Source organism: Podarcis liolepis (assembly GCF_965112155.1).
Source record: "Podarcis liolepis genome assembly, chromosome: 6".
NCBI classification, from domain to species: domain Eukaryota; kingdom Metazoa; phylum Chordata; class Lepidosauria; order Squamata; family Lacertidae; genus Podarcis; species Podarcis liolepis.
In genome coordinates this window covers 5,333,817-5,577,609 of record NC_139559.1, presented here as the reverse complement: position 1 = coordinate 5,577,609, position 243,793 = coordinate 5,333,817, and the positions used below count along the sequence as shown (strand labels likewise).

Genomic DNA, 243,793 nt, shown 5'->3' with positions numbered 1-243,793 from the left:
AGGTTAAACAGCATTTCCATGTGCTCTGGTTTCCGCCATGGTGTTCCATTCTGCCAGAAGCAGTTTAGTCATGCTGGCCACATGATCCGGAAAGCTGTCTGTGGGCAAATGCCAGCTCCCTTGGCCTGAAAGCGAGACGAGTGCCTCAACCCTACAGTCGCCTTTGACTGGACTTAACCATCCAGGGGTCCTTTACCTTTTTTACCTGCAGGCAGCAGCACTTTCTCTCCCTGAAGTTACCAGCAACTGATATTCCGAAGCATTGTTGTCTCAAACTGCGCAGAGCCACCATGGCTAGCAGCCTTCGGTAGCCCTCTCCTCCTTCATGAATTTGTCTCATCCTCTTTTAAAGCCATCCATCCAGTGGGAGGGAGTTCCACAGTTTAACAATACACTGAGTGAAGGAGGACTTTCCTTTATCTGTCTCGAATCTTCCAATGCTGAAGGAGGATGTGAAGCCGGGTCAATGAGACAGTGCACAGCCACTGTGGCGAGGAGCCACTGAGAGCCACTCCTCCTTGAAGTTGTCCAATCCTCTTTTAGAGCCATCCAAATGGGTGGCCACCCCTGCTTCCCGGGTAAAGAGAAGTGTCATTGGCCATGCTGTCTGGGGCCGATTGGAGATGCCGTTCCACAACATATGGATGGCCACAGGTCCCTCACTCCTGGTGTAGCACATCACCCCAAAGCTCTGCTTCAGGACATCTTGCAACATTGCAGGGATGCTTAAGGATAGTGGTGGCTACTAGTCACAAAGGCTGTGCTCAGCTGGAGGCAGCAGTGCTTCTGAACACCAGTTGCTGGAAACCACAGCTGCTCTTCTGCTTAAATCCTGCCTGCGGGTTTCTCCACCTGGCTGGCCACTGTGAGAACAGGATTCTGGACTAGATGGGCCACTGGCCTGATCTAGCAACCTCTTTTTATGCTCTTAACTCACCTTGCTTTGAGGTCCCATCCCTCAAAGCATCCTGAAGCCAGCCTTTAGTTGTACAGTCATACCTAATGTTACGCTTGCTTCAGGTTGAGCATTTTCAGGTTATGTCCGGCGGCAACCTGGAAGTACCGGAAAGGGTTACTTCCGGGTTTTGCCGCTTGCGCATGCACAGATGTGCAAAATGATGTCATGCGCATGCGCAGAAGCGGCAAATTGCGACCCGCGCACACGCAGACACGGGTTGCGTTCTGCTCATGTTGCAAACGGGCGTCCTTTCCATGAGCAATAATCTGACCTCCCAGCATATGATACCACATGTCTCTCTCCATTTTAAAAGGAGCCAACTCTCCAGTTTTCCTTCAGGTGGGCATGCTTAGATCTTGCTCAGGTGCCCCTTTAACACCCAGGCTGCCTCACCAAAGTCCGCAAAGTGTTTGTATGTCGACGGACGGCTTGGGGACTTGCATTTTTGTGGTGCATTTCATGGACCAAGAAGGTGTTTTTTATAACTAGCATCCTAACCTCCATGCTTGCAGAGACAAAAGGAAGGCAACAGCATTTAGATGCAGGAACACATCCGAAGCATTTAAGACACATTGCAAATGAATTAGTCAATGTGTGGATAAAGAGTTCACGTTGACTCAAGATTAGGCAAAGGAATCCTTTGTGCCAGGTCCACCCAACACGGGAGCCGTCAAGGTTAATGGAATCCAAGGTGTTAAGAGTTTTGTGTGCAAAATACCAGAAATGATTTCAGAAAGCCTTGTTGGCACCGCTCTCGCTTTTCTCCTTTGTTCACAGTCCGACAGAAGCAGAATGCAAACATTCAGAGGTCACAAGCCGTTTATTATAACCATCGCCTTTCCCAAAGTCCTTTCAGTTCCTCAAACCCTGGATCAGGTTCCCGGGGGGGGGGGGGGGAGAGAAAGACCACAGGCTTGTGACAGCCTTTGGGGAGATGGGTTAAGGATGCATGTTATTTCCTCCCCAACATGTGTGTGAATCTGGAAGTTGGGTTGAAATGGCAGCTCTCTGGTACCAGCTCAGAGCTCACCTCCTAGTTTGCTTGGAACAGCAAGCAAGCTCACTGGGGAGCTTTTATAGGAAGCCAGGGGATACCACCTGACCTGTCTAGCCTATTAGGATCAGGTTTCCTTGGTGGGTGTGGCTGATCTCCTTGCAATACTCTTCTTTGACCAGAGGTGAGGGTGTGCTACAAGATGGAGCCAGCAGTGGTTGGACCAGGGTTCAAATTGGTGCACTCGTACTCAGCCTAACCTACCTCACAGGGGCAGTTGTGGTTGCAAGGATAAGATGAGGTGGCTGAGTATGTATACCACCTTGATCTCTTTGGGAGGAAAGGTGGAATAGAAATGTAATAAACAAATAAACAAAATCCTCTGTACAGTGGTACCTCTGGTTGCGAACGGGATCCGTTCCGGAGGCCTGTTCGCAACATGAAAAGAACACAACCCTCAGCGGCACGTCTGCGGACACGCAGGTTGCAATTTGCCGCTTCTGCGCATGATGTCATTTTGCATGTCTGTGCATGCGCGAGCGGTGAAACCTGGAAGTAACCCTTTCTGGTACTTCCGGGTCGCCGTGGGACGTAACCTGAAAGAATGTAACACGAAGTGGACGTAACATGAGGTATGACTGTAGTCATCAATTCAAGAATGGCCACAATTGAGTCAACACAAGATCAGGCCAAAGGGCACCAGGGATCACAACAAGAGCTGCCTTGTGGTCTCTGGGATGGTGTTTCCCAATGCCTCCTTGCTTTCTCTTATTCCTGGAAGTCCCATCCAGAACATCTTCACGGTGCTCTTCTGCCTCCCTCTTCAGATCCTCCCTTGAACCCTTTCCCCACGATTCACCTCGTCTCCTTGCACAGCAAGGCCCAGACTGCATCTCTGTACGCATTCAATCCTCGTTCGTCTTTCTTGCCTCTCCCCGCACCCAGTCTCTGCCTTTTGATGAGTTGTCTTTGCCCACTTTCAAAATACAGACCACCCCTAAGCTCCAAGGGGCAGGGACCTGACTTCACACTGCTAACTGCTGAAAGTTGAAAAAGTTGCGTCGGGTTGGCTGGCGTCGTATGCATAACAAAATATGAAAATAACCTGCAATGCAAAAATCTATCAGTTCATAAGCCAGTAATTATGCAAACAGATGCAATCTACAATTATGTCAAGCTTTTGTATAAGCGCATTTCAAAAAGACTCAAATCAAAATTGCATATTTTTTTTGGGTGGTTGGGTAACCAAGGCACAGCTCCAACTCAAACCACTGTGCATTCCATGACAGCAATGGCTGGTAGTCAAATGATTATGCCGCGCTCTAACACAGCTGTCGCCAAAGTCCATACAATAATAATTAGAATTATTGTTCTCCTTCAGCATGAAGAACAATCTGGGAATTGGACTTTCCATTCCTAATAACAGTCCCGCGTGATTGTAGATTACCTCTTTTGATAATTATTGCTTCGTGCTTGGACAGATTTTTTCCCCTTCCTTTTTTGCAACACCAGCTATTTTCATATTTAATTGCGTCCTTCAAGTATTTGGGTGGGCCACCAATACTGGACTTTCCTCAAGTACTAGCTTTCTGTTTCCCCAACAAGAGAGCCGGAGACATCTGATATTTTGCCCAGAAGACCAACCCGCCGAAGCCAGTTCTATTATCACCACTGACACACACGCGTGGTTGGTGCAGAACTTTGAATGCTTTTATTACAAAAATATCTTGCAAGCGAAAAACAAAAACAAACAACAAAAAAACCCAAACGAACTTAAGGTGCAATTCATACAAACAGTCACCTATAATTTCTTTGATCCACAACAAATATATCCCAATACGGCTTCATTTTTCTTTTTTCTTTTCCTGGTCCCATTTTCCTCCCTGCAAAACCAGGGCCAAGAGACTAGGCTCAATAGAGTGGTTTGTAGCCTCCCACTATGGGGCTAAAGCTCTTGGCATTCCATCTCCCAAGCTAGGGTACCATTGAACTTCTACACATTCCCATCCGACACCCCTGAGGAGGAGGGTGGCAATGGAGTGTTTGGAAACAGAGGAACCGAGAAGCTGGTATGACATTTCTGCCTTGACTAAGGACCAAAGTAAATGTCAGGAGAAGCTGTGGAAGCCAAAAATGGCAGCCAGAGGTCTTCCTTCCTCCCCATCTCCCAAATAACACCCAGCTAGCTTACGAACATCCTGGTGTCATGGCAACCTGCATCTTCCAGCAGCCAATGATGGAACCATAGAGCATCGCGATGGAACCATATGAGGAACCATAGAGCGTCAGTACAGGTCTTAAGATGTCAGTACAGGTCTTAAGTTGGAGGGGAAGTTACCGAGGGAGAGGAGAGTTGTGAACGTGTGACTGCCATTTTGGACAGCGGCTGTTTGCCTCCTGAACCATTGGCTTTGGCCTCGACGTCCTTATGCATGGTGTACGGAAGGAGCCAAGAGAATGTGGCCGAAAGGACTTGTCTTTGTGACCTCAGAAGGGTGAGATGCCACCATGGCTTGCCATTCCCAGAACTGTATCTGCCCAAACCACACTCATACCTCCCCTTTCTCATATTAGCAATACAAGTGCCTACTGGCATTTTATTATTTTTAATTTTAAGCGCAATGTCATCAGTGTCCCAAAACTCTTCCCATCACACATTTATTTTGAGCAAGGGTGAAGGAAACTGTGGTCCTTCCATTGCTTCTGGGCTGCAACTCCCATCAGCCCACTGGCCATGTTGGATGGGGCTGATGGGAGTTTTGAGTCCAAGTGCATTGGGAGGGTCACAATTATCACCCATCCCTGCTTTACTGACCCAAGGAGGAGTTGCTCCCGTGTCCCGAAGCGTCATTGTGAATAGGCACCTTCTGGAAAAAGGAGAAGGTGCTCATGGATGGCTCCACTTTGTGTCTCCACCAGAAGACACCGGCACATTTTTGAGACACGGAAGTGACAAGAGAGGCCTGCCCTGTGTCTTTTCAATGTGAAACCCATCGAGATTTGCTCATCTTGCTGAAGAATTAGCAAATCGGGCTAAACTCTTCCGAGTTTCGATTGCCTTCATCCTGGATCTCGCAATCCGCTTGGGTCAAACTTAAGGTAGGAAGATCCGCAGTAGAGAATTTGGAAGACGTCACTTCTCTGCAACCCTCGCCTCCTGTTCTCGTTCCCCCACTTCCTTCTGTTTCCGCAGAGTGCCAGTTAGTTCCTAAATTGCCTTAGTTTTTTGTTTTGTTTTAAAAGGAACACAGAGCCACAAATAAAATAAAATAAAATAAAAACAAGAAGAGGAATTTTGGTTACTGGCAGCAGGAGTCACACAGGGTAGGTTATGGTGGGTCAAGTCACCATGGGGGAGAGGACAAGTTTTAAGAGACCCCCTCTCTCTTCCCCAGCACTTTATCCCTTTTTAAACTTTGCTTTTGTGCTTGTCACACTAGTGCTAAGTACACAGTACTACACCCACTTACAAAGAACACACACAAATACTGGTATTTTTTCCTCGTTTTTTTTTAGTTCTAAAAGGAGTAAACAGTTATAATGCTGAACAGTCAACACAGGTGGTACGACGGTGTTTCGGGCAGGGTGGGGTGGGGGCAGCCCTACTTCCCATGGGGGCAGAGAGGTGCTATTCCTTATCCCAAGTGCTCCCGCAACCCTGCCCCAAAGGCTCTTTCGTAAAGAAAAGTGAGCAAGACCACCAGAGGAAGGGAGGACAACAGCATGGATTCGGCCAAGAAGGAAAGACTGAAAGGCAAGAGGAGGTTCTCTTGGCATGGCGGGCGGTGAGATCATGGGGAGGGCGGGAACAATCTGGGCTGCCAAAAGGTGTAAACTCTAAACTTGCAATGAGCTGCCTGTTTTAGTAGCCTCATGAGAAGTTTCGCCCCACCCGCGCCCCCGTGGGGGCATTGGCCCAGCTAAGCCACTCTACTGGCATTGACCCCAAACCACCTTTCCTCTCCTCTGTCAACAGTCATTGCCCCATAATCACTCGCTGCTGTTCCCCTGTGGTCCTGGGGTGGGGCCCCGCAATGTTTGCTTGGGCTACTGCACATTTGTGAACTGTGCAAAACAACAATGATAACGAAACCAAAATGGCTGCAAGAAAAACGAGCCACGATGGAGCCCAAGCAGAGTAGCAGGTTGGGCTTGTGAGTGTGTTTGTGTTGTGTTAGGGAGTGGCTTTGCAGGAAAGATACGAGCGGATGGAGATCTGCCAGGATGGAGAATGGCTGGCTTGGAAGCTCTCTCTTCTCTAACCATGCAACAGTGGTGGTGGTGGCAAAAATCAGCTTTCAGAAGCACACACACACACACACACACACACACACACACACACACTCTCACACCTCTAGCAGGCCTTAGTTCTGTTGTGAAGGTTGCTGCCCCTACTTAGCCAAATCTGGGAGGGGTCAGCCGAGGAACCAGGCAGAACATGGCAGAGACGGGAGCGGACAAGATTCTTCAATGTGGCTTCGTATTTCCTAAGGCCTATCACAGAGGCTGCAAGACACGTCCAAGGTCACCCCTCCCCAATTCTAGACACACGTAGGGATGAAATAAAAAAGGCGGATTAAAAAGAAATAAAAATGAGGAGCAGATTGACACACCTAAAATGTGTTCTACAGATTTGGCTTTGCCAGAGATCGGCCCCTGGTGTTCGGCAAGATCGATGGGTTGTCGTGGAATAGCCTTCACCAGCCTGGTGCCACCAGATGTGTTTGGACGGCAACCTCCACCAAGATCAACAGGTGATGGGAGTCAAAGTCCAAAACATCATGCGGACACCAGGGTGGCAACTGCTAGCCCAGAACAAGCTGCTGTATCTCCAAGAGGCACTGTCCCAAGACGTACTGTCAGGGGAAGAGGGAGGAAAATACATCTGTGGACTAGAGAGATACAAAGTGAATCAGATGCCATCATGAGCAAGAAAGCAGGCTTCTCCTCTTCCTCCTCCTCTTCCCAGAAGGACCTGGGGAAGTGGGTGTTTCCACCAAGTCTTGATGTGGGTAGTGTCCACTTGCTTTTTCCCACCCCACAGAGCTAGCTGGGGCTGCCAACTTGGTTTTGTTCAGTCCCCGTGAGGGAAAAGAAAAGCTTCTCAAGGTGGCATCTGAGAGGGTTTGGTTGTCCCAGAAGGAAGTGGAGAGAAGGCCTTTAGCTGGCCAAAGCTGAAGAGAGAGGCCCGCCTGCCTCCAAGGTGACAACTCGCCACTTGCTCCGTGTGACGTGTTTGGATGAATCGAAAGAAGAGAGTTATGGTCCCAGTGATAAAAGCTGTGTTAGATCCTTAGTTGGTCTAGGCACCTCCCGTCCACCTGATAACCAGGGGATGAAGAGGCACCATGAACTAGCCCAAGTACCAGGATGCAATTGTGTGTAGCACCAATTAGTTTCCTCCTTGACCTTGGCTACGTACATTAAGTTCCACTCAAAGAAACTGCAGGAACCGCTCCTTGGCAGGCAAATCCCACTGCTCCTCAGTTGAGACTCAGTCTGGAGACAAGGCCAAGGATCCAACCCCAGCAAGGGAGGTCTCCGACAACCCCGCAAGAGGGCCGGCAAGCCACAGAGAGCTGACGGCGTCAGCCAGGGATCACTTGCCCCGAACCTGTACGCTGGCGTATTCTGAGCTGGTTTCTTCCGGCTGCGGGGCAGGTCTCTTGGGAGCTTTGCTTAGGTGGACCATGTCCAAATCTGCATAGGTAACGTTCTCGTCGTTGGGCGCTGGCGGGACAGTCTGGATGCTGGCGTATTCAGACTGCTGGCTGATCTCGACCACCTGCTGGGGGCTCTTCTTGGGCGCCTTTTCGAAGTTCAAGTCTGCATAGGTGACGTTGTTGGGATCAGGCTCCTGAGGAGGCAAGAAGGAGAGGGAGAAGTCAGTAAGAAGCACGAGAGAAGGCCCATGGGACCATGGGAACCTGCCACAGCGCCACTCCAGAGCATCTTGCTTTGCAGGCAGAAGGTCTCAGGTCCAAAGACAGAAGCACTGTTTTGGATGATACCCAGCTCTACCTCTCCTTTAAATCGGAAGCAGTGAAGGCGGTGATTGTCCTGTATGAGTGTCTGGAGGCGGTTGGAGGACAGATGGCAGCTCAAAGATTGAGGCTGGATCCCAACAAGACAGAAGTGCTGTTTTGGGGGGACAGGGGGTGGGCAGGTGTGGAGGACTCCCTGGTCCTGAATGGGGTAACTGTGCCCCTGAAGGACCAGGTGAGCAGCCTGGGAGTCATTTTGGACACACAGCTGTCCATGGAGGCGCAGGTCAATTCTGTGTCCAGGGCAGCTGTCTACCAGCTCCATCTGGTACACAGGCTGAGACCCTACCTGCCCACGGACTCTCTCACCAGAGTGGCGCATGCTCTGGTTATCTCCCGCTTGGACTACTGCAATGCGCTCTACATGGGGCTACCTTTGAAGGTGACTATAAGTAATCCAGAATGCGGCAGCTAAACTGGTGACTGGGAGTGGCCACTGAGACCACATAACACTGGTCCTGAAAGACCTACATTGGCTTCCAGTATGTTTCTGAGCAAAATTCAAAGTGTTAGTGCTGACCTTGAAAGCCCTAAATGGCCTCGGCCCTGTATACCGGAAGGAGCGTCTCCACCCACATCGCTCAGCCCAGTCACAGAAGTCCACCACCTTTGGGCAGTTCCTTCATTGCAAGAAGTGAAATTACAGGTAACCAAGCAGAGGGCCTTCTTGGTGGTGGCGCCCTCCCTGTGGAACATCCTCCCATCAGATGTCAAGGAGATAAGTACCTATACAACCTTTAGAAGGCACCTGAACGCAGTCCTCTGTTGGGAGGTTTTTAATGTTTTATTATATTTTTATATGTCTAGGAAGGCGCCCAGAGTGGCTGGGGCAAGCCAGTCAGATGGGCGGGGTGTAAGTAATAAAATTATAATTATTATAATTGTTGTTGTTAAATCTCTGGCATCTCCAATAAGTGCTGGGAAAGATTCCCTTCCTCAAAGAGCTGGAGAGCTGCTGCCAATCAGGGAAGGAAATACCAACCTACATGGACCACAAGGCAGCCACTTCCCATTAGGTCAAAAAGTCCTTCTCGTCTGGCATCCCGTTTCTGGCAGTGACCAATCCCAGGAGCGGCTGGCGAGCAGGGTAGACTCTGAAGACCTGGCAGCCTGGCATCTACCATCTACTGGGATGGTGAGACCGGGGCTGGTCCAGGCCGTTTTGCTGCTTCAGGTGAAACGCTAGACGTTGCCTCCTGCCTTGTCCTCCTCTGTGTCTGGCTGCCCTACCACTGCAGCTGCCGCCTTCACACTTGCCTGTCGCAGTGGCCAGGAGGAGGCAGGCAGTGGCAGGTCAATGTGGTTCTAGAGCAGCAGTGGGAGTGCCAGATGGTTTGTGCTGCTGTTTCTGAACACCCTGCCCTCGCCCGCCCAGGGTCCCGGGCTGTGACACCACTGCTGCCAGGCCAGGTTTGCAGTGGGGCAGAGACTCTGCCCCACCATATTTCCTGAAGCCCTATCCATCTCTATCTGTCTTAATTTAATAGGTGTCAATAACTTTCAATTCAGCAGGTTTATTTGTTTTAATTGCTTAATTGTTTAAGAGTCCGCAAGCCTTTTTTTAAAAAAAATTAACAAACTAATTAACGGAATGGCAAAATTAGTTTCATACCGTCTGATTCAATTTAAACTGTGCGAGCCACTTTTTAAATATTTAACAAAGCAATTTGCAGAGTGGCGGAATGTGCTTTTTCTTAATTAGAGATGTAGGGGACGGCCTCCCGGTTTAGCCTCCTCCCTGACCAGCTAGATATCTATGTGCAGGGATTTCTTCCTCCCCCTTCTCCAAAGGGGCAGCACCACATGCCTGCCCTGCCCCCCACCTGTGGACTGAAAATGCTTCGGCTCGGGAACAATTTCACCACGTGATCTGTTGTTTTTGCAAGACTGGCTCCAAAGGAAAAATAAATAAAAGGAATCTTACTGGGGGTGCTGGGAGATGCAAGAACAGCTGCTATGAATTCAGAATAATAATTAAACACACACACACACACACACACACACACACACACACACACACGCACACAGAGCAATGTGAGCATTAGACTGGGTTTAGGGTTTTTGGCAGCCTAGATGAAGCTATAGACATCACTTCTCCCATTGTCCCAAAGGAATGACATCTTCCCGATGCAAAGACAGCTGTGTACGTACGTGAGCAGCTACGAGGCTGGAAGAAAAACAGCCACGCGCAGGGCGGAGGGGGCCTGGTTTGCTCAGCGAAATCGCACAATCGCGCCACACAAAAGGGGGCCTCTAAAAATAAGCCCTCGCCTGGCTGCCGTGCAGCTGGGCCTTTTCAGAAGGGAGCGACACTTTGTGATTATTTTGCGAAGGAAACAAACAAGAACGTCAACAACAGAAAAGGGTGGCCGTCAGCAAGTCTTCAAGGGCGGTGGTTACAATCCCTGTTGTAAGGCGGCGGGGGAGAGACTCCGCCGCAGACAAAGCAGGGTTCTAGTCCTTATTGTCTAGGGGGTGGGAGTGCAAATGTTGCCTTGGAAGTACGGGATACAGATGTGGGGACACGGAAGCACAGTTTTCAAGAAAAGAATGACGAAGGGACAAATTCCTGCAAACAAGCCAACGGAGGGACGAAGCTGCCAGAGTCACAGAAATAATCCACCAAGCCAATAAAGGTTGTTTTGAGTGGCGTCGGCTTCCTGGCAGGTGTTTTACCTGAAATTCTTTAACTGGAAAAGCCAAGGAGGCTTTCTGCAAATAAAAACAGGGGTTCTGCTATGGAACGGCAGGCAGGGCCTCCTCTCAAACCCTCCTTTTTTGGAAAACCCTTTCCTGATTGTACTATGGGTTGTTATTGTAGGTTTTTTTGGGGTGCCAGTCTGGATGATGCTCTGAGTCCCTTCTTTGTCGTGGGGTCCTGTACCCAGTGAGGTTAGAATCTGACAAGTGGAGTTTGCTGAGCTAGGCAGAGAGGTTTCTTCATATGAAAATGACCTTTGCTGGACACTTACGTGCCGTCATCAGCATCCCAAAAGAATGAGCTAGGTTGCAAGAGTGACAACTGAGTGATGGGCAAAGAGGTGCCTTCACATCACTTAGCTGCCAGGTGGAGACACCAGTTTCCCCATACACTCTTCCAACAAAATATTAAAATGCAATAGTCCTTCAGATATTAAAAGATTCCCTAAGGAAATCAGCCCTGAGTGCTCACTGGAAGGACAGATCGTGAAGCTGAGGCTCCAATACTTTGGCCACCTCATGAGAAGAGAAGACTCGCTGGAAAAGACCCTGATGTTGGGAAAGATGGAGGGCACAAGGAGAAGGGGATGACAGAGGACGAGATGGTTGGACAGTGTTCCTGAAGCTACCAGCATGAGTTTGACCAAACTGTGGAAGGCAGTGGAAGACAGGAGTGCCTGGTGTGCTCTGGTCCATGGGGTCACGAAGAGTTGGACATGACTAAACTACTAAACAACAACAACAACAAACAGGGCTGCCTTCAGATGTCTTCTAAAAGTCTGGTAGTTGTTTTTTCCTTTGAAACCTGGTGGGAGGACGTTCCACAGGGCGGGTGGCACTACCGAGAAGGCCCTCTGCCTGGTTCCCTGTAACATCGCTTCTTGCAGTGAGGGAACCGCCAGAAGGCCCTTGGAACTGGACCTCAGTGTCCGGGCAGAACGATGGAGGTGGAGACGCTCCTTCAGGTATACTGGGCCGAGGCCGTTTAGGGCTTTCAAGGTCAGCACCAACACTTTGAATTTTGCTCAGAAACATACTGGGAGCCAATGTAGGTCTTTCAGGACTGGTGTTATATGATCCCGGCGGCCACTCCTAGTCACCAGTCTAGTGGATTCAAAGTTTTTTAAAATATGAAACCTTCAGGGAATATTCTCATACCAGCTGGTTCAACATGGAACCCCTGTGCTTGGCAGAGAATTCTGGGGCACTCAGTTTGCTCACCCTGTTTCTTGCACCTCACAGTATCCTGAGTCTCTTGGAGAGTGAACTTCAGAACACACCTAGCACTCCTCTGAGGCTGGGGGTGAAGCGGAGGAATTCGGATTGGTTTACATGTCAATGCGAACCTCCCTAATCTTGCACTCCCTGAAACGGCAAGCACACCGAAAGGCATCTATCCTGTGAAAGTCACACTTCTCTTCAAATTTTGCGATGCATTACTCCAACCAAAAAAGCCAAAACCCCTGCATAAAGACATTTTGGGGAAAGGGTGTATAGAAATGTCTATCGCCAGTGAAGATTGCTTTGCGAAAGTGTGTATGTCAGCAAAATGCCATGCGAAAATGGGCAGATTAGGATACAGTGGATGTCATTATCATGCACTATATTATTATGCGCTCTCATATTAGGATAAAGTGCGAATTAGGATAAATTAGAATAAATGAGCACTAAAGAGTTGATGAATTTTAGTGAGGGATTCACTGATGAGGAAATGTGTTTTTCTACAGGCATCTGGTCTGCCACTGATCCAGCAGATGCTTTTCTTTCTTTCTTTCTTTCTTTCTTTCTTTCTTTCTTTCTTTCTTTCTTTCTTTCTTTCTTTCGCTCTTAAACTGAATTTAATATCTGAAATTGACAGATCTGCCCAAAGGGTGATCTAGACGATCAATGGGTCTGGAAACCAAGCCTGATGAGGAACGGTTGAAGGAGCTGGATATGTTTAGCCCGGAAGAGAGGAGACTGAGAGGAGATACGATAGCCATCATCAAATATCTCAAGGGCTGTCACAGGGAAGAGGGAGCAAGCTTGTTTTCTCCTGCTCTGGCCCCGAACCAATGGATTCAAGAAAGAAGATTAAACACCAGGAAGAACTTTCTGACAGTAAGAGCTGTTTGACTCTCCTTCACTGAAGGTTTTTAAGCAAAGGCTGGATAGCTACCTGTCCTGAATGCATTAGTTGAGATTCCTGAATTGCAGGGCGTTGGACTACAGGTAGATGACCGTTGAGGTCCTTTCCAATTCTACAGTTCTAGGAATCTATAATTACCTGTCTTGTCTCCTTGCACCAAACTCCAGATGAAGCTGCCATCTATGCATGTGCTCTAACCTGCTCATGTGCAATGGCTATCTCAGATGGACACACCTCAGCTTCACTGCTTCAGATGGATGTTCATTGGACAGAAAGTGCATCAAACAGAGGCATTTCTCAAGAAACTACAGGGTACAGGTGGATTAATGGCTAATTTCATGTGCACTTGGCTTCAAACACCAACACTGCCTCCGTTCAACATCTGAAGAAATTTAGAAGAACTTACCTGATTTGCTCCCCCAGAAGCCTTCTCAGATTCGTGCAGCCTAAAGAAAAATGGACAAAGAAAGTCAAACAAATCACCCAAGAGTAAAAGGCAAGCCTAACACAGTTGTTTCTTCAATAAAATAAAATAAATGGCGCCACTTCTTAAGTCCTCTACTGAGGCCTCTTGGACCTGCAAGGGGAATGTGCACTGCTGAAAATTCTCCTGCAATTTCCTTCCCAATGGAATTCTTTCCTCATCTCTCAGTTTGCTCAACAGAAGAAGGAACCTTGATGATGCGAGTTTGTAAAAAAGCCAGAGGAAGGTTGTGCTAAATGGAGCTGGCAGACACAACCAGCCACCCACCCAAACTCTAACCATTACACTAGTTTATTAGCAGAAGCCCAGACTTACCTCACAGATGTGGGCTCTTTATCTAGAGAAAAGAAGAAGAAGAAAAAATCCCACGTAAGATGGAATATATATATTTTTACCTGGGTTCCAAGCACTGCCTGTCCCACTATAGATGCAGACCCGGCCAAGTGTGTGTTTGTGTGCATCGATGGTCTTCTCCCAATCATTTCACAACAGCGACAACAAAACAACCTCCCCCTGCCTGAGTTAAGACTCCCTGTTCTGCTGTGTCTCATAACTCAGAAGGTAATTTTGTGCTTTTTTATACAGCTCTTCTCAATTTCATAGCTCATGAGCAGATAATCAAGTTTGCCCCATTTTATATTTTGGCCTACCACGTCCCAGTTCTTATTTTGGACCTGGCTTTGTTTTTTTTATTATTATTATATTTTTATTGATTTTTACATATCATTCCCAAAGATCATATAACATATTTTCTTATCTTATACAATGTTTTGGACTTCCATCAACCACATCTGAAGATTTTTCAATCTTGATCCCTTAATCTACATTTCATTCATTTCATTCATTTCCTTATTACTTTTAATAATCCTTAACTAATAATTCTCTTCATAATCTTCTCTGCGATATTTCGCATAGTCCTCCTTACAAAACTTCTTGCAGTCCTACTAGCGCGATCTGTTTATTACAATTGCTTTTCAAATAGTTCAAATATCTACTCCAGTCCTCTGAGAACCTCTGTGGGCCTGGCTTTGTTGCCGAACCTCCCAGAGGAGGTAGGAGGGAACAACCAAGTCGATTCAGGAAGCTTGAAGTCTCTCCATGCTGGTCGTGGAGGTGGAAATCAGTCTCTGAGCACCACAACATAGTGATGGAGAGGGAGGGAGGCTGAGGAGGTGGTAGGCTGGGTTGGACCACTACTCCTGGGGGTGTGTGTGTGTGTGCAAATATTGCTGGAGCTTTAGACCTATCTGCACTGTAATGTGTATGGGTTGCTCGTGCGTAAGTTACCGCCACTCCTGGCTGTGTTGCCTTTTTAAACCTTTCTGTCTGGACAGCCCTTCACTTCGTGGCTGCCTCAGTCGCTAGCAGAATCCGTCAGTGGGCGTTTCTTAAATCTTTTCCAACATAAAAGTTGTTTGACACCCAGTCTCCTCCTACTCTCTCTGCGCGGAAGTCTTCTGCGCAGGGTGGGTGTGGGTAGCGGAGGACCCGTGCTCTCCCCGCTGGTGTCCGGTGAAGAGTCCTGGAGCCCTCTCGCCGATTCCCCCATCAGCCCCTCTATATCCCTGGTGTTGCGCTGATTTGCTTCCCCATCTGCGGAGCTGCCTCTCTCCCTGCTAGGCCCTTCTCCAGCATCATTTGAGAGCCTTCCCTCCACCTCTAGCTCCGATGTCAGTTCCCTGACATGCACTATTGGAGACAGTGATATTGGGCATAACTCTTTCACACACTGTTTGCTAAATTAAAATCTCTCCCACCTTCCACCTTCCACCATGCAAGGAATTATTGCCCAGCAGGAGAAAATAGAGACAGGTACAAGTAGTGATACCTTTCCCTTGCTGAGAAGGGCTCAGAAGACCATCTGATGAAGCTGTGTTGGAAGATCCAGGAGAGATAAAAGGAGATGCTTCATCACATTAGACATGGCACTTAGTCAAACTATGAAACTGACTCTGCCAAGATGATCACCACCAACATGGGTGGCTTCAAAAGAGTCTATGGTTGGTGCTGTGAGAACCAGATGGTGGACTAGGTTGTCCTTTTGACCGAACTAGCTGCCAGAACATAAGAATGGCCTGCTGGATCAGGCCAATGGCCTATTGAGTCCAGGATCCTGTTCTCACAATGGGAAACCAAGAAGTAGGACCCAGGCACAAGAGCCCTCTCCTCTACAGGTTCTTAGTTCTTCTTACGTTGGCCATTCCTCTGTCCCAACAGCCCCCAAATATTCTCTGACTGTCAGTCCCTTTCAACCACCACCTTCCTCAGTACGTCTGTATCAAACAAAGCCAGGTGATCATAACATGATCTTCAGCAGATGCCAGGGTGCCAGTTAACCCAACCAGGAGGCAGCCTGCTCCCTCACCTCCCACAGCATCAGGAATAGCACCATCACAAGTCTCTCCCTCCTCTTTGCCACCAGTTAAATGCTCAATAATTAGAACTGCCAGATTCTCACTTTCTCCCAAAACTTTCCTTGCTGACACTTTCAAAAGAAAACCCATATTTATTTGTACGGGCGACATACGACCCAGCAAATTCCTATCGGATTATGCATTGAGTCAGAGGGACCCCAAAGTCCAGTTTGGCCACTCAGTGGAATGAACTTGAGCCGACTGTCGATGGGATCACAAGAGGCCAAGGATGGCAAGTGCCATGATGTTCTGGAAGCACTTAAATTGTGCAAACATAAATTGTATGAATTTAATCTGATCCGACCACCAGGGGCTACTCCCCACACCTGCTGCTATGGGTCCCACAGCCATGGCATTGGGGGTAGGGACCCCATGCAGGGCCAACCGTTCATCCAGTTTGTGTGCCTCTATGTACCCCTGTGGGTGATCTGAACTGGACCCAATTGACCCAATGGCATTGCAGGGGGTTGGACTCCAATTCTACGACACAAATGCAACAAATATTCTTTTTACCCTTGTTATGCCTTGCATGGATGAAGTAGATGATAGTCACCACCAATACCACCAGGAGGGCACAAACCACGGCGCTGATGATGTAGATTTTCTTCTCATCTGCAAAGAGATTGCATTGATTTAGCTGGCAATTGGCGCCCTGCTTCCCCATCTCCGTAGCTCAGTGGTTTAAAGCGTCTGCTTTGCATGCAGAAGGTACTCCAGGCATCTCCAGGCAGGGCTGCGAGAGACTCATGCTTGGAAACCCAGGAGAGCCACTGCCAGCCAGTGTGGACAATACTAGGCTAGAAGGATCAATCCCTTTATTGGGGGAATGACAAACTGCATAATAACAACAACTTTTTTGTTGGTACCAGTCTGTCTTGAGAGACAATGGAGTTTGCCTCTGGGACTGAAGTCAGACCTTGTCCTTAGCAGCACCAAAGTGACCTCTCTGGGGCGCAAGCCTGGGCAGCATGTATAGAGGTCCTGGGCTGCCCAGATGACAAGACCCCCCCTCAGCCTCACTGGTGGGGTCCAAAGGAAGCAGAGCAAGACACTCAGCACCAGCTTGGCCGCTGGAGGGAGGTGTAAAGGTAAAAGTAAAGGGACCCCTGACCATTAGGTCCAGTCATGGCCAACTCTGGGGTTGTGGCGCTCATCTCGCTTTATTGGCCGAGGGAGCTGGCGTACAGCTTCCGGGTCATGTGGCCAGCGTGACTAAGCCACTTCTGGCAAACCAGAGCAGCGCACGGAAACACCGTTTACCTTCCCTACCGTATTTTTTGCACCACAACACTCACTTTTTTCCTCCTAGAAAGTAAGGGGAAATGTCTGTGCGTGTTATGGAGGGAATGCCTACGGGTGGCATGCCTACGGATTTTCCTCCTCTAAAAACTACGTGCGTGTTATGGTCGGGTGCGTGTTATAGAGCGAAAAATACGGTATTTATCTACTTGCACTTTGACGTGCTTTTGAACTACTAGGTTGGCAGGGGCAGGGACCAAGCAATGGGAGTTCACCCTGCCACGGGGATTCGAACCGCCAACCTTCTGATCGGCAAGTCCTAGGCTCTGTGGTTTAACCCACAGCACCACCCGTGTCCCATTGGAAGCAGGTGTACAAGGCGCCAACCAACCCATCTTAGGGTCTCCACTCCAGATTTGCGTAGGGTTTACCCCTTAGCCTTTTCTTCTCCCGAAGGCAGGTGTACATAAAACAATATGGCTTTCAATTTGAACTTAGCCTGATTTTTTATGCCCCTTCCTTCCTTCCTTCCTTCCTTCCTTCCTTCCTTCCTCCCTTCCTTTCCCTTCCCCTTTTTATTACCTGCTTTGGGATCCCACAGCTAATTCTTCCCTTGTCTCCCTGCTGGCCCAAATAGGACTAATTTAGCCAGCTAGCCCTGGTGATCATCTAATGTTTATTGGGTGGATTTCCCCCCTAAATTGATTTTTGAATTCTGAATTTATTGTTACTCATGTTTTATACTGTATTTTATGCTGGGGTTTTTTTGCATCAATAAAGTGTTTTAAATTTGTTGTTAGCTGCCCTGAGCCTGGTTTTCTGAACTGGGAAGGGTGGGGTATAAATAAAAATTTATTATATTATTAATTAATTAATATAAATCACTTAGCAACAACGCCCAGAGAAAACAAGCAAATATTGAAAACAAGGACACGTAACTGAATTTTGAGTCTGGAAAGCCTTGCTGATACAAAAGGAAAAGTTTTTAGCAGGCATCTGGTGGGGTTTAGCAAGGGTTCCTCCCTGGGGGACAGGAGAGGAAGTCTACATAGGAGTGTATGAAGCAGCCTTAGGTGAAGTCATTTCACTGGTCCCTCCAGGCCTGGACACTCTACCTCAAGAGTCCTCCAAACCTTTTGAGCTTAGGGCCATGGAAGTGTGTAATGGGCACCAAAAACACACACATTTTTCCTACAAAAAAGTGCTGGCGATGCTCAGGTTTCCCCTCCAAAACAGGCAGGACACCAACCCTACAAACAAACAAACAAACAAACAAACAAACAAACAAACAGGCAGCACCAAAACCCCACACATCCCCCCTGAAAGCTAACCACAATCTCACTTTTTAAACCCTTGCTCTATCCCAGGTGTGGGGAACCTTTGGCCCCCTAGATGTTTCTGAACTACAACTCCCATCATCCCTGGCCATTGGTGATGCTTGCTGGGGCAGATGGAAGCTGTAGTTCAGCAACAGGTGGAGGGCTAAAAGTTCCTCACATCTGGTCCACGTTCACTGGCAGTGACTGTCCAGGAAACCCATGACTCTACCAGGAAATGTTGGAGATTGAAACTTGGATCTATTGCATGCAGAGTGGCTGCTTTTCCTGTGAGCTATAGCTGCTGCCCGTTAGGGTATGAAGAGGTCTGAAGGCAAGAAGGCCTACACACAGAGAGACAGACAAAAATGAGAAATTTAAGTCAACACGGATCGAGGGGCGGAGGACAGGTGAACACCTACCTGGCTCCATACTGACGCTTTCACTTCCTTCAGTCAGCACCCTGATGTTCAGCACTGACGTTTCAGTCGCTACAGGCTGAGAGTTTTGCGTAACCAGGCAAGTAAATGCAGACTGGTTCCTTTCCTCCGTGGCATTCAGCTTCAGGGAGCTCCTGAGGGTGAATGTCCCATCCCCGTTCTGGGCCATGGGCTCAGCCGTTCCTGTTTCACTCAGGCTGCTGTTCAGAGTCAAGGCCAAGGTTGTGTCTGCTGGGTAAAACCCTTCTGCGCTGCAGCTGAAGGTCACCGATTCGTTCAGCGGGACGGGGTTGGCTGGGTTGGCTTCCAGCTTCACTCTGGGTGGAACTGTGTGGACAAAGGCAAAGAAATCAGAATGAGGACCTCAATACCCCTGAGAGGAAGTGGTTCCCAGACTCCAATGCGGGCTAGAATTGCATTCCTGGTAGATGTGGATATCATCTCCTAACACCAGAACTTGGGGACAACCAGTGAAGCAGAATATTGGAATATTCAGGACCCATAAAAGAAAGTCCTTCTCCATACAGCCTGTAAACGATGGAATTCATATCTGCAAGAGGAACTGATGGTCACCAACTTGGATGGCTTTGAAAGGGAGTTAGACAAACTCATGGAGCACAAGACCACCAATGGTGACAAGTCACAGTGGCTTTGTTCTCCTTCCTTCTTGGAGGAAGTAGGTCTCTGAATAACCAGAGGCTGAGAATCTCAAGTGGGGAGAGGGCTGTTGTCCTCATGCCCAGCTTGTAGGCTTCTCACTGGGGTACTGGGTTGGCTCCTAAGGAAAGAGAATTCTGGATGCGGTGGGTCTTTGGTCTGATCCAGAAGCCAGGCTCCTCTTATGGCCTGTGTGGTTTTGATTTGCAGTATAAAGGGGAAGGGACAGATATTCCTCAAAAGCAACCGCCTAACCCCATCAGCTCAAAATTTTGCCCTTTGATCCTATCGGGTTGTATCCAGTGTTAGAGTAGACCCATTGAAATTAATGGACATGGGAAAACTTTGGTCCCTTTTATCCATGGGTCTACTCGGAGTACAGGGCTCCTCTCAGATTTCATTATCAGTTGTTCTTGGATGGACGCTGGTGGGCATGTGGACTGTGGAGACTGGACAAGCATCAAACACACATCTGATCTCCTTCAAAATTGGTGTGTGGCTGTGTCTTAGCGTCCATCTTAGTAGCAGGAACTGCTTCCCCCCTTTAAATGAATGGACCTAAGGGCCGAAGTTAATGCTTCTTATGTACCAGTGGCAATTTTTTTCTTGGAGCAATTGAGAGCAAAGAAGCAGTATAGTGGAGGCAAAGAAGCAGTATAGCTGTCCCCTTCCAATGGAGCTTCTCCAGCAAAGGGACCAGCAGGTGCCTGTGTCTAATGTATAGCTTGGCTCAAAGATGCCACCTCTCCTTTAGAGAAAAGGCTCATCTCTGCATGCTGAAGTCATGGAGAAATCCCTTTGGCAAGAAAGTCCACCGGGGGTCTCCAAGTCTCCTGGCCAATCAACTCCAAGCCCTTGGTAAGCCAGGAGAACCCATTCATACGTACTAAAACCCTCCAAGTTACACCTGGATATACTATTCTCAACTCTATCAAGGAAAGCAAATCAAGCCATAGATGAGAAGCTTCATGCTGCCCCTTTTTCAAATCTTGCTCAAAGTCTTAGTAGACTCTTAAACACCCTTGTTTGATCAGCCTTTGGAAGCACGGCAATGCATAGTGGAGATTAATTTATTAGTTCAGTTGATCTGCCCTTTCTCCCCAAAGACCCCAGAGCATTAAACCCCTCTCCCAATATCTTCTCCCTGGCATCCCAGATCTGCAGCCCCTTCCCCACCCTTGCACTTGGTAGCAATGAAGCAGGGGAAGCATTGCTGATCTGCCTTCTGAACACTGCGCACTGCGGCCGGTTCTGGAGAAGGAGAAACACATGGCGCATGGGAGAGGTGCTGCGTGGCAGCAGGAGTGCTGGATTGGCTCCACCTGCATGAGCACCATGAGCACCTGCCTTGTTCTTTTATATATATTTTTTGACATAATTTTCATTTGATTTTACAAGTCTAAAAATGACAACCATACATATCCACATTTGTAGATTCCTCCGAATCTCTGGACTTCCCACCTTCCCCTCCATAGGTCCTATTATTGTTAACCTTTTCAACTGATTATTATTCAAGAATCCACGGTTTACTGTATTTTTCGCTCCATAAGACGCACTCGACTATAAGACGCACATAGTTTTTAGAGGAGAAAAGGGGGAAAACCCCATTTTGGGGGGGATCAGCTCAAAGTTGTGCAGCTTCTTTTGCAAAGGGGAAAAGTCCCCCTTTTTTGAGGGTCAGCTCAAAGTTGTTGAGCTTACTTTGTAAAGGGGGAAAAAATCCTGTTTTTATGGGGTTCAACTCACAGTTGTGCAGCTTCTTTAGGAAAGGAAAGGGAGCCATTTCTACAGTTTCCAGACAGATAATCTAATCAGCCAGTCACATGTTGCTGGGAAAACAAACAGCCTCCGTCTGCAGAACATTCAACAATGGAGGCCTGGGCAAGGGGGCGGAAAGGGAGCCAGCGATTGACCACACATTCGCTCCATAAGACGCACAGACATTTCCCCTTACTTTTTAGGAGGAAAAAAGTGTGTCTTATGGAGCGAAAAATATGTTATATTACTCCATTATCTCCATAGTACTTCCTACATTACAAGCGTTATTGCAATTCTGCTAATGTTTTCATCTGCTCCAAGATAAATTATAAATTTTTCCCATTCTTTGTTGACGTTTTGGTCTTCTTGGTTCCTGAGCTTTCTGGCCAGTTTTGCCATTTTGGCATAATCCAGCAGTTTAGTTTGACATTCTTCTCCAGTAGGGACCTTGTTTTCTTTCCATCTCTGGGTTAGCAACATCTGTGCGGCTGTCGTCACGATGCCTTGTTCTTTTATAATGGCAATGGCGCCCACCATTCTGGCAATGGTGCCAGAACAGAGTTCCAGTGATTTCCGGCTGGGAAAAAAAGCTCTGCTTGTTCCCTACCCCCTCCCTCTCAGGAACCAGCAGTGAAGCTCGCTGCTCAGAAGGCAGGTGAGAAACACCATGATACCTCAGCCGCCCCACCAAATGCAATGATCCACCACCCCACAGCCGGACCCCCACCAGTCTCTGTACCTCGTAGGATATCTCCAAGTTTGAAAAACTCCCGCAGGGGACTCCGCAAGGTCTTGTGTTCAATCTGGCAGATGAGCTGGGACTTCACATCGTCTCTTGTGAGTGGCACCTGTGCGGTGCTCAGCACTTGGTAGGAGATGCTGTCTCCTTCTGGCAGAACGGTGGGCTCTGAGGACACGATCCTGGTGTTGTCCTTCAGCCAAGTGACTTTGATGGCTCGGGGGGAGAATCCATCCGACGTGCAGCTGAAACTCGCCGAGGTCCCAGATAACACTCTGCTCGCGGGACCCTTGATGGATGGCTGGGATGGCGTGGCTGTGGGAGGAAGCATCAACACATCACCTGGTGACCCTTGCAGGATAGGACCCATCACCAATCCCAAGGGAAAATCCTTTTCCGGGCCACTGGGCACAGTTGGAATTTTAAGAGAGTGCCATGGGTGCCAGTCACAAGGCAGCTGCCTTGGGGTTTGTGTGTGGCACAACACAATGTCTTCTACTTCTAGAGAGAACAGTGCAAAATGGTGTGGACATCCCTCTTCCACCATTGTGAAAAAGGCCCCTTCATCAGCCACCACTGTGCTTGATCCCAGTGAGAAGCTCTTTGCCCCTCTCCTTCTTCCCTCAGCTGCCCAGATGATTAATCGACCAACTAGGAAATCAGACCAGGCTGGGACAGAGTCAGGCCCACCTCCTCCCTTGGTCCATACCCCTGGCATCCAATGGACTGTGGCTCTTTGTAAAGGGGTGTATTTAATGAAGGAGTGGCCAAGGCAGTGCAAACAGGAACCGAACAGGAAGAGCCAAAGGTCTTATTGCGGCCTTTTGAGAGAATACCGTATTTTTCGCCCCATAAGACGAACTTTTTCCTCTCCAAAAATGAAGAGGAAATCGGGGTGCGTCTTATGGGGCGAATGCCTGCAAGCCTCGCGCGCCCGGCAGGAGGTCCCACCGGGTGCGCGAGGCTTGGGGCGGCAGCCTGTCGCCCGAAGCACGGGGAGCCCTCGGGAGGGCTCCCCCTGCTTCGGGCGAGTGTCTGCAAGCCTCGCGCAGCCGGCAGGAGGTCCCACCGGGTGCGCGAGGCTTGGGGCGGCAGCGGACTGCTTGCGCGCACCTAGAAGCTTGGGGCGCGCTGAGCTCAGCACGCCCCAAGCTTCTAGGTGCGCACAAGCAGTCCGCTGCCGCCCCAAGCCTCGCGCACCCGGTGGGCCCTCCTGCCGGGTGCGCGAGGCTTGGGGCGGCAGCGGACTGCTAGCTTCTAGGTGCGCGCAAGCAGTCCGCTGCCGCCCCAAGCCTCGCGCACCCGGTGGGACCTCCTGCCGGGTGCGCGAGGCTTGGGGCGGCAGCGGACTGCTAGCTTCTAGGTGCGCGCAAGCAGTCCGCTGCCGCCCCAAGCCTCGCGCACCCGGTGGGACCTCCTGCCGGGTGCGCGAGGCTTGGGGCGGCAGCGGACTGCTTGCGCGCACCTAGAAGCTTGGGGCGCTCAGCATGCCCCAAGCTTCTAGGTGCGCGCAAGCAGTCCGCTGCCGCCCCAAGCCTCGCGCACCCGGTGGGACCTCCTGCCGGGTGCGCGAGGCTTGGGGCGCAGCGGACTGCTTGCGCGCACCTAGAAGCTTGGGGCGCTCAGCACGCCCCAAGCTTCTAGGTGCGCGCAAGCAGTCCGCTGCCGCCCCAAGCCTCGCGCACCCGGTGGGACCTCCTGTCGGGTGCGCGAGGCTTGGGGCGGCAGCGGACTGCTTGCGCGCACCTAGAAGCTTGGGGCGCTCAGCACGCCCCAAGCTTCTAGGTGCGCGCAAGCAGTCCGCTGCCGCCCCAAGCCTCGCGCACCCGGTGGGACCTCCTGCCGGGTGCGCGAGGCTTGGGGCGGCAGCGGACTGCTAGCTTCTAGGTGCGCGCAAGCAGTCCGCTGCCGCCCCAAGCCTCGCGCACCCGGTGGGACCTCCTGCCGGGTGCGCGAGGCTTGGGGCGGCAGCGGACTGCTTGCGCGCACCTAGAAGCTTGGGGCAGCACGTCCCAAGCTTCTAGGTGCGCGCAAGCAGTCCGCTGCCGCCCCAAGCCTCGCGCACCCGGTGGGACCTCCTGCCGGGTGCGCGAGGCTTGGGGCGGCAGCGGACTGCTAGCTTCTAGGTGCGCGCAAGCAGTCCGCTGCCGCCCCAAGCCTCGTGCACCCGTTGGGACCTCCTGCCGGGTGCGCGAGGCTTGGGGCGGCAGCGGACTGCTAGCTTCTAGGTGCGCGCAAGCAGTCCGCTGCCGCCCCAAGCCTCGCGCACCCGGTGGGACCTCCTGCCGGGTGCGCGAGGCTTGGGGCGGCAGCGGACTGCTTGCGCGCACCTAGAAGCTTGGGGCGCTCAGCACGCCCCAAGCTTCTAGGTGCGCGCAAGCAGTCCGCTGCCGCCCCAAGCCTCGCGCACCCGGTGGGACCTCCTGCCGGGTGCGCGAGGCTTGGGGCGGCAGCGGACTGCTAGCTTCTAGGTGCGCGCAAGCAGTCCGCTGCCGCCCCAAGCCTCGCGCACCCGGTGGGACCTCCTGCCGGGTGCGCGAGGCTTGGGGCGGCAGCGGACTGCTAGCTTCTAGGTGCGCGCAAGCAGTCCGCTGCCGCCCCAAGCCTCGCGCACCCGGTGGGACCTCCTGCCGGGTGCGCGAGGCTTGGGGCGGCAGCGGACTGCTAGCTTCTAGGTGCGCGCAAGCAGTCCGCTGCCGCCCCAAGCCTCGTGCACCCGGTGGGACCTCCTGCCGGGTGCGCGAGGCTTGGGGCGGCAGCGGACTGCTAGCTTCTAGGTGCGCGCAAGCAGTCCGCTGCCGCCCCAAGCCTCGTGCACCCGGTGGGACCTCCTGCCGGGTGCGCGAGGCTTGGGGCGGCAGCGGACTGCTAGCTTCTAGGTGCGCGCAAGCAGTCCGCTGCCGCCCCAAGCCTCGCGCACCCGGTGGGACCTCCTGCCGGGTGCGCGAGGCTTGGGGCGGCAGCGGACTGCTTGCGCGCACCTAGAAGCTTGGGGCAGCACGTCCCAAGCTTCTAGGTGCGCGCAAGCAGTCCGCTGCCGCCCCAAGCCTCGCGCACCCGGTGGGACCTCCTGCCGGGTGCGCGAGGCTTGGGGCGGCAGCGGACTGCTAGCTTCTAGGTGCGCGCAAGCAGTCCGCTGCCGCCCCAAGCCTCGTGCACCCGGTGGGACCTCCTGCCGGGTGCGCGAGGCTTGGGGCGGCAGCGGACTGCTAGCTTCTAGGTGCGCGCAAGCAGTCCGCTGCCGCCCCAAGCCTCGCGCACCCGGTGGGACCTCCTGCCGGGTGCGCGAGGCTTGGGGCGGCAGCGGACTGCTTGCGCGCACCTAGAAGCTTGGGGCAGCACGTCCCAAGCTTCTAGGTGCGCGCAAGCAGTCCGCTGCCGCCCCAAGCCTCGCGCACCCGGTGGGACCTCCTGCCGGGTGCGCGAGGCTTGGGGCGGCAGCGGACTGCTAGCTTCTAGGTGCGCGCAAGCAGTCCGCTGCCGCCCCAAGCCTCGTGCACCCGGTGGGACCTCCTGCCGGGTGCGCGAGGCTTGGGGCGGCAGCGGACTGCTTGCGCGCACCTAGAAGCTTGGGGCGCTCAGCACGCCCCAAGCTTCTAGGTGCGCGCAAGCAGTCCGCTGCCGCCCCAAGCCTCGCGCACCCGGTGGGACCTCCTGCCGGGTGCGCGAGGCTTGGGGCAGCAGCGGACTGCTAGCTTCTAGGTGCGCGCAAGCTCAGCACGCCCCAAGCTCCTGGTATAGCGCAGCGATCCGCTAGCCCTGGGAGAGCCCCGCGGCTCTCCCAGGGCTAGCGGACTGCTTGCCGGCACCTAGAAGCTTGGGGCGCGCTGACCTCAGCTTGCCCCAAGCTTCTGGATTAGCGCAGGGGTCCGCTAGCCCTGGGAGAGGCGCCCGGCTCTCCCACGCTAGCGGAGACCTTGCCGGCACGCAGAAGTTTGGGGCGCGCTGAGCTCCGCACGCCCCAAGCTCCTGGTGTAGCGCACCTTTATTTCCCCCCCAAAAATCTAGGTGCGTCTTATGGGCCGGTGTGTCTTATGGGGCGAAAAATACGGTACTTATTGTGACCTTTCATGGCGCCATAGGACGCGTTGGTTGATTCACTGATGCTTCCAGGTGCTGCCTCAATGCAGTGGTGGATGAACCCTCTCCGGCACCCAGGGTGGGACGCCGAGGGGCAGAGCAAACTGCCCAGTGACGCACCCGCAGCGACTATACAGGCTGCCGCCCACGCACGGCATCCGTACGGGCTGCCGCTCACGCGTGATCACTCTGTATGGGCTGTGGGCCCGTATGGTCACCATGCGAGAGGCAGCCCGTACGGATGCCCGTATGGACGGCATGCGAGAGCGGCAGCCCGTACGGTCGCCGTGTGAGAGGCAGCCTTTATGGATGGCACGTGAGAGCGGCAGCCCATACAGATGCCCCGTGAGCGGTGCCCATATGGACTGTGCGTGCCCTTGACCATTCTACAGCTGGGGTGAGGCAGGGGCCATCTTCTTACCCCCTCCCAGAGTGGCACCCGGGGAGGACGGCCCCTCCTCCCCCCACTTCATACGCCCCTGCCTCGATGTGTCCTGTGCCACAAACTCTCCGCTCCAGATGAAATAAGTAGATAAAGTAAATTCCATTTCTGCAGCCCAGTCCAAGGGCTCAAGAATGAGTCCTGGATAGCTAGGAAATTCCCAGGTGTTTAACTGAGTTGTCCCATTCCCTGGCAGATCAAATATTCCCATCCCCCACAAAAGAGGCTCTCCACGTAGCTGACTTGCCAAAGGGGTTAAGTACACATTACAGATAGAGGGACGCGGGTGGCGCTGTGGGTTAAACCACAGAGCCTAGGACTTGCCGATCAGAAGGTCGGCGGTTCAAATCCCCACGACGGGGTGAGCTCCCGTTGCTCGGTCCCTGCTCCTGCCAAGCTAGCAGTTTGAAAGCACGTCAAAGTGCAAGTAGATAAATAGGTACCGCTCTGGTGGGAAGGTAAATGGTGTTTCCGTGCGCTGCTCTGGTTCGCCAGAAGCGGCTTAGTCATGCTGGCCACATGACCCGGAAGCTGTACGCCAGCTCCCTCGGCCAGTAAAGCGAGATGAGCGCCTCAACCCCATTGTCAGCCATGACTGGACCTAATGGTCAGGGGTCCCTTTACCTTACACATTACAGATAAATGCTTATAATGACATCTAGGTTTTCAAAATATGAAAAGCAGCTGTAGGAGGAGGGAGAAAGGAGATTTTGAGCAGGATATTGCCCAGCACTGAAAGAGTTATGCATCCTTTCTCCTTCCACTGCTCCACTACTCAAACATGCGACCCACAAGGCTATTTTTTGCTTTTTTAAAAAGGTCCGAGCCTCATTAGATGCCCTTGTATTTCTATGTATGTGGAGCTTCTGGGGTGAGGGGGGCAGATTATCCTCCTCTGGAACAAGGAGAAATTGAGGAATACTTACCAATCACGGAAACCTCAGTGCCCACTCCCGATTTTAATTCTATGTCTTGTGATCCTGCCCTGTACTTGACACAGTAATAGGTCCCGGCATCCTCAGGTCGGATGTTGCTGATGCGGATGCTGAAGTCTGTTTCTGATTCAGGAACAACCCTGGTCACGCGAGAAGGATATTGTCCTCTTTCACTGTAAATGGACTGTTTTCTGTCTGACCCCTTGTGCCATTTCACGCCTCCTGGTGGACCAGTTCCTCCTACTGTACATGTCAGATTGAGGGTCTCTCCTGCGGACACAGACAAGGGTCCTGGAGGCTGCAGAACTTCCAAATCTTGGCCTTTGGCACCTGCAGCAAAAAATAAATTGTTAAAAATTTCCTCTAAAGAGTAATCACCCTTCTCCTTGTGGCAAATGAATGACTCAGGACTTCAGTGCCTTAAGGATTCCTCTTCTCATACAAACCGACCCGGACCCTGCGCTTGTCATCCAAGGCCCTTCTCTGTGTCCCTCCCTCCCCAAGAGGTTCAGAGGGTGGCAATACGAGATTGGGCCTTTCCTGTGGTGGCTCCCCATCTGTAGAATGCTTTCCCCAGAGAGGCTCGCCTGGTGCCATCATTGCCTGTCATAGATTCACAGAATCATAGAGTTGGAAGGGACCCTGAGGATCATTCAGTCCAATCTCCTGCATTGCAGGAAAATGCAGCTGTCCCTTACGGGGATCAAACCTGCAACCTTGGCATTCTCATCACCACGCTCTGTGTTTAGGTGGCAGATGAAAACATCCCTCTTTACTGGTCTTTGGCCATTAAACAATCCATGGCCCTTTAAAAGTGGAGGACTGTCATTATGATTTTTTTCAGTGATTGTTTTATTGGTTGTTGTTGTTGTTGTTATGCTATGCAAATTAAATTGTTAACATTGTACACCATCCCGCAATATACAAAATACTACTACAAAATCCCACGAACTCCCTAGACGCAATCAAAAAACAATGGGAGGATGCCATAGGTTATGAGATTAACCCCACTCAATGGAACAAAATGTGGCCTAAACCCCCCTTTAAATCCATATCAATGAAAAGAAAAGAACTCACTCTGAAACTCACCTACAGGTGGTACCTAACACCAAGAAAACTAGCGCTAATACACCCAGGAACCTCACCAAAATGCTGGAGAGGGTGCACCTCCACAGGCACATACCTCCACATGTGGTGGGAGTGCCCCAAAATCCAACTATTCTGGACAGCAGCCATACGAGAAATAAGTAAAATAACCAAGCAAGCATCAGAAACCACCCCAGAATTGGCCTTACTAAACATCTTCCAAGACAATAACGCCCGCTTATACCACAAAGAACTTATAACCCACCTACTTTCAGCAGCCAGAAGCATCATAGCCAGACACTGGAGAGACCTGTCAGGAGTAAGCATGGACCACTGGTACCAAATAGTATGGGAAACAGCCCTACTAGAAAAATTAAACAATAAACTGAAACGGACACGGGGACAAACAGAAGAAGATGCCTTCACCCTGGTATGGCTCCCCTTTATCACATACACAGCTCAACAAGATAACGACAAGAATCCACCAACAGCATACAAATCAATATGGCTAACCTGACCCAAAACACCCCCCCCCACACACGAAAACAAAGACCACCACAGCCAACCAAAAACGAACAACCACACCCCAGGCCAACCCCAACCTCTCTCACCACCAAAGGAACACAAGTGAACAGCAAAGAACCTGCACAAGCAACGCTGACACCAAACCCTACATGTAGTAAGTGAAATAGAAACATCGCCACCTGACCCCACCCCCACCCATCTCCCCCCCTCCACCTCTTTCCCCCTTTTCTTCCTAACGTCTCAACAAATGAAACTGATTTGTAAAAATGTTACATGGGGGGAAAAATATGAGAGAGAGACATTGCACACCTTTTGTAAACCAAGAAAATATTTAATAAAAAAGAAAGAAAGAAATTCTACACCATCCTGGGATTTTCAGATAAAGAGTGGTATATAAACTGAATAAATACTAAATAAATAATAATAATAATAATAATAATAATAATAATAATAATAATAATAATAATAGTGCTGCTTCCCTTTCTCACTCAGGGCAGCTTTCCATAAAAGCGCATCTCAAGGGCCAGTTGCCCATTTATTGTGTGTTCCATTCCATAGCATGTAGGAAGATAGAGACCTGGGCCTGCCCGCCCAGGAGGTGAGGGGAGGCAGTGGCCTCAGGGAAACAGCCCCCAGTCAGCTAGGAGGGGCTGCTCCACTGCGCAAGATGACTGGGGACCATTTCCAGTTTTGCCTGGAGTGGCAAAACATTCTGAGCCAGTCCTTCACCCATCAGTGGAGACAGGAGGTGATTGTGGAGCACAAGACTGACAAGTAAAAGAACAGGTCAACGCCACCGATGTGGTTGGATGGATCGCTGTGTTCTATCTCCATTGTCGGAGGGGAGATGCCTCTGAATACCAGTTGCTGAAAATTATTATTGGGGGAGAGTGCTGTTGCCCTCTGGTCTGGCTTGCAGGCTTCCCATATCAGCCTGTGGTTGGCCGGAGCAAAAATCGGGCATTGAAATAAATGCGCCCCCTATGGTCTAATATAAAGTAAAGGCACCCCTGAGCATTAGGTCCAGTTGTGGCCGGCTCTGGGGTTGCAGTGCTCATCTCGCTTTATTGGCTGAGGGAGCCGGCGTACAGCTTCCGGGTCATGTGGCCAGCATGACTAAGCCACTTCTGGTGAGCCAGAGCAGCGCACGGAAACGCCGTTTACCTTCCCGCCAGAGAGGTATCTATTTATCTACTTGCACTTCGTGCTTTCAAACTGCTAGGTTGGCAGGAGCTGGGACTGAGCAACAGGAGCTCACCCCATTGCGGGGATTTGAACCACCAACCTTCTGATCGGCAAGCCCTAGGCTCTGTGGTTTAACCCACAGCGCCACCCGCGTCCCTTATGGCCTAATCTAGCAGGACTCAATTCTTGTGTTGTTATGTTATGTTCTAACACGGATAGTGGTGAATGAAGTTTGCAGAGCGAGAACACAGCTTGGAAACTGGCTGTATACTGAATTCTTGCTGTTGAGCACTCTTTAGTCCTAACACAATCTCACTGAGACTTTAAGTATGAAATAGAAGAAATACATTGTGGTTATTAATTAAATCTGTGAATCACACTTTTTTTTTTTGCCATGGCAACTCAAAAGTGACTTGCAACACATGCTTAGAGGGTAAAGAAATCCTAGTTGTAGCTAAGTTGGAGATGCAAAGAGCCATTTTTGCTCTTTCATCTCCGCAGGAGAGAGACAGATTCCCAAGGTGGGACCAAGAAGAAGGGAGGAACAGGTAAGGAAGTCAGCAACCCTTAGAGGTATCAATCTGACATCAGAAGGAAGGTCAGCCCAGGTTAGAACAGAAATACAGCCTGGGAAGTTTGGAGTCTGTTCTCTCTAATTTCTCCCCATGCAAACCACACCTGATACAAACTGAGTCGCATGCCAAGACTTCCAACAGATACAGGAACATGAACACCAGGAGTTGCATTTTACTGAATCAGACTTTTGTGGCCATCCACTTCACAATAGCTGATTTCTGATTAGTAGCGACTCATGCAGGTATTTTTTCCCACCTCCTGCTGTACAACTTGATCCTAATTCAAAGTGTAGGGGCCCTTTGCTGGCACCGCACATGGTCTCCTACTGAGCAAATTTACCCCCCTTTCCCCAGAGAGATGGGCTTGTGTGGAAATTGAGCCCAGGACCTCTCACAGCCAAAGTGAGACTCATATCTATGGCACCAACAAGGTGCAATCAGAGCACCAGCAGGTGCGTTTGGAAGGAAGCGAAGCTTCTGGGCCATCTTCAAGGCTGGCCCCACATTGACTGCATGTTAAGTATAATTATTTAATTGACACTAAAATGAAAAATAGCTAAATGTTTATTGCTGGAAAAGGTCCATCTCTGGGGAAATTGAACTACAGTATTCTAAGGGACTTTGAGCTTTAACTGAGTTGATGAATAACTGTTGTTGTTCTCTGCTAGTTAACACTTGAGTGTTTAACCTTAGGTCAGGCCACAAAGGCATTTGGTTGCAAATCTCCATTTTGAAGGGAGTTGCCTTTGAGTCTTTGTTCTCAGATTCTGTGGGAGTGAGGATGAAGCTCTCCAGGCAAACAGCCTCAGGCAAGATGCAGGTTGTGGGCAGAGACGGACCTCCGCTTATAGCTCTGTTTCACGTATTTCATATTTTCTAAGATGCTGAGCCTGTGCTGGACGGCACAAGATGCCTTATGGAATTATCTGGATGTATGTTTTTGTTTTGAAGAAAGTTATGCAAGTAAACTTTTAATTAAACCTATGGGCCTTGCCAATGCTTTCTTTCCAAAAAGGAGTCCGTTTTCATGCGTCAAATCGCTTTAAACTGTGCAATATTAAGATCTGCTATATTGCAGTACAGTGGTACCTTTGTTTATGAACTTAATCCGTTCCGGAAGTCTGTTCTTAAACCAAAGCATTCTTAAACCAAGGCGTGCTTTCCCATAGCAGCAGGGGACTCAATTTACAAATGTAACACACTCAACAGGAAGCGAAACATGTTCTTATTCCAAGGCAAAGTTCACAAACCAAAACACCTGCTTCCGGGTTTGCAGCGCTCTTAATCCAAGTTGTTCATAAACTAAGCTGTTCTTAAACCAAGGTACCACTGTACTGTAATATGTTGTGAGTAAAGCACACAAATGGCTGAGGCCAGGTCAAGTTAAACCGCCCTTCATCTGAAAATCGCAGGGCGGTTTACAATACAACACAAAATACATGCCAAATAACAAATGAAAACAATACCCCTCCGACAGCTTAAAAGGTCATAGATATTTCTATTGCTCATAGTGCAAATGGTAATCTAAATCTGGCGAACGCAGAAGGAAAGCCATTTCCAGAGTTTGGGTTCCCGTTGCTGATACTTTCCTAAGTGTCATCAAGGCAGCTCCCTCAGGCTCCTTGCAGAAGTGGCATTTAAATGGATCGTAAAATTGATTCACAGTACCCTCCTTAAAAAATCTGTCAGATTCCCCCCACTCCCAACCTTGAAATGCAAAAGTCTTTCTCAGACGGCTGAACTCGTGCAAGCAGTAGGATAAAAGAACCTACAGAAATTGGCCAGGCATTTGAATGGAAGTTTTACTTTTCCTTAAGTGACATAATAAGAATTCAAGTTTCACCTGTCAAAAACGCAGCACAAACTCAAGTAACAGCCTAATTTTGTTGCAGCTTGGGTACTTCTTGAAGGCTGCTGATGCCTGCCACATATTTTCCTTCATTCCCCCACGCTTATCACCAGTATCTTTTGCTCACTTTACACCAAATATGATAGAAACACACACAAATTACTCCTTGCAACGATACATTTTTGGATGTTGTCTTTTTAAAATGCTCATCTGTGGTTTCCCCCCCCCAGGCAGACTTCACGAACGAGATGCTCTCCAGATGTTGGCCAAAAACATACGGAGGGCACCGGGTTGGCAATGTTTTAACATGTTCTCAAATGCAGGAGAGCACAAATGATTTATGCACCGCTGATACAAGTTATTCTGGGCATATTGTTTGGTACAAAAAAAAAATTGCACACCTTAATTGCAGGTAAGTGTACAATTTTACTGTCTAACACCTCAAGCTTCCTGTTTCCTCACTGTGTAATGGATGTTCATTTTTCTCTATTAAGTGGCTTTTTTTGAAACTCATTTTTAAAATAAAAAACAAAAAGGAGTCATGCCAGTTTAGCTAATGTGCCAGATATCATCACCTTTCTGGGAGGGAAGGCAGGGGCTGGCAGAAAAAGAAGAGACAGTTGCCTAGGAAATTGATGCAGATGCCTAGAAATGTGATATTTTGCTGGCTTGGTCCTGAATACACATCTATACCCTTCCACGCTGTCGCCTAAACAAAGTCGAAGCTGAAACTTCAGTATTTGGGAACCCACCCCACAAAAAGAAATCTGGTTCCCTTCTGCTTACACATATCTACAATCCAATTTGATGACTTTTTTTTGGGGGGGGGAGATGCTAGGCTAGCGGGATGCAAGCTCTCCAGTTTTGTATACACTGAAAGCATAATTGCTTTTACATCCCTTTATATTAAGCTAATTGCTTGTGAGCTAGACAAAAAAAATCTATAAAAATAGTTCACAGCTGTCTCCCTAATATTACCACAAGCTCAGAAACTGGCCAAATCCATAAAGATAAGAAACAGAACTAAGGGATTTTTTTTCTTTTTTTGCAAGCAGTTTTCACAGCCAAGAAAAACATGGAATTTCTTGGGCCAACTCTGCTAATAGGCAGGGTGTAAATGGAAACAAGAGAAGCTGCAGAGAGACTGCTACTACACTTTCCACTTCCAAATCAATTCTACATAGGGGGTTAAAAAAAAAAATCTTTATAAGAGGCATAACCGCAGCTAATAACACAGCTGAAAAACCCTGTAGCTATTTCAGCAAACAGGTAGGAGAAGAGACAGCAGGTCACTACCTACAGCCGTAAAGCGTCTGTTCAGGAAAGGCCTGGATAGCAGAGGGTTTTACCCATTGGGCGAAAGGCTGGGAGGCCAACAGTAGGTGGCGCCAGACCCAGCGACAGGCAGAGCTAATTCTAGTCCCCATCCCACCCTCCTGCCTGATGAGTTCTACAAGGGAAGTAATAGCTCAGTCTGTAGAGCACAAGACTCTTACCCTCAGAGTTGTGGGTTTGAACCCCACCCTGGGCAAAATATCCCTGCATCACAGGAGGTCAGACTAGGTGACCCATTGTGGCCACTTCCAATTCTACGAACGCTGAGACCAAGGGCTCATAGGCGCACAGGCTAAAATTAGAGTTGTATCATTTATCTGGTCTTAACATTTTTACTTCATATTTATATTTTCTATTTATGTATATCCATTGCATGCGTATTACTCAAATCCTGCAAGTGAGTTCATTTCAATGCATTGTTTCTGAATGTACGTCGTGAAAGTTTCCCAATCTTTTAAAAAGTCATTATTATCTTTATCTTTGAGTCTCTCAGTTAATTTTGCCATTTTAGTGTATTCCATCAACTTTTCTAGCCATTGTTCTTCCGCTGGTATTTCAACACTTTTCCATCTTTGCGCTAATAGAATTCTGGCCGCTGTTGTCGCATACATAAATAATTTTTTCTTGTCGTTTGGTATATCTTGCCCTAGGTTTGGTTTATTCTTGTTCTTACTTTTCTTATGTATTTTTGTGTTTTTTTACATCATAATTTTATATTGTGAACAGCCCTGAGATCTACAGATGTGGGGCAGGGAACAAATTTAACAAATAAATAAAACTTAGAAACAACCCAGTGGATTTCAGGACACACAACCTAGCTGAAGTCAAATATTTTAAGCTTGGATCTGGAAGTGGGAGGGGTTAAGCGCTGCTTAAATCTTCCTCGCTGAAATCAACAGGGCTTTAAAAGGAGTAACATTTGATCTGTTCTCTCTGCAAGCACCGCCAGGACCAATCCTGCTGAAATCCTGGGATCAACTGAGGCTGCAAAGGGATAGTTTATGCAAATATTGCTAGTGCAGGAAGAGCAATGCAGGTTATCTACGAAATGCCAGAGGAAATTGACTCATCTGGGGAAATGATGGGATATTCGTTAATTAGGAGTGAGTGGCGCGTCCATCGATCGCCTCCAGGAGATTACACATGCCTACGTCTCGTCATTAAGGGACAGTTCCAAAATGGCTAAATGGACCAGAATGCCACAGAGCAGTTGAGTGGTTCATATCTTCAGGAGAGCTAGAGAGAGTTACCGGTAAATGTGTTTTTCAAAAGGGTGCTTGTATATACACATCAGGAAATGTATCTCTCCCCCCCCCATTAAATCAATGTGATACACTCGTGATCATCCTGGAAGTCTTCCCCTGGTACCTGTGAAGATTACACTTACACACACACACACACACACACACACACACACTGGGCTGGCCATGAGGGGGTGAAGGCGATGACCATAGAGCTGAAGGAGGAAGTTGGAAGAGCGTCACTTCTTCCCAGTTCCTCTTTCAGTTCAAAGCACTTTTCAAGGCTCAGGTGAATTCTACTGGACTTAAATGAAGATCCCTGGGGAAAGTGAAGTGGTTAAAGTGTGTAGTTGTTGGACCATAAAGAAGGCTGATCACCGAAGAATCGATGCTTTTGAATTATGGTGCTGGAGGAGACTCTGGAGAGTCCCATGGACTGCAAGAAGATCAAACCTATCCATTCTTAAGGAAATCAGCCCTGAGTGCTCACTAGAAGGACAGATCCTGAAGCTGAGGCTCCAGTACTTTGGCCACCTCATGAGAAGAGAAGACTCCCTGGAAAAGACCCTGATGTTGGGAAAGATGGAGGGCACAAGGAGAAGGGGACGACAGAGGACGAGATGGTGGGACAGTGTTCTCGAAGCTATGAACTTGAGTTTGACCAAGCTGCGGGAGGCAGTGGAAGACAGGAGTGCCTGGCGTGCTCTGGTCCATGGCGTCATGAAGAGTTGGACACAACTAAACGACTAAACAGCAACATTTCTTTATACCCTGCCCCTTTCCCTGACGGCATCAAGGCAGCTTATAGGTAAAAATAAGAACGGCTAAAAACATTGAGGGTTGGGGGGGGGGAATAACCATTAAAAACAATTAAATACACCTTCTCTCTTTCTGTCTCTCCTGGAGGGGATAATCTGGGGAGAAGAAAAGTGGGCAGAGATGGGTGCCCACAGCACTCCATTAAAGAACCCCCCAGTGAGCCCACTGGCTTTAAAAAGTTGGCCCCCACTGCATTAAAGCATATTTTCTAAGAATATAATTAGTTCTCTAGAGCTTGCTTCCCTCTTGTTATGAACCACTGAACTCTCTCGCTCTGGGTTGGGATTGGCAAATCTGTCCGTTTTGGTTGCCATCTGTTTCTCGTCGCTCCAGGTGCAATCTGCAATGAAGTACAACCATTACGAATATTCATCCGCATTTTAGTGTGGCCTGATGAACATAATTTCGTATGCGGTTTTGTCCAGCGGTGATTGCACGGGATTTCTCCTAATAGAGTTAATTTATTTTTGTGCGATGTTTTCACTTAAGAAATGCATTTTAAAGCTCATTTCTCCCTAAATGTATGCATTTTCATACACACTGGCCAGAAAGCTGCAATGCAAAATTCAGAGAAGAGCGAATTCCAAAAGCATAGTTATGTTTTAGTTCATGTCTCGGTTTGAGAAGAGCAGACTGGGCAATTTCTCACTGAAATGCAAACAAAAACAAACCTCAACCAATTCGTGTTTGTTTGTGTATGCTCGTGTGTGTATCTTTCACAGTGCAAACTCGAGGAACAAATTCCCTAAGCACCAGAGTTACAAAAAAATCCTCTTAGTGGTTCTACGTTTTTGAAGGTTATCTTGCAATTTACATTCCAGTGCCTTGGGACAGAAGTAGCTGTGACGTCGAGCTCAGTTTGCCATCAAAAACAGAAAGCCCTGCCGCATCCAGTTTCCCCTCTTCTCCCGGGAATGCCTAGTTACCAAAACACTGGATGATACATCCCCCTCAATGTGCATTCTCCTCCTGCCTGCTTCTCTGGCCCAGCAGCAGCCAATAACACAGAGCAGGAAAAGCAACATAGACTGCGAGAGCTGGGGAGGAGCCTGCAGCCCTCTAGATGTGTGGGATGTAATCCACCAAGAGCAGTCAAGTACAACATTCCTTGTTTTCCTAGAGTGGACATGCAAGGGAATGTTTGGTCCAGCCAGTCAAAGCTTCCTGTTCCTCCTGGCCTGGAGCATCCTTCCTCTTGCATGTGACTAGTGGGTGGGCGTTACCTTTCCAGACCAGGTAAAAGGCCAAGGCGTGCTGCCACTCTCCCTTTTTTCCATTTCCATTTCATCCTGCGAACTTCCTGGACTGAACTGCTGGCTGCCAGCCAAGCAGTCCCTCAGGTCATCTCCCTTATGGGGTAAACCTGTTTTTATACATTTGTAACTTTAAGCCTGAAAGCCTGTCTTCAGGGATCACACTGTGCTCTGCTTGACCACGAGTAAGCTTTCTTTTTCTTGCTTATGAATAAGACTGTAGTGTCTTTATTCTTTTAGGAGGGATTCAAGGGGTCTTACCAGGAAAATAATAGAAGACATTTCAATCGGGACAAGCCAGATTGAATTGCGTTTTGTCTTAAGAAACTCACATGAGTTTGCAGCAAGTTGTCTGCTGTGTAAAAGGGAATGCACTCTGCTAAGTAAAGGAACTTGCTAACACAAATTAGGAAAAATAAAAAAATTCCTTCCAGTAGCACCTTAAAGACCAACTAAGTTAGTTCTTGGTATGAGCTTTCGTGTGCATGCACACTTCTTCAGATACACACTGAATGCACACGAAAGCTCATACCAAGAACTAACTTAGTTGGTCTTTAAGGTGCTACTGGAAGGAATTTTTTTATTTTGACTATGGCAGACCAACACGGCTACCTATCTGTAACAAATTAGGAAGGGTATTAATAAACAATACAGTGGTATCTCAGGTGAAGAACTCAATTTGTTCCGGAGGTCCGTTCTTAACCTGAAACTGTTCTTAACCTGAGGTACCACTTTAGCTAATGGGGCCTCCCGCTGCCGCCGAGCTGCCAGAGCACGATTTCTGTACTCATCCTGAAGCAAAGTTCTTAACCCAAAGTACTATTTCTGGGTTAATGGAGTCTATAACCTGAAGCGTTTGTAACCTGAAGTGTCTGTAACCCAAGGTACCACTATATATTCTCTCCTGCCACCCTGAACATTCCCACAAGATGTTGCTGGACTCCAGCTCCCATCAGCCTTTGCAGCCAGCATAGCCAATAGTCACGGGTGATGGAGGGCACCAGGTTCTCCACTTACCGTATTTTTCGCTCCACAAGATGCACTTTTCCCCTCCTAAAAAGTAAGGGGAAATGTGTGTGCGTGTTATGGAGCGAATGCAGGGGGAAGGCAGGCAGGAAAAGCCCCCAAGAGCCGCACACAAGCTCTGCGCGGCTCTTGCGGGCTTTTCCCCAGGAGCGAGACGGGACTGAGGCGGCCAGTCAATCCCTTCTCCCTCCTCGTAGAAAAGCCCACAGGAGCCACATGCTCCTTAAATGGTGCGCGGCTCCTGTGGGCTTTTGCGGGAGGTGGGGGAATTGCCATAGCCGCGCGCAGCCTCTCCTGGCCGGAGAGGCTGCGCACGGCTAAAGAAGCCAAGACAGCGAGCAGGATCCATCCCGTTCTGGAGGTCCGTTCTTAACCTGAAACTCTTCTTAACCTGAGGTACCACTTTAGCTAATGGGGCCTCCTGCTGCCGTTGTGCCGCCGCTGCATGATTTCTGTTCTCATCCTGAAGCAAAGTTCTTAACCCGAGGTACTATTTCTGGGTTAGCAGAGTCTGTAACCTGAAGCGTCTGTAACCCAAGGTACCACTGTATATCCTCTCCTGCCACCCCGAACATCCCCACAAGATGTTGCCGGACTCCAGCTCCCATCAGCCTTTGCAGCCAGCATAGCCAATAGTCACGGGTGATGGGAGCTGGAGTCTAACAACATCTGGAGAGCACCAGGTTCTCCACTTATGTCATGTGATGCCATCATGTCCTCCATGTGAGGGTGGCAATATGAGAACAGGGCCTTTTCTGCAGTGGCTTTCCATTTGTGGAATGCTCTCCCCAGGGAGACTCACCTGGTGCCTTCCTTACATATCTCAGACCTTCCAAGTGTCCCTGTTTTCCAGGGACATCCCTGATGTAGAGAAGCCATCTCGGTTTCTGATTTGATCCCAGAATGTCCCAATTTTAATAATAATAAATAATAATAATAAATTTTTATTTATACACCGCCCTTCCCGGTTCAAAAACCAGGCTCAGGGCGGCTAACAACAAATTTAAAACACTTAATTGTAAAAGCAGCATAAAATACAGTATAAAAATATGAATAACAATAAAATTCAAAATTCATAAATCAATTTAGGGGAAATCCATCTAATAAGCATTAGATAATCCCCAGGGCTAGCTGGCTGAATTCATCCTACTTGGGCCAGCGAGGAGGCCAGGGGAGAATTAGCTGTGGGGTCTCAGAGCGGGTAATCTTCATAAAAGGGGAGGGGGAGGGAAGAGAAGAGAAGGGAAATAAAAGATCAGGCTGAATTCAAATTAAAGGCCAGGCGGAATAGCTCTGTCTTACAAGCCCAGTGAAAGGAGGTTAAATCCTGAAAGGCCCTAGTCTGATGGGACAGAGCATTCCGCCAGGTTGGAGCCATCACTGAAAAGGCCCTGGCCCGGGTGGAGGATAATCTGACTTCCTTAGGACCCAGGACCTCTAAACTATGGTTATGCATGGAGCTTAAGGTCCTCTGTGGGGCATACCAGGAGAGGCGGTCCCGTAAATACGGGGGCCCTAAGCCACAAAGGGCTTTAAAGGTCAAGACCAGCACCTTGAACCTGACCCTATACTCCACCGGGAGCCAGTGCAACTGGTAAAGCACTCGGTGAATATGCTCCCATGCCAGGGACCCAGTGAGGAGCCTCGCTGCAGCATTCTGCACCCGCTGGAGTTTGTGGGACAGTTTCAAGGGCAGCCCCGCGTAGACTGAATTACAGTAGTCAAGCCTGGAGGTGACCGTCGCATGGATCACTGTGGCCAGATCGGGACAGGAAAAGGTAAGGGACCAACAGCTTAATGCAGTGAAGATGGAAAAATGTCGCCTTAGCTGTTGCTGTAACCTGTGCCTCCATGGAAAGGGAGGCGTCAAGGATCACACCCAAATTATTAACGGAAGGCAATGGCACTAATTGGGCCCCCGCAAGAGAAGGGAGTTGGTCCCTTATCCCCATGCCATCCCGACCCAGCCAGAGGACCTCTGTCTTTGAAGGATTTAGTTTCACTTTTCCTTAGCATGTCCCTATTTACATTGGAGAAATGTTGGAGGGTATGATCTCTTCTGCCAGGCGAAAACATTTCTCTTTAACCAGGCCTTTGGGCTGCCCAGATGACAAGACCTCTCCTCTTGGCCTCACTGATGTGATCCAAAGGAAAGCAGAGCAATACATTTGGCACCAGATTGGCTGCAGGAGTTGCCAGAAGGAGGCATACAAGTCGCCATCCGGCCGTCTTAGGGTCTCCACTCTGGATTTATGTAGGGTTTATTCCGTGGCTTTTTTCTTCTCCCACAGATATCCCGCAAGGCAGCAGAGATTTAGGATCAGAGCTTTCCTTCTCCTAGATGGGCTACTTTCCTAGGTTGCCGAGCCCCATCTGTCACTTATTATTATTTACTGTGCATTAAATTAGTATACCAGCCTTCATCCAAAGATTCACAATATAAAAATACCAAACAAGAACACAAAAATGGAATAAATACAAAAACAAACCAATAACCCCTCCTCCACAAACAAAGACCTGGCTCCCATGAGTGGGAAACGTTTTTTCAAATAAAAGAGTTAATTTCATGTACTCCGTGTGATTTATTGCAGGCTGGCTCCCTGACAGAGGGTCATGTGACAGGGATGGGCGGGGCCAGGTGCAAAGTGGGAGGAGTAATACTCAACCTTTGTACAGGAGGCTATAATCCCAAGTGGAGAAATCAGGGGTGTCTCCCCCCTTCTTTCTCTCTCTCTCACAGATCTCTTCATCCAAGCAAGCAAGAGGCAAGGTCACTTTTCAAGGTCACATTTCAGCCACACAAAATCACTTGAGCAGAGCATTTGGCGTGGCCTAGGGAGAGTGTTGAGGGCTGGAGAGAGAGGACTGGTGGGTCACATTCAGTGACTGGCCCAGAGGTTCCTTGCCCCAGGATATGGGTAGGGAAGGGCATAGATTTCTGGTCCTCTCCAGGATCTATGAATCTTTCATAAGAGGAGGGCTGCAGCCCGTCAGACCCGCAATTAAGACAAAATGCCTTTCCTGCTCCATTTGGTACACCTGCTCAGGAACCGAGCATCATCAAGAGGCTATAGTAGGAAAGTACAGGAGCTATTTTTAAAGTGACAGAAATCAGTGCATTTAGAATGGAATTTTAATTAAGGCAGCGCTGCAGGTTGCATTCCAATAACACTCTGGGCGAAAAATGCCGCCTCCCGGGCCCAGAGCAGCAAACTACTATACAAAGCCTGCTGCAATGTACACGGTTCCCCAAAGGTGTGTGGTTTGGGGGTACTGCTGTGGTTTTAGAGACCTGAAGCACAAAATTAGCAGGGCGCCAGGCACATTTTGCGCCTAAAGATTCTCCATTTGCAAGCACATCAAAAAGTCTGGGCGCCATTTTTTTGCACCTGGCTGACACTCAAGGATTACTGGAATGTATGTGCTTTGAAGTCTCGGAGTACAGTGGTACCTCTGGTTGCAAACGGGATCCATTCCGGAGGCCCATTTGCAACATGAAAAGCTTGCAACCTGAAGCGCCGTATCTGCGCAGGTGCGCAGCACGATTAGGTGCTTGTGCACATGCGCGAAGCGTGATTTAGCACTTGTGCGCATGCACAAGCGGCGAAAGCCGGTGGTAATCCTTCCGGTACCTCCAGGACGCCGCAGGACGCAACCTGAAAAAACGTAACATGAAGCAAACGTAACATGAGGTATGACTGTATAAGTTAAGGGTAGACTTATATGTTAAGGAGTTTAATAAAGAGTAGAGTGTTTTGAAAACGGAAGTACCCATATTTTTTATTATGAAACCAAATTAAACATGTATTAACAATTTCTACTAAAAATGTGATATTAATAACGTGTCACTTATGTGAATTGCGTATTAGTTCATGCTTATCAAAATACTAAATAAAAAGTGTTGCTGACCCTTCCCCCCACCGGTGGCGACTAGGCATTCTGTTTTGGCGCCCACAACCCAGGTCCCAGAAGCCATTTGGCTCCTAGCTTTTCTTTCCCAGTTTCTAACGCTGGCGGGTGCTACCTTTGAAGGTGATTCAGAAAGTACAACTAATCTAGAACACAGCAGCCAGACTGGTGACTGGGAGCGGCCGCCAAAACCACATAACACCGGTCTTGAAAGACCTACATTGGCTCCCAGTACGTTTCCGAGCACAATTCAAAGTGTTGGTGCTGACCTTTAAAGCCCTAAACAGCCTTGGTCCAGTATATCTGAAGGAGCGTCTCCACCTCCATCATTCTGCCCAGACACTGAGGTCCAGCGCCGAGGGCCTTCTGGCGGTTCCCTCATTGCGAGAAGTGAGGTTACAGGAAACCAGGCAGAGGGCCTTCTCGGTGGTGGCCTGCCCTGTGGAACGCCTTCCCATCAGATGTCAAGGAAATAAACAACTATCGGACTTTTAGAAGACGTCTGAAGGCAGCCCTGTATAGGGAGGCTTTTAATGTTCAATTATGTTTTATATTTGTTGGAAGCCACCCAGAGTGGTTTGGGTAACTCAGCCAGATGGGCAGGTGGTGGTTATTATTATTATTATTATTATTATTAATGCAAGCACTGCGGAAGAGCAAAAATGTAGCATAGACAGCCAAGCAAAACTCTGCTTTCTGCTTGCCAGCTTTAGCAAAAGTGCCAACTCTGCGGATGTGAGAGGTAGGCTATTGCTGTTGGGGAGTGATCTACCATCTCTTTATTTGCTTTTGTTTCTATCTCAAGTGCAGCCAAGTATTTCCTTTCTTCTTGAGGTTTTCCTAAACAACACTAATTGGCAATTAAGTATTGCAAGCACTGAGCTGCTAGATCAAACCAAAGGCCTTGCAAGAGCTCGGCGTGTTTAATTAAGATAAACAAGATAAGCTTTGCCAGAAGATTAGCACTTAAAGCAAAACAAAAGAGTCCAGTAAATATTTCTGTCCCTTTTCTTAAAAAATAAAATAAAAATTACACCCCAGCAACATGAAACAGCTTTACATTTTTAGCTTTAATATACATCTAAGGATGTGATCTGGAAAGGCTTGTGATCATTAAACTTCTCTTTGCTCTAGTGTTTTAAGGGTGGGCCAAATGCATGCCTGTGTGGCCTACTTTTAGGTTTTGCACTAAATTCATCAAGCGCTTGAAAATTAGCATAGCAGGAGCATGTACTTGGGTGTCTCAACAACTGAGGCCTAGGAGGGAGAGTCGAAAAGGCAGGACCACTCCATCAGACCAGGCAACAGAGTCAAGGTGCTTTTGACTCCATCTTTGGGTGGCTATTCTGCCTGGCTCAGGCATGTCAACTGCTAGGGGCAGAGCTGTCTTCAGTCCCCTTAATAACTTCTGGCAGGGGACTGAGCCCCCTCAATACTGACAGGGCTTTTGCGGAGCCGTTTGCGGCGTGGTTTGGTGGCTGGCTCCTCCTGAGCGCAACAGAGAAAGCTGCGCCATGCTCGGCTCTGCCATTGGCCTCCTCCCGACGAGCCGTTGTGCGTGTGTCATGTTTCATGCACATGTCAGACACATGCAACGCACAACGTGCGCATAATACTGTGAATGTGCAATCTTGGACACAAGGCGGCACCTCTGGCCTGGCACAGGGTCACCCAGGGAACTTTGTTGATGAACCATAGAATTGAAGAGTTGGACCCTGAGGAACATCTCAGTATACCTGAAGGAGCGTCTCCACCTCCATCGTTCTGCCCAGACACTGAGGTCCAGCTCCGAGGACCTTCTGGTGGTTCCCTCCCTGCGAGAAGCCAAGTTACAGGGAACCAGGCAGAGGGCCTTCTCGGTTGTGGCGCCCTCCCTGTGGAACGCCCTTCCATCAGATATCAAGGAGATAAACAACTACCTGACATTCAGAAGACATCTTAAGGCAGCCCTGTTCAGGGAAGTTTTTAATGTGTGACATCTTAGTATATTTTTGGTCTTTGTGGAAGCCGCCCAGAATGGCTGGGGAAATCCAGCCAGATGGGCGGGGTACAAATAAATTTTTTATTATTATTATTATTATTATTATTATTATTATTATTATTATTATTATTATTATCTTGTCCAACCGCCTGCAATGAATGTGCAGCTGCCTCATAGGGAAATTGAACCTGCAACCTTGGCATCGTAAGCACCACACTCAAGCCAACTGGGCTATCCTCCCATATCAAGGAGTGAGCATCCGAACCTTTGTCTCCCAGGTCGTAGTCCAAAACTCTAACCACTATGCCTCACCGGCTCTCTTTAAGGGTTCTTTACGCCAGATTTGGTCCAGACAGCTGTCACAAATCTCAGAAACTACCCAGACTGGCCTTTTACATTTTCTATAGGAGATGTCTGGAATTGCAGACGCTGTCTGCTAATCATGTCTTTCCAGTCACGTACCAAGCCAGCACTTCTGACTCCACATTTCTGCCGGGCAGAAAATCCTAGCCTTCTCTGTTTCCCACTTCTCGCCTTACAAAGGTGCCTTGCCAGCAATAATTGCTTTTTCTTCCAGCAGCTCCTGCTCACGGGAGTAGCCTCCAAACCTCACTGAGCAACTGCCCTCGAGCTGACAGACGTGATCACCCCCAGATAAAATGAGGCACCCTGGCTTGACATTTAGCTCCTCATCTTCCAACCAACTCCACAGTAGGGCTAGGGGAGAAATTCAGATCTGTTCACATTGAGATTTGAGTCCATCAAATTCTCACTTTCTGAAACAACACAAGAACCAAAACACAGCCATCCTTCAGAAAATTCGCACTCATCTGAATTTCACGATGAAGTTCTCCAGCCAACCAATTATTGCAAAAATGCATCTAAATGTGAGCATAATAATGAATATAACAAACTCGGCACCTCTGTCCCCGCTTCTTCTGGTCTCCCAGAACCAGAAGACGCATGAAGTGCGAGGAGCAAAGACAGGCACACAGGCGTAGTCTCCGATTGCTTGGAGAGACCCTGGAGTGGAGGAGACACAGATGGCTGTGAGGAGGCAGGGACCTTATAGTCTTGGCAACTGATCCATGGGGACAAGACCTACTGGATAGGAGGTCCTGTGCTCATCAGGCCTGGCACTTTTCCAAGTCTGTGCAGATCCTGTTCTTGCTAATGAAGAGTTAACTCCAATATGCACGGCACGATTTACTGCGCGGGTGGCGCTGTGGGTTAAACCACAGAGCCTAGGACTTGCCGATCAGAAGGTCGGTGGTTCAAATCCCCGTGACTGGGTGAGCTCCCGTTGCTCGATTCCTGCTCCTGCCCACCTAGCAGTTCAAAAGCATGTTAAAGTGCGAGTAGATAAATAGGTACCACTCCGGCGGGAAGGTAAACGGCGTTTCCGTGCGCTGCTCTGGTTCGCCAGAAGCGGCTTAGTCATGCTGGCCACATGACCAGCTGTACACCGGCTCCCTCAGCCAATAAAGCGAGATGAGCGCCGCAACCCCAGAGTCGGCCACGACTGGACCTAATGGTCAGGGCTCCCTTTACCCTTTACTTACATTATCAAGGTAGAAGTCATATTCATTGCTCTAGCTTCTTGGGCTTCTGAGCCTTCTCCACCATGGCGTGTGTATTTGGGAGGGTTGCCTAGACTGGAATGAGGTCTTTTGTCCGAAGAAGTTCTCCTGACCCTGTGGAGTTGTGGTGTGGTAAATAAAATCACCACCACTGCATGCGGTTCCTCGCTCGACATTGCAGGGTCTCTAAGGGAGGACATGAACGGCTAAGTGAGCATGAGAGTCTGCTAACCTGCTTTATCAGGAAAGGACATATTGAACCCCTTTTCAAAAATAATAAAAAAGATCAATGGTAAGTTATTTATATTTTTAGTACCTTTCGAACAACCACAATCAGATCTAGATTGATTGAGAGGTTGTCGGAAGGCTGCAGTGCTATAAACAGAGGTCGGAGCAAAGGATTCTGGGAGTAATGCCAAGCACTAGTAGGGACCTCATTGCCTCTTATTCATCATTCAGGCCATGAGAAAGAAAACAGAGGAGGTACAGAAAGAGTCAGATCTAAAAATGCAAAGAAATGTAGTGAGAGAAATAAATGAAGTGGTTGGAGTGGCCTGTTATTGATCAAAAGCAGCAGAAGATGATGAAGGGAAAGAAGTATAAAAAGTGTGATTGTTTTGCTATATATTTAATGTGTAAGGTAAAGTTAAAGGGACCCTGACCATTAGGTCCAGTTGTGACCGACTCTGGTGTTGCGGGGCTCATCTCGCTTTATTGGCCGAGGGAGCCGGCGTACACCTTCCGGGTCATGTGGCCAGCATGACTAAGCCGCATCTGGCGAATCAGAGCAGCACACGGAAACGCCGTTTACCTTCCTGCTGGAGTGGTACCTATTGATCTACTTGCACTTTGAGGTGCTTTCGAACTGCTAGGTTGGAAGGAGCAGGGACCGAGCAACGGGAACTCACCCCGTCGCAGGGATTCGAACCACCGACCTTCTGATTGGCAAGTCCTAGGCTCTGTTGTTTAACCCACAGTGCCACCCGCGTCCCATTTAATGTGTACTAGAAGGTTAAGCATAAATGCAACAGAAGTATGCTTTTGTAAACACAAGCATTGCGCCAGGATGGGATGCGACTCATTGGTAGTACATGTTTTGCGGCAAACCCAGGTTTGTTGCTGTGTAATGTGTGAAAAGGCCCTTTAAATAATAAACACAGCCTCTGTTTTGACATTTCTCTGGCGCACCATCAAGCTGCTAGAAAAGGCTGCCCATTTGTATCTTCCGGAGGGCTACAAGGTACTTGCTGAAAAATTGCTCCTTGCAGGATTTTAGACTAGACGGCGGCGTTGATTCATTATTAATAAATCAATTAAGCCCGGCTGAAGTCATCATTATTAATGACCTAAAGAACTTTGCTCAACACACACACATTCAACCGTTGCTCTTCCCCACCCCCCGAAGCTCTGAATTAAACAAAAGGCTAACACTCTGTGATGATTGAAATCCCATTCCTAGCCTCTCCTGCGACAATGCCCAGTCGATGCTCAGGCTGCGGAATATTGCAAAGGACTGGAGAGGCAGGGCTGCAGATCCGCAGTGGCAAATAAACGAGAGGCTGGGATTCCACCAGACTAATAATAATAATAAAAATAATTTTATAAATGAAAGAAAAACAAAAGACCTTGTAGGGAAAGGGGAGCAAAGGACACCGCCAGAAGCCTCCTGAGCTTTTAACAAGGAACCCGCCAAAGTCTAGGCACATCTCGCTTGACGTATTAATTTTGGCACAAGTTGTCAGCTTTGTCACGCCAATGGAATTATTGAATCTGAACTGAGGAAAATTCGTATCGATGTTCTAGCTCAAGGTTATGTGCTGAAGTGCCGGCTTGCTGGCTGGTGGGTGTGTGATGCCTGCTCCTTGTTCCCCTAGGGGCTGACAATTTATTTACTTTTTATTTTGCTTCTGGCGTGTTGTTTTGCTTTTATAGATGGTGCCGACTGGCAATTTGGTGTCTATTGGGCCTACAGACTTGCAGACCCCAAATGCCAGTTAGGGCCATGAATATGTTTTGCTGTTGAATGCAGTTATCTAGGTAGAGTTGAGCTTTGCGTCTGGGATCTGTAGCTCAGGCATAGGGCATCTGATTTGCATGCAGAAGGTCCCATGTTTGATCCCTGGGTTCTCCAGGTAGCATTAGGAATGTCTACTGCTTGAAACCTTGGAGAGTCACGGTCGGTCTGTGTAGACCAGGGTTTCTCAAACATGGGTCTCCAGCTGTTTTTGGATTACAGTTCCCATCAATCTTGACCACTGGTCCTACTAGCTAGGGATGATGGGTGTTGTAGTCCAAAAACAGCTGGAGACCCAAGTTTGGGAAACCCTGATGTAGACATTCCTGAGCTATTTAACAAAATTTATATACCGTTTCATGGGGGACGGGGACGGGACTCAAATTGGTCCATCTATAGATAGATGGACCAATTTGTGTGAGCGGACATGATTCTGCTCCCTATGTTCTAGGCTGGAGAGGGTTACTGAGCTGCGGGGAGAACTAAATCCCTCTCCACTTACTGAAGAAAAACAGGCCACTGGAAAATTGCACCCTCCAACTCCCAGGAAGAAGAACATAGCAAGCGGCAAGTCAGCCGGGCCTCATCCATTGACCTTAGAAAGAGCAGCTCTAGAGAGCTTCCCTGAGAACAACACCACCACACCGCTCCAAGTGCCAGCTGCCCTGGGACTGCAGGACAAAAGAAGAGCCGGCAGGATCAGGCCAATGGCCCGTCTAGTCCAGCATCCTGTTCTCACAGAGGCCAACCACATGCTTCCACAGAAAACTTGCAAGCAGGACCTGAGCCCAAGGGGCCAGCCTTCTGTGGCTTCGAACCACTGGTGTTCACAAGCATTCCTGCCTTGGCCCATGGAGGCAGATATTACCTATCAATTGCCTTTTCCTCCACAAATTGGCCCAATCCTCTTTTGAAGCCATCTATATAATAATTCTGCCAACAGAATATTAAAATGCAATAATCTATTAAACATTAAAAGCTTCCCTAAACAGGGCTGCCTTCAGATGCCTTCTAAAAATCTGATAGTTGTTTTTCTCTTTGACATCTGGTGGGAGGGCGTTCCACAGGGTGGGTAGCACTACCAAGAAGGCCCTCTGTCTGGTTCCCTTTAACCTCAATTCTCACACTGAGGGAAAAGCCAGAAGGCCCTCGGAGCTGGACCTCAGTGTCTGGGCTGAACGGTGAGGGTGGAGATGCTCCTTCAGGTCTACTGGACCAAAGCCGTCTAATGCAGGAATCTCTACAGAAGCATCCATATATGGTAGTTTGCTCTAATACACAAATCTGTGGATGATTTACTTCAACCTTTTAGTAACGATGGAATGCATTAGAAAAGTATCTGTGAAAGTTTTTCTGAAAACATGGGGGGGGGGGCGTATGCCACATGCCTGTTTGCTTACCTCTATAATACTTATTAGGGACACAGGTGGCGCTGTGGGTTAAACCACAGAGCCTAGGACTTGCCAATCAGAAGGTCGGCGGTTTGAATCCGTGCAACAGGATAAGCTCCCGTTGCTCGGTCCCTGCTCCTGCCAACCTAGCAGTTCGAAAGCATGTCAAAGTGCAAGTAGATAAATAGGTACCGCTCTGGTGGGAAGGTAAATGGCGTTTCCGTGCGCTGCTCTGGTTCGCCAGAAGCGGCTTAGTCATGCTGGCCACATGACCCGGAAGCTGTCTGCGGACAAATGCCGGCTCCCTTGGCCGATAAAGCGAGATGAGCGCCGCAACCCCAAAGTCGGTCACGACTGGACCTAATGGTCAGGGGTCCCTTTACCTTATAATACTTATTAACACACTTATTTATTATTACAGTCCACCCTTCAAGACCAGACAGTCCTTGGGTGGGTAAAAAAATATCAGGTATCAAATCAGTGCAATTAAAACGGTAAAATAAAACCAGAATACTTTAAAATGGTGAAATAAAATCAGAATGCATTAAATACAGAAAACATAAAATACATTAAAATTGTAAAATAAAATCAGAAAAAACAACCATTATTGGAACAGCGACGCAGAACAATGCAGGAGGAGAGACGATTTCTGCTCAGCCAAAGCCCTGGTTTAAAAGGTGTGTCCTGACCAATTTTCGTTTTATCATCTTAAATTGGGCTCGGCAGGGAAGAAAGGTCTTCATGGTTTTTAACAGCCTGCATTTGTTTCATTCTGTTTTGCTTTCATTCTGTTTTGCTTTCATTAACCTTTCATCAAGAGACTCCTCTGATCTCCATTACTAATTTCTTAAATCCAAATAAAGATGAAATTGGTTGTATAAACAGATGCCATGCAGTTGTCGGCATACAATGAACCTGTCATTCACATGCCTAGGAGATGTACGTTTAACAGAGCCATTACTTCTTCTCCCCTCCCCCCTAATAATAATAATAATAATAATAATAATAATAATAATAATAATATCATCTTTATTGTCATTGCCCCCTTCGGGGACAACGAAATTACTTGACTGCTCCATAAAAACACTAACACTAACAATAGTGAATGTCTCAATAGGCAGAGCAAATAAAACCATCACCAACAGTGGGGCAACCTGGTTGGTCACCCCACTTTAGCATATGGTTACCAGATTTTGTTCAGTGAATCTGGGGGACACTTTTTTTTTGAAGCTGCGTAGCAACAGGGCATCTTAAAAAAGCAGAGACATCACCTTGCCGACAAAGGTCCATATAGTTAAAGCTATAGTTTTCCACTAGTGATGTATGGAAGTGAGAGCTGGACCATAAAGAAGGCCGATCGCCAAAGAACTGATGCTTTTGAATTATGGTGCTGGAAGAGACTCTTGAGAGTCCCATGGACAGCAAGAAGATCAAACCTATCCATTCTTAAGGAAATCAGCCCTGAGTGCTCACTGGAAGGACAGATCCTGAAGCTGAGGCTCCAATACTTTGGCCACCTCATGAGAAGAGAAGACTCCCTGGAAAAGACCCTGATGTTGGGAAAGATGGAGGGCACAAGGAGAAGGGGATGACGGAGGACGAGATGGTTGGATAGTGTTCTTGAAGCTACCAACATGAGTTTGACCAAACTGCAGTAGGCAGTGGAAGACAGGAGTGCCTGGCGTGCTCTGGTCCAGGGGGTCACGAAGAGTCAGACACAACTAAACAGCAGCAGCAGCAGCAGCAGCAGCAGCAGCAACAACAACAACAACAACAACAACAACAACAACAACAACAACAACAACAACAACAACAACAACAACAACGAGTCAGTAGTGGGGATGGTGAGGCAAAAGACCCTGGGCCCAAGCACACATGCATATTGTATAAAGGTGCAAAGCCCTTCTTTCACACCCTGTGAAACATGAATGCACAGTTCTTTTAAAAAGTGGGCAATGGCACGCCGTCTGTCCGTGACTCCAGAGCCTTCCCTGATGTCCTTCCCCCTTTGTTTTGGCAGATTAAGGGAGGCTCAGGAGTCACGGGCAGTCGGCCGTTGCCCAGGAGGGGCCAGCCTGGTAGTGCAGTTGGCTCTCCCTGGCTTCAGGAACTGCTCGCCGCTCGCTGCCATGGCACAGGAAAATGGCGGGCGCCACGGCAGCGAGCATCTCCTGAAGCCAGCCAGAGCCAACTGCGCTACCAGGCTGGCTCCGGGCTGCTGAGGCTGCCGCTGCCACATTTCCAGGGGACAGATTTGAAAATCCAGGGACATTCTGGGGACAGAATTTGTCCGGGGACAGATTTGCAAATCCAGCGACTGTCCCCAGGAATCGGGGACGTCTGGTAACCCTAGAATCATAGAATGATAGAGTTGGAAGAGACCACAAGGGCCATCGAGTCCAACCCCCTGCCAAGCAGGAAATACCATCAGAGCACTCCTGACATATGGTTGTCAAGCCTCTGCTTAAAGACCTCCAAAGTAGGAGACTCCACCACACTCCTTGGCAGCAAATTCCACTGTCAAACAGCTCTTACTGTCAGGAAGTTCTTCCTAATGTTTAGGTGGAATCTTCTTTCTTGTAGTTTGGATCCATTGCTCTGTGTACGCTTGTCTGGAGCAGCAGCAAACAACCTTTCTCCCTCCTCTATGTGACATCCTTTTCTATATTTGAACATGGCTATCATATCACCCCTTAACCTCCTCTTCTCCAGGCTAAACATGCCCAGCTCCCTTAGCCGTTCTCATAAGGCATCGTTTCCAGGCCTTTGACCATTTTGGTTGCCCTCCTCTGGACACGTTCCAGTTTGTCAGTGTCCTTCTTGAACTGTGGTGCCCAGAACTGGACACAGTACTCCAGGTGAGGTCTGACCAGAGCAGAATACAGTGGCACTATTACTTCCCTTGATCTAGATGCTATACTCCTATTGATGCAGCCCAGAATTGCATTGGCTACTTTAGCATCCATTCCTTATTGTTGCTTCCAGATAAGAAGAAGAGCCCTGACAGGTCGGTTGTACAGCCCATCAAGTCCAGCAACCAATCAAATAAAGCAGGTCCTGAGTTCAACAGCACTTTCTCCTCCTACCAGAAACTGGCATTCAGAGACATACTGCCTCTGTTTCGGGTGGTGGTAGGACCTGGGTCCGCAGTGTGTTCCAGTGAGATCTCATGAGATTTCAGGAGATCTTGGCAGAACTTGCCATGGTCACATGACCCAGGTATGGGAGGCTTTGGGGGCGGGGGTTCAGTGTGTGTGTGTGTGTGGGGGGGACATGGCACATTCCCAAGGGGCAAAACAGGATGGACTGCCCCGAGTAGAATGTAGTCGTCATGGTCAGTAGGCATTGGTAGCCTATGTCTTCATGAATTTGTCTAATGCCTCTTTTCGTGGGAGCAAAACGGAGCTCTTTTAAGACTTTTAAGAGGACCGTGCACTCTGCCATAAAACAAAGGTAAAGGACCCCAGACAGTTAAGTCCAGTGGCGAATGACTCTGGGATTGTGGTGCTCATCTTGTTTTACTGGCCGAGGGAGCTGATATTTGTCCACAGTTTTTCCGGGTCATGTGGCCAGCATGACTAAGCCGCTTCTGGCGAACCAGAGCAGCACATGGAAACACTGTTTGCCTTCCCGCCGGAGCGGTACCTATTTATCTACCTGCACTTTGACGTGCTTTCGAATTGCTAGGTTGGCAGGAGCAGGGAGCTCACCCCGTCGCGGGGATTCGAACCGCCGACCTTCCGATCGGCAAGCCCAAGCAGCACAGTGGTTTACAACACAGCGCCACACGCATCCCCCCGCACTCTGCCATAATGAGCATCAAATAATGGGAAAGTATGGTAGCTCCATTTATGTTCCTGATTAAACCTGATGTACCCAGACACCCATGCATTGAGGAAAGGAGCCTCTGTAGAAATGCGCTCTTCTTGCGCTGAGCAGCTAAGCTGGGGTCTTGCTGAAACTGGGAAGGACTCACCTCACAAACTCTAACAGCTGGGGGTGGGGGTGGAATAAGCTGGGTTTGAATCCTAGCAAAACAGGGCCCCTGATACCATCTTGAGCGCTAATCATGAACGTGCAACATCATAGGCGCCGACTCCATGGGGCCTGAGGGGGCCCGAGCCCCCTCAAAAATTCGTTTGGGGGGGCTCCGCCCCCCCAATAATCTCGGGCGCCCCTCCAGCAGAGCGCCACCGCCGCCCCTCCCCCAGCCCAAAATGCACAGGGTCGGGCTGCATGCCTCCTGCCCTCCCTCCCGAGCAAAAGCTCCACCCAATTTCCTTCGGAGCTGATTAATAGGCGCAGCACGCTCTCCCCTATTTGCTCACGAGGAGGCGGTGCCACTTTATCTGCATATTCATGAGCTTATTTATTATTCATGAGCTTTCGCGGGCTCCCCCAATATTTTTTATAAGTCGGCGCCCCTGTGCAACATAAAGAACACATGAAGGGAATTTTAAAGCGCAAGTCAAGCAAGGACATTGCGCACTTGGACTTGAGCATCTTGGAACGAGGCTGGACACTGCCTGAAAACTAAAGAAGGCCGAGCCAGAGACGCAACCATTAGTGGTCTTCGCTTCCAGATTCATTCATAATGAAACACGACGGTTCAGCCAGACTGACAAGAGAAGGGTTATATACAACTCTCCGGAGAATACCATCTCGCTCTGGCCTCTTATTAATTGCAAGATCACAAATCATTTCCACAACTTCCCCCGGCTGAATGAGGACAACTATTAGAACATGTTTTCATTCAAAAACAACACCGGGGTGGGGAACCGGGTGCCCTCCAGACAGCGGTGGAACATGCCCCACTGGTGCCCATGGCGGGCAGGCATGTGACCCGGCGCATGTGCAGCGCCATGGGAGCAGGGCACGCCGTGGGGTTGGGGGCGCCACCAGAGCAACTGCCTTTCTCAGTGGCCCTCCAGCCCACAGGTTGCCCCAGCCGCCATGTCCCTTCCGGGCGCCCTCCAGTGGACACACACCATTTTAATGGCAATGCTCATCATTTTTGAGGGGGCCTGCCCCCTCAAATATTTTATGGGGGGGGGGCAAAGGGACCTCGTCCCCTTGCCCTATGCATGCACCTGAAAGAGTGCAGCAAAGGTATTGATATCAATATTCAGGGAGTTCCAAAGTGTAGGTCAGGGGTCAGCAAACTTACCACACCTTGGGCCGGTGTCTCCAGTGCCGACCACGTGGTGGGGTGGAGGGTAGGGGAGAGCGTGCCCATACGAGTGCGCACACGCTATTTCCGGCGCACTTCCGGGTCGGAGGAGCACCGGAAATAGCTTGTGCGCATATGCACGGTCCTCCTCCGACCTGGATGTGCACCGGAAATAACGTTTGCGCATGTGCAAATAACGCTTGCGCATGTGCTCAAGCTATTTCCGGTGCTCCTCTAACCCGGAAGTGGGCAGCTGCGCAGCGCAGTGCCGGTAAGAGTGGGCGGCGGCAGCGGGTGGCGGGGGTCACCATGGGCCGGATAAATGAGTCCCTCGGGCCTTATCCGGCCCGCGGACCTTAGTTTGGGGACCCCTGGTGTAGGTGATGCCACGCCAAAAGATTCGGTTCGTTCAAATTCAGTGGGCATTACGTGGCACATGTGACTGCCAGTTCCGCAAATGGACTGACAAATGTGTGCTGCTTATATTTTCTTATAAAGCAATACAGAAATGAAATGAATAATAAAACATAAAATTGCAACACTGTTTTATTTTAATAGAAGGGAGGTAACAACATAATAATCAGAAAGCCCTGCTTCTTAACGCTTTTCTCTCTAGGCAGCACCAGCCACCCAACGGTCCATGTGAAACACAGAGGAGCATTTGCCACCTGGAAGGCTGAGGAGAGCCAAGGGTGTGATGCCGCCAAGGGGATGGCGAGGGGCAGAGGTGGCACACTGCGGGGTTTTATCCATCTACCGTGCGCCCGGGAGCCATGGCAACGAGGGCACAGTGATTACATAAAAAATAAATATTAAATTTGGGCCTTGGCAGACGGTGCGCGCCATAGGCTGTGAGAAAAAGAAAGGGGGGGGGAGGAAGGAGCTGTAATTTGCTAGCACAGCTGTTCCCTTCCAGGAACGTTCAGGGATAACAAGAGAGAAGCTTCTGTTGTGGCAAAGAAATCAAGAGCTTTCCTCCAACCAGGTTACCGCAGCTTTGAAAAATGCATGGAGCCGTAGCGTATATGTACGGCAGTCACTTTGTAACTCACTCTACGTGGCTCCTTACGGGGTCCTCGCTGCGGGATCACATTCACCCGGTGCTATACCAGCTGCACTGGGTCCCGGTGGAGTACAGGATCAGGTTTAAGGTGCTGATTTTAACCTTGAAAGCCCTATACAGCCTAGGACTCTTGTACCTACGGGACCACCTGGTATGTCCCATGGAGGACCTTACGGCCTGCAAATAAAAACATCTTGGAGGTCCCGGACCACAGGGAGGTTAGGCTGGCCTCGACCAGAGCCAGGGCTTTTTTAGCTGTGGCCCCGGTTTCGTGGAACGCTCTGTCACAAGAGACTAGGGCCCTGCGGGACTTGACATCTTTCTGCAGGGCCTGCAAGACTGTTCCACCAGGCCTTTGGCCAAGGCACAGTCTGACCCCCTCCTTTGGTAACCCTCACAGAACTGTAGCCCAATGGTTGCCATTAATTTGATTTTGAATTGATTTTAGAATGAATTGATTTTAGAATGCTGCGTTACTTTTATTGTTGTTAGCCGCTCTGAACCCGGCTTCAGCTGGGGAGGGCAGGATATAAATAAAAATTTATTATTATTATTTGCAATCAAGGAGTCAGTGGCGCCTGGGGACACGGATTAGCCAGGCTCTGGGACCTGCTGAATCAGGATGCTCAGGGGTTGGGTTTGGCGAGTCAACTCTCTCTCTCACACAGTGATGTCAGGTGATGGTTGCTGGGACGTCAAAGACACCTGTGTGGTGTTTTGAAGCGCTATTAGCTGGCAGGTTTGGAATTGAGCCCGGCCCCAGCTGATGGGTGGAAGCATCAAACCTGCTTTCTTGGTTGCACAGCCAATCCAGCCACATCTCTTCCAGCCCCTCACCTGACATGGCATATGATGTACAGTAGGGATGGGTGGGCGTAGCTTGGGGGGAAAGCGTCTCACTGCCCAAATTTCTCCTTAGGACTCATCTGTTCTTCTTGTTGTTGTTGTTTGTATACTGCCCTATACCTGTGGATCTCAGGGCAGTTCAGAGCATAACATTACAACATTTTTTAAAAAATACATAATAAAAACAAAGACTATAAACAGTGAAAGGTGAGAGCAGCCTCGTACCTCTCAACAGAATTGCTCTCAAAATGATAGCCTCATTTTGCTTCATAAACCTCATTCTAAAGGAGGCTGGAGATTTACTTATACGTAATCCATTCCAGAAAACTGGCCGACTTCCGAAATGTTAAAAAACCCCAAAGAATGCATTTCCATTTGGAAAACTCAATACGGCAGCTGTGTGGCATGAGTTCGGCTTCAAAAAAGCGTTTTGAAACCAAAGAAGTTACTTCCAGGTTTTCGGCATTCGAAAGCCGAAACGTTCGACTTCTGAGATTATCAAAAACCAAGGTACAGTCATACCTCGGGTTACAGACACTTCAGGTTACGTGATTTCGGGTTGTGCACCACGCCGAATCCAGAAGTACCTGAACGGGTTACTTCTGGGTTTTGGCAGAAGCGCTAAATTGCGACCAGCGCGTTGTGAACATGCCTCCCACACAGATCACGTTTGCAACCCGAGCGTCCACTGCACCTGTGTATGTGTGTGTGTATATATATATATATATATGTGTGTGTGTGTGTGTGTGTGTGTGTGCGCGCACACACACACACACTTTGGCCACCTCATGAGAAGAGAAGACTCCCTGGAAAAGACCCTGATGTTGGGAAAGATGGAGGGCACAAGGAGAAGGGGACGACAGAGGACAAGATGGTTGGACAGTGTTCTCGAAGCTACCAGCATGAGTTTGACCAAACTGCGGGAGGCAGTGGAAGACAGGAGTGCCTGGCGTGCTCTGGTCCAGGGGGTCACGAAGAGTCGGACACGACTAAACAACTAAACAACAACAACGTGTGTGTGTGTGTATATACACACACACAGTGGTGCCCCGCAAGACGAATGCCTCGCAAGACGGAAAACCGCTAGACGAAAGGGTTTTTTGTTTTTGAGCTGCTTCGCAAGACGAATTTCCCTATGGGCTTGCTTCGCAAGACGAAAACGTCTTCCGATTTTCCCCCGCTTCCCCCCCTTTTTCTAAGCCGCTAAGCCGCTAATAGCCTTTTAGCTGCTAAGCCGCTAAGCCTTTAATAGCCGCTAATCCGCTAAACCGCTAATAGCGCTAATCCGCTAAGCTGCTAATAGGGTTGCTTCGCAAGACGAAAAAACCGCTAGACGAAGAGACTCGCAGAACGGATTATTTTCATCTTGCGAGGCACCACTGTATATGAGTCTGCCTCCCCCTGCTGGTTCTGGGTCTTCATTGTGGTACCCTCTACTCTCTGGAAAGTCTTCCTCTTAACTATTAGACAGGTGCCACCACCACTGTCTTTATTGTCCCTGCAGAAGACCTTCCTCTTCCAACAAGACTTTTAGCAGTTGAGTTCTTTCCCAGTTTTCATTGTTTTAAAGAGTTTTCTTTTAACCACTTGCTGTTTGCTGCTCCCAGCCTTCCTTGGGAGGAAGAACAGGTCATAAATGTAATAATAAAAACTAATAATTGATAGCAATAAATTGTTGTTGTGCGTGCCACCATTTGCTGGTTTTGCCTTGGGCAGCAAGATCCCTTGGACTGGCCCCGTCTGGCAATTCCCTTTAAAGCTGCTAATAAACCCGACTTGCTACATATGCCAGCCTTTTGTTCTCGACATTTATGGATCACCTTGCTACTCATAGACACAAAGCCTTTGCACGATTATCAGGCAAATCAATAACACCATAAAAGCAAACAGATTAGAAAAACACACCCAATTAAAACAGCAAACCTAAAAACAGAATGAAACAGAAGGACTGAAGGATAAAAATTGCTTTTGTTAACAGCTTTTTATGATTAATTATTGTTCATTTATACAGCACCATAAGCTTACATGGCTGCTTTTATGTTTCATGAGTCAACTAAATATGTGCATGGGTCTCTGTTCACAAGGCACCTACAATCAGGGATGGAGAAGGAATTTGCTTTGTCCATTTTTTTTGCAGTGCATCAACCCAGTTTGACATTCCTGAACTCGATTATGGACCAGAAGACTCCTAAGAATGATTCAGAACAAAATAAAGTATTTCTTCACTGCTAAGCTATGGAACTCCCTCCCACTTGAGGCAGTGATGGCGACCAACCAAGATGGCTTTGGAAGATCAGACGCATTCATGGAGGAGAGGTTTATGGGTGACCACTAGCCAGGATGGCTGGGCTCTGCATAACAACAACAACAACAACAGCAGCAGCAGCAGCAACAACAACAACAACAACATTATTGAGGCTGAATCTTGACAAGACAGAAGTACTGTTCTTGGGGGACAGGGGGTGGGCCGGTGTGGAGGACTCCCTGGTCCTGAATGGGGTAACTGTGTCCCTGAAGGACCAGGTGCGCAGCCTGGGAGTCATTTTGGACTCACAGCTGTCCATGGAGGCGCAGGTTAATTCTGTGTCCACGGAGGTTGTCTACCAGCTCCATCTGGTATGCAGGCTGAGACCCTCCCTGCCCGCAGACTGTCTCGCCAGAGTGGTGCATGATCTGGTTATCTCTTGCTTGGACTACTGCAAATGCGCTCTACGTGGGGCTACCTTTGAAGGTGACCTGGAAACTACAACTAATCCAGAATGTGGCAGCTAGACTGGTGACTGGGAGCGGCCGCCGAGACCACATAACACCGGTGCTGAGACATCTGCATTGGCTCCCAGTACGTTTCTGGGCACAATTCAAAGTGTTGGTGCTGACCTTGAAAGCCCTAAATGGCCTCAGTCCAGGATACCTGAAGGAGCGTCTCCACCTCCATCGTTCTGCCCGGATGCTGAGGTCCAGCGCCGAGGGCCTTCTGGCGGTTCCCTCATTGTGAGAAGTGAGGTTACAGGGAACCAGGCAGAGGGCCTTCTCGGTGGTGGCACCCGCCCTGTGGAACGCCCTCCCTTCAGATATGAAGGAAATAAGCAGCTATCTTATTTTTAAGAGACATCTGAAGGCAGCCCTGTTTAGGGAAGCTTTTAATATTTAATGCTGTATTGTTTTTAACACTCGATTAGAAGCCGACCAGAGTGTCTTGGGCAACTCAGCCAGATAGGTGGGGTATTAATAATAATAATAATAATAATAATAATAATAATAATAATAATAATAATTACAACAACAATTTTATTTATACCCTGTCCATCTGGCTGGGATTCCCCAGTATCCAAGGTTGGAGGCAGAAATGCTTTTGAATACCAGTTGCTGGAAACTGGAGAATCATAGAACTGTAGAGTTGGACTTGGGCACTACACAGATTAACCCCCCCCCCACCTCACATCTCTCTCCCTCACTCTGCACACACCGGTAAAAAATAAATCAATCTCTGGGTGATGTCACTCAGCCAATTTTATGTAAAAAAGTACGAGAGATAAGACAGAACCCTGCAGAACCCCATATTCATGCATACCAAAGGGATGAGCAGCAGCAGTTTGAAATTCAAATGAGAGAAGAGTTTGGGTAGCCTAATCACGGAATCGTAGCTGCTGGAAGGAACCTTAAGAGTCATAGAAACATACAGCTGCAAGGGACCCTGAGGGTCATCTAGTCCAACCCCCTGCAATGTAGGAATCTCAGCTAAAGCATCTATAAAGGTAAAGGGACCCCTGACCATAAGGTCCAGTCTTGGACGACTCTGGGGTTGCGGCGCTCATGTCACTTTACTGGCCGAGGGAGCCGGCGTACAGCTTCCAGGTCATGTGGCCAGCATGACTAAGCCGCTTCTGGCGAACCAGAGCAGCGCACGGAAACGCCGTTTACCTTCCCGCTGGAGTGGTGCCTATTTATCTACTTGCACTTTTGAACTGCTAGGTTGGCAGGAGCAGGGACCGAGCAACGGGAGCTCACCCCGTTGCGGGGATTCGAACCGCCGACCTTCTGATTGGCAAGCCCTAAGCTCTGTGGTTTAACCCACAGCGCCACCCGTGTCCCCAAAAGCACCTGTAACCTCTGCTTAAAAGCCTCCGAGGAAGGAGAGTCCACAAGCTCCCAAGGGAGATCATTCCAATGTCAAACAGCTCTTTCTGTCAGAAAGTTTTTCCGTACGTTTAGTCAGAATCTCCTTCCTTGTAACTTGAAGCCATCGATTCATGTCTTACCCTCCAGCGCAGAAGAAAAACAAGCTTGTTCTCATGTGAGAAAACCTCGATATACAGTGGTAGCTCGGGTTACGGACGCTTCAGGTTACAGACTCCGCTAACCCAGAAATAGTACCTCAGGTTAAGACCTTTGCTTCAGGGTGAGAACAGAAATCGCGTGGCAGTAGCGGGAGGCCCCATTAGCTAAAGTGGTACCTCAGGTTAAGAACAGTTTCAGGTTAAGAACGGACCTCCGGAATGAATTAAGTTCTTAACCCGAGGTACCACTGTATTTGAAGACGGCTTTCTCCATTCCATCTCTTTTCCACGCAAAACATACCTAGCTCCTTCAACCGCTCCTCAAAAGGCTTGGCTTCCTAAGAGTTGTTCATGTGCTCTGATTTTGCTTGTGGGTTTCCCACAGACATCTGGCGGGCCACTGAGATAACAGGATGCTAGATTAGGCGGGCCACTCTTATGTTCTTACGATGGTATAGAACAGATTGCTTTCCTATAATCGCTTTCCTCTAAAGTCCATTGCTGTAACTGGCCTTCTCCTTCTTGGCTTATTAAAGTGGGCCAAAGGGGTATGACTGTTGAGTTCTACAAGAGCAACTCCAAGACTCAGGAGAAGGAGGAGAAAACTGACAGCCAGGGTCACCCCCTAGACTGGTTGTAAGGAGGTTGATGGGGGTTGGTGGGTGGGAGTACTGCCCAATCACCCTAATGACCAGTCTGCACTGGGCTGTCTTGAAAGAGACTGTTATTTGATCACTCTTGAAAAAGCCCACCTGGGACCCCTTAGTTCTGATCAGGCAACTACTGCCCAGATCAAACAACTGCAGTGGTACCTCGGTTCTCAAATGCCTTGGTACTCAAACAACGTGGAACCCAAACACTGCAAACCCGGAAGTAAGTGTTCCAGTTTGCGAACTTTTTTCAGAAGCTGAACGTGCTCCGTTTTGAGTGCCACACTTCCGCTTTGAGATCTGTCTGTTTTTGCTATTTATTTTGCGTTTTTGTTTTTGCAGCTCTTTTTGTTTTGTTTTTGTGACTGTGTGGAACCCAGTTCAGCTACTGATTGACTGATTGTGTGACTACAGTACATTGTTTATTGCTTTCATTTTATGGATCAGTGGTCTCGTTAGATAGTAAAATTCATGTCAAATTGCTGTTTTAGGGGTTGTTTTTAAAAGCCTGGAATGGATTAACCCATTTTCATTACTTTCTATGGGAAAGCATGCCTTGGTTTTGGAACACGCTTTGGTTTTGGAACGGACTTCTGGAACGGATTAAGTTTGAGAACTAAGGTACCACTCTACTGTCTGATCACAAATACCTCCTTGCTGGAAAAAGTGACTGAAAGCATTGCAAGTCTCTTTGGTGGAAACAGACTATTTTCACCTTTCCAACTGAGTTCAGCCCCAGTCACCCTGATGTTTCACTCTTATGAGGAGAATCATAGAATTGAAGAGTTGGAAGGGATTCAAAGGGAATGTAAAAGGTAAAGGTAAAGGGACCCTGACCAGTAGGTCCAGTCGTGACCGACTCTGGGGTTGCGGCGCTCATCTCGCTTTATTGGCCGAGGGAGAAGGCATACAGTTTCCGGGTCATGTGGCCAGCATGACTAAGCCACTTCTGGCGAACCAGAGCAGCACACAGAAACGCCATTTACCTTCCCACAGGAGTGGTACCTATTTATCTACTTGCACTTTGACGTGCTTTCGAACTGCTAGGTTGGCAGGAGCAGGGACCAAGAAACGGGAGCTCACCCCATCACAGGGATTCGAACCGCCGACCTTTTGATCGGCAAGTCCTAGGCTCTCTGTGGTTTAACCCACAGCGCCACCCGCGTCCCACAAAGGGAATGTAGTCCAGTCCAATTCAGGAATCACAGCTAAAGAATTGAGGACAGATGACCACCAAACCTCTGTTTAGAAACCTCCAATGAAGGACAGAGGGAGTGCAACTCTGCTTTTCTTATTCAGTCTCAGGCTTTTCATACCACTGACCATATTATCCTCCTGAAATGATCCAGTTTATTATTCTTATATTTTAAGAAAACAGGGGTGGAGGTGGGGAAAGCCCAAGAGATGATCTGCTGAAGGCACATACTTTCTACTGCTGAAGCTAAGAGATGCTCAGGCCTGCAAACTGCCTAGATGGAAAACAACCAACTTGCATCCTGCAGGAACCACCCTAAATCTCCTGGGAGGCATAGCAGAGCTGTGTAAATATGAATGACAAAGTGAGGCTACCCTCTTTTGCTTGGGTGGCTCCATCACTAAAATTACAGCGTATAAAGCTGTCTTGCATTGAGACAGCTCAGTAGACACCCAACACAACTGTTTGTTTTGACTGGCATCAGCTGTCCGAGGTCTTAGGCAAGGACTTTCCCCCTAACTCTGCAGAGATCTTTTACCTGGAGATGCCAGGAATTGAACTGGAACCCTTCCGCAGATAAAGCAGGTGGTCCAACATTGAGGGTGGTATCCGATAATGTAGCTCTGCTGGGACAAGGATTCCTGCTTGTGGAGCAGAACTTTTCCTCCCTTTCATCTTCCTGGGTGCCCTTTCCAAATCTGTTCCAGAGGGCTTGCTGAAACCCCCAGAATGGATTTGGAGTGGCGGGGGGGGAGAGGAAGGGAAAATTCCATTGCACAGCTGAAAGTCCTACTACTCTGTTGGATACAGCCCTGAGCTATGCACAGGCGACTCGAAGAGACTTAATGAAATCCATAAGCCCCACTCCTTCAGCTTTTAGCAAAATCACAGCCCACCTATAGCTTCTAAAAACAGCAGCAAAAGCGAGCCGGGCTTGTAATTCAAGCACTGCTGAGATGTAATGCTTTGAATTTGGAAAGTATTTTACAGCCTTTATTTTGTCCAGTCTTAACAACTCAGAGAAACAAGGCCGCTTTTACCCCCATTTTGAAGAAAAGGCTGACGAGATGTTAATAGCAGTGATGTTCCCACAAGCCCCCACTGTACACATGGCTACAAAGTGATTTGAATCTAGATCTTTGCTTGCCCTCTGGTCCACAAAGGAACATGTGTACCTGAGGACATGTGGAATCCTGCTGCACCACTAATTACCCTTGAAGACAAGGGCCTGGAGGGAGATAGTCAGGCTGTGCGTCCACAGCAGTGACCAGAGGAGGAATGACTGCTAGGAGGAGCACAGGGAGAAGAAACGCCATGGTGTGTCTGCAGCAGCGCAACTGGATGCCTTCACCTGCCCCAGCTGCAACAAAACATGTCTCTCCTGTATCGGTCTCTACAGCCACAGCAGGTGCTGTAACTCTCCAACTCTATGACATCATCCCTAAAGGCTCACTCTTCCATCGTCTCTTGAGACAGACAGATGCCCACCAATTACCACAGCCCCTTTACCCACACACCTGGGACTGGGTGCAGGGCTTCCAGTTTGATGGCAAGACTACCAGGCAGACCCCAGACCTGCAGCCTCCAAAATAAGTTAGCAGCCCTAAAACTTGCAGTTTCTATTTGGGCGGAGGTCGCAGAGTCTTCTGAAGAAGCTTTGAGGAGAAAGCCTCTTAAAGTTCAACATCAGCACCAGCACAACAGCAGAGTAACTCAGTGATGGAAGTTAGAAAAGACCCACCACACCGCGCACACACACAAAGAAGCTATAACTAAAGAACCCCGATATTCAAAGCAAAAACTTTTGCATATTCAGAACTTCAAAAGCACAACAGCTTTGAAAAGGTGAGAACCCCAAGTCGTCCTCAAATATACACATTTCAAAGATGAAAACATGCAGGCTGATTTAATTTTGCTAACTCAGAATTCATGAATTCAAAATTTACTCCTTGTGCTTAATTTACTCCCATTATTTATGAAATCCGCAGCAGCCTTTGCCGTTACCCTGCAGGGCACATTGCTTGATTAGTGAATGCCCTACTTGTCCAATTATTTCCAAATCCAGGTAATTTGGCTCCTGTGAATTTGAAATTTTGATTCACTGTGCACGAAAACGGGAGAGGGGGAAAAACTGCAATAATTCCAAGTTAATTTGAATTCATATGTCAACGCTGCCTGTAGCTGTGAATATTCATCCAAGCAAAAACAGGTGCTCAGATCTGGGCTGTGGATTTGGAAGGGGGGGGGGAAGCACTGTTTGTTTTTCCTTCAAACACTCCGGCACACGGAGTTTAGCAATAACAAGACTCACTGCCCACGTTTTCGCCTACAGAAGTTCACCAAGAGGGTCGTTTGCCCCCCCATCACCCACTTGCAACAAGAGCGGCAATTTAATTCAATAACATTTGCGTAAAACAAATAAACTGCAAAGCAAGAGGGGGTGGTCCATCCTTTATTCCAAATAAACCAGAAAGGAAGTGGTAAAATAGTGGTGTTCATATCCCCCCTCCCCACAAGCCCCTGTTAAAACTTATTTGGAGGAAGGACTCCCCGGGAGAGGTACGGATCCTGCTGAATGCATCAATCACTCCAGGCAGCACAAGTGTGTAGGCAAGGCAGAGTGTACAATGCGTAATGGATTTCAGAGCATGCTACCCTTCCTCGCTTCCTCCTCTCCATCTGTCAACTGCTTATGGAGGGAAAGGATGCATAGAGCTGGGGGCGGGCGGGAGGGGTGTGTGTGGAGATGGAGGAATATGCAAAGCCTGGAGGGTGCTGGGGAAGATGGACGCTCCTCAGGCAGGAGCTGGAATGCTCTGGTTGGGTTTGATTTGTAGCAGGAAATCTATGGGGAGATAATGGATCTCGGAGACTCTGGACTCGGAACGCACGCAAGCCCCATCTCCAATAGCAGAGGGCTCGCTTCTTCGCAATCTTTCCACACCATTTTAATTATCTTATTAGAATTGTGAATAGACACACAGGCGGCCGCAGCAGCTTCCTCAACAATGGCAAGGAAATCAACTTAACAGAAACAATGAGGATGCCATAGCAGAATTTCATACTGGACGTCCAAACAATACCCACTGGGCAATGGCGTCCTTAGCTTGCGAAGTTATCCACTTTCTTCCCTATAGAAAGCCCTTCTCTACAGCAGGGTCTCAAACGCCTCTCATCATGTTTCTAGTCGTGGACGTGCTTGCACAGAGCCATTGAACAAGGAAGCAGGGAGAGGCAGGGGCAGAAGAAGGGGGTGCGGTGGGGGCAGATCGCCCCATGTGTCACCACTGGGGGATGGGGTGACAAATGGCAGGCGGCGTTCACTGCAGGGCCTACAGCGCATGTGAGCCACGCGTCTCTCCTGGGAGTGTCGCGGTGGTTTGGGTGCCCGCAGGCTGCCCAAACGGTCCACCCGCTGCCTCCCCCTTAGCTGTAGGGCAGCTGAGTGGGAGGAGGCAGGCAGACTCCTTGGAGGCCCAGTGAAACGTCCTGCCCCGGCTGGCCCCGCCCACACAGGCAGCTGGCCCCACCCCTGGGCGCAGGGCACGCACGCCGCCCCAGGTGCCCGAGGGGAACTGCCCACTACAGACCTTCCACTGCAGGGCAAGGCCAGCTTTGCAGCCAAAAAGGGCAGGTTGTATTCTCAGGGCCGGCCCTGCCATGTGGGAGGTTGGACAATAAGTAACCAAACAATTAACCCCCCGTGTTGCAAACAATTATCAGTAATATCCAAGGCAACACAATGACCAAGTGCAACAATGCGATGTCAATATGAACTCTTTATATAATCTATACAGAACATTGAACAGTATGAAATATATGAAATATGCACTCTCTGCAAAATCAACAGATATTACTGATGTGGGAGGTTGGAGCAAAGCCCACTCTAGGAAGTAGCATGAATGGGGTGCGGAGGTCTGGATGCAGGATTGAGGGCTTGCAAGAGGGGAGGGAGCAGTGGCTGTAGAGTGGCAGCTGTCAAGTGCCACTGGCTGGGTCACCAGCCTCATGCAGAAGGATCAAACCCCATCACCGTCTTGGTTTCTATGTTGTCCACCTTCCAAAAGCACCACACAAAGCTTTGAGAGCCAGTGTGGTGTAGTGGTTAAGAGCAGTAGTCTTGCAATCTGGGGAACCGGGTTCGCGTCTCCGCTCCTCCACATGCAGCTGCTGGGGGACCTTGGGCCAGTCACACTTCTTTGAAGTCTCTCAGCCCCACTCACTTCACAGAGTGTTTGTTGTGGGGGAGGAAGGGAAAGGAGAATGTTAGCCGCTTTGAGACTCCTTCGGGTAGTGATAAAGTGGGATATCAAATCCAAACTCTTCTTCTTCTCTTCTTCTTTGGGTGTTTATTATCCATTCATAACACTCTTTGAGTCACCGACAGAATGACTTCTCCTGTTCCCGAAGACCCAAATGAATGAATTCAAGAAAGGAGATTCTGACTAAACATTATGAAGAACTTTCTGATGGTAATAGCTGTTCGACAGTGGAACAGAATTCCTCAGGAGAAGTACTGTTTTTGGGGGACAGGAGGCGGGTGGGTGTGGAGGACTCCCCGGTCCTGAATGGGGTAACTGTGCCCCTGAAGGAACAGGTGCGCAGCCTGGGAGTCATTTTGGACTCACAGCTGTCCATGGAGGCGCAGGTCAATTCTGTGTCCAGGGCAGCTGTCTACCAGCTCCATCTGGTATGCAGGCTGAGACCCTCCCTGCCCATGGACTGTCTCGCCAGAGTGGTGCATGTTCTGGTTATCTCTCGCTTGGACTACTGCCATGCGCTCTACGTGGGGCTACCTTTGAAGGTGACCCAGAAACTACACTAATCCAGAATGCGGCAGCTAGACTGGTGACTGGGAGTGGCCGCCAAGACCACATAACACTGGTCCTGAAAGACCTACATTGGCTCCCAGTACATTTCTGAGCACAATTCAAAGTGTTGGTGCTGACCTTGAAAGCCCTAAACGGCCTCGGTCCAGTATACCTGAAGGAGCGTCTCCACCCCCATCGTTCAGCCCGGAAACTGAGGTCCAGCGCCGAGGGCCTTCTGGCGGTTCCCTCACTGCGAGAAGCCAAGTTACAGGGAACCAGGCAGAGGGCCTTCTCGGTGGTGGCACCCTCCCTGCGGAACGCCCTCCCACTAGATGTCAAAGAGAACAACAACTACCAGACTTTTAGAAGACATCTGAAGGCAGCCCTGTTTAGGGAAGCTTTTAATATTTGATGCATTACTGTATTTTAATATTGTGTTGGAAGCTGCCCAGAGTGGCTGTGGAAACCCAGCCAGATGGGTGGGATATTTATTATTATTATTATTATTATTATTATTATTATTATTATTATTATTATTCCTTGGAGGGTTTTGAGCAGGGGTTGGATGGCCACCTGTCATGGATGATTTAGTTGAAATTCCTGCATTGCAGGGGGTTGGACTGGATGACCCTGGGTGTCCCTTTTCAAACTCTACAAGTCCATGATTCCATAAAGTGCTTTTCATGTAGAAAAGGGCAAACACTTGTTCCCCCTTGCCCCAGATTAGAGTCAATGGGTGGAACCCATCTAAATATTTTATTTATTAACATATATGTACAATTTGAGAACTTGCAAAACACAGAAATATCCAAAATGTAACGAAGAGAAAGATAATCATATCCGGAAGAGATGACAAATTGGATATTAGAAGTATGTATGCACTGAGATCATAATGTTCTGAGTAATACGAATGGATTTACATTGTCTTGAATCTTATTGCGCCAATAATTTATGATGAAGAAACTTTTCTCTTTTTTTCTAGAAGGAATTGATTGCGTTGCCTGACTTCTCTTTTATCCACAAGCTTTACCATACACACAATATCCCAGATTTTAATTATCCAGTTCTTTATGAATACTGTCCTCATTTTCTTGCAATGCTTACAAACAGACGTTTGTGCCTCTGTCAAGAAATGCTGAATTAACTCTTTATCCTTTTATAATACCATACTTTTGATATAACCAAATACAGTGCAGTCAACGCTTAGATGGGGGTTGCATTCCGGGGGTTCGCACTCGTTATAAGAATTTTTAGGTCTTATATATACAGTATATAATAAATGTTCCTAAATGTACCAAGCAAACACATATATAAATATATAAACCACATGTCCAAAACCCACAAGAAAAGTCATAAAGCCATTTTGACTCTTTCAATCACCTCAAATAGTTCTCTACAAGTTCGAAGGAAATGCAGAAACCTCCCCATTGTCTCTGTCCTCACAAATCCTGCTTTAAGGGCACATTTAAGGTGTGAACAGGGTGAGCCTGCGACCTGGCTCAGGAATTAAGTATTATCATTACAAAAGAATGGCCAGGCTCCCCAGGTAATCCAGTCAAGTGACCATTAACAGACAGGGTAAAAACAACCCACTCAGATTTCTGTTGTAGACCGCTTTTTCTGTGATGTAGCTATGATGTTTCTGGGGCTGGTCTTGGACTCCAGGGCGGGCAATTTAAAATGTCTATACAGTGGTGCCCCGCAAGACGAATGCCTCGCAAGACGAAAAACTCGCTAGACGAAAGGGTTTTTTGTTTTTTGAGCTGCTTCGCAAGACAAATTTCCCTATGGGCTTGCTTCGCAAGACGAAAACGTCTTGCAAGTTTGTTTCCTTTTTCTTAACACTGTTAATACAGTTGCGACTTGACTTCGAGGAGCAACTCATAGAACGCGGTGTGGTAGCCTTTTTTGAGGTTTTTGAAGACTTTAGTGATTTTTGAAGCTTTTCCAAAACTTTCCCGACACCGTGCTTCGCAAGACGAAAAATTCGCTAGACGAAAAAACTCGCGGAACGAATTAATTTCGTCTTGCGAGGCACCACTGTATAAGGGCTTGCATGCATGGCTTGGGGTCCTCCTCCTCTCTCCTGCGTGTGAGGGGAGTACCCTGTTGCAACAGTTAATAAAGACCAGGCTTACTAGCTGCTTTGCTTCTCAATATTCTCTGGTTGGTCTCTGTTATTTTCTCCTACTGATAGAGAACCTACAAAAGGACTCTATATGGGCTCTTGGGTACCCCATAAGGGAAAAGGAGCAGTTTTAAAAACTTATATCACATAGAAAATCAGAATGACCCCAGAACTGCCTCTGCATAAGGGCTGCCATATTTCGGAAAGCAAAAAAAGAGGACACATTTGCTGACGTCTCCTTTTAACTATGGATTGTTAGGACAACTCTCATTTTACATATCTGTGGAAAAGAGGACATGTCCTGGAAAAAGAGGACGTATGGCAACCCAAGCCCTACCTTTTTGAAGCTAGCACACCAAGTTGGCTTGCAAGGTGGAGTTTTAAAACCCTCTGCCTTGCTTAATGGGTTTGGGGGTTCTGTTGGGGGCTCTGGACAGCCTGAGGGTCTCCTGCAAGATCTGATGGAGCTCTCTGAGATCCTGCAAGAGACTGCAAGGACCTTCCAGAGCCTTCTCGGTAGTGGCACCCACCCTGTGGAACGCCCTCCCACCAGATGTCAAAGAGAACAACAACTACCAGACTTTTAGAAGACATCTGAACGCATCCCTGTTTAGGGAAGCTTTTAATGTTTGATGCATTACTGTATTTTAATATTTTGTTGGAAGCCGCCAAGAGTGGCTGGGGAAGCCCAGCCAGATGGGCGGGGTATAAATAAATATATTATTATTATTATTATTATTAGTGGCCTCCAGAGAGCCTGGAAAGCAAGGAGAGAAGCTTGAAAAGCTCTTTCCATGCTGGGTTTCCCCACTGCTTAAAGAGTTTTTAACCCTCCACCTTGCTTACCAGGCTCTGCGAAGTGTTTGCATGGGCTCCGGAGACTCTAGCAAGATCTCGGATGGTCTCGGATGGTTGCTTCTCGCTCCTGTTTCCTTTTTTTATATTTCTTTCCCAACCACGCACAAGCAGCTGCGACTGCATAAGCAAAATCGACATACATTGCAATTGCACTGTAATGGAATTAAGGGATCCACAGCTCCGCTCCTGCAAGGGCATTTGGCTGGAGAAAGCATTATAATAATTGCAAGGTGTCATAAATAAATTGAATGTTCCTAAGGGCCCAAGGTAAACACACATGCTAAGTACCTAAATCACATGTCTGAAATAGTACAGGAGAACAATAGGGAAGCAACCTTGACGCTTAATGTCTCCAAATATTTTCTCTGCAGAAGGAAATCTTGGGGGGGGGGGAAACAGCTTTCTCAATAGTTCTTTTCATTTACAAATGCTTCAAATCCACTCAAAAGAGCACATTTTGTGTATGAATAGGGGAGATCTTTGACAATAGTTTCAGAAACCAGGGTATTTACCGTTTCAAAATAATGGCATAGACTGGCCAGGATAATGCAATCAGAAAGCATTATCAGGAGTCTTGACAAACAGGAGAGAAGCTATAAACTCAAATTTCTGTTGTGGACTGCCTTTTTCTGTGATGCTTCTGCGAAGCTTTTGGGTGGTTTTTGGCTAAGGGGATGGGCAATTTCTAAACTCTTTAAAAGCTGTTACATGCCTTTGTAGTGTGTGTGTTTTTTGGGGGGGACACTGTGTTGCAACAGAAAAATAAAGGCCTTCTTTGCTTCCCCTCTACTGGTTCCTGCCTCCATCCATTCTTCTTTGACCAATCATGGACTTAGGGGACTCCCAGTCCCCGGTAAAGGTAAAGGTAAAGGTAAAGGTAAAGGGACCCCTGACCATTAGGTCCAGTCATGGCCGACTCTGGGGTTGCGGCGCTCATCTCGCTTTACAGGCCGATGGAGCCGGCTTTTGCCTGCAGACAGTTTTTCCGGGTCATGTGGCCAGCATGACTAAGCCGCTTCTGGCGAACCAGAGCAGCGCACTGAAACGCCGTTTACCTTCCTGCTGGAGTGGTACCTATTTATCTACTTGCACTTTGATGTGCTTTCAAACTGCTAGGTTGGCAGGAGCAGGGACCGAGCAACGGGAGCTCACCCCATTGCGGGGATTTGAACCGCCGACCTTCTGATCGGCAAGTCCTAGGCTCTGTGGTTTAACCCACAGCGTCACCCGCATCCCTACAGTCCCCTGTAAAAGCAACTCCCAAATTTTTGTATATCATTCTGCCCGGACACTGAGGTCCAGCGCCGAGTACCTTCTGGTGGTTCCCTTACTGTGAGAAGCAAAGCTACAGGGAACCAGGCAGAGGGCCTTCTCGGTGGTGGCACCCGCCCTGTGGAACACCCTCCCACCAGATGTCAAAGAGACAAATAACTACCAAACTTTTAGAAGACATCTGAAGGCAGCCCTGTTTAGGGAAACTTTTAATGTTTAAGCGGTTATTGTATTTTAGTGTTTTGTTGGAAGCCGCCCAGAGTGCCTGGGGAAACCCAGCCAGATGCGCGGGGTATAAATAATAAATTATTATTATATTATTATTGTATATTACCATGCTGGGGTTCCCTGTCGCTGGGAGAGTTTTTAAACCCTCTGGCTTGCCTACCAGGCTCTGGAAAGGGCTTGAAGGGGTTCTGGAGATTCTCACATATTTTGGATAGCCTTTTCCTGCTCCCCCACCCCTGTGTGATCACATACCGTAGTTTTCGCTCCATAACACGCGTTTTTTTCCTCCTAGAAAGTAAGGGGAAATGTCTGTGCGTGTTATGGAGTGAATGCTTCCCTCCTCCGTGGTTTCCAGCGGGAGAAGAGCCGCTGAATGGGGAGGAGAGAGGGACAGAGTGCCTGCTTCTTTAAAGGAGCAAAGCGGGAGGGCAGAGGAGCCGCTTACACGAGTGTAAGCGGCTCCTGTCCGGTTGGCTCCTTTAAAGCAAGCAGGCTCTCTTGTATCTCTCTCGTCCCTACCCAGCGGCTCTTCTCCCGCTTTGCTGGAAATAGCAGGAAAGATTTTCAGCTCGCTAAGGGGGGGGGGGAGGAGGGAGAGAAGCAGAGCCTGCTTGCTTTAAAGGAGCAAAGCACTGTAAGCGGCTCCTGTCCGGTTGGCTCCTTTAAAGCAAAAATTTTCAGCTCGCTGGGGGGGGGGGGAGGGAGAGAAGCAGAACCTGCTTGCTTTAGGTTCCTTTAAAGCAAGCAGGCTCTCTGTCCCTCCAGCAAAGGTTTTCAGCTCGCTAAGGAGGGAGAGAAGCAGAACCTGCTTGCTTTAAAGGAGTCTACCGGACAGGAGCTGCTTACACTCGTGTAAGCGGCTCCTGTCCGGTAGGCTCCTTTAAAGCAAGCAGGCTCTCTGTCCCTCCAGCAAAGGTTTTCAGCTCGCTAAGGGGGGGGGGGAGGGAGAGAAGCAGAGCCTGCTCCACTTGTGCTTCTTGTCCCTTGAGTGCTTTTCCTTCCCTCCCCACCTAAACGTGGTTACAAAGCACAGATCCACATGGATCCTCAGGATTTTTGCACTGGGTCACCCCAAATTCACCATCAGATCACATAGCATGTCCATGGCTACAGTTTGCACCCAAAAAATCACGCACCCACTGTTGCCTGGGGCAGCAGTGGTGCAAAAACGTGGTTACAAACATGGATCCACATGGATCCTCAGGATTTTTGCATTGGGCTACCCCAAACTCACCGTCAGATCACATGTCTGTGGCCACAGCATGAACCACAAAAATCATACATTGACTGTTTCGCTTAGAATATTTTTTTTTCTTGTTTTCCTCTAAAAACTACATGCGTGTTATGGTTGGGTGCGTGTTATCGAGTGAAAAATACGGTAAGTAAAATCAATGTAAGTTGTGATTGCACTATAATGGAATTAAGGGAGCCACAGACCCATACATGCAAGGACATTGGGCTCCACAAAGGAACTTCCCTCCCTCTAATTTTCCCATGAGCACACCCCCTCCCCGCTTAAATCTGTACTGTGTTTTCCCCAAAACCTTACAGCAGGAAAGATTTCAGCTGACAATATATGTAGCAGCGCCTCCGGAAAGTCAGTATTTTGCGAAGGGATTCGAGCCCATTCTGGGGAATGTAAGTTCCCGCAACGAAAGACGATTAAAGCACTTTGCGATCCTCGCACAACAAATCCACTTGAAAACTAGGGGCATACATTTTGTGGTTTAGAAAGCCATGGGGACACGACACATTGAACACTGAGGAATGAACAAATGATTAGCAGGAAGAAAGACAGTGTACGCACCTCGTAAGCAGATAAGGATAAGTGCAGGATTAATGCTCATCGCTGTATAACCTCCCCACAAACAAATGAGAAGGGACGCTCCGTAAATAATGGGTCCAATCTAACTTCCACAAAAGCTTTGTGCAAGCAAATTAGGATGAATGCTCATTACGCAGGTCATTTGGAAAAGTCGCAGGAGTCATTTCTCAAACGTAAGGACAGGATGACAAGGGAACCAATTGCTATAGCGGGCTCTCACTTGCTGCAGGTGTTTAGAGAGGTTGGACAGCCATCAGCTGAGGATGGACAAGCACTAAATTTGGGGGTCGGACTAGATGGCATTTAGAGTCCCCTCCACTTCTATGATTCCATGATTCTCCCCCTCAGATAGGAATCACTGGTCCACTGATTAACCCCCAACTAAAAAAGGGGGTGCGGAATCAAATCTGTATATTCTATACCAGGGACGTCTAACTCCTAAGAGACTGCGATCTACAGTGGTATCTTGGGTTACATACGCTTCAGGTTACAGACTCCGCTAACCCAGAAATAGTGCTTCAAGTTAAGAACTTTGCTTCAGGATGAGAACAGAAATCGTGCTCCGGCGGTGCGGCAGCAGCAGGAGGCCCCCATTAGCTAAAGTGGTGCTTCAGGTTAAGAACAGTTTCAGGTTAAGAACGGACCTCCGGAACGAATTAAGTACTTAACCCGAGGTACCACTGTATAAAAAAACTGGCTGTGAACTACCCATTGTCGTTGGATGGATCAAAGTTATTGAGCTTTTTTTTGGGAAGTCAAAGTGATTGAGCTGTTTTTTAGGAAGCAAATGAATGAATGAGACTGAATGAGCATTATACACAGAACATAATCAAAAGTTGATTATATAAAACACAGCTTAGGGCCCTGAGTCCACCATCTGACCGTGGAACTTAATCTGACAGCCCACTTTTTTGCTAGGAACCAAAAGTTGCTGAGCTTTTTCGGGAAAGGCAAAGTTCAACTTTTCTTAGGAAGCCAGACTCACAAAGAGTCGGACACGACTAAAGAACAACAACAAGTTGTTGAGCTTTATTATGCTTTTTCTTTCTTTATTTTGGGGGAAGGAGATCCCTGAGGGACCCGAGATCGACCAGGATCTATCAGGAACACCCCATGATCTACCAGTTGATCATGATCTACCTGTTGGACATGGCTGTTCTATACAGTTAGCTACCCATGCAACTATGGGGCTCGTTCCAACGGGAGACAGAGATAGCCACCAAGTTGGCTGACTTGAAAATCTATGGAGGAAAGTGCTACTGACAGCTACTAATTCACGATGGCAATGTTTTGCCTCCACAGTTGGGAGATGGTAAGCCTTCTGACACCAGTTGCTGGAAACCACAGGAGGTGAGAGGGTTCCTGTGCTAGAAACCTCTTTAAGGGTTTCCCATATAGAGCCAGTGTGGTGTAGTGGTTAAGAGCGGTAGACTCGTAATCTGGGGAACCGGGTTCGCATCTCCGCTCCTCCACATACAGCTGCTGGGTGACCTTGGGCAAATCACACTTCTCTGAAGTCTCTCAGCCCCACTCACCTCACAGAGTGTTTGTTGTGGGGGAGGAAGGGAAAGGAGAATGTTAGCCGCTTTGAGACTCCTTAAGGGGAGTGAAAGGTGGGATATCAGATCCAAACTCTTCTTCTTCTTCTTCCATATGCCTTTGCTGGCCATTACAAAATCAGCATGCTGGACTCAATGAGCAAACGAAAGAGCTGAAAATTCGCCGACCATAAAAATATGTATTTTTATCAAGTTACAGGTGTCGCGTTTATCTGTGTATGAACTGGTCACTTTAGGAAGCCTGGAAGCTGTACGGTATAATATTATGTATCTGCCAGTGCGAGAATCTCTCATATTTTTAGCGGAATCAGGGAGAGAAAAATTGCATGTCACTGAGATTGAGGAGCAAGGGCGGGGGGAACACCTCCCCAAACACAAATCCATGCGCATCCTCGAGACTGCCAGAAAATTTCACCCCTAATTATTGGAAGCCGGTCCTTGCATGCAAGAGGCAAGCGGCAGAAAAGGAGTAAGGGGGAAAAAAACCCTGAGAGTTAACTTAAATAGAGCACAGTTTAAACAGCAAGCTGGAGATATCTACTTTGTTATTGGGATTTCACACACCTTTCTGATGATGCCAGGGAAACCTGCAGGGTTTTCTGTCATCTAATTCCCACTGCCGTCAAAGGGCAGACGGGGCTACAAGAAGACATTTATGCTCCCAGGACACATGTAAAAATAAATAAAGAAAAAGCCCTTCCTTTCCCACTTCCATTTTTTTAAATATACCAAAACTGACAATTATCGTTTTTGAACACTGCGTTTCAATTCTGCCTCACATATGAACTTTAAAAGATGCTTTGAAAAGTCTATTATTTCAGCCGCCGTGACAGGAAAGCAATAAAATAGGACATGGACAATTCCCCTCGCAGTCAGTCAAAAGCTCACGCAGCTCCATCACTTCAGCCCTTTCCTGTCCCCCCCACCCAAATGAATCACCCTACTTGAGCCGAAGCTGTCAAGAGACATGCCAGCCCCACCCTGGGGCAGGAGCCCAGATGCCTCGGATCCAAAAATCCAGAGGCGCCGCTAATGCACCTGTTCGTGATTGCATCTATTCACAGGTGACTGAAACACCATGTCAAGCATTAAACATGAATTCGAAAAACCGATCTCAGAGTGCAGCCCTTGACTGAGTGAGGAGTCACTCTCTAGTGCAAGATATGCCACATTAGTGTCACTCGAAAGTGCTGCGCAGGGAGGCAAAAAGGGGTTTAAGTTTGGCTTGTGAAAACGCCCGTGGGGAAGAGTAAAAGCAAGACAAAGAAAAACCCTTCCCTCTTTGTCAACAAAGCCCTTATATTAGAAGCAAAAAAACTTGATTTGGTGAATTGGAAGAGCCGCAAAAAGATTCCATTGAGCACATGGATTGATATTATGGACAGATTAGCTACATACGAACAAATTGCATGTCGACGCAAATTAAGAATGGATAAATATGAAGAAATCTGGAATGAATAAGCAATAAGGCGGATAGCGGTGGGAAGTGGGTGGAGGAGCTAGAGGTGGGAAAGAATTGTTAAAAAGGTGTAGTCATAGGTATATCAGTGTATTCAAATCTGAATTGTCAAATTGTGTTATTATTGTTGTTATGGTTTTTGTTGTGTGTGTCTTTTGCAGTTGTTTGTATTGAAAAAATGATTATTATTTTTTTAAAAAAGCCCTTAGTGCAGAGAAAATCAAATCGAAAGGGCACAAGGGCGCAGGTGCCACCTGGAATTAGTCTTCTCCCAACCTGGCGCCCTCTTTTGGACCACAACTCCCAGCTGCGCTGGCCGTGGGCTGATTCTGCTTCAATTGCTGGAACTGGCACTGCTACAAGTGCCACATAATATCTGTAGCGTGGCAGCATTTGCAGTTTGGAACTCCCTATTTGTAGGGTTGCCGTGTGTCCTCTTTTTCCAGGACACATCCTCTTTTTCAGGGGTATAATTTCTGTCCAGGTGGATTTTTTAAAATTTGCCAAAATGTCTCTGGCTATACTTTCTGGATGAGACATTGCTTTCTGGTTGAAGGCTTGCTTATAGAATCATAGAATCATAGAGTTGGAAGAGACCACAAGGGCCATCGAGTCCAACCCCCTGCCAAGCAGGAAACACCATCAGAGCACTCCTGACATATGGTTGTCAAGCCTCTGCTTAAAGACCTCCAAAGAAGGAGACTCCACCACACTCCTGGGCAGCAAATTCCACTGTCAAACAGCTCTTACTGTCAGGAAGTTCTTCCTAATGTTTAGGTGGAATCTTCTTTCTTGTAGTTTGGATCCATTGCTCCGTGTCCGCTTCCTCTTCTCTTCTCCTGCCCTCCTCAGCAATATATCACAGCTCCTATAGCCTACATATAGTAGGGGTATTTAAATGAGAGTCATCATAGAGTCTTCTCTTTTGCTCTTCAAAATATGGCAAGCCTATCAGCAGGTGCCTTCAACTTGTCCTCTTTTTGGTGCCTGCTAAAAGCATTTCCGTTTAGACAAGCCTCCCCAGACATGTAGAATTCACAGAATTGTAGAGTTGGAAGGGACTCCAAGGGTCATTTAGCCCAACCCCTTTAATGCAGGAATCTCAGCTGACGTTAAATAAGTTGGATTTCTTGTTATTAAATATACCAAGAAAAAAGCACACCAAGAACTCAGGCCAACGTAAGTTTCAATAATGGGAGTAGTCCCTCCTCGCAAATCAATAGTCAGTTGTAGCAAACTCAAATAGAGATTACAAACTCTAGCAGAAAATACAAACTCAAACTCATAAATATTTGTAATCTCTATTTGAGTTTGTATGTATGGAAGTGAGAGCTAGACCACAAAGAAGGCTGATCGCCGAAGAATTGATGCTTTTGAATTATGGTGCTGGAGGAGACTCTTGAGAGTCCCATGGACAGCAAGAAGATCAAACCTCTCCATTCTTAAAGAAATCAGCCCTGAGTGCTCATTGGAAGGACAGATTGTGAAGCTGAGGCTCCAATACTTTGGCCACCTCATGAGAAGAGAAGACACCCTGGAAAAGACCCTGATGTTGGGAAAGATGGAGGGCACAAGAAGAAGGGGATGACGGAGGAAAAGATGGTTGGACATTGTTCTCGAAGCTACCAGCATGAGTTTGACCAAGAGAGCCAGTGTGGTGTAGTGGTTAAGAGCGGTAGTCTCATAAACTGGGGAACCGGGTTCGCGTCTCTGCTCCTCCACATGCAGCTGCTGGGTGACCTCGGGCCAGTCACACTTCTTTGAAGTCTCTCAGCCCCACTCACCTCACAGAGTGTTTCTTGTGGGGGAGGAAGGGAAAGGAGAATGTGAGCCGCTTTGAGACTCCTGAAGGGGAGTGAAAGGCGGGATATCAAATCCAAACTCTTCTTCTTCTTCAAACTGCAGGAGGCAGTGGAAGACAGAAGTGCCTGGCGTGCTCTGGTCCATGGGGTCACGAAGCGTCGGACATGACTAAACAACTAAACAACAACAATTTGAGTTTGTAATCCTTTTCAGAATACATACTTTTGAATGAATTAGTTTTTGTTACAATTGACTACTGGTGTGCTTTTTTCTTGGAATCTCAGCTAAAGCATCCATGGCAAAAGGCCACCCAACCTCTACTTAAAAACCTCCAAGCAAGGAGAGTCCACTGCTTTCCAAGGGAGTCCATTCCACTGTCAAACAACTCTTACTGTCAGAAAGTTCTTCCTGATGCTTAGTCGATAACTTAGAATCATAGAATCATAGAATCATAGAATCATAGAGTTGGAAGAGACCACAAGGGCCATCGAGTCCAACCCCCTGCCAAGCAGGAAACACCATCAGAGCACTCCTGACATATGGTTGTCAAGCCTCTGCTTAAAGACCTCCAAAGACCTTGAAGCCATTGGTTCAAATCCTACCCTCTGGAGCAGGAGAAAACAAGCATCCTCCATCTTCCATGGGACAGCCCTTCAGATATTTGAAAATGGCTCTTGTATCTTCCCTCAGTCTCTTCTTTTCCTGGCTAAACCTACTCAGCTCCTTCAACCATTCCTCATCAGGCTTTGTTCCCAGACCCTTTTATCATCTTGGTCGCCCTCCTCTGCACACCTTCCAGCTTGCAGAATACTGATGTATGTTTTAATCTGCTTTTAGTTTATTGCTGATTTTATCTTCGGAACGTTTTAAACAGTGGTTTTTTTATTGATCGTTTTCTTGCTTTATGCTTCGTAAACAGTTTTGACGGTTTTTAAAACTTACAATCAAGTGGTGCATAAATTTTATTAACAAATTAACTAACTAATTAATTAAATAGCATTAAGGACAAGTCTGGTGCTTGGCAATGCGAACATTGCAGCCGTAGTGATAATGCAGTGGTAAAATGCAGGCTTACAAAATTCCAAACGTAACCACTGGAACATACTGTGAAAACCAACCTGCCTCTTGACTGTGGGGTAGGGCAGGCAGGAAATCCCAATAGCAATATAATGGAGCCTATTTGATGGTGGCCCCTTCATGGATCACTGCCTTGCCGTGGTGAAGGGGCTTGAATAACTCAGAGAAGCTATGAGCTATGCCGTGCAGGGCCACCCAAGATGGACAGGTCATAGTGGAGAGTTTTGACCAAACGTGATCCACCTGGAGCAGGAACCGGCAAGCCACTCCAGTATCACTGTCAAGAAAACTCCGTGGACAAAGACAACAGGCATATAAAAGTTATGACACTGGAAGATGAGCCCCTCAGGTCAGAAGGCATCCAACATGCTACTGAGGAAGAGCGGAGGACAAGTACAAGTAGATTCAGAGCTGATGAAGCAGATGGGCCAAAGCTGAAAGGTCGCTCAGTTGCGGATATGCCTGGAAGTGAAAGGAAAGTCCAATGCTGTAAACTCCCTGGAAAAGATCCTGATGTTGGCAAAGATGGAGGGCACACGGAGAAGGGGATGACAGAGGACGAGATGGTTGGACTGTGTTCTCAAAGCTACCAGCATGAGTTTGACCAAACTGTGGGAGGCAGTGGAAGACAGGAGTGCCTGGCATGCTCTGGTCCAGGGGGTCACAAAGAGTTGGACACGACTGAATGACTAAACAACAATAACAATTTGCTGGTGGCAGTGGTCAACATCCCCTCTCCCTGTTTTTGCAGAGCCCAGGCAGACAGCTAACAAAACTGATTAACTGGGGGACCAAGAATGGCAGGCAGAGGCTCATGAGTTGTTCCTGTCAGAGGGCTGAGCCAGGAGACCTGATCAGATCCCTCACATTCCAAATGGAAAGCAAAGGAAGAGCTCAACACAACCGCTGCATGGCTTAGGCACAGGGATGGGGCCCCTGTTTTGGTCTGAGGGCCACATTCGCTCCTGGGTTTCTGGGAACCACATGCCAGTGGTGGGTGGGACCAAATGCAAAAGTGGGTGGAGCAACAGTACAAGTCTTCCAACTTTTCTTCTTCTTTTCTCTTTATTTTTTCTTCTTTCTTCTTTTTTTCTCTTTTGTTCCTTTTTTCATGTATATGTGCTTATTTGAAGTGTATATGTGTATATGCATTTGCAGTGTTTTGCTTATATTTTGTAACAATTATGTTAAATAAAATTTATAAATAAACAGTACAAGTCAGGGGTGTTGACATACACAGACACATCTCTATAAGAAAGATCTGGCAAGAGTTGGGGTTTTTTTAAAAAAGTGAGGAAACCATTAATTTTATTAAGACTGCCTCAAATGCATTTTGCAAGCAATAATGGAAATAGGGACATCTTCATCTCGTTTATTGAGTTTGAGGAAGAGTCTCAGAGAATCCACCATGTTACTGGTTCAGTTGCCCTTGTCCCGAAAAATGAAATGATAGAAAATCAAATGAGCATTGAAGTACCAGCGAAAGAAGAGTGGCAGATGAAAACGATGGACTTTGCAGAACTGGAGATGCTGACAGGAAGGATCTGAAACCAGTGAGATCAAGTATTTTACAAGGACTGGAGTGAATTTATTCAATATTTGAAAGACTACTGCAAGCAATTAACATCACTAGCAGGGTTGTCTGAAGACTTGCAATGATGAACTTTCTCCCTGTTCATTTTAATTTAAATCTCAATATTTTTTGTAATGAGTGATCTAGAAGTGGAAAAAGTACAAAATTCAACATCATAAAGGTTAATTTTGAAAGCTATGAGGTGCGGGGGGGGGGGGGAGGAGGTGTTGATGGGCTCTATAGAGCCAGAGATGTAAAGTGGACAATATTGATGTGAACATATATTAGTAAATGGAAAACTAATAAAAATTATTAAAAAATAATAATAATCAAGAGCATTGGTGCAACTTGGGAGAAAAAAATATTTTCTGTTGATAAAAGGCAACATGGAGGTGGTGCAACATTTTGCTGATTTTTTTCTTACGGCTCTAGCACAGCACCAAGAAAGTAAGAAAAGCCCTACTAGGATCGGAGCAAAGGCTGATCTAGTCTAGGATCCCATTTCCTACAGTGATCAACACGAGGACAACAGACTTCACCTGCTCTTGTTCCGAAGCAACTGGTCCTTGTGGCAAAAAACACGTGCTTCTCATGCAGGTTGAATGGCCATCTATCACGGATGCTGTAGTTGAGATTCCTGCGTTGCAGAGAGTTGGATTAAATGAACCCCTGGCCACTTCCGACTCAACAAATCCATGATTCTATAAGGTCTACATTTGAATCCTGGGCATCTATAGGCAATGCTGAGCAGCCCTTCTGTCTATAAGCCTGGGTCTCAAAGAGTGTCGTGCGCCTTATTGGTGTGGCAGGAGAGGATGGGAAATGGGGGAGGAAGACTCAAGGACAATCAAAGAAACATTGAAACTCATCGTTTTTTGTTTACACAGAGAGGCATTAATCACTAAGACATACTCATCACCAAGACATATGTAAGAGGCTCGTTTATAATTATATTTTGGGGATGATGCATGCTGTTATACTTTTGCTTTATACTTTTCGGATGGCCCATGACCATGTTATAAAGTAATTGCGTTCAAGCACTGCTAGTGGTTGTTTCTTTTCGTTTTCCAGTGTGTTTCTTATCAGTGACTACATGATTACATGAGCACTGTTCCACAGCATTTGATATTTTCATTTACATACATTCGTTCGAAATAAGATGGGTTTATGAAGCAATTCTATATCCTCCCATCAGGCTGACGAAGAATTCCACGAAACAGTAGTCAGTATCCGGAATCACTGTTCAGTGTTGGACATCATATTTGCTGAATACACAAAGCTTCACAGCTTGTCTTTCATCGTACAAAGTCTGGTACCTCGCTTCATTTAAAGGTTTTCAGAGACTTTGAGACTAAAGATTTCATTGTGTACTTGTTACGGTTTGAAGGTATTCTATAAAGATTGTCTGTTGCATATGTACATGGTCATCGTGTTGGGTAGACATTGCTGACGTTCTCTTTGCAACACAGGGGTTGAAGGAATAAGTTTCCCAGATCTAAAAACCTGACTGTGTAGTCAGTCTGGAACGGGCCCCAAAATCCGCATTTTTCCTTCTCCAAGGGAGCATTTCTAAAATGCATTAACTTGAGCTGTTGAGCAACTGCATAACAGGAACCCAGCTGTATAAACAAAGCGCTCTCCTTTATCAGTCCGTGATAGCAATGTATGGCCTTGACTGTTCCAGTGGAGCAGGAATGGCACGTCTGGGTCTTATCTTACATCCTGACCACACTCTGACGCACAGGCCTAGTCCGAGAACAGCGCCAGGAGAGTTGGTGACCTTCTTACCTCAATATAAGAGTGCCGGAACAGGAATACCTTTATATGGTCAAGAGTACAGGAAGAGGAACACCCTTTTATGGTTAAAAGTACCAGAGCAGGAACATCTGTGATGTCAACCTGCGTGTATAAGCTGACGTGGCTGGATTCCTGGGGAAGGGGGGAGAGGGTGCCTGGAGGATATATATACTGCATGAAATTTCTCATTTCTTTGGACTTGCTGTGGACTGACCACGCAAGTGCCTTCTGCTATTCGGAGAGCAGAATAAACTCTTTCTCTGAACCAACCCTCGGTGTCATTTGACTTCCTTCCTCCTGTCCGGGAGCAACGCTCATCCTACCAATTGGTAAAGTCCAATAAGGCTACAGGGTTTGTTTGGTTAGTCTTTAGGATGCTAAGCAGAGGACTCTCCCTCTCCACTTACACGAGATTCTTCTGTGCTCTGCAACTGAACTATGACTCTGCCCCCAAATGGCTTGCACACAGACAAGGAAAACATCTGGAAGAACTGCTTCCAAATGCTGCTGCTGGTGGGGGCTTCAATTAATAATTAGAAGCATGTGTGGAGGAATGGCAGATGAAGATGATGGATTTTTTTGGAGCTGGCCGACCTGACCGGAAGAATCCGCGGACAGAAAGAGGAGGAATGCCAAGAAGAATGGAAGAAATTTGAGGATTATTTAGTTAAATATTCTAAGATAATATAAAAGGTAAAGGTAAAGGGATCCCTGACCATTAGGTCCAGTCGTGGCTGACTCTGGGGTTGGGGCGCTCATCTCGCTTTATTGGCCGAGGGAGCCGGTGTACAGCTTCCGGGTCATGTGGCCAGCATGACTAAGCCGCTTCTGGAGAACCAGAGCAGTGCACGGAAATTCCATTTACCTTCCCGCCGGAATGGTACTTATTTATCTACTTGCAATTTGATGTGCTTTTGAACTGCTAGGTGGGCAGGAGCTGGGACCGAGCAACGGGAGCTCACCCCACTGTGGGGATTCAAACCGCCGACCTTCTGATCGGCAAGTCCTAGGCTCTGTGGTTTAACCCACAGTGCCACCCATGTCCCTAAGATAATATAAGTACTACTGTTAGTACCAAATTGGCTTGGGAGTTAAATATGTTAAATTGCATAACATTATGGATAGAAGTGAATATGATAAGAAAGAAAGATGTTAACTGATTAAGTTAATTTTATTTAATTTTATTTGGAACTAGTACTGTGGTACCTCAGGTTAAGTACTTAATTCGTTCCGGAGGTCCATACTTAACCTGAAACTGTTCTTAACCTGAAGCACCACTTTAGCTAATGGGGCCTCCTGCTGCTGCTGCTGCACTGCCGGAGCACGATTTCTGTTCTCATCCTGAAGCATTCTGTTTTCATCCTGAAGGACATTCGCAGGGAAACCAAAATGCTTGTTTACAAAGCTATTGTACTACCAACCTTACTGTAGGCTTGTGAAACATGGACCACTTACAAACGCCATCTCCAACTCCTCGAAAGATTCCATCAACAGTGTCTATGAAAATTTTTACACATTACTTGGGGAGACAGGCAAACTAATACCAGTGTACTGGAAGAAGCAAAGATCACCAGTGTTGAATTCTTCAACATCAACTTCGTTGGACTGGTCATGTTGTGCGGATGCCTGATTATCATCTTCCAAAGCAACTACTCTATTCCGAACTTAAAAATGGAAAGCGTAATGCTGGTGGTCAACAAAAGAGGTTTAAAGACTGTCTCAAGGCAAATCTGAAAAAAATGTAGTATAAATACTGACAACTGAGAACTCCAGTTGGAGAACTGCCTTTACCAAAGGTGTCATGGACTTCGAAGACACTCAAACTCAGGACGCAAGGGAGAAACGTGCCATGAGGAAGGCACACTTGGCAAATCCACACCGTGATCAACTCCCGCCCAGGAACCAATGTCCCCACTGTGGAAGGACGTGTGGGTCCAGAATTGGCCTCCACAGTCTCTTACGGACACATTGTTAAAACTGTGTTTATGGAAAGCAATCTTACTCAGCTGTGAGTGATTGCCAAAGACGACAATGACGACGTAACACAAGTGTGACCTGCAACAAAATGTTGCAGTGTGGGAGCGCTGCTGCTCCAAGATGCCAGCCATTCCGTTCCATTCCACTTCCCCAGAGTTTTCTGTTTCCCCTTTCCCTACACCCAGTTGCCATTTCATGTCCACTGAATACACTCAACCCATATTCGACTATTTTGGAGCCTCCCCCCACTTTTCGATTTTCCTTAAAGGTTTTTTATTTTTAAATACTTCTGCAAACCTTGTGGTTTCTCCCAAGTCTGCTGACACTTCCCTCTTGCATGCGGGTTGGTGCCGTTTTGCCTATGTAAGCAATGGCATGCACAGCTGAACACTAGAAATGGAACACAACTGGAAACATTGTTGTTTCTGTCTCTCCCGCTCCACCACACCAGCTACTTCCTATTTTCTTCTCATAATCAATGCTGCATGCATGGCAAGTAGAACTTAATAGTCATATCTTGCAAAGTAAGATTTGCTTTCTAAAGCCCTTATACGAAAAAACAAAAGGCGGCAGCGGCGGACACATGGAGAGAAAGGGGAATACATTCAAATCCCCCTCCTCAAATATGCTGCACAATGTTTTTAAGTGGTAGGGAAACCAGCATATCTAGATGGTTTGATGTGGTGTAATGTGCACCACAATTTCAGTAATGATAGATTTTTGCACCTGTCTATAATCCTTCAAAAGCTGATCTTCCGGAGACAGCCCAACTGGATCTATTCCTAGTGCTTGCTACCCACAGAATTGGAGTAGAAACTTCTGCTAGAAAGCCAGAGGTCTTTCTGAGATGCTCCGAGTTATTATGCATCTATGCACTTTCTCCATGGACACAAAGCTGAAATTGCACCACCCGCCACCGCCTTTTCTCTCTAGGCTTCTTTGGTCCAGTAGGGGAGGGGGGAAAAGAGTAACAAGGATGGATCTTTGCCTCGGCTTCAGATATGTATATAATGTTTCCATTCATGAAACATCAAGCAAAGGGGAAGGAAGTTGCATGAAAGGGAGTCACTAAAGAGGGGCGGATAAAGCGAAGTTCCTGAGAGATTTCTCAAGACTGCCGGTATCTTGCAGGAGAGTTTGAAGTGCATACTTTTCACAATTAAAGTGGATTAAAAGGGCCCAGTCTGCTAGCAGACAAACCCACTTATAAAAGACTGGGAAACTTTGAGAAGTGAGAGATGCCTGAATAATTAACAGGAAGATGTGTGAACATTCAGCAATCAAATCAGGATTAACACCCTGCAAACAAATGCATAATAATAATAATACTAATAATAATTTATTATTTATACCCCACCCATCTGGCTGGGCTTCCCCAGCCACTCTGGGCGGCTTCCAACAAAATATTAAAATACAGTAATGCATCAAACATTAAAAGCTTCCTTAAACAGGGCTGCCTTCAGATGTCTTCTAAAAGTCTGGCTAGACATAATCTAACCTCCACATATGCTTTGTGCATATGTGTTTGTTCAGGAGGGATGCTCAAGAAACAGGTCTTAGAATCATGGAATCATGGAGTTTAAAGAGACCACAACTGTTATCTAGTCCAGCCCCCTGGAATGCAGGAATCTTTTGCCCAATGTGAGGCGCAGAACCATGACCCTGAGATGAAGAATCTCATGCTCTACTGACTCAGCTACTCCAGAGGAGTCCTTGTATAGAACTCATACCGTGGGTCCATCAAGCTTATTACAGTCCTACCTTGGTGCTCTCGAACGCCTTGGTACTCATACGTTTTGGCTCCCGAATGCCGAAAACCCAGAAGTAAGTGTTCCAGTTTTCGAACATTCTTTGGAAGCTGAATATCCGTCACGGATTCTGCCTGAGTGCAGGAAGCTCCTGCAGCCAACCAGAAGCCGCGCCTTGGTTTTCGAATGGTTTCAGGAGTCAAACGGACAAATGGACTCCCGGAATGGAGCTCTCGCTTGTGGGGTGCCTCAGGGTTCTGTCCTCTCCCCCATGCTTTTCAACATCTACATGCAGCTGCTGGGAGAGATCATCAGGGGGTTTGGGCTGGGTGTTCATCAGTATGCGGATGATACCCAGCTCTATCTCTCTTTCAAATCAGAACCAGTGAAGGCGGTGAAGGTCCTGTGTGAGTGTCTGGAGGCGGTTGGAGGATGGATGGTGGCTAACAGATTGAGGTTGAATCCTGACAAGACAGAAGTACTGTTTCTGGGGGACAGGAGGCGGATGGGTGGGTGTGGACGACTCCCTGGTCCTGAATGGGGTAACTGTGCCCCTGAAGGACCAGGTGCGCAGCCTGGGAGTCATTTTGGACTCACAGCCATCCATGGAGGCGCAGGTTAATTCTGTGCCCAGGTTAGCTGTTTATCAGCTCCATCTGGTACGCAGGGTGAGACCCTCCCTGCCCGCGGACTGTCTCGCCAGAGTGGTGCATGCTCTAGTTATCTCTCGCTTGGACTACTGCAATGCGCTCTTTGAAGGTGACCTGGAAACTACAACTAATCAGGAATGTGGCAGCTAGACTGGTGACTGGGAGCGGCCGCTGAGACCACATAACACCGGTCTTGAAAGACCTACATTGGCTCCCAGTACGTTTCCAAGCACAATTTGAAGTGTTGGTGCTGACCTTTAAAGCCCCAAATGGCCTGGGTCCAGTATATCTGAAGGAGCGTCTCCACCTCCATCGTTCTACCCGGACACTGAGGTCCAGCGCCGAGGGCCTTCTGGCGGTTCCCTCACTGCAAGAAGCCAAGCTACAGGGAACCAGGCAGAGGGCCTTCTCGGTAGTGGCGCCCGCCGTGTGGAACGCCCTCCCACCAGACATCAAAGAGACAAACAACTACCAGACTTTTAGAAGACATCTGAAGGCAGCCCTGTTTAGGGAAGCTTTTAATGTTGAATAGGTTATTGTATTTTAATATTCTGTTGGAAGCCGCACAGAGTGGCTGGGGAAACCCAGCCAGATGGGTGGGGTATAAATAATAAATTATTATTATTATTATTATTATTATTATTATTATTATTATTATAGATTAAGTTTGACAACCATGGTACCACCGTATTGTCTACTGCACAGCCTGGCCCTGGTTTCAAGGATTCAGGCAGAGAGGACTTTCCTAGCTCTATCTACCTGAAGGTGCTAAAGAATAAACCTGAAGCCTTCTTCATCGAAATTTGCACTTTGCCACTGAATTATGGTCCTTTCCAGCCACAGACTGGATGGGGCGGGGAGGGAGAAGGAACATAGGAAACTGCCTTATACTAAGGTATTCATCCCCTTAGCTCAGTGTTGACACTGACTTTTTTTACATGCAAAGCATTCTCTGTAATACTAGGTAAGTTCCCCTCCTTTTTAAAAACCTAATTGCATATTGGTCTATTTTGTACACAGTTTTTATTCAGTCTCGGTTGCAATGGCTCTTGCTTTTCCTAGTGTTAGCTAGCAAGCACCACTAAAGCCTGATGTAACCAAACTGCAAGCACATTCATTTACTTCAGCTCAGAGCACAGCCTTAGTCCGTGGATCTCGCATCCCGTACCAGGAATGTACAAACGTCCTATTTAAAGTGTGCAATCAATCTCTAGGCATAAACAACGCCGGTGCAAATGATTATACATGTGTCAACTAAAATCTCTGCACAGATCAACAAATACTTTTTGCATGCGTATTTGGAAAAAAATACACCAGAAGACAGAGCATGGTTTTTTTGAAATGAAATCATTCCAGACTACACCATTTCTACTGGGACACATTCCAGAAGTCAGCAAATAGAGATGTGGCCCCTTAAAGAAAGATTTATTGAAGCACAAGTTTTTGCAGGCAACAGCCTACTTTATCAGCACTTTGTCTCAGTGCCTACAGGCAGGCTTACAAACGTAATTTTATTTTAGCTGAGTGTTGCTCCTTACATTTTGAAGGGAAAGGCATTTACCACCCTTCCTTACAGCCGCAGGAGTGATAAAAGGGGAAGAAGTACCTCCTAAAGAAGGAACAGTCTTCTGGTGAATTGATATAAAAATAAATGTCTAAGAAGGACTAAGAGAAGTGAGGAAGTCTCATGTGGTTTCTTGGGCAATACAGGGCCGTATGTCTCAAGGAGGCTGACAGGAGACCAAATGGCCTTCGAGTTACACATCCTGTTCTCAACAACCAATTGCAGAAACCCACAGTTTAGTTCCAGCTAAGGGTAAAGATAAAGGTAAAGGGACCCCTGACCATTAGGTCCAGTCATGACCGACTCTGGGGTTGCGGCGCTCATGTCACTTTATTGGCCGAGGGAGCCAGCGTACAGCTTCTGTGTCATGTGGCCAGCATGAATAAGCCGCTTCTGGAGAACCAGAGCAGTGCACGGAAACACTGTTTACCTTCCCGCTGGAGCAGTACCTATTTATCTACTTGCACTTTGAAGTGCTTTTGAACTGCTAGGTTGGCAGGAGCTGGGACCGAGCAATGGGAACTCACCCTGTCGCGGGGATTCGAACCACCAACCTTCTGATCGGCAAGTCCTAGGCTCTATGGTTTAACCCACAGCGCTACCCACGTCCCAGCTAAGGGTAGGGTTGCCATGTTTCAAAAAGTAAAAACCAAGACACCCTGAAAGTTGTTGAGGTTTGTTTGTTTGTTTGTTTTACAAAAATGCTAAAAAATGCAAAGATCCAGGGCAAATCGCTACCTTCCAGAAATCCAGCCCCCCACTTCCACCTTGAAATCTCAGACATGTGGCAGCCTTATCTAAGGGTGGGTTCCAAACAAAGGGCTTTCTAGCCAACGTTTGAGTCTTTGTACCTAAAGCTGAACTACTACTCAAAACTGAAAACTCGCTCAGATGTATGATGCCAACATAATTTTTTAAAAAACGAATCTTCGATTTTCCATACAAGCATTCTGGACTCAGGAAATTTTAGAATCCTTCCTCCAGATTCGTTTCATGTTTCCCTCTCCAAAGTATTACAAATATTGTATTGCCACACACTCACACGGATCCCATACACTCCAACATTCCTTAGATGTAAATAGCGATATTTCTCTCCCCCTGCAACTGAATCTCCTTAGGCCCTCCATTTTTTGTCCACCCCCCACAGAGCATTTCCCATCAGAAGAAGGGTGAGTGCCGACACAACTACGTAAAAAAGGTAAAGGACCCCTGGACAGTTAAGTCCACTCAAAGGCGACTATGGGTCTGCGGCGCTCATCTTGCTTTCAGGCCGAGGGAGCCGGCGTTTGTCCTCAGACAGCTTTCCGGGTCATGTGGCCAGCATGACTAAACCACATCTGGCGCAACAGGACACCATGACGGAAACCAGAGTGCACAGAAATGCCATTTACCTTCCCACCGGAGCGGTACCTATTTATCTACTCGCACTGGTTTGCTTTCGAACTGCTAGGTTGGCAGGAGCAGGGACAGAGCAATGGGAGCTTACCCTGTCATAGGGATTGAATGAATTTATTATTTCGATCACAGGCCAGTTCCAGCCCACATGGGGATTCGAACCGCCGACCTTCCGACTGGCAAGCCCAAGAGGCTCAGTGGTTTAGACAGAGCAGCCACACCCTGGGGTATAACTGGCATTCTGTGCCTTACAGAAACGAATGGTATTTTTGCAAGTCTCGTTCTTTCCAGTAGACTGTCTTGCACTGCACATTTCTTCTTTCAGTGTTCGTACAGCAGTGACATTCTTTTTTTAAAAAGCATAAAAGCCCGAAAAACAAATGGCTTCATTATTATGCAAATCTCATGCAACTTATCTTATCTGCCGGATGTATCCTGGTCACGGAATTGGGATGTGCCTGCATGGAATGCTAGGCCCCCGTGAGTTATTTTCTTCTGGCAATAACTGTTTTGTTCAATCAATTCAGCAAGAATCATGCAGATCCCTCCTCTATTAAGAGAGCGAGCAAGCATGTTTCTTCTTGAAGGCAGACCACAGAGGTCGCAATGCGACAGATGTGATGATGTGATCTGGTAGAGGATATCACGGTTTAGTGCTTTGTGCCGATCCTTCAATCACGCCCGGTGCAGAGCAGACTCTGAAGTCCTGGCGTAATGGGTTCGCAATGATCTGCCAACATCATTTAGGCGAGCGCCGCCAGATGCCTCTCAGAAGTGTTGGAGAGCAGCCATCTCTATAGGCTGCTTCCAAATAGGGGAATCCTAGCACCCATAAATCATTGCTCTGGTGCTGTAAGATATATGTAGAACGGTGCTCATCTTGCTTTCAGGCCAAAGGAGCTGGCGTTTGTCCACAGACAGCTTTCCAGGTCAATGTGGCCAGCATGGCTAAACAGCTTCTGGCGCAACAGAACACTGTGGCGGAAACCAGAGCGCACGGAAACGCCATTTACCTTCCTGCCACCACAGTACCTATTCATCTACTTGTGCTGGTATGCTCTCAAATTGCTAGGTTGGCTGGAGCTGGGATAGAGCAACAGGAGCTAACCCCTTCATGGAGATTCGAACCCACCTGCCTTCTGATCGGCTCAGTGGTTTAGACCGCAGCGCCACCTGCATCCTTCATAGTCCTACAACCTCAAAGTCACCTTTGACAGGACTTAACCGTCCAGGGGTCCTTTACCTTATACCTTTACCTATGCAGAATGGCAATTGGACTTCCCACTCAAGCAGGGATATAATCCCCTTTTCTTTATGTTAATCCCGATCTCTGCAACCCATAATATTGGGCAGGGCCTATCTACTGTACATAGTGAAGAGGAAGCTCCCATTCATCCCAACAGCCATTTGAGTTTTTAAAAGAAACCACGCAAGCCTGAATTTCCTAAAGAGTAATCATCAATTTAGTGCTAAACACCCATTGCTACCTACAAAGCGTCAAAAACGCCCACTGTGCTGGATGTTTGTTTTCGATCAGACGTGTTGAATGAGGAATAAACCACCTTGCTAAAATGGCGGAAATGTTAATTTTCTTCATTTTTAAAGGGCAAGTTTGCATTTCATAGCTAGCGATAAAGTGTGAATAGCGCTGTAACACTGTAAGCAGCATTTTGCTAATATTATTGTGTGTGTTTTCTCTAAAAAGACACAGGAATGTGTGGACATTGAATGAAGCTGAACGTTGGACGATAACAGGACAACTCTTTTAAAAAGCACTTCTTCACACAGCGCTTAGTTAAACCACGGAACTGCCTCCCACTGGAGGCCACCAACTTAGATGCTTTTAAAAGAGGACTGGACAAATTCATTGAGGAGGAGAGGGCTCTCAGTGGCTATGTTCTGCTTCCACAGTCAGAGGCAGCCATGCTTCTGAAAACTAATGGCTGAAGCCACAGGAGAGAAGAGGGCTCTTGTGATCGAATCCTGTTTCTGGGTTTCCCACAGAGTTCTGGTTGGCCACTGTGAGATCAGGATGCTGGATCAGACGGGCCGCTGGCTAGCTTTTCAACTTCGTGATATACTGGTATCACCAGCTAAACACTGTGATAAACTGATATATCACAATGTCTGAAATAAGGATGGAGCTATGCACTACATCCCTACATTGTGATTTTTGCATAACACACACACACACACACACACACACACACACACATATATCATGATTTGTGATATACAGTGGTACCTTGGGTTACAGATGCTTCAGGTTACAGACGCTTCATGTTACAGACTCCGCTAACCCAGAAATAGTACCTCGGGTTAAGAACTTTGCTTCAGGATGAGAACAGAAATCGTGCGGCGACAGCAGGAGGCCCCATTAGCTAAAGTGGCACCTCAGGTGAGGAACAGTTTCAGGTTAAGAACGGACCTCCAGAACGAATTAAGTTCTTGACCAGAGGTACCACTGTATCGCCAGGTCAAAAGTTATGAATTGAGTATCATTATATGGACTTGAAACCGGTTTTGGATGATATATCGCCCAGCCCTAACACACATTATGGTTAAAATAAAAAAATTCCTTCCAGTAGCACCTTAAAGACCAACTGAGTTAGTTCTTGGTATGAGCTTTCGTGTGCATGCACACTTCTTCAGATACACTGAAACAGAAGTTGCCAGATCTTTCTATATAGTGAGAAGGTGGGGAGGGGTATTACTCAGAAGGGTGGTGGGAATGGGAGATTGGCAGATAGCTGAGATGAGCCTGTTGACGACTCTTAACGACTGCAATAGGTCTTACAGGAAAAGGCAAGGGGTGAGAAGGTGAAAAATGGCTTAGTCATGTATAATGAGATAAGAATCCAATGTCTTTGTTCAGACCAGGTCTCTCCATGGTTTTAAGTTTGGTAATGAGTTGCAATTCAGCAGCTTCTCTTTCCAGTCTATTTCTGAAATTCCTTTGTAGTAAAACAGCTACTTTGAGATCTTGTATAGAATGTCCTGGGAGATTGAAGTGTTCTCCTACTGGTTTCTCTGTTTTGTGTATTAGACAACTATGGCAGACCAACACGGCTACCTATCTGTAACTGGACACATTATGGTTGTTAGACCACCAGTGATCTAATGAGTTTCATTCAGGAAATCCATGGCATGTCAGTGGGTTTGTTCTTGAAGATGGGATACGACCTATCCATCATACTGGGTATTATTTTAAATTGCCTTTTAATTGCCTTTTTCATTGCTTCCTTTATTTCTTACATTGTTTTTTACTGTCTTACAATTTGAATTGTGTGGAATGCAATATATAAGAAATATCAGAAGCAATAAGAAAGAACCAAGAAGCACACAAAACATCTAGCACAGCTCATTGCAATCGCTACCAACATCCGGAAAGAAAACATTAAGACATGGGTAGGCAAACTCCTGAGGTGATCAGGAGTACCTGATCACCTCATCTGTCTCCTGAGAAATCTCTATGTGGGACAAGAAGCTACAGTTAGAACTGGATATGTAACAACTGGTTGGTTCAACACTGGGAAAGGGGTATGACATTGGCTGTATATTGTCTTCCTGTTTATTTAACTTATATGCAGACTTCATCATGCGAAAGGCTGGGCTGGATGACTCCCAAGCCGGAATTAAGATTGCTGGAAGAAATATCAACAACCTCAGATACGCTGATGACACAACCTTGATGGCAGAAAGTGAGGAGGAATTAAAGAACCTTTTAATGAGGGTGAAAGAGGAGAGCGCAAAATATGGTCTGAAGCTCAACATCAAAAAAACGAAGATCATGGCCACTGGTCCCATCACCTCCTGGCAAATAGAAGGGGAAGAAATGGAGGCAGTGAGAGATTTTACTTTCTTGGGCTCCATGATCACTGCAGATGGTGACAGCAGTCACGAAATTAAAAGATGCCTGCTTCTTGGGAGAAAAGCAATGACAAATCTAGACAGCATCTTAAAAAGCAGAGACATCACCTTGCCGACAAAAGTCCGTATAGTTAAAGCTATGATTTTCCCAGTAGTGATGTATGGAAGTGATAGCTGGACCATAAAGAAGGCTGATTGCCGAAGAATTGATGATTTTGAATTCTGGAGGAATTCACCATCTGGTGCTGGAGGAGACACTTGAGAGTCCCATGGACTGCAAGAAGATCACACCTCTCCATTCTGAAGGAAATCAGCCCTGAGTGCTCACTGGAAGGACAGATCCTGAAGCTGAGGCTCCAGTACTTTGGCCACCTCATGAGAAGAGAAGACTTGAGTTTGACCAAGTTGCGGGAGGCAGTAGAAGACAGGAGTGCCTGGTGTGCTCTCGTCCATGGGGTCACGAAGAGTCGGACATGACTAAACGACTAAATAACAACAAGGCAAACTAAGGCCCAGTGACCGGATCTGGCCCAACCGCCTTTCAAATCCGGCCCACTGATGGTCCAGGAATCAGCATGTTTTGACATGAGTAGAATGTGTCCTTTTATTTAAATGCATCTCTGGGTTATTTGTGGTGCATAGGAATCCATTCATTTTTTCTCCCAATATATAGTCTGGCCCCCCACTAGGTCTGAGGGACAGTGGACCGGCCCCCTGCTGAAAAGGTTTGCTGACCCCTGCATTTGACCCCTGCATTAAGGGGTCTTCCAAGACCCTCTGAGATTTTCAAGCAGTCCATGGGGGCGGATGTTTGGGAACCGGGAGATGATACTAAGTTAGATGGAGCAACCGTCTGATTCAGTCTTGAGGCAGATTCTTGAAGCAGGAATCGCCAACACTGGCATGTGCAAAGTGGGAGGTGGGAAGCCGCCATACACAAGCACACACACACATACACAAGTCATCAGTGTCACTTGACAGAAGATGACAACCCACTGACTAGAGAAGGGTCCTCTATTCAAAACAACCCTTCCCACACATTGCTCCGGAGTCTGGGGGAGGTATCCTTCAGAAGGCATGACAGATCTCAACCCAAGCTGTTTCTCGAAGCTCATTTAGATGGGAATCAAGGCACTTGGACCACCTCTCCCAGTGCTTTCTCCTGCCCAAGAGCAGCTCTTCAGGGCCCTAGGTGAGGACGTTTTCCTGGCCCTGATACAGAGAGATCTTTCAGAGATGGCAGAGATCAGACCAAGGGCATAGGACGTGCTCTGCCACTGACACCGCCTGCATCACACGCTCAGGAAGAGGTCACTTGGCCATCACTGGGGACCTGATCCTTTTATAACTGAAGATGCCTGGGACCTCTGATGGACAAAGCTAATGGTCCTTGCCAGCAAGCCAAGATCTTCACCACCCCCTCCCACACCCATTCAGATTAGCTCCTCTTTTTGCAGAGTTTGACAAAAATGGAAATCCAAATTCTGTGAGCAGGTTGCAAATTAAACACAGATCTCTCTTAGCTGTCGTGTTCCAATCCTGCCTAATTTAACCAGTTTCCAAAATTTACCAGCCCTATATATGTACAAGTGTGTGTGTGTGTGTCTTGAATCATCTGGCAAAGATTTTGGGAAACAAGAGAATGACTAAATCAAGACTCACTTTCCAGAGAACCAAAATAGTCACAGAATATGAAAAAGAAAGGGAGGGATCTTTCAGCCCGTTTATTAATTTGGTGCATTTCTTACCTACCCTTCACCAGGGGGGTTCAGGGTATGGTACAACAATACAATGAAACAATAAAACAACAGTGATAATAGAATCATAGAATTGGGAGGGACCCCAAGGGCATCTAGTCCAACCCCCTGCAAGGCAGGAATTGCAGCTAAAGGACTCCTGACAGATGTCCAACCTGTTTAAAAAGCTCTGAGGAAGGCGAGTCCACCACCTTCCGAGTTGCTCTTATGATTAGAAAGTTCTTCCTAAGCTTTAGTTAGAGTCTCCTTTCTGCTAACATGAATCCATTACATTAAAGCTTCGGTTAAAGAATAAACAAGGACAGCAAGAAAAACACCACCATCAGACTTCCATTTCTCTGCAGAAGGAGTTATAAGACCTTACATAGTCATCACCCCTTCTTTGAAGTAAAAGTAGCAAAATTGCAGCCAAGCTCAATATATACCGTATTTTTCTGTGTTTAAGTCACCTCCATGTATAAGACGACCCCTATTTTTTATAACCTAAAATTAAGAAATTAAGTTGTTTAGCTTTTTGGGGGTGGGGGTGGGGGAGGTCACTTCCACCAATTGCCCATCATTGCCGATCGCTTGCCACAGCCACTGCCAATCGCACACCTCGCTGCAGCTGCCATTCACCTGCCCAATTGCTGCAGCCGCAGCCACTAATCACCCGCCCAATCGCCACTGCCAATCTCCTGCTTGCTGCTGCCATTAATCGCACATCCCCCCTCTGCATTCACTATCCGTGTATGAGATGACACCCAATTTTTACCTAATTTTTTTTAGCAAAAAGCATCGTCTTATACACGGAAAAATACGGTATATATAACTGACACTTAAAAAAAAACACTAAACCAATGTCCAGACTTTTAACATTCAAAAACTTTACTTGCAGACACTTACAGTTATAGATGAATTAAAATATAATATTTACAGTCCCATGCTTCTCCGAGCATGGGCTTGCAGTCTCTTCTTCTAACTTCCAAATAATTGTATTTCCCCCTCTTTCCAGAGCTCAGCACTCAGCCTTCTGTATCTCAATCCTTGCAGCTCCCAGGAGAGATTTCCACTTTCTTCTTCTCCTGAAACTCTGCTCTCTTCTCAAGCAGAGAAGAAGCACTCCAACACTCTATTCAACTTAGCAGTGTTCACAGTGGATTCTAAAACACAGTCATCTTGCTTCACATAAAAATGGAGTTTCTCCTTCACTAGACCAACAGTAGCCAAGCACATGAGAACTACTAGAGAACTCTCTAGAATTCAGCTACCAACCCATCAGATTTAAGCGCACAGCAATATGTACAAGTACTTACAATTTCAGCAACTTAAATTACTATATTTAACACACCCAGCCAACAAAAAGAGAGAGGTCTGAGCAAAGAGGTGTGTTTGACCTGCCAATGGAAGGTATACAGTGATGGTGTCAAATGCATTTCCTAGGCGAAAGAAATCCAAAGTCTAGGGGTCTCCAATGAATTGGCCCTATCATATGCTACCACCCTTCAAACTTGATAGGGCAGAGGCATAACCAAAAAGTCTTTGCAGCCGAATAATTTGCTTCCTCACTGTTTACTATATATTGCATCTTCTTAAAGATGGGTCCTCGAGGATGGTCTATGTGTACATGGCTGGTGGGGCATTTTCACTTGCCATTTAAAGGTCACTGTTCCTGCAGGACTGTATCACGCCAATCAAAAAAATGCACAACGCCATAGCTGATAGACCTCTTTCATCATCAGTCGGAGGGAAATGAAGAAAGCTGTTCCTTAGCTTCAAAAAGACCCAGCTCCCATTTACAAAAGCAATTTCCCTCTGTCAATTTACGTAGGTAGCAGCCTAGTACTTACAGAATGTTTTCCCCATTTTGGAGACGTATAATCTTGGGTCATTACAGCACAGCCTATAACCCTGGCTGCTCAATGCATCACGTCTTACAAGTGAAACATACCAATCATCTAGAAGTTCAACTTATTTGCAACTGCTTTAAGTGCACGCAAAATTTCAGCGGCGGCGAATTTCTTATTTTCCTCAACCTGAGCACCACTTCTGACGTGTGATCAGGGCTGCTGTCTGATTGGCCAGTGGCTCTATGTCCTTCCTCGTGGGTCGGAATGATGACCTTAATAATTCTACACTTCACAATTCTATGATTCTGTGACCTTCCTTTGGCATCATAGAGGGCTGTCTTGCAGGCCCAAACCAGAATATGCTCCAGTACTGAGGGCAGCTCCCATTTCCTTTCTTCGCCATTGTCTCCATTTTGTTGGGGGGGGGGTGTCTCGTTAAAAACTGTGTTAGTGTGTTCAACTTGTCATTCTTCAGAGTGTCTTCCCAGGGCCCCTGAATCTTATCTCTGAATAGAGGAGGGGGTATTTGGTGCCCCTAACACAAATTCATGTCCGTGCAAGCACTAAAACACCACAAAACATGCAGTCTGGCAACGCATATGCTGCCCCTGCACAAATCCACACACATCATTAATGCGCATGCACACTTACCATGCAGCGCATGTTGCAGAATCTGCTCCGGGATTAAATCCATTTAATCGTGTGTGTGTATGTTAGTGTGTGACTTTATGTATATCTACAGTGGTACCTCTGGTTGTGAACGGGATCCGTTCCGGAGGCCCGTTCGCAAGCTGAAAAGGAATGCAACCCGCGTCTGCGCGTGCGTGGGTCGCAATTCAACGCTTCTGCGCATGCTCATGACGTCATTTTGCTCGTCTGCATATGCGCGAGCCGTGGAACCCGGAAGTAACCCTTTCCAGTACTTCCAGGTCGCCGCAGGACACAACCTGAAAACGATCAACCTGAAGCAAACGTAACATGAGGTATGACTGTATTTTCTGTCTGTCTGTCTGTCTGTCTGTCTGTCTGTCTGTCTGTCTGTCTATCATCTATCTATTTATCAATCCAAAGGTAAAGGGACCCCCTGACCATTAGGTCCAGTTGTGACTGACTCTGGGGCCCCTTCCTCCACCCCTGACTGTGGGTTTCTTTACACTTCCTCTTGCCCCAGTGCTTTCTTCTGGGGAAAATTGTTCTTTAGTGCTCAGCTGGAGCAAACGGCAAGTCCATAAGGCTTGGGACTGTGACATGCACACGCAAGCAAACTGGAGTTTTCCGTGCAGGTGGCACTGTGGGTTAAGCCACAGAGCCTAGGACTTGCCGATCGGAAGGTCGGCGGTTCGAATCCCCGCCACGGGGTGAGCTCCCGTTGCTCGGTCCCTGCTCCTGCCAACCTAGCAGTTCGAAAGCACATCAAAGTGCAAGTAGATAAATAGGTACCGCTCCGGCGGGAAGGTAAATGGCGTTTCCGTGCGCTGCTCTGGTTTGCCAGAAGCGGCTTAATCATGCTGGCCACATGACCCAGAAGCTGTACGCCAGCTCCCTCAGCCAATAAAGCAAGATGAGTGCCACAGCCCCAGAGTCGGCCACGACTGGACCTAATGGTCAGGGGTCCCTTTACCCTTTTTAGTGTGTGAAAGCAGCTCCCAAGAGACAAGGAAGGGAACTCAAGCCAGCAACAGTGGCTGGATGCTAACGTGCTTTTCCTGAGCAGTTACGGCACAGGGGTCAAAGAAGCCAAGCCCTCAAAATTTCAAGTCCAAATCTTGTCTCAGACTAGCTAGGTGGCCTTTGACAAGTCCCTTTTCTCAGAGTCGTGGAGATAATATTGTTGGTGCACCTTACGCAATTACTGCAAGGATTACCAGAATAAAGTATGTGAAACGCTTTGTAATGCGAGGTCTGCGTCAGATGTTTTCGCATCTTGATTTGGGGAGCAAAAGTAACAGCCAGGATGGTGGAGGAAACACTTCTTATTCCATGAAACAAACGCTCACTCTTTTATGTGTGTGTTTCTGAATAATTCAAGAGAGAGGAAGCAGAGACAGGGCAGGGTTAAAAATTGCTCCAAAGATAATTGGGGGAAAGAAAGGTTTATATCGGATAATGTAAGATTTGTGCGGGGAGAGAAAGAGAGTTTCTGCACCAATCAAACCAAAACCAGAGATATTCAGCAAAGCATTATCTAAGTTGTTGCTCTGGAATACTTAAGTGGGAGCCACATTTCAACGTTGTTGACAAGCCTGGAAATTGTTTAGACGAAGAAGAGTACAATATATCCAGGAGACAAACTTCTGTGAGAGAACTCTGAAGAAATAGGACGTATTTGGCCCATAGAAAATGAGGTATATATAAAAAAAGGGAAATTTACCGTCACTTTTTAATATATGCAAAAGAATGTGGGAGGAGGGGGAAGGAATGCATTCACCAAGGACGAAGAAAGCAAGCAAGGAAGAATAAATGGCTTGGACAGGAAGGCAGATTTAGGATAGATATTAGGAAAAGCTGCCTAATTTAGGGCAGCCTCCAACATTCCTTAGATGAAAACAGGGACATCATATACCAGGAAGCTTCTCCTGTGTTTGATCTCGCTGTACACAGATACGTCATATATACACCTGTCACCTTGAGCCAAGGGCAACCTCTCCGCCAAACATACCTCGCAAGGTTGTTGTAAAGGGGGGAAAAAGTGCAATGGAAGGGATCATGTACAGATAAATGGAATGAAATAAACTTTTAGCTGCAAGCTGCCTTGAGTCCCTGATAGGAAAAAAAAGGCAAGAAATAATCATCATAATGGAAACTGTGAGAACGATCAGAAGCATACCAGAGGATCAGTGTCGGATTTACGTATAAGCTAAACAAGCTATACCCTAGGGGCCCACTCTCTTGGGGGCCCCCAAAAAATGTAAAGGAAAAAACCCTGGATGTATATTTCCAAAATGTAAGATAAAAAACAAATAAAATAAAACCCACATACAGCAACAGTGTTCTGTGTTGCGTAGGCTCCTGTGATGTAAGTCATGGGCCCCGCCTGCTAGCCTGCTCCCTAAAATATCACTGGTTTGCTCATTTCTATGTATAGGGTGCCTATGTTCTGCATGGACTGGTTTCCAGGCAACATGCGCTTCCTGCAGCCAATCAGAAGCCATGATTTGGCTTTCGAATGTTTTGGAAGTCAAACGTACTTCTGGAATGGATTCCGTTCGACTTCCAAGGTACGACTGTATCCTCAGTGACTGTGCCTTAGAATATTTGGAATCAACCAGAGAGATGGTGACCCTAGACTTAATCTTGAGTGTTCCTGAGTCAGTTGGGAGCTGTGACCATGACGCTATTAAAGTACAGTGGTACCTCTAGTTACGAACTTAATTCATTCCAGAGGTCCATTCTTAACCTGAAACTGTTCTTAACTAGAGGCGTGCTTTTGCTAATGCAAGTCTTGTCCAAATGAAGAGATAAAAATAGGAACTTTGGCAAAAGAAGAAGAAAAAGGAAGCAGACATAAGGCATGCAAAAAAGAATGTGAGGAGCACATTGCTAAAAACATCAAACCCAAGAAAATATTAACTTCTTCAAACATGTTAGTTGCAGGAGTCCGTCTAGAGAGGCGGTTGGACACTGGGACGATAAAGGAGTCAAAGGTGCTAAGCAGGGTGGGATTTAGGCTGGATGAGGCCCTAAGCTACTGAAGGTAATGGGGCCCTTTAAATGTCCAACTGTCCTTTGTCAACAACAAATTGTCGCTGTTTTTTGTGTTGAATATATGCTATATGGAAATTTATGGACCTAATTGGTATCTAAAGCCATTTGCACATAACAAAATATGTATTTTTTGAACTGAAATACCACTAAGAAGAGGTATATTAAGTGTTTTTTAACTTGAATTTTGGAAATGTACGTCCAGTTTTTTCCCCTTTAATTTTTTTGGGGGGCCCCCAAGAGAGTGGGGCCCTAAGCTACAGCTTGTTTAGCTTATATGTAAATCTGGCACTGGTACTAAGGGAGGATAAGGAAATTGCAGATAATCTGGATGATTCTTTGCATTAGCCTTCATGGTTGATGATATACGGCAGACCCCAGCACCAGAGCTAACTTTTGTAGAAAGGGAGGTCTAAGCAACAGAGGCAGATAGTGTTTATGAGAGATAAAGTTTTAAGCCTAATAAAAGAAAAAAATTAAAGCTGACAAATCATCGGGTCCAGATGGTATCCACCCAAGAGTTCTCAAAGAACTCAAATGTGAATTTGCTGATTTTCTAACAAAATTATGTAACATGTCCCTCAGATCAGCTTCCATACCTGAAGACTGGAATGCAGCCAATGTAACACCTTTTATTTTTTAATGGGATCATGGGGATCCTGGAAATTGCAGGCTGGTTAGCGTAGGGTCTGTCCTGGAAAAACTGGTGGAAGCCATTGCTAATGATAAAATAACCGTGGATACAGAAGAGCTTTGCTGAAGGAGAGCTATCATGGCATCTGCAAAGGACATCCTGTGTCATGGACACTCTCTTTGAGTGTGTCAACAAGCATTGAGATACACATGATGAAAAAGCTTTCAACAAGGCATCTCACTGATGATTCTTACGCGAACTCCGCTTTCATGGAATAAGAGAAGAGGTCCTCTTGTTGATCAGGAATTGGTTAGGCAGGAAGTAGAGAGCAGGAATAAATGGCCTGTTCTCTGTATGAAAAGATGTAAAAAGTAGAGTCCCCCCCCCCTCCACAACGATTGGTACTGGGACCTGTGCTTTTTAATTTTTCCATAAATGATCTTGTGTTAGGGTTAAACAGGGAGGTGGCCCCATTTGCTGAGCATGCAACGTTCTTCAGGGGCATTAAAACCACGTCAAGAGGTCGTCAAGAGCTTGAAAAGGACCTCTCCAAACTGAGTGAATGGGCAATAAGATGTACCTGGACTACCAATCCCATCAACCCTGACCTATGCCATGCTGGCTCGAGGCCTATGAGAGTCCCATTCCGATTTATGTGTTCTTTTATCATTCTGTATTATATGATTTTGTTTATTTTATGTGTAGCCCCCACCTTGGGATCCACAAAGATAATAGACAGCCTATAAATAGTTCAAAAAAATACCGCTGTGCTCTCTGAGGAATATTGCAATGGATTATGCTATTAGTTTATGTTTCAATGATACACTGAATACCAGTGCACTTTTTTAATCATATGGTTGACTGACTGGCGATGGCGTCTGGCTAAGTAGAGAAGACCTGCTATCAGCATGCGGTGGGCATCTGGTGATAGGACATCTGGCGTTGATTGACAGGAAAGGAAGCCTACAGGAGAAAACTGTCTTGAGCAGCATAAATTACTGAGCCCCTGCCCAGAATCATCTGTGAAGTATCCCTGGTGTTAACCAGAGTGCTACGTTTAAAGTTAAGTGTCCATCTCTGCCTCTGTTGCAGTCAAAACCCAGTCAAAACATTTTTAGCAATTCTGCGAGGGGCTGCAGCTACGATGAGGAATGAGGCGGGTTGACGTTTGCGAGGTTTGGAGGCAGGTATGGCGACCCTGTGTGCAGTTCTGACATCTGGAAGGATGTCAACGCAGCGTGCAGCAGCTGTGAAACAGGAAAAAGTCCATGATAGGGATCATTAGGAAAGGAAGGGAACATAGATCTACGGCATGACTGCGTTTGGAATGCAGTGAACAGTCCTGGTTTCTTCACCTCAAAAAGGACATTGCAGGGTTGGAAAAGTTTCAGAAAAGGACAGCCCAAATGAGCAAGGGGATGCAGAAGTCCCTATGTGAGGAAAGGTTGCAGCATTTTTTAAAAAAATAGTTTTTGTTGCAGCATTTAGGGCTTTTTAAGAGATGCGGGTGGCACTGTGGTCTAAACCACAGCGCCTAGAGCTTGCCGATCAGAAGGTCGGCGGTTCAAATCCTCGCGACAGGGTGGGCTCCCATTGCTTGGTCCCTGCTCCTGCCAACCTAGCAGTTCAAAAGCATATCAAAGTGCAAGTAGATAAATAGGTACCACTCCGGTGGGAAGGTAAACGGCGTTTCCGTGCACTGCTCTGGTTCGCCACAAGTGGCTTAGTCATGCTGGCCACATGACCCAGAAGCTGTACGCCGGCTCCCTTGGCCAGTAAAGCAAGATGAGCGCCGCAACCCCAGAGTTATTCAGAGCTCCTTGGAGTCGGAACAGAATGCAAATGAATTGAGATGTGTGGTGCTGGTTTTGGCCCAGCACCGCAACCCCACTCCTTGCATTCCCCGCTTTATTTCTCCGCAAAAATCTCTATATTGCCAACTTTAATAATGCCACGGCAGGGAACAGCTTAAAAACTAACTACAGCATACTGTAACCAGCTGATTGAATTTTCAGCCCTGTTCCACCCTCAAAGCCCAAACCACAGACATTATTCTGCAGCAGCAACAGCAGAAGCAGAAGCAATTTAGCAGAACAACAACACACCCTTTATTTTGTGGCATGGTATTTTAACAGAACAACAGGGAAATTCTTAAAAAAATCGTTCTGCCTTTGTTCTGCCCGATCCACAGTCTCACTTTGTTTTTACAGAACGCTGCCAACTTCGAAAGCAGACACCTCACTCCTGCAGATGCCACCCGCCTCCACCCCTTGGCAGACGTCTCCCCCGCCAACTTGATCTCGGTTCTGCAGAGTCACGAGACAGCTCAGAATAGAATCCCGAGGGCACAGACCTCTGCTCTTGCAGGTGGCTCCAAATTGATTTGGGGGAGCTGAGCTAATGCATCATCATTTAATAGGAACGCACCACATTAAAATGCCACAGAGGGAAGGGGGGGGGAGGAGCAGATCTGCAAATCACAACTACACAAATAGGTCCTTGGAAAGAGAAGAGGAATTGTTAGGGGCTAAAGTTTGGAGAGGGATGGATGTGGGAACCAGGGGGGAAGGGAGATCAAAACAGCAACCATCGTCAAGCTGTATCCTCCAGATATCATTGGCTTACAACTGATGTTGGCTTGGGCTAATGGTAGTTGAAATTCAACCACATCTGGAAAGCATCAGGCTGGCGATGGCTGCCATAAAACATTGGCGAGCTTCTGCCAAAAATCCCTTTTTCGTCAGCCTCCTCTGCAGCCTGCAAACCTAGCCCAGGAATGAAAGTTTTGGAGTCCATTAGATTGAGTCCACTGTTGTTGTTTAGTCGTTTAGTCGTGTCCGACTCTTCGTGACTCCCTGGGCCAGAGCATGCCAGGCACTTCTGTCCTTCCACTGCCTCCTGCAGTTTGGTCAGACTCATGTTGGTCGCTTTGAGAACACTGTCCAAACATCTCATCCTCTGTCGTCCCCTTCTCCTTGTGCCCTCCATCTTTCCCAACATCAGGGTCTTTTCCAGGGAGTCTTCTCTTCTCATGAGGTGGCCAAAGTCTTGGAGCCTCAGCTTCAGGATCTGTCCTTCCAGTGAGCACTCAGGGCTGATTTCCTTAAGAATGGATTGGTTTGATCTTCTTGCAGTCCATGGGACTCTCAAGAGTCTCCTCCAGCACCAGAATTCAAAAGCATCAATTCTTCAGCAATCAGCCTTCTTGATGGTCCAGCTCTCACTTCCATACATTGAGTCCATTAGAACATTGCAAATGACATCGGTGCTTCAGTGGAAGGGTCCATCTAGCCTCGCACCTCATTTCTAACAGTGGACAGGTGGCTGCTTCTGGGAAACCCACAATCACAGAGAAATCAACCCTCCCCTAACAACTGGTGTTGAGAGGTAAAGTGCCCCTGCCTCTGGATTTTTCACTAGTTAATAGCTATGGAGGAACCGATCATTTGTGAGGTCGATACTGCCTTTCTGACAGACCTGGCAACACAATCTACAGCTACCTTTAGGGGACACACAGAGATATTTCCAAGTGCAGGATCAGGCCCTAAACTTGCTCCCCAAACCCATCACTCAGAGCCCAAGAATTTTCCCTCTCTCCATGGACTAGCGCAGGGTTTCCCAAACTTGGGTCTCCAGCTGTTTTTGGACTACAACTCCCATCATCCCTAGCTAGCAGGACCAGTGGTCAGAGATGATGGGAATTGTAGTCCAAAACAGCTGGAGACCCAAGTTTGGGAAACACTGGACTAGCGTTATCGTGACTGGGGAAAGAGGCAACAGCTGGAATTTGGGAAAGTAACTCTTCTTTCCTTCCCTCTCAAACAGACCCTGGGACTGTTAAGCACTAAATCCTGATCACCCCACACTTGTCATGATGTAGAATGCCCAACCACTAAGGCTTGGGACATATTATTTTCTTAAAAAAAGAAAAATCCTTCATCTGTTATGAAATTGATTGCACCAATTTCTGCTACTTATACTATTCTATTTTTCTTCCTTAAAGGTCAATGAAGTGTACAAGTAAAATTGTCATTAAGGGCTCCTGCAGACGAATTGTTTGTTGAGCATTTCTCCTGATTTGCTTGCACAAAGCTTATGAGGAACTTAAAACTATATCTGGTCTTTATTGAACCTTAGTTCCGATTTGTATACAGGGCGGTTATGTGAGAACGAGCCATCATTCCAATTTGCTTGCGGGGGGTTTACATGTGTTCCACTTAATCATTCATTCATCCCACATTTTCCAAGGCATTCCCTTGTCCCTGTCAAAGCACGGAAAAGTCTGTTGGCTTTTTTAGTGAGGATTTGTTGCACTAGAGCGACAGAGCTCTTTAATCCACTTTAAGTGTGAAAAGCTAAAGTTCTGGTATTCGCTCGAATCCCTCTCACAAAACACCGGCAGTCTGTAGACACTCTAAATCCCATACATAAAGTTAAACATAATATAATTTTTGCTCAAATATAATAACAACAAGCCAGCAATTAAGCTCTTTCCCCAGGCACGCCGGGTTCACCTTGATACATGCGTGCTTGCCTAAACACCTCTTCTGCAAGCATGTTTGAGTAAGGTTCCTGCTTAGTGAATGGGGCTTGCTCCTTAACAGAATCACACAGTTCCAGGGTTCTATGGGACACGGATGACCACACAGACCACCTCTTGCTCAAGGCAGGAATATTGCAATCCCTGAAAGATGATTGATTATTACAGTTCACATCTCCTCCAAGAAGCATACATGTTTCACCCTCTTCCCCATTTCGGACTCACAACAACCCTGAGAGGTAGGCTAGGCTGAGAATCAGTAACTGGCCCAAGCTTCATGGCTGAGTAAGGATTTGAAACCTGGCAAGACTCCCATAAAAGTGCCTGGCTTAAAATTGTCTACCCAAAACTTCCCTCTTATGGCCTATCCCCAAAACACCTACTCACTATAGGCCCCACTAAAGCAAACTGATGCTTTTGAATTATGGTGCTGGAGGAGACTCTTGAGAGTCCCATGGACTGCAAGAAGATCAAACCTCTCCATTCTGAAGGAAATCAGCCCTGAGTGCTCACTGGAAGGACAGAACCTGAAGCTGAGACTCCAGTACTTTGGCCACCTCATGAGAAGAGAAGACTCCCTGGAGAAGACCCTGATGTTGGGAAAGATGGAGGGCACAAGGAGAAGGGGACAACAGAGGACAAGATGGTTGGACCACATTCTCAAAGCTACCAGCATGAGTTTGACCAAACTGCAGGAGGCAGTGGAAGACAGGAGTGCCTGGCGTGCTCTGGTCCATGGGGTCACGAAGAGTCGGACACAACTAAACAATAACAACAAAGTAAACAGACTAATTGGTCAAAGTCTAAAAGATATCGAGCACCAGAACAACCTGGCCACTTTAAGGAAATTCTGCCCTCGGTGTGTTCAGTTTCCACCTCTACATTTTGATTCTCTGGCCCCATATCTGCACAAACCTATTATCCCAAAATACAGATGTGCTTTTACACTTGCAAGACTGGATGTTTTGCCATCTGCGGTACTTGAGGGTCAATTCCGAAAGATTCCGCCTGAGAAACGTCTTTGCCCCTGTGGAGATGGCAGCACCGAAACAGCGGCACACATCCTCCTGTCCTGTACTCTCTACAAAGACCTGAGGAACAAGATCATCACCCCACTCATACTAACCATCCCAGGGCGCTCAACCACTGCCACAATGTGCTTCCTTCTATTAGATCAAAATGAGCAGATAACAGCAAAGGTTGCTAGGTGCATAGCAGGGGCAATCAGAACAAGGGCCACTAACAGACGGCTGATTCAGGACTTTAAATTGTGCTTTTATATCAAACTTCCTTTTCTGCGTATACTGTAATGTTTTACTGTTGCTATGGCCATTGGCTAATGCAAATAAAGTTTTATTTATTATTATTTGAAACCTGGTCTCTCCAAAGTCCACCGCTCTAACCACTACAGCCCACTGGCTCTCAGAGATGGTCAATTTCTGCTTAACCCTCCAGTAATGGAGAGCTAACCACCTTTCTGGAACAATCCCCTTCGCTGCTGAACAGCTCTTCCTGCTGGGATGTTTCTCCTTAGCATTTAACCAAAATGCGTTTCTTTGCAGCTTTCCTGCCTGCTGGTTCTTGTCTAGAAAGAGAAACCAGTCCACTCCATCTTCAACCTGTTGGCCTTTCCAATATTTGAAGACCACTGTCCTCTGAAGGCTAAACAAACCCAGTTCTTTAAACTGTTCCTTATAGGATTTCGTTTCTGGACTACTCATCCTGGTTGTCTGAACGCATCCCACAGTTTAGGATTGTATCCGTAATGTTCGACTTTGTCATTCCCATCATTTTCTACCACAGGAGAACCAAGATGCTGTCATGAGTATCCACCAGACACCAGCAGTTCAATTAGGCGCACCGTTTAAGAGCAGGCCTATTCCCAGGACCAGGAGGTGCCCGCCTGATTACTCTTACTTAATAGCTGAATTTCCAAGTGTTATTGACCGCTTTCCATTTTGCCTGCTGCAAGAAGCATGTGCTTTGTTTTTGCCAACACTTACAGCAAAAAGAAAAAGAAAAAAGGAGACGTATGCATTAGTCATGCAGTCACTCGTCTCCAGTAAGTGTCACGGTCTGAATTTCACCACTGCATGCTAAAAACATAAGCCAATCAAGCCAATTGCCCATCTAGCCCAGAATCTTGTCTTCACAGTGGCCAACCAGATGGCTGTGCAAACAGGATCCAAGCTCTTCCTGCAGCTCTGAGCAACTGGGATTAAGAAGAATTCCTCCCCTCAACAGGAAGATAGTACCTAGCCAACATAGTGTAAATGGAGAAATCTGAGGGCTCCCTTGGACAAAAAAACAAGGACACCAGCCAGGAATACCAGAGCAAAACAGCAGCCAGTAGGCTTGGTCTTTATTGAAGACTCCCACCTGCCACAAGGTGGAACAAGATGGAAGCCCCAAACAAAGAGAACCCAAACTTTTATTAGCTGCTCATCCCCATGTTACACCCCCCCAACTACATCTCTAATACATCATGGTTACATCATGAAAGGGGAGGTCTGGTGGCCGGAATCTGAGCATCCTGGACCCTGCCCCATGGTTCTCCTTGCCCTCCACCAAACCCCCATCAAGTGTAACAAAATAGATATTTATATGTTCCTGTTTCCCAGGCAAGTTAATCACACCCTTTTGTCTTCATCTGGGTTTGTTATTTCTGGAATGGCTACCTGTCTGGCACTCAGGTATCAGGATGCCAGGGATTATCACTCAGGCAGAGGGGCTGCTGAGTAGCTGAGCTCACATGTCTATATGAATTTCTGAAGTTTTCCCAGTGAGCCAGTACACAGATACATTTATCAGTGAATTCTTACATTTGGTATCGTGCAGCAAAGGCCCTTTGAATAGATAGGAAGAAACTGTGATGAAGTGTTTTGTGGGACAAATCACAAAAGTCACAAAAGTGATTGTGCCGGTTTTGGTAGTGGGCTGCATGTGCATGATATCTGCTGGAGGGGAACCCCCCCCCCAACCTATACATAAATTCCTGCAACAATAGTTAGTAGCCACTGATAGCTGGATCCCCCCATGAACCTCTCCAATCCTCTTTTAAAGCCATCTAAGTTTCCAACGTGGGTGGCGCTGTGGGTTAAACCACATAGCCTAGGACTTGCCGATCAGAAGGTTGGCGGTTTGAATCTCCGGGACGGGGTGAGCTCCTGTTGCTCGGTCCCTGCTCCTGCCAACCTAGCAGTTCAAAAGCACATCAAAGTGCAAGTAGATAAATAGGTACCACTCCGGCGGGAAGGTAAACGGTGTTTCCGTGCACTGCTCTGGTTCGCCAGAAGCGGCTTAGTCATGCTGGCCACATGACCCGGAAGTTGTACGCCAGCTCCCTTGGCCAATAAAGTGAGATGAGCGCTGCAACCCCAGAGTCAGCCACGACTGGACCTAATGGACAGGGGTCCCTTTACCTAAGTTTCCAACAAGTGGATCCTGTCCAGGTTTGTAAATTGTCTTACTTTAAATGTTGTGAGGACCCTATGCCCTTTTAAAATGTGTTTTTTGGGGGTGGGTTATTAGGTTGTTTTTGTTTTGAGTATGTATTTTGTGGTTTTATATTTTGATTTTATTCTGTGAACTGCCCTGAGACCTCCGGGTATAGGATGGTATATAAATTCAATGAAGAAGAAGAAGAAGTTGAAGTTGGTGGCCATCAAGATGGGAGTCCCATAGTTTAACTATGGCTGTGTGCAGAAGTTCTTTTGTCTTCCTTCCTTTCCTGAATCTTCCAACCTTCAGCTTCATTGGAAGTCCATAGGTTCTGGTGTAGTGAGAGAGAGACGAGACCTCTCCACTTGCTCCACACCACGAATAATTCTATGCAGCTCTCTTCCGTCTGCTGTTAATTGTCTTTTCTCTAAATTAAAAGAGTCCCAAATGCTGCAACCTTTGTTCATAGGGAAGTTGCGACATCCCCCCTTTCCCTCTTTTTGAGACTTTTCCAGCTCTGCAATACCCACTATGACTCCAAGGTCTCATTCTTGGTCAGTTGCCACCAGCTCAGACCCCACCAGCATACCTGTTAAACGCTTTTGTTCTCACATGCACCTCTTTACACTGGTTTACTTGGAGCTGCTAAACCACCGAGCCTCTTGGACTTGCCTATTGGGAGCTCGGCGGTTCCAATCCACGTGTCAGGGTGAGCTCCCATTGCTCTGTCCCAGCTTCTGCCAACCTCGCAGTTTGAAAACATACCAGTGCAAGTAGATAAATAGGTACCACTCTGGCACTCGCCATGGTGTCTTGTTGCACCAGAAGTAGTTTAGTCATGCTGGCCACATGACCCGGAAAGCTGTCTGCAGACAAACACCAGCTCCCTCTGCCTGAAAATTTGAGATGAGTGCCAAATCCCATAGTCACCTTTGACTGGACTTAACCATCCAGAGGTCCTTTAAGTTTACTTTACATTTTACTTGTAGCTGCACTTGCCATTTTACTGCCCTTTCACTCAGTTTGGAGCTACAGTGGTACCTCGGGTTACAGGCACTTCAGGTTACAGACTCTGCTAACCCAGAAATAGTACCTTGGGTGAAGAACTTTGCTTCAGGATGAGAAATCGTGTGGTGGTCAGTGGGAGGCCTCATTAGCTAAAGTGGTACCTCAGGTTAAGAACAGTTTCAGGTTAAGAACAGACCTCCAGAACGAATTAAGTTCTTAACCAGAGGTACCACTGTACTGTACCCTTTTTGGAGCTCTCCATAATCTTTTTTCCTTCCTTTTAACAACCTTGAACATGTTAAATGTGAAGTGCCCAAAAGTAAAGCAGAACCGTGTTTACACAGAAATGGCAGTTGTGCAATCAAAGCATGACTGGCAGATTATCAGCATTTTGAGGACAGGAGGAAACAGGAAACAAAAAGCCAGAGTAAGAGTAAGATAATGCTTATCAGGCCGTGATGCATTTTAAAGACCTAATTCTGAAGACAGGATATGAAGATTCTTACAAAACAGGTGATGAGGCAGGATAAACCTATAACTGGACAGCACTTGTCATTTATTCCCTTTTACATATACTACCCTTGAACAAAGCTTCAAAGGTGGTTTCCGAAAGCAAGATAAATAGGAATAAAAACCCATGAATATCCCTTCAGACAGAGAACCACATGCTGAAGACTGGACTAGCCTTCTCCTCCCTGACATGGTAGTTTTCTGTGTGCAAATAAGGGAACTTCCAACCTGCCACTGTTGGGGGCGAGATTCAATCACACACTGCAATAGTCAGATTGGGCAATTAGAGTGCTTTGCAGGATCCTAAACAACAAACCCAATTTCTCCCGAAGCCTAGACTTCTTGCATTGAGGAAGGTGAGGGTCAGGTAAGGTGAGATAAGACTTGCTTTGATGCAACACCCCAGGCCTAGGCAAACTCCAGCCCTCCAGATGTTTCGGACTACAATTCCCATCACCCCTAGCTAGGAGGACCAGTTGTCAGGGATGATGGGAATTGTAGTCCCAAACATCTGGAGGGCCGGAGTTTGCCTAGGCCTGCAACATCCTCTAACTCAGTGATTCCTAAAGTGGGCAGTATCATCAGCCGGGGTGTGTGTGTGTGTGTGTGTGTGTGTGTGTGTGCGCGCTAAGAGGCAAGTAGGTTTCAGAGGAACACTGGAGGTCTAAACGACTACCATGCTTTGAAAATCTGGTATCAAGTCCATCAATTCTGTTTAATTCGTTAAACTAAATAGTTTTAATTGGATTTGGGATAAATGTGCAGTTGATCGTTACTGTTTTGAATTTTATGGTGCTATTATATTCCTTAACGGGTCATGAAAGCGCTATTCTGAACGATGTTTTTTATAGGGTAGGAGGTGCTGGGAATGAACTTATGGAGCCTAGGGGGCAGCAGTGCCCCAAACAAGCTTGGCAACCACCGATCTTGTTGTTGTTGTTTAGTCGTTTAGTCGTGTCCGACTCTTTGTGACCCCATGGACCAGAGCACACCAGGCACTTCTGTCTTCCACTGCCTCCCGCACCAATCTTACCACTGGTCTTAGCTCCCCGCAAACAGATTCATGAAAATAGTGCAGTCTAATTTCCCTGCGGGACGCAGGTGGTGCTGTGGGTTAAACCACAGAGCCTAGGACTTGCCGATCAGAAGGTCGGTGGTTCGTATCCCTGCGACGGGGTGAGCTCCTGTTACTCGGTCCCTGCTCCTGCCAACCTAGCAGTTCGAAAGCATGTCAAAGTGCAAGTAGATAAATAGGTACCGCTCCTGCGGGAAGGTAAACGGCGTTTCCATGCGCTGCTCTGGTTCGCCAGAAGCAGCTTAGTCATGCTGGCAACATGATCCGGAAGCTGTACGCCGGTTCCCTCGGCCAATAAAGCGAGATGAGCGCCGCAACCCCAGAGTCAGCCACGACTGGACCTAATGGTCAGGGGTCCCTTTACCTTTAATTTCCCTGCAAACAGTGGCGTAGCGTGGGTTGTCAGCACCCGGGGCAAGGCAAGTAATTTGCGCCCCCTAACCTGTGGATTTTAGAGCTGCGAGTGCGAGTGCGCCCGCCCCAGATGTTACGCCCGGTGCGGCCAGCCCCCCCTGCACCCCCCACGCTACGCCACTGCCTGCAAACCGACCAGGGAAAATGCTACATAACCTGATTCGGGGGAAACACCTGATTCGGGGGGAACATTCTGCTTTACTAACCTTTCCTCCTTCCCGGTCTGAAATGGTACTACTCTGACACAGGTACACCAGGTCACTCATGCTAACCTGCTCTGCACCTCAGAGAAGGCGCTGCCCCAAATCAACAACATGAAATGATGGGAAGCGACTTGCTTTTCACACAGACATGTTTTTAAACCCAGGCAAGCCTTCTATTGATTGCATTTATATCTCACCTTTTCCTCCAAGGAGCTCAAAGTAAATGGTGGCTTGGCAGAAAGGCAAGAGATAAACACGCTAAAGAAATAAATGCTTCTTCCCCCCATCTCAGTTATTCCTCACAACAACCTTGCGAGGTCGGCTAAGGGGAAGCAGCTGGCCAGAGGCCACTCAGTGAGCTTCATGGGCCAAATAGGGAACTGAATCCTCATGCGGCAGCTAGACTGGTGACTGGGGGCGGCCGCCGAGACCATATAACACCGGTCTTGAAAGACCTACATTGGCTCCCAGTACGCTTCCGAGCACAATTCAAAGTGTTGGTGCTGACCTTTAAAACCCTAAACGGCCTCGGTCCTGTATACCTGAAGGAGCGTCTCCCCCTCCCCCCATCGTTCAGCCCGGACGCTGAGGTCCAGCTCTGAGGGCCTTCTGGCGGTTCCCTCATTGCGAGAAGCAAAGCTACAGGGAACCAGGCAGAGGGCCTTCTCGGTAGTGGCACCCGCCCCGTGGAACGCCCTTCCAGCAGATGTCAAAGCGATAAATAACTACCTGACATTCAGAAGACATCTTAAGGCAGCCCTGTTCAGGGAAGTTTTTAACGTGTGATATTTTACTGTATTTTTGGTTTCTATGGAAGCTGCCCAGAGTGGCTGGGGAGGCCCAGCCAGATGGGCGGGGTATAAATAATAAATTATTATTATTATTATTATTATTATTATTATTATTATTATTATTTATCTCATTTCCTAGTCCTAAACAATTCGTCACTCTGGGAAGGGTCCAAAATGAAGCATCACTGGGAGGGTGTTGGCACTATTTACGGCTAGAAGGGAAAGGGTGCTTAACCCTTTCTCTGCTTGGTGTTTTCAGGGCCAGCTCAGAATCCTTCAGCTGCTGCCTCTGCTGTGGGTTTAGCCACATTTTTAGTTCCATGCAATGCGTTCTTGGGGGAAATCTGAAGGGTGGCTAGGCCTTGCCTCCTAGAGCTGCAAGGGGTGCGGCTTCTAGAACAGGCTTCCTCAACCTCGGCCCTCCAGATGTTTTGAGACTACAACTCCCATGATCCCTAGCTAACAGGACCAGTGGTCAGGGATGATGTGAACCGTAGTCCCAAAACATCTGGAGGGCCGAGTTTGCTTATGCCTGCTCCAAATGTTTTGGGACTACAATTCCCATCACCCCTGACCACCAGTCCTGCTAGCTAGGGATCATGGGAGTTGTAGTCCCAAAACATCTGGAGGGCCGAGGTTGAGGAAGCCTGTTCTAGAAGCCGCACTAGAGTCTGGTAAACCTGCCAGGATCCTGTTGGCATCCATCTGTCTCGACAGACAATGGAGTGCGCCTCCAAGGGTGAAGTCAAACCCCTGGGTTAGCGGCAGCAACATCACCTCTCCGGGGTGCAAGCCTGGGTGGTGTGTCTGGAGGTCCTGGGCTGCCCAGGTGACAACATGCCCACCTTCTCAGCCTGGCTAATGTGGTCCAAAGGCAAGCAGAGCAATCGGTTTGGCACCAGCTTGGCTGCAGCAGTTGCCAGAATAATAATAATAATAATAATAATAATAATAATAATAATAATAATAATAATAATTTATATATACCCCGCCCATCTGACTGAGTCTCCCCAGCCACTCTGGGCGGCTCCCAATCGAGTGTTAAAAATACAGCATTAAATATTAAAAACTTCCTTAAACAGGGCTGCCTTCAGATGTCTTTTAAAGATAGGATAGCTGCTTATTTCCTTCACATCTGAAGGGAGGGCATTCCACAGGGCGGGCGCCACTACCGAGAAGGCCCTCTGTGTCTGGTTCCCTGTAACTTGGCTTCTCGCAGCGAGGGAACTGCCAGAAGGCCCTCGGTGGTGGACCCCAGTGTCTGGGCTGAACAATGGGGGTGGAGACGCTCCTTCAGATATACAGGACCGAGGCTGTTTAGGGCTTTAAAGGTCAGTACCAACATTTTGAATAGTGCTCGGAAACGTACTGGGAGCCAATGCAGATCCCTCAGGACTGGTGTTATGTGGTCACAGCAGCCACTCCCAGTCACCAGTCTGGCTGCTGCATTCTGGATTAATTGCAGTTTCCGGGTCACCTTCAAAGGTAGCCCCACGTAGAGCGCATTGCAGTAGTCCAAGCGGGAGATAACCAGAGCATGCACCACTCTGGCAAGGCGGTCCGCGGGCAGGTAAGGTCTCATCCTGCGTACCAGATGGAGCTGGTAAAAAGCTGCCCTGGACACAGAATTGACCTGCGCCTCCATGGACAGCTGTGAGTCCAAAATGACTCCTAGGCTGCACACCTGGTCCTTCAGGGGCACAGTTACCCCATTCAGGACCAGGGAGTCCCCCACACCCGCCTGCCCCCAGAAGGAGGCATAGAAGGCTCCCTCCAACTGCCTTAGGGACTCTGCTCTGGGTTTGTGTAGAATTTACTCCTTAGCTCTGTAATTAGGGTCATCGTTATACTTATTTGTACCGTGCCTTTTCCCCAGGCAGCCCAGAAGCTCCATCCACACTGCCCAGGCTTGTGGCCCGGAGAGGTCACTTTTGTGCTGTCAACGCAGGGGGTTGACTTCACCCCTGGAGGCCCACGAAACATACGGTTGCCAGCAATGACAAGAATTGCGGAGTGAGGGGGGAATGAACCACAAGCTGATTCCACATGCTCATCCTTTGCCACAGCATCAGTTGGTGACTGGATGCCTGGCAAAGGGTGAGGGGGCGAGATTCAGCCTTGCCCCACCCACAGAGCTTCCCTTTACAACTGAGCCAGTTCTCGCACACTGGGCTGGGAGTCGCTTACACGCGTGTGTGAGTAAATCAGAGGGGATGATGGAGCAAATCATACAAGGAACGCCTGTGGATGCGCTTAGCCGACGGAGAGACTAGATTAAAGAAATTATGTTGACAGTTTGTGGCGACGTGGAAGGGATGGGGAGGGGCGGCTGTCACGGAGGAGGCGGAAGGAAAGAGAGAAAAGCAAGAGCGACTCTCTCCAGGCTCCGCGCAGGCCGGAGAGCAGATCAGCCCTTCATCAACTGGGTGCCAGGCAGATGCTTTGAGCTGCAACACCTTAGAGTCCCAGGTTGTGGGCACAAAAGATCTGCAGGGCATTTAGGCTGGCAAAGGCTGGCATAGGGTGATGGAGGGAGCTGTTGAACTTGGGTCCTGCTTACGGCCTTGCCACAGGCATCTGCTCAGCCGCTGGGCATAAGAACATAGCAAGAGCCTGGTGAGTCAGGCCAATGACCCATCGGGTCCAGGGGCATATGATGAAATTTTTGAAAGGAGAAACAATTAGGGTCAGAGGCACCAGCTTGGAAGAGTGATGGGGGGGTGTTTGACGTCACGGTGTGCTCACATCATGTCTGTGAGCATCTTGTCTTCCTCCGTAAGCCAGGCCAAAGCTTCCCAGGCTTTGGGAAGGTGGCAGGAGAGCTCCTGGACCCATCAGAGCATCACACTTCCCTCCCTGAGCCAGACAGGAGCTTCCTGGGGTTTGGAGACACCAAGGGAACATTTAGGGGGCTTGCCTAGTCCCCCTAGTCCAGGGGTCAGCAACCTTTTCTCAGTCGTGGGCTGGTCCACTGTCCCTCAGACCATGTGGTGGGCCGGACTATAGTTTGGGAAAAAATAATAATGAATGAATTCCTATGCCCCACAAATAACCCAGAGATGCATTTTAAATAAAAGGACACATTCCACTCATGTAAAAACATGCTGATTCCCGGACCATCCAGGGGCCGGATTGAGAAGGCGATTGGGCTGCATCCGGCCCTCAGGCCTTAGGTTGCCTACCCCTGCCCTAGTGCAATGATTCTGGTCCCACAGTGGCCAAACAGATGCCCATTATGGGAAACCCGCAGGAAGGATCCGGGCACCAGAACGACTCTCCCCTCCTGTCGTTTCCAGCAAATGGTATTCAGAAGCATCGCTGCTCCAGCTGTGGAGGCAGAGCAGAGTGCCTCCTCCATGAATTGGCTCAGTCCTCTTTAAAAGCCACCTAGGTTGGTGGCCAGCGTTGCCTCCTGTGGCAGGGAGTTCCAGAGATTAACCACACACTGCCTGAAGAAGGACTTCCTTTGATCCACCAACACTCAGCTTCATGGGATGTCCACATTGCACCAGATGGCCTTTGGCCTGATCCTGCAGCCAAGCACTTCTTATGAATCACCTCAGCTATGAATTCGCCAAGGGGAGAGGGGAGGGTTAAGCAAGCCCCTCTTCCATGGCCTCCTCCCCACATTATGCTGCCCTTGTCAGGTTGCTGCTGACAATGAGAAGGTGTAGGAAAAAGGTGTAAAACAGCAGCTTTGCTGGATGATATGAAAAGTCCAAAATATTTATTAGGCCACTGCTTTCCATCAGGACAACCAAAAACATTCACAGCATGGTTGGTTTAATACAGGCACCCCCAAACTCGGCCCTCCAGATGTTTTGGGACTACAACTCCCATCATCCCTAGCTAACAGGACTGGTGGTCAGGGATGATGGGAATTGTAGTCCCAAAACATCTGGAGCAGTAATAGGCAAACTCAGGCCTCCAGATGTTTGGGGACTACAGTTCACATCATCCCTGACCACTGGTCCTGTTAGCTAGGGATCATGGGAGTTGTAGTCCCAAAACATCTGGAGGGCCAAGTTTGCCTGTGCCTGATCTGGAGGCCCAAGTTTGGGGATGCCTGGTCTAATAAAAGGGATTAGGATTTTGGAACAACAAACAGTTTGGGGAGTTAGAAGTGCGAATAAATGCACAGCATTGTTCTCACACATTACAATGCAGGATACTTATGAAGTGTGGACATCATTCATGACACACACTCACATGTTTAAGCGGCTGGGCAGATTAGTGCAGCTGGGAACCCCCACCTCTGTCTGAATTCTCACGTACATGGGTGTGCAAAGGCTGTGTGCATTCACCGTACATGCCAACTCTTTTCTGCGTTACAGGTTACCATTGTTTGCTCGGCTGTGCCGTGGAAGTCACAAAAGAGAGCCTAGCACTTAGCACCCATTTGGGAACGCTGCCTCAATAAGCTTCCCAGAAAACATGCACAGCCGGGCTACAGTCATACGCTGCTTCCGAGGGTCCTGTGGAAAACACTGGCTGAAGCACACACATTTCCTGCAGGAACAGTCATTCGCAGTGCTGTCTTTGCACTTGAAGATCCGCAAGCAGACGGTCTCATATTTGGTTTCAGGCATCTCCAGGTAGGGCCGGGAATGGCTCCTGCCTGAAACCCTGAAGAGTGCAGATCGTACTGAGTGAGCTACATGAAGCAGCGTTCTGCATAAGCTGCTTTCTCTGTTTGCATAGGGCCTTGGTTCGGCAGTATAGCATCTGCTTTGCATGCAAAGGACAACAGTCTTGATCCTTGGCATCTGCAGTTAGGGCTGGGAATGTCTCTTGTCTGAAACCCTGGAAAGAGGCTGCTGGTTAGTCCAGAGGCCACTGAGCTTCATAGAATCACAGAACTGTCGAGTTGGAAGGGGTTCCAAGGGTCATCTAGTCCAACCCCCTACAATACAGGAATCCTTTTGTGCCAGGGCTTAAACCCACAACCCTGGCATTAAGAGTCTTCTGCTCTACCAGCCTTGCCATACTGCAGGCTAAGGACCTATGATCTTCATATAAGGCAAGTCTCTATATATTCTCTCCCTCCCTACAGTTTAACCAAAAACGTAACTTTTAAGCAGCATTAAAGCCACAGAATGAAGCTGCCTACGATGGCAATTAGCGAAGGATGGATGGGCACCTATCAGGAAGCCAGGGAGGCAGCAGAACCTCCTTTTTGAAAACTTTCCAAGAAAAAGGTTGGGCAAGGACATGCTGGGGCTGTATAGGATATCCTCTTGCCTTCGGGCAATTGTTGCAGTACACAGCCAGCTGGATCCTAGCCAGCTCTCCAATTAACCTGCCATTACAAGTGCCACATCAAAGCCAGGCCAGTATTCCCATTGTAAGGATGAGAGGCTGAGACTTGGAGAGAGGTTTTGATAGCAGGCACAAATGCATTTTGATTCTCCTAGAAGAGCTGGAGGTCATCTTCAAGGTGCAGGGCTGTATTTTGCAACTATCTCTTTCTAAGAATCAAAACCTAAAAAGGGGTGTGCTGTTGGCATTATACAGTGTTGCCCCCAAAATAATGGCAGGTCAGGATCTAAGGCAGCTCGGCTGAGAATACATAATTCCAGGGTGGTGGTGGCTGTGGGGCGTTCGCGACACACCCTTTCCAACCTAGCAGCGTCCATCTGTAAAATGGGAAGAGCAACGGACTTCAAGGAACGGTTCCTAGAGCAAAAGAGAGCTGTTCGAGCTGAGAAGCAGTGCCTTGCAACGTACAGTTTCCATCCCTTCAGGTAAAACAGCCAGCAAGTCAATAATATAAATGGGATAAAGATACACGAACACGCAGAGCTCCTGCTGTCTCCATCACTCAACGCCTGCTGGAGCAGACAAGTTGCCCACAGCCTCCAGAAAGATGCCCCCGAGCCCAGACTTTGGTGACCCTCTGGTGAAAAAGAGGTTTAGCAAAGGCAAAACCACTGGAACATCTTCTGCCTTTGGCAATAGGTCAAGCCACATTCCAGAGAGGGCATTGCCAGCGAACCCAAGTTTGCAGCAAACATAAGAGGTGATCTCTCGAAGTATGAAAGACCTGAGCAGTTCAGGGATTTATAAAGGTAGAACTGTTTGCACAAATGCACACACACACACACACACACACACACACACACACGTTGCTAAACACAGTCCACATAAACCACACTGGGACAATGCTGCCCTGCCTTATAGGGCTGTTGTAAGGAGACGGCAGGTGCTTTCGAGTCTTTAAAAAGCAACACAAGTGCTAAATCACATCACCAGCAGCACAACCTCCTCACTCCGCAAGCAGACAAGGCAGTGAAGTCACAAGATGCCCATCTAATCTCCGAAGCTCTCCTCTCCTCAGGCGCCTCATTGTGCATGCCAGCCAAATGCCAGGCGGACTCAGCGCCTCCTGCAACAGTACCACCACCTTCACGAACCGAGCTCAACATTATATCATTCGGAAGCCTTTGCATAGCTCCGGCTTTTTAGGGAACATTTCCTGAGCGTGCCCTGGCACAACCGTAGATAGAAACCGTACGTAGGTGGTGTTTGAAGTGGGGGAGGGGGATCTTGCAAGGAAGGAGAGGGATCAAGGTCTTTTCCCTAACCAACTCATCAGCCCTGCAAATGCTCCCTTAAGCCAAATAATAACAAAAACACAAATCCGTCCTTTTGCTCTGTTGAGGAGCTGCGACAACCAAAGACAATGCCAAGACCAGACAACTGGTTTTTGCAAGGAGAAGAGGGGGGGGGGGGAGGCGAACAGATCAAAGTCAAAACCCAGACATGTCCTTTAGCAGAAGATGCTCTGGATGGAAAAGGAAACAAGCTCTTCTTACCTGACCAGCTACAGAACAGCAGCAGGGGAAGCAGGAGACAGGTCAGCAAACCTCTGGAAAAAAGCCCGGGAGCGTCCATGGTCATTTGCTACTGGAGGGAAGAAGGGAAAAAAAGAAAAAGAGTTTCATGAAGAGGAAATCAGAGGGTGCTTCTAGCGGCTTTCTCTCTGTGTCGCTCTCTCTCTTTGAGAGAAGGGCAGACGAAGCCAAGGAAGATGAAGAAAACAAACCCCCGCATCACTCCATCCCCAAAATGAGGAAACCAACCTTACTTCCTCGTCTACAGACATCGGCAGGGTGGGGGTGGGGGAGAGCCCAAACCCAACCTATTTTCCAGAGCCGACGAAATCAGGAGTTCTCTGCCCCCCCTCCATCTCCTTCCTCCTGAAACATCCCCAGCTAAAAACGGTTAAAGGGAGATTAATATTTTACAGAGAGGACATCGGGGCAGCGGCGAGGAAAGCGGCAGGGAGACGGGAGGAAGGCGCATGGGGGGGGGGACTGTGCAACAACATCCTTTCCCGGGTGCCTAGCAAAGCACGTACGCAAACACAGCCACGCAGCCGGGCACAGACTCACCTGGCCAGCATCCGCTGCAGCGCGCAGCGCCCCAGACACGCAGACACACGCGCGCACCTCGAGAATTCGCTCCTCGCTCGCCCCGGGACCGGCGGAAAAAAAAATCGCCACTTTTTGCTCAGGCAGGCAGTCACATGCCAAGGCTGCTGGGGTGCCCCCTCCCTTCCCTGTTCCTCCTCCTCCTCCTCCTCCTCCTCTTCCAGGCCTTTCCACCAGTCGCACTAGGAAACCTTAAGAGTCACAAGAAACCAGAAGAAGGGGAGATGTTTTTTTCCCTTTTTTTGCAGAGGAAAAACACTTCCTCGGAACGGGGCTGGGGTTTGCACGCCTCCCCAAGCAGCAATGCCAGGAGGAGACTGCAGGAAAAGGGGAGAAGGGAGACCCCCCCCCCGCGGACACAAGGGAGGTGGGCTCTTCTGTGTCACCTTTGCAGCCCTTGGACCCTGCCTAGCTGCGCTTGTCAGTCTGCTTGTGTCTCTCTGCAGCGCCTTCTTGCTCTCTGCTGTTGGTGGTTCAGAGACATCCCACCCTCCTCCCGTTGCCTAGCATTGATGGGGCTCTGTTTTTTTCAACAATGTACCAGTTCAGGAGAAAAGAAAGAGTCGTCTCTCCTCCCCCCCCGTCTCTCTCTCTCTCTCTCTAGCAGGCAAGCCAGCTTTTTGGGAACGGCTCCACGCAGTCCTAGTTCTCCCCCCCCCCCCAGCTAGCTTTTCACAAAGCAAGCTGGACAGAGGCGATCGGAAGAAAAGGCTGGAGGGGAGTAGAAAGAGCACAAGGGAGGCTGTACCACTACGACTGCCTGCCTGCCTCGCTCCAAGCCAACTTGCTTTTTTGTGTTTTGTAAGGTCACCCCTGCCTGCCTGGAATCAGCCACACATTGTTTTTCTTAAGGTGGGCTGGGAGAATTCAGAGGCTTCCTCCCCTGCCTCCCTTTCGCTTGCCCTTCCCTTTGCAAAGGAAAGCAGCTTTGTCTCCTGAAAAACACTCCTGGGTTCTTCTCCCCAGGCTTTCAAAAGAAGGCTGAGAATGAGACCGGGAGGGAGGGAGGGGTCAGGGGGAGAATTGGAGACTCCCTGTTGCACAAAGTCTGGCTTCTGCAAAGTGCTTCCGTCTGCGAACTCTCTCTCCTCTCCCCCACCAACCTACACCCCCCCCGCCCTGCTCCTCTTGCATTCCCAGCTACCACTCCAACTCTTCCCCAAGGAAAATACGAGAGAGAGAGAAAGCTGATAAAAGCTTCAGTGAAATGAATGGAAAGCCTGCCCGGGGAATTAGGATGGGACTGTCAGACAAGGGATGCAGGAAGGAGGTGAGCTGATGATGGTGGCAGGAAATAAACAGGAAGCACAGAAATCAGGAAGGATTTCATTCCAGGGAGGAGGAGGAGAGAGGGGCTAATAGATATTTATTCCTGAACAAGAAGAGACGGAGCTACCTTTGAAGATAGGGTCCTGAACCAAACCTCTCTAGCTTAGTAGGGTCTACTACTGCGCTGAGGGAGGGGCCTCCCAAGGATTTAGGCAGGGAAAACTCTCCACCAGCCCTCCTATCTAGGCTCCTTTCTGCTGCAAAGTGCTGGGGAATGGATCTGTGCTTCTGTTCTCAAAATGCGTATCATCTCTTTTTAGCTAAGGTAAGGCAGCCTGGTATGACTGCACAGCCTGCATAGCTGCCAACTTTTCCATTTTTTTAAAAGGGAAATTCCCTTATTCTGAATAGGATTCCTCGCAAGAAAAGGGGAAAGTTGACAGCTATGAGCCTGTGTCTGGCATAGGGTGGTATTCAACTGCACAGAGGAGACCTATGGAAATGAAGGGACCCCATTAAGCCATTCTCATTCATTTCAGTAAAATGTAGCTGAACACCACACCCATAGTCTTCATAGCACAGTGCCTCTCTCCCCGCAAGTACCGAGTTAAACTTTTAGGCATCTGCTTTAGATGCTAAGCTTCAGACTTTGAAACGGGGGTTGGGGAGGAGAGTGCTCCTGAGCATGTACAGAATATAGGAAAGAAGCAACTGCAGCCAGACCCTCATGCGTCTTGGAGAAGGATGAGGGGGTGGAGACCAAACTGTCCAGGCTGACCTGACCAACATCTTTAATCTCCTCCCCCCCACCCTGGTTTCAATAGAGAATCAGGAACCACAGGTCCAAGAATAAATTCAAAAGCCCAAGTAGCGTGTTTCTTTAAAGCAAATAAATGCAACTTTTGGAATTTGGTTCCCAGTGAATAAATCGTCAGGGCTTGCTGATCAGAAGGCCGGCGGTTCAAATCCCCGCGACGGGGTGAGCTCCCGTTGCTCAGTCCCTGCTCCTGCCAACCTAGCAGTTTGAAAGCAAATCAAAGTGCAAGTAGATAAATAGGTACCACTCTGGCGGGAAGGTAAATGGCGTTTCCGTGCGCTGCTCTTGTTTGCCAGAAGTGGCTTAGTCATGCTGGCTACATGACTCGGAAGCTGTACGCCGGCTCCCTCAGCCAATAAAGCGAGATGAGCGCTGGAACCCCAGAGTCATCCGTGACTGGACCGAATGGACTTTATATTTAAGGACCCAGGCAGTGGGCTCTCCTAACCTTTTCCTCAGACACCTATTTTTATTGCAAGAGTAATATAAAAGGAGCCCTAGTGGATCAGACCAAAACCTCTAAGTTCTGTACCCCACGGTTCCCAGTCACCTGTCTCTGAAAAGCTGCCTCCCCCCAAATTCACAGCCCTTGCACCATCTCCCTGTCCCCACAACAAGCAGTGCTAGGCCATACATGTTTGCCCCTTCCTTGCATACATGAATCTGCTCCTTTATGCAGTTTAGTGTACAAATTTACGTCTCCGTCGCCTTCCAAGATCAGAGCGATGGGTTTTTGAAGCATCCTATGGCATTAATTTTGGTGATGGAGGAGACTCTTGAGAGTCCCATGGACTGCAAGAAGATCAAACTGATCCATTCTGAAGGAAATCAGCCCTGAGTGCTCACTGGAAGGACAGATCCCGAAGCTGAGGCTCCAATACTTTGGCACCTCACGAGAAGAGAAGACTCCCTGGAAAAGACCCTGATGTTGGGAGAAGGAGACGACAGAGAACAAGATGGCTGGACAGTGTTCTCGAAGCTACCAGCATGAGTTTGACCAAACTGCAGAAGGCAGTGGAAGACAGAAGTGCCTGGCATGCTCTGGTCCAGGGGATCACACAACTAAACGACTAAACAACAACAATGGCTTCCAAGGCTGCATGCCATCAAACATCTCTGCTCCTGTGCTCTGCCCACAAGACTTCGTTCAGCAGCTTAGGGGCCTGCAACTTTCATTTTTGACATCACTTCCTCCCGTCAGCCGGTGTCCCCCCCCCCCACTTCCTTCTGCCCCAGGCACAGAGCTAGTAGTCAAAGGAGGTCAGTGGCCCTTGGTGGGTCTCTCCAACCTCCTTCGTGGAGACACTCTGCTTCAAAGCAGCAGCAGGGAACCCCAGATTTGATCCCCAGCATCTCCTGTTAGGCTCCTTGTCTGAGAGCCGCTGCCAGTTAGTGTAAAAATACTGACCTAGATTTATGCATTTACATATTTACACTTTCAAAACAATATATATATCAAGGCACTGTGCAACATGAAAGAATAAAAACAGCAGAAAGCATTCGTAAAAACATCAATAAACGCCAAATGGCTACAAAGAGAAAATTCATGTTGCAAAGGCCTAAACAATATAGTTTTCAGACACTGTCAGAGGGAAGGGAGGGGCAGTTTGTGCTGAAATGCTCTACTGGCAGGGAATTCCACAGGGCAGGTCATGTTGGACCAAGAGCTTCGTCCCTGGTGATGGCCCACTGAGCCACAGGGGGAACTACCAGAAGTGGAACTACCCAGGGATTGAGGTGGAGTACAATGGATCAGACAGTCCAGAGTAACACGTTGCCAGGAATCTGATCCTGTGAGCCACCTGGCTGCTGCATTCTGCGCTAGTCGAAGCTTCTGGACCAGATACAAGGGCAGCCCCGTATAAAGCATGGAACAGTAATCAAGCCTTGGGGTTGCCAATCCATGAGCCACTGTGGTCAGGCTGTCATGGTCCAGGAATGGTCACCTCTAGTGTACTACAGTGGTGCCTCGCAAGATGAAAAGAATCCGTTCTGTGATTCTCTTCGTCTAGCGGTTTTTTCGTCTTGCGAAGCAAGCCCATTGACGGATTCGCGGATTCGCGCTATTAGCGGCTTTTAGCGGCTTAGCGGCTTAGAAAAAGGGGGGAGGGAAAAAACCCCACAGGAACTCGCAAGACATTTTCGTCTTGCGAAGCAAGCCCATAGGAGATTCGTTTTGCGAAGCACCTCCAAAACGGAAAACTCTTTCGTCTAGCGAGTTTTCTGTCTTACGAGGCATTCGTCTTGCGGGGCACCACTGTACTTGGAGCTGGTAAAAAGGCACTCCTGGCTACAAAACAAATTTATTTATTTATTTATTTATTTATTATTATATTATTATTATTAATAATAATAATAATAATAATAATATCCAGCCCATGTGGCTGGGTTTTCCCAGCCACTCTGGGCAGCTTCCAAAAGAATATTAAAATACAATAGTCCGTCAAACATTAAAAGCTTCCCTAAACAGGGCTGCCTTCGGATGTCTTCTAAAGTTTTCCTCTTTGACATCGGGTGGAAGGGCATTCCACAGGGCGGGTGCCACTACTGAGAAGGCCCTCTGCCTGGTTCCCTGTAACCTGGCTTCTTGCAGCGAGGGAACCGCCAGAAGGCCCTCGGTGCTGGACCTCAGTGTCCGGGTAGAACGATGGGGGTGGAGACGCTCCTTCAGGTATACTGGACCGAGACCACTTGCGCCTCTAGTGATAGAAATGATGTACCCTCCAAACAGCATGGCTGCTCCACCAGAGGAGAGTTCAACCCCTTCCAGAACAGGCAGTTGACCTGTCTCCAAGATACAGGAACCACCCACCCACAAGACCTTCATCTTTTCAGGATTCAAGTTCAGTTTGTTCACCCTCAGCCACTCCACCACTGGCTGCCTGAGCTACCCTCATTTCCCCTCAGCTGCTTCCCCTTCCCTTTCTTGCCAGTGGGTTGGTTTTTTTTATTTAAAAAAATCTTTTGAGAAACCACTTTCAGACACTTCTCTCTTGAGAAGTCTGTGGGTGGTGTCCCACTGGGGAATGTGGTTTGCCAACACAAGAACAGGATATCGGACTGCATGGGCCACGGGGCCGATTCAGCAAACACCCCGCCAGTGGCGTAGCGTGGGGGGTGCAGGGTGGGCCGGCCGCACCGGGCGCAACATCTGGGGGTTAGGGTTCGGGGGCGCAAATCCACGGGTTAGGGGGCGCAAATTACTTGCCTTGCCCCGGGTGCTGACAACCCACGCTACGCCACTGCACTCCGCTCCTTGTGTTCAAATGTGAAAGTCCAGGTGCATCAGACCATCATTCCATCAAGCAAGACACTGGAATTTGGGAGCTGTCCAATGAAGCTGAGTGTTGGACAATTTGGGCCAGGCAGAACGAAGTTCTCCCCAAAGCACAGAGCTGTAACTATGGAATTTGCTCGCACAAAACCCAGTGGTGGCCCCCAACCTGAATGGCTTTTAAGGAGGCTTAGACAAATTCACAGGCGATGATGATGAAGAAGCGTTTGGATTTGATATCCCGCCTTTCACTCCCTTTAAGGAGTTTCAAAGCAGCTAACATTCTTCTTTCCCTTCGTCCCCCACAACAAACACTCTGTGAGGTGAGTGAGGCTGAGAGACTTCAGAGAAGTGTGACTAGTCCAAGGTCACCCAGCAGCTGCATGTGGAGGAGCGGAGACACGAACCCAGTACACCAGATTACGAGTCCACCGCTCAGAACCACTGCCTGCAGTCTTTGCAGAGGCGTTGGTTTAGCTGATGGGAAACCAGCTGGACTTTTGCCTGACCCAACAGTGCACCTCTTCTTCCTTTAAAGTTTTATTTTAAACACATTTATTCAAAAGCCACCCTACAGCTTTGTCCACTGTCATGATACCCCACTCACGTAAATCTACTTCCGGGACCTAGGAAACCCTGTAACGAAGCCTGCATACATCCCACTTGGATCTAGCGGCACATTTCACAACATCCCTTTGGTTTGTGCTAGATGGGGCTGCTGTGTGTGCCTCTTAGAAAGCCCTCCAGCCCCCCCGAGTTTTCTCAAGATGTTCCTCATTGGGAGAGTTGTTATGATGAGAGTCGTTGAGCAGGTGGCCCCTTAGTCTCAAGTCTGAAAGCCACAGACAGGAAAATGAAGAGGCAGCAGCAGAAGGCGACAGGGTCCACTGCTAGCATTATGAGGAAGGGTTGAGGAAGTTGGGTATGTTTAGCCTGGAGAGAAGATATCATGTTGTTGTTTAGTCGTGTCCGACTCTTCGTGACTCCATGGACTAGTCTTCCACTGCCTCCTGCAGTTTGGTCAAACTCATGCTGGTAGCTTCGAGAACACTGTCCAACCATCTCATCCTCTGTCATCCCCTTCTCCTTGTGCCCTCCATCTTTCCCAGCATCAGGGTCTTTTCCAGGGAGTCCTCTCTTCTCATGAGGTGGCCAAAGTATTGGAGCCTCAGCTTCAGGATCTGTCCTTCCAGTGAGCACTCAGGGCTGATTTCCTTAAGAATGGATACGTTTGATCTTCTTGCAGTCCATGGGACTCTCAGGAGACTCCACCAGCACCAGAATTCAAAAGCATCAATTCTTCGGCGATTAGCCTTCTTTATGGTCCAGCTCTCACTTCCATACATATCATAGCCATCTTCAAATATCACAAGGTGTTATGTACTGAGTTGAATAGGATCCAGAATGCAGCAGTCTGATTGGTCCTAGAACAATAGGATTCATAATGCAGCAGTCTGCTTGGTCCTAGAACAATAGGATTCAGAATGCAGCAGTCTGATTGGTCCACAGGAGCCACCCGTTCCAGCTCCAGGTGGAAGTGAATCCACAACCTGATTGGCCTACAGGAGAATCCTAGAATTAGCCAATCACTTGGGGCCCATTGTGTAAATAATATATATAAAGCAGACATTCTGGGGGAACTTCCATTCCTCCTCACCACTATGAGCTGAATAAAGATCATGAAATCCACTCTCGACTCTGAGTGTATTCCACAAGGGCTGTCCCATGGAAGAGGGTGCAAGCTTGTTTTCTACTGCTCTGGAGGGTAGGACCCGAACCAATGGAATCAAGTTCCAACTAAATGTTTTAGGGTGAACTTTCTGACAGTGGAACAGAAAACCTTGGAAGGTCTTGGACCTTCACTGGAGGTTTTTAAATGGAGGTTGGATGCCCGTGTGCCATGGACTCTTTATTTGAGATTCCTCTACAGTTCTAGGATTCTATAACAAAATGGGAGGAAGAGCGTCTGCAGCTAAAAGGACCTCACAACAAGCAGATCGCCTAGAGCCATTTCCCCCATCCATTACCACTCAAAACAGCTGCAGCAACACCATCCAGCAGAGAGCCCGCATTGAAGGTACTTGCTGTTACAATAATATTTGTTCGTTGCTTTTTACACAAAAAAAGCCTCAAAGCAGTTAGTGCAAGTGGTACAATTCAGAACAACCTACAAGACATTTATAATCCACAACAGAGACAGAAACAAGAATAGTGAAACTGTTCATCCATCGACACAAAGGACAAATCCCACCCCACTAAAAGGCCAGAATAATACCATATTATAACTAAACTAAGATCCAAGCACCTGGTTCTGAATTATTCCAAACAGGAATAATTCTGCCTGGCGGCTGAAGGCTAACAATATTGGTAGCAGGTACGTTTCCCTGCACAGAGCACTCCTAAATCTGGTAGCTACCACGGAAAAGGACCATTCTCTTGTTGCCATCTTTTGCCCTTTCCTTGGAAGAGGCAGCTGGAAAAGGGCCTCTGATGACAACCATAGGGACCTGTTAGGTCCATATGGCAAGAGACAGACCTCTGCAATGCACATTGATGAAAATCACTTCTGCTCAGACCAACTAGCCCAACTCAGGAACTTTTATAGGGGGTGGGGTGGCGCTGTGGGTTAAACCACAGAGCCTAGGACTTGCCGATCAGAAGGTCGGTGGTTCGAATCCCCACGATGGGGTGAGCTCCCATTGCTTGGTCCCTGCTCCTGCCAACCTAGCAGTTCGAAAGCACATCAAAGTGCAAGTAGATAAATAGGTACCGCTCCGGCGGGAAGGTAAACGGCATTTCTGTGTGCTGCTCTGGTTGGCCAGAAGCGGCTTAGTCATGCTGGCCACATGACCCGGAAGCTGTACGCCAGCTCCCTCGGACAATAAAACGAGATGAGCGCCGCAACCCCAGAGTCGGCCACAACTGGACCTAATGGTCAGGGGTCCCTTTACCTTTAAGGAAGACCACATGGCCAGCCCCAGCCTATTGGTGCAAAGATGCTTTTTTGGTAGGAATGGCTGCCCTCCCTGTCCTTCACCCAGAGTTGGTTATGGCACCAAGGCTGAATCCCCAGGCAGCAGATATTCCTTCTCTCCACAATTCAAGGAGGACACTGACAAACTGGAACGTGTCCAGAGGAGGGCAACCAAAATGGTCAAAGGCCTGGAAACGATGCCTTATGAGGAACGGCTAAGGGAGCTGGGCATGTTTAGCCTGGAGAAGAGGTGGTTAAGGGGTGATATGATAGCCATGTTCAAATATATAAAAGGATGTCACATAGAGGAGGGAGAAAGGTTGTTTTCTGCTGCTCCAGAGAAGTGGACACGGAGCAATGGATCCAAACTACAAGAAAGAAGATTCCACCTAAACATTAGGAAGAACTTCCTGACAGTAAGAGCTGTTCGACAGTGGAATTTGCTGCCAAGGAGTGTGGTGGAGTCTCCTACTTTGGAGGTCTTTAAGCAGAGGCTTGACAACCATATGTCAGGAGTGCTCTGATGGTGTTTCCTGCTTGGCAGGGGGTTGGACTCAATGGCCCTTGTGGTCTCTTCCAACTCTATGATTCTATGAATCCATGTCCCAAGTTTGATACCCAAAGCTGGCTGAAGTTCTGACAGTGCTGCAAGCATTACATGACACTCAAGGATCCATCTAAGAAGCGATTTCAGAGCAGTTAGACCTAAGATTGCTTCTTTAGAACCGAGACAAGTGTTTGGCACAGAAAGTCTCTCCCTCCCCCGCCCCCGCCCCAGATGCAAAGGGCACATTCATCCTGCCAACATATCTCTCAAGCTCATCTGACAACACGGGTCCTTAATAGGGGCTTGTTTGCTGGGTGGTACCAACTCCCTCCTTGGTTATGTGGAGATAAGAAGGCTGCTTTGTCTGGCTAGAGGAATAGGCAGAAAGATTCCCCCCCCAGTAGAGCATCCCCGATACGTGATTTCCATCACAGACTGCCCAGCGATTGTGCAAATGGGCACGAGTGACTGGGCGCCGGTGTGCGACCTAGCAGGAGGCAAGCCATCACAGAGGCACAGCCACAGCAAACATCTTATGCTCGCAATGTACAGTGGTACCTCGGGTTAAGAACTTAATTCATTCTGGAGGTCCGTTCTTAACCTGAAACTGTTCTTAACCTGAAGCACCACTTTAGCTAATGGTGCCTCCTGCTGCTGCCGTGCGATTTCTGTTCCCATCCTGAAGCAAAGTTCTTAACCAGAGGTATTATTTCTGGGTTAGCGGAGTCTGTAACCTGAAGCGTAAGTAACCTGAGGTACCACAGTATTGTTTTGGCATTTATCCCATGGCGAAAGAGTTTTGCGCAAAAGACGGGGATCATGGGACTGTGTGTTACATGAGACCAGGAGTGGGAAAACGTGCAGCTTTCTAGACTAAAAAGGTAAAGGTATAGGACCCCTGACAGTTAAGTCCAGTCGCAGATGACTCTGGAGTTGTGGCACTCATCTCGCTTTACTGGCTGAGGGAGCTGATGTTTGTCCACAGACAGGTTTTCCGGGTAATGTGGCCAGCATGACTAAGCCACTTCTGGCAAAACCAGAGCAGCACACGGAAACACCGTTTATCTTCCCGCCGGGGAAGATCGCAGACGACTCTGGGGTTGCGGCGCTCATCTCGCTTTATTGGCCGAGGAACCCGGCGTACAGCTTCCAGGTCATGTGGCCAGCATGACTAAGCTGCTTCTGGCGAATCAGAGCAGCGCCCGGAAATGCCGTTTACCTTCCCGCCGGAGTGGTACCTATTTATCTACTTGCACTTTGACGTGCTTTCAAACTGCTAGGTTGGCAGGAGCAGGGACCGAACAATAGGAGCTCACCCCATCATGGGGATTCGAACCACTGACCTTCCGATCAGCAAGCCCTAGGTCTAGACCACAGCGCCATCCACAGCACCATCTGTTCGACTTCCAAAACATTCGCAAACCAAGGTGGAGCTTCTAATTGGCTGATTGGCCCTGGAAACAATGACGACAGCCGAAACGGATGTTCGGCTTCCAAAAAAAATTTGCAAACCAGAACAGTTACTTCCGGGTTTGTGGTGTTTGGGAGTCAGTTTGTTCGGGAGCCAAGCTGTTGGGGAATCAAGGTATCACTGTATTTTGCTACGCAATATAGCCCGATACACATCACTGTAAGCAGTTTTCCCCAATATAATTCTGTTTTCAGAAACAAAGGCTTCTTAGGCACCCTTTCCCCTAGTCCACACATTTTTCAGCTGGAGAACTACACCATAAAATTTGGAGAAGCGAGCATTTCAAAGAGTGGCTGCCAACCCTATCGGAGCAGGGAGCTTCCTGCAACATGGAACAGAAGCCAAAGCAATTAAAAGCTTTAAGAGATCCAGCTGGTATTTTTTTTATTCTTTTTTTATAGTCAAGACAAGCCGAAGATGCCGTGGGAGAAGAAAGCAGAGGAAAATGACACCAAAGAAAAAGTCAGGTGTTTTCAAGAAGATAAAAGGCCTCTTTGCCTATTGCAACCTTTTCTTACGTCTTCGGTTTAAGCAGAGTGGAGATTCTTTCTGGGTACCAGACTGACGGCACCAGGGACTCGGCAGCCTCCACACGGCATACTGATGTGCTTCCATCCAGACACAACAGGTCCCCCCTCGGGAGAAAGGACAAAGAAACACTTGCGAGCTCTATCCCTGCCCTTTCGCGATAAAGGAGCTGCAAACAAGGGGTCGGTCACAGATCTGATTCCGGAAAAGAGACGGCCAGCAAATCAATTAATTGAGCGGCTAACGGCAGGCAGCCACTTTGGGGATACTCTGATGTAGGCATCTGGAGAGAGACCAGCCGTCCCTGCGTTACCTGGAGGTCATGTGGAAGCTGGCAAGGAGCAGGATCAACACAGACCAAATAAGCCCAAGGGAAGGGAGGAAAGTTGAGATGCGAGTGCTTATTGATCGCGAGAAGGGCACGAGCGAGGATGTGGCTGCAGAAATTATGGAATTAATAGCCAGCGAAATCTTAAGGGGAAAAGCACCCAGTGTTCAAGCTACAAACACACACCATATACATTTAAAGGACACTGTTCCCCACCCAAAAAATCCTGGGAACTGGAGTCTACCCCACAGAGCAACAATTCCCTGCACCCTGAACAAACTGGCGCTGTGGGTTAAACCACAGAGCCTAGGACTTGCCGATCAGAAGGTCGGCGGTTCGAATCCCCGTGACAGGATGAGCTCCCGTTGCTCGGTCCCAGCTCCTGCCCACCTAGCAGTTTGAAAGCACGTCAAAGTGCAAGTAGATCAATAGGTACCACTCCGGCGGGAAGGTAAATGGCGTTTCTGTGCGCTGCTCTGGTTCGCCAGAAGCAGCTTAGTCATGCTGGCCACATGCTGGCCTCACTTGGCCAATAAAGTGGGACGAGCGCCGCAAACCCAGAGTCGGTCACAACTGGACCTAATGGTCAGGCGTGTCCCTTTACCTTGACCTTTACGTGCTTTAAATGTATGGTGTGGGTGGGTGTGCGTGTCAAGTAGTGCTAGGAAAGAAATGTGCATCTGAGCATGTGCAAGACCTCTCCTCCTCCCAGAGGGGAGTTGTGCGTGGGAGCAATTTCCTGCAGCAGTAAGGAGGCGTATTTGGCTCCCTGCTTCTGATTGCCCCTGCTGCCAGCCAATAGGGCTGGCTGGTGGGCGGGGCTAGCCGCATTTAAACAGCCGCAGCAGCGCTCATCTCCCAGTCTGTTCCTGCTTTCTTCGGATCTCCCGCCCTCCCTCCCTCTTAGGTCAGCTTCTTTTTCCGTATTGACCTTGCTATGGACTTCTGTTGATTGCCTTGGTTGCCCAAGGGGCCTGGTAGGACTTTTTTATCCATTTGGCAAATTGGCACCAGCCTCTTGGTTTTTCCGCCTACCTCGTAGCAACTCATCACAGCTTTTTTTGGTATTGGTGGTTAGGCATTGGAATATGTGTGTTGTGTTGGAAGATTGGGTATGCCCATCATCTACCCCTCCTCTTTTGGGTATTCCATTAAAGGAATCCGGCGGTCGTGGATCCTGTCCGATGCCCTGCTGGTGGCAAGGGCCATGGCAGGACCCCCGGTGACATCATGGGGTTGTTTCCAGTTGTATTTGCATCAACAATGTTATGTACTGAGTTGAATAGGATCCAAACTGCAGCAGTCTGATTGGTCCTAGAACAATGCAGCAGTATGATTGGTTGGCAGGAACCACCCAATCATGCTCCAGATATAAGTGAATCCACAACCTGATTGGCTTACAGTAGAATTCCAGAATTAGCCAATCATGTGCAGCCCATTGTGTAAATAATGTATATAAAGCAGATACTTTGAGGGGACTTTCATTCATTCCTCCTCACCACTATGAGCTGAATAAAGAGCATGAAATCACTTTGCGACTCTGAGTATATATCAAACAAGCTCTTCCCATTGGTTGTTAACCCCTGAAATGACTCCCCGCTGAGCGGGGTGGAGTCTTGAATTGCTGTTTTATCCAATGCCTAAGCCAATACCACTCATATGCTGTAACCAATAACGTTGTGGCCTAATTTTGCCCATTAACCTAAAAGAATGTGTCTTTGTGTCTTATTTTATTCCCATGCAGGTGGCAGGTCCTCAACTCATAAAGAACGTTTCGCTCCACTATCAGTGAAGAACTGGAGCTTGCTGCCCAGAGCCAACCCAGGACATTTTACTTCCTGAGGCAAAGGTGACTCACATACCTTCCGCCACATACAAAAGTTGGCTGGACTAGCAAGCTCATTTCAAACTGCTTGTGGGAAACTCACCTCCATTGCTCCTGAGGGGAGCTGGCTAGCTTGGGGAGGGGGTGCAGGGCAGGCTAGAGGGGAGGGATGCTTAGTTTTGGACTTCAGAGACAGAGAGATAAATGGTTGTAGAGCTGCCTCTGTTCTTACAGCATTTGCCGCCTGAGGCAGTTGCCTTACTCTGCCAACTGGTAGGGCTGGTCCTGCTCCCACACAGCTATTGATAGAAGGGGACTCCAGGCCAGGGCTTGGCGCTTCCTGGCAAGAGGGGGCAAGTCCTAGTACCTGTCTTGTTAGAAGGAAAGCTCTTCTGAGATCCCTCAGGTGGAATTCAACAAAGTGCTCAGCAAGGCATCTGTTATGTACTGAGTTGAATAGGAGCCAAAATGCAGCAGTCTGATTGGTCCTAGAACAATAGGATCCAGAATGCAGCAGTCTGATTGGTCCACAGGAGCCACCCAATCCAGCTCCAGGTGGAAGTGAATCTACAACCTGATTGGCCTACAGGAGAATCCCGGAATTAGCCAATCACATGGGGCCCATAGTGTAAATAATGTATATAAAGAAGACGTTTTGGGGGAACTTCCATTCCTCACTACTATGAGCTGAATAAAGAGCATGAAATCCACACTTGAGTCTGAATACCGTATTTTTTGCTCTATAAGACTCACTTTTTCCCTCCTAAAAAGTAAGGGGACATGTGTGTGCATCTTATGGAGCGAATGCAGGCTGCGCAGCTATCCCAGAAGCCAGAACAGCAAGAGGGATTGCTGCTTTCACTGCGCAGCGATCCCTCTTGCTGTTCTGGCTTCTGAGATTCAGAACATTTTTTTTCTTGTTTTCCTCCTCCAAAAACTAGGTGCGTCTTGTGGTCTGGTGCATCTTATAGAGCGAAAAATACAGTATATTTCAGCACCCATCTACCTCAGTATTGTTTATGCCGACTGCCAGGGACTTCCCAGAATTTGAGACTGAGGTTTCTCCTAGCCCTGTCTGGCGGTACCCCTGGGGATTGAACCCGGAGCCGTCTGCATACAAATGAGGTGCTCTAACTCTGAGCTACGGTCCTTCCGTGTGAATGATGAGAGACAGAAGGAGCAACAGCCACAACAATGGAGGAGAGAGTCCCAACAAGGCAAAAACTAAAATAAAACCAACGTAGGCCTCAGAGCTTGGCCACCCTGCTGAAACAGATTTCCTCTCTGAAGCCTCGCCTCCCATTGTACCACTTGGCCACTGCAAAAATAAAATACAGACCTTGCTTCCCTCCACCAGTCTCTTCCTGCAGCTCCTTTGTGTCCGTCCATTCGTCATGCTCCTATTCCTCTTGGAAGGGAGGCGGCAGCGAATGAGAGCGTGACACCATTTCCATTTAAGCAAGAGCAAAGCATTCGATGCTCCCTGGTGTTCAGATTGTAGCAACACTGGGGAGCCAGGCAAACTCGGGGCTCCTCCAGACAACCCAACAAGCACTTATCCTCATTTTTGCTTGAACAAAGATTCAACAGACTAAAGGCCACATTCACACTAGGTAGCTGAAGAGCTGCAATACCCATTTAGATGGCCGTGGTTCCCCCCCAAATACAGTCATACCTCGGGATAAATATTCTTCATGGTAAGTATTTTCGGGTTGCACTCCGCGGCGACCCGGAAGTAACGGAGTGCGTTCCACTGCTCGCGCATGCGCAGATGGTCAAAATGACGTCACGTGCATGCACGGAAGCGGCAAAACATGACCTGCGCATGCGCAGATGTGTCTTACGTTCTATTCAGGATGCGAACGGGGCTCCGGAACAGATCCTGTTTGCATCCCGAGGTACCATTGTAATTCAAGGAGCTGCCATTTCCTAAGGGTGCTGAGAGTTGTTAAGAGGCCTCTGTCCCCCTCCAAGAGCTGCAATTCACAAGAAGAGCCTGCAGGATCAGGCCAGTGGCCCCCCGTCTGGGCCAGAATCCTGTTCTCACAAGGGCCAGCTAGATGCCTGTGGGAAACCAGCAAGCAGGATTCAAGCACAAGACAAGAGCAACACTCTTCCAAATTGGCATCCAGAGGCATTGCTAGGGTTGCCATACGTCTGTGCTTTCCTGGACATATTCAGAATCCAGGTGTCTGCCGCAGTGTCTGGGTGGAAATTGGGAAAGCATCCAGGAAAATCCGGATGCATGGCAGCCCATGTCGACCGCACCGTTTTTGCCTAGGTTGTTTGAAATATGGCAACCCTAGGCATTGCTGGACGTGGGTGGTGCTGTGGTCTAAACCTCTGAGCCTAGGGCTTGCCGATAAGAAGGTCGGCGGTTCGAATCCCCACAACGGGGTGAGCTCCCATTGCTTGATCCCAGCTCCTGCCCACCTAGCAGTCTGAAAGCACACCAGTGCAAGTAGATGAATAGGTACCGCTCTGGCGGGAAGGTAAACAGCGTTTCACCAGAAGCGGCTTAATCATGCTGGCCACATGACCCAGAAAAACTGTCTGCGGACAAACGCCGGCTCCCTTGGCTTATAAAGCGAGATGAGCGCTGCAACCCCAGAGTCGTCTGTGACTGGACTTTACTGTCAGAGGTCCTTTACCTTTAGCTTTTAGGCATTGCTGCCTCCCAGTATGGAGGTTGAGAATAGGCATCCCAGCTAGTAGCCATCGGCAGCCCAGAATTCCCTGCGAAGAGAGATTGATTGTAAAACCACTCAGAGTTGTAACTCTGTTTGGGGAACAGGGGTCACTGAACAACTCCCAGCACCCTCAACAAACTACAGTTGCCACAATTCTTCGGAGTTTACATGATTGTTTAAAGTAGAAAGAAGATTCCACCTAAACATTAGGAAGAACTTCCTGACAGTAAGAGCTGTTTGACAGTGGAATTTGCTGCCAAGGAGTGTAGTGGAGTCTCCTACTTTGGAGGTCTTTAAGCAGAGGCTTGACAACCATATGTCAGGAGTGCTCTGATGGTGTTTCCTGCTTGGCAGGGGGTTGGACTCGATGGCCCTTGTGGTCTCTTCCAACTCTATGATTCTATGATTCTAGTATAGTGTTTTAAATGTATGTTGTGAATGTGGCCTATATTTGACCCACCCTGTGGAATGCCCTCCCACCAGATGTCACAGAGATGGGTAATTATATATATTTTAGGAGACATCTGAAGGCATCCCTTACTATGTTTTTATATATGCTGGAAGCCGCCCAGAGTGGCTGGGGCAACCCAGTCAGATGGGCAGGGTACAAATAATAAAGTATTGTTATCATTATTGTTGTCATTATCATATAATTGCTGTGATTTGTTAACAGAGCAATCATATGGCAATGGATACAGTGGTGCCTTGCAAGACGAAAAGAATCTCTTCGTCTAGCGGTTTTTTCGTCTTGCGAAGCAAGCCCATTGAAGGATTAGCGGATTAGCGCTATTAGCTGCTTTTAGCGGCTTATCTGCTGATCGGATCAGCTGATAAGCGGCTTAGCGGCTTAGAAAAAGGGGGTGGAGGAAAAAAAACCAGCAGGAACTCGCAAGACATTGTCGTCTTGCGAAGCAAGCCCATAGGAAATTCGTTTTGCGAAGCACCTCCAAAACGGAAAACTCTTTCGTCTAGCGGGTTTTCCGTCTTGCGAGGCATTCGTCTTGCGGGGCACCACTGTATTCCTCTTGATTTGCTAATATGGTGTGTACATGTCTTCCTGTCAGACATTTGTCCATCGCACACTTTCAGTGAATTTCTCCATCACTTTCTTAACTGCAAAAGTCTGTATATATAGAGAGAGCGAGCAAGAGAGAAGATTTGCAGCCTCCGGGCAGCGCTGTTTCCCTCCCGGCTGTTTTTGGACTACAACTCCCATCATCCCTGGCCACTGGTCCTGCTAGCTAGGGATGATGGGAGTTGTAGTCCAACAACAGTCGGGAACCCCAGTTTGAGAAACGTGGCCCTAGGGTGACAGGGAGCTTTCACTAACTTTAATCACACAGTCCGAAAAGTCTACTATGCATTGGAATCCCTTCCTGTAAAATACTGACAGCCTGGAAGCAGTCGGCGTTTCATACCTATTTTGGGATGTCAAAGGATTCTGATGAAAACAGAAACTGGAGAGGATATTGCCAATGCTCGCTTATTTGACACCTGTCTGTAACGGAAATCAATCCTGCAAATATGATCGGTATTTGCCTCTGCTGCTTTCAGTCTGCAGATGACTTGTAATTTATTAGCTCTGCGTTTCCTTTGCATTGAAGCAAACGGAGCACAATACCATAATCACATTGCAATTCTGCCGCAGTAGAAAGCCAGACAAATGACCTAGTTTGGGGCAGAAGACAAACTGCAGCAGTAAGGGAACAGTGCCGCTTGCAACAAACATTAATGGATGACTATCATATCTCTACCGGTTGCTTAAAAATATCCTCCTTTTGCGATCTCCAGGCAGGCAACCAAATGCAAGGAGGCTTGCTAATTCCCCAGATGGCTGCCCTGCGTGGTTTAAAGGGGGGCCACTAATTGCCCAAGCAAGGCCTGTTTGATGCATCAGTCCTGTGAGCAAGGTGGATGTAGGAGGACACTAGATGACCCTCTGCCTCCTTTCCAACTCTACAATTCCACGATTCCTAGGTAAAGTCTGGAAGGCTAGAAGATGCTTAAAGGCAGACCCAGGTAAACAGCTTGTCTGAGGCCTGGAGCAGGAGTCTTCTTCAGTTCCCTTAGAATGGCAGTGGCGCCCACTTGAGAGGTGCTGGAACTGTGTTCCAGCAAGTTCTGGCTGAGAAAAAAAGCCCTGAATAAAGTTATAAACAAAGGATCAGCAACCTTTTTCAGCCATGGGCTGCTCCAGCGTCCCTCAGACAATGTGGTAGGCTGGACTATATTTGGGGAGGGGGGGTGAATGAGTTCCTACGCCCCACAAGTATAGTGGTACCTCGGGTTACAGATGCTTCAGGTTACAGACTCCGCTAACCCAGAAATAGTACCTCGGGTTAAGAACTTTGCTTCAGGATGAGAACAGAAATCGGGCTCCAGCGGCGCAGCGGCAGCAGGAGGCCCCATTAACTCAAGTGGTGCTTCAGGTTAAGAACTGTTTCAGGTTAAGAACGGACCTCCGGAATGAATTAAGTACTTAACCCAAGGTACCACTGTAATATTAATAATACAATAATAATTTATTATTTATATCCTGCCCATCTGGCTGGGTTTCCCCAGCCACTCTGGGCAGCTTCCAACAAAACATTAAAATAAAATAGTCGATCAAACATTAAAAGCTTCCCTAAATAGTCTCTGGTACCTCCCAAGCGAAACACACATCTGAGTATACTGGATGAGCATGAGAAGCATGCGCTTGTGCAGACACTTAAGAGAAAACCAGAGGTGCATATGTTGGGGGTGGTTTAAGGGTCTGCTGAAATGACAGGCTCAGCGCAAGGCAGTGGCAGGGAGCTTTCTTCCTAAGTAGGATTACCAGGTCTTATGAGATAATAAACTTGTGAGCCTTTAAGGTGTCCCCCTTTGTTGCATTTGCTGCAGACTCAAGGAGGCTACCCTTCCCAAAGCCCCCTTTCCTGGGGTTCTCCGGAGGAAAGGAATTAAATCTCAGAGTGAGAAATAAGAAGCAACTACCGTATTTTTCGCCCTATAGGACACACTTTCCCCCCTCCAAAAGTGAAGGGGAAATGTGTGTGCGTCCTATGGGGCGAATGCAGGCTTTCGTTGAAGCCTGGAGAGAGGGGTCAGTGCGCACCGACCCCTCTCGCTCTCCAGGCTTCAGGAAGCTCTGCGCAACCCTCGGGAGACCGGCTCCGAGTTTTGCGCAGAGCTGCCTGCAGTCCCCGGCTCAGCGCAGCTCTGCGCGTCCATCGGGAGCGGGGCGCTAAGTCCCGCCCCGCTCCGGATGGCGGCGCAGAGCTGCCTGCAGTCCCGGGATCAGCGCACTTCTCCCCATCGCCAGCCCCACAAGCTCGGGGGACAGCGGGGAGGCAGAGCGTGCCTTCCCACTGTTCCCCGACCTGGTTCTTCCAGCCCTGCACCTGGGGGGGAAATAAAAAAAAAATTCTTTATTTCCCCCCAAAATTTTGCACCCCCCAAAAAAACTAGGTGTATCCTATGGGCCGTAGCGTCCTATGGGGTGCAAAATACGGTATTCCCCCAGCATACCTACCGTATTGGCCCGAATATAAGCCACACTTTCCCCAACAAATTCCAATTGGGAAAATTAAAAGTGTGGCTTATATTCGTGACCTTCCGGTATCGTTGCTGAAACAGCTGCCCACGAGGGCCGTCAGGGATACGGGACAACGGCGTCCATCCCAACTGCTTCTCCCAAGCCTCCCCCAAGCCACCATAAGGAAGGGGGAAGAGGGGGAGGCCGCTGGCAAAGTGGCGCAGCTCCCCCCCCCAAGAAGCAGTCCTGGAGCATGGGGCAATGGCACGCAGCCCACATGCTGCTCCCAAGCCTCCCTCAGTGTTGGCTTGGGGAGGTAGTGCAAGGAGGAGGTAGTGCCGGGAGGTGGATGCACAGTGCCCGCTTGGGGAGCGGGACACAGAGCGCCGACTGCCCCCCATTCAGGGTGGTAGTGCTGGGAGGCGGGCAGGACCCACACATAAGCCATGAATTTTAAAGGTGTGGCTTATTTGCGGGTGCGTCTTATATTTGGGCCAATACGGTAAAACCCAAACTACCGTATTTTTCGTCCCATAGGACGCTCCGTCCCATAGGACGCACCTAGTTTTTTGGGGGGGAAATAAAGGAAATTTCCCCCTTTATTTCCCCCCCCCCAAAGCAGGTCGGGGAAACCAAACCAGGTAGAGGAACAGCGGGATGGTGGCGCTGCGCCTCCCTGCTGACCCCCGAGCTTGTGGGGCTGACCGATGTCTGCCCGGCGCGAGGGGCGCGCTGCTTCAGGGCGCCCTGCCCGCCGGGCGGCAGGCTGCTATCCGCAGCGTGGGGAGCCCTGCGGGGAACTCCTGCAAGGCTCCCCGCGCTGCGGATGTCTGCCCGGCGCGGGGGGCGCTCTGCTATCCGCAGCCTAGACATCCCTGCGGGACCTCTCGTAGGGCTGCCTAGACTGTGGATGTCTTCCTGAAGCCTGGAGAGCGAGAGGGGTCGGTGCGCACTGACCCCTCTCGCTCTCCAAGCTTCAGCGAAAGCCTGCATTCGCCCCATAGGACGCACCCAGAACTGGGGATGGCTGGCAAGTCAACTGGGGGAACGGCTGATGACACGCCCCCCCGTGCCCCAAATCAAGCCGGGAGCAAAAGCACCTGGCCCCCTGGCCAACTGCCTAGCAGCGCTCCGGAGCCAGGAAAACCCCAGAGGAGGAGAGAAGGAGATGGAAGAGAGAGAAAGAGGAAGGAGAAAAAAAGAGGGGAGCCCCAACCTTGTGCCACGCCGCTGCAGAGAGGTAGGAGATTACCAGGAGGGCAAGGACACTTGGCCGAGCCCAGGCCCGACCCAAGCCTACTCCACGGCGGCTAGTGCTCCAAGAGAGCAGGCCGGTGCCCAGAGGAAGACTGCACGACAGAGGAGACCACAGAAGAGCTTTTTTTTTTTAAAAAAAAAAGTGTCCCTGGATTATTTGGAAAAAAATCCGATAACCTTAGTCTAAAACCCCAGAGAGCCGCTGCATTGTGTGGACAATACTGAGCTCCACCCCGCAACTGCTTTGGCCTGAACTTCAGGATTTCTTGCCGCCCTCGTTTTTAAGAGAAATATCCAGAGGTGAAAGTAAGCTGGTGGGAGCAGCAATTTCTAAGAAGAGAAGCTGAGCCCCAAGGTTGACTGGGAACCCTGCCCTCAGCGCTTTGGAAGATCGCCCTCCTCTTGGCTGAAAAAGCATGTGGCGACAGGCTGCCAGTGGGCATTTTGTACACGGTCAGAGGTACACTCTTCTAGAATAGTTGTTGATTGGAAAGCACATTAGAAGAACCTTGCTCGATCAAGCCCATGCTCTATCTGATCCAGCACAATGTTCTCATGGTGGGTCGCCATTCTGCCTGCTTCTGGTCCCCAGCAAGGGGTATTCGGAGACCCAGCCCCTCCAAAACTGGGGGCAGCACACAGCCACTTTGGCTAGTAGCCAGTTGCTCCACAGCCCGATGCTCCACAGACACATCTAAACGGCTCCAAAAGCCAGCCAAGCTAGTGTCCATCACCTCATCGTTTGGAAGCAAATTCCATCGTTTCAAGAAAGAAGCATAGCCAAAAAGGCAGGCAGAAGAGGAAGGAGGGAGGGAAGGGTTGGAGGAGGAGATGGCACTATAAGATCAAGACCAACACTATCTGCAAAATCACCCTCAAACCAATTTGCCACTGAAGCAGCATTTCAAGGCTCTGCCTGATACGGGAAGATGGTATTAACATCTCAATTGAAAATTTCAGAAAATGATGCTGGTATCGTCTCTATATGAATAGAGCCGCGAGTCCTTGACATCCTCTGTCTGTAATTTTCCAGCTTCACGCTCCCCCCATAGCATCCCCCCTTTGTTGTTTCACATATTACTATTCAATGTTATTGTTATTCAGAAAGAAACCTGTACATTTTTTTTAACGTAAAAAAAAGAAATTATACTGCTATTCTCCGGGAACTCAAAGCACTCATAATTCAGCGTAATAAAATGTGACTAACCCAAAGATTTAATAGAGGCAGGTTGGATATGGAGCGCAGAGCTGAGGTGCACAGAATAGGTTTGATTCCACACTGCTGTTTATTCTGGAGTTACTTTCTGTTTACTGAGAATCCAAATTTCTTGTTGTTGCCATTTCCTTGTGGTGCAAAGCCAAAAAGCAGCAGCTGGAGCCCTGTCCTTCTGCAGCCATTAGTGAGGCATTCGGGGCTTCTGTGCCTTTACTTAGAAGCTTCCTCCTTGCAGTTCCTGCTCTCTGGATTTTTTGTTGTTTAGCAGGAACACAACCAATTCCTGTTCCCAGGAGGGACCTTTAATTACAAGCTATCTCTTGTTTATCTCTCTGCTTAAAAATAATTCTGACATGGCCTATTTTTTCTATTCCACCTTTTTTAAAAAAACAACAACAGGAAAGACATAATTAAAGACCTTTCAGCAGTACAGGAATTGACTAATTAAAGGACAATTTAGGAATGCCTCATGCCCACTGAACAGAAAGCAATTACTGGGGCAAACTCCACAAGGAGAAAGCTTCCAGTTCATTTGGCGTTGCTATACGAGACTCTTTTCAGAGTAAACGTTATAAAGGGATCTTGTCCATGGGAACAGGTGTTGCCAGGTAACACAGAGCTATATTAACAACCATACAAAGATTTCTCCCAGCTGCTTGTGAAAATGCAGTGCTAGAACGCTCTCACCTGGAACCCTTTACCAAGTGCAGGTAAGCCTAAATTAGTATTGCTGTAGGATAAGCCACCTTTACAGGACGTAGTTTATGAATTTATGAATACAGTGCCACTGTATTCTGCTCTGGTCAGACCTCACCTGGAGTACTGTGTCCAGTTCTGGGCACCCCAGTTCAAGAAGGACACTGACAAACTGGAACGTGTCCAGAGGAGGGCAACCAAAATGGTCAAAGGCCTGGAAACGATGCCTTATGAGGAACGGCTAAGGGAGCTGGGCATGTTTAGCCTGGAGAAGAGGAGGTTAAGGGGTGATATGATAGCCATGTTCAAATATATAAAAGGATGTCACATAGAGGAGGGAGAAAGGTTGTTTTCTGCTGCTCCAGAGAAGCGGACACGGAGCAATGGATCCAAACTACAAGAAAGAAGATTCCACCTAAACATTAGGAAGAACTTCCTGACAGTAAGAGCTGTTCGACAGTGGAATTTGCTGCCAAGGAGTGTGGTGGAGTCTCCTACTTTGGAGGTCTTTAAGCAGAGGCTTGACAACCATATGTCAGGAGTGCTCTGATGGTGTTTCCTGCTTGGCAGGGGGTTGGACTCGATGGCCCTTGTGGTCTCTTCCAACTCTATGATTCTATGATTCTATTCTATTCTATGAATTTACACTGATTCTGAAAGGCAGATTTTCAGATTTGCATTCGGACTCAAAGGCACAAACTATTTGTTAAGCGTCATTTCGGCCAGGGGATGTTTCTACGGAAGCCCAAGGGGCAAACTACTGAATATAACTTTTTCACTGTTCTCAATCCTTTTAAAAAAGGGGAGGGGCGAAGAAGGCAAATAGGCCACGTCAGAATTTTAGGGTGAAGCCCTCCTTTTGCAATATTGCCTGATCTAGGCAGAAACCTGTCAGAAATACTGCGTTTCTGAATATTTCCACTGGCAGAGGCAGCATTCATTTCAATGCCTGTTGCTGGGAGTGAGAATGAAGAGAATGGGTTTGTTTTTTTCCTGCTCTCAGGCCTTGCTTGCGAGCTTTCAATAGGCACGGAAAGAATAGGATGCTGAAGTAGATTGGCTTTTTGTCTGCTGCACCAAAGTCGTCTTGTTATCAAAGAAAATGAAATGGATAGGCTTATTCAAGGATTGGCTAATGATGGTTAGCTACAGAACGGTAGTTTGTGGGTACCAATATTAGCCCGACTCTTGCAATAAATCCTAAATCCCTTTCCGCAGGAGATGAAGTGACAGAACCAGGGACCTTTTGCACAGAGAGCAAGTGCTCCATTCCTGAACTGTGCTATGGTGCCTCCCAGTTTAAATGAGAGTCTGTGAATCTCCCAGTGTTTCTGCCAGGTACATTAGTACTGTCTGCTCCAGTTAGCAATAGTTCACCAGGGGATCAGATAGTGGTCTGTCCCCATCGCTTGCTACCTGATCTCTTAAAAAATATAATAACCTGGAGATTCCGGGGAGGGATTATTGAATACAGGACCGTTTGTATGCACAGCATGTTCTCAGCCGTCCCTCAATAATAATAATAATAATAGGGATGTCAAAGAATTCTGCTAGGGATGAGAACGGGGGAGGATATTCCTGCAATTTACACTTTGTCCAAGGCCAAGATTGGAAATTACGCAAGAGAAGATGAGCAGCAGTCATCGTTGTTTTAGGCTGCAAACATTATGCAAATTATTTTCTGCACTGGTTGTGAATATTCCCTTCTATCTAACTGATTTTTGATTTTTATTGTTATTCATGTTTTTATACTGTATTTTATGCTGCTTTTATAATTAAGTGTTTTAAAGTGTTTTAAATTTGTTGTTAGCCGCCCTGAGCCCCGTTTTTGAACCGGGAAGGGCGGGGTATAAATAAATTATTATTATTATTATTATTATTATTATTATTATTATTATACTTAAATGCATTGTTTTGGCCATAGCAAGATAACAAGACATGTAACCAGGGCAAGCTCACCCATGAGGCAAGGTGAGGAAACTGCCTCAGGTGGCAGAATCCACAGAGGCAGCAGATCCTGATACAGATCATTATTCCTCCCTTGTTCCTTATGTAGATCTTCATTCACCCCTTCCTCCCCAAGGGCGAGGGGGATGCCATTTTGTGGTTCGCCTCAGGTGCCATTCCATTCTTAAGGATATCAGCCCTGAGTGCTCACTGGAAGGCCAGATCCTGAAGCTGAGGCTCCAAAACTTTGGCCACCTCATGAGAAGAGAAGACACCCTGGAAAAGACACTGATGTTGGGAAAGATGGAGGGCGCAAGGAGAAGGGGACGACAGAGGACGAGATGGTTGGACAGTGTTCTCGAAGCTACCAGCATGAGTTTGACCAAACTGCGGGAGGCAGTGGAAGACAGGAGTGCCTGGCATGCTCTGGTCCAGGGGGTCACGAAGAGTCGGACACGACTAAACAACTAAACAACAACAACAACTCAGATGCCATAATGTTTTGGGCTGGTCCTGCATGTAGAACAGGTTTTAGTGGAAAGTGAACTGTTGCAGAATGGAAACAGCACTGATTGAGATGAATTCAGGATGCGAGAGAAATTATCGCCTCCTTACATCCCCACCCAAGTTGGATTTGAGAGAAGGCAAGCCAAAACGAACCTAAGTTTCATCAACACCTCCCTTCCCAACCCCAGTCCAAAGTGCTCCCTCCCTGAGGTTGATATTATGCAACTCAGAGAACTGTAGAGTTGGAAGGACCCCAAAGGTCATCTAGTTCAACTCCCTGCAATGCAGGAACACAGCTGACGAATTTATGGCAGACGGCCATCCAACCTCTGTTAAAAAAACTTCCAAGGAAGGAGAGTCCACCACCTTCCAAGGCAGTCTGTTCCACTGTCAAACAGCTCTTGCCATTATAAAGTTCTTCCTTATATAGAGATGAGTCCTCCTTTCTTGGAATTTGAATCGATTGGCTCGGGTCCTACCCTAGGCAGCAGGAGAAAACAAGTTTGCTGTATCTTCTGAGCAACATTCCTTCAGAAATTTGAAGATGGATATCATGTAAATTATTCTCCTTCTCCTTCCTTCCTTCCTTCCTTCCTTTTCTTCTTCTTTCTCTTTTCTTCTTCTTCTTCCTCCTCTTCTTCCTCCTCCTCTTCCTCTTTTCTTCTTCCTCCTCCTCCTCCTCCTCCTCCTCCTCCTTCTCTTTCTCTTTTCTTCTTCTTCCTCATTGTGGTTCTTCTTCTTCCTCCTCCTCCTCCTCTTCTTCCTCTTTTCTTCCTCCTCCTTCTCCTCCTCCTCTTCTTTCTTTTCTTCTTCTTCCTCTTTTCTTCTTCTTTTCTTCTTCTTTCTCCTCCTTCTCCTCCTCTTCTTCTCTTCCTCCTCCTCCTCCTCCTCTTCTTCTGGCTAAACATACCCATCTCCGTCAGCCATTCCCCATAAGGCTTTTCTGGGAACACAATTCAAGTTGGATTTTGACAAGCTGGAATGTGTGCAGAGGAGGGCAACCAAGATGATAAATTCCCCAGCCCAGGATTTGTATGCAGATCAGTGGGCAGCTATCAGTTGGATCGGGTTCATCTCCAGGTTGTGCAGTTGGCTTTCAGAAGATGCACACAAATATGTCTATTTTAGTGGGTGAATGTGCACACAGTTTTTAGAAGTGAAATGCAATTCTTTGCACCTGGTCTGTAAAATAAAATAAAATCTGCCAGGCCCCCTCTCGTCCTGGTCACCTTCCACTACACACACACACACTGCAATAATAATAGGACTGAGAAGGTCCGATTATGGATTTCTCAAGTTTGGCCCAATTTGGCCATAACTGGAAGGGGTTGGTGTGCCATCGGAGCAGAACACCAGCTGTCTCCAACCCTCCCAGGGTTATATATAGAAAGGGAGCTCAATCGAGAATTCCAAGAGGCCTGTTTGACTCCGGCATGTCTGGGCCATTCCCTGCATGCCACACTGAAAGTTTCAGACAACCTGCGCCGCAGCAATTAGAAAGTGGGGAGATGGTGCTGCCGGAGAGGGCGATTTAGAATGGGAATCTCACTGAGTGCAGGAGGGTGGGTGAGATCCAGGGAACATTGCTTGCTAACACCCTGCAAGATAGGGTGTGTGGAGGGAGGGAGGCTTGTGCAAAAGCACTTCTGAGGAGAAAACCTTAGCGGAGAGATTCTCATCAGCTAGGGAGAGTGGAAAGGAAAGGCGATGACAAGATAGGAAACGCATTTAAGACAACTGTCTCTAGCCAAAGAGAGCTGAAAGTGATCCAGGAGTTGAAAGTGAACTGGAAATGTTCCGAGAGAGAGTCTTCGCTACCCGGAGTGTGCACACATTTCCTTTCATTCCACTCTCTCTGCTCAAAACGGGCTTTGCTGACTATTGAAATAATGCAAAAGCAAAGAAAATTGTTTTGCACAGGACGAGGGGGGGGGATGACACACCACTAAAATTGTTTTGCGCAGGACAAAAGTGTGTATTTTTCATATATATCCACACCGCATCAAACACACACAGTATGATCACATAACGTGACTGAAATTGCACAGGTTAAATCCAAGGCAAGGCAAAAGAAGAAGAAGAAGAAGAAGAAGAAGAAGAAGAAGAAGAGGAGAAGAAGAGGAGGAGGAGTTTGGATTTGATATCCCACTTTATCACTACCCTAAGGAGTCTCAAAGCGGCTAACATTCTCCTTTCCCTTCCTCCCCCACAACAAACACTCTGTGAGGTGAGTGGGGCTGAGAGACTTCAAAGAAGTGTGACTAGTCCAGGGTCACCCAGCAGCTGCATGTGGAGGAGCGGAGACGCGAACCCGGTTCCCAAGATTACGAGCCTACCACTCTTAATCACTACACCACACTGGCTTTCCGCCACTGATTATGGTGCGCATATGCGTGAACACACACTTTCAGCTCGGGAAATACCTGCCCTCTCCCTGTCCGCCCAATTATAATCCACCTCCATTTGAAGTTTGTGAATATTTTACTAATTTGGGGAGTCGGGGAAGATATCAAATCTGATAGTGCAAAGTCTATAAGCAGGTGTGGGGAACTTTTGGACCACTGGATGTTGCTGAACTTCGACTCCCATCATCCCTGGCCCTTGCCAATGCTTGCTGGGGCTGATGGGAGTTGTAGGCAAAGGTTCCCCACACCTGGCATATGGCGTGTGTGTGTGTGTGTGTGTGTGTGTGTGTGTGTGTGTGAGGTCTCAGGGCCGGCCCTACTGTCGGACAGAACAAGTTGAGTGTCATGAAACCGCAGCAATTGTTAGCTATTAAATCCATTGGCCCTGTATTTTTACCATTGCAGAGAGGCAAAGGTACTTTGGTAGTTTTCTGATTCAGGTGCAACAAAACCAAGAAAAGAAAAGAAAAAAGCCATGAAGGATCAGTCTCTGTTACTGTTGCATCTTGACTTGGGCGTGGAGAGTTTTTGCCTCAGGCAGCAAAAAAGTCTGGGAGTTTCAACTGTCGCTAAGCCTGTTACCAAGTACAAGAACATATTTTACACACTCAGCTGCACAGAGTAATTTTGTAGGCAGCTTCAAAGCACTTCGAACAAATGGGGGGCCTTCGGTCAGAGATCCCTGCTTAGGAAACAGAAGCCAGCAGCTCAGCGGAAGCAAAGCAAAGCAAAGGGAGCCATCAGTTCAGTCCCCTGTTTCCGAAGGGGACACATTCTAGTTTATCACACACCCCGATGCCCCGCTGTACATTTTGCCCCCTACCTTAAGTTCTATGCCTGCTAGAAACATTTTGCTTTTTTGAAACAGAAAGAAAGATGGAACTTTGAGGATTAGGGTTCATCTCGAAGGGGGCACGTGCCTCCCCCCCCATAGCTATCCCTGCGCAGTAGTCAGGGCTGGTCTCAGCACCCAGGATCCTTGGGCAGCTGCTGAAACCCCTGTCCCTCTGACTCCAACCCTGCCTTCCCTTAAATCTGTCTCTCTCTCATTTTAACATCCTGTGCATTGCCTCCAACATAAGCCACATCCACACCATAAATTTAATGCACAATGAAACCACTTTGACCAGTCATGCATTGCCTCAAAGGATTCTGGGAGCTGTGGTTTGTTCAAGATGCCGAGAGATGTAAGGAGACATCCCCATTTCCCCCTCACAGAGCTACAATTCCCAGAGTTTCCTGGGAAGAGGGATCTAAAGCACTCCCAGGATTCCGTGAAGGAGGCTGTGACTCTTTAAAGTGATATGATACTGTTTTAAATTGTTGACCTGGGACAGCATGAGGAATGGAAGTACTGTGAACACTGAAGGAGGGGAGGGGGTCCCTAATCCCCCTTCAGTACAATGGAGACAGTAGGCCATGTGCTCACCAGGAAAATTCCACTCAACTCAAAATTACAATCCGATGCAATCCTACAAAAATACGCATCGCTGGGCCCATAACCCTTTGTGGGAATGTTTAGGGATGCGGGGGAGAATATATTGTCTAACATATCCTATCCCAACTTGTCTTTACAAGTTCAACAAAATCAGCAGAGTTAACATTCCCCTTTTACTTAAACACACGCACAGCAGATAGCTTGCTCGGACTCGTTAGAGTCTCTGTTAATATTTCCTGGTATTCCCCCCGTTTAATCCCTCCTAAAATAAGACGCTACGCAGTCTTCTGTAAAGTATAAAATGTTTACTCACAAGTAATCACCTGTTCACACAGTGGTTCCCAGAAGGCAGACTTAAAAGGTTAGAACATAGTTTAAATGTGGTGACTATCTCCTTATGGGAGAAAGCCCCCCTTTTCTTCTCTTGGCCTGGAGCCAAGTAGTGCTGTTTTTAATATGTCATCGATAGAGACAAGAGAGACAAGATGGTCGCCAGCCTGTGGTTCTGGTTTCTTTTTACTTCTGGAGAGGCCTCGCCCATCTCAAGTTACACATAGGAAGTTTCATCTCAGTCCTGGAAAGCAGGAAGTTCTGGCTGGAGCACTGAGACAACCTTCATGTCTACTCTAGCCATGTTGTGTTTGACTGCACCTGATTCTTACATCCCACAATAGGGTTTCCCTACGTCCTGAATTCCCTGGACGTTGCTGGGATTCAGCAGTCGGAAACAGTGTCTGGGCGGAAATCGCCGAAATGTCCCGGAAAATTCGGGCATACGGCATCCCATGTTGGAAGTGTGGATTTTGGCAAATTCCCTTCAATTTATTTTATTTTATTTTTTTAGATTTTGCCAAAAAAGCTCAATAGCTTTTATGTCCGGATTTTCACTTTTTGAAACCCTAATGGAAGCCAGAACCAGTATCAGCCTCCATTCCCAGAAAAGCCTACCAGTTCCCAGTGGGCCTATTGCCATAATCTTCATCATCAATGACAACTCTACTATATCCATAAATATTGTCAGCAAATACTGCCATGTATATTAACAATCATCATGTTATGAATAAATTAATTAATTTTATAATGAATGATTTTAGAGTGTTGTTTGTGCTGTACTTTTGTACTGTTTAATTGTTGTTAGCCGCCCTGAGCCCGGCTTCGGCTGGGGAGGGCGGGATATAAATAAAATTTATTATTATTATTAAAAACGGAAGCATCCCTTAAATACCAACACTTCTAATTGTTTAGAACTAAACCAAATATTCAAATGTTACCTTGAAATTTCAAATTCTATTGAAATTCTAATAAATATATCAGCTTGGCCCTCGATACATAACGTACTTAACGCTATTACTGGCTTTGCTGCTACTGATCATGCCAAAGTGCGTTCTAAATTTCACTCATTCCCAACTCCTTTTAGATATCCAAAAAACATATGCTTTGGGTTCAGATCTACGTTTCCACTGAATAGACCATTAATTGCATTTGAGATATCCTGCCAGGGGGGCCTTCAACCCTGCAGCCACTCCTGGCATTAGCCCTCTCCCACTGCTGCAACAGGGAAGGAACAGGTTAAATCCCCACTTATCCGCTTGCTGTGATCCTGCTAACTATCAGGTTCCCATAGCTGAGCCCCTCCGCATTTTTAACCCTACGCTCCTGACCATCAACATTCGTGTTTCTCATTTTTCCATCTTACATTCAGTTCTTCTTTCAAAGCCCTTATGAACAATCCATCAGCAATATTAGTGCGAATTCCTCAAAACAAATAAGCACATTTTTGTATGCACTGTTGTCTAAAATATGCATTTTTAAAAAGCAACTTGCCTTCATGCAATGTGTTTTGGGATGCTGTTTTCACCAATACAGTGGTACCTCAGGTTAAGTACTTAATTCGTTCCAGAGCTCCATTCTTAACCTGAAACTGTTCTTAACCCGAGGCACCACTTTAGCTAATGGGGCCTCCTGCTGCCGCCGCGCTGCCGGAGCATGATTTCTGTTCTCATCCTGAAGCAAAGTTCTTAACCTGAAGCACTATTTCTGGGTTAGTGGAGTCTGTAACCTGAAGCGTCTGTAACCCGAGGTACCACTGTATGTGCATTTTCCTGCACTCTTTACTCCAGAATATGCATCCTTCCTCACGTAACTTGGCAAAAGGCAGACAAGTGGAGATCTAGAAGGATGGCTGACTTTTGGTTTCTGTACAGTTCCGGGAAGCGCAAACGAGTTGAGTTCACCCTTAAATACGATCTGAACCCATTTTATCCCTTGTCCGTGGGATCAAGACTAAAAGGGCCCCGCTTTCGCATTTATAAATAAAAAAAAGCAAGCAAAAAACCCACCCCCAGCTCCCCAGGGAGCCTTCGTGGAAGAGGCCAAGTGCGGGACGATTCTCTCTCTGCTCCTCCCGTGACTTAAGAGGGCAGAACTCAAGCCTTCATTTCTAGATCTCTTGCTCAGTTTGGGAGGCTTCCCTGCCTCTTCTTAATAAGCAGTTCGAGATGAAAGCAAGAGTTCTTTGGTGCTGCACCAGAGAGGAGTGTGGCGTCTTTCAGGAGATATAATGCCATAATTAGTACCTTCCCCCAGGAATCAAACACCCACAGCTCGCAAGCGACTTGCTCTTGCATTCAGCATCAGGGTGGGTTCGCCCTGCCAGACATCAAATACTGTTATCGGCCTACCCCAGGCTGCATGGAGCAACCATTTATTTAAAGGCATTCTCTCTACCCTTGTCTGCCTTCCTCCTTCTGACTGTAGTCTTCGCCATCTGTACGCCCAGCTGGGGAGAAAGGGCCAGAGCTCAGTGGTAGGACATCTGCTTCGTATGCCCAGGTCCAATCCCTGGCATATTTTGGTGGGGGTGGGAATTGCACCCCCGTCTTAAACCCTGGGGAACCACTGCCAAGTCAGTGTAGACAGTACAGAGGTAGATGGACCAATGGTCTGATGCAGTACAAAGCAGATTCTTATGGGCCTGAGCTCCAGGAAGCTCTGCCTTCTCTTCTCCTAGAGGCAGGACTTCGTTAATAATAATAATAATAATAATAATAATAATAATAATAATAATAATAATTTAATTTATATCCCGCCCTCCCCAGCCAAAGCCGGGCTCAGAGTGGCTAACAACAGTAAAAGTAACACAGTTTACATAAAATCACAATCAATTAATAGAAATACATTCTATAATCAATTCATTCTAAAATCAATTCAGAATCAAAGTAATGGCAACCATTGGGCTAGAGTTCTGTGAGGGTTACCAAAGGAGGGGGTCAGACTGTGGCTTGGCCAAAGGCCCTGCGGAAAGATGTCAAATCCCGCAGGGCCCTAGTCTCTTGTGACAGAGCGTTCCACCAGATCGGGGCCACAGCCGAAAAAGCCTGGCTCTGGTTGAGGCCAGCCTAACCTCCCTGTGGCCCGGGATCTCCAAGATGTTTTTATTTGAAGACCGTAAGGTCCTCCGTGGGACATACCAGGAGAGGCAGTCCTGTAGGTACGAGGGTCGTAGGCCCTATAGGGCTTTAAAGGTCACTGACATCCAAATTAAACATTCCTTGTCATGTTACTAGCATTACATGTGAAAAGGATTGCAGGGTCTTAGTAGACCACAACTTTAACATGAGCCAACAGGCTGATGCAGCAGCAAAAAGAGCTAATGCTATTCTAGGTTGCATCAACAGAAGTCTAGTGTCCAGAGCAAGGGAAGTCCTAGCTCTATTCTGCCTTGGTCAGACCACGCTTGGAATACTATGTCCAGTTCTGGGCACCAGAATTTAAGGAGGATGTTGACAAGCTGAATCATGTGCAACCAAGATGGTCAAAGGTCTGGAAACGAAGACTTATGAGAGACGGTTGAAGGAGCTGGCTACGTTTAGCTTGGAAAAGAGGAGACTGAGAGGATATACGATAGCCTTCTTCACGTATCTAAGGGTCTGTCACATGGAAGATGGAGCAATGTGGTTTTCTCCTGCTCCGGAAACAAGGACCTGAAGCAATGGCTTCAAGCTGCAAGAAATGAGATTCCGACTTAACATCAGGAAGAACTTTCTGACAGCAAGAGCTATTCAATAGTGGAACAGACTCTCTCAGGAGCTTGTGAGCTCTCCTTCATATGAAGTTTTCAAGCAGAGGTTGGATGTCCATCTGTTAGGGATTCTTTAGCTGTGATTTCTGCATTGCAGGCGGTTGGACTAGACGACTTGAGCCCTTCCTAAGTCTACAATTCTATGATTCTAAGCTCTGAAGGCCACTGCCCTGCTAGGCTACAAAAATCAGGAGGAGAGATAAGATATCTTTATTTTTTTTTAATAATATTTTATTAGGTTTTATCCATAAAAAAGTTTAGAAAAATACAAAGAACAAAAAAGATACAAAATTACAAAATACAGAAATACAAACATTAAACACAAAAAAGAAAAAAAACACATATAAAAAGACAAAAATTCCTTCTTTCTTAATTTCTCCTCTTTGATTAACTTATTTTCCTGACTCCCTCGCGTCTCCCATTTTTGTATCCCTTTTAAACGTTAGTTCAGCAAATTCATATCCTGTTAGTCTATCTATTTTATTAATCCAATCTTACATTTTACCTTGTTGAGAGATAAGATATCTTTAAGTTGGCCTGCGAAGAGTGGCAGGAGGCAGCCAGTTACTTTCCCCAGGCTTCGGAGCACTAAGCCGGACTTACACTGTCATAATAATAATAATAATAATTTATTATTTATACCCCACCCATCTGGCTGGGTTTCCCCAGCTACTCTAGGTGGCTTCCAACAAAACACTAAAATACAATAACCTATTAAACATTAAAAGCTTCCCTAAACAGCGCTGCCTTCAGATGTCTTCTAAAAGTTTGGTAATTATTTTTCTCTTTGACATCTGGTGGGAGGGTGTTCCACAGGGCGGGTGCCACTACCGAGAAGGCCCTCTGCCTGCTTCCCTGTAACTTGGCTTCTTGCAGCGAGGGAACCGCCAGAAGGCCCTCGCGCTGGACCTCAGTGTCCGGGTAGAATGATGGGGGTGGCGATGCTCCTACTGGACCGAGGCCGTTTAGGGCTTTGAAGGTCAGCACCATGCCAAGAATGCCCCATGCTTCCCAGCTGACCGGGGACTTAATGGGCGAAACAGCCGTGGGCAAACTCCCTTGCCTGTCCATATGCACTGCAAGGCTTTGATTGTAAAATCTGGACTCGTGTCACTACATAGTAGCGCATAGCGTCAGATCAGATTAGACAGCAGCGCCACGGTGGAGCATCTCATGCACTGCGAGTCTGTCGGAGCCACAAGTCTGGTGCCGCTGTTATCTTGCGTCAGTAGAGCTTGGGTAAGAATGAGGCGTGCAGAATTAGTTTTGCAAGCAAGGTCGAAAACTGCATGGAACTCAATAAATCAGTGTAGAGTAGACTGTCAGTAGCTCTTTGGAACTTCAATTTTTCTTAAAAAATTCCTAGGTTTATCCGAGCTACCTTGCCAAACCGGACTGGCTTCTTTTTTGCTTGAGTTTATAACATGGGTAGGCAAAGTAAGGCCTGGGGGTGGATGCGGCCCAATCGCCTTCTCAATCTGGCCCACGGACGGTCAAAGAATCGGCGTGTTTTTACATGAGTAGAATGTGTGCTTTTATTTAAAATGCATCTCTGGGTTACAGTGGTACCGCGGGTTAAGAACTTAATTTGTTCCGGAGGTCTGTTCTTAACCTGAAACTGTTTTTAACCTGAGACACCACTTTAGCTAATGGAGCCTCCTGCCGCCGCTGCGTGATTTCTGTTCTCATCCTGAAGCAAAGTTCTTAACTCGAGGTACTATTTCTGGGTTAGCGGAGTCTGTAACCTGAAGCATCTGTAACCCGAGGTACCACTATACTTGTGGGGCGTAGGAACTCATTCACCCCCCCTCCCCAAATATAGTCCAGCCTACCACATTGTCTGAGGGACGCTGGAGCAGCCCATGGCTGAAAAAGGTTGCTGATCCTTTGTTTATAACTTTATTCAGGGCTTTTTTTCTCAGCCAGAACTTGCTGGAACACAGTTCCAGCACCTCTCAAGTGGGCGCCACTGCCATTCTAAGGGAACTGAAGAAGACTCCTGCTCCAGGCCTCAGACAAGCTGTTTACCTGGGTCTGCCTTTAAGCATCTTCTAGCCTTCCAGACTTTACCTAGGAATCGTGGAATTGTAGAGTTGGAAAGGAGGCAGAGGGTCATCTAGCCCAACCCGCCTGCAATGAAGGAATCAGAGCTAAGTGAATAAGAAGAGCTCATTTGGGTCAGGAAAAGGGCCTATTGCAAGGTTGAGGGAGCTGTGGCCCTCCAGGTGTTGCTAAACTGCATCACCCGTTATCCCTGACAGTTGGGCCAGGCAGGCTTGGAGGAGGTACTGTTGGCTGGTACTAATCCTATACTTCCATTGATTAACTCTAGAAGAGCATTAGTCTTTTTTGCTGCTGCATTACACCATTGGCTCACGTCTACTAAGAGCCCTGGATCCTTTTCACAAGGGCTGCTGTCCAACCAGATGTTCCTCATCCCGTATTTGTGGCAGAAACCCTCCTCTTTCAAATCCTCTCGGCCGTTTCAGACAATGGAAAAATAGAAGACCAACAAAAACAAGAAGTTAAGAGTCCAATTTGGAAAGCCTTCAACTTTTGAAGCGGGGTTCTGATTATCATTCTCTAGTCAGCCAGCCAGGGGCACACCGGCCTCAGCTTGAAAGGCAATCACACATTGCAGACGTACAGATTTAAAATGGCACGTACAGTAAGAACTCGTGGAAGCTTTCTATTCTCACTCAGCAGGACCCGAGGAGCATAATTTATGGCAAAGTTCGAGCACACTTGAAGTGGCAGAAACTCTCCAGAAAATGAAACAGTTCTGAACTCTCCCTTGCCATGGGTTTAACTCTCTGCTTACAGAACTTACATTTCCAACCCCAAAGCAAAAAGATACATGCATTTCAGGCTAAAGTTAGTGTCCAGGCAGTAAGCAAAACAACAGTGGCGGGGGGAGGGGGGAGCTACATGTCCGTTTTAGGACTCCCTGCCTTCTGCAAGGCGCTTCCACTCTGTCACCATTTTTGGGTGGGATTCTGCCACAAAGCAACATATAAGCAGTGCTGGATTTACATATAAACTAAACAAGCTACAGCGTATGGCCCCACTCTCTTTGGGCCCCTCAAAAAAATTAAAGGAAAAAAAACCTGGCTATACATTTCCAAAATACAAGATAAAAAACAGAGAAAATAAAACCTACACCCAGCAACAGTGTTTGTGTGTTGTGTAGGCTCCTATGATGTAAGCCATGGGCCCCGCCTGCTAGCCTGCTCCCTAAAATATCACTGGTTTGCTCATTTCTGTACATAGGGTATCTACATTCTGCATGGACTGGTTGCACGGCAACATGTGCAAATGGCTTTAGATACCTGTTAGGTCCATAAATTACCATATAGCATATACCTTATTCAACACAGAAAACAGTGACAATTTGTTGTTGACAAAGGACAGCTGGACATATAAAGGTCCCCATTACCTTCAGTAGCTTAGGGCCTCATCAAACCTAAATCTGGCCCCACATATAAGGTTGTACAATCATAACTGTTTGGGGGATCTTGCAGAACAAAGCCAAAGATTGGACTTAATGCAATATAAGGAAGGTAACAGGAAAGTTCACTAGAATAACAATGGCTTGAGTGCAACTTGATCTAACCTTCCTGTAAACAAATCAGCAGGAATGCTCATTAAGTAGGCAGTGTCATCTAATCTCCCTGCAAAAAGAGGAGGATTGGTTTTTCATCAGGTCAGATATAAACACAATAAATAAGAAACAGGCCACCTGGAATTATCCCTAGTCAGTTTCAAGGCAGCTATGTCTCTTATTTTACAGAGGACAGTCCTCTATTTGAACGAGTGTTGGGCCCAACTCCATGTTAAAGATAATGAACTGTAAGGAGGGAGAGACATGACCTTGCCAACAAAGGTCCGTATAGTTAAAGCTATGGTTTTCCCAGTAGTGATGTATGGAAGTGAGAGCTGGACCATAAAGAAGGCTGATCACTGAAGAATTGATGCTTTTGAATTCTGGTGCTGGAGGAGACTCTTGAGAGTCCCATGGACTGCAAGAAGATCAAACCTTTCCATTCTGAAGGAAATCAGCCCTGAGTGCTCACTGGAAGGACAGATCCTGAAGCTGAGGCTCCAATACTTTGGCCACCTCGTGAGAAGAGAAGACTCCCTGGAAAAGACCCTGATGCTGGGAAAGATGGAGGGCACAAGGAGAAGGGGATGACAGAGGACGAGATGGTTGGACAGTGTTCTCGAAGCTACCAGCATGAGTTTGACCAAACTGCGGGAGGCAGTGGAAGACAGGGGGCCTGGCATGCTCTGGTCCATGGGGTCACGAAGAGTCGGACACGACTAAACGACTACACAACAACCACAAAGGAAGGAGAGCTGGGTGGTGGGCTGCAAGACACACATCCAAATTGAACACCTGTACACTGAGCAGGTATCCACATTACCTGGTTGCAGTCCTCCACGCTATTATGAGACATGGTACATTTCTGCTTTAAATTAGATTTTTTCAAGAAGTCAGAACAATTATTTTCATATCTCTATTGCGCTGTGTGTGTGTGTGTGTGTGTGTGTTGTTTTTTCCTCCTTTACAAACAAATGATACATTTTCTTTCTTACTTTCCGGTGATGCATAAGTGGCCACTTGGGACTGGAGAGAAATTCAGTTCAGTTTGCATTTAAAGGCAAACCCACCAAATTTGCACTTCCCAAAAGAATATGCACGCAGCCACCCTTTTAAATTGACGCTTCTCTGAATTATGCAATGCGGCTCTTCAACCAAGCAATGTGTACAGAAATGCAGGCACCAAGGAAAAGTGTGCATAAATGTGTGCCTATATTAGTAAAAATAGCATGCAAAAATTCATTGTATTAGGGGAAATTACTTGCAAAAGGTGGGCTTCCAGACTTAGGAACTCCCTCCTTAGAGAAGCTAGACAGGCTCCATCCTTTCTCTCCATCTGCTGACAGGTAAAATACTTTCTTGTTCCAACATGCTTTTGAGAATGGACTAATTAAAAGCCTGTGCCATGCTGTTTTTAGTGTAATTATTGGTATGTTTCAAATAGATTTTTTACATGTCTATAGTTTTAAGCCTATTAATCTTTAATTGCATTGTAATCTTTGATTTTTCTATTTCTTTAGTGAGTTTTGTTTTTATCAGGGGAAAAAGGAGGAGTATGAATAAATACATAATTATACTATTATGGGGAAATTGTGCTAAAATGCTGGTGAATTTTTCTGAGGACTGTAATTATTTGCAGTAAAGGTAAGACAGTGGACACTCAGGTTGTGAATGTGATCCGTGCAGGATGCACGTTCACAACCCACAGCGATGCGTCTTCTGCACATGCGCAGGTTGCGATTCGGCGCTTCTGCGCATGCGCAAAGCGCAATTTAGCGCTTCTGCACATGCGCGACCGCCGAAACCCGGAAGTAACCCATTCCAGTACGTCCGGGTTTCGGCAGTCCGTAACCTGAAAAAATGCAACCTGAAGGTATGACTGTACCCGAGGTATGACTGTACCCGAGGTACGACTGTACCCGAGGTATGACTGTACTATTGCGTAACTAATAGCAGCTGTGTGTGTTGTGCCACAGCTAATGGTGACCCATGACCCCCAGGAAACCCTTGGAGAAATTCCATGAAATTATCTTCCCAGTTTCTCTACCCACAAATAGGATGGAGAGCTTTGGAAAGCCATTTTTGCACATAGCCCTAGTGAAGACTTGCAACTACATTGGTTCCTCCAGTTGTGGACGGGATCCATTCCGGAGCTGCAGTCGGATCCCGAGGTTTCCGCAACTGGAGGGACCACTTCTGCGCATGCGCACGGCGAAACACTTCTGGGTTTGCCGCTTTCGCAACCCGAAGATTACGTTACCTGAGGGTAACGTAAGCCGAGGTGCCACTGTACTTGTTGCCAATCTTTCTTCAAGCTGGTGCAAAGATACGGTTGCTATGTGGAAGCCGCCTCTTAAAATATTCCACATGGCAAGCTTCTTTGCGCACATGAACACGAGTTGAAAGCATGTGTCTCCAGCCTCATTAGGGACCTTGCCAACCTCAACTAACTGATGCTTGGGGTGTGCAGAAGGTGCACAGCTTAAATTAGTTGCTGCGGTGGGAGCACGTACTAAACAATACGTTACTTGATGAGAAAAATTGCTGTTCTGCCAGATTTAGAAAGCACGAGAAAGAGGTGCCAATTACGATGGAGCCTCGAGTTGAGGAGAGCATCATTTGCAGGAGCAGTTGGGGACCTTTCATATACTATCTATGCAAGATCATTCAATGGTCATTAATCCTGATCAGGATTAAGCTAAATCCTGTGGGGGCAGGAGACAACTTTACAGACAACATGGAAACACCTGGTACAGGGGATAATTGCTTCATTAATGCACAGGAAACTGAGGTAGTGCAACTGAAACCTGCTAAAGGGCCGGAAACTACAAGGAGGCGGCAGCTGGAGGGAATGACTCATGGCATCAGTTGTCTCTGTACTAATGCACAGAGTATGGGAAGCAAGCAAGACAAATTTGAGCTCTTAATACACATGACCTAACAGGCATTACTGAAAGGTGGGATGAGACTCATCACTGAAATATAGAAATTGAGGTGTATAACCTGTTCAAAAGGAATAGACCAAACAGCCAGGGGAGGGGGGGATAGCCTTAGATGTAAAGGATGCGTACACTTGTGAAGAGATCCATGACTGGGAGCATGGAAAGCAGACAGAGTATATAGGTAAAAATTGTAGGAAAGAGAAACAGTGATCTTACTGTCGGTGTCTGCTATAGACTTCTAAGACGGATTGAAGACTTCGATGATGTCTTGCTAGAGCAGATTACCAAACATTCAAAAAGGAGAGAGACAGCAGTCATGGGAGACTTCAACTACCCTGGGTAGTTGGAACTCAAATTCTTCCAAGAATGTAAGGTCCAACAATTTTTTTCTATTGCGTTGCTGACAATTAGATTTCGTAAAAGGTGGAAGAAGCAACAAGGGGCCCATCTAAAGGAGCTTTTGGATCTAATTTCAGAGTCTAACTATTGACTGGTCAATTTGACATTGATCATACCAGGAAAGGTCCTAGAACATATAATTCAATAGTTGGTCTGTGAGCACCTAGAAGAGGATGCTGTGATTACTGAGACCCAGCATGGGTTTCTCAAACACAAATCCTGGAAGATAAATCTAATTTCTTGTTTTGATAGAAGCTTGGTGGATCAGGGGAATGCTGTGGATGTAGTGTATCTTGATTTTTGGAAGGTTTTTGGCAAAGTTCCCCATGATCATCTTGCAGAGAAGCTGGTAAAATGTAGGCTGGACAAGGTAACTGTTAGGTGGATTTGTAGCTACTTGACAGACTGTACTGATAAAGTATTCACTAATGGTTCCTCATCAACTTGGAGAAAAGTGACAGGGTTCTGTCCTGGGCCTCTTGTTGTTGAAACTCTTTATAAACAATTTGCATGAAGGAACTGAAGGGATGCTCATCCAATTAGCAGATAACACCAAACAGGGAGGGGCAGCTACTGCCTCAGAAGAATCAGAATTCAAGATGATCTGAACAGATTGGAGAATTGTGCCCAATCTAAGAACATGAATTTCAGTAGGGAGCAATGTAAGTTCTACAGTTAGGCAGGCAGAATCAGCTGTACAAATTTAAGATGGGGGACACCTGGATCTAGGGATCTTAGTAAACCACAAGCTTAAAGTGAGTCAACAGTGTGAAACAGCAGCAAAAAAAGCTAATGCTATTCTAGGCTGCACCAACAGAAGTATAGTGTCCTGATCAAGGGAAGTAATAGGTAAAGGTAAAGGGACCCCTGACCATTAGGTGCAGTCATGGCCGACTCTGGGGTTGTGGCGCTCATCTCGCTTTACTGGCCAAGGGAGCCGGCGTACAGCTTCCGGGTCATGTGGCCAGCATGACTAAGCCACTTCTGACGAACCAGAGCAGCTCACAAAAACGCCGTTTACCTTCCCGCCGGAGTGGTACCTATTTATCTACTTCCACTTTGAGGTGCTTTCGAACTGCAAGGTTGGCAGGAGCAGGGACCGCGCAATGGAAGCTCACCCCGTCACAGGGATTTGAACTGCAGACCTTCTGATCGGCAAGTCCTAGGCTCTGTGGTTTAACCCACAGCACCACCCACATCCCTAGGGAAGTAATAGTAGAGTGGTACCTCAGGTTACATATGCTTCAGGTTACAGACTCCGCTAACCCAGAAATAGTACCTCGGGTTAAGAACTTTGCTTCAGGAGGAGAACAGAAATCGCTCAGTGGCGGCGTGGCGGCAGCAGGAGGCCCCATTAGCTAAAGTGGTGCCTCAGGTTAAGAGCAGTTTCAGGTTAAGAATGGACCTCCGGAACGAATTAAGTACCTAACCAGAATTAACACTGTACTGCTTTATTCTCCTTTGGTCAGACCACACCTGGAATACTGTGTTCAGTTCTGGGTACCACAATTTAAGAAAGATATTGACAAGCTGGAACATGTGCAAAGGGGGGCAACCAAGATGATCAAGGGTCTGGGAGTCAAGCCTTATGAGGAATGGTTGAAGGAGCTGGGTTTGTTGACCTGGTTAAGAGGCGACTGGGAGGAGATATGATAGCCATTTTCAATTATCACATGGAAGAGGGAACAAACTGGTTTTCTCCTACTCTGGAGGGTAGGACTCAAAACAATGGCTTCAAGTTACAAGAAAGGAGATTCCAACTAAACATCAGGAAGAACCTTCTGACAGTAAGAGCTGTTTGACAGTGGAAAAGTCTCCCTCGGAAGATTGTGGACTCTCCTTCCTTGGAGGTTTATAAACAGAGGTTGGATGGCCATCTGTCATGGATGCTTTAGCTGAGATTCCTGCATTGCAGGGGGTTGGACCAGATGACCAGCTCTACAGTTCCATGATTCTATGAATCCAGAACCACCCTCATCCTTTTCTCCCACGCTCACAATGACCAGCACAGATGGTTTTCCAATGTTCGAAGCAATTTGCATTCATTATCTCCATAATCCTTGCAATAACCCTGGAATGTAGGCCAAGATTACCCCCATATCTCCTGGAGGAAGAGAGGTCTGGTGGGAAAAGCAAACACAAGCTTCTTCGGGTTATACCTAGCAAACACATAGCTGGAGGCAAGATTTGAAGATTGATTGGATTTTGTGCGTAGTATTGATTTTTGTGGTTTTATGGGTTTAGGTCGTATGGCTGTTTTATGGATGGTAACCCGCCCTGAGATAATTTGATATAGGGCAGTGATTGAATTTTATGCGGAGTGCCAAGTTTGGTGATTTTATAGTTTTTGTTGTATTTTCACTTTATGGAGTGTAACCTCATTTCTAACCAGCCTTGTATCAAATTAAGTCATCAAAAGAACAACACCCTCCCCTGCTTAATAAGATGCACCGGAATCCCCTACGGCAAGGGCTGAGGGGAAGGAAACAGACCCACCCATTCGCTGTTCTCTGTAACCGCATTGTGATGTCACCACTTATGAACAGATGACATGGGTCATTCATGGAGGAGAGGTCCATGTTAACAGCTCTTCACCAAGAAGAAGAAGAAGAAGAAGAGTTTGGATTTGATATCCCGCCTTTCACTCCCTTTAAGAAGTCTCAAAGCAGCTAACATTCTCCTTTTCCCTTCCTCCCCCACAACAAACACTCTGTGAGGTGAGTGGGGCTGAGAGACTTCAGAGAAGTGTGACTGGCCCAAGGTCACCCAGCAGCTGCATGTGGAGGAGCGGGAAAGCGAACCCGGTTCCCCAGATTACGAGACTACCGCTCTTAACCATTACACCACACTGGTATGGAACCTCCAGGCCCAGCATGCCACAAAACACGAGTTGCAGGAGAGCAACTACAGGAGAGGGCTTTTGCCTTCATGTCCAAGTTGTAGCCTTCCTAGAAGCATCTTGGAAGCTCTTCTGTTGTTATATCCGATACAACATTGCTCTACTTATGTGCTTAGGTTCCTAAACAGAACAACTGAGTGCACCAAAATCAGGCCCATTTGGTGTCACTAATTTCAACAAAGATTAGTAAACTGTCTTGAGGACTAGGAAGCTTTAATGTCCTCTGTCTTTTTGTCAAAGAAGATGACCATGTTCAGAGGCATCGCATGGGTGGGGCAAGTGTTGGTGCTGACCTTTAAAGCCCTAAACGGCCTCGGCCCAGTATACCTGAAGGAGCATCTCCACCCCCATCATCCAACCCAGACATTGAGCTCCAGCTCCGAGGGCCTTCTGGTGGTTCTCTTGCTGCGAGAAATGAGGTTACAGGGAACCAGGCAGAGGGCCTTCTTGGTGGTGGCGCTTGCCCTGTAGAATGCCCTCCCAGCAGATGTCAAGGCAATAAACAACTATTTTACTTTTAAAAGACACCTGAAGGCAGCCCTGTTTAGGGAACTTTTTAATGTCTGACGCTGTATTGTTTCTTTGTTTGTTTTTAATAATTTTTATTAACAGGCCAATCACATCACATTATCCATATCACATTGATTCCAAATTATACAGCCAAATTTTAAATTTTGTTGGGGGTACCCATACATCAAGCTCAGCTCGAGTCCAAAACAGCATCACTTATCTTACTGCATTAATTAGACAGTTCTGTCCAGTTTGATCCGGAAAGTCCTTTATTACTTCCTTTCTCTTCTTCTTGTTATCATAAATTCCTTTCTTTGCGATCTCTGACGATTTTCACAAGCAGGTTAAAAGCTGGCCTTCTATGTGGGTTTTGTACTCTTCCAAAAATCATATCGATCCGGGACAGCCTCTGTACAACGCTTCCATAAACAAAATTAATCTCCGATCTGTCCTTTATTTTTCTCAGGCTTACCAAATAAATCAAATGAGTCTGGGGGTTCTGTCAGGTCAAACTTACACTCCAGCATTCCTTCTCATTCAAACAATCCTGATTCTCCTCCCCCAGTCCTTCTTCCTCCGGAAAATCTGTCATGGCGAGGCGCCATTTTTTAACTGCGTCATAAAAATTTTCCTCTTTTCTCACCGTTCTCCAGTCTTCTTTCCTGTTATACTCCGTCCCACATAGTTCTTAAAATCCTGCCTGTGATTCACAGAAACGCGCCGATCTTGTTTCTATCTGGGGTGAAGGGTTATTAATGTCACATCATGCAGAGAAAAAAAGAGTTTTTTCCTCCACCCCCCCCTTCATTCCAAACATACAGTCTCCTTATGGTAATTCATCAGAAGATTTACTTATCCGTCCGTCACTCCTGGTCACAGAGATCCATTAATCAGCAGTCTTATCGGTCGAGCTTTACTTGATGTATGTGCTTTCAGCTTCATTTCCAAACGTATGTTTCCAATTATAATTCCAAGCTGCAGCAACCAGCACGTGCTAATTGGAATCGGCGTCAGGAAGATCTGACTTCACCGAGGGCCTGTGCCAAGTGTTCAGCACCCCCATCACTCGTTTCAGGGGGTGCATTGTGAACACCACTGGCAGGACAGTACTCCCCCACATCCTGGGGGAGTTTAGGAAGGCTGCATACTTCCCATAGCAGCCCCTTAGTACCTCGTATGGGTCAGAGAGATGTTGTTGTCGGCCATCTTCCAACGCGCCACCTGGTGGCCCCCAATGCTGTATTGTTTTTGATATTTGGTTGGAAGTCGCCCAGAGTGGCTGGGGAGACCCAGTCAAATGGGCGGGGTATAAATAATAAATTATTATTATTATATAAGGGGGCCCATTGCCCCGGGAACAGTTCTTTCAAGGGCGCATTTTGCTCTCCATGCCACCCCTGCCAGCCCTGTGCCATTTTGCGAGTTAGATCCCACATCCCAGCCTAATAATAATAATAATAATAATAATAATAATAATAATAATTTATTTATACCCTGCCCATCTGGCTGAGTTTCCCCAGCCACTCTGGGCGGCTCCCAAACGAGTGTTAAAAACAATACAGCATTAAATATTAAAAACTTCCCTGAACAGGGCTGCCTTCAGATGTCTTTTAAAGAGAAGTTAGCTGCTTATTTCCTTCACATCTGAAGGGAGGGCATTCCACAGGGTGGGTGCCAGTACCCACCCTGTGGAAAGCAGACTGGGCTGGCAGGCCACCAGGAGGACTGATAGAAGGCCACATGCTTGCCCTGCTGTGTCCACCCTTCTATTCCAAGCTGTCAGGGTGGCGCGAGGAGGATGCAACAGCCATGTGCCCTTTGACCCCTGCCTCACAAAGCAAGGGTGAAGCTAGGAAAAAAGGGTGCACGACTGTTGTGTCCTCCTCATGCCAGTCTCCCCGAACCGCTCTACAAGGCTGGGATCCTTCCAGCTGCATAAAGCAGATCTCGGCAGGCATCACATCAACGGTGAGGGCTGGGCTGGTGCATCCCTCCACCCTGTGCCCACCTGCCCACTCCAGGCGCCATCAAGACATGTTCCACTGCGGCCATGTTTGTGGTTTTCATTTCTGCTCTATTCAAGTGCAGTGCTTACCCAACTTCGTGACCACTGCTCTGTAGCAATTGTTGTTATACAATTCCATTCACCATCTAGATGGGTTTGTGAAGCATTTCTGTATCCTTCTGCTGTGCTGAAGAAGAATTCCACAAAACAGTAGGTACCGTATTTTTCGCCCTATAGGACGCACTTTTTCCCCTCCAAAAATGAAGGGGAAATGTGTGTGCGTCCTATGGGGCGAATGCAGGCTTTCGCTGAAGCCTGGAAAGCGAGAGGGGTCAGTGCGCACCGACCCCTCTCGCTCTCCAGGCTTCAGCGAAAGCCCCAGCGCCAGCCCCAGAAGGTCGGGGAACAGAGGGAGGTGGAACGCCGCCATCCCGCTGTCTCCCGAAGTGGTTTGGAGGCTGACGGCGGGAAGACCCCGCCGCCAGCCCCGCAAGCTCCGGGAACAGTGGGGAGGCGCAGCGCGTCTCCCCGCTGTCCCCGGACCGGATCTGAAGGCGGGCGGTGGGGAGAAGAGCGCTTCTCCCCGCTGCCTGCCCCGCAAGCTCCGGGGACAGCTGGGAGGTGCAGCGCGTCTCTCCGCTGTCCCCGGACCTGATCTCAAGGCGGGTGGCGGGGAGAAGAGCGCTTCTCCCTGCTGCCTGCCCCGCAAGCTCCGGGGACAGAGGGGAGGCGCAGCGTGTCTCCCCGCTGTCCCCGGACCTGATCTGAAGGCGGGCTGCGGGGAGAAGAGCGCTTCTCCCCACTGCCGGCCCCACAAGCGCCGGGGGGGGGGGAATAATTTCCCCCCTTTATTTCCCCCCCAAAAAACTTGATGCGTCCTATGGGCCGGTGCGTCCTATGGGGCGAAAAATACGGTATATCTGGAATCACTGTTCAATACATCTGCTTGCGACCACTTCGGCAGCGTTGGACGTCATAAAACAAAGCTTTAAGGCTTGTTTTCACCTGATAAGAATCTGAACCACTGCTTCTTTCAGAGACTTGCATAGCCCACAAAGACTTTCAGAGACCTATAAGACTTATGTTTGCCTGGTTCTATGTTTTCAAGAGAATCCATCAAGAGTGTATATTTTGTGACTTTCAGAGATTTAGAAGATTTCTGTTTATTTGGTTTTGAAGAGTGCATATTTCATATATTTCATATTGTTCAGTGTTCTGTATAGATTATATAAAGAGTTTATATTGACATTGCATTGTGTTACTTGGTCATCGTGTTGCATTTGGATATTATTGCTATTCATTTGCAAAGCAAGAAGAATGCGTCAGTCTATCTGTATGGGAGGTTGATTTTTTTCTAACCAACAAAAGAGATTTTACTTTGTTGGGCTCCATGATCACTGCAGATGGTGACAGCAGTAACGAAATTAAAAGATGCCTGCTTCTTGGGAGAAAAGCAATGACAAACCTAGACAGCATCTTAAAAAGCAGAGACATCACTTTGCCAACAAAGGCCTGTATAGTTAAAGCTATGGTTTTCCCAGTAGTGATGCATGGAAGTGAGAGCTGGACCATAAAGAAGGCTGATCGCCAAAGAAATGGTGCTTTTGAGTTATGGTGCTGGAGGAGACTCTTGAGAGTCCCATAGACTGCAAGAAGATCAAACGTATCTATTCTTAAGGAAATCAGCCCTGAGTCCTCACTGGAAGGACACATCCTGAAGCTGAGACTCCAAGACTTTGGCCACCTCATGAGAAGAGAAGACTCCCTGGAAAAGACCCTGATGTTGGGAAAGATGGAGGGCACAAGGAGAAGGGGAAGACAGAGGACAAGATGGTGGGACAGTGTTCTCGAAGCTACCAGCATGAGTCTGACCAAACTGCGGGAGTCAGTGGAAGACAGGAGTGCCTGGCGTGCTCTGGTCCAGGGGGTCAAGAAGAGGCGGACACGACTAAACGACTAAACAATAACAAACCAACAAAAGCACCAGGCTTCCTCAACCTCAGCCCTCCAGATGTTTTCGGCCTACAACTCCCATGATCCCCAGCTAGCAGGACCAGTGGTCAGGGATGATGGGAATTGTAGTCTCAAAACATCTGGAGAACCGAGGTTGAGGAAGCCTGCTAGAGACAGAGGATAGCTCAGTCAGTAAGAACACACGACTCTTAATTTTGGAGTCATGGGTTCGAGCCCCATGTTGGGCAAAAAGATTCCTGCATTGCAGCAGTAGATGACCACCGTAGTCCCTTCCAACTCTACAACTCTATGGAGAGTTCAAGGTAAAGGAGACCCAACCATTCCACACCTGACCTCTCCAGCATCCATCACTCCAGGCCAGGTACCTTTTGCACTCAGCCCAGGTTGCATTGTGAACGGAGCTGGAAAGGCCATCCAATTCACCATGCTGCCTGACGCAAAGGACAAAATGGTGCCTCCTCCTCTTCCACCACCAATTCCACATACAAAACCCAAGCAGGCTGGTAGCTGAATCTCACTTCCATGCTGGCTATGGGACAGCACTGTTCACTGGGCCCAAGGATAGTAGGCAAATGTGGCAGGCACAGGGCAGGCCAAATGGCACACAAAGCTCAGTTTGCCCCTCAGTATCTGCCACCTGAGGCAGTTGCCCCACCCTGTCTCATGTTAGGGCCGGCCCTGGCAACGGTGGGAGAAGAATTCAGGCAAGCAACCGCAAGAGACTATGGTCTTCTCTGCTGCGTGTCCCATTTGACGTGGAAAATCAGAACTCTTTCCCGACGCACAACCCAGGTTTTAGACACAAACAGGCACATTCAACAAACAAGGCTGCATCGCATGGGTTCTGCAATGGCGGTGGCTGCTCTCTTCAGTTCCTGCCTCTCCAGTGATTCTCTTTCAATTAGCAAGGAAGGCAGCAGGGAATGTAGCACCGGTAGCAAAAGGCACCATCTTAGAGCAGAGAGTGTGCAAGTAGCCATTTGCTTGCATTCACCAACAGGTGTGCAAAAAAAGAAGAGTTTGAAGAAGAGTTTGGATTTGATATCCCGCTTTATCACTACCCTAAGGAGTCTCAAAGCGGCTAACATTCTCCTTTCCCTTCCTCCCCCACAACAAACACTCTGTGAGGTGAGTGGGGCTGAGAGACTTCAGAGAAGTGTGACTGGCCCAAGGTCACCCAGCAGCTGCATGTGGAGGAGCGGAGACGCGAACCCGGTTCCCCAGATTACGAGTCTACGAGTCTTAACCACTACACCACACTGGCTCTCTGGGCTCCAGTGGGGAGATCAGGACAATGACAGTCACTATTTTGGCTGGTATTTTGGCTGCTCTCCCCCTCACCCTTCAAAAGGTCAGAAAACTTAGCTGCTTCCTAGAGCAGATTTTGCAAAATGCCCCTCGCCCATCCCATTTTGCCAATCAGGTACGGAGCTTTGCACAGCTATGGCTCTAGCGACAACATTATTTTAATACAAGTGCAACAGAGCGTTCCAAGGCAGGGCACTCCCATTCAGGTGGCCGGCCAGCAATCTGTGCCCTGTTCCACAATACTCCATTCCCTCACCATCACCAGGGCTTTCTTTCCTCCCTGCCGGCAGGCAGCCATTATTCTGTGGCCCCTGAGCCAGCTTGGTCCCCACGGGGCTGTTCCCTCAGCCACTTAAGAATTTTACTGAGTTTTTTGGTCCTTGCAAAACTCGGGGTTTTCCCCAAGCCTGCTGAGAGCTCCCCCTAGTGCACGGATGGCGCCATTGTGGCCAGATCAGGAGCAACACAGAGAGAATTGAATTCCTTATTAGTTTATACACTGAAACTGCTGCAAAAAACTTCAAATGCTCTTTGTGCAGGAAAGCTGATGTTCAAAGGAGACTAGATCCCCGCCCCCAGTCATTAACAGGTCAAGTGCAATTCAGTATTTTTTTCCTTTCAGAAAGATAATATTCCATTTATCTTTTTTATACTTTTAGTCATTTCTGATTGTTCTTTACTACTACGTACTACTACTAGTAGTATTAGCAGTAATAACTTGCTGCAAGAATTGTGAGCCAGTGGCAGCCTACTCATTAAATTCGCAAAAGTACACATTTCCTCCTGCCCAAGGAAGTCCATCTTCCCATTTTTGGTTGGCACACACCCCGTGACAAAAGCAGTTTAAGATTTTTGGAATTTTAGGAACTTAATTACATGCCAAAAGTTTGGGTTGCCAACTTTTCTGGAGGGTGGGTGCTCCTGAGCCTTTAGCAACTGTGCAACAGAAAACCCATTCAACAGTGCAAATATAAGTAAATAACATTTCATTCCCCGGCAGAAGATTAGGTATGAGCCACAGGTATGTTTCATGCACCTGCAAATTCTGTCCTAGGTAGGCTTTTGAGAAAAGCACCCCCCCCACACACACACGGGTTGTAATAAGAAACAGGAAAACTACTGTCTTTTCTCGGTTTCTCATTTTTCAGTTCCTTAGTTCAGTTATGTCCACACCAGTTTGCAACACCCCCCTCCATGCCCCCCTAAAAAACCTCATGAAAATACATTAGCATTTTAGTACTAATTTCTTCTAAAATGCACCCTTTTTTTGCAAACTAATTTCCCCTAATAAAATGCATTCTTGTGCGTTACATTCACAAACATATGCAATTTTATGCAGACTTTACCCCGGCAAATGCATTTCCATTCACATTACTTGGGTGGAGGGCTGCACAGGAAAATTCAGGTAAGTGCAAAAACGCCTAAGGTAGGCGGCGTTCCCATCCTCTTACGGTTTCAAAAAGTGCGATTTAGGTCCCCCTTTCAAAGCAAACAAACCCTTATTGGCGCGTGAACGAAGATCCCCACCTTGCTTGGGAAAACGGCCTCATCTCCTAAAGTTCTCCTCCTCCTCCTCCCCACCGAATAAGCCCAGCCAGTCCTTAAACCACCCAGAAGGTCTGCCTGCCAATCTTGCGCATCCGAAATAAGCCTAGCTCCGAAATAAGCTCGAGTGTGTCAGCGCCTCTGATTTAATAAGTCTGGCACTCCTCTCCCCATCTCGGAATGAAAATGCGCACAGCCCCCCAGGTGCGGGAGGAGACGACGAGATACTTTCTTCGCAACCACAAAATAGAAATAGCTACTGCTGATCACACTTGCCTGGATTTCTTTAACAAACCCCACAGCGCGCGTTCCTAGCTCCACTTCCAGCCCCCTTTGTGCAACCCAAGGAAGGAGAGGCGGACAGCATCTATTTATGGCCCGCCGTCTCCGAGAGCCATATAGGGTTAATCAACTGCAGGGAGAGGCAGCCGTCTGCGTCTCTCATCAAATACAACCCCAAAGCCTCACCTGCCTATTAAAGGCAGCTCTGCAGGAGCCTGGAGCCAAAAGCAGTCAGATCCGTTTGATTATGACTTAGCTCAGATAGGGCTTTTTCTTAATGCAGCACTCTCCCTATAGGGGATTTCAGCGCTGGTCTTCCTCCTTCTATATTTACAAACCATAAGCCGCTGTAGAGCCAAAGTTTCTGGGCTGAGAGTTCTCTGAGCAAAGAAACTCTGAAAGAAACTTCTTAGTGTGCTTGGAGAGGGGGGAAAGTTCTGTGTTAAGTGTAGCAGGTTCGCATGGGTTATGCTTGGGGTTGCCAACTTCTTTTTACCCACTCTGCTCCTCTGCCTTTAATGGCAGGTCATAAAGTGGAAAGTTAGCAGATGAGAAGAGCTTTTTGTGTTTTAAAAGGTAAAGGTACCCCTGACTGTTAGGGATGTGGGTGGCGCTGTGGTCTAAACCACAGAGCCTAGGGCTTGCAGATCAGAAGGTCGGCAGTTCGAATCCCCACAATTGGGTTAGATCCCGTTGCTCTGTCCCAGCTTCTGGCAGTTCGAAAGCATGTCAAAGTGCAAGTAGATAAATAGGCACCACTCCAGCAGGAAGGTAAACGGCATTTCTGTGCGCTGCTCTGGTTCGCCAGAAGCGGCTTAGTCATGCTGGCCACATGACCCGGAAGCTGTACACCGGCTCCCTCGGCCAATAAAGCGAGATGAGTGCCGCAACCCCAGAGTTGACCGCGACTGGACCTAGTGGTCAGGGGTCCCTTTACCTTTACCCCTGACTGTTAGGTCCAGTCGCTGACAACTCTGGGGTTGTAACACTCATCTCGCTTTACTGGCCGAGGGAGCTGACGTACAGCTTCCAGGTCATGTGGCCAGCATGACTAAGAGGGCGAGGGTACCACTGGACTTTCACCGCTCCCCTTTCTTCTCCCTAAGAGCAGAAGTAATGATGTCATATGCTAGTGTAATAATAATAATAATAATAATAATAATAATAATAATTAATAATTTATTTATACCCCACCCATCTGGCTGGGTGGTTTATCCAGCCACTGGCTGGTTTCTCCAGCCACTCTGGGCGCCTTCCAACTGAATATTAAAAATAATACAGCATGAAATATTAAAAACTTCCCTAAACAGGGCTGCCTTCAGTTGTCTTTTAAAAGTAAAATAGTTGCTTATTGCCTTGACATCTGCTGGTACCAGGGCATTAACAACAACAACAACCTGACCTTCACTCTAAAATCCCAAGGTGAGTCACATCGACATTAAAACCAGTTTAAAAGCAAATTATAATTAAAAGAATAGGGTTGGGCCAGGGAAGGAGGTGTCAACAAACAACCACACTGGGCATAGGTCAACCCCAACCTCTCTCACCACCAAAGGAACACAAGCAAAGAGCAGAGAGAACCTGCACAAGTGACGCTGACACAAAACCCCACAGATACATTAAGTGAAATAGAAGCATCACCACCCCACCTCTTCCCCCCTTTCTTCCTAATGTAACTCTAATGTCTCAACATATCAAACAGATCTGTAGAAAATGTAACTTGAAAAAAGAGACATTGCACATACTTTTGTAAACCAAGAAATCTTTAATAAAAAATACATTAAAAAAAACAACCCCAATCCTTCTTCCTCTTGCAAGCAACTGGGTGGCAACGAGTCTTCAAAAAGTTTTCCTATGGTTAGGGACCGATTAGCATAGAGAACTGAGCAAGAGAATCCAGAAGAGGCTAGATCAGGGGCCAGCAAACCTTTTCAGCAGGGAACTGGTCCACTGTCCGTCAGACCTTATGGGGGGCCAGACTATATTTTGGGGAAAAAAATGAACGAATTCCTATGCCCCACAAATAACCCAGAGATGCATTTTAAATAAAAGCACACATTCTGCTCATGTAAAAACACAAGGCAGGCCCCACAAATAACCCAGAGATTCATTTTAAATGAAAGGACATTCTACTCATGTAAAAACACGCTGATTCCCGGACCATCCGCAGGCCGGATTTAGAAGGCGATTGGGCTGGATCCGGCCCCAAGGCCTTAGTTTGCCTACACAAGGGCTAGATGCTTTCCTTTGACTGGGTCCTCATAGGTAAAGGCAGGATTATTATCACAGGGCAAATCATTTTTTTGGAAAGACAAAACCACCGAGTGTATAGGTTTGCTCACTGGTGATGCTTCTGGGCTTTTAAGAGCAGCCTAGCATGTACAAACGAACGCAGCAATATTTTTACCATTATCATCATCCTTATTGTTATTGTTATCCGTATTATTATTATTTTGCTAGGGACATTTCTGCATATCAGATTTCTGTTTAAAGGTGCAAACTTGGCAACCCTGAGCTTAATATCTATTAAATTATTTAATTAACACCTGAAAGGGCGGCATGCAAATATTTAAAAGGAAAAACAACAACCATGAATAGGATGAAAAGGTAAAGGGACCCCTGACCATTAGGTCCAGTCGTGGCCGACTCTGGGGTTGCGGAGCTCAGCTCGCTTTATTGGCTCTGGGAGCCGGCGTACAGCTTCCAGGTCATGTGGCCAGCATGACTAAGCCACTTCTGGCGAACCAGAGCAGCGCACGGAAACGCCCTTTACCTTCCCGCAGGAGCGGTACCTATTTATCTACTTGCACTTTGACGTGCTTTCAAACTGCTAGGTTGGCTCAGGAGCAGGGACTGAGCAACGGGAGCTCACCCCGTCGCGGGGATTCGAACCACCGACCTTCTGACCGGCAAGTCCTAGGCTCTGTGGTTTAACCCACAGCGCCACCCGCATCCCTTATGAAAAGGATGCTCAGGTGCAAAAGAGGGCCGTGGTGAGGTGTGGCTCCTGCCCCTTTAATAGTTGCATAGAAGAGGGAATTTCAGTAGACGGCCACTTTCATGGTGGGCTTCACCTGCAGAGATTTCCCCTCTTCTATGCAATCATTAAAAGTGCAGGATTCTCCCTCGGTCCCCTTCTGCACCTGCCCGCTCTAAACATGCAGAATTGATGAAAGGTGAAAGCTGAGTGCTCCTCTTACTACGTTTTAAACAGTCTGGCTAGCCCATCTCTAATCTGCACCAATTTACATTAAATGAATTTGGAACTGATGTACAGGAGGGTCTGGTTACAGAAGAGGAAAGCTCTTATTTCCTGTGAACAGCAGTGCTGCATGCAATTTACGTTGCCTGCTGCACCCTCACCAGCAGGCAGGAATGCAAGTGGTGGAGATAAATGAATTTATTTATATTTCAAAGGGCTGCTGTCTCGCCTTCCTAGTTAGTCGGAGAAGCTCACGACAATTGAAGCATCCCTCTCCATAATCAAACAATGCCTAGTCTTTTCCCAACTGCTGCATTGCCACACTGTGTTCTTGCCGCTCCTGTGGCTGTTTAGCTTTGTAGTTTTAATTTACAGTGCTAATTAATTGAATATTGTTTTTAAATGGTGAGATTTTATGTCACACTTCTCCCCCCCCCCCCATCAGGAGCACACACTGGAGGGGCGGGCTGTAAGGATGTATGAATAAACAAATAAACAAACAAGATTATATAGAAACAGGAGACAATGAGCCTGAAATAAGCTGTGCCGTCTCACATCTCATCTGCCTGGCGCAACAAAAGCTTGCCGGAACAAACAGTTTTGCACAGAGTTGCCATGATGACCAAAAATCCACATGAGAACCTTCTGGATGAGACCAAAAGCCCGTCTCTGAGCACTCAACCAGATGCCTGCAGGAAAGAAGCAAGATAGGAGGATTATCACAGAAACACAGAGTTGTGGGGGTTCCATAGGGTCATCTAGTCCAACCCCTGCAATGTCTCGCCAGAGTGGTACATGCTCTAGTTATCTCCCGCTTGGACAATTGCAATGCGCTCTATGTGGGGCTACCTTTGAAGGTGACCCGGAAACTACAATTAATCCAGAATGCGGCAGCTAGACTGGGGACTGGGAGAGGCTGCCGAGACCACATAACACCGGTCTTGAAAGACCTTCATTGGCTCCCAGTACGTTTCCGAGCACAATTCAAGGTGTTAGTGCTGACCTTGAAAGCCCTAAGCGGCCTCAATCCCATAGACCTAAAGCAGTGTCTCCACCCCCATTGTTCAGCCCAGACACTGAGGTCCAGCTCTGAGGTCCTTCTGGCAGTTACCTCCCTGCGAGAAGTGAGGTTACAGGGAACCAGGCAGAGGGCCTTCTCGGTGGTGGCGCCTGCCCTGTGGAACGCCCTTCCATCAGATGTCAGGGAAATAAACAACCACCTGACTTTTAGAAGCCATCTGAAGGCAGCCCTGTTTAGGGAAGTTTTTAATGTCTGATGTTTTATCATATTTTTTATATTCTGCTGGAAGCCGCCAGTGTGGTGTAGTGGTTAAGAGCGGTAGTCACGTAATCTGGGTAACCGGGTTCGCGTCTCCGCTCCTCCACATGCAGCTGCTGGGTGACCTTGGGCCAGTCACACTTCTCTGAAGTCTCTCAGCCCCACTCACCTCACGGAGTGTTTGTTGTGGGGGAGGAAGGGAAAGGAGAATGTCAGCCGCTTTGAGACTCCTGAAGGGGAGTGAAAGGCGGGATATCAAATCCAAACTCTTCTTCTTCTTCTTCTTCTTCAGAGTGGTTGGGGAAACCCAGCCAGATGGGCAGGGTATGTATAAATAAATAAATAAATAAATAAATAAATAAATAAATAAATAAATATAATTTAGGAATTGCAGTTAAGGAATCCCTGACAGATGGCCATCCAACCTCTGCTTTAAAACAGACCTTCCGAAGGAATCCCTATCGCTGTCAAACTGCTTTTCCTGCCAGAAAGCTCTTCCTGATATTAAGTCGGAATTGACTTTCTTGCCATTTGAATCCATTGGTCAGGTTGCTCGATCTTATGATTTCTAAATATTATTATCTTTATTTGTCACTTAACACAAAAAAGTCTCAAATCGGCTTCTGGTATCTGAGGGAAAAAAAAAAAAATACCAAATTATACATCAAAAGATTTAAAACAGGCAACCCCAAGCTGCGGCCCGCCAGATGTTTTGGCCTACAACTCCCATGATCCCTCGCTAACAGGACCAGTAGTCAGGGATGATGGGAATTGTAGTCCAAAACATCTGGAGGGCCGAAGGTTGGGGCTGCCTGATTTAAAAGCATCATGTAATGAAAAGAGATTATTCTGCAAACTCAGAAAACTGACACATCCTACGCCAGCCAGCTAAAAGATGAACACCAGCTGAGAGCTAAATGCCTGGCTAGATAAAAACTCCTACACCAGGCACCTAAAGGTTGGTAGCGATGGAACCAGGAGTATCTCTTTGGTGAACCACTACTGAGATAGGTTTTTATTTCTGAAAAAACCAGAGGCCTTTCTCTTGGGCATTGTCGGCCAATCGGTGTTAAAGAAGGATAGAACTTTCTTTTTGTATGCAACGACAGCAGCAAAAATACTTATTGCAAAGTATTGGAAGAGGCAAGATTTGCCCACTTTGGAAGAATGGCAGATGAAGCTGATTGACTGTATGGGACTAGCAGAGATGACTGGCAGAATCCGTGACCAGGGAGAAGAGTCGGCAGAAGAAGACTGGAAAAAATTTAAGGACTATCTACAAAAATACTGTAAAATTAAGGAATGTTGAATGATGTTGGATTGAAATTAAGTGGTTTCTAGCTGTAATGGTAAAAGGAATATGATAAAATGGTTTTCTCTTTGTAAGCAAGAATTTAAAGTTATAATAATTTAAGATGTTGGAGGGAAAATAAGGTGTTTTCTTTTCTTTTTTAAGCTGTAATGCTTTGAGATAAGGATTTGCTGTATAAATAATTTGAACTGGATATACAAGAAGGGGAGGTATGAGGAGGTCGGGGAAATATGTTATGAGAAAATAAGTTGTGAAAGTTATGTGTTTTTAAATATTTTTTATGTTTGCTTTTTTCTTTTTGTTTGTAAAAAATTGGAAACTTTAATAAATATTTTTTAAAAAGAGATAGGTTTTTATTTACACATATATACAACCTGAGCATAGGATGGAGCAGCTTGCAGCATGAACACCCCAGTGTATCTCGGTTCTCTATTAGCCAGAGCTTTGGAGCCAGTACAGAGCAAGCATGTCTCTGTATCTCCACCTTCCAGCCTGCTTTCTGCTTGTTCACACACTACTCTGGCTGTCGTTCTCCTACATAGCAGCTAGGGAAGGCAGCGGAAACCACACTCATTTGGCAGAGAGAAACTTCTTTGGCTATGCTAAATCATGGTAGTTAACTAGTGAGGCAAAGGGACCGGTTTGGCATGCTTGCTCTTATACATTCTGTCCTCACAGATACAGGGCCCAAGGAATTGGAAGGGACACAGGGTATTATGAACCTGCCCCCACAAACTCAAAACAGTAGAGTGGATGCTCGGGTTGCGAACGTGATCCGTACGGGAGGCACGTTTGCAACCCGCCGTGTCTGTGCAAGCGCGGGTTGCAATGCGGTGCTTATGTACAAAGCGCAATTTAGAACTTCACATGCGCAACCGCTGAAACCCAGAAATAACCCATTCCAGTACTTCCGGGTTTCGGCACACCCGCAAGCAGAAAAAAACGCAACCTGAAGCGTCTGTAACCCGAGGTATGGCAGTATTGTGTTCAGGTAAAGGTAAAGGTAAAGGTACCCCTGCCCGTACGGGCCAGTCTTGCCAGACTCTAGGGTTGTGCGCTCATCTCACTCTAGAGGCCGGGAGCCAGCGCTGTCCGCAGACACTTCCGGGTCACGTGGCCAGCGTGACGAAGCTGCTCTGGCGAACCAGCACCAGCGCAGCACATGGAACGCCGTTTACCTTCCCGCTGGTAAGCGGTCCCTATTTATCTACTTGCACCCGGGGGTGCTTTCGAACTGCTAGGTTGGCAGGTGCTGGGACCGAGCAACAGGAGCGCACCCCGCCACGGGGATTCGAACCGCCGACCTGACGATCGTCAAGTCCTAGGCACTGAGGGTTTACCCACAGCGCCACCCAGAACATGCTACAAAACACATCTGCAAGAAAACATCAAAGCCCTTACGAGCCATTTGCCTTTAAAGGGTCTTGTGTGTGTTTTCTAAGCAAGGGCTGTGTCTGATGCCTGCCTGCGGAAGGATGGTGGTGGTAATAATGATAATGATAATAATAATAATAATAATAATAATAATAATAATAATAATAATAATAATAATTATTTTATTATTTATACCCCACCCATCTGGCTGGGCTTACCCACCCACTCTGGGTGGCGTACACCATATATAAAACAGTAAAAAAAATCAGGGCTATCTTAAGCATATGTGGCACTGGGGTGCAAAGATCCGCCTGGCACCCCCCCCCCAGGTTGCCCAGTCCCAGGTGCGTAGGAGGGCGGAGCCAGCCAGCCGCCTCAGCATCTCACTAGCTCAGTAACCCCCCAAACCCGCGGTGCAGAGTCATCCATAGCAGAAGAGCCCGCCATGGCGCTCCGGCCGACGGGTGGGCTCTTCCCCGGACTCAAATCTCAGGCCCCAGACTCTCGGCCTGGCGCCCCTGAGAGCCCAGCGCCTGGGTGCCCCACACCCCTAGCGCCTATGGGTAAGACGGCCCTGAAAACAATGGCAGATCAGCTGCTTGGCAGACAGAATGTCCTGGGTTTGATCTTCAGCGTTGCCTGCTAGATGGATTTTCTGCCAAAGAGTTGAAAAAGCCCCCCAATCTGAGAGCTAAAGTGGACTATCAGCGATGCCCTCCTGAGGTTTTTCGAGAAGGTAAATGCAGCCACGTGGGGGGTGAAATTTGGATGCGAGCTGCAGCGCTGCAACAAGGGGAGTTTAACCCCCTTACTTGCCATTTCCTAAATTAAAATCCCCTGCGATGCAAGCTATTGTTGCTCAGCAGGAGAAAATAGACTGGTACGAATAATTATGTAGTGTTGCCATATTTCACAAAGTGAGATTCCTGACACCCGCAAAGAGCTGTGGAGCTTTATTTCTTGGGCTTTTAAAAGAAACCCACCAGAATTGTTAAGCTTTTTTTGGGAACAAGCCCAACCCCAAACTAGTGATTTCCAGTTTTCCCAGCTTCTTCCATTGGGTTGCCATACTTCTGGGTTTCCCCTGACATTTTGCCAATTCGGCAAAATTCACCTATCCTGATAACCAGGATAGGTGAGGAATTCTCCTGGCGTATGGCAAGCCTAAATTATGCCTTCCCCCTGTGGGGCAAATGACAGCTGAAAAGGGCCCAGGAGACCATTTGATTAGGCAGAATGTTGGAAGACCCAGGTCACATGGCACATAATTAAACTACGGGATTCATTCCCCCAGGGGTGGCAGTGGCCACCAACTTGGAGTATGCTTCCAGTAGCACCTTAGAGACCAACTACATTTGTTAGTGGTACAGTGGTGCCTCGCAAGACGAAATTAATTCGTTCCGCGAGTTTTTTCGTCTAGCGAATTTTTCGTCTTGCGAAGCACGGTGTCGGAAAAGTTTTGGAAAAGCTTCAAAAATCACCAAAAACCTCAAAAAAGGCTATGAGTTGCTCCTCGAAGTCAAGTCGCAACTGTATTAACGGTGTTAAGAAAAAGGAAACAAACTTGCAAGACGTTTTCGTCTTGCGAAGCAAGCCCATAGGGAAATTCGTCTTGCGAAGCAGCTCAAAAACCACAAAACCCTTTCGTCTAACGATTTTTTCATCTTGCGAGGCATTCGTCTTGTGGTGCACCACTGTATGAGCTTTCGTGAGCATGCACACTTCTTCAGATACGAAAGCTCATCCAATAACAAACTTAGTTGGTCTCTAAGGTGCTACTGGAAGGATTTTTATTTATTTATTTTTTTACTACGGCAGACCAACACGGCTACCTACCTGTAACTGGGGCAATCCAGTAAGATGTGTGGGATATAAATAGTAAAATTATCATTATGGAATGGGACGTCCCTATTTTCATCGGATAAATGTTGGAGGGTATGCAATAGTCCTCTCTTCCATAAATTTCTCGAATCTTCTTTTAAAGCCAGCCAATTTGTTGGCCATCATTGGCTCCTGTGGGAAGGAGTTCCACAGTTTAACTCAGCACTGCATGAAGAAGGACTATCTTTTATCTGTCTTGAATTTTCCAATGCTCAAAGAGGATGTGCCGCAGGTCCAATGAGGAAATGTGGCTTGGTAAAAGTTCAAAGGGCTGGTCAGAGAATCCCAGGGGCCTCGTTTCACCTGCCACCACCTATCCCAAATTCCCTACACCTGGGTTAGATACCCAGCCATTAGTGGTTATCATAGGCTATGCAAAGAGGCACAATTCAAATGATGTTCAGGTCAGCTTATGCGAGCACCAAAACCCTGCTTAGCATCTGTTCCTGGGGCGATAAGTGGCGATTTTATAAAGCAACTGCCGTCAGAAATGCTTTCTGATTATTAGAACGGACATTGCCAACTGACCAGGAAAAAAAATGGCCAGGGCTGCTCTTGTGCCTTTGAGAAATGCAACACTGTAATGAATAATCGGATTATCACCCTGCGCTCTGCATGAAGCAACCTCTGAAAAGTGTCCAGAAACGATTGGCCAGATTGTTAACTGGTGGGCACCATCTGGAGCACATAAAACCAATTTTCTTCCACCTTCTGAGGCCGCCTGTTTCTTCCCAGGCTGACTTCAGAGTGCTGGTATTGATCTTTAAAGCCCTCTAATGTTCCTCCATGACCAGAATTTTGAAAGCACCACCTTCTCTTACGTAAAGAAACCTGAACATACTCAATGTAATGTGATAAATTGAGGTGGGGGACATTTAAATCATAGGACATTCTCCCTAGAGAAGCCTGCTCCCCCCTATTCCTCACACTGCCCCAAATCCTTGCTTTTTGGCAAGCAGCAAAAATGCCTTTTGCATGATCTGGCATTATTTTTTAGTTATTTCATAAAATTTGTACACTTGGCCACAATACCCCAAGGACCATATCTCTCCAAATGAACTGGCCTGGACTCTGTGATAATCATCTGAGGCTCTTCTTCATGTGCCTCCTTCATGAGAGGTTCATAGAGTGGCAACATGAGAACGGGGCCTTTTCTATGGTGGCTCCCTGTTTGTGGGATGTTCTCCCCAGGGAGGGTCACCCGAGGCCTTCCTTACATATCTTTAGGCACCAGACAAAAAACATTTCTCTTCTCCCAGGTCTTAAACAATTCATGACCTTTTAAACTTTTAATTTTTATGGCCTTTAAAATGGTTTTGCTTGTTATTATGGCACACATTTTGTGTTTTTATATATATTTTTAATATATATATATATATATATATATATATATATATATATATATTATATATATATATACACACAGATTTATATTCAGATGAAGGGTAGCGTAGAATTTTTTAATTATAATAAATAAATAATGGGGGCAGGACCCTCAAAGAGGATTTTGAAAAGGATAAAACAATAAAATCATCACTAAAAAATCTACAACCATAATTTAAAACATACCAAAGGTTGAAACCACACCAAAACAAATTAAAACTCACACAAATTCTCTAAATATCTGGGTAAAGGTAAAGGTAAAGGTCCCTCAACAGTTAAGTCCAGTTGCAGACGACTCTGGGATTGCAGCGCTCATCTCGCTTTACAGGCCAAGAAAGCCGGCGTCTGCTCTGCAGACAGTTTTTCCGGGTCATGTGGCCAGCATGACTAAGCCGCTTCTGGCGAACCAGAGCAGCGCACGGAAACGCTGTTTACCTTCCCGCTGGAGCAGTACCTATTGATCTACTTGCACTTAGATGTGCTTTTGAACTGCAAGGTTAGCAGGAGCTGGGACCGAGCAGCGGGAGCTCACCCCGTCGCACGAATTCGAACCAACGACCTTCTGATTGGCAAGCCCAAGAGGCTTGGTGGTTTAGACCACAGCGCCACCTACGCTGCTCATTTAAAGCAGGGTGGGGAACTTTTTCCAGCCAGAAGCGGCGCGCAGCTGAACTCTGGAACTCCCTCCTGCAGTGATGGCCCCGGGGGCAGGGGAAGGGGTGGGGGGGACGGGTCACCCCTGGTGTCACTACTGAGGGGGTGGCAAAATGCCGGGCAGCACTCACTGAAGGGCCTGCGGCGCACCTGAGCCATGCTTCTCTACTGGGAGTGATGCGGTGGCTTGGCTGCCCACGGGCTCCGCCGCTGGATGGCCCCCAACTTAATAATAATAATAATAATAATAATAATAATAAATTTTATTTATACCCAGCCCTCCCCCACCAGAGCTGGGGGCTCAGGGCGACTAACATAATTAAAATTACAGTAAAACACATAATAGGGGAGGGGGGGGAAACAACAATTTAAAATACAGGTCAAAATGCAATTTAAAATGCAGCCTCATTTTAAAAGTAGCCCATAAATCAAAACCATAAGGGGAGGGAAACATAAGGGTCAGACTGAGTCCAGACCAAAGGCCAGGCGGAACAGCTCTGTCTTGCAGGCCCTGCAGAAAGATGTCAAGGCCTGCAGGGCCCTAGTCTCTTGTGACAAAGCGTTCTACCAAGTCGGGGCCAGTACTGAAAAGGCCCTGGCCTTGGCTTGGACAAATTCATGGACTTACGAGTTATCCATGGCCGCTAATCCTGATGAGCATATTCTACTTCGCAGTTGGAGGCAGCAGCGCTTCTGAATACGAGTTGCTGGAAACTACAGGAGGGGAGAGGGGTGGGGTAAGGTTGTAAAGTCTCCCAAAGAATCAAGTCGCCTTGTGTACTCCTTGGGAACCAGAAAGTCCCCACTACCTTTTGATTCTGTTTCCTGGACTCACGCATGAGGGGAATTCCTCTCGGCCCTTGTCACAGCAGGAAAGGTGGGCATATCCTGCTCAGTGCTCAGCCAGCCGTTCTGTCCTGACCCATACATGGCAGGGGGGAAAAGACACAATAGAGGGGAATCCCATAGCCGTCAGCAGAAAAGCTGGCAAGGGGGAAGAGGAGATTCTGCAACTTTTGCAAACTGGGCTTCTCAGCTGATTCCTTCTCCTTTTGAAATTTCACCAGGGAACTGCGACTCATGAGCATTTCTACGCAATTGCCAAAAGTTTCCCCCCAGCAATAACAACAACAACAACAACAACAACAACAACAACAACAACAACAACAACAACAACAATTTATTATATGTACCCCGCCCATCTGGCTGGGTTTCCGCAGCCACTCCAATAAAGATTAAAAATACATTAAAATGTCACACATTAAAAACTTCCCTGAACAGGGCTGCCTACACCATACAGCGCATTCCTACACGACTACTCAGAAGGAAGGTCACACGCACACCATACATTTAAAGCCCACGGCTTCCCCCAGAGAATGCTGGGAACTGTAGTTTGTGTTGTGGGTGCTGGGTCTGTAAGGGGTAAACTATAGTTCCCAGGATTTTTTTGGGGAGTGGGAGCCATGCATATCCTCCAACATTTCTCTGATGAAAATAGGATTGGCCTATTCAACGACAGCAACAATTTTACTATTCTTACCCCCACCCATCTGACAGGGCTACCTCAGCTACTCTGGGCAGCTTCCAACATATATATATATAAATAATAAAACATTAAGCATTAAAAAAAACTTCCCTATTCAGATGGCTTGGGAGTCGCAAAACTCCATACCCTAACACAGAAGTACTGTTTTTGGGGGACAGGATGCGGGCAGTTGTGGAGGACTCCCTGGTCCTGAATGGGGTAACTGTGCCCCTGAAGGACCAGGTGCGCAGCCTGGGAGTCATTCTGGACTCACAGCTGTCCATGGAGGCGCAGGTCAATTCTGTGTCCAGGGCAGCTGTTTATCAGCTCCATCTGGTACGGAGGATGAGACTCTCCCTGCCCGCAGACTGTCTCACCAGAGTGGTGCATGCTCTAGTTATCTCCCGCTTGGACTACTGCAATGCGCTCTACATGGGGCTACCTTTGAAGGTGACCCGGAAACTACAACTAATCCAGAATGCGGCAGCTAGACTGGTGACTGGGAGTGGCTGCCGAGACCACATAACACCGGTCTTGAAAGACCAACATTCTGAACTTTCAGTAACCTGCTGTAGGACAATTAAGTTTTCCTAGTATATCTTTAACTAAGAGAACAATCGCCCTCTTAGTGTCAAAGGCAGGCCACTGCAGAGTCAATGAACAGTGGAGGGGTGAGGCTGGTGAAATAATCCCCAGATAGAATAGGTGTTTTTGTGGATGTGTCCCAGTGCTTTCACCATAAAGAAGCCTCATGTTTCACTCCATGCTATAAAAAAGTTTCACTTGCTGGTTTCTGTAGTTCTCAAAGCTATGTTAAAGAGACAGGAGCGAATCCAAGTCCCTCTGGGTGTTGTTGAACTCCATTTCCCATAAGCCATAGCGATATGGCCAGCAGCGAAGGATTATAGGAGCAAGCAATTGATGAGCCACAGGCTCTCCATTCCAATTACTGTCTCCAAGTTTCACTCGTTTCACTGGTGGCCTCCTTATCCAGCCTTGATAGGTGGCACCAGCCTCCACTGTTACCCAGACATCATGGAATCATAGAACTGTAGGGTTGGGAGGGGCCCATGGGTCATCTCGTCCAACCCCCTGCAATGCAGGAATCTCAGCTAAATCATCCCTGAAAGAGGGCCATCCATCTTCACCCATTTCTTGTCTCTCGCTATGCATTCTTCTCCCTCTGGCCCTGCTTACCCCTGGAACATGGTTCTTGGGAGGTTGTCCATGCAAGAATGCAACCCTACTCGAATCCCAACAAATGATCCCACCCCGCCCTTTGCACTCCCTGCAGAATTAGCTGGTTCCCAGATGGTTGACATCTCCCAGCTCAAGTGCCAAAACGAAGATTGAGAACAATGCCGGTGGGAAGAACTCAGCTCAGAGTGAAACTGCCAAGGCTGCATACAGAGAAGCAGAGGAAAGAGCAACTGCTGAACCAGCCTGTGAAAAAGAGGTCATGGGTAGGGTAAATTTGCATGCGCAGCCCTGGGAGAAATGCTCTCTTCTGCAGCAAGGTGGGGAGGAAGAGATCCATTGCCCAATATATGTCAGGAGTTCAGCCTACACTCAAGTAGGACCCTGGCAGAGATTCAATTCCAACACCAATCCACAGACAGCCCGCGGGCCAGATCCTGAAGGCAATTGGACCTGATTCGACCCACGGGCCTTAGTTTGGCGACCCCTGTTCTATGAGGACAGAATGCTGGAGTGAATGAGACCTTGGCCTGAACTGTTTTTCATGTTCTTGTGTTTAAGTTGTAGCAGCAGAGGAGACTAGGTGACTGACATGGAAGGAAATGGCTGTCGATGCCGAGTCTCCCAATTAAGTAGCAGATTTAACGATTTGCAGGGGGAATTGACCGGTTGCAACTTGTAACCATCGGGGGGAAAGATCTGCATTCGGTGCTTAATGACCAAAGCGTTTTATTGTCTAACAAGCCAATGAGGGAATCAGATGCCCCTTCCATTCCTTCCCAGCCCGTAAAAAGCATACTTTCACATTTAGGTTGTCATCAATTAGCACATCTTTATTGACACACACCTCATTCTGAAATACGAAGGATGCTCTAAATGCAGTGCATGCTACAAACCATGGCCTCATCCTTCGGCACCCCCTCCCCAGCAAGGCTTTAAGAACTCATTGAGATTCCTTTTGTATCTGAGCAGTGCTGGATTTATGCATAAGCTAAACCACAGAGCCTTGGGCTTGCCGATCAGAAGGTCGGCGGTTTGAATCCCCACGACAGGGTGAGCTCCCGTTGCTCGGTCCCTGCTCCTGCCAACCTAGCAGTTCGAAAGCATGTCAAAGTGCAAGTAGATAAATAGGTACCGCTCCAGCGGGAAGGTAAACAGCATTTCCGTGCACTGCTCTGGTTTCGCCAGAAGCGGCTTAGTCATGCTGGCCACATAATCCAGAAGCTGTAGTCTGGCTCCCTCAGCCAATAAAGCGAGATGAGCACCGCAACCCCAGAGTTGGTCACGACTGGACCTAACGGTCAGGGGTCCCTTTACCTTTACCTTTGAACAAGCTATAGCTTAGGGTCCCACTCTTTTTGGCCCCCCCAAAAAAATTAAAGGGGAAAAAAACCTGGATGTACATTTCCAAAATACAGTGGTGCCCCGCAAGACGAAATTAATTCGTTCCGCAAGTTTTGTCGTCTAGCGAATTTTTCGTCTTGCGAATCACGAAATCCCATAGGAATGCATTGAAAATCAATTAATGCGTTCCTATGGTCAAAAAAAGTCCAAACAAAGCCAAATTTGGTACAACAACAGTTTATTAACTGCTCTTTAAAGTCACACATACTGTAAAGAGCAGTTCAAAAATTGAAGGGAAAATAAATTAACTTTATAAACAAAACATGTCTTTGTTTTTAGACAAAGGAAACAAAGTCGCGAGACGTTTTCGTCTTGCGAAACAAGCCCATAGGGAAATTCGTCTTGCGAGGCAAATCAAAAACGGAAAAACCTTTCGTCTAGCGAGTTTTTTGTCTTGCGAGGCATTCGTCTTGCGAGGTACCACTGTATAAGATAAAAAAACAAATAAAATAAAACCTATATACAGCAACAGTGTTTTGTGTTGTGTAGGCTCCTATGGTGTAAGTCATGGGCCCCGTCTGCTAGCCTGCTCCCTAAAATATCACTGGTTTGCTCATTTCTATATATAGGGTGCCTACATAAAATATGTATTTTATGATAAAATACTGTACATGTTTTGTTATGTGCAAATGGCTTTAGATACCTATTAGGTCCAGAAATTACCATATAGCATATATTCAACACAAAATACAGTGACAATTTGTTGTCGACAAAGGACAGCTGGACATATAAAGGGCCCCATTACCTTCAGTAGCTGAGGGCCTCATCCAGCCTAAATCCGGCCCTGGATCTGTGCCCACCTAGTTGAGCATCATGCTCTCACCGAGACCCACCACATACCTATGGGAATCCTCTATGGAGGACATGAGCACAACAGCCCTTTCCATTCTAGCTCAGTAGATCTAGAAGGAGTCAAAGGTGACGCAGTTCAGTTCCCCTGCTGGGACAAACTGTCCACTAGAATCAGTTCTTTGCAAGTGAACTTAAGCCATCTGGGCGAGAGCGCTTTCCACAATCGGAGAACAAATAACTCAGAATGACGTGAGCAAGAAAATCCAGGTGTGTGTTACAGAGGAGGGTGCCGGGGGGGGGGGAGATGTTTTCACAATCAGGGGGCAGCCTGTCCCAACCTGGTGCCCTCCAGCTGTTTTGGAATACAAATCCCATCTGCCCCTATAATATTTTCTTCATCCTCTGTTGGGAGCCGCCCAGAGTGGCTGGGGAAACCCAGGCAGATGGAAAGGGTATAAATAATAAAACATTAATTAATTAATTAATTAATTAATTATATGCCGTCAACAAGGAAACAAAGGACCCCTACTGAGGACGACGGAAGTCTCAACGTATGGAAGAACTTTATTTCATAAGCAACATTTTCTTTGCACAGGATGTGAATTGTTTTTCCCTTTTGTTCTTTTTGTGCTGAGCGGATTCAATATTTAAAATCAATAAAGATTAAATTGCAAAACGCACAAACACACTAATCCCATCAGCCCCAACTACAGACCCTCCAAGTGTCTCTGTTTTCCAGGGACAGTCCCAGATTCACAGAAGCCTTCCTGGTTTCTGATTTGATCCCGAAATGTCCCAATTTTCCTTAGGACGCCCTGATTTTTCCTTGAGGAAATGTTGGAGGGTATGCAGCTAGCCTGGGCAGCAGCGCGTTGGCTGGGGCTGATGGGAGTTGTATTCCAAAGGGCACCAGGTTGGGACGCAGTCTACAAAAGTGGCAAGACCAACTGCGGATATTTCATGATTTTGTGGAACTAGGTGGGCGTGAGTGGGCATCTTGCGGCACCTGTATCTCAGGAAACTCCTTCCACACCTTCTTCGCGAAGCCCAGGTGTGGGGCCTCTGGGAATTTAAGTCCTTTGGACATCGTATCAAAGCAAATATTTACAATCATTGCTGGAGTGCTTCTCTGGCCAGTCTCTTCCGATTTATGTCAAGCTCATTATAGCAACACACACACACACACAAAACCCAGCAGCGTATATATATATTCCTCTGTCAGTTAGCAAGGCTCAGTGCAGCCTTTAAGGGAATGAGGTGTCAGTCTTGTTCCCTCCACTCCCCCCACAATCTCGCTCCTCATCCCTAGTTAGTGGTGAAACTAGGCTTTTCTGAACTATTTGTTCCGAGTTTGGGAATGGCACTCTCTCAGAAGCTTTTGAAGCTAGGACTATTTGATGTATCCCGGTCGGAGCAAACTGCATCGGTTTCTAAAATAGTGCCACTGCGCAGGGAATCTCCTTTACATCTTCCTCCTACTGCCTTGTTGCTTCAGCATCCAGAGGGGCACAAGTGCCGAGCCTCCTGCAGCAAAAACAACAAGGAGTCATGCAACGCCTTATAAAGACTAAAGGACTTATTACGGCATTGCGTTTCATGTGCTCCAGCCCACATCGTCAGATGCGATGGCTTGTCACTTGAAGGCTTTGCAGAAACTGAGAAAGAGAATGTCCTGTACTGAAGTCTAAATAAATCTGACGCCTCCAGGTATTGTCAGCCCAAACTAGATTAATGTTAACTCTGCACCTGTATGCTTAAGGGACAGACACACAAACACACGCCATCCCAACATCCAAGGAGTGTGAAAGTCCAGGGGTTCCAGGCACTTACTCAGGGTTCGGTCTCCTTGGAATGACGGACAGTGGAGGCTGGTGTCTTTATGGTATTTGGTTTTACAGTCAAACTTCAGTTCCTGAACACCTCTGCTTTGGAATGTTTCGGCTCCCAAATGCTGAAAACCTGGAAGTAACTGCTCTGGTTTTTGAATTATTTTCAGAAGCTGAACATGCTACGCAGCTTCCGTTTTGAGTTTCCCTATTGCATTGATGCTTTTGAATTCTGGTGCTGGAGGAGACTCTTGAGAGTCCCATGGACTGCAAGAAGATCAAACCTCTCCATTCTTAAGGAAATCAGCCCTGAGTGCTCACTGGAAGGACAGATCCTGAAGCTGAGGCTCCAAGACTTTGGCCACCTCATGAGAAGAGAAGACTCCCTGGAAAAGACCCTGATGTTGGGAAAGATGGAGGGCACAAGGAGAAGGGGGCGACAGAGGATGAGAGGTTTGGACAGTGTTCTCGAAGCTACCAGCATGAGTTTGACCAAACTGGGGGAGGCAGTGGAAGACAGGAGTGCCTGGCGTGCTCTGGTCCAGGGGGTCATGAAGAGGCGGACACGACTAAACGACTAAACAACAACAACAACAATTGCATTGAGGCTTCTGCTTTCACTTTTCAGCTGTCAATCATTTCAGAAGCCGAACTGTCTTCCAGAATGGTCATACCTCAGGTTACAGCTGCTTCAGGTTGTGTTTTTTTGGGTTGTGGCCCGCTGAAACCCAAAAGTACCGGAATGGTTTACTTCCGGGTTTCAGCGGCCGCGGATGCACAGAAGCGCTAAATAGCGCTTTGCACATGCGCAGAAGTGCCAAATCGCAACCCAAGCGTGCGCAGACGCGGGTTGCGAACGGTCATCGCGCATGGATCATGTTCACAACCCAAGCGTCCACTGTATATTTGACAACCAAGGTTTGACTGTATTTACACATATATGCAACCTGAACGAAATATGGAGGGGCTCACAGCATTAGCATCCCCAAAGGACTTGCTTGTCTCATAGTCACAGCCTTGGAATCCAGCAGAAATCAAGCATGGCTCTGTCTCTCTAGCTGCTGCCTCCAACCAGCTCCCCATCACTCAAGTTTTTAATGTTTGGTGTCTTATAGTATTTTAAATATTCTATTGGAAGCTGCCCAGAGCGGCTGGGGAAACCCAGCCAGATGGGTGGAGTACAACAACAACAACAATAACAAGGGTTCTCCAATGACACTCCAACATGGAGATTGGAGGCAGGGTAATGGAGGCAGCAATGAGAACTGCTGCCCCAAGGAACTGCTTCATGTTCCTTCATGGCAAGGCCAACCCCGGGGAGGAACAAGACACTTCGGCTCTGCAGAGCACGCAAGCCCCTCTCCCCTTCCTGCAATTTCTCTTGCACAGTTGGAAGAAGGTTGGCGCGCCCTTGGCAGATGTTGAACCTCACGCCTGCCAACACCGACAGCGAGACACTTCCTGAGACGAAGAGGCGCAGACGGATGAACTTGCCACAGGTTTCAAGCTGCTCTCGCCTCGCACACAAGTCCCATCTCCCGCAAACGGCTCTTAATTGTTCCTGATGCCTCGCTGAGCCCAGCCTGCCTTCGCGAGAATGTGTTTCTTTGTTGCTGCTGCTGCAACAGCAGCTGCCACCCTGTGTTCTGATTTTTCTTCTCTCCTTCCAAGCTGGAGAAGAAGAGGAGGGAAATCCTATTATAAGGTACATGAGATCCTGTGAGCCCCAAAAAAACACAGAGGAAGAGGAGGAATATCAACCCCGGTGGTAATTGCAAAAATAAGGCACAAGCTCTCTGACGACAGCAAGGATGCAGCGGGAGACAGATAATGTCTGGTGAACATGCCAGTGTCTGCCCATGGGCTTGTGCCAGCTGATATGACATGTTGGGTGACTTCTGGCATGCTGCTCAATGAACACGCCTGTCTAAAGGCCACAGGGCTGCCTTTGAGGTCTTGGCAAGGAAGGAATTCTGATTCTAGAATTTGGGAGGATACAGGACTGGAGGCTATTGGCTCAATGCCAGGAGATTGGGGGTGGGGCATGTCTTGCTATTCATTCATTTATTTAGCTCATAAAATTTATGCACTGCTAGATTCAGACACCCCTCCTCAAAGCGGTTTACAAGAAGATTGACTAGAAGAGTGACTAGTGGGGTGCCACAGGGTTCTGTCTTGGGCCCGGTCTTATTCAACATCTTTATCAACGACTTGGATGATGGACTCAAGGGCATCCTGATCAAATTTGCAGATGACACCAAACTGGGAGGGGTGGCTAACACCCCAGAGGACAGGACCACACTTCAAAACGACCTTGACAGATTAGAGAACTGGGCCAAAACAAACAAGATGAACTTTAACAGGGAGAAATGTAAAGTATTGCACTTGGGCAAAAAAAATGAGAGGCACAAATACAAGATGGGGGACACCTGACTTGAGAGCAGTATATGTGAAAAGGATCTAGGAGTCTTGGTTGACCACAAACTTGACATGAGCCAACAGTGTGACGTGGCAGCTAAAAAAGCCAATGCAATTCTGGGCTGCATCAATAGGAGTATAGCATCTAGATCAAGGGAAGTAATAGTGCCACCGTATTCTGCTCTGGTCAGACCTCACCTGGAGTACTGTGTCCAGTTCTGGGCACCACAGTTCAAGAAGGACACTGACAAACTGGAACATGTCCAGAGGAGGGCAACCAAAATGGTCAAAGGCCTGGAAACGATGCCTTATGAGGAACGGCTAAGGGAACTGGGCATGTTTAGCCTGGAGAAGAGGAGGTTAAGGGGTGATATGATAGCCATGTTCAAATATATAAAAGGATGTCACATAGAGGAGGGAGAAAAGTTGTTTTCTGCTGCTCCAGAGAAGCGGACACGGAGCAATGGATCCAAACTACAAGAAAGAAGATTCCACCTAAACACTAGGAAGAACTTCCTGACAGTAAGAGCTGTTTGACAGTGGAATTTGCTGCCAAGGAGTGTGGTGGAGTCTCCTTCTTTGAAGGTCTTTAAGCAGAGGCTTGACAACCATATGTCAGGAGTGCTCTGATGGTGTTTCCTGCTTGGCAGGGGGTTGGACTCGATGGCCCTTGTGGTCTTTTCCAACTCTATGATTCTATGATTCTATGATTCTATGATTCTATGATTCTATGATTCTAAGATAAAGCAAGAAAACCAAGAGAGATGCACAGTATTTTAAGACGTACAGAAAGTACTGAAAGTGGGTCAAAATCCATGCCAGCATTTCCAAGCAACTGGGTGGACTTGCCTAAACAACGATGCTTTTCGCAGGCACCAAAAAGAATACAGCACAGGGCCTGCTTGATCTCAATCAGCAGGGAGTTCCAAAGTGTCACAGCTGCCGCATGAAATGACTGAGTTTTTACGGGTATGATGTGACGCCTTTGTAGTGCCAATTCTGCTCATTGAAGTGACAGAATGGGTGCATTTGGGACAGAGCAATCCCGTGAGTAAGCTGGTTCCCAAGTTATTAAGGCCAACAAGGCCACTTAATCATTTCTTTTCAGCGACCGTGAGCTTTCGAAGCAAATGTTAGCCGCCAATTAAGGCAAAGCGCCACATAACATCTGTGGGAGCAGAGAAGGGATGGACAAGAGGCGAAAGAAGGGGGTGCGGCGGGTGCAGTCTGCCTCAGGAGTCATGACTGAGGGGGGTGACAAAATGGCAGGCGAGTGGGTGGCACCCTTCACACCCCACACCCCTTGGGAACGTGCCCACCCTGGGCAGTGAGGGCATATGCTCCACTGCTAGGGAAGCAGACAAGCATGTGGGGGCAGCAAAGATGAAATCCAGGGCTGGTCACCGACCAATGACCCCCAGAAGCGTCTGACCATGAAGCTCCCGTCAAAATGGCATGAGGTGGGCGTATGTCAGGGTGTGAAGCTGTCTAAAGTGTCCATTGAGCCTGAGGAAATTGACAATTACATTCTGAAAGTCTAGCAAGTTCTGGAGGCAGACTGGCTGGCAGCGTTACAGCCTCCGGAAACTAAGATTGAAACTTTATGAGCTAACATAATAATACAGTGGACCCTCAGGTTATGTTACCTTTGGATAACATAACTTTCGGGTTGCGAACGCAGCAAATCAGTAAGTGTCTTCTTCCGGGTTTCGCCGTACGCGCATGTGCACAAGTGCTCTGCACACGTTGCACATGCGCAGAAGTGGTGCCTCTACTTGCAGTTTTTTCAGGGTAGTACAGACCCCTGGAGTGAATTACATTCATATCCAGAGAGTCCACTGTAATACTAACTACTACTACTACTACTACTACTACTATTACTATTATTATTATTACTACTACTACTATTACTATTATTACTATTACTATTACTATTATTACTATTATTATTTTATACCCTACCCATCTGACTGGGCTGCCCCAGCCACTCTGGGCGGCTTCCAGCATAATAAAAACACAGCAAATGTCAAACATTAAAAACTTCCCAATACAGAGCTGCCTTCAGACTTCTTTGGGAAGCTGTATACAGTGGTACTTCGGGTTACAGACGCTTCAGGTTACAGACGCTTCAGGTTACAAACTCCACTAACCCAGAAATAGTACCTCGGGTTAAGAACTTTGCTTCAGGATGAGAACAGAAATCGCATGGCGGCAGCGGGAGGCCCCATTAGCTAAAGTGGTACCTCAGGTTAAGAACAGTTTCAGGTTAAGAATGAACCTCCAGAACGAACCAGAGGTACCACTGTAGTTGTTTATTTCCTTGACATCTGGTGGGAGGGCGTTCCACAGGGCGGGTGCCACTACCGAGAAGGCCCTCTGTCTGGTTCCCTGTAGCTTTGCTTCTCGCAGGGAGGGAACCGCCAGAAGGCCCTCGGCGCTGGACCTCAGTGTCCGGGCAGAATGATGGGGGTGGAGACGCTCCTTCAGAATACTGGACCGAGGCCATTTAGTTAAACTATGGAACTCAGGAGGGTTAGACAAATTGATGGTGGATATTGCTATCAGTGGCTACTAGTCATAATGGCTATGGTCTGCCCCCATAGCAGCAATGCTTCAGTACATCATTTGCTGGAAACCCCAGGAGGAAAGATGGCTCTTGTGTTCGAATCCTGCTTGTGGTTTTCCCCCAGGGATCTGGAGGATCTGGAGAACAGGATGGCCAGATCTAACAGTGCTCTTCTGATGTTCCTACCTGGCCCAAGACAGCCAAGACAGCCAAGGAAACTATGGCGCTAGGCATCACAAAATAAATCGTTTGAGGGGAGTCCTGGGAGAAGAGGAGCAGGAACCTATTTTTTGTCAGTTGGCTTAACAGCATGAACCTCTTATCTTATCAGAGGACATTGAAAGGATGTACAAAGTCACAGGTCTAGCGAGGCCATTTCCCCCCGGGCCATTGTCATACATTTTGAGCATTAAAGACCACATCTTTAAGGCACTCTGCAAGTTTAGCGAATTGAAATACGGGGAGGCAAACAGAGAAGTTTTCCAGGACGTTTGCCCTGAAACAGTGAGGGATTGCCTATCGTTCAGGCAGTTTTAAAAGAGGCCAGAATCCCCTTCTGTTGGGAATTCCCTTTTAGACTGCTGGCGCGGCGTAAAGGCAAGTTCCTCTCAGAGAGTGATGTTCAACAAGCACATCTCCTGTTGAAATATTTAAGTTTCCAGACTCTGATTCAGCTGAAGAGAGACCCGGGAGTGGCCACAGCTCCCCCCCCCCATACCCAGAAAGGGGGGTGGAGATGAGAAAATATGAGTCCCACTCAGCATAAACAAGAGTCAGACATGCTACTGGAATGTACACACAAGATTTCCGAAAGTTCTTTACAGTGGTGCCTCGCAAGATGAAAAGAATCCGTTCTGTGATTCTCTTCATCTAGCGGTTTTTTCGTCTTGCGAAGCAAGCCCATTGACGGATTAGCGGATTAGTGCTATTAGCGCTATTAGCGGCTTTTAGCTGCTTTTAGCGGCTTATCTGCTGATCGGATCAGCTGATAAGCGGCTTAGCGGCTTAGAAAAGGGGGGGGGGGAAACCAGCAGGAACTCGCAAGACATTGTCGTCTTGCGAAGCAAGCCCATAGGAGATTCGTTTTGCGAAGCACCTCCAAAACGGAAAACTCTTTCGTCTACCGAGTTTTCCGTCTTGCGAGGCATTCATCTTGCGGGGCACCACTGTATAATTCTTCTTGTGGCTAAGGATTCTTGCATTAGTGAATCTAGCTCACTGGTTCCCCAATGTTTTAAGGCCTTCACCCTCTCAGTTTCATGAGCTCAACCTCAATGTCTGCTACCGTACCCTATAAAAATTGTTATTCAGAATAGCAGTTTGCTAAGTGTCCACTAAGGAAAATAGTAAAACGTAAAATTCAAAACCTTAACAATTAATTGCACATTTATTCAAACTCCAATGACAACTATATACGGTGGTACCTTGGTTTTCAAACTTAATCTGTTCTGGAAGTCCGTTCCAAAACCAAAGCATTCCAAAACCAAGGTGTGCTTTTCCATAGAAAGTAATGCAAAACGGATTATTTCGTTCCAGACTTTTCAAAACGACCCCTAAAACAGCAATTTAACATGAATTTTACTATCTAACAAGACCATTGATCCATAAAATAAAAGCAATAATCAATGTACTGCACTATAAAATAAATAAGACAGTATATCTGAGTCATATAAAATCTCATTATATTCCATGTTGTCATGCTACACTTCCAAGCATATGGCATTGTCTGCTTGTCACAAATTCTTCACAGCGCTTTAGCAGAAATGCTCAGGGTTCCAGGTTCTTTAGTGCAGTATATTTATTGTGAGCTATATATACAAATATCTACAGGCTATAATAATACACGAGCAGTTCATACAGTCAAACAGAGTACCTGGCTGCACCTTAAGGCAAATAGGAAGACCTTTCTATCTCTCTCTCTCTCTCTGACCACACTCTTCTGCACCACCACACTTACTGCTGGACAGGTTTTCACTTTTAAACAATGACAGCCAATCAACTGTCAGCACTTTACTGCTGATTCTTTCTGACTCAGAACTTCCATAGAAAATACTGCAGGCTGATTGCACCAGCCAGTTGCATCAGCTAGCAAACTCAAGCCTGCAGACTTACTATCTCACACAGCATTCTGTGAATCCCGACACTGCTAATCCTGTGTGTCTCATTATATACAGTGGTACCTCAGTTTTTGAATGCCTCCATTGACAAACATTTTGGTTTTCGAACGCCATAAACCCGGAAGTAAATGCTTTGGTTTTCGAACATGCCTCGGAAGTTGTACATGCCATGCAGCTTCCGCTGGGTGCAATATCCTGAGGTCTAGCTGTCACCTATTGAGTTTTCAATTTTCAAACGTTTCATAACTCGAACGGTCTTCCGGAACGGATTACGTTTGAAAAGCGAGGTACCACTGTATATTGTTTGTTTATATTAAAATCAATAGAAACTTGTGTGTGTCTGTGTGTGCATCTAGGGTTGCTATATTCTGAAGAGCAAAAAAGAGGACACATTTGCTGACTTCTCCTTGCCAACAAAGGCCCGTATAGTTAAAGCTATGGTTTTCCCAGTAGTGATGTATGGAAGTGAGAGCTGGACCATAAAGAAGGCTGATTGCCAAGAATGGATGCCTTTGAATTATGGTGCTGGAGGAAACTCTTGAGAGTCCCATGGACTGCAAGAAGATCAAACCTCTCCATTCTGAAGGAAATCAGCCCTGAGTGCTCACTGGAAGGACAGATCCTGAAGCTGAGGCTCCAAGACTTTGGTCACCTCATGAGAAAAGAAGACTTCCTGGAAAAGACCCTGATATTGGGAAAGATGGAGGGCACAAGGAGAAGGGGACGACGGAGGACGAGATGGTTAGATAGTGTTCTCGAAGCTACCAGCATGAGTTTGACCAAACTGCGGGAGGGAGGAACACAGGAGTGCCTGGCGTGCTCTGGTCCAGGGGGTCATGAAGAGTCGGACATGACTAAACGACTAAACAACAACTATGGATTGCTACGATAGCTCTCATTTTACATGAAAAAGAGGACGTGTCCTGGAAAAAGAGGACATATGGGAACCCTTAAGGATGTAAGCATTTCCATGGGGGAGCCGGGCCAAATTCTAGCTCAATAGTCTGCACACAACAGGGACCAGACTAGAAAATCCACAAACAGGCTTTTCAGGACATTCACCAATGAATATTGTTTCAAAGATTGTAATCAGCTATATAGAATGACCTTTAGAATTTATTTGATTAGTTTACTAAACGCTCTTTACCAATAATCTCTGATGGTTCGAAGATGCTTACTTGCAATGAGCACTGATGACTGGTGGCTACTAGCTATGACACAGAGGGCTAGAGATAAATAGAGATGGAGATTATGAGTCCAGGGCAGCAGGAGCTAAGCAGGTTTGGAGCTGCTCCATTCTTGGACAGCCCAGTACATACCACGTTGAGCTCCTTTAAATAAAGATACAAATATAATAAATTCAGCTAAGCTTGAGTTTGGCAGCCCCTGCGACGAGCTCCACATGGTTCTTGCTCTGGGGCAAGGGTAGTGATGTTTCTTTAAAGACTAGCACTGTCAGAGTCAGTGTTTGTCTTTCCATGCTCAACTTTCATATCTGCACACAAACACATATTGCAGAGCTGCCAGTACAGGCTCGGCGCAGGCTCCCCGCTCCATCCCTGAAGCTTCCTGCTCCTGAAAGAAACGGGAGCTGTGAAACAGTATAATTTGCAGTTTCTATTCTAGGCTGCCTGTACCCACACCACAGGGACAATTGCACTAACCAATCCATACATGAATAGCCCTTTGGCTCGTCTGCCGTAAAGATGCATAAAGGATTCCTGCAGAAGTATTTGACCTTGTGCGGCACACAGGCCTTTTATGAGAGAGATTTCAATGCAAACCCAGGAGCTCTGTTCATTTTTTTTTAAAGAAAAAAAAAATTAAGGACCGGGTCTGGGGCTCAGATCCTTCTGCAATCTCCACCCTCTGCCTTCCAGCCCCAGGTGTGTCAAGGCTTGCTTCCACATTGCTCTGAGTTTCAGTCAATAATAATAATAATAATAATAATAATAATAATAATAATAATAATAATAATAATAATTTATTATTTATACCCCGCCCATCTGGCTGGGCTTCCCCAGCCACTCTGGGCGGCTTCCAACAAGGTATTAATATACAGTAATCTGTCAAACATTAAAAGCTTCCCTAAAGAGGGCTGCCTTCAGATGTCTTCTAAAAGTCTGGTAGTTGTTTTTCTCTTTGACATCTGGTGGGAGGGCGTTCCACAGGGCGGGTGCCACCACCGAGAAGACCCTCTGCCTGGTTCCCTGTAACTTGGCTTCTCGCAGTGAGGGAACCACCAGAAGGCCCTCGACGCTGGACCTCAGTGTCCGGGCAGAACAATGGGGGTGGAGACGCTCCTTCAGGTATACAGGACCGAGGCCATTTAGGGCTTTAAAGGTCAGCACCAACACTTTGAATTGTGCTCGGAAACGTACTGGGAGCCAATGTCCGTCTTTCAAGACCGGTGTTATATGGTCTCGGCGGCCACTCCCAGTCACCAGCCTAGCTGCCGCATTCTGGATTAGTTGCAGTTTCCAGGTCACCTTCAAAGGTAGTCCCACGTAGAGCGCATTGCAGTAGTCCAAGCGGGAGATAACTAGAGCATGCACCACTCTGGCGAGACAGTCCACAGGCAGGGAGGGTCTCATCCTGCGTACCAGATGGAGCTGGTAAACAGCTGCCCTGGACACAGAACTGACTTGTGCCTCCATGGACAGCTGTGAGTCCAGAATGACTCCCAGGCTGCGCACCTGGTCCTTCAGGGGCACAGTTACCTCATTCAGGACCAGGGAGTCCTCCACACCAGCCCGCCTCCTGTCCCCCAAAAACAGCACTTCTGTCTTGTCAGGATTAAACCTGACTATTAAATTTATTTATTGCTCTACGCATCTGAAATGGGTTGGTCCAAAGGGATTTGCAAGAAATGTAAAAGAGAGATGTGCATAATAAAATTTCCACCAACGCAATAGAAACAGAATAAAAGTGTTTATCCCAAAATATCCATAAACATAATGAAACTATAATTAAAGTGTTTATCCAAAATTAAGGAAGAAATGAATATTTTGTCCCCACCCAGTGCTAGGAGGAACACCAGAAACAGCCATTAAAAACTGATAATACTGTCCAAAATGCCCAGGAAAATCACCACCATTATTGCTGCTTGTCAGGTTAATGTTGCAGAAAGAAGATGCGAGGAAATAGGCCCTTTGTAGAGTTGTTAAGTTGCAACCTTTTGTACCTTTTGAATTCACAATTGAACCAGCAGGTTTCCACCCAGATTTTGTAATCTGCCCCTCTTACACCTGTTGTGAGGAAAGTCCTGGTTGCTATAACAAGCAGAAGATAAAAAGAGGGAGAAGGGGTTTGGAGGGAGAAGCCACAGGCGGCCACCTCTCTCACTTCCAGGAATGTGCAAATCTGTCAATTTCCGTTTCTCCCTTTCCCCATCTTAAATCTAGTTCTCTGAATTGTTTTTTAAAGTCCTCATGAAAACTTTTTGAGTGAAATAATAATATTTCCCCAGTCATTCTGGGTGGCTTCTAGCAGAATATAAAAAACAAAATAAAACATCGAACATTAAAAACTTCAGATGTCTCTCCTAAAAGTTTTGCAGTTCTTAATCTCCGTGACATCTGATGGGAGGCCATTTCACAGGGACCCCTTCTAATGTACCCTTCTATGTCATTTTCACTTATATGCATTTCTATGCATGCTTTACCTTGGTATATGCATTTTTGCACACCTTACATGGCTGGAGAACCGCACCGCAAAATTCAGAGGAAGCGTGAACTTCAAAGGATGGCTGTGTTTCGGTTCCGTGCATCATTCTGGAAAGTGTTGATTAGGGTGGTGCCTTTAAGCACAAATTACTTTTTAATTCCTCTCCCATCACAACTCAAGTTTGTGGCTAGTAGTCACAGACAACTTTATGTTCCATACATTTCTCTAATCCCACTTTAAAGACACGGGGGGGGGGGTGTCACCACATATTGTAGTAGCAAACTCCATACTTTCCTTCTTCTTTTTTGGCAATCACTCATAGCCAAGTAAGATTGTCTTCCATAAATAGGGTTTGAACAATGAGTCTGTAAGTGACTGTGAAGGCCAATTCTGGATCCACATGTCCTTCTACAGTGGGGACATAGGTTTCCAGCCGTGAGTTGATCACGGCATGGATTTGCTAAGCATGCCTTCCTCTTAGCTCATTTCTCCCTTGTGTCCTGAGTTCGAGTGTCTTCAAAGCCCATGACACCTTTGGTAAAGGCTGTTCTCCAACTGGAGTGCTTGCAGGCCAGTGTTTCCCATTTGTTGGTGTTTATAATACATTTTTAAAGATTTGCCTTGGTAGAGTCTTTAAACCTCTTTTGTCAACCACCAGCATTACACTTTCCATTTTTAAGTTTGGAATAGAGTACAGTGGTACCTCTGGTTAAGTACTTAATTCGTTCCGGTAGACCGTTCTTAACCTGAAACTGTTCTTAACCTGAAGCACCACTTTAGCTAATGGGGCCTCCCGCTGCTGCCACACGATTTCTGTTCTCATCCTGAAGCAAAGTTCTTAACCTGAGGTACTATTTCTGGGTTAGCGGAGTCTGTAACCTGAAGCATATTTACCACTGTACCATATTTTTCGCTCCATAAGATGCACCTTTTCCCTCCTAAAAACTAAGGGGAAATGTCTGTGTATTTTATGGAGCGAATGTGTGGTCGGTCACTGACTCTTGCCCAGGCCTCCATTGTTGAATGTTCTGCAGACGCAGGCTGTTTGTTTCCCCAGCGACATGTGACTGGCTGATTAGATTATATGTCTGAAAACTGTAGGAACGGCTCCCTTTCCTTTCCTAAAGAAGCTGCACAACTGTGAGTTGAACCCCATAGAAACAGGATTTTTTTACCTTTGCAAAATAAGCCGCACAACTGTGAGCTGATCCTCAAAAAACAGGGCTTTCCCCCTTTCCTCCTCTAAAAGCTAATGCGTCTTATAGTCAGATGCGTCTCATGGAGCAAAAAATACAGCAGTTGCTTTGGAAGGTGATAATCAGGCACAACATGACCAGCTGGAAGAAGTCCTCCTTTTTGTGTGTCCTGAATCTTTTGTTGGGTGGGCTCAGGTTTTACTAGTACAGTGGTGCCCCGCAAGACGAAATTAATTCGTTCCGCAATTTTTGTTGTCTAGCGAATTTTTCGTCTTGCGAAGCACGAAATCCCATAGGAATGCATTGAAAATCAATTAATGCGTTCCTATGGTCAAAAAAAGTCCAAACAAAGCCAAATTTGGTACAACAACAGTTTATTAACTGCTCTTTAAAGTCACACATACTGTAAAGAGCAGTTCAAAAATTTAAGGGAAAATAAATTAACTTTATAAACAAAACATGTCTTTGTTTTTAGTCAAAGAAAAAAAGTCGCGAGACGTTTTCGTCTTGCGAAGCAAGCCCATAGGGGAAATTCGTCTTGCGAGGCAAATCGCGAACGGAAAAACCTTTCGTCTAGCGAGTTTTTTGTCTTGCGAGGCATTCGTCTTGCGGGGCACCACTGTATGAGAGAGGGAGAGAGAAAAAGCTCCTCTCTGTCCACTTCCTTTACTCCATGCCCAATTTTACATACCTCTACCCTGCTGCCCCTTCCTCACTCTTTTTCTAAACTAAAAGGCTATTTTTCTGCCTGCATGAAAAATCCACCCCATTAAAGACCTTGCACTTTGAGGAGGCCGCTCATGGACAATTACCTAATCATTCCATTAAAAAAAACAGCGCAGTCTGGCTCCTCAGTTATCCAGGGCATTAGAAACAGAGGCTCAGACCTGGAAAGTCCTTGGGTGATGAGGGCAGATGAGATTGACTAACACACCAGTCCTACAGATACAGGAGCACGAAGGGTGTGGGACTCTGTGCAGCGCTAGAGTGCGTGTTTTGCATGCAGAATGTCCCTGGTTGGGTCTCTGGCATCTCCAGGTAAAAGCATCTCACACGGCAGATGATGTGGAAGATCTCTGCCTGCAACCGCAGAATGCTGCCTCCCAGAACAGGCATCACTAGACTAGCTGGTCTGGTTATGACAACTGCATTTGATTGATTGATTGATTGATTTGATTTATAACCCACGCTTCATCATAACATCTCAGGGCAGTTCCCAGCGTGGATCTACACACAGGAAATAAAAAACCCCCTATAAATAAGTCAGAAATTAAATTGTTATAACAAAAGGGAGGAAACACTATGGAAAATCGCAAAGAATTTGTTTGCTCTCCAGCACCATCTGCTGTTGCATGTTTATAATGCATTCAAAACACTGGGTTGTTTTTTTTTACTGATGTAGCTGAGTTCCCAGAGTAAAATTCAGGATTAAAACATGAAAATAAGTAAAACCAAACAGCAAACCAATAACCCCCCTCCCTTCCCACAGACACATTTAAAGGGCTGCAGCCTGGTTGAAGAGGGACAGTTTTGCTTGGCACCTAAAAATATATAATGAAGATGCCAGGCAAGCTTCCCTGGGGAGAGCATGCCACAAACGGGGAGTCACTCCCCTCCAGCCCTCACGTGGAGGAGACACATGAAGAGAAGGATCGTCCTTGAGATATTGTGGTCCTGAGTTGTTTAAAGCTTTATAGGACAAAGCCAGCACTTTGATCATTTGTCTCCTATCTTTTTATGTTAACTCATATAAAGCTTTATTGTGTGGTCTGTTGGTTGAATCAATCAATCAATCAATCAATCAATCGATTGATTAAAGTGCCTGGATTCTTTGGTCTGAGTCCCCCAGACTGGGTCCCCCAGTCTTGTTAATCAGATGAGAAACAGAAAGAGATGGGAGCAGATTGCCACAGGCAGGATCCAGTAAGAATGTGTCTTAATTAAGGTAAGAACAAGACCTCGTCAATTGTCCTGGTGCTGTTGACCTCTTGGACTAGAATGCCAGAAGGCAGAAGCAGAATTATTGAGCAATCTAGTGGAATTCCACCTACGCAGAACAGCTGTGTTAGGCAGAAATCCAACCGATGCAGTTTTCGATGTGACACCAGAAAAGTGAAGGATACTGAATTTATGCCAGCTGGATGAATGAGGAGGGGGAACAGAATGATGACATGAGGGTGGGGGAAAAGAGGATTTCCATTTCTCCTATTTGCTCCCAGGGGAGACAACACAGCAACAGAATCCAGGAAGGAAGTCAGCCTAGCTATGAGTGCAGCTTTCTCCCAATTGAAGCATAGAGTGTTTGAGGACCGGGACATTCGCAGGGAAGCAAAAATGCTTGTTTATAAAGCTATTGTACTACCAGCTTTACTGTATGCTTTCGGAACATGGAGTGCTTATAAACGCCATCTCCAACTCCTCAAAAGATTCCATCATCGTGTCTCTGAAAAATTGTACATGTCACTTGGGAAACTAGTTGGGAGCCCGTGCAGTCAGGCCAGGACTGGTATTACATTCCATCAGTGGTGTCTCCATTACACATCACTTGGGAAGACAGGTGAACTAATGCCAGTGTATTGGAAGAAGCAAAGATCACCATTGTCGAAGCAATGAGTCTTCAATGTTAACTTTGTTGGACTGGTCATGTTGTGCGGATGCCTGATTATCGTCTTCCAAAGCAACTCCTCTACTCCAAACTTAAAAATGGAAAGTGTAATGCTGGTGGTTGACAAAAGAGGTTTAAAGACACTCTCAAGGCAAATCTTTTAAAATGTAGTATAAACACCAACAACTGGGAAACACTGGCCTGCGAGCTCTCCAATTGGAGAACAGCCTTTACTAAAGGTGTCATGGACTTTGAAGACACTCAAACTCAGGACGCAAGGGAGAAACGCACTAGGAGGAAGGCACGCTTGGCAAACCCTCACCATGATCATCTCTCACCCAGAAACCTATGTCCCCACTGTGGAAGGACGTGTGGGTCCAGAATTGGCTTCCACCATCACTTACGGACTCACTGTTAAGACCGTGTTCATGGAAGACCATCTTACTAGACTACGAGTGATCGCCGAAGAAACGAAAGAGGAAGGTATAATATGCTCAAGCAGATGGAGACAGAAGTTGCCACTGGGTCTGGTCTGGTGTTGTGAGTCCCAAGATCCTAAGTGTCCTGGGTTGGGGTGGCAGTTGCTGCCTGATGATGATAAGGATGAAGGCCTGGAGGATGCTATTGGCCCCTGCCCCTGTGCCACCAGCAGCTTGTCTCCTTGTCCGGCTGTAACCATGGAGTGGAGAGGCCCCCTAACCATGATGGAAGAATGCATTGATCAGCCAGGAAGAGAGACTCAACAGCTGGCGGTGGAGAAGCCAGAGGGGACTGACCTCCATCCCATTGTCAGGAGTTCAGCCTACACTCAAGTAGGACCCTGGCAGAGACACATGCCCGACTGGCATGTTCTCTCCCTCCTGGTCGATCGTTCAGGAGCTTCAAAAGCTTTCTTCAGCCTGAACATCACAGTGACCGATGCCAACGGACACCGGCACACTTAGGGATCCGCAGAGTGTTTGCAGTTTGCGTGACAGACCTCAGCAACTCAGCGTTTTGGCTAATCTACTTTATTTACACATAAACACACATGGAGCACTGAAACATGGCTCCCTCTCTCTCTAGCATCAGACAGCAAAGAGAAAAAGAACAAAGGACAATAGTCCCACTTCGTGGAACACAGTAACACAAACATCCTGTCTCCGTCACTTCCCACTCTGTGGAGTCAAAACATATACCGTCATGTGATAGACAACAATCCCATGACTGCAATCATGGAGCAGGAATTCTAACACCCATCACCAAGAACTCGATGGTGCCTCTGTTTTTTGGGAATAGGCCTAGAGATGGAAAGAAGATAAAGTCCCAACCATGAAGAAATGACTAATGAAGATGATGGACTATGCCGAAATGGCGGAAATGACTGGGAAAATCGGAAACCAGGAAGATAGAAATTTTAAGAAGGAATAAGAATTTTAAAATTATTATTTATCTAAGAGAACACTGTAAAGAACTAAAATTTTTGGCAGGATTTGCGTAAAGCTTGTGATGTATTAAAAATGAAGATTAAAACATTAAAAATGTTTCCTGCTTGGCAGGGGGTTGGACTCGATGGCCCTTGTGGTCTATTTCAACTCTAGGATTCTATTCTAAGATAAAAATGGACTATTTAAAGAAAAATGGAGAAATTATGTGATGCAGCGGGAAAAGTTTGATAATGGACTTTATGGAAGGGTGGTGGGAAGTCTAAAGATTCATAGAATCCTAAATGTTGATTGTTATGATTAATGAGTGAATTCAAATGTAGAATGTAAAAACGGAATATATATTTTATACACACACACACACACACACACACACACACACACACACACATATATATATATATAAGAACTTGATGGTGCCTCCGTTTTTGGGAATAGGCACATCTCCCCAGCCGAAAAAGCACATGTCTCCAAGCGCACCAGTCTCATAGGGGCAAATATCTAATGAGCGAACACATCGCGCCTCACCTTTGAAACTTGCAGAAAGAGTGTGAGTCTTCTTTTTCTTTTTTGGCTTGGTTTTATTGAAAGATTTTCATGGATAACAAAGGTACATATAATGTCTCTGTTTTCAAGTGCTTTTGCAGGGCAGTTACAATTGGTGTGAGACACTTTTGAGAGGCATTGTGAGGTTGGGGAAAGAATGTCTTTGAAGCTTTCTTCTGGTTTAGCTTGTAGCCCATCAAAAGTGGAAGAGTTTATGGGTATGTACAACAACCTTCAACGTCTTTGTGTGTGGGATAGCCTTAAAATGGGGCAGGGGAACCGGGCATAGCCCTCCAAAATTGTGCTTGGGGGGCGTTGTTGCTCCCATCAGCCCTCGCTAGCATGGCCAGTTAGCTGTGGTGGCAGTTGGAGTCCCCAAAACATCTGGAAAATAAGAAGAGCCCTGCAGGATGAAGCCCATGGCCGTTCTGGTCCAGCATCCTGTTCTCTCTCTCTCTTTTTTAAATCAAATATTTTACTATTAAAATAATTCAACATTAATGCATACATACAGTGGTGCCTCGCAAGACGAAAAGAATCCGTTCTGTGATTCTCTTCGTCTAGCATTTTTTTCGTCTTGCGAAGCAAGCCCATTGACGGATTAGCAGATTAGCGCTATTAGCGGCTTTTAGCGGCTTATCTGCTGATCGGATCAGCTGATAAGCGGCTTAGCGGCTTAAGAAAAGGGGGGGAGAAAAAAAACAGCAGGAACTCGCAAAACATTGTCGTCTTGCGAAGCAAGCCCATAGGAGATTCGTTTTGCGAAGCACCTCCAAAACGGAAAACTCTTTCGTCTAGCGAGTTTTCCGTCTTGCGAGGCATTCGTCTTGCGGGGCACCACTGTATTACAAATATACAAACATACAAACATACATTTCATACAATCCTTAAAAATATTCATACATCCCCACACTCAGTCCCACAGATACTTCCTTTCCCCACCACCATCCACCACCCCTCACCCCACCCTTGTGTTAGACTTCCAGTCTACTCAACTGCAATTTCTTTCCACTTCTATTACTTTCTTTCACACACTTTTAAACCAATTTTCTACTTCTTTTTCTTTAACACATTGTTATCCATCTTATTTCAGTATTTATAACGGAACTTGTTTATTCTAACAGGAGTTCTGATTTTTCAATGTGATTTTGCAAGTATCCTTTAAACACCTTCCAGTCCATGTCTATCTTCTCTTTTGAGATCCTTCCAATTTCTCCCACTGTTTTGGATATATTGTAATACTCCAATATGTGGCAAGCCACTCTGTTTTTGTCAGTATAATACCACTTTCCCAATTTTCCGCAATCAATAGCCTTGTGGCTACTGTTGCGTATAAATATAATCTCTTGTCTTCTTCCTTTAGACTTCCTGGTACTATTTCCAATAGAAAACCTTCTGATATTTTCCTAAATAAATATCTGAACATTTTTTTCATTTCATTATATATTGTTTCCCAAAATTGTTTGATGTTTAAACAATTCCACCATATATGCATCATAGTACCTTTTTCAGTGTTGCATTGCTACAATTTTTATTCATTTTTGCTATTCTTTCAGGTGTTAAATACCATCTATGCTGTATTTTGAGGTAATTTTCTTTCAATATATAACACATAGTGAATTTCCACAATTTCCCCCGTTGTTCGAGCATAATATTTTCCCCAATATCTTGTGCCCACTTAATCATGGATGTTCTCACAGTGGCCGGCCGGATGCCTGTGGGAAACCCGCAATCAGGATTCGAACACAAGGCCAACTCTCTCCTCTTGCGGCTTCCACTAATTGGTATTTAGAAGCCTCTAACTGCAGTGTCAGGGCAGAGCCATCGTGGCGACTAGCCATAAATTGGCCTCTCCTCCTCCATGAATTTGTCTAATCCTCTTTACAGCCATCTAGGGTCCTGCACTGCCTCCCTTTTATTTTAAACGTAAAGTGAGATTTATCTTCCAGTACCATTTTAAGGCTTTTCTCCCTATTTCTTTTGCTTCCTTTGATTTTTGCTGCTCCCCCACCCCCTGCTAGGCACACAGTGCCCCCTGTTATTTACGGAAACCTTTCTAAAAGTATATCTATACGTTATTGATTCTTTTTTCTGTAAAAATAAATAAATCCAGAAACATGCCCCAAACTGTGAAAATGTACAGGGGTGTGTGTGTGTGTGTGTGTGTGTGTGCGCGCGTGTGTGTGTGTGTATGCATACACACAAACACCTTCTTTTGTGTTCGTTCTCTAGTTGATCCCTCAAGCACATCAGTTCGCATGTCACTCTCTTGCATGCGTTCACAAACACACCCAATGCAGCTGTGTACATTTCTTGACCAGCTAATTGTTTTAATACTAATTCGGGGCAGTCTGCAACACAGTACAGTGGTACCTCGGGTTACACATGCTTCAGGTTACAGACACTTCAGGTTACAGACTCCGCTAACCCAGAAATATTACCTCGGGTAAGAACTTTGCTTCATGATGAGAACAGAAATCGTGTGGCAGTAGCGGGAGGCCCCATTAGCTAAAGTGGTGCTTCAGGTTAAGAACAGTTTCAGGTTAAGAATGGAGCTCCAGAACGAATTGAGTACTTAACCCGAGGTACCACTGTATTAGAAATCACCCCAGAATTGGCCCTACTAAACATCTTCCAAGACAATAACGCCCATTTACACCACAAAGAACTCATAACCCACCTACTTTCAGCAGCCAGAAACATCATAACCAGACACTGGAGAGACCTGTCAGGAGGAAGCATGGAGCAATGGTACCAAATAGTATGGGAAACAGCCTTACTAGAAAAATTAACCAATAAACTGAAACTGACATGGGGACAAACAGAAGAAGACGCCTTCACCCCAGTATGGCTCCCTTTTATCACATGCACAGCCCAACAAGACAATGACAAAAATCCACCGACAGCATACAAATCAATATGGCTAACCTAATCCAAAACACACACACACCCCACTCACAAATGAAAATAAAGACCACCACATCCAACCACAAACGAACAACCATACCCCAGGCCAACCCCAACCTCTCTCACCACCAAAGGAACACAAGTGGACAGCAAAGAACCTGCACAAGCAACGCTGACACCAAACCCTACATGTAGTAAGTGAAATAGAAACATCGCCACCTGACTCCACCCCCACCTATCTTCCCCCCTCCACCTCTTTCCCCCCTTTCTTCCTAATGTCTCTGTGGTTAAACCACAGAGCCTAGGACTTGCCGATCAGAAGGTTGGTGGTTCAAAACCCCGTGACGGGGTGAGCTCCCGTTGCTCAGTCCCTGCTCCTGCCCACCTAGCAGTTCGAAAGCACGTCAAAGTGCAAATAGATAAATAGGTACCACTCCGGCGGGAAGGTAAATGGCATTTCCGTGCGCTGCTCTGGTTCACCAGAAGTGGCTTAGTCATGCTGGCCACATGACCCAGAAGCTGTACACCGGCTCCCTCGGCCAGTAAAGCAAGATGAGCACTGCAACCCCAGGGTCGGTCACGACTGGACCTAATGGTCAGGGGTCCCTTTACCTTTAAACTGGGTCTTCCCAGGGGTGAACAGAGGTGTGGACGAGCCCTTGCTCTCCTTTTCTCTAAATTAAAAAATTCTGAATGCTGCAAATATAGTGGAGTCGCTCCACCCCCTTTATCACATATCCCTGGTTGCCCTTTTCTGAATCTGGAAGGCCGCAGGTACCTGACCTGCAATAACACGTCATGGACTGAGCCCATTGCTTGGGCAAACTCTTTTCAGTCCATCTGAAGCCCTGCCTGCCAATCACAGGAGGGATTTCAAACCCTGCAGATGGGCACTGTTTCAGTTTTCCCCTCTGTGTTGCCTGTTTTACCTGATTCTGGGTGCAAACTGTGAATATACGTCTCTCTCTAGCCGGTTATCCAAAGCTGGCTTTGGCTTTAAAAAGAGAGAAAGAATAGAGAGAAAAGCGTGAGATGAAAAACACAACCAGTAAACTCAACGTGATGTAAGCGGCTGGACCAGAACAACGAACAAGAAAACAGACTTTCGTTCGTGTGGAGATCATGGGCTGCTCTCTGCTCTCTTCCTCGAGCCCCAGCTGGAGCCCACAATGCACAGCCAGACGCCAAATCCTCACTCCTGTCACGTCCCTCTCCTTTGTTTTACAGGTGCTAATAAGAGGATGGCTGTACTGCCAGGGACGCCTGACATATTTATCACGATCTCTCCGGCAGCTGCAGCTGAGACCCTCGGAGCTGTGTCCACAGAGAGGGGGTGGAGGTGGGAGGGAATGCTGAAATCGTGCGCTTGCTCTCTCTCCCTCCTGCCGTGCAGAGACATGACGGAGAAGCGATGACGCCCCCGTGGACGCGCTGATGCAGGACACCTTTCGCCCTTCGGATTTCTCCCAGACGCAATGCTCAGTGCTGTATATGGACGCGAGATTTCAAGAAGCAGACACAGTGCCGAACAAACAGCCCGGCAGACCAGGCCCCACCAGGGCTGCTGGTTTTATGCTGCAAACTGCTGGGACAGTAACACTGAAGGACAGGAGACCCCTGGGAAGAAAGATGATGCCAGAAAGCCGCACACCCTACCTGCCTTGCATTCAATAGATCCATAACCTCAACAGGGGTCAGCTTGTTGCTCTGGAAAGCAACAAGGCTCTTCCTCTGGCTGGCCGGCCACCCGGCCTGCCAATTGCCCTCTGCGCTCTTTGTTGCTGTTGTGCATCGGTTGTCAGATGCTGTCAATCAGGTCTTGATTGTGCCTTCCTCTCAGTTGTCAGAGACCCTTGGCTGCTATTGCAAAAGCACGGAGCGTTCCGTGCCAGAGGTGACTATCAGATGTTTGGCAGGTATTCGCACACTTGGGGGAATATGTCTATCAATATTTGCAGAGGAGAACTGGAAGTGATTGGGAGGGGGTTTCATCTCAATTCAATATCCCCATCCATCCTCTGGAACTTTTAACTTGCTCCGCTCTTCGCTAGTCCAGTGTTTCCCAACCTTTTTCCGACGATGGCCCCCTTCCGACCTTGTTTCCTTCCTGTGCTCATCCACCCCCCATGGACGTAGGCAAGGTAGGGGGGCAGCTACCCTCCCAAATAAATAAAAATCAATACAAATCTAAGGTTCTGCCCCCCCATCGTTCTGCCTGGAGGCTGAGGTCCAGCACCGAGGGCCTTCTAGCGGTTCCCTCGCTGCGAGAAGTGAGGTTACAGGGAACCAGGCAGAGGGCCTTCTTGGTGGTGGCGCCTGCCCTGTGGAATGCCCTCCCAGCAGATGTCAAGGCAATAAACAACTATTTTACTTTTAAAAGACAACTGAAGGCGGCCCTGTTTAGGGAAGCCCTGGCTGCCTAGATAAAACACTGTAGCCCCCCACACCCGTACCTGAGAGTAAGGCCCACTGAGTTCAGTATGCCTTTCTTCTGAGTAGACACTTAGTTATTTACTACAGTGGTACCTCGGGATGCGAACGGGATCTGTTCCGGAGCCCCATTCGCATCTTGAACAGAACGTAAATGCGACAGCACATCCGCAGGTCGCGTTTTGCCGCTTCCGCGCATGCGCACAATGTCATTTTGAGCATCTGCGCATGCGCGCACTCCGTTACTTCTGGGTTGCCGCAGAGCACAACCCGAAAGCGCTCAACCTAAAGCACATTCAACCCGAGGTATGACTGCAGATGCAAGTCAGCAACACTAGACATCTCTACTCGGCTAGGTGCTGAGATGGATTTTACCCCATGCCTTGTAGAGCTGGGCCGATGCTGCTGACGGGCTCTGCGCCCCTCGGCAACATCCAAAGGCCCTGATCCACTAGGCGCTGATTGCACCCTGCGCCTTGCAGAGTCAGGTCCAGGCTGCCACCGGGCCCAGCACTGGTGGCAGCAACAAGAAGCTCTGCCTCGCCCAGCCCTACCCATTGCCACCCAACCACCGCGTTCGCCTGACGTGGGGGTCCTGGATCGTGGCCTCCACTAGTCAAAATGGGAGCCTCAGCGATTGCCCTCTTCTGCCAGAAACAAACCAGAACCGCTCCAAGAAAACACACATGGTGGGCTGCCCCTTTACCCTCTTGTGACTGGCCAAGCGGATAGCCAGGCAGTCAGGATTTTTCAAATTAAAAAATTATTCCCCCTTCACTTCTCACTTCCCTCTGTGGCCCCCTAGTCTTGTACTGTGGCCCTCTATTTATGATGCACATTCGCAACCCGCAGCTTTCGCAACCTGCAGCAGCACGTCTGCACACGCACAGGTTGTGATTCAGCGCTTCTGCACATACACAAAGCACAATTTAGAACATGAGCGACCCCAAAACCCAGAAGTAACCTGTTACGGTACTTTCAGGTTTCAGCGGGTCCGTAACCCAAAAAAGGCAACCTGAAGCGTCTGTAACCCAAGGTATGCCTGTATTAAATTGTGAGGTTACTATCTCCAATAGGTAACGGTTGGCAACGGCTAGTGAATGAACCTAGATAAGGGCAAAAATGGTATATTAAACTTTTAGTTTGGCATTATTATTATTATTATTATTATTATTATTAATCAGTGTGTGTGACATCAGGACTGGAACTGCATCATGGCTTGTTTGTCCTGGGAGGGAAGTCATTCATCAATCAAAATAAAACCCAACCCCAAACTAGTGATTTCCAGTTTTTCCAGCTTCTTCCATTGGGTGGCCATACTTCTGGGTTTCCCCTGACATTTTGCCAGTTCGGCAAAATTCACCTATCCTGAAAACCAGGATAGGTGAGGAATTATCCTGGCATATGGCAAGCCTAAATTATGCCTTTCCCCTGTGGGGCAAATGACAGCTGAAAAGGGCCCAGGAGACCATTTGATGAAGCAGAATGTTGGAAGACCCAGGTCACATGGCACATAATTAAACTATGGGATTCATTCCCCCAGGGGTGGCAATGGCCACCAACTTGGAGTAGGCTTCCAGTAGCACCTTAGAGACCAACTACATTTGTTATTGGTTTGAGTTTTCGTGTGCATGCACACTTCTTCAGATACAAAAGCTCATACCGATAACAAACTTAGTTGGTCTCTAAGGTGCTACTGGAAGGAATTTTTTTATTTTGTTTTGACTATGGCAGGCCAGCACGTCTACCTACCCGTAACTATTCACCAATCCGACGTCATGGCAGAAACCTCAGACAGATCTCACTTTCTCCAAACTCCGAAATTCAATTCCACAAGTGAGCTCCATTTCCCAGCTCCCAGTTCATGTTTTTCTGCCCTCCCACTGCTTGATCTGTCTGGACCCACATCAGAATGGCAGGGCTCTGATCCTGCACACCCTCAGCAGTCCTAAAATACAAGGTAGCAAGGATGGGCAGATTTGTCAGTTTTGGTTTCCCTCAGTTTCTCATTTTCCCAGTTCAGTTCTCCACATTTCGGCACCAGCTTGTGAAATTTCTCTTCCTTTCTTTTCTTCTGTTAAAAAAAGTCATTGGACTCAGCTACATTAGTAAAAAAAAACGTGTTTTGAATGCTTTATAGTCAACACCAGATGGCGCTGGAGAGCAAATAAAAATTCGTTGTGATTTTCCAAAGCATTTTTTCTTTTGATATAACGATTTAATTTCTTACTTATTTATAGCGTCCACCCCCCTTGTGTGTAGATCCACCCATTGTGAAAATTCTTCAGTCTTGCAGAGGACATTTCTCTTAATCTGCACACTTTTGTTTGCATTTCTGCTTAACATATTTTTGCAAACAATTTCTCCAAATGCAATGCATTTTTTCCTTTCCCCCAACCACACATTGTTGCACGTGTTATTCGGCTGGAAAACTTAATCACAAAATCCAGGAAAACCTGAATTTTGGAAGGTCGCTGCTTATTTTGGTTGGCTTATTGTTTTGAGATGCATTGGTTCAGTGGGTTGGCAGCAGAATGCAAACCAAACCCAGTTCCTCCCCCATTCCTGGAACTCTGCATCCAGCTGCCTGTCAACTGAAGCTGTGCTGCGCCGAGAGAAGCCCAGTGCCTTGTCTGTGTGTAACACCTTGATTCCCTTTTCCTCTCTGCGCTCTGAATTTATCCTGAATTGCAAAGTGTTATCTCGAAAGTGCTTCCATTATCAACTTTGCAGATAATGCTCTTTTCTAACTCCCCCTTGACTTGGCCAGTTTTAACTTACTCCTGCCAGGTTTTAGCAATAAAGGTTTTCAGCTAATTCCCAATTCTGCTGCAGTTACCTAGGAACATAGGAACCTACCAGAGTCAGGCCATTGGCCAATTTGCAAGGATGGGCAGCAGATACAGGCAGGGAGTCTCATGCCAGCCCTTCCTGGAGATGCTGGGGATTAAATCAGGGACCCTCTGCGTGTGAAACAGATGGTCCACCGCTGAGCCATGGCCCTTCGCTGGCTGATGTTGATTGCGCAGAATTATCAATGTCTCGCCACCACCTACACAGGGAGCTTTTCTGTTAGTGGCGACAGGGAGGTATCCTGGAAAGCAAATTCACTGCTTGGTATAGGAAGTAGCAGCAGCAGCTTGGATCTGCGGATGACAGCTGTTGATTGGTCCATGACAAGTGAGAGCGGTGAAATTATTTCTCCCCAAGTGGCTCTTCCGGGGCGCCTGCACAGCAGCGCAACCTTTCGCCCAGCTGTTCAATTGGGCACTTCCAACAAGAGCCAAGTTGGTCCCCAGTCAATCAGGGCTGATATATTTATTTCCTGGAAGTATTTCTGTGCCTTTTAACAGCAGCTGCCCAGACCATGGTGACAGAGGCCTTTCCCTGAGAATAAGGAAGAGGTCTTTGTAGGGGCAGAGGAGACTTACAGGCTTGGAGACAGGTAATTATTATTATTATTATTATTATTATTATTATTATTATTATTATTATTATTATTATTAATTTGTGCCCAGCCACTCTGGGCAGCTTCCACAGAGACCAAAAATACACTAAAATGTCACACATTAAAAACTTCCCTGAACAGGGCTGCCTTAAGATGTCTTCTGAATGTCAGGTAGTTGTTTATCTCTTTGACATTTGGGTGCCAGGACCGAGAAGGCCCTCTGCCTGGTTCCCTATAGCTTTGCTTCTCGCAATGAGGGAACCGCCAGAAGGCCCTCGGCGCTGGACCTCAGTGTCCGGGCAGAATGATGGGGGTGGAGACGCTCCTTCAGGTATACTGGGCCGAGGCCGTTTAGGGCTTTAAAGGTCAACACCAACACTTTGAATTGTGCTCGGAAACGTACTGAGTCAAAGCAGCTGTTACGCTCAGGCAAGATCATTGAACTATGGAATTGTGCGGTTGGAAGGGATCACAAAAGGCCATCTAGTCCAACCCCCCCCCCCCGCAAAAAAGGTGAGGCCAGCCGGACTGAGGGCGGTGGTCCAAAGGATTCTCAGAACTGCACAGAAGCAATGGAGCTGTCCCGATTGGTGAGCCATATCCACTCGCCAAACTTTTAAAGACAGGGCAAGATGTGCTTACTCACAAGATTCCCCTGCCTCATGAGACTGCCAAGTCTGCAGATGCTCACTGTATTGCAGGCGGGCAGGGTGTGTGTGTCTGCACCCTTGGTGGGGATACAGGACAGGGCCTTCTCGGTGGCTGCTCCCAGACTTTGGAACTCTCTTCCTAGAGAAGCCAGACTGGCTCCCTCCTTGCTATCTTTCTGCTATTCAGAGAAGACTTTCTCATTCAACCAGGCCTTTAGGAACTGAGTGTATTTCAAGGAAAAGGCTGTGTTCTTCTTATTAGCTTAGATTTGGTATTCTTTACAATATATTGTTTTAATTCTGTTTGAGTTTAATTGCTTTTTAAAGATCATCTGTTATATGTTTTTAGCTTTTGCATATTATCTGTGTTGTTTTAATTTGTGGAAGCTGTCTTGAGTCCTCATCTGGGAGAAAGGTGGGATATAGATGATGGTGATGATAATAGTAGTAGTAAAGATAATAATAATAATAATAATAATAATAATAATAATAATAATAATAATAATGCTGCATCTGTTTCCAGCAACGGGGACCCTGATGGGTCCTGGATGACCAGGCTGTGCCTTCTCCTTCTCTCTGGCTCCTGCACCCCTTCATCTCATCTCTTCTTTGGCGATCCCTTGTAGACAAGTAAGATTGTCTTCCATAAACACGGTTTCAACAATGCATCCCTAAGTGACTGTAGAGGCCAATTCCGGATCCACACGTCCTTCCACAGTGGGGACATAGGTTTCTGGGCGGGAGTTGATCATGGTGAGGGTTTGCCAAACGTGCCTTCCTCTTAGCATGTTTCTCCCTTTCGTCCTGAGTTCATGCTTCTTCAACGTCCATGACGCCTTTGGTAAAGGCTATTCTCCAACTGGAGCACTTGTAGGCCAGGGTTTCCCAGTTGTCGGTGTTTATACTATATCTTTTAAGATTTGCCTTGAGACAAGTCTTTAAACCTCTTTTGTTGACCACCACAGTTACACTTTCCATTTTTAAGTTTGGAATAGAGCAGTTGCTTTGGAAGATGATCATCAGGCATCCGCACAACATGACCAATCCAACGAAGTTGATGTTGAAGAATCATTGCTTCGACACTGGTGATCTTTGCTTCTTCCAGTACACTGGCATTAGTTTGCCTATCTTCCCAAGTGACGTGTACAATTTTTCGGAGACACCGTTGATGGAATCTTTTGAGGAGTTGGAGATGGGGTTTATAAGTGCTCCATGTTTCGAAAGCATACAGTAAAGCTAGTAGTACAATAGCTTTGTAAACAAGCATTTTTGTGTCCCGGTCCTCAAACACTCAATGCTTCAGTTGGGAGAAAGCTGCACTCGTAGCTAGGCTAACTCCCTTCCTGGATTCTGTTGCTGTGTTGTCTCCCCTGGGAGCAAATAGGAGAAATGGGAATCCTCTTTCCCCCACCCCCATGTCATCATTCTGTTCCCCCTCCTCATTCATCCAGCTGGCATAAATTCAGTATCCTTCACTTTTCTGGTGTCACAGCGAAAACTGCATTGGTTGGATTTCTGCCTAACACAGCTGTTCTGCGTAGGTGGAATTCCACTAGATTGCTCAATAATTCTGCCTCTGCCTTCTGGCATTCTAGTCCAAGAGGTCAACAGCACCGGGACAATTGACGAGGTCTTGTTCTTACCTTAATTAAGACACATTCTTACTGGATCCTGCCTGTGGCAATCTGCTCCCATCTCTTTCTGTTTCTCATCTGATTAACAAGACCGAGGGACCCAAAGCAGAGATTCAGACAAAAGAATCCAGGCACTTTAATCAATCAATCAATCAATCAATCAATCAATTGATTGATTCAACCAACAGACCTCACAATAAAGCTTTACATGAGTTAACAAAGATAGGAGACAAATTATTAAGCACATTACCAAATGGGGAATCACGAATACATTTATTAGGATTTTGTTACTTTTATCATGTCTCTTCATTGCTCTCAATTTGTGACAGCTTCTGTAATAATCTTAGGCAGGAGCCCTTGCTAAATTGTATTAGACACCTGCTGAAAACTTCAGCATACCTACTGAGGCAATTAATTTAGGTATATTATATAAAATATATTCATTTAAAAAGTTATATTTGCTTAGAAAGGTTTACTTATTTTATCTGTGAAGGATAATTATTTAATGCATAGGGTTTTTTAAAAATAGTGTTGTGGATTTAAGATGAGTTTTATCTACAGGTTTTATTTTATACAAGGCTTAGAGAGCTCTTTGGTGTAGCAGATGATACATTTTCCTAAAAAAATTAAAAATAATAACCTTCCAGAATTTCTTTGTGTAACTCTATGTCCACCACATATGGCAAAGTGTTCAATTCTGCTTTTTGCACCTCCAACATATTTTTGAATGCAATTTATTTATTGCTCCAATAATTACAGGAGTCAGATGCCATCGTACCATAACTGTGAAACAATTTTGTCTTATATTTGTGTTCAGAGAAAATGTATGATATTTTCTCCATTATTTCTCACACGTGCCCATGCTTATTTCCTATGTTCTGAGACCAATTTATCATAGAATCCTTTGCTCATTCCCATTTGCGATGAACTTTAACAACACATCTTAGGTAATTTCTTTACGATTACATTTTCAAATGATTTTCTCAGCACCCTATTCTTCCTTATAAAAGTTAATACTATATTTCAGACTTGTAAATATTCACAACAGCGTATCTTATCATTCTGCATTGCTTCTTCGACTACTGGAAATTGAGTAATCTTTAATCAGTTCTCTGAATCCTTTATTCCCCAAATATGAAAACCATAATCCTGCGGAACTTCATCGAAGAGATTGCCAGGCTTATTAATAGCTTATAATGATCTCAGATTTGTAACTAGTTAGATACCAGAAAAGTTTCTAAATGAATAAATAAATTTGGATCAAGGAGAGGAGGAAATATCGAATAGTCAGACAATTTTCAAGGACACGAGGTTGTTAATGGATTGATCAACTGCCGGGGGGGGGGGCAAAGACTGTACCCATCTTCAAAAACAGGGAAAATAAGACCAGGTAACTACCAACCAGTCAACCTGACATTGATACCCGGAAAGGTCTCAGAACCGATAATTAAACAGTCAGTCTGGGAGCATTAAAGAAAGGTTGCTGTGATTCGTAAGACCCAGCATGGTTTTCTCAAAAACGAGTTATGCCAAATGCACCTCATTTCTTTTTTTGATAGAGTTACAAGCTTCGTGGATCAGGGAAATGCTGTGAATGTGGTGCGTCTGGATTCCAGGAAGGCTTTTGACAAAGTTCCCTGTGGCATTCTTGCGGAAAAGCTGGTAAAAATGTGGTCTAAATGAAGTGGCTTTTGGGTGGATCTCAAGCTGGTTGATTGACCAAACCAAAAGAGCGCTCACCAATGGTTCCTCGTTGTCAGGGACTGGGCAGAGGAGGAATGGTGGAGACCGCCTCCCCATCCTGACCCTTCCAGAGAAGAAGAAGAGGAAGACAGTACAGTGGTACCTCAGGTTACAGACGCTTCAGGTTACAGACTCCACTAACCCAGAAATAGTACCTCGAGTTAAGAACTTTGCTTCAGGATGAGAACAGAAATCTCACGGCGGCAATGCGGCAGCAGCGGGAGGCCCCATTAGCTAAACTGGTACCTCAGGTTAAGAACAGTTTCAGGTTAAGAACAGACCTCCAGAACGAATTAACTTCTTAACCCAAGGTACCATTGTATAGATTTATAGCAGTGGTTTGAGGGAGGTAGCAGCTCAGAGGGGAAAAGCTGGGAAATCATGAGACAGCCAGAACAACACACAGCTGACACACTGTCATTAGAAAGCATTCCAGACCCTCCATCTCCTAGAACCTGGCGAGCCTTGAAAGTAGGAGAGCATAGAGCTCAAAGACAGAGGGCACACAGCAGCACCCGTAGAAGAGACGATGACAATGATGAACGAGGAAGTGGGAGAGATGGGGAGGGGTGGAGATTCACTCAGGACTATGCCATTATCCAAGAGGCTGGGTTCTATAGCCTCTCTCTGTAAAGACTGAAATGAAAAAGGACGGTAAGAAACTTTCCCTTGTCTTTATGCTTTCCTGGACAACCAGCTAGGAACCACTGACAGCATCCTGGGAAAACGAGTACAGTAAAATTATCAGTAAGAAGTACAGTGGTACCACAGGTTACAGACGCTTCAGGTTACAGATGCTTCAGGTTATAGACTCCGCTAACTCAGAAATTGTACCTCGGGTTAAGAACTTTGCTTCAGGATGAAGCAGGACCTCCAGAATAAATTAAGTTCTTAACCTGAGGTATCACTGTATCAGTAAGACTGATTTAAACCTTCAAAAGGTTAAAATAACAACTACAAACAGATTAAAACTCTCACCAACTTCCTAAGCATCTAGGGAGGCGAATGGTTTCAGCAGGCACTGAAAAGAGGACAGTGAATGTGCCTGCCTGGTATCAGTAGGCAAGGAGTTCCAGCATGTAGGTACTAGCAGGGGCGGACCTTGGTAATACGGTGCCTTGTACAAGGCCAAAATTTGACACACACCCCAGCCCTCGGGCTTTGGGAAGGAGGCGCAAGGGCTCTGGCAGGGTCCTAGAGCCCTCCCATTTCCTTCCTGAAGCTGGGCAAGTGCTTACCAGGATTTGGGAAGGAGGGGGACAGCAGCCACCCCCCTCCCTGGCTCGGCACCCTGCTGTGTCACCCTAATATCTGCCTCTGGTGTTGGCACACTAAAAGTTCAAATGCACAACGGGCATTATGCAGAAGCTGTAACAGTGCCAGTTCCAACAACTGAAGCAGTGAAGTGGGCGCATATGGGTAAGACGATCTTGTAGGTGAACTAGTCCCTCGCTGCATTGCAAGGGGGTTGGACTATGTTATGTACTGAGTTGAATAGGATCCAAAAGGCAGCAGTCTGATTGGTCCTAGAACAATAGGATTCAGAATGCAGCAGTCTGATTGGTCCTAGAACAATAGGGTCCAGAATGCAGCAGTCTGATTGGTCCACAGGAGCCACCCAATCCAGCTCCAGGTGGAAGTGAATCCGCAACCTGATTGGCCTACAGGTGAATCCCGGAATTAGCCAATCACATGGGGCCCATTGTGTAAATAATGTATATATAGCAGACATTCTGGGGGAACTTCCATTTCTCCTCATCACTATGAGCAGAATAAAGAGCATGAAATCCACTCTCGACTCCGAGTATATTTCAGACTAGATGATCCTTGGGTTTCTCTTCCAACTCTATGAATCTAGGGTCCCAAGTTGTTAAGGGCTTTATAGCCTAATAGTAACCCTGCCCAGATGCCCGCGTGAAATTCTGGAGGGTGGGGAGGTACTGGGGTGAAGAGAGGAAGATGAGTCCCTTTCCTTTTCACCCCCACTTCTCTCCTGCCATCACAAAGGAGGCAAATGAAGCCCAGCAACCTCCTCCCCACCCACCCCACTCTGAAGAGTGTATCATTTCACTTCCAACTTCCGCCTGACCATCAAATGACATGGCTGATGCTTGAGTGAACCCGGGATTGGCACGGGGTGTTTTGTCACCGTGTCAGATCGTGCGCGCGGGATGATATTAGCAGGGGACGGCAACTCTATTACTGGCAGAGATAACAGTCGCAGACGTTGGGTGCTCAGCCTCCGTATCTAATACGGTGTTGTTAAGAATGCAATTATGCAGTAACTGGGGCGTCTCTGGGAGAAGCAGCACAAGTGACAGCTGGGCTTGTTTGCAACGTGGAAAGCGTCGGCGTGCCGTCAGATTCCCCTATGATCAAATTGGAGAGTTAGATCCGACGTGGTTTTCTCTCTCTCTCTCTCTCTCTCTCTCTCTCTCTCTCGTCACACGAAACCCATCAAGAAAGGCGAGGGGTGGCAGCTCTGAACTGCACCACTTCGCTCCTCCGCATGGCTAGCCTTTGACACATGCCAAGCAACTCCAGGCAGAGTGGTTTGCAGAAGACAATTCCATGGATGTTGACCCCCTCAGGTAGGTGGGTGAGCTAATGAGGGGGCAGGGGGTCAAGCAATTGCTTTCAAAAGCCGCTGGACATGTTCGTAGGGGCATCAGGCAGTCAGAGCAGGTAAAGCCTTCGTTTTCTTCCTTGTAGAAATCCTCTTTCGAAAGATCTACGAGGCATCATTTCCCCTCGTGCTTCAAACGCATGAGGGTCACCAGTTGATTAATATTGAGTGATTACACACCCACTCACACATACACTTGCTACGGATAAGTCTCCTAAGGCAGATGCTATTTTAGGCTGCATCAACAGAAGTCTAGTGTCCAGAACAACGGAAGTACAGTGGTACCTCTGGTTGTGAATGGGATCCGTTCCGGAGGCCCATTTGCAACACGAAAAGAATGCAACCCGAAGCGCCGTATCTGTGCAGGTGCGCAGTGCAATTTGGCGCTTGTGCACATGCGCGAAGCGCGATTTAGCACTTCTGCACATGAGTGAGCGATGAAACCTGGAAGTAACCTTTCCGGTACTTCCGGGTCACCACGGGACATAACCTGAAAGAACGTAACATGAAGCAAACGTAACATGAGGTATGACTGTAATCGTAATAGTACCACTCAATTCTGCCTTGGTCAGACCACACCTGGAATACCGTGTCCAGTTCTTGGCACCACAATTTAAGAAGGATGCTGATAAGCCAGAACATGTGCATTGGAGGGCAATGAAGATGATCAAGGATCTGGAAACCAAGCTTTATGGGGATCAATTGAAGGAGCTGGGTATGTTTAGCCTGGGAAAGAGGAGGCTGAGAGGAGATATGATAGACATCTTCAGATATCTCAAGGGCTGTCACATGGAAGAGGGAACAAGCTTGTTTTCTCCTGCTCTGGAGGGTAGGACTTGAACCAATGGCTTCAAGTTGCAAGAAAGGAGATTCCGACTAAACATCAGGAAGGACTTTCTGACAGTAAGAGCTGTTTGACAGTGGAACAGTCTCCCTCAGGAGGTGGTGAACTCTCCTTCCTTGGAGATTTTTAAGCAGAAGTTGGATGGCCACCTGTCTTGGATACTTTAGCTGAGATTCCTGCATTGCAGGGGGCTGGACTAGACCCTTAGGTACCTTCCAACTCTATGATTCCATGATTCTGTGTTCTCAGACTTTGCTCAGCATCACATCACAGCTGACATATGCAAATAGGACAAAATTAATTTGCTTTGCTCAGACCAGGACATGTGACGTCAATGACTTCATACAGTAGCATTTGGGTGCCCATTTCCCGAACCTTTCCCAACTCTGCAATATCATTTTTGTGGTGAGGTTACCAGAAAGGTACAGAATATGCCAAGTGCCAACCCACCATAAATTTGTAAATGATATTACAATATCGGCAGTGCTCTTTTCAGTTACTTTCCTAATGATCCCAAGGGTTGAATTCACCCTTTTTTTCTTTTTCTTTTTTATGGCTGCCACACAATGGATTGCCATCTTCATTGAGTTATCTGCCACCATCCATTAGGATGGCCAAGGCTGATTCAGTCCCAGAAGCACAGCTGAACCCAGACTGAAATAGATGGAGGTAATTTGTATCATTTATGAACTCCTTGACCACGCCACCCTATCAATCGCCTTATCACAAATACAACTATTAAAAATATTCAGTTATATCTTACACGGGTTGCATAGCTGTCAATTTTTCCCTTTTCTTGTGAGGAATCCTATTCGGAATAAGGGAATTTCCCTTCAAAAAAGGGAAACGTTGACAGCTATGGCAGTTGTGTAGCCATGTATTTTTAGAATACTTTTTATAGTTTATGAAACACACATCTTGCAATCAGGTGACTGGTGTTCTCGCATTCCCATAAAAAAACCTGTAAATAATTTTGTAAGCACTATAAATATTCCAGCAAATCCCACATTAATAGGGGTGTTAGGTAATTTTTTAGTTTGATACCTGAAGTAATGGTTAAAAAACAGGTAAACTTCCATGCAGCTGGTGACTGCCAAAGACCTAAGGTCCAAATTTCATGGGATGATATATTGATGGGTCATCAACACAAGTGAATTTGGACTTGTGGGTCACCATACCAAAAATATTGGGTACCACTGCCATAGACCATGGTGTCCTCCTGGACCAGCTCTGTGGGATGGGTATTGGAAGCAGTGTTTTACAGTGGCTCGACTCCTTCCTAGAGGTTTAACTGTCATTAAGACAGGATAACTGGAAAACAGTTCCAGGGGTGCAGATCTGGCTTAGACTTTCTTCCCTTTGGAAGCACATCATGGGTGGCCTGTTGCATACCCTCCACTGCTTCTCCAGTGAAAATAGAGATGTCCTATTCAACAACAACAACAACAACAACAACAACAACAACAACAACAATAATAATAATATTTATACCCCGCCCATCTGACTCTGGTTGTCTCAGCCACTCTGAGCAGCTTCCAACTAATAATAATAATAATAATAATAATAATAATAATAATAATAATACATTACACTTCCCTATACAGTACTGCCTTCAGATGTCTTCTAAAGGTTGTATAGTTACTAATCTCTTTGGCTCAGGGATTGCACAACTCCATACCTTCCAATATTTCTACAATGAAAATAGGGACGCCCTAAGGAAAAGTGGGACATTCCAGGATTAGTAAATCAGAAACTGGGACGGTTTCTGTAAATCTAGAACTGTCCCTGAAAAATAGGGACACTTGGAGGGGCTGCTACTGGTGTTTGGTAATATTTGTGTTTACTTATATGTTGTACATATACATATGTACTTATGTACTGGAGGCATATGTACATACATATGTACTGGAGGCAGCGAGAGATTTTACTTTTTTGGGCTCCATGATCACTGCAGATGGTGACAGCAGTCACGAAATTAAAAGACGCCTACTTCTTGGGAGAAAAGCAATGACAAACCTAGACAGCATCTTAAAAAGCAGAGACATTACCTTGCTGACAAAGGTCCACATAGTTCAAGCTAAGGTTTTCCCAGTAGTGATGTATGGAAGTGAGAGCTGGACCATAAAGAAGGCTGATCGCAGAAGTATGGATGCTTTTGAATTATGGTGCTGGAGGAGACTCTTGAGAGTTCCATGGACTGCAAGAAGATCAAACCTATCCATTCTGAAGGAAATCAGCCCTGAGTGCTCACTGGAAGGACAGATCCTGAAGCTGAGGCTCCAAGACTTTGGCCACCTCATGAGAAGAGAAGACTCCCTGGAAAAGCCCCTGATGTTGGGAAAGATGGAGGGCACAAGGAGAAGGGGACAACAGAGGACGAGATGGTGTTCTCGAAGCTACCAGCATGAGTTTGACCAAACTGCGGGAGGCAGTGGAAGACAGGAGGGCCTGGCGTGCTCTGGTCCAGGGGGTCACGAAGAGTCGGACGCGACTAAACGACTAAACAACATATGTTGTACCTATTGAACCTATGCAGAAGTGCAGCTTAAACACTCCAATGATCAGCCAAAGTCTCCTGGGGCCCTACTTCAGATCTTGAGGGTCCCTGAAATGTTTACAGAGCCCAGGTTCAGTTATTGGTGCCTCTCTCAGTCAGCCTCTCAAGCTGCCATCTCTTTTATTGCAGAGAAACCTGGATTGCATCCTTAACTGGGCAGTGAGGGGGGGAGAGGGGAGAGGTCTTTGTTTTGGCCCCCTTTCAGGTATTTCCTAGCCATTCATGGAAATGGCCTAACAGTTTGTTCCCATGGAAACACCAGGCTATTAACGCTCTTTTGTCAAGTCCAGGTATTGCCTCTGAGCAGCCCACACTAACCGCACCTCAATTATCTGAGTGTTGATGCTCCAGGAAGAGTGTGGGGAACTATTAGCCAGCCAGACTCTGCAGAACTACCAGCTCCCATCTGCTCCAGGGTGCATGGCAGAGGGAGGTTGTAATTGTCTCTTTTTTAAAAAAAAGTGGAAATTGATCCCTGCATTGCAGGGGGTTGTACTAGAGAGCCAGTGTGGTGTAGTGGTTAAGAGCGGTAGTCTCGTAATCTGGGGAACTGGGTTCGCTTCACTGCTCCTCCACATGCAGCTGCTGGGGGACCTTGGGCCAGTCACACTTCTCTGAAGTCTCTCAGCCCCACTCACCTCACAGAGTGTTTGTTGTGGGGGAGGAAGGGAAAGGAGAATGTGAGCCGCTTTGAGACTCCTTAAAGGGAGTGAAAGGCGGGATATCAAATCCAAACTCTTCTCTTCTTCTTCTAGAAGCCCCTCAGGGTCCCTGCCAATTCTATGACTGGAAGCAGCTCTTCTGGATTTCAGGCAAGCAGCTCTCCAAGTCCTACTTGTGGGATGTAATCCACTGGTGCAGTCAGATGCAGCATTCCTTATTTCCTAGAGTGTGCCCAGGCAGGGGGACATCTGGTCAGGGTAACTTCATAGAATCATAGAGTTGGAAGAGACCACAAGGGCCATCGAGTCCAACCCCCTGCCAAGCAGGAAACACCATCAGAGCACTCCTGACATATGGTTGTCAAGCCTCTGCTTAAAGACCTCCAAAGTAGGAGACTCCACCACACTCCTTGGCAGCAAATTCCACTGTCAAACAGCTCTTACTGTCAGGAAGTTCTTCCTAATGTTTAGGGGGAATCTTTCTTGTAGTTTGGATCCATTGCTCCGTGTCCGCTTCTCTGGAGCAGCAGAAAACAACCTTTCTCCCTCCTCTATGTGACATCCTTTTATATATTTGAACATGGCTATCATATCACCCCTTAACCTCCTCTTCTCCAGGCTAAACATGCCCAGCTCCCTTAGCCGTTCCTCATAAGGCATCGTTTCCAGGCCTTTGACCATTTTGGTTGCCCTCCTCTGGACACGTTCCAGTTTGTCAGTGTCCTTCTTGAACTGTGGTGCCCAGAACTGGACACAGTACTCCAGGTGAGGTCTGACCAGAGCAGAATACAGTGGCACTATTACTTCCCTTGATCTAGATGCTATACTCCTATTGATGCATCCCAGAATTGCATTGGCTTTTTTAGCTGCCGCGTCACACTGTTGGCTCATGTCAAGTTTGTGGTCAACCAAGACTCCTAGATCCTTTTCACATGTACTGCTCTCAAGCCAGGTGTCACCCATCTTCTATTTGTGCCTCTAACTTCCTCTTAGACTGATCTGGAGCTTCCTCACCTTGCATGTGACCTGGGAGATGAGCGTGGCTCTGGCTTGCTCCACAAAAGAGCCACGTCACAAAGCCATGTTCTCAGTTTGTCTCTCTTCTCCATACTGTCTTGTTGCCGTTCTTTTGCTGCCATGCTGCTCTCCTGCAGCCATTTTGTTGCCTTAATGTAATTTTGCTGTCTGCTGGCTCTCGGCCAGCAGCTCATGAGTTCAGTCTCCCTATCAGATGAACTCATGGTTTATTGTGCAACTACAGTGGTACCTCGGGTTACATACGCTTCAGGTTACAGACTCCGCTAACCCAGAAATACAGTGGTACCTCGGGTTACATACACTTCAGGTTACAGACTCCGCTAACCCAGAAATATTACCTCAGGTTAAGAACTTTGCTTCAGGATGAGAACAGAAATTGTGCAGCAATGGCGCGGTGGCAGCAGGAGGCCCCATTAGCTAAAGTGGTACCTCAGGTTAAGAACAGTTTCAGGTTAACAATGGACCTCCAGAACGAATTAAGTTCTTAACCCGAGGTACCACTGTATTAAGAAAAGCCTGCCTTTCAGGAATCATATTGTGAAGTGAAATGTGAGTATGGCAGATGAAGGTGATGGGCTACATGGAATTGGCGGAAATGACTGGCAGAATCCGAGACCAGGGTGAAGAGTCGGTGGAAGAAGATTGGAAGAAATTTAAAGACTATTTACAGAAGTATTGTAAAATTAATGAATGTTAGAATGATGTCAGAATGAAATTAAGTGGTTCTAGCAGTAATGTTATAAAGGTGTATGAAAAAATGGATGGTTAATAGGTGAGAATTTAAAGTTATAATATATTAAGTTAAAGGACTAAGACAAAAACAAAGAGGGAAAGGAATTGCTGAATTAACCAATTGAACTGGAATACAAAAAAGGGAGGTGAGAGGAGGTCAGGAAAGTAAGGAAATGAAATGTAAGATATGGAAGGATAAATTTGTTTTTTAAGTGTTTTTTCTAATTTTTTTTATACTTTGTATTTTGTATGTTTTTTCTCTTTTTTCTTTTATATTTTCCCTTGTTTATGTAATTTTTTGTTTTTGAAATCTTAATAAATATCATTTTTTTTAAAAAAAATGAAATGTGAGTAAACTTTTTGTTACTTTGCTCAGAAAGGCTCTTGTGTCCTTATTCTTTTAAGAGGGATCAAAGGGGACACCAGGAAATAATCTTAATTAAGAGAGTCAAATGAATCTGCAAACTAGCTTCCAGCTATATTGAGGGGCATTTGCTCTGCTACGCCACGCACTAGCGTGAGTGAAGGAAAGATAATACTTATTCAATATATCCTTCCCTACTATCCTTAACATTCCCACACTACCTGGAGAATCCGGGGATTGAGCATGAGATTTTCTGCATTTACAGCAGATGCTCCACCACTGAGCGATGGTTTGTCCCCAGATTCCATTGTTTCCTGAGTGCTCAGGAAACACTGGAGCAAATGGGAGCTCTCTTCCTGTTTCTGGAGTGCACAATGCTTCCTGATGGACAGGAAGGCAGCAGCTGGGAATTGTCCTTTTCTGGCTTTCCCCTGATTTCATATTAAGAACAGTGCGCAGTTTCAGGTGCTGCAGTCAGACCCTTCACCTGTCAGGAGGAACTGATACACAAGGTGCAAAATTCCAGGTAGTGGGTCTAATTAAATCAGTACATTTTTTTTTAAAAAAAAGGGTGGAAGGGTCACACTCAGGGCTGTCACCAAAGGCCTTGACTTTGTAGGGGATTGGTAAAAATAAAGGTAGGCGATGGGGCTTAAGGAAGGTGAACTGAAGCCATTGTCCTCCGATGGCTCTTTTTAAAATAATTGTATGGAACAGGCAGCCAAAGAGAAAAGGTAAGAGTCATACTGTTTGGCAGGTATTTTTGGACTTGAAAAGCCCATCACCCACGGAGGATGATATTTCCATCTAAGAAATAATACCGCTCAATACGCGCTTGATCTTTATTTATTTTTTAATCACTACAAGCGTGGCTAATGAAACCGGGATTCCAATCAGCTCCTGGAAGAAAGAGGGTCAGTAGGTGAAGAGGGAACAAGATCTGCTTTAATTAGAAAGCGTACCTGCTTGCTATAGAGTGCAGAATGGCTTAATAATATGTGGGACAGGTCAGCCCACCTTCTCACGCAGGCCAGCACAAATTGCAACCCGCGAAGCTGAGCGCAGACACGGTGGGTATTGCATCCCTCGCCCCAAGTTCTGTCATGGTAACGCGGCAGAGTTAGGGGATGGATGGACCGGTCTGTTTCCGCTCTGCATCAGCTTTGCCTATGCTAAACCATAGGAACTTCCCTTTGTGGCTTTGGCAAATTTTATTTTATTTTTTAAAAAAGAAGACCAGGTGCAATCAATCAATCAATGCATTTTGGTTAAAGACACGGAGTGCACATTCGTCCCCTAAAATACACATCTTTGTATGCATTTTCTGTGTGTTTACCAAACGGCATTGCATAACCTGGAGATCATAGAATCGTAGAGCTGTAGAGTTGCAAGGGTCCTCCAGGGTCATGTAGTCCAACCCCCTGTGTGATGGCCTGGGATTCAGACTCAGAGGCTGAACCTGAGGAATCCCAGCCTGCACAGGAGTCCCCGCCTCCAGAACCAGCTGAGCTGGGGCTGGGGCTTGAGCCTGAAGGGTCCTCACCTGTGCTGGATCCTCAGGTGCAGGCACCAGCTGAGTCTGCTCCGGCTCCTGAGGTGATGGAGGACCCATTGCCTGCAGGTGCTCCACTCTCAGCCCCGTCAGGGGAAGAGGAGGTTGCCTCTGGGTCCGGTAACCCTCCAGCCTCTCCTGAGCTGCAGAGGCTCAGGGCAGAGAGGCGGAGGGAACTAAGTTCCTGCAGGAGGAGTGCTTGCCTCCAGGCCAGGAGAGGTGAGTCACCTGTGAACCAGGGCGCCCTATGCCTCAAGGCAGATAAAAGCCGGCCAGCCCCAGTCCCCGGTTGCGGGAGCAACATTGTTGGTAGCCTGTTCCTGCCTGCACCCTGTCCTGCTCTTCTGCCAGAGTTCCTGACCACACCCAACTCCCTGCCTTGGACCCAGCTACAGCTTTGACTGACAGCCTCCATACCGCACCTAGCAAGCAATGACAAACCTAGACAGCATATTCAAAAGCAGAGACATCACCTTGCCAACAAAGGTCCGTATAGTTAAAGCTATGGTTTTCCCAGTAGTGATGTATGGAAGTGAGAGCTAGACCATAAAGAAGGCTGATCGCCGAAGAATTGATGCTTTTGAATTCTGGTGCTGGAGGAGACTCTTGAGAGTCCCATGGACTGCAAGAAGATCAAACCTATCCATTCTGAAGGAAATCAGCCCTGAGTGCTCACTGGAAGGACAGATCCTGAAGCTGAGGCTCCAATACTTTGGCCACCTCATGAGAAAAGAAGACTCCTTGGAAAAGACCCTGATGCTGGGAAAGATGGAGGGCACAAGCAGAAGGGGATGACAGAGGACGAGATGGTTGGATAGTGTTCTCGATGCTACCAGCATGAGTTTGACCAAACTGCGGGAGGCAGTGGAAGACAGGAGTGCCTGGCGTGCTCTGGTCCAGGGGGTCAGGAAGAGTCGGACATGACTAAACGACTAAACATCAATATACAGTGTTACCTCAGGTTACATACGCTTCGGGTTACATACGCTTCAGGTTACACACTCCACTAACCCAGAAATAGTGCTTCACATTAAGAACTTTGCTTCAGGATAAGAACAGAAATCGTGCTCCGGTGGCGCGGCAGCAGCAGGAGGCCCCATTAGCTAAAGTGGTGCTTCAGATTAAGAACAGTTTCAGGTTAAGAACGGACCAAGGATTGTTGCATGGAAGATGAAGCAAGCTTCCTTTCTCCTGCTCTGGAGGGCAGGACCAGAACCAATGGATTCAAATGACAAGAAAAGATATTCTGATTAAACATTAGGAAGAACTTTCTGAAGATAAGAGCTGTTCGACGGAGGATTGGACTCCCTAGGAAGATACTGGACTCTCCTTCACTGGAGGTTTTCAAGCAGAGGTAGAATGGCCATCTGTCAGGGATGCTTTGGTTTGGATTCTCGCATCGCTGCGGGTTGGACTAAATGACCCTTGGAGTTCCCTTTCATTTCTGCAATTCGATGAATTAGCCCAGCACACTTTAACCTGAGGATGGAGCAAATTTCCCCTCCGTCCCTAACCAGAGCCAAAACACATCATTCGGAAAGAAAGCGCACCTGTCAGCTTCTGCGCCACAGACTCCTCTTGTTACGCAGCGGGAGGTTTACTGGGTTGACTGGCAGATTAGACAGATTAAAACTCATTTCAACACGAATCCTCCGGCGGAAGACTCTTGAAACAGGTCTTGCACAGAATCCTGCCTTCATGCCACTGGGTACACACGTAACATCACCGACGATTCGCTTTTGTTCTTGCCTGGGAGCTCTGACATTTCAACGCTTCCCTCGTCACTGCGAGAGAGTCACTTCTTGGGCTGCAATCCCAGCAGTGACTAATAAATGGGGTTAACTACTCACGTTCTGCAAGAGTGACTCACTTTAAGCCAGCGATGATTTCTTTTCCTAATCCTCCGGGCTACTCAGAGTTCCCATGTAGCTAACTGGGCAGATATCATCCCTGCGCATGGCTAGAATCTGCAGCTTAAAGAGGCCACAGAACTGTTGCACCGTTGAGATTCCTGGAGGTGATGCCCATGGCCTTTGGGTCTTCATCTTGCAAGTGTGTTATTTTGGCCGGTGGCGCTACCATATCCCTGCAGACTCCTTTCAAAAGAAGCCCGTGAATGTACAGTCATACCTCAGGTTACAGACGCTTCAGGTGGCGTTTCTTCGGGTTACAGATGTACCGAAACCCGGAAGTACCGGAACGGGTTAGGTAAAGGTAAAGGGACCCCTGAGCATTAGGTCCAGTCATGGCCGACTCTGGGGTTGCGGCGCTCATCTCGCTTTACTGGCCGAGGGAGCAGGCGTACAGCTTCCGGGTCATATGGCCAGCATGACTAAGGCGCTTCTGGCGAACCAGGGTAGCGCATGGAAACACTCTTTACCTTCCCACCGGAGCGGTACCTATTTATCTACTTGCACTTTGACATGCTTTCGAACTGCTAGGTTTGCAGGAGCAGGGACCGAGCAACGGGAGCTCACCCCGTCGCGGGGATTCAAATTGCCGACCTTCTGATCGGCAAGCCCTAGGCTCTGTGGTTTAACCCACAGTGCCACCCGTGTCCCATCACCGGAACGGGTTACTTTAAATAGCTTTAAATAGCACTTTGTGCATGTGCAGAAGTGCCGAATTGCAAACCGTGCATGCGCAGACGTGGCGCGGCGGGTTGCGAACGCTGCGGGTTGTGAACGTGCCTCCCGCACGGATCACGTTCGCAACCCGAGTGTCCACTGTATCTGTGCAGCAAGCAGGGATGAAGGAGAAGCAGTGTGGTGTAGTGGTTAGAGTGCTGGACTAGGACTTGGGAGACCTGGTCTCAAATCCCCACATGGCCATGAAGCTCCCCAAGTGACCTTGGGGGGCCAATCAGTGCCTCTCTGCCTAGCCTAGCCACAAAGACCATCTATGGGCAAATAAATCATGGCATATGCCCCCTATGCTCAGCAGACGGTACCACATTTCTAAAGGATAAAGAAGCTATTGCACTGTGCTGGAAAGGACATTACCAACATCTCCTTAACCACAACTCCGCTGTAGCTGCTGAGGTCCCCTCACAAATTCCGCAAAACCAAGTCGGAGATGAGCTTGCAGTATCTCCAAATCTGGGAGAGTTGTGTACAGCTATTAACCGAATGAAAAACAACAAAGCCGGTGGACCTTATGGGATACCTGCCAAAGTCTTCAAAGTGGGTGGAACTGAACTTACACAACAATTTCACAAGCTCATCGAAAAAATCTGGGAGAAAGAAGAGATCCCAGCAGACTTTAGGGATGCCAAAATTATCAATCTCTTTAAAAACCAGAGACATTTCTGTTAAGTATTGTTGGCAGGGACATCCCGAAGGCCTTTAGAGAGGTATTTTTATATGCAACGGCTGCAGCCCAGACTTTGGTGGCAAAGGGGTGGAAGGAAGAAGAAGCCCCGGCAATAATGGACTAGCATAATAAACTACAAGAATTTGCTAAAATGGCGCAGTTGACAAATAGCCTGAGAGGCAATTCAAAACAAAAATTTATGGAAAAATGGGATAGATATAAGATATACGTTCAAAAATATAGTAAAGGTTCACTATCTATGCTAGCATTCGATTGACATTGGAGAGAAATTGAGTTGAGAAACAAGATTAAGGGTGCATATTGATATAGAAATGTATTAGATAAAATGTAAAGAAATATACAACAATAAGAGTACATTCACTTGTAAAAAAAAGAAAAAGAATATACAACGAGATTGATAGGAAGTCTGTGGCATTGGTACAAATATTATTTTGAAATGGCTTTATGTCTTTGTTTTTTCTTTTTTCTTTCTTTAGGTACATAAATTTGGTATATAAACTTTGTATATATGTTGGAAGTTATATTATAATATGCCCTGTAATGTAATATGATAATGTATACCTATGTGACATAAGAACGTTAATAATAACAATAATTTTAAAAAGCAGTTCAGATCCAACCAAAAGAATAAATAAATAAAAAATAAAAAGGTGCCAGAACTGATTGTGGAAACTATCTACGAGTGACCACCAAAGAGAGAGAAGAGCCTCGCCTACCTCCCAGGGTTGCTGTGGGGATTTAAATTAGGTGGGTGAGAAAAATGTATGTTATTTTGATCTCCTTGTGTGGTGGGAAAGGTGAGATAAACGCAATGAATGAATGAGCATGAGCTCATCAGTCCTCTCCTCGCTTGTGATTATCACCAACCAGAGGAACAATGTAGAAGCAGAATGTAGTCATCATGCCTAGAAGCCACTGACAAGGCAGGGAACAATGATTTACCCAATCCCCAAAGCTAGGGACTGTCCCTGATAAATAGCAGCAATTAGAACAATGTCTGGTGCGTATGCAGCCATACAACCTGTGACCCAGAAAGCGAAATGCACATCATCCCTTCAGCCACGTATGGAGACCTGCCAGGTGTTCGATAATCCCTCGCTCCCACTCCTGTTCTGGCTGTTTCAGGCAGGCAGCGGAAAAAGAAGATTAATCAAAGGCCTTGCTGAACCAGCAGACGTGTCAGAGACTGGCAGGACACTGACAAGTGTGTATCGGGGGAAGCAGGGCTGGAGTCAGAATCGGGAAAGGGGGGCCAGCGATTTGTGGGGAGATGTATCGGCCGGGAGGCAAAGGTCAGAGGCAGGGGATGCTTCAGCGCTGGAGGGTGGAGCACAGGGTAGGTTGGGAGAAGAGGATGAAGAGGCAGGTCAGGCAACTGAAAGGCTGCGTGCTTCCCCACCCTCTCCTGCACTGTCTCCCCGAACCAGAAGGGGGCTGACAAGGGATGAACAGAGGAAGTTTCCACGAAGGCACAGTCTCTGCTTGCATGTGCACAGTTTGTTGGGGGAAAGTACATAACCTGGTGAAGAGAGAGTAGACCCCTATTGCTGCCGTAGCTCCAACAGAGCACAGACCTGGGAATAGCTGCATGCATAGAAATATAGAGCTGTAGGAGTGACTACAATCATAAGGTAAAGGGTAAAGGGACCCCTGACCATTAGGTTCAGTTGTGGCTGACTCTGGGGTTGTGGCGCTCATCTCGCTTTATTGGCCGAGGGAGCCGCCGTTTGTCCGCAGACAGCTTCCGGGTCATGTGGCCAGCATGACTAAGCTGCTTCTGGTGAACCAGAGCAGTGCACGGAAACGCCGTTTACCTTCCCGCCGGAGCGGTACCTATTTATCTACTTGCACTTTGTGCTTTCGAACTGCTAGGTTGGCAGGAGCAGGGACCGAACAATGGGCGCTCACCCCGTCACGGGGATTCGAACCGCTGACCTTCTGATCGGCAAGTCCTAGGCTCTGTGATTTAACCCACAGCACCACCCACGTCCTGACTACAATCATACCTTGGGATAAATACACTTCAGGCTAAGTATTTTCGGGTTGCACTCCGCAGCGACCTGGAAGTAATGGAGTGCGCTACTTCCAGGTTTCACCACTTACGCATGCGCAGACGGTCTAAAGTGTTAACTTTGACGATAAAGAGTTCACTCTCAGCCTGAACTGCCCACACCAGAGCCCAAGCCTGAACCACACTTTAAAACAAACAAACAAACCCCAAATCCAGGGCATTCGCTTCAAAATGTAAAATTCCCCTCCAGATGGGCATGTAAAGGTAAAGGTAAAGGACCCCTGACTATTAAGTCCAGTCGTGGACGACTCTGGGGTTGGGGCGCTCATCTCGCTTTATTGGCTGAGGGAGCCGGCGTACAGGTTCCGGGTCATGTGGCCAGCATGACAAAGCCACTTCTGGCGAACCAGAACAGTGCACAGAAATGCTGTTTACCTTCCCACCAGAGTGGTACCTATTTATCTACTTGCACTTTGATGTGCTTTCGAACTGCTAGGTTGGCAGGAGCAGGGACCAAGCAACAGGAGCTCACCCCATCATGGGGATTCGAACCATCGACCCCCCCTAAACCCCCCATGGTTGTCTAGGCAACCCTACGGGATGAGTGGCAAGGGCTGCAGGTGCAGGATGGAGCACCTATTTTGAATGCAGAATGCCCCAATGTCCAATTGCCACACCTTCAGGTGGGGCTGGAGTTGAATGCACCTCCATGTGCAACCCTGGAAGGGTGCAGCCAGTCAATGTGGATTAGGGATGGGGAAGCTCAAGTGAGGCCCTCCAGTAATCTCTGTGGTCATTGGGATTCTCCCCAGATCACACCCCTCACCCATCTTGATTTGCACCCTCCTTGAGTGGTTTGCCTATCAACGGTCTGAATGGATGGGGAGGTGTTTGTGTAAAAACTAACCCGCCATACAAAGGTAACATTCACATTCGTTGCTCTGTTCTCTCTTGCCTCTGGCCTTTCCTGCTGCTGCCATGTGGCCCCTGGAAGGGAATGCTGCCCTCTGTCTAGGCAAGACTGACCTGGATGGATGGTCTGGCTATAATAATAATTTATAATAATTGTTAAGTTGTGGGTGAACATATCAGACGACACAGCGATTCTTCAAACAGCTCTTCTTTATTCACAGGCCAGAACAGAACTGAACTGAAGGGTTCAGTCAGCCTGCTTATATAGAGCTCCAGGACAACGTAACTGTAACAACTTTCTGTAACTATCCAATCATTGAACGTCACTTTCGATCCCTTATTTGCATATGTGGACCTGAGTAAAAACTATCTACAGTACCCCCCTGCTGGCCCAGGGTGAGAATTTTAGTACATAACAACTATAATTGATACCCCGCCCATCTGACTGGGTTTCCCCAGCCACTCTGGGCAGCTCCCAACAGAACACTAAAAACAGAATAAAACTTCGAACCTTAAAAACTTCCCTAAACAGGGCTGCCTTCAGATGTCTTCTAAAAGTCAGAGAGTTGTTTAGTCCCTTGAGATCTGATGGAAGGGCGTTCCACAGGGCGGGTGCCACTACTGATAAGGCCCTCTGCCTGGTTCCCTGTAACCTTACTTCTCACAGTGAGGGAACCACCAGAAGGCCCTCAGAGCTGGACCTCAGTCTCCGGGCAGAACGATGGGGGTGGAGATGCTCCTTCAGATATACTAGCTCTAAGGCAGCTTCCTGTGTGGGTTACTGATCTCCCCATAGTTCAGCGGAAGAGCGGACGCATTGCATGCAGAAGTTCCCAGGCTGCCAACTCCTGGCGACTCCAGTTCAAATCATCTCAGGGCCAGAATAATTGGCCGTCAGCTGCATGAACGCAATGAAGGTGTTTCTGGTTTTGTAAAAAGCAGCCGTGGGGAAGCTCTGCAGTTAGAAAGGAGCAGGAAAGTAAATTATTGGACAAATGAGGAGGCACTGTGATGTGAAGAGTCCGGGAAGGTCTCCTGGGCCCGAGTTGTCTGTGGCTTTTTGAAGGAACACAAGAACTGTGAACATTGCCCAGTAGCAAATCGGCAACATGTGTAGCTCATTCCGCTGGTCACAGAGTTCACTTCAGTCTCTAGTGACAGAGATGGATGAAGGGAAGGGAAGAAGGGAAGTAGGGGACTGTGTGAACAGGAGCATACAAAAAAGCAAAGCGGCTGAGGAAAACGAGTTCTACTGGCACAAAGGGTAACTGTTTTCAAGTGGCTTGGGGGAAACTTTAGAAACCCTCTTTTTTATGCGCATCACTTCGAACCCTGAGGAGATTTGGCGCAGCGCTTGCAATGGAGCAAAAGAAAACAATCTCATGTCAGCCACAGAGCAAATGAAAATCTCCCACCAGGGGAGCCCCCTGACTCCCAGCTCAAGAAATAATAAAACACGACCGAAATAATCTCGTATGTTGTTGCTGCTTTTCGCTGTTGTTGTTGTTGTTTTTTAATTTCTCCAAGGGTAAACAGCCAGATTTTGGCCTCCCCGCTTATGTACAAACTACCTTTTTTGGCAATTCTGCTTGGCTACAACATTCCAAAATAAATTTACACATGCATAAACTGCAGCCAAATGTTACATTAGCCGGGGAGGGAAGGAGGGGAGAATGAAAGGCACACCCGCCCCTACCGCATAAACAACTTGCTCTTTTCAATAATTGCTTCTGACAGATCCATTTCTTCCACAAGGTTCAAGCATAATTTTGTAATAGTATTGGTAACTATAGCAACGTATACGGGGAGTGGGGTGGGGGAAGTATCCTGCAGCAAAGTGAATTCGCAGTAAACAGCTCTTATTCGGATGAGCACAAAAAAAAAAATAGGGAAAAGAAAGGAAAAAGCAATGGGTCTGTCTGACACAGCAAGGATGTAGAGCCGGCAGTAAAATACTGTCTGTCGTCAGCTGCGTCTGTGATCAGAGCAGCCCATAATAATAACCCTGGGGAAGACACGCTTGCTGGCGCTGAGCAGGTTAGCAAAAAAAATATATTAAAAAATAAATTACACCTTTCCCCAGCTCTGCAATCTGTCTCAGATGTCCCACATTCCTGCAAAGGGACGGAATCAACCGCATTCATGAAATATGAGCATGTTTCTTTATTAAAAATCTGAGGCTCATGCTAAGTCCAGTAGTCCATAGAACTGGTCAACAGTAGAAAGCTCCAGGAATAAATGGACAATGGAAAAATGGAATGATCATGTTTTTGAATATATACAATCCGATATATTTGAACAGGTAATGGCGGAAGATACATGGGAAGACAAACGTCAAAAGGTTTAGAATAAATGGACGAGTTATAGGAATTGGATAGCACGGACGGAAGCCAACCCAAGCATCCATATTAGAATGAATAATCTGTGCACATGGTTAAAGATCTGAAGAGAGAACGAGTTTTGGGGGGAGGGGTTAAAGGGGAGGGAGGAAGGGGGGGAATGAGGATAAATGAGTAGGGACAAAAGTATATACTGTTATGTATAACTAATAGGAAGATGACTTTGATGCATGTTATTGTTAGATTTTTATGGACCATCAAGAAGGCTGATCGCCGAAGAATGGATGCTTTTGAATTCTGGTGCTGGAGGAGACTCGTGAGAGTCCCATGAACTGCAAGAAGATCAAACCTATCCATTCTGAAGGAAATCAGCCCTGGTGCTCACTTGAAGGACAGATCCTGAAGCTGAGGCTCCAAGACTTTGGCCACCTCATGAGAAGAGAAGACTCCCTGGAAAAGACCCTGATGTTGGGAAAGATGGAGGGCACAAGGAGAAGGGGACGACAGAGGACGAGATGGTTGGATAGTGTTCTCGAAGCTACCAGCATGAGTTTGACCAAACTGCGGGAGGCAGTGGAAGACAGGAGTGCCTGGCGTGCTCTGGTCCAGGGGGTCACGAAGAGTCGGACACGACTAAACAACTAAACAACAACAACAACATTGTTAGATTTTCGACTGAATGATTTTTTTTTTTGGTAAGTTATTTGACATCCCTGGATGAAAGTGTGATCATAAAGAATGGGACAAACAAACAAACAAACAAACAAACAAACAAACAAACAAACAGAAAGCTCTCCACGGAAGGTGGTAGACTTTTTAAGCAGAAATTGGATGGATCCGTCAGCTGTGATTCCTGGGCTAGATGACCTTTAGAGGTGCCTTCCAACGCCACAATTCTGTGATTGGATACATGTGACTCAGACTTTCAGCCCATCCGCAAAGCCTCCTAGGCCTGCTACCTAGTTGTTCTGCAACTTTCTGTGCCTCCAGGCAGCCGAACATTTGAAGCGGACTGAAGCACTCGGTCCCTCCAGCTCCGCAAATCTGCTTTAGAAAAGGAACCGGGGTTTCGTTTGGGTTTGGGGGGTTGTTTTCATGTGGTTTTTTCCCCCCAGCTATGAAAGCGACAAGGAAATAGCCCGGGAAGTGTCGGGGTGAGCAAATGATGAAAATGGGAAGATGCTTTAAAAGCACCCCATGAGCAAATCAGGAAGAATGCTGATTGCTGTATAAGTGCCCTATAAAAAGATCAGAACGGATGCTCAGTAAAGACCAGATATAATCAGACCACGGCATAAACTGTGTGCAAGCAAATCAGGATGAATGCTCAATAAATGGGCTGTCTGGGGGAGCCACTTATTTATTTATTTATTTATTTACAAGTCGGCCTTTCGGGAGTAAGCATTCTTTGTCCCCTGGCTAACGCCAATTTGTGTTTTCCTTTCGTTTCGCAGCGCCGGGGCAATGAATCATCATAATCATCGTATTTCTTAATAGTCACTTTTCTTACAGAATAACCCAAAGCAACTTACATGAAAGCCAATTTAAGAGCAGCAATAAAAACCTAAAAAGCACAAGTATGCAAATAAAAAGGCAGGGCTTACAGATCCTGGCCCTGTCAAAAGAGGCCACAAGGCCACCAGGCAAATTAAAGGCTTAAAGTGTTATGTACTGAAGTTCTCACCCTGAGCCTGCAGGGGGATACTGTAGATAGTTTTCACTCAGGTCCACATATGCAAATAAGGGATTGAATGTGACATTCAGTGATTGGATAGTTACAGAAAGTTGTTACTGTTGCCTTGTAGTTGAAGGCTATATAAGCAGGTTGGCTGAACCCTTCAGCTCAGTTCTGTTCTGGCCTGTGAATAAACAAGAGCTGTTTGAAGAATCGCTGTGTCGTCTGATATGTTCACCCACAACTTAACATAAAGCCCAGGTAAAAAGAGAAGCCTGGTGCCTAAAACTGGGTAAGGATGGGGCCAGGCAAGTCTCCCCGGGGACAGCATTCCACAAGTAGGGGGTCACCACTAAAAAGTCCCATTCTCATGTAGGAGTCTGAAGTTTTAACGAACTTTTTTTGTGATTTTGTTTTTTTATGTAATACACCATAGATATATATCCACACAAATTATAAATATATAAATAAATAAGAACGGAGATGACAAGCTGGAGAGGGCAACCAAGATGATCAAACTGAGCTTTAGGAGGAACGTTTGAGGGAGCTGGGCATATTTAGCCTGGGAAAGAGGAGTTTGAGAGGAGATGTGGTCGTTGCTGTTTATTCATTTGGTCATTTAGTTGTGTCTGACTCTTTGTGACCCCATGGACCAGAGCACGCCAGGCACTCCTGTCTTCTACTGCCTCCCGCCATAGCTGTCAACTTTTCCCTTTTCTTGCGAGGAATCCTTTTCAGAATAAGTGAATTTCACTTTAAAAAAGGGAAAGGTTGACAGCTATGCTTCCCGTAGTTTGTTCAAACTCATGCTGGTAGCTTCGAGAACACTGTCCCACCATCTCGTCCTCTGTCGTCCCCTTCTCCTTGTGCCCTCCATCTTTCCCAACATCAGGGTCTTTTCCAGGGAGTCTTCTCTTCTCATGAGGTGGCCAAAGTATTGGAGCCTCGGCTTCAGAATCTGTCCTTCCAGTGAGCACTCAGGGCTGATTTCCTTTAGAATGGAGAGGTTTGATCTTCTTGCAGTCCATGGAGATGTGGTAGCCATCTTCAAATACCTAAAGGGCTGTCACGTGGAAGTCAGTTTGTTTTCTACTGCTTTGGAGGGTAGGACTCAAACCAATGACTTCAAGTTTCAAGAAAGGAGATTCCAACTAAACACCAGGAGGAACTTTCTGACAGTAAGACCTGTTGTTGTTGTTGTTGTTGTTGTTGTTGTTGTTGTTGTTGTTGTTGTTGTTGTTGTTGTTGTTGTTGTCTTTTTACACTGACCTTCATCCAAGGATCACAGGGCAGTTTACATTATAACAACAGAAAAATTACATTTAGCTCTATTCCTACAATTATTCCTATTGATCATCCCTATTAAACATCAATTTGATATTTTATTGTGTTTTCCATATTTTGTTGGGAGCTGCCCAGAGTGCCTGGGGCAACACAGTGAGATGGATGGAACAACAACGATGACCATACAATTCAGTTAACATAGCACTGTCAGTGTACCAAATGCTTTGCAAAGAGTAACAAGCTCACCATCTAAAAAATTTTCTCAAGGGAGGTAAGAGAGGAAGATGGAAATAAGCAGGGGAAGAGTCTACGTTTAGGCCAGTTGTTTATGTAGAGCCCCTCTGGACTGGGTTTTTTTAAAAATAATAATAATTGGTGGGTGTCACTGACACAATAAAAGCACATTAGTTACAGATTTATACTGGGCCGTCCACACATCATTCCAATTTATTAGTTGCTCTGCAAAGCTTCTCCAATGTTGATGCATTATTCTAATCTTTGGATGGGTATGGTTGCCCTATAATCAGCTGTGGGTTTGGACTAGATGGGAAGGGGTATAAGAGACCTCAGCCCTGGCTTTATTTAAAAATAGATTCCCCAGCAGATTCCATGCTCCTTCAAAGTCCCAGCTTTGGAGGCCAATGCCAGGCCTCCTGAGTTCAGGCGAGATTGTTTCCACTTGACATCCTGTGACACATTTTGATGGGCAGGTGGGTGGCCCCATCCACTTGCCAAATGTGGCCTGCGGAGGGTTGGCCACTATGTGACCCGGCCCTCTGGTCACAATAGTTTCCCCATCCACCATCGCTGCTGAACCCTGCCTTAAAGCTACGTTATAATAAATAATAATAATAATAATAATAATAATAATAATAATAAATAATTTTTAATTTATACCCTGCCCTTCCTGGTTCAAAAACCAGGTTCAGGGCAGCTAACAACAAATTAGAACACTTAAGTGTAAAAGCAGCATAAAATACAGTATAAAAACATGAAGAGCAATAAAATTCAAAATTCAGAAATCAATTTAGGGGGAAACGCTGTGGGTTAAACCACAGAGCCTAGGACTTGCCGATCAGAAGGTCGGCAGTTTGAATCCCCATGACGGGGTGAGCTCCCGTTGCTCGGTCCCTGCTCCTGCCAACCTAGCAGTTTGAAAGCACGTCAAAGTGCAAGTAGATAAATAGATACCGCTCTGGCGGGAAGGTAAACGGCGTTTCCGTGCACTGCTCTGGTTCGCCAGAAGCGGAAGGAGGTTAAATCCTGAAGGGTCCTAGTCTCCTGGGACAGAGCATTCCACCAGGTTGGAGCCATCACTGAAAAGGCCCTGGCCCTGGTGGAGGATAATCTGTCTTCCTTAGGACCCAGGACCTCTAAACTATGGTTATTCATGGACCTTAAGGTCCTCTGCGGGGCAGACCAGGAGAGGCAGTCCCGTAAATATGAGGGCCCTAAGCCACAGCACAGACTTCCAGAGAAAAATGGGGCTTCTCACAGTATGCACCACATGGAAACCTCAGAGCGGAAACCTCCAATCAGTGAGGCACCAGTGCATACGAAGCCTAATGGCTGGAACAGATGGATGTCTTAACGAGCTACCAAGGGAGGTTGTGGGTTTTCCATTTTTGGAAGCCTGACAAAATGAGGTTGCCTCAACATCTGCCAAGGTTGGCTTAGACTGATTTTGCCTTGTTACAGGAGGATGGAGGGGATGAGAGTGTCAGATGTAGATGGTATCAAGTGGAAGAGTTGCGCTAACAGGGGTACCACGGAGCCTGCAACATTTTCACCTGTGCTGAAATTCCTCAGGTGTGGCCACAGCTGCTTGTAGAGGGGCAAAATGCACAGGCTGAAGGGGCATTGTCTGAGCACGGTGGGTAACAAATAGATAACATGCTCTTTCAAGCTGTGGATGAGAAAATGTCAATCACTTCTCCTGCCTGGGCAGTTATCTTTCCATTGATGGCGAAATCCAGCATCGCCTGAGCTCTGCGAGTGCAGCTTTCTCCCGATTGAAGTGCAGAGTGTTTGAGGACTGGGACATTCACAGGGAAACCAAAATGCTTGTTTACAAATTCAGGTAGGTAGCCGTGTTGGTCTGATGCAGCCAAAATAAACAATAATACTAATAAATTGTCCAGTAGCACCTTAGAGACCAACTACGTTTGTTCTGCGTATGCATGCACACAAAAACTTGTTGTTTAGTTGTTCAGTCGTGTCTGACTCTTTGTGACCCCATGGACCAGAGCACGCCAGGCACTCCTGTCTTCACACAAAAACTTAGTTGGTCTCTAAGGTGCTACTGGACTTTTCTATTTTTATTTATTTATTTTGCTTTTTTACAAAGCTATTGTACTACCAACCTTACTGTACGGTTGTGAAACATGGACCACTTATAAATGCCATCTCCAACTCCATCAACGGTGTCTCCGAAATAAATTACACATCACTTGGGAAGACAGGTGAACTAATGCAAGTGTACTGGAAGAAACAAGTATCATCAGTGTTGAAGCAATGATTTTTCACCATCAACTTCATTGGATTGGTCATGTTGTGTGGATGCCTGGTTATCATCTTCCAAAGCAACTACTCTATTCCGAACTTGAAAATGGAAAGCATAGCCTTGGCCTTGGCCTACCCCCATCCCCTTTGAAAACGGTATAAGTGCAATTTATTCAGAACAAAAGGCTAAACTAATTGTAAATAATGTAGTGACGGAAGAATTTAAGATAGAAAAAGGGACACGACAAGGTTGCCCAATTCCCCCATTGCTTTTTATATCGGTCCTGGAGGTTTTGCTGAATATGATTAGAAGGGACCGGTTGGTTAAAGGTATACAGGTCGGAGCCAAACAGTACAAATTGAGAGCGTTTGCAGACGATTTAGTATTGACGTTACAGGAGCCAGAATCTAGTACCAAAAGAGTTTTAGAACTGATTCAAGAATTTGGTCAAGTTGCAGGATTTAAGTTGAATAAGTCAAAGACCAAGGTTTTAGAGAAAAATTTAACACCAATGGAGAGAGAGAGGTTTTAGAACGAGACAGGTTTAACAGTGGTTAAGAAAGTTAAATATTTGGGGATCAACATGACAGCAAAAAATGGGAATTTATTCAAAGACAACTATAAAAATGCTGGGTTGAAGTGAAAAAAGATTTAGAAATTTGGTCAAATTTGAAGCTTTCACTGCTGGGCCGTATTGCTGC

The 243,793-nt window shown here is 47.1% G+C and overlaps 1 protein-coding gene and 1 long non-coding RNA gene across 8 annotated transcripts; both read right to left on the bottom strand.

The window, feature by feature from the left end:
- Positions 1-3,640: 3,640 nt before the first annotated feature.
- LOC310708758 (tyrosine-protein phosphatase non-receptor type substrate 1-like) lies at positions 3,641-121,967 on the bottom strand. Of its 7 annotated transcripts, none has more exons than XM_083507540.1 (10): positions 121,616-121,967; positions 120,612-120,702; positions 27,320-27,658; positions 21,872-22,186; positions 18,700-19,044; positions 16,236-16,334; positions 15,137-15,178; positions 13,624-13,645; positions 13,231-13,270; positions 3,641-7,809 (listed from the first exon to the last, which is right to left on the bottom strand). In XM_083507540.1, the coding sequence occupies exons 2-10, from the start codon at positions 120,694-120,696 to the stop codon at positions 7,552-7,554; spliced, it is 1,545 nt and encodes a 514-aa protein (XP_083363666.1). In that variant the 5' UTR covers positions 120,697-120,702; positions 121,616-121,967; the 3' UTR covers positions 3,641-7,551. The 7 variants fall into 7 exon arrangements, with proteins under 7 accessions (XP_083363666.1, XP_083363668.1, XP_083363663.1 ...); XM_083507542.1 differs by having other exon boundaries at positions 120,612-120,699; XM_083507537.1 differs by lacking the exon at positions 121,616-121,967 and adding an exon at positions 121,191-121,541.
- On the bottom strand, positions 13,988-15,141 carry LOC310708916. Its single transcript, XR_014527209.1, has 2 exons — positions 14,993-15,141; positions 13,988-14,555 (listed from the first exon to the last, which is right to left on the bottom strand). It is a non-coding gene; the product is annotated as an uncharacterized lncRNA (long non-coding RNA).
- Positions 121,968-243,793: the final 121,826 nt, after the last annotated feature.

What these genes read in the sequence shown, in the direction of transcription:
- LOC310708758 (XM_083507540.1), bottom strand. Translation starts at nt 120,696, where the DNA reads ATGACCATGGACGCTCCCGGGCTTTTTTCCAGAGGTTTGCTGACCTGT. An exon ending in AAGCGTCAGTATGGAGCCAG is followed by an intron (nt 16,335 to 18,699) that starts GTAGGTGTTCAC and finishes ATCTCTTTGCAG; the next exon opens with ATGAGAAGAAAATCTACATC. An exon ending in CCATGCAAGGCATAACAAGG is followed by an intron (nt 15,179 to 16,235) that starts GTAAAAAGAATA and finishes CTTCCAACACAG; the next exon opens with CTTCATCAGATGGTCTTCTG.